Source organism: Dermacentor silvarum, chromosome 1 (assembly GCF_013339745.2).
Source record: "Dermacentor silvarum isolate Dsil-2018 chromosome 1, BIME_Dsil_1.4, whole genome shotgun sequence".
NCBI lineage: Eukaryota > Metazoa > Arthropoda > Arachnida > Ixodida > Ixodidae > Dermacentor > Dermacentor silvarum.
In genome coordinates this window covers 7213877-7502234 of record NC_051154.1, presented here as the reverse complement: position 1 = coordinate 7502234, position 288358 = coordinate 7213877, and the positions used below count along the sequence as shown (strand labels likewise).

The following is a 288358-nucleotide window of genomic DNA, read 5'->3' as shown; positions in this document are numbered from 1 at the left end:
CGCACGTATGCTGAACAAAGTTTCGACGCAATGGGCCGGAACTCAGATTCGTACTGCGGGAGGGCACCTCTTAACCCCAATGGGCCGGTGCATGGCACGAGTCAACATTCGAGGCTTCACGTACATCGGCGACTTCGTCATTCTTCCTGAATGTTCAAAGGACCTTATACTCGGCATGGATTTCCTTCAGGCGAACGGCGCTATCATCGACCTGCAAGAGTCTAGAGTCAGTTTCGCTACTACGCAAGCCATAGCGCACAGTAATGACAACGACCGTGACATCGCGCTACGCGTTGCAGACGATCACGTCACGTTGCCACCCAAGAGCAGTGTGCTTACCCTTGTCCGATGCGACATGGAGGACGTCGCCGAAGGAATTGCTGAGGCAAACATCCCCCTGCTTCTTGAGCGCCACATTTGCATAGCCAGAGGACTTCTTGAGGTGCAAAACAAATGTTCAGTCGTTTTGCTAACAAACTTTAGCAACGAGTATCGGCATGTACCACGAGGAACGACAATCGCATTTCTTCGAGAAATCATTCATGTTACTGACATTGGCACATTGGAAATCGCATCGTCTCAGCAATCTGAGTTACCCAGCCTAAAAGAACGGATTCATGTTAACGCTACGCTGCCAAACCATCAGAAAGACCGACTACTGAGTCTCGTGAACGAGTTTGCCGATTGTTTTTCAACGTCGTCCAAAGTACGGCGTACGTCCATCACAAAGCACCGCATTATTACGGATGAATCCGCACGTCCTGTTCGCCAGCATCCTTACAGAGTGTCTCCAGTGGAAAGGGAAGCGATCAAGCAGCAGGTGAAAGAGATGCTCCAAGACGACGTGATCCATCCGTCCACAAGCCCGTGGGCCTCCCCTGTAGTGTTAGTTAGAAAGAAAGACAACACGTTACGCTTCTGTGTAGATTACAGAAAGTTGAACCGTGTCACCAAGCGCGATGTTTATCCTCTGCCACGCATCGACGACGCATTGGATCGTCTACAACATGCCAAGTTCTTTTCTTCGTTGGATCTTAAATCCGGATATTGGCAAATCGAAGTTGATGAACAGGATCGTGAAAAAACAGCGTTTGTGACACCTGACGGCCTTTATGAGTTCAAAGTCCTCCCCTTCGGTGTCTGTTCCGCACCTGCCACCTTTCAGCGGATGATGGATACCGTGCTTGCTGAACTCAAATGGCAAACCTGCCTCGTATACTTGGACGACGTCGTCGTGTTCTCGAGCACGTTCGACGAGCACCTCGCACGACTCGAGAGCGTCCTCACTGCGATCCGTACTGCTGACCTCACCATCAAGCCCGAAAAATGCTACTTTGGGTTCCAAGAGCTCAAATTTCTCGGCCATGTCGTTGGTCCTAAAGGCGTCCGACCAGACCCCGACAAGTTAGCTGCCGTCGCCGAGTTTTCACCACCCACAGACAAGAAGGCTGTCCAACGCTTCCTTGGTTTGTGCGCCTATTATAGACGCTTTGTCGAGGGATTCTCGAGAATTGCTGAGCCTCTCACATGGCTTACACGCGACGATGTGCCTTTCATTTGGGCGGACGAACAGCAGCAGTCGTTCAATGAATTGCGCCAGCGTTTGCAAGCTGCCCCAATACTTGCTCATTTCGACGAAGACGCAGACACAGAAATCCATACTGACGCCAGCAATGCGGGTCTCGGCGCAGTTCTTGTGCAGTGGCAAGATGGTGCGGAACGTACTATTGCTTATGCAAGCCGCAGTCTCACCAAGGCTGAGAAAAACTACTCAACCACTGAAAAAGAATGCTTAGCGGTTGTGTGGGCAATTAGTAAATTCCGACCCTACTTGTACGGTAGACCCTTTAAGGCTGTCAGCGATCACCACGCCCTGTGCTGGCTTGCCAACCTCAAGGATCCTTCAGGCAGACTAGCCCGTTGGAGCCTGCGCTTACAAGAGTACGACGTTACCGTTGTCTACCGATCTGGAAGGAAGCACAGTGACGCTGACTGTTTGTCCCGCGCACCGCTCCCTACGACATCGTCGGACCCTGACTATGACTTGCCATTTGTCGGCGTTGTCGACGCCGTAAAGATGGCTGAGCACCAGTGCGCTGACCCTGAGCTGCTGCCGCTGATCGAGCACCTTCAAGGAGTTGAAGGTGTTTTACCTCGCTCGCTCGTGCGCGGCTTATCATCGTACTGTTTGCGCAACAACGTCCTTTACAGGAAAAACTGCGGAAGCGGTCCAAATACGTACCTCCTTGTCGTGCCGTCGGCGCTGCGCCAAGACATTTTGCAAGCCTGCCATGATGAGCCATGCGCGGGACACCTGGGATTCGCTAAGACATTAGCAAGGATACGACAGAAGTATTACTGGCCCCGGCTTTTTTCTTCTGTTCAACGCTACGTGAAGACCTGCCGCGATTGTCAGCGCCGCAAGAAACCGCCCTTTAAACCGGCTGGCTTTCTCCACCCTGTGGACCCTCCTCAAGCACCGTTCCAACAAATAGGAATGGATCTACTTGGGCCATTCCCAGTGACCTCTTCGCGCAACAGATGGGTAGTCGTCGCTACCGACTACTTAACCCGGTACGCCGAAACCAAAGCTATTCCGCAAGCAAACTCGTATGAAGTGGCCAAGTTCTTCGTTCACCACATCGTCCTGCGACATGGTGCGCCTTCTGCTGTCATCACGGATCGCGGTACAGCATTTACAGCCGAACTTATGCAGGACGTTCTCCAGCTAACACATAGCTCTCACCGCAAGAGCACTGCCTATCACCCTCAAACCAATGGATTAACGGAACGTCTGAACAGAACGCTGGCTGATATGCTCTCCATGTATGTCGACGTAGAGCACAAAATGTGGGACGAGATTTTACCCTATGTCACCTTCGCGTATAACACTGCTGTACAGGAGACTACACAGTTTACGCCGTTCGAACTTGTATACGGGCGTCACGTCACGTCAACACTTGACGCCATGCTACCTGTGGATGATAATAGCCCGACCAGCGAACACGTGGAAGAGTTCGTACAAAGAGCCGAAGAAGCCCGCCAGCTTGCTCGGCATCGTATCCGGAGCCAACAGCATACCGACACCCTTCGATACAACCAGGGTCGCCGCGACGTCCATTACAATACCGGCGACTGCGTGTGGGTCTGGACGCCCGTCCGTCGCCGTGGACTCTCGGAAAAGTTGCTCCGCCGGTATTTCAAGGTTATACGCCGCCTCAGCGACGTAACTTACGAAGTCGTCCCCTGCAGTTCCGACCCCGGTTCGCTCCGTCGTCGTCCTCGCGCTGAAGTTGTTCATGTAGTACGCATGAAACCATACCATGCGCGTACGTGAACGCCCAGATGCACCTGAGGAACTCCATTTCTTGTCATGGCTGAAAGAACTTTTTGACGCGACCGGGACGGTCGCTTTTCGCACGGGGGGCAATTGACACAATGATGTGGGGCTCACGCACAGCGGGACGGCGCGCGCAAAGGTCGGCGCCGTGAAAGACGACGAAGCGCGTAGGCTGCACGTTCTTCTTCTGGCCCGCCATTAAAGAGAAGCATCTATTTTTCAAGACTCCGTCTTCGATCTACGTTACAATATGTATGTAATCATGCTGTATGGTTAACTCCCTGTTACTCTCACCTCTTCGTTTTCTATTTCCATATTTGTTTCTCTATCTCACATTGTTTCGTCTACACATTTGTCTTCTCGGTACATTTTTGTATCGCGTATTACTTTTTAAGTGCACCATTACGAAGGCTCGGTAGCTATTCCTGGGCACTACAATAAGCATTTGATTATTATTATTATTATTATTATTATTATTATTATTATTATTATTATTATTATTATTATTATTATTATTATTATTATTATTATTATTATTATTATTATTATTATTATTATTATTATTATTATTATTATTATTATAAGAATAGCCGTTCCGTGGGGTGCTACACGACGGTATGCTTCATGCTTCAGAGAAGACCCCAAACGATCAAAGTGGTGTGCAATCTGGACATTTTCTACCAAAACGTTCGTGGACTTCGCACCAAGGCACGTGAATTTTTCGCCAATGTCATTTCCTCTTCCTTTCCTATTTTTGTTATTTCCGAAACTTGGCTCTGCAGCGAAATTTTCTCCTCAGATTTTTTCCGCCACATTATAACGTCTTTCGCAGTGACTGGGGCTTCGGTGGAGTTAAACAAAAAGGTGGTGGCGTACTTATTGCCGCTGACAGCTCACTGACATGTGTAAGGCGCAGCGACATAGAAAGTGTACAGGAATCGATTTGGCTTGAAGTCAGCCTAGCGCGCTGTGAAAAATTGTTAATCGGAACCTTCGACGTTCCACCGAATATTTCTCCTGCTTTGTTTGATCAGGTCATCTCTTCTATTGAAGTGTCTTATCCTCCCATCGCAAACACAGAGTAATCCTTCTTGGTGATTTTAACACACCAGGAATTGATTGGAACACGCTTACATATTCTCATTATAATCATTATATAGAGAACAAATGCAGCCTGTTGTTAGACTTTATGTCCTTTTGTTCTCTTCAGCAGCACAATTTGATCGCCAATTCCTGTGGCAACGTTTTAGACCTTTGCCTCTCTAATGCTCAAGCTATAGATGTTTCCCGTTGTGACATTTCCCTTGTCCGTCCCGATAAGTTTCACCCCTCACTTAAGATAACTGCCTCTGTGTCAGCCTTGAAGCAGAGCTTCTCGACTGGCATTAATGAATCTTCTCGATTTGCTTTCAAGCGGGGTGATTATGTTGGCTTGTATTACTTCTTGTCCACCAGAGATTGGTCCCTGGTCACAGATAAAACCAATGTTGATGACCAAATAGATCAGTTTACGGAGCTTGTTTTGAGCGGTATGCGCCAATACATTCCTCAGTACAGTCCTGGGCACTCTAAATATCCCCATTGGTTCTCATCTGAACTTATAACTGCCCTAAAGCATAAAGATCGCGCGCACCATAAATCCATAATTCCTGTGCCTAATGAGTGGAGAGAAGAATTACGCTTTTTTCGAACTCTCTGCAAACGCCTCTATAAGCGGGATCATGACGCATATATTGCATTCTTGGAGAAGAGCGCCTCCGACCGGCCGGCGGAATTTTGGAAGTATATCCGCAAGCGTACCAGTAATCGCGGAGAGTGTTTTCGCCTGCTCGACTCTAGTGGAGTAGAAGTCCAAGCAGTCGCGGATTGTTTTGCTGCCCATTTCTCTTCCTTATATAAACCTTCAGGTTTCAACGCTGGTGTCAGTCAGCAGCACACAACGGCTCCTACATATAGTCCTGTGTTGTTTGATGCAAAGCTGATCATCGAATGCCTTAAGCGCTTGAAGCCTTCCCTATCTTGCGGTCCTGATGGCATCCCTTCCGCAATCTTAAAAGCGTACGGCGGTATATTTGCCCCCAGTATTGACATCTATATTGAATAGCTCTCTGAATACTTCCACTTTCCTTCACATGTGGAAAACTGCTCGTGTTTTTCCTGTATTTAAGTCTGGCTGTAAAACCGATGTCTCAAATTATCGCCCGATTTCTCTTCTCTGTGCCACGTCTAAGGTTTTTGAGCTTGCTCTTCACAACGTATTGTCTTGTACTGTGAAGAACACATTGATTCCGAATCAGCATAGATTCCTCACCGGCCGCTCCACTATCACAAATCTCGCAAGCTTCATGACACACATCTCCGCGCCGGTACTTCAAAGGGGGCAAGTAGACACCATATATTGCGACCTCAGTAAAGCTTTTGATGTGGTAAGCCACTCACTACTTCTCATCAAGCTTACGCACTTTGGTGTTGACTCGTCAAATGTAAATCTCTTGCAGAGTTACGTTATTGGTAGATCATGTTTTGTTAATGTCAACGACCAAACGTATTCTTCGTACATGGTAACCAGCGGCGTTCCTCAAGGATCAGTGTTAGGACCACTCCTTCTTTTAATTATTATTAATGACGTTCTTTCCGCCATTCGGCATTCTTCATTCCTCCTATATGCCGATGACATAAAGATTTTTAAGGCAATTCACACTGTTGATGACTGTCGCATCCTGCAGTCTGACCTGCTTTCTTTTTTCTAAATGGTGCACAGATAATAACCTCACCTTGAATGCTGCTAAGACCAAAGTCATGACTTTCACCCGCAAAACAGCAAGCATTTCTTTTTATTATTCAGTAGATTCTGTACCATTGTGTAAGGTCCGTCAGATCAATGATCTTGGTGTACTTTTTGATACAACCTTACACTTTTCAGCTCACACTAAACACGTTGCAATGAGGGGCATGCGCACTCTTGGCTCTGTTTGCAGACTGTCGAGAGAATTTAATTCTCTCACACCGTTCAGCAAGTTGTACACAACAATCTGTCTTCCTCAACTCAAATACGCGTTGGTCGTCTGGAATGGCATTTCTAGATCCAACAGTGACGTTATAGATCGGGTCTAGAAAGCGTTTCTAAGCATATATCATCACCGCTTTGCTAACACGGACTCTGGGCCCTGCTCTAGCACTGTTGGATTATTGCCATTGCCCTTACTTCGCTGCCGACCTAATCGCGCTGACCTGCTTTTCCTTTTCAAACTCCTTCACCGTATCCTCATGTGCCCCGAACTCCTCAGTTGTATGACATTTCGTATTCCGCGCAAGATCACCTGACAACACAGACCTTTCCATGTTGCTGCCTGTCACCACCAACACTCAACCGTCCATAGAATACAGAGTCTTTATAACGCCCACTTTCATGACCTTGATATTTTTCACAACTCTCTGTTATTTTTCCGCTCTCAGCTTTCCGTTGTTGTGTCTTAGTGTCACATATTGTTCAAATTCCCCTCTCCTTTTTATTATAGATGCATTTTGCACCTTCGATTACATGTATGTACACTTTTCAAGATTGGTATTTTTTATTCATTGTTTTTTTTACTGATATTCCCCTGCTGTATTTGCTGATATTGTCCCCTGCTGATATTTTTCACAACTCTATGTCTTTGTTCTGCTCTCAGCTTTCCGTTGTTGTGTCTTATTTTCACATATTGTTCAACTTCCCTTCTCCTTTTTATTATGTATGCATTTTGCGCCTTCGGTTACATGTATGTACACTTTTCTTTTCAAGATTGTTATTTTTTATTCATTGTTTTTTTTTACTGATACTGCCCTGCTGTATTTCTTTTTCTATGTATACGTTCGCCAGCACCTAGACCTCACGGTTGTTCCTGGGCACGATAATACCCGCCGTGGTTGCTCAGTGGCTATGGTGTTGGGCTGCTGAGCACGAGGTCGCGGGATCGAATCCCGGCCACGGCGGCCGCATTTCGATGGGGGCGAAATGCGAAAACACCCGTGTACTTAGATTTAGGTGCACGTTAAAGAACCCCAGGTGGTCAAAATTTCCGGAGTCCCCCACTACGGCGTGCCTCATAATCAGAACTGGTTTTGGCACGTAAAACCCTATAATTTAATGTAATTTAATTGGGCACGATAAATAAATGATTGATTGATTGATTATTATTATTATTATTATCATCATCACCGTTCTGCTCATTCATCTCGAAAGATTGGGCAAAGGCAAACGCCAAGGTTTGTGAGGCACCTAGCAAAATAATGCAGATCCCTCGCAAGGTAGCAATCGATGCTATGAGAAGCATTTCGAAGATGGCTGCTTATCCAGCATCATCTGGCGTTCTGCAGAATAGTGCAATATGGTACAACGCTTTTGTTCTTATTACGGCAAAAGTACATTATAAACTGTGCTAGTTACCACCTGGGCCGAAGGTATTCTTCGTACCAGTTCCGACAGTGGGTAATGTGGGCCGAAGGCGGTGCAGTCTAAGAGTGCGTCTCATGAAGTTGCCACCAAGCACGACCAATCGTGACGCAGGGGAAATATCACTGGGGAATTGGCGGGCGCCCACGAGCTTTGTGGCGGGTCGTTTCAAAATCGGCGTTGGCACATGCATAGCCTAAGGTTTAAAATCACGCTCTAGCAGTCAGAGATTTGATCTCACTATCTGCTATTTTTTTTTTTTCATTGAAGACGGCCGAATCGAGGCGAGAGAGAAACCTTCCAACCGCAAAGTGCCTGGAAGAAGTTAAATAATTCTTCGCATTATAAACTAAGTGCTTGAAGCCATATCATTTTTGTCCAATGAGGACTACGACTGGCAGCCTTCGCGGCAGTAGTCGGGTAGTCGAATTCGTTGCGAAACCAGTCAATTGCAACTTAGGCTAGAGAAATGTTGTTGCCGCAGCGGAAGATATTAATGAATCTTGATTTATACCAGGAGCAATTGTTGCCACGGGTGTGCCAGTAGCGGATCCAATAGACCAAGCGTCTGAATTGTCAACTTCATGCTCCCTTAGCAAATTCCTCCAGTCACGACCAGGTTAACGCTTCACCCTTCCCAGATAACATTTGCGAGTCCTTCCCTGAGTTACTAACAACGTTTAGAAAGCGGTCAGGTTTCCGAAGTCCAAGTCTCATGCCATACCCAATGAGATTGACGTTTTCGATGACCTAGCCTCCTTGAAAACAACGTTCACAACAGGATTCCCACGAAGCTCACCGTTCTTCTCGCGTCGCGCAATCCCGTCCTCGACTTCTACTCGACAGTCCAGGCCAACACAGTGCGAACGTTCGCAATGACTTCCGCAAGTATGTAAAAAAGTGCGAAAGGGTGACCGGCCAAACGCTCGCTCTAAGCCAAGTTTTTTTCAACTATTGAACATAACAAAGCGATGCCAGCAAGCCTACCCGATTTAACCGGATTGGTGCCCCATGGTTCTTTTGCCCACTCTTCTCCATTTTGTAATGGTTCCTCGCATTTTTAGGGGCGAAGCACCTTAGGGCCTAGCCTTGCCCCCCCCTCCTTGTAGTCATCCGTAGCTCTGATTCGCATGGAGTCCGCTAGGGGCGCTGCGGTGCACAAGGGCGTTCGTTCCCGTCGCGCGCCCTCTTTCTCTCTTTAGCCATGGATGATTACGGTCGCTTCTGATAACGGCGCGCCCGCTATGGATGAAAAGGTGAGAGTGGCGGCTCAACTGCAAGCGGAGTCGAGGGCTCGCAAAGCTGCTGCAGCACGGCGACGCCGGCATGCGGACCCGGAGCTGAGGGCTCGCAAAGCTGCAGCAGTACGGCAACGCCGGCAAGGGGACCCGGAGCTGAGGATTCGCGAAGCTCGCGCTTGAACCGAGCGTCGGCGCCACCAACCTCAGGTAGAGAACGCTTCCGGCGTTTTGCCGCCACTTCCGGCGCTCTCGCCGCATCTGGGTCCGCTTGCCGGCGTCAGGGGATTCACGGTTACGCCCCGTGCTTCGCCCACTCATCATCATTCACTTAGTCGATATGCGGTGTTTTTAGAGGACATTTATTTGCCAAATTTTGCCGTAAATGTTGATGAAATCACGAGTTCGACAAGTGCGGAATCGGCAAGCCAGCAAAAACGCACCTTTCATGTCAACCTACAAACTTTATTAAGCTTTATGACAGCTCATAGCCGCCTCTCTAGATAAGTTGGAGCACGTGTTTATGGCAAGCACACAAGGCGAAATCAGCGAGAAGTCAGATTTACGTGTCATATGGCACGTCAACCAATTGGGTAAAAACCATCTGTCCGCACCCTCATTATTCAAGACTTGAAAGGCAAGGTGACGAAGGCTGATTCGCAGTGCCAGTCGTGTCTCCGAGTCGTTCGTTTAGTTACACTTCTGATGTGGTACATGAAACAGTTAAGAAGACGCAGCAGCTGGTGACAGCACTGCTTCCCCGGGCACATTGTGCGGTTAATATTAGGATGTCTTCATGGTGAAGTGAGAGAAAAAAATCTACAGCCTAAACCACAAGGTATTCTCACTGACCTTCCAAAATACATGCTTCTGGATGAGCTCAATGCGCATGAAGATCAATACCATCATCAGCCCATTTTTAATTTTTATGTCCACTGCAGGACGAAGGCCTCTCAAAGCGATCTCCAACTAGCCCTGTCATGTGTTAGCTGATTCCCCCCCAACTTGCGCTTACAATATTTTTAAATTTATCACTACACCTACTTTTTAGGCATCCTCAACTGCGCTTCCCTCGGCACCCATTCAGTAACTCTAATGGTCCACCGGTTATCCATCCTACGCATCACAGGGCCTGTCCAGCTCCAATGTTTTTTCGTAATGTCTACCAGAACATCGTCTATCCCCGTTTGTTCTCTAATCCACACCGCTCTCTTCCTGTCTCTTAACGTTACTCCTAAGATTTTTCGTTCCATCGCTCTTTGTGCGGTCCTTAACTTGTTCTCGAGCATCTTTGTTAACCTCCAAGTTTCCGCCCAATATGTTAGCACCGGTAGAATGCAATGATTGTACACTTTTCTTTTCAAAGACAGTGGTAACCTCCCAGTCAAGATTTCGTAATGCCTGCCATATGCGCTTTAACCCATTTTCATTTTTCTGTACATCTTGCTCTCATGATCAGGGTTCCCTGTAAGTAATTGACCTAGATTAGTTAACGTACTTAGTTAACAGACTCCAGGGGCTGACTGGCGATCATTAAATTTTGTTCCCTTGCTAGGCTATTGAAAATTACCTTGGTCTTCTGCGCAACTTAATTTTCACCCTACTCTTACACTTTCTCTGTTAAGCTGCTCAATGGTTTGTTGCAATTCAATACCAGTGTTGCTGAACGGAACTATGTCATCTGCAAACCGAAGGTTGTTGAGATATTCCCAGTCTAATAGCTTGAATACTTCCTCTAAGAATGTAATGAATGGTACTGGAGAGATTATGTCTGCTTGCCTGACACTGTTCTTGAAAAGTTATTTTCTTTTGTTCTGAAGAAACAAGGTAGCTGTGGAATCTTTGTAGATATTTCCCAAGATATTTACTTATGCCTCCTGTCATCCTTGATTACGCAATGCCTCCATGGCTGCAGGTATGTCTACTGAATCAAATTTTTTTTTCATAATCTATCGAAACTATATAGAGAGGTTGATTGTACTGCGCAGATTTGTCAATTGCATAATTGATGACATGGACGTGATCCATTGTAGAATATCCCTTCCTGAAGCCAGCCTGTTCTCTTGGTTGATTGAAGTCAAGTGTTGCCCTGATTCTATTGGAAATTATCTTGGTGAATAACTTATACTGAACGTAAGCTAATAGGCCAATATTTCGTATATTATTTAAGGTATCCCTTCTTATTTGTTAGTATAATGATGGCATTATTCAACTGCTCTAGTACATTTGAAGTCGTGAGGCGTTCCGTATAAAGGGCCGCAAGCTTTTGAAGCATAATATCTCCTCCATCTTTGATTAAATTGACTGTTATTCTAACTTGTCCTGTGGCTTTTCCGCGCGTCGTATCTTGCAAGACCATTTTTCTTCATCACTAGTTATAGAAGCAGCCTCTGTATCCTATTCATCACTACTGACAATGAAGGGTACGTGTCTGCTCTGGGCACTGTACAGGTCAGTATAGAATTCTTCGGATACTTATCCTAAATCATCAAAATTGCTGATGGCATTACCATGCTTATCTTTAACTGCATACACCTTAAATGTATGCAGTTAAAGTATGCAGTTATCCTATGCCAAGTTTTCTTCTCACTGATTTCATGCTGCGGCCATACTTTACTGCTTCCTCAATCTTCCCGACGTTATAATTTCGAATATCGATTTTTTTAAACGCTTATGAAATTGCAGAAGAGAGACTGGAAGCCCAGTACACTCCTCTGATTTAGTGGGAGACTCGAGGGTCAGAGGTATTCGCGCGAAGCTGAACACTCATGCTAAGATTTGCTGAGCTCCCGTGTACTCGGAATGTCCAAGGCAGTCAGTGGGTATTAGGCACGAGCATCAGCAGGTGGGCAAACCGCACAGTACGCGTTCACCATTTCTGAGGGCACCAAACTCAGCCTGGCCGACCGTGAAGGCAATCGCTACCACGTGCATTCGGCATCTCTATCAGGACCCGATCAAGAACGATTCTGCTAATGATCGAGGGCGCAGACACCCGTGCGTCGGCTTGCCACTACACTGCCAATGGCTCAAGTTGCACAAGAGCTGCCGTTACGGAGGTACGTGTTGTCACTGCTGAAGGCCAGTCAACCGCAAGTCATGTCCACGGGGATTGGTTGACACACTGCAGTGATGAGATATCCGCCGAGCTAGCCCGACGGCTATGTTGATAAGCATGCTCAAAAGGGATGCATGAGTCATCCTAGAATCATTGAGAGCGATTTTTAGCGTTGCACTGAGCCTCCTCAGACGGTGTTGTAAGAATATGCGACATGTTGGTGCGGCACAGCCGTCACTGCTGCTGCGCTGCAGAAAGAGCACCATTATTGGCATTTCACAGGGTTGGCACCGCCACTGACATCGCAGTGGCGCAGTGGAAAGTGGTTGTAGGGTGCTCATATGCACCATGGTGTAGCCGCCAGTGTTTGGGCGCTCATATGAGGAATGCTGTCGTGGCTCCGCTTCAGAACTGACTGCGCGGAGTGCGACGGAGTTCACGTGGCTTCGTCGACTTTGCAGCGAAATACACTGCGCGTCTGGCGCTAGTTGGTTACACAAATTATGCAGCTTCTTAAGTCTCTGCAAGCGCTCTGGCCACCGTTCATACCGCGACAGCATCGCGGTGCAAACTACGCTAAAGCGCTTTGAGTGTCCATACAATTGCTATCGCAACAATAATATTTGCCTGTGTGAGATGCTTCCAAAAAAACAATCCGGGTATTAGGCAGCAAATTTCTTTTTATTGCAATTATATGGACACTCTAAGCGAAATTCTGCCATCGTCATCGCCGTCGCCGTGAGGTTCCGTATAAAGTCCACGAGCGATAAAATTGTAGCCGTGCGCCATACGCTGTATGTGCGAGTGAAAGCTTGCGACGGTGAGCCGGCAATCGCGGCTCGCGCACACAAGGGCGGGAAGCGGGAAGGAAGCGCAGTCTTCCAGTCGCGCAGAACGCTCGAGGGAGGGTACGAAGGTGGAGGGGCCGCGAATAACTGCGGGCACGACGGAAGTCTCCGGGGGGAGGGTGTGTAGGTGGAGGGGCCACTACAGACGAGGCCACCTAAAGTTTGCCCGCGCGGCACCAGCGCCCAATGCTCCCCTGGCGGAAGGATGGAAGTGTCGAATGTCGTCGCTGGGGCAGCACGCGCCCGTGTTCTCTACGGCGCGAGCGATCGTGCGCGTTCTTTTCGCGACGGCGAGCGCGACCTCATCAACCAGGAAAGGTGACACGCAATACTGCTGTGTTGTTGCCACAACAGCCTCGAAAGGTCGAAAGCCGCCCGTGAAGTCCTACAGAATTCCGTGGAGGTGGTACGAGAAGGACAGACGACAAGCCTGGATAACTTCGGTGCGCCGAGTCAAGTAAGTCACGTACTTTCGCATTCGCGTGCGATATCACGGCCGCTCGATAAAAACGCAATATTAATCTGCATGTATTTAGCGCATGGCCGTTTGTTTAGACGTGTCGCGTAGTTGAATCGTACAGTGACATCCGCCGTGTTAGCTTAGCGGTAAATGCATACGTGTAGCGCCGCTAAGCTCGACGACGCGAGCTCGATTCCCGGCCACGGCGGCCGCATTTAGATGGGGGCGAAATGCAAGAACACAATTGTTACCACCGTTACTAGATTACCTCTTTCAGTTTGCTAGCTCCGGCGCCGCGGATGTCGCCATTCCCTGTACCGCCGAGCGGGGGCGCGCTCGTCGCCGATTGACCGGTCTGACGGCGGTTTCGGCTGGTGTCGGCTACGGCTTTTTCGCCCCCATGCTGGTGAAACCAACGCAGCGTGGTCTTGTGCCGGGGGTTTATTCGTTGCCTTCAACAAATCTAGTAACGTTGCGTCCAACTGTGTTGCGTAGTAATCGCTATCCCTGCGAGTGAGATCTATCGACGCAGCTCGTGCAGCGTGTGCTCCCGCTGCAACTTGTGACAAGAATGCACTTTTTCTCTCGAGATTTTAACCGTCGATTATATAAAAAAAAGGAAAAGTTGGCTGTAGCAAAGAAAAAACTTCGTCTTTTGTAACTCTCGCTCGTGCAAAGTGATTCCCAGTTGATGTTTGTTGCATTGTTCAAAAAGTTGACAGGCACTTTAGCATACGCTAATCGGAATGATTGCGAAAGCGTAGGCGCTCACGAGAAAATCATTAAATTACTTGACTTTCTTCTTCGAATCCGTTGTCAATTTTTAAAAATACATTGGATTGTGGCTTTTTATGTGTCATAACCAAGTTAGGATTATGAGGCACGCCGTAGGGGGGGGGGGACTCCAGGTTAATTTTGACCAGCTTTAACGTGCAGTTACTTCCGATTACTTGCTCTTTCCCACCAAAGGTCGTGGGTTTGAGTGCCTTAATTAACTATATCTTAATCAACGGTGTCCTAATTACATTTGCCTTAATTAACACCAGAAGTCGTGGGTTCGAATGTCTTAATTAAATGTGCCTTAATTAACACCAATAGTGGAGGTCCGAGTGCCTTATTAACTTAATTATTTAAATTAAATTATTATTTTGGCTTAAATAACTTCGCCTTAATTAACGTCAATGGTCGAGTGTACGACTCCCACCAATGATCGTAGGGTTCGCTGGCCTTAATTATCTCTAACTTAATTAACCTTGCCCTAATTAAACCATAGGTCTTGGGTTTGACTCCCACCAACGGTCGAGGGTTCGACTCCCGCCAAAAGGCATGGGTTCGAGTGTCTTAATTAACTCTATATTAATTAACGTAGAGTTAATTAAGGCACTCAAAACCATGAGCTTTGTTGGTGGCACCATGAATTTTGGTGCCATAACGCCGGATGTCGGATTTTTCGACCCGTGAATCATCGAAGACTTCCGCCTTAATAAATTGTTTTCAATTTGACTTTTGTTGTTCTCGTGGTTTTTCGTGCTTGATAGCCTTAGAAGTGGCTGGCGAGCTTTCAGTGAAGTACTTCGGTTATCTTGCTTTTAAAAAATGCGTATCCTAGCATTGAGTGTTCTCGAACAAAGGAGTGGTTCTAGCTTTAGGTTTCAATATTTTTGGCGACATCAGATACCTATGTTCCGTGGCTCACCGTAAAAACGTAATCTTATATAGAATTGAATTAAAAAGAACAGGAACCCGATTAACGTTCACAGCTGAATGGATAGGACTTCCCCCATAGCGCTAGGTATACGCGTAGATTGAGGTGTCTCAGTAACATCTCTGCCATGTCGCATTGCTCTAGTGGCTCAAACGATATTCAGTTGCACACTCGAAATAACGTTTGCTGACAATCTTGAAATAACTCCCCTTACACAGAATTAACTACGTAAATTGCGTTTAGCGCAGGTTCCGCAACGATGATGCGACCGGGCCAATGGTGTCAGAAGCGCCCTCTCGAGAGCGGGGCCACGTTTGCCGCCGCATCCCGCCAGAGTTTGCAAACTGCCGAAGTAATCTAGCAACGTTGGTTGTTACCGCGTACTTTGATTTTTGTGCACGTTCCCCGGTGGTCAAATTTATTCCTGAGACCCTCCATTACAGCGTGTTTCATAATGATATCGTGGTTTTGGCACGTAATGCCCCCGAATTTAATTGATTGTTCGTTCACTCGCGATCGGCAAGGACGAGCTCATGATAATTATATCCTTTTATTGCCATAGCAATTATATGGACACTTCAATCGGATTTCTGCCGTCGGCGTTGGCGTCGCCGTCGCCGTGAGATTCCCTATAGATAAAATCTTCGCCGCGCGCCGTATGCCCGAGCGGAAGCGTGCGGGGACGCGCGCTATCACGGAGAGCGAACGCACTCAATCTCCCACGCGCAAGCAAGGAAGCGGGAAGCCAGCGCCGGAGGGAGCGGCGGGGGGGGGGGGGGGGGGGGGCGCACTTCTACTCTGCCAACAACCGCGCTCGTCGCTCGCCCGCACCGTCTCTTATCTCCACACGCCTCTGACCTTTATGCGCCGTGCATTCGCCGCTCAGTTTCCGTTGAAGCGATAGACCGCACGTACCTTCGCCCGCTGCGGCGTATGCGCTTGCTGCCAGCATTTTGACAGTCGTCTGCAGTCATTCAGTGTGATCTATTCATGTTTGTTTGTGCGCGCTCACACCACGCTTGTTCATTCAGTTAGTAATAGTCGGGCCACATTTTCCAACGCACGCTACACATGCAATGCTGCCCGGATCGGCAGTGCAGCGCTACAGGTGTGTCCCTTCGCACGCGCTGCCCACGGGAAGCGCTTCTCATCAACACCACCGTTTCACACGCGCCTTCTCGTGGTCATCGAGTCTCTCTTCATGTCGGTCTACTTACGCCCCAGCACACCTGCTTACTTATCAGCTGATGTTTACTACAATTCATATTGCTACCAAAGCCGCTCACCTTACTTCGTATGACATTGCTGTGTTGCTATCGCATTCATTGCTTCGCCCTTAGGGCGAAACTGTGACATTTTTTTCCAAACGCTGCAACTTAAATTCCTAGTTTTGCAGGCAACAAAAGGGGCCACGCGTTACTTGTCTTTTGTGTGGTGGCAATCCGTATTTAATGCAAGCTGCGGTCATCGCGTGCGTCGGTAGGCGGCAGATCGGAAGCAGCCGCTCGAGGCGTGCGCGTTATGTTTGTTGCTTGGCCATTCTTTCTAGGTTGACAATAGCCAAGCATGGTTTAAGGTAATTTCTACCTTGCACGTTCTTTCTGTTTCACTCTTCCTACCAAGAATCTTCGTTTCGTGTAGTAACCGGCCATCGGTGTGAGCTTACTTTAGCTGCGGCGGGGGCATTCACCCGATGAGAAACTATATTTGCTTTGATGAGACATGTATCGCTAATGCTTGCGTTCGTGCTGCTAGTCCCAAGGTAATCGCGGGTTACCGTGGTCTGGGTTTATTTCGAGGAGCAGTCTGTACGAGCCATTTCTCATGAGCAGTGAAAAAATACCTTGCTCACTAGTGCAATGAGTTGCAATAACTAACCTGCGCATTGAATAAAGCATGATGTATATTAAATATTTATACAGCATGATATAAGGCGTTAAGAGTATGTGTAGTACTTGCATGGTTAATTTATTTTATTAGCTTCTTGATGCCTAATGCATGTGTCCTTTCTGTGCTCACAGTGCTGATGCCACTCCCTGGGAGCCAAAATGAGAGCAGCCGTATGTGCGCGCCCAGCTACCAACGAAACCAACGGCAATCGTCACCGTCTCTGCACATCTCTGCAAGCATGCATGACTGCTTTGTGACTGCATCATAGATAAATAAAGGTGACTAAATTACTCAACTCGGTGTATACCTCTAACTCGACGTCGTCTACGATCTTGTCGGACACCTCCGACACGCACTTCGCTTTCACTGTCCCATCACCGTCCACAATTTTGGTTCAACACCATACACGTGTGGAAGCAGACGCTCCCCTTTCTTGAGGTTGCCGCCACGAAAAAAAAATTGGAGGACGCTTAAGCTTCGCCTTTAAGAGTAGAACGCGATAACGTTATCGGGACCCGTTCGCATCGCATCGTTCGCATACGGCAAGTAGGCTTCATTCACTGCAAAACTGAACGTGGGAAAGTCGATCAGCTTACAAAGACCCAGCTTACACCGATCCCCTTAAAGTCAGCTTCACTTTTAAACTGAAATGCATTGCTGGAAAGACGTCCTTCCAGGGGCAATATAAGTGGTCTTATAATGTGAAGGCCCTAGCACCTTTTTTTAATATGTTATTAATTGTTTGCTATTGCCCCGACGCGCGCAGGTCTGGTAGAAATGCTGGAAAAGGGGTTTGTGTTTGAGTTTCCTCGTAGCAGAATTAGGCTTTCTCGTACATTCAAATTACAATCCGACGCCGATTGGTAAACAATCCGACGCCGAATGGTAAAGTCGTACTTTACAATTTTTCTGACGGATTTCACTGTGAGAAATTCAATTTTTATTCCCCAAAACCTTGCACCACGTGGAGGGCCGGCGCGGTCGATGTGGTTGGATGATTTTCTCCGCCACCCGCGATCACACGTCGGTTGCCGACGCCGAGTTTTCTGCGACACGGGGCCGTAAACGCTATCGCTTTGAAAGCTGTCGGCATCGGCAACCGTCATGAAACCGCACTGCAGTCTTTGCATCGTTGTTCAGCACGCAGTCGATCTGCCGCCGTCGAAAACGGAACGCCGTGAGCACGAGCAGCAAAGGAAAGCGCGAGCGAAACAATGTAAACAAAGCGGAGACTGCACCACGGCGTCACCGCGTTGCTTGACATTTCCACATTGGGGGCGCTGTCAGGATAAAGGGACTTTGAGTGCGACTGTTTTCAAAATAAATCCGTGCAGGGGCGGGGCCTCGCCTCGATGACGTATCACCATTTTCTTTTTTTTTCCTCTCTGTTTTTCAGCGCGATCGGTTGTGCCGCGGTGCCGGGCAGCGACGCGAAGGGGCGGTCTTTGGGGTGCTACGCAACACCCCAACTAAAAAAAATACTGCTCCTATCAGGTAGACTGCTCCCTCCCTGATAGTGAGATTATATTTGGATCATCAAACAGTGATGCGTTTATTTAGGAATAACAGCAGCCACAGTTGTGCCTAGGAATCACAAGCCCAGTGTGTTCTCCGTTCCAACGCCGGCGGAACGCCGCCATACAGAGAGGGAAAAAAAAGTCGCAGTTTCGCCTGAAAGGCGAAGCATCAATTGCGATAGCAAATTAGTAGAGAGCTATTCGGAGCAGAGATAGTTTTATCGGCTGCATAAACTTGGACACATCTGCTTACTAACTGAATTAACAAGCGTGGTGTCAGCGCGCACAAGCAAACATGAATAGATCACACTGAATGACCGCAGAGAACAACTGTCAGAACGCTGGCAGCAATCGCAGCCACCGCAGCGGGCAAGGTTTGTGCGGTCTATCGCTTCAAAGGAAACTGAGCGGCGGATGCACAGTAGTATGTGGTTCGTATGGAAAGGGAAAGATTGGCGCTATCTTCTGCAGCCCATGAGGGAGCACAGCTCAGCGCCAATGCACAGCGCATACAAAGTTCAGAGCCGTGTGGAGATAAGAGACCGTGCGGGCGACGGCCACAGCCGGGCAAAGTTCGAACGGAGTTGTTGGCAGAGTAGAAGATGCGCCCCCCCCCCCTCCCTCCCGCGCTGCCTTCCCGTTTTCTTGCTTTCGCGTGGAAGATTGAGTGGCAAGTTCCCCTTACGCCCGATTGCAAGAAACGCCTTTGGTGCCGGAGCACGGCGTCGCCCCGCCTCCCTCCCTCCCATACGCCCACGGCCTTTCGCGCGACGCTCGCGTTTGCTTTCGGCCGTGCGTTCCCTCTCCGTGATTGTGCGCGCTTTCGCTCGCGCATACGGCGCGCGACGACGATTTTATGGCCCTTGGAATCTGTACGGAACCTCACGGCGACGGCGACGCCGACGGCAGAAATCCGGTTGAAGTGTCCATATAATTGCTATCGCAATAAAAGAAAAGAAAATGCTGATACGGCATCGAGGCGAGGCCCTGCCCCTGCACAGATTTGTTGTGAAAACAGTCGCACCCAGGTACTTTATGTCAGGAGGTGCAGTAGCGCCTTCTGGCGATCGTTTTCTTGCCTATAGGCCACTGCGGCCGCGTGCTCCCGACGGTCCGGAAGGCTTCGGAGGGAGGAAGGCCGGGGGGCGTTTTGCGCCGCGAGCGCCCGCCCGCTTGGTTGTATCTTGACAGCCATCTGCAGCGGGGCAGAGTTCGCCCTCCCTGTGTTTTCGCGGTCAAGATCGCGGTGATAGGACGCGAGCGCCCGCACGAAGCTCAATTCGCTCGCTGCTGCTACTGCGCTGACTCACTCCAGCGTTTTGACAGCCAGTTTCCGCGGTCATCGAGTGAGATGCGTTCATGTTTGCTTGTGCGCGTGTGACACCATGCTTGTTAATTTAGTTAGTATATGCCTATGTTTACAAGTTTATACGGATGAAAAAGCTACTATCCTTACTTTGATTGCTGACCACTAATTTGCAATCGCAATCGATGCTTGGCTTGTCGGGCGAAACTGCGACTTTTTTTCGAACGCATGTTCCACAACTTATTTATTTATTTATTTATTTATTTGGCCCACTTTCAATCGCGAAGGCATAGTAGACTAGGTATTGCTTGCATAATATTAAAATAGAACAATGAAATAATGGTACAATTCGTGTTATACAATAATAACGGCATATCATTAGTAGAAAACCAAATACTGAACAGACTAAAGGCCTGGTAGCTTGAAAAAAAAAAGGGGGGGGGAAGGGGAATGCACCAAAAAATCAGTCAGGACTATCACAGTAAACGTGCGTTGATAAACAGCGTCGAAAAAGAGAGTGATCAGATATAGATACAATGTCGTCTGGTTGGTTGTTCCAATCGTTAGATGTGTGCGATATGAAGGAATAATAAAAGTGTATGTGTTGCAGAAAGTACAGTCTATTTGACACTTAGGGGAAATCTCGGAAGTGCATTGCATCGCGATGCGGCGAGCGCTGGAGTCGGTTGCCGGAAGTAGGTCGCGCAGGCGCAGACGGTAGAGGTGCGTTATCTTGAACCGCGTCGACTGCTATACGGCGGCGCGCGCTGGCCGCATTGTCGGGAAGCGTGCTACTGTCGAGGGCAGTTCATCGTTACTGCGGGCACTGAGCGGATAATGTTAACTAAACGTTGTGCGACGCCAACCTCTGAGCCTTCATTGGCAAAAATGGAGTTCTACACACTTCTTTTGACAGCACGCTTCGTTTGTTCTTTCGAAAGGCCGAGGTACTGAGTGCGTGCCCGCATATTTCTTTACTGCGTGTGCTACCGTAATACGCAGCGACAAGAAGGAGACGCAAAAATGTGCGCACAACGTTTAATTAACATTATAGGCTTAGTGCCCGCAGTAACGAAAAACTGCTCTTGACAGTAGCACGCTTCCCGACGATGCGGCCAGCGCCCGCCGCCGTAGCAGTCGACGCGCTTCAAGATAACGCACCTCGACCGTCTGCGCCTGCGCGAGCTACTTCCGGCGCCCGACTCCAGCGCTCGCCGCATCGCGATGCAATGCGCTCCGAGATTTCCCCTAAGTGTGAAACAAACTGTACATCTAAGTTTGTGTCGGTGATCAATCAACGATGTGCAATACGTTGGAGGCATAACAAGTACGCAATGGAAAATAGTGTTATACCAACACCACCTAGAGAGCACAAGGCCTACGCACTCCGATCCATGACGTCATGCTACCTGGCCCGACTGCCATAGAATCGAATGGGGATGCTCCCGCGTAAGCAACAGTTATTTTGACGTCACCGCTTTCGTCACGCCAGCCTTGGCAATGGAAATTTCCCGCCAGGTAGCATGAAGTCGTAGATCGGAGTGCGTAGGCCTGTGCTATCAAGGTGGTGTTGGTTATTCTTTGCGAAGATGGCATATGGCGGTAAAACTGAGGGCGCAACGATAGGTTCGGTTAACGACAGACTCAGTTTCAATGCTGTTGCACTTGATGCCCACTGGTAATTAGATAAAATAAAACGAGTGGCGTTATTTGGAACTAAATGAAACGGAATAATTAGGATCGCGTGGTGAGGACCCCAGATTGCGGAGGCGTATTCTAATTTAAGCTCGCAAGAGGCTTGTAGAGTACCAATTTCAGTGAAGGTGGGAATTTACTAAAGTTACGTCGCAGTTATCTCAATGTATGGTTGGCGTTGTTGCTGATCATATCAATATGAGTATGACATATTAATTTGATGGTAATAGTAACGTCCAAGTATCGATATAATGGTAGACATGCTCCAGCTCTACGTCTTCAAGTTTACACGCTGATAAACTTTTGCACAGCTGTGAAACAGTAATTGGTTTGTACTTATTAGGATTCAAATTCATGATGCATTTATCGCACCAACTTTTAATGTTATTCAAGTGTGCCTGCAAGATATGTGTATCGTCACCATTACGTATTTCCCTTTAACATACACATTAGTCGCTATAGAAATGCACAGAAAAAGACAGAGCTTGGCAAATCTGTAATATAATATAAAAACAAAAGCAGGCATAAAACAGAACCATGAGGTACTCTTGATACTACGTCAATTGGAGGTGAGTCATAACCGTTAACTGTGACGTACAGAAAACGCTTTGTTAGGAGGTATTCAAGACAAGTCAGTAACTTAGGATTGAGGTTTACAGCGGAGAAATTATGCCTCAGTAAAGCATGATTGACCTCTTCAAGCGCCTTCGCAATGTCAAAAAACAAAAACAAAAAAACGCAGTCAAACTTATAATATTTATCAAGTACAGCATGCAAATGATCAGTGAAAAGAAGACCCTGTGTTTCACAGGAAAATGTACACCAAAACCATGTTAAGCTGATATGGAAAATGGGTTGGATTTTAAAAAGGTAACTATATGCGAATAAAAGATATGCTCCAGGAGTTTGCAAAGAAAGTTTGTTGGCAAAATGGTTCAGTAGTTGAGAGCAGAATGTTTGTTACCTGACCACCGCCTGCTGTATGGGACCACCTTCCCGATTTTCCAGTCCAGCGGCAACATAACTTCATCAAGCGACTGCTGAAAAGGTTCGGCCGAGAGTAGAAGAATACGCACGAGTCTGCTTCAGAAAAACGAATGTTGTCAGTGGCACATGATGAGGACATTCTTAAGAAATCAATTAACTTGATAATTCCTACAGTTTCAAAGATAGCAGAAAACCATGGAAACAGCAAAGCACGGCGCCAGCAGGCGCACCGTTTCTTAGTTCAAAGCTGGCGGAGAAGATATTGTTAAACAATCAGCTGCTGGTTCACCAAATTCGCCGACATGCCTTACAGTATTTACCCAACAAAAGTAATCTCAAGTACCAGCTCCGGCGTGAATACAAACACGAGAGCGCAACCTGCACAGATTGTTTGTAGGCTTTACTAAATTGTTAATTTACTTCGAAAGCACTGCTCTCTGCCTTCCACCATGCGCCTTGCCTTGATGACGCCTAATAAGGATGTTAGGCAACACTCTCAATTTTCGGCGTAAAAACTCATCACATCGAAATGAGTCAACCGAGTGCTTTCCACAAGCAGCGTGCATGAGCCAAAACAAGTTTGCTGATACCGCATTCAGCAACTCAGCCCTCTTAACACGTTAGATACCGAAGAGAAGCGTGGGACCAGTGCACAGACAACAGAAGATAACTGAATAAGCGTGGCTGTGGCAAGTTCCGACCAGATTTCTTGTCTCGAAGGCATGGCGATTCTGTGAGACGCCGTGAGAAGCATTAGCTCTGTAAGTAGCCTAGTATGCGGGCATTGTAGCGACTTTGGGTACGCGAGGCTGAACAGTGCAGCGCGCAAGTCCTCATTTAACGTGGCCTAATTGGGAGCTTCTCCTTTGCGCATATATTTTTTACTCACTTTAAGGCTCCTAGCTGACGAACACTGAGTAGTTTACAAGGAGGGTGCAGGTGATGATGCTCTTGAGAAGGTCCCCGTCATATTCAGTGTCGACGTCTCTGATAACACCTCCAGAGGTATTATGATCTTGCGGTATGTAGGGCATGAGTCAGTGAGTCATAAAAAGTCCTTGAAAGCGAAAAAATGGCATTCCGTTTTGTAGCACGAAGCTAAAAAGGAAAGACATACCAGAAAGAAAGCTTCGCACTTGTACTTGTCCGGGATTCAAACCCGAGCCTTTCCGTTGTGGTTGCTAACCAGGAGGCGAGCAGATCGCAGAGCGCAGAGCGAAGCACAAGGATACTGAATATGGCAACTCAGTAGTTCTGCGGAAGCCCTCAAGGTGAAGGAAAGTTGATGAAAGGGAAAATATTCACCGTCTATTACGATACTCCCTAGTGCGAATTTTGAGCGCAGCTGTTTATGTGTTTTGAATTCAGGGTCCTCTCGGCGGCGGCGCTGAGCTCAAACGAGCTGCTCGGGCCGCTCGTTTAGCAGCAGCGGCAGCATTCCCACCGGTTGCGTCGCTTATTGTTCAGAAAGAAAGCATGAACACAGGAACGCGGGAGCGCTATCTCTAGCGGCGCGAGGCAGGCGAAGTAGCGCATGTGAAGTGCGTCCGAAGCCAGCAAAGCTTTGTTTGGACAGCTGGTCGCTGCAGTGAAGCACGTCTCGTGCGGCACTCCGCCTTCCTCCTCATGCTATTTGCGCTGTCGCCGTCTTTCATCCTCCGCTGTGCTCGTTCGCTCGGTTGCGCCGAGGCACGCAGACGCTGAACGGGCACCTAAGAGCTGCGCTGTAAAATGACATCCACCCGTCTTGTAGCACAAAACTACAAAGAAAATCCGAAACCCACATATATCTGACCCACGCGAGCACATTCCAGAATACGTGTTACAGGCTCGAAAGATGGTATCCGGTGGGGCTAACTGCGTTTCAAGTTGGTAGCTGAGACACATTACTAACAGCGACTACCTTGTTTAGTTTCAAGATTGACGCGCAGTACGAACACCGTGGCGCAATCTGTTGCCACGCCGAACGAAAGTACAGTCGGGCGCGATATGAAGGTGATCGCGCGAGCGTCGACCGGCCAAGCGTACCAGGGCCCTAGCGGCACGTTTAGGAAATATAAAAATCAAGATTTCACGCTCTTCTCTCCTTCGTTAGCTGTTCCATGCTGCGACAATCACTCCCATGGCGAACTCACCGCTCTTTCTCTCTATTTTTACCTTCCCAGATGCTGCGATCAATCATAACTTGGTGGGCTCTTATCTTTCAGGATGATAACAACGTTGATGGGAAAGTTTTACTAAAGGCGATCCTTGGCTTCGCTTCATTTATTTGATGTGCGATGTTTTACAAAAAATAGGCATTGCGTCATTTCACTGATTTCTACAACCAATGAAATTTCGTAAAGGGTTTACGCTGAAGAGTATAACTGCTGCGATGCGACCCCGAATCTCATTTCGCAAGAAAATGGTCCCCGCCTCCGTCCCCGCCTTTGCTTGAAGCCAGTAAAGAAAAAAAAATCACTGAAAAAGCACTTTCCTCGGGCGGGAGTGACCGCTGCTTAAGGAACAGCAAAAAGAGTGAGGGAGACATGCCTTCCCTCTCCTCAAAACTGAATTCTGGGCCTTGGCGCTGTTCTCGCTCTTGGTCGACGCTCGCGCGATCACCTTCATATCGCGCCCGACTGTACAAGCAGACCAAGTCACCACGAGACTTCTCGCCGAGCCCAACGACGTGTACTTCGGCACCTCGACAAACTTGATAAGCAACGCTGGAGCACATTTTCTCGTTCTCTGGACTCAAAAAAACCTCTATCTAGAATATGGTAGATTGTATGGTCCCTTCCTGTCTTCTTGTGTTTTTTTGCGCTGTTCCCCTATCGAGAGTATACGGTGCCTTCGGGCACCCACGCAACAATTGTATCCTTTTCGAGCAGTGGCACTAAAGCAAGGTCGGAATGAAGTGGAAGTGGCTGAAGATCATTGCCAATTACTTGTAGGCGCATCCACCTCACCGGCATCACTTTCATATTGCGACTCACCGCCATGTTGTGACGATCGCCTCAATCTGCTGTTCACTATGCATCAGCTGGATGCTGCGATTTTTGTATCCCGACGTTCGTCCGCCCCAGGGCCGGATGGCATCACCTACACTGCTCTTTGGCATCTCAGCCAGGAAGCGCGGAAAGTCCTTCTGCCATTCTACAATTATACGTGGGACACGGGGACAGTTCCGGACAACGGAAGTGCAGTCGCATAGTGACTCTTCTGAAACCAGGAAAGTGCACATACGAGCTTTCTTCCTATAGGCCTATCGCTCTAGCCAGCTGGGTCGGCAAAGTAATGGAACGCATGGTGCTGACAAGACTGGAATGGCTCTTGAAGGAAAATGCCACCTTGCCAGACTTTATGAATGGATTCCGCAGAGGACGGGCATCTATAAACAGTGTTATCGATCTCGTTTCATGCATAGAACAAGAAAAACAACGGCGATTAATGGGTGCAATTTTTTTGTACATAGAAGGCGCTTAGATAACGTCCTTTTCGAGGCCATTCTTGATGCACTTGAGAGAGAGAGAGAAAGAGAGAGACAAAACTTTATTTTGATGAGGCACGGAGAAGCGTCGATCTCCGTGGTAGGTGGAGCCTTCAGTCCAGGGCCCCAGAGGCGGTGGCAGCACTTTCGGCTCTGGCGATAAGCTTTCGCTGATCCTCTAGTGCCGAGCTGGTCAGCACCATCTCCCACTGCTCGTGCGTTGCGTTTCGATTTGGGGAGTTATTGGGGATATTTTGACATGCCCATGTGGTGTGGTAGAGGGTAGCTCGCTCTGTACAGAAAGGACAAAGGAGCTGATAAAGGGTGGGGTACATCGCGTGAAGGAGCTTGAGGTGAGGAGAGGTGTTGGTCTGGAGTTGCCTCCAGGTCGTAGCTTCAGCTCTGGTGAGGGATGGGTGGGGTGGCGGCATCGTTCTTCTCGAAAGGAGGTAGTGCTGCAGTATATCGTAGTAAGTTTGTAGTGTGTCTGGACTTGGGTCTTCTGGCGTCTCTTGCAGTGCCCGGTTGCAGTGACCTCGGGCTATCGTGTGTGCACGATGGTTTCCGCTGATGCCTTCATGTCCCGGTGTCCAAATTATCGTGGTGCGGGGTATTTCGTTGAGGCGATGTAGAATATCGCATGCGATTTTATGTAGATTGCCGTTCGCGTAGGCTCGACATGCTGATTGACAATCTGTAAGAATATGTAGTTCTTCGTTTTGTCTCGATGCCGAGATGGCAAGGGCAATAGCGGCCTCTTCGGCTGCGGCGACGTTCTGCGTACGAACGGAGGCGGATACCAGTTCTTGCTGTCTGTGTCTAGCCACGCTGATTACCATGCCCTCTCCATTCGGGTACATGGCCGCATCTGTCCAGCGAGCAGTGGAGAGAGTGCCGTATCTCCTTTCTATTGTTATCGCTCGTGATTTTCTCCTGCCCAACTGATATTCCGGGTGCATGTTACGCGGAACAGGCGCCACCATTATTTGCTCGTGTAGGGACTTGCGGAGCACTTCTTGATTGTTGGTTGTCGCCACGGGGTATTGCAACCTTCGAAGTGTTGCTCTGCCTGTTCTAGTGTTCTAGTGAGGTTGAGGCGCGTGATTTGCGCATGTCGGTGTGCTTCAATTAGTTCTTCTAAGGTGTTGTGGATGCCCAGGGATAGAAGTTTCGTTGTTCCAGTGCCTGGAGGAAGGCCGAGGGCTTGTTTGTACGCTTTCCGCAGTAACACATTTATTTGGGCTTTTTCCGTTGATGTTAAGTTCAAATAAGGTGATGCGCTTGAAGACCTTGGCATAGGTGGTCGACACTACCCGTGGATCTCCAGCCACCTTAGCGGACGTATTATTTTTGTGTCCACGGCTGATGGTGAAACGGCCAGACTCCAGGTTGGCCTAGGGGCTAACATCACGCTCATTGGCCTTGGAGCTGAGCTCCCTGACAATGTTAACATCAGCGCATACGCGGACGATATATGCATATGGGCAACTGGAGTAACGCGTCCGCAAATACGTGCAAGACTACAACGGGCCACAACCATAACGTCAAAATACTGGCGTCGTCAAAGCCTGCAACTTTCCACAGCAAAATGGGCTGCAATGGCATTCACAAGGATATCAATGAGACGGCATCTGATGTTCGTTGACGGAGCAGTGATCCCTGCTGTCACGCGCTATAGATGTTTAGGTGTCGTCATTGACCGCAGTCTATCTTGGTCGAGGCATGTCAGTGCACTGCGGACCAAACTGTCCAGCTTTACAGACGTTCTTCGTGTTGTAGCTGGACGTAGGTGGGGCCCCTCTGAACAAAGTCTTTTGCAGCTATATCAAGCGTTGTTTGTGGGCTACCTGCGATACAGCAGGCCTGTGATTTCCAATATACGTATAACTTGTCCTCGGTCATTGAAAAGCCTTCAGGCCCAAGCTCTACGAGCATACCTGGGCCTTACACGGTGTACATCGACTTCCGGCGCTGTAGAAGAATCACGGGCCTATCCAATTGAAGTTTACATGTCCTGTGAGCCACTTCGAGTTTACTTTCGACTACTGACTTGACACAGAAACCATCCCTTGTTTTCAATTCAAGAAAATCGCCCAAGCTGCACCTAATCAAGATGTCTCACTACTCACAGGCTTCCCTCAGACTTCCCTCCCACTACTCACATTCCCTCAGACTTCGCACCTACCCTCATCTCTGAAGTACCACCGTGTACACTGCATATACCAAACGTGCGCCTTCACATACCTGGGATTTCGAAGAAGTCGCGTATCCCTTCCACAGGCCTTACATAACTCACCTTGGCTCATTTGGCTGAGCTATACGACGGCTCTGTGCACATATACACAGACGGATCGGTTACTTCATGCGCCTCGACCACGGCCTTTGTGATCCCTCAGATGGGCACGTCCCGCCAAAACAAATCGTCCTCAACAGCTGCAGAGCTCATCGCAATACGCGAAACTGCCCGCTTTGTCTCCTACCTGACACCACGTACATGGACTATTCTATATGGCGCAAGATCAGCGCTGCAAGCCATCGATTCTCTCTCGAGGAGAGGCCAGTATTACATGGTAGCGTTAGACATCCTACAAATATTTTATCTTGCTCAGAGGAACGATCACTAAATTACTTTCCAATCGGTACCTGGTCACTGCGGCTTGGCGGGCAGCGAGCTAGCTGATCCGGAAGCAAGAACCCCTATTACTACAGTCCTCGAAGTAAATATTTCTTACTCGCGAAGCGATGTAAGCTCTTTGTTGACTACGCTCATGCGAGATTGCAGAGTACATTACTGGGCTCAACAAGACCATCGGTACAGGCGCCTGCGGGAAATAGACTGTGGCAGGACTTTTCGCCTGCCGACTAAAGTCAAGCGATGCTAGCAACCATGCTTCACCGGATTCGCCAGGGCGTAGCCTTCACTCGACGCTATGCACATCTTATTGACCGTACGGACACCCCAAACTGTGAACGCTGTTAAGTGTCTGAGACTCTCCAACATCTGTTTTGCGACTGCCCTCTCTACTCATCACAGCGAAAGACGCTGGCTTCGACGCTAGCAGGCACTGGCAGGCGAACATTGTCCGAAAGGAATATTTTGTCTGCAATGTGTGACCGTACAGTAGCATCAATCGCTACAAGGGCTGCTCTGGACTATTTGAAGATCACCGGACCAGACGCAAGGATTTAAGGAAACCACTGTGTTAGTGTATATAGGCATCCTCCCTTCCTGTACTCATCATCATCTTTCATCACTCTTTTTTGTCCCCTTTCATTTTTCCCCTATGCAGAGTAGCAGGCCAGCGCATGCTAGCTCAGGCCAACCTCTCTGCATTTCTAATAAATTTTCTCTCTCTCTTGTTTAGTCAGTAATGTTACTAAACCTACCGTTGCCAACTGCTGTTATACCAAGGTAGTAAATAGTGTGGTAACTAAGAGTAACTACTACGACAATTTTCTTAAGAAACTGTAGTTATAGGACAAGGTCGGCAAAAAAAAAATGTTCGGCCCTTATACCCCGTGGACATGGTTGACCAGCGAAGCTGAAAAGGGGCGGCCACGGTGTTTATTTTAAGGTTTATCACGCGGGTATATTAAAGTGTTTCTGAACTGTGTTATGCAATTATGTCTCCCTTTACGTGCCCCTTTATGCCGAGCAATAAAGACACGGACACGTTTGGCGTCTCTGGCACGGCGGCGGCGGGCGGACTCCCGGTGCTATTCGCGGTGCCGTTCTTAGTACGCGAGCTGCTCCTCGGGAGAACGCCCGCGGCACGAGCGCCGAATGATCCCCTAGCGGACGGATGAAAGTGTTGGAGGTCGTCGCTGTGCCAGCGCGCGCCCGTGTTCTGTATGGCGCGAGCGCTCGTGCGCGTTGTTTTCGCGATGGCGAGCGCGACCTCATCAACCAGGAAAGGTGGCACGCAATACTGCTGTGTTGTTGATTGCCACAACAGCCTCGAAAGGTCGAAAGCCGCCCGTGAAGTCCTACAGAATTCCGGGGAGGTGGTACGAGAAGGGGACAGACGACAAGCATGGATAGCTGCAGTGCGCCGAGTCAAGTAAGTCACATACTTTTGCATTCGTGTACAATATATCACGGCCTCTCGATAGAAACGCAATAGTAATATGCCTGTATTTAGCGCACGGCCATTTGTTTAGTCGTGTGGCGTAGTTGAATCGTACAGTGACATCCGCCGTGTTAGCTTAGCAGTAAATACATACGTGTTGCGACGCTAAGCTCGACAACGCGAGCTCGATCCCCGGCCAAGGCGGCCGCATTTCGATAGGGGCGAAATGCAAGGACACCCTTGTTACCGTGTACTTGGATTTTTGTGTGCGTTAAAGAACCCCCCGGTGGTCAAAATTATTCTTGAGACCTCCCATTACAGCGCGCCTCATGATGATTTCGTGGTTTTGGAACGTAAAACCCCCGAATTGAATTGAATATACTGTGCGTTCACTCGCGATCGGCAAGGACGAGCTGAAAAATTATTTCCCTTTTACAAACACTGCAACTTAAATTCCTAGTCGTGCAGGTAACGAAAGGAGCCGCGCGCTACTTGTCTTTTTCTGTGGTAGCAATCCGTATTTAATGCAAGCTGCGGTCATCGCGTGCGTCGGTAGGCGGCAGATCGGAAGCGGCCGCTCGAGGCATGCGCGTTATGTTTGTTGCTTGGCCATGCTTTCTAGGTTGACAATATCCAAGCATGTTTTAAAGTAATTGCCACCTTGCACATTCTTCCTGCTTCAGTCTTCCTGCCAAGAATCTTCGTTTCGTGTAGTAACCGGCCATCGGTGTGAGCTTACTTTAGCTGCGGCGGGGGCATTCACCCGATGAGAAACTATATTTGCTTTGATGAGACATGTATCGCTAATGCTTGCGTTCGTGCTGCTAGTCCCAAGGTAATCGCGGGTTACCGTGGTCTGGGTTTATTTCGAGGAGCAGTCTGTACGAGCCATTTCTCATGAGCAGTGAAAAAATACCTTGCTCACTAGTGCAATGAGTTGCAATAACTAACCTGCGCATTGAATAAAGCATGATGTATATTAAATATTTATACAGCATGATATAAGGCGTTAAGAGTATGTGTAGTACTTGCATGGTTAATTTATTTTATTAGCTTCTTGATGCCTAATGCATGTGTCCTTTCTGTGCTCACAGTGCTGATGCCACTCCCTGGGAGCCAAAATAAGAGCAGCCGTATGTGCGCGCCCAGCTACCAACGAAACCAACGGCAATCGTCACCGTCTCTGCACATCTCTGCAAGCATGCATGACTTCTTTGTGACTGCATCATAGATAACTAAAGGTGACTAAATTACTCAACTCGGTGTATACCTCTAACTCGACGTCGTCTACGATCTTGTCGGACACCTGCGACACGCACTTCGCTTTCACTGTCACATCACCGTCCACAATTTTGGTTCAACACCATACACGTGTGGAAGCAGACGCTCCCCTTTCTTGAGGTTGCCGCCACGAAAAAAGCTGTCGGCGTCGGCAACCTTCTTGAAATCGCATTGCAATCTTGGCATCGCTGTTTCGAAAGCAGGCGATCTGTCGCCGTCGAAAACGGAGCGCCGTGAGCACGAGCAGCGAAGGAAAGAGCGGGCGAAACAAATGTAAACAAAGCGGAGACTGCACCACGGCGCGACCGCGCTGCTTGACATATCCACATTGGAGGCGCTGTCAGGAGGCGCAGCAGCGCCGTCTGGCGATCGTTTTAACTGGCGGGATTTGACAGTGCTATATTATACGCTGGATCTACACGTTAGGCGTCCGGCGCATGCCCGTCGTGTACCCTGAAATCAGATTTGCTCGCGTTGCAGAGTAAAAGTAACCGATTGCAATTACAATTGTTTGATTCAAAAATATAATTCATTAATGTTACTAACTGCTGATCAGCAAAATTAATTTACCAATTAATAAAAAGTAAACGATTACTTTATCGTTACTATCCTCTCTTCTTTTATTAACATTGCACAAATACACTAAATAGAACGAGCTGGCCTTACTCAGGATGTGCTCTGCCGCACTTGACACAATGTTAATCTTGACTAAGAATCACTTTTCCAAGTTTTAAGCGGTAATCTTCCCTGCTTTTTTTTTTTTTGTCAAGACTTGTGCAGCGACACTGAAAACTCGCTTAATGTGCGAGAGAATGGCTGTGTAGTAACGTACGAACACGTGCCCCGATGCTTGTACTCCCTATGAATGGTGCTAGGGATAGGCGCTCCCTATAGAGCCAGTCAGAAAACGAAAAATCATATCAGGCGATTTCTTGGCATCAACGTGCAAAGTGGCCATCGCTATCGAGCCATAGTAGGGCCGTTTCAATTTTTGGAACATCTGGTAGACCTCCTCTTTGCGCCCTTCACTCCTCAGTCATTGAGACTTAAACGACTATTTGTAACGGACGCCAGCAAACATTCAGGTTCCATAATAAGGTGGCCAAATCAGTAATGCACTTTAATATAATGCTGTATATTATTCAGCCCTACAAATACTGTCCGTGTGTTAATAACAAATATAGGAGTATATGAGTCACGTATATCAAGACAGTCGCAGTTTCGCCCTAAAGGCGACGCATCGATTGCGATAGCAAATTATTAAATTGCGCTACCAAGTAAGGATCGTAGTTTTATCGGCCGTATAAAGTTGTAAACGTTCGCTTACTAACTAAATTAACAAGCATGGTCTTACGCGCTCACAGCCAAACATAAAGACGTATCACTCGGTGACCACGAACACTTGCTGTCAAAACGTTGGCGTGAGGAATTGCGGTAGCAGCAACGGGGAAATTCACCTTCGTGCTGCTTCTCGCTTCAACGTGAACTAAGCGGCGATAACACAGCGCACACAATGCTATCAGACCTCGGCGCACCTAGACTCTGCTCACAGTGGTTTAGGATATAACTCTTACTTTATATGCGTTTAGCCTTGCGAAAAGGATTGCATGTATGCTTAAAATGACCGAGTTTCATAAAATCGATAAATACTCCTCTTATGTAAAGCTTCTGTTCAAAGTTCTTAATTATTTTACCTGTAATGGACAGCAAAGGTTTCTCAGCACGTTTTTTTTATTGATTTTTTTGTGAAATTTGCACTGGCCCTCTGTTGTAATATTTTTGTACCTACAGAAATTAGAAATATGTACATAATACATTCTAAACTTGTGAAAAAGATTAACTACTCAGAAACAGGCCGATTCATCTCATTTTCATCAAGATAAATAACCGTGCTTTTTTTTACCATGGGTACATATTTTCAATTATTCGGTGCGTGTAGTCCAAAGCGCAATATCCGAGTTTCACATTCTCTATGACGGCTACATATCGGTCATGTGAATGCGCAATCTATATCGGTGCTGCAACTACAATAGTTTCCTACTATACGCGTCAAATGCTACATGTAGTGCCAATAGGCAACACTGGCAACAAGTCTCTTAATAAGTTAAAAATGCGGTTTTACTGGTGAACTGGCGACAAACAGTTCCAGAGTTACCCGCGATGGTGTTCTGCTGCAAAGACGCCGTAATTGCTCTCTTTGCCATACACCACCGAATGTATCCAGAGGAGAAATGCCATCTGCAGCCCATAAGTAGCCTCAATCCAGCTGGTAGTGCGTGGAACGGGTGAAAAGACCTGCGTGGTGGCTGTGACTGCTTTATAACATGCCTTACAGAACAACCACAATCATACGGTCGCAACTTATAACTAAATTATTTTCAACCATTATTGAAAATCACGACGAACAACTTGTAAACATTTCATTTACTGAATATGCTGTTTAGAAAACAATAAAAAGCGCACTTTGTGGCTAGAACTATCGGCCATTGTCAAGAGAGTGTAACGCAGAGGTCCCCATAAAGCAAGTGGCACCAGTCAAGTGGCGAATCGCACGTGCTTCATGAGATGCGGTCCCAAACGTGCCCCGCCCCGCACAAACTGAAGCGCCCCTGTTCATTAAATAAAGTGCGCCGCGGGCTGCCGCGCGCTTTTTCAGTGGTCACGTCCCGGCTAGTTCACCGACCCGGGGGTCAATGAACATTGGAGCATTTTGATCGACACAGTCTATGCTGCTGAAAGGAGCCTGGTGACCTCTCTCGTGCAAAATGTTCTGCTGGCAGCAACAAAGTTAGACGCAGTGATATCTTCTTTTCTTTGCTGTGCAATAATTATCGTGCAGGTAATTAACGTTACGTGAGGCCTCCAAATATCACAGATAACCTTTCTATGAATAGCGCTGCTTTCCCTTTGTTACACCCCAAAGCTGAAATCCTGCTATTCAGTAGTTTTAAGTTCCCGCACATAGATTGGCGTGGCCAAGATTTATTCTCATCAGACAGAGAAGCGGAAGCCAGTAACTTTCTCAATTGTATTTAACATTCACAGCAGCTAGTAACAAAAGCAAAACGTCTAAAGTCCTTGATGCCATACTAAACGACAACCCTGACAGCGTTTCATAAATCCACTATTTAACCAATATTAGTAAAACCATCAATGGGTGCCTGCGGTGGAAATGGCATTGCGCTGCTGAAGTTGCGGGTTCAGTAGCGATGGGAGGCAACAGCATTCCGTGCTTTCACTATACGTTCCTAGTTCTAACGGAACAGTAACTAACGGAACAGTAACGGAACAGTAACCGGAACTGGAACTGGAACAGGAACTGGACGCGCCTTAAAGGCCAACTACACAAATGGCTTCCGTACTACCTAACCGTGATTCACAAGAACATGGAGAAATAATAAGTAAAAACATAATTGCAAGACGGCAACGCAAAAATAGACGTCACATATTACAACAGCTATTTTGAGACGTCGCGTCGTGGAAGGCGTTCTCCTAGCGATTTATCAAACTTCATAATAACGCAAGGGAAGTTCGGAACACTAGTGAAACGCACATTATTACAATTGCTAATGGTTGAAACCCAAACGATGTCAATGGTGCTTATGTGTTCCCCTTTTGCTGATGTGTCCACTAAAGGGGAATTCACACGGCGCAGAAATCCGCTGTGTGTAACGTCACACAGCGACGGAAATGTCTGCGCTGTTTCCTTCACACAACGATTGCCCGGATATGTCGGATCACACGAACTTGGCAAGCGTGGGAGATGCGTTACAGGCACGGGTGAAACAACCAAGCAGTACTTGTAGCTTGGCTTGTTAGTGCATATTTACAGTCCCTGCTGACAGAGCTCTCTTTGAGCTTTTTGCAATTCTGTAGCACGCTACCCTTTTCCCTGCCGTAAAAAAATGTCATTATTCCGGATCGACATTTTGCTGGGTGTTTTTTCCGATGCGATGAATTATTTCTATTGACTTTACTTCAACGCCCAACTGCTTTCCAAATATGTCACTCACAACAGCTTTCTTCAAATCAGCCTCAGCATTTTTGCTCCGCTCCCCAACACCAAAAACTAGAAGGTTGTTTCGTCTGCTTCTATTTTCCAACTCTCTTAATCGCTCCGCCTGGTACTTTACAGTCTTTTCAAGAGAAAATATCTCAACTTTCATTTCCTGGACTACCTTAAGAATATCAGTTTTAATGTTTAGGGCTGAGGTTTCCTCTCTAATATAGCATTTAACCTGTGGTCTCATTTAGCGTGGTTGTCCAAAATGGTCTGTAATATTTGATCACTCGGAGGCGCAGGATTCTCCTCTGCATCTGCCGATATCAACAACAATAGCATCATAGGCCAAACAGGGCACGGCAGAACCAACAAAAATCTATCGTCGCTATGGTATGAATAAGTATGATTCCCAGAACTAGCCTGGAAAAGTAGCAATGATGTGGTCGGTGTCGTGCCGCTCCTCTTGTAGGAAGGAAGGAAATGAACTTTATTCAAGGTCCTGCAGGCCACGAGAGCTTTGGGGCTCTCATGCAGCGGGCGTCTCCCACGACGGAACCGGGAGTTCCTGCCGATGACGTCACCCTTTGGTCAGCGAATAATGCTACCATCGTCTCGCCGCGGGTACGATGAAGCAAGATTTTACCGTGCGTTTCATGAGTGCTCCTTGCCGTTGCTGCCGCAATCCAAAACCCATAGAGTTTCTCACTATAACACCTAGAGGGTAAACTGGCGCCACCGTCTATTCGAGTTTCTTAAAGGGCTGCCGTGCCCTCATGGGAATGACGGGATATGTGTCTGCGAGGCTTGTGTTGGCTGGTGTTGAACGAGGCTTCGTCTAAAACGTAGATATGGCTACACAAATAACGCGTTCTCAAAATAAAATCTACATAAAAGGCTTTCATTCACCCATATTACATCTCTCAATAAAGTTTACTCACCTACAATGCAGCATCAAGCGAAGAAAAGCAAGAACAGACGACAAGTTGTTCCAAAACGAGCGAGAATCTTGTCGTCTGCCCTCCAACTTTAGCGGCCAGCTGATACTTTTTACGTTTCACAGAATTGTGCATCCAATAGTATGTCCTCAAAATTAAACAAAACACGTTTTTGTGTAATAATAAAGCTAAAGCAGTTTTTTAAGTGCTGTTTTAGCAGGAAATGAGTCATTGCGACAGACGGAACGGTGCTAGCCAGGCGCGTCTTCAAGGCGTTCGGGCTCTCCGAGAACGATGCCAATCCGAATCCACAATATACCGGCATTCCCTTGCATACCACAGCGCAGCAGCGCCACATTTCCTTCTAGGTTTTATAGTGTGAAACTCTATGCCAAAACCACGGCACCATCTGGAAGAGTAACAATGGCCGTTCGTTCTCACTGTCCGCCAGATAGGTGCCGTGTCCTGTTGATAAGCTTTTTCAACTGTGCTACAAAGTGGAGGTCTCATACATGATCACTTGACTCTTAAAGGTTTGTGCGCCACCTGCATGGACTGTGCTTCCTAATTGATTTAATTTTGCAGTGAGATTATACACAATGTGAACATGCTACCATGCAGTTCGACTTTGCCGTGTCCTGCATGGAACTTTGTGAGAGACTAAAAGCCAAGTACAGCAATTTCACATTTTAGAAATGACGACGTTATTTCATCTCGCTCGTTCTCTATGCCCATCGAAAGTGATAGAATTCAACTGTGACGCCACGCATCCCAGCACACAGCAAAAACTGGCCCTCGTACATTAGACAAATGCCATGAGTTTTTTAAAGACATCTATGCAAGATTTCTGCTGCTATACAGTTTTCGCAGTGTGATTACGCTTTTGTAAAAACAACGTCGCTACGAAACATGTTCAGCATCTGCACCAGAACTTAATGAAGTACAAGCCACACGGTAAAGAAATACTGACAATGCTCCCCGCTTTCCTCCCTTTCGTGCGCGGCACGCTTTCACTCGCAGGCATTTTATCGCCCTTGGACTTCATATAGTGGCGGCGACGGCAGAAAGGCGCCTGGAGCGTCTGTATAATTGCTATCGCAATAAAATGGCACAAGTGAAAGGTCAAGTCCAACTGACGTATGCAAGAAATTGCAATATGAAAGGGGGATACTCAGATTATGTTTTGCATTCCGCCTAATTACATAATTATTCCTAATTATTCAACTTCTGAAATATTATAATTAGATGAAAGGTGTCAATGAGAAAATTGTAGACAACCATGAAACACTCGCGATACAGCTTTCTGTTGCTCAATACGTGCTACATAAAAGTGTTTTTCCGAGCGTGAAAGAAGCCCTCTAATACGCGCAAACTTGCCGAGTGACTGGTCCCTCGAGGCACTTTGTGTGAGGTCTTTTAGGCCATGATATCTGACAAGTGCGATGCAAGCAACACTGATTGCACTTAGTACATTACTCGTGGTGCTGTGTCGTCGATATTCTTCACTCCCGCCACTGAATTTATGATGCATGACCTCCTGCAGAAAATAAATAATATTAGGGTATGTGGCATAGCTGAAATGAAGTCTCTGCCTAAAAAGCGATTTCTCATACCACTGTTCAGCCACTCTCTTAAATTTCCAACCTAATTCTTCGCACTCGAACGTTTTCCGATAAACTAAACATCGCAAGGGTCCCAGCAATTTTCAAAGGAAGAGACAAAAGCGACCTTGGCAATTACCGGCCGATCTCGGTTTTGCCGACATCCTCAAAGGTGTTTTGAGCAGGCCATTTATTCTAGGTTTTATAAGTTTTATAAACAAACCAACGTCATAACAAAGCAGCAGTATGGTTTTCAAACACAAAAGTATACTGAAGCAGCCTTATTGGAAACTTCGAGCACAAATTATTCACTTTAAGATTGTTCCTTGATTTCCTGGAAAGCATTTGACTCAGTAAACCAAGACATATAATTAGAAAAACTGTATAAACAATGAATTAGAGGAGTCGCTTTAAATCTCCTCAAAAGCTACTTTTAAAATGCGTTCAATAAACTTCCGCTAACGACTTCAAATCTAGGATGGGGCATATAACATGCGGCGTTCCTTAAGGGTCAATTCTCGGGCCGCATCTTTTTTACAGTGCAAGCTGTTATGGGCTCATTCCAATAGCCGTTTCGGTTCGCGATGATGTCCGCCGCCGCCGGCGATCGCTGGAAATGCGGAAAAAGTACCCCGAACCCGCGCCTGCTGCGTGGGAGCCAGATACTCTACCACTGAGCCACGCCAGCGCTTACTTCGGGCACCGGAAAATGTGATTTAAACGCAGGCGCAGACGATCCGAGCCTCTGCCGGTATTGTGGCGCCATCTCGTTAAGGCACCTGCAAACGCAGCGTGCGCATACGCAGCCGACGAGATGCCATTCCGACGACGTTCGCAATAAAAAAACAAAAAAAAAAACGCAATCCCCAGGCCAGCGACCGGCCGCGTTCGGCGGAGTCGGCGGTGCTCATGGCTGACGGTTTGTTTACATCTGTGAAGTGTCGTTCCGTGCCAGCGTTTCGCCGATTTTCTTTCCTATACTTCCTTCCAGAAAGTGTTATAGGCGTGCCTGAAGCTCACTGTATCTCATCTTCATGTGTGTTAGCTGTGATCACTCTGCTGACAACGATGAATGCAAGAGCAACGATTTCAAGTGCGGAAAAAGGCTTAGTTGTGACCACGAAGCTGCCGGTTGACTCGTGATGTCGGCTCGGGTTTCTGGCTCTGCTTCCGTGTTGCGTGACCTTGGCTTGTGTTCCTCAGTGTGTTCAATACCACTTTTATGTCCTCTTGAGTATGTTCTGACAACGTCCGGTGTAAAGTGCCGCGTAGCAATGGCAACAGCAGCCACTGTTCGAGCGACAACGTCCGTGATAGCCGCACATGAATGCCATATTCCGACTTCGTCACGGTGCTGTGCTGCCAGTAAGTTAGACCGGGGTGCAAGCAACTCTTTTATGAATCTGTGTACGGATATCCTCGTCCAAGAAATACGGTAGGACGTAAGTACGTACTGTGAATATAGCTTCTTACTGAGCGATGTGAATTGAATTGTTATCGCGCAGTTCTGTTTTGATCACGTCGTTGCTTCGGATATTGCATTAACATCATGCTCCATCCAACATACTGATTTAGGAGCATACCTGCTGGCTCCGAGCGTGAGGATTCGTTTGCCAGATCAGCGATATGGCTCCGTTTCACAGCCGAGAGACATTGCTTGGACGCGGAGCAAGTAGTGCGGACAAAAAAATGTATGACTACGCAATTTTCGGTGTTACGTAGGCTGCTACGGGTCATGCTCACATGTAATAAATTGTTATCCTGCCACAATTCTTTCGCACGAAGCTAATTTTGTCATGAAGCACGCGCACGTACATTTTTCTTGCGTACTGTAACTAACGCACTACTTTTTGGCCGCGGACGCCGGCAGTGTGCGAAGTCGCGTCAGCGTTCACGGAATGGCATTTTAATTTTGAAAAATTATGCCATGAACGTTGTTTTTTCAATATTCTAAGTTAACAGTTCCGTGTGGATTTAGGTTTCATGTTACTCTCAGAGAGGCCGATCTCATATGTGCGAGCCTGTGAATCGTAATTCTGAAAACATACAGCTGCTCGCTAGGCCGTCTCGAGGCCCACATTATCGTGGCTATATATACTGGCAGGGTTGCTTCTTGTTGTGTGTCTAGTGTGCGTTGGATGTCTTTTACAGCTCTTCATCGGGTGTTTCTCAAATGTTTGTGTTTATGTATTGCTTGGTCTGTCTGGTCTCATTCACTTGTTTCGCAGAATTTGGCTTATTATTGTGCGTATATTTCGGAATTTGACCCGACCCTCTGCATAAAAGTTCTCCACGCAAATTGACGCGTCTTTTTTTATACTCCCGGTGCACCTCGAAAAAACTCCGTTCAGCTCGAAATAAAAATAAAAATGACAGAAAACCTCCGCCAGTTGGCGCCATCTAGTTAAGGTACCTGCAAACGTCACAGGCCTGCGCGGCCAGGCATCATCGGGCTCAGCAGACTGCTGTGCTGCTGCAGCAGACAGCAGAGAGCATTACAAGCCGCAGCTCGCCGTCGACGCCGGGCTGGCAGTTCAGATCGTTCTCGCCAAAACGAGGCGAAGAGACTTTGTCGCGAAGACTCTGGTATGCGTGGTGCCGAAATTGGAGCTACTCTTGAGCCGCTCCACCAGCTTACGCTGTGACTGTGCTTCGTGTGCCGCGCAGGCCTGTGAGTCTTCTTATTTATGTCAATAACACCGTAAATATACCAAACACGCCACATTGAACATTATATGAGGACAATACTAGCGCTTTCTTTTCTGGCACGGAATTAGAACCAAGACATGAGCAGGCTAACATTTGGCTGCAGGAACTGACAAAATGGCTTAAAGTTAACAGGTTAGAATTAATTAAACATAAAAAAAACTTACGTTATATTTAGACCTCGTAATAGGGCAGCTCCTGACGAGAACTTTGTTCGCTTTCGTAATGAATTAATCTATCTCGTTACATCACACAGATTTCGTGGTGTACTTTTCAACGAATATCTAGATTGGTCTATGGCATCTATGCATACAAATATTGTCCGTGTAAATGTGTCACGAAATATTAGTATTATCTGTAAATTATGAAGCTTAATTCCAGTGTAGTTAAAGAAATAGCTGTATTACACGTTGGTACGCTGGCTCATTCATTACTGTCTACATGTGTAGGGAACCAGGACAAAGCCTAACATAGAAAGCATACTTGTGCTCCCAAAAAGTCTTACGCATTAGCGGAGGTGGATCATGCCATTGTCACACAGCCCCAATCTTTAAAAAGCAACAGGTACTAACTGTCGTTAATACATTGAATAAGAAAATATAATACGCAACCAAAGAATATCTGGTCCTTCTGGTTTCGTAAATAAATACCTCCGGAGAGAACACTGCCACGACTTGTGACAAACGTTTTATGAAACGGAAAAGCTGCGCACAAACTTCGGCACCCAGAAGCTCTACTACGTAATACCAGGGGCGGAATTCACTAATCGAACTAACGAACAAATTTTGGCGTAAGAAAAATGTTACGAAAAAAGCGTATTCACAAAGCTAAAACTGTTCGTAAGATCAGCAAGCTTGCGACGCCCGCCGCTGCAAAGGCGAGCGCTGTAGTCGAAAAAAATGCATCTATGCAAGGGTAGCACAGGTGCGAACTTCAGTACTTCCGCCAATAGTAAGCGTAAGTCGATTCACAAAACCTAAACAGCCGTCGCAGATGACGACTTAAAAAGAAATGTCTACTTTAGGGGTGTAGCAGTACATTACGAACATCATTATGTCTATCTGCGCCGCTCGAGCTGACGCAGGTAAGCGATGGAACGCGCTGTTGCGGCTTATTCTAAACCCCAGACGGCAAAAAAAAAAAAAAATGCCACAGCAGACGACAGTCATCGTCTTCCTATGATTGGCCGGAGATGCTTATTCTAAACCCCAGTATAACATCAGTCCTGGGCGAAATGACGTCACTCACGTCTTTCAGTCGCTTCGTGCGATGTTCTGATTGGCCAGAGGCCACAACTGATAGCGGAGGATGGCGCGTGCTTATATCTTTGTGGCGCCCTCTGATTTGTCATCTCAAAGTGCATTAAGCTGTTTCAGTGCATAATCGCATTGAGCGTGCGCTGCTGTGGAAGACAGTAACATTAATGCTGTGCGGCGTACTTCTGCCTAATGTCTGATAGGCTGTGTTTCTGTATGCGCGCAGTAGCCTGAGTTTTCATGCTCGTCATGACACTCTATTGGGTGTTAGCAAACATAATTGCCGTGTCCGTCCCTGACAACCGTCAAGTTTGTCATTGATGCGTTTGGAGCCCAACTCTATCGAGATAAAATGCGAGATAAACAATGAAACAACGATAAAAATTTCTAGTTATCAAAACTTTTTGCTGCTGCACAATTCGCTGTCGTCTTCTGTGATATGATATGACGCGGGACGTGAATACGATGAATAATAAAACGAAGAAATGGCGTATAAAATGACGTACCACCATTGTCACACACACACACATGCACGCACGCACGCACGCACGCACGCACCACGCACGCACGCACACACACATGCACGCACGCACGCACGCACGCACGCACGCACACACACACACACACACACACACACACACACACACACATTTATCTTTATAACCACAAAGATGCGTATAACTGGCGACACTTCGTTTTTAGGAAGAAAATGTCACAGTTTCGCCCTAAGGGCGAAGCAATGAATGCGATAGCAACACAGCAATGTCATACGAAGTAAGGTGAGCGGCTTTGGTAGCAATATGAATTGTAGTAAACATGAGCTGATTAAGTAAGCAGGTGTGCTGCGGCGTAAGTAGACCGACATGAAGAGAGACTCGATGACCACGAGGAGGCGCGTGTGAAACGGTGGTGTTGATGAGAAGCGCTTCCCGTGGGCCGCGCGTGCGAAGGGACACACCTGTAGCGCTGCACTGCCGACCCGGGCAGCATTGCATGTGTAGCTTGCGTTGGAAAATGCGGCCAGACTATTACTAACTGATTGAACAAGCGTGGTGTGAGCGCGCACAAACAAACATGAATAGATCACACTGAATGACTGCAGACAACGACTGTCAAAACGCTGGTAGCAAGCGCATATATACGCCGCAGCAGCGGGCGAAGGTACGTGCGGTCTATCGCTTCAACGGAAACTGAGCGGCGAATGCACGGCGCAGAAAGGTCAGAGCCGTGTGGAGATAAGAGACGGTGCGGACGCGACGAGCGCGGTTGTTGGCAGCGTAGAAGTGCGCCCCCCCCCCCCCCCCCCCCCCGCGCTCCCTCCGGCGCTGGCTTTCTTTCTTTCTTTCTGTGGGTTTATTAAAGGCAAATTCGGTACAAAATTGCCTTGGGAGACACGGCTAAAGGCTGAGGAAATGCCTGACTTGGCCGTGCCACCCTGGCAGCAAAGCAGCGACATGATGCAGTGGGAAAAAGAGAAAAAAAAAACACAATAAATGCATGTTTATGCTGTACAGGTCAAAACAGAAAAGCGAGTTGATTGTACATACAAGTAATCGGTGTCCGCATGAGAGAAATCGCAGTACTAAACAAAATTGTGAAAGGCACTATTAGCACTATTGCACAGCTATAAGGAACAACATGTCAAAGTGTTAAGGTACGTCAAGTGTTTTAGGCATCGTGAGAACGTTCGTATTCTTCAGCTAGTAGTTCTCTTGTTATTCTTTTAAATGCTTTAGATGAAGTTCCACACTCCAGTAAATGTAGTATGGTTGGGTATTGATTAAGCATGTCTGGTATTTGATAAGTTAATCGTTGGTCTCCGTAGTTGGTGCGTGATCGAGGTTTGTATATTAAGCTCTGGCGTAGGTCGTACGGGGTTTGCTTAACATGATATGTATCCAATAAAAGTGATGAATTTAACCGATACTGACGTAGTATCTCCAAACATAGCTTGTGTCTGTATAACTGCTTGATAGGCAATATTTTATAGGTTTTGAAATATGGTCGTGTGCTTTCGCGAAGTGAAATGTTTGAAATTGCACGTATTGCACGCTTTTGAAGAATTAGGAGGGAATTAAGGTTTGTGTCAGTCGTTGTTAGCCACACCAAGGAACAGTATGTTAGGCGGGAATGAACTAGAGCGTAGTAAATTTGAAGCTTAACATTCGATGGTACGTAATACCTTACTCTATTTAAAATGCCGATTATCCTGGAAAGATCTTTTTTTATCATGTCAATTTGGGGGGACCAAGAGAGATGTTCGTGGAAATGCACTCCTAAGAATTTTATTGTTGTTGATTGCTGAATCTCGCTACCTTGGAAGTAGATTGGTCTGTATGGAATGTTTGTTACTCCTTTAGGTTTGAAAAGCAGGTACTTTGTTTTAGCTATGTTTAACTGGAGTTTGTTTGCATTTAACCATATATTTAACTTGTTCATCCACACGTTAGCTTCTTTATACAGTTCACATACGTTTGGACCTGAGAAAAATACGTTTGTGTCATCAGCATACAATATCATTTTCTTATATCCCTCAATATTTACTATATCATTAATGAACAGCAAGAACAGGACAGGTCCAAGGATGGATCCTTGGGGGACACCATATTTAATGAATTCAACTTGAGACTGTATATTATTTACTGTAGTGTATTGCTTTCTGAATGCTAGATAACTTTGTATCAGTTGCAACGAGGTAGCACGAATACCATAATAGGGAATTTTCCGCAAAAGCCGGTCGTGCTGTAAGCTGTCAAATGCCTTTCTGAAATCCAGAAATATCCCAAGTGTATATATTTTATTTTCAATGTTGTCAAGAATGTATTCTTTGATGCTAAGTAAAGCGGTCTCTGTAGACTTGTTTTTGCAGAATCCATACTGCTCTTTTGCGATAATACTGTTTCTCGTTAAAAAACCTGTAATCCTCTTATTTATAATGTGTTCAGCAATTTTTGCAAATACAGAAAGGACAGATATCGGTCTGTAGTTGTTGAGTTCGTCAAACGACCCACCTTTAAAAATCGCAGACACTCTAGCAAGTTTCATTTGATCGGGAAACACGCCTGAAGTTAGTATTAAATTATAAATGTGCGTCAGCGGTACAGCGACAATGTGACTTATAGCTTTTAATGGCTTCGGCTTGACGTCATCAGGGCCGCATGCACAGTTATCCTTTAATGACAAAATTAACTGTTCCACTTCGTTCTGGTCAGTAGGATACAGGAAAACACTGGACGGACAGTCTGTGGCTATATAGTTATCACAAGGTGTTTGTATGTTGTCATTTGTAAACCCTCCTACAGTTAGAAAGTGTTTATTGAAAGTATCGGCGATTTCTGCATCCCTCATGCCCGGCCTTTGGAACTTGACTCTTCTTGTGCCTGTCTTTTTGTTAATTAGCTCGTTAATTGTGTCCCACAAGAGGCGTGGGTCTGCTGAATGAGCAGCAAATTTGCTAATATAGTATTCTGACTTAGCTATTTTCAGGTCTTTATTCAGTTTATTACGAAATTTTTTGTAATTACGTAAATCATTTCCATCTCTGGAGGACAAAAATACTTGAAAAAGGCCATTTCTGAGTTTAATTCTGCTGTAAAGTTCAGCTGTTATCCACGGCTTCCGGCACCTTCTGTGTTTTTTGAGGGGCTTAGGAGGGAAACACTTTTCATAGATGGATGTAAAGTAGTCTAAGAATAGGTTGTAGGACTTATTGGGATCGGTTTCTTCGGTAATAGTGCTCCAATTAACACCAGTGACAAGGTTCTTGAAGATGTCTATATTATGCTCTAATTCCTAAATAATACTTCATCGTTATTTTGGATTACACAGTTGCCTGGTAGGAAGCAATATATTGGGAAATGGTCACTAATGTCGGACATAATGGTGCCTGCTTTTACGTCATCAGGATCGAAGCTTGTGATACATAGATCTAAAGTTGTTTCAGATGTAGCGGTTATTCTTGTTGGTGTGTTTATTACATTTGTACAGCCGTATGTTTCGATTAATTCATTTAGGCGTACATAGCAGGGGTTATCTAGTGACACATTGATATTGAAATCGCCAACTAAGACAGTTTGCAAGCGAGATTCAAGAGATCTTTCCAGCAGTTTCTCAGTGAAATTCAGAAAACTTTCTATTGATCCAGAAGGAGGGCGATAAATAACAGAAAATAACATATCGAAACACTCTATCGTTATACACTCATAGCTATCACCTACGATCTTAAATTCTGGGATTAATCTATATGGCAGGTTTGTGCGGATATACATACAGACGCCACCACCACGTTTTCCTAATCGGCATGCACAGACGCAGTCATAATCGTCAAGCATGATACTATCATCATCTGATGAGAACCACGTTTCACTAAAGCAAACTAAGTCAAACAGATAATTAAATTCAGATAATAAAATATTAATTTCGTCAAATTTGTTCCGTATGCTTCTCGCATTTAAATGAAAAACAGAAAGTCTAGAGCCATTTCTTAAAGCAGGGATATGGCGTAGAAATTCGGTAGTGGAGTACGACATCAAGGTCAAGGTCACCAATGATGCACATGCATGGTGCCACCCGCCTTCATGTCAAACGTGACAGGTCTTCGCTTCCTCGAATGACCATCGCCCTTTCTCCGCTTGCTCGCCTCACTAACACTTTACCGTTTGTATGCCATACGAATGCAAAACCTGATTTCGTCGCCCATTCCTTGGCCATTGAGAGCAGCTCGCGTGCCTGTCGAGTCACGTTCTCGCATATGTATGTACTGCTGCTTTCGCTTCTGAGCAGTCGCCTCTTTGAGAGCCACTTGTCTCTTAATTCCTGATTTGCAAATCGCACAATAACACCGCGTGCCCTGCCTGGTTTAGCGGGTAGCCTATGGATGTTTTCAAGCTCATTTCGGTACACAGGAGGGAGTGAGATTTGTTTCGCAATTTCGTTCACTTTCGTCATGAGATCCTCATTTTCAGTTTCCGGAATCCCGTGGATTTCTAGATTCAAACGCCGGCTGCGGTATTCTAGCTTGTCTAAATCCTGCGCCATCAGAGCTAAATCTTTATTTACCTTGGTTTCCTCTAACTTATCGACTCTTTTCGTCAAATCTTTCATAGCTGCTTCTTGGGCGTGCAACCGTTCGCGGAATTCGTCAAATTTATTTGACAGAAGCTGCATAGATGTTTCCATGGCTTCAATTTTGCTTGGTAAAGCGAGCAGTGCGTCGATTTTGCGTTCGAGCGAGTGGAGCTGCTGCGCTACAATTCTGTCAGTCAACGCCCCTTCCGTTTCGGCCCCTGATTTCTGGGCACCGCCCTTGCACTTATCACACTTCCATGGCTTTTTTCCTCGCTTTTTGTACGCTTCTTCCGAAACGCCTGAGCATGCATCTAAGTGGAATGCGAATTTACAGTCTGAGCAAATCGGCTGGGAGCGTCCTTCTTCTAATTCAAGACGGCACGCACAACAACGTAATTGTGACATATCACTGCGTCTACAGTGTGATCAACAATGCACCAACGCTTGGCAGCAGCGGCAGGGAGCGAGATAATGTCACAAAAGTAGTCACCAACCTGTAAAATACGGAGCAAAATCTCAGACGTTTGCACGCTGGCCGCTGCCGCTGCTGCCAAATGGTGGGTCACACCCCTCGAGGAACTACGCTGGTCGTGTCCGGGTAGCGTCGCTGCAGCAGCCGGTGACGTCGACAATCTTTTCGCGATAGTTTTTTTTTTTCGGTGAAAGGATGGCGCCACACGGGTGCCCAGGAGCGCCGGCCAGGTACGGCAGTCGATGTCTAGCGTCCCAGTCTTTTTCCTGTTGCAGCTGTAAAATACGGAGCAAAATCTCAGACGTTTGCACGCTGGCCGCTGCCGCTGCTGCCAAAAATGCCGCTGCTGCCTTGCTTGCGCGTGGGTGATTGAGTGCGTTCACTCTCCGTGATAGCGCGCGTCCCCGCACGCTTCCGCTCGGGCATACGGCGCGCGGCGAAGATTTTATCTATAGGGAACCTCACGGCGACGGCGACGGCAGAAATCCGGTAGAAGTGTCCATATAATTGCTATCGCAATAAAACGAACACAGCATAACGCTCTAAAGACCACCACTACGTTTTTTTTTCCCGCATACACAAAGCCAGTACAGGCAACAGCCAATGGTAAAAGCAGACGGCAAAAAAAAAAAAAAAATGCCACAGCAGACGACAGCCATCGTCTAACCCCAGTCTAACATCAGTCCTGGGCGGAATGACGTCACTCACGTCTTTCAGTCGCTTCGTGCGATGTTCTTTCTATAGTTTCCTCCTCCTACTTACTCTTACCTAAGAAACCCTTCATAGTCGTTTGTGAATCCAGCGCAAGAATTTTCGGCCAGCCGGCAACAGTCTTACGATTCTCCGCGCCTGCTGCGCAGTAGTCAAGTCAACATGACGGCGCGAAAAAGCCGGTCACAGAGGCCCGGTATCGCGAAGTGAACAATGTGAAGCGTGCCCGAGGCTAAGAGCGATCACTAAAACGCGTCGTATCAGCAAGATCAGCATTGATGTCGCTTGAAGTATACTGCCTTGTGCGCTCCCCCGGCGGCGCACAGTTCATCACCAGGAGTCCCAGGATTCTGAGGATTTTGCAGGGCTTCATAACCTGTCCCTCTAGGATGACCTGTATGCTATCTTCATCCTTGTTGGTGCGACGACAAGAAGCTCTGACTTCTGAGGTGAGCAGACAAGTCCGCTCTCCATTGTGTATTTGTTTACCGTGTTTGCGGCCAATTTCAGGGTGGCTTGCAGGCCCCCGAGCGAGTCCGTATCCATAGGGTATATCATCATCTGCGTATAGTGCATGGCATAGACTGGGTATACTTCCCAGCCGCTCCGGGAGACCCAGGAGAGCGATGTTAAAGAGATGCGGGGAGAGAACCGAGCCTTCGGGAGCGCCTCTGCGTCCGAGAGTGATGGGGTCAGAGGCTATATCCCCGATCTTGAGTATGGCTGTGCGGTAAGATAGAAAACCAACAACGTAATTCTAAGTTCTCTCCCCGCATCCTGTGATGTTCAGATTCTGAAGGATCACCTCGTGTACCACGTTGTTAAATACCCCTTCAGGTCTAGCGCAAGAATGGCCCGTGGTGAGTGGCGTGTGGCAGGGACGAGGATGTCCTCCTTCAATTGAATTAGCACGTCCTGGGTCCCGAGATGTCGTCGAAAGCGAAGCATGGTGTCCGGCATTTGATGGGTTTTGTCCAGGTGTTGCTGGAGGCGTTTCAGTACTATCCTTTCCATGACCTTGCCTATGTACTACATTGTGAGGGATATCGGCCGCAGGTTATCAATGTGCAGGGACTTGCCTGACATGGGGATAAAGCGTACTTGGGCTGTTTTTCATTGTTGCGATCGCTTGCATGATGTCCAAAAGTCATTGAATTGGTCTCAAAGCGTCTCTTAAGCATGATCTTCGAGGTTTGCCAAGAGTTTGTAAGTAAGCTGGTTGGGCCCGGGGGCACTGCTTCGCCGGCTTTTTTCATCAATGGAACAACGACGAAACACAGAATGAACAAACACGACCGCTGCGTGACACTGCCATATTCCATCATGTAATCAATTGTACGCTCACTTTTAACTTGGCAGCTACTAAAAAAACGTGAACAGCAAAGTGCAAGTAAATCAACAAGCCGTAGTTGAATATTCACTCGCGTGCTCGGTGATAAAGAGAAGTGACTTGTCGATCTACAGAGCTGTATTCCACGAAAATAGAACCATCTGTATAGGAGTACGTTCATATACAGGGTGTTTTAGCGAACACTTTCAAAAATTCTTAAAGGTTGCCTGTGGCCGATAGCACAATTCTAGTTCATGAGCTGGTCTACTCGAAGAGGCGGACATTACTTGCACAAGAAATTGAAATGCATAATCGAGTAATTAGCAGAAATTCACTAATTAAGTATTTTACTAATTACCTGATGACCCATATTGCAATTCACAAATTGTAGCCGTGGAGTTCGCAAGTCTTATCCACTTGGAACGAATTCTTGAGATGACACCAGTTTCGAGATATTAATTTCCGAACTTTGCGGAGAAATGCATTGGCGTTCCAGTTAGGTTCTTCACAAAACGTCGCTTTATGCATTGAAGCACAAAATTAACTGGAACGCCAATGCATTTCTCTGCAAAGTTCGGGAATTAATATTTCGAAACTGGTGTCATCCTGAGAATTCGTTCCAAGTGGATCCGCCTTGCGAACTCCACGGCTACAATTTGTAAATTGCAATATGGGCCATCAGGTAATTAGTTAAAAACCTAATCAGTGATTTCTTGTAAATTAGTCGTTTATGCATTTCAATTTTTTGTGCAGGTAATGTCCGCCTCTGCGAGTAGACCAGCTCATTAACTAGAATTGGGCTATCTGCCACAGGCAACCTTAAATAAATTTTGAAAGTGTTCGCTGAAACACCCTGTAAAACGCTGCGGTGCTTCAGCGTGCTACGCTGTTGCTGCAACAGATCCCTTGTTCATTGGTTTAAAAACGCCTGTGTTCGTGTGCACGCGCGTTCTTGCAAGCTTTCGCTAGCACACCTACAAAAATGCGCCAACGAGCCACACACAATCGAGTACATAGCGATGTATGTTGTCGCAACATTACGCGGGAGCAATGAATTAAAAAAGGCACAGACCGGCGCGGTACACGCAGCACAGTCACAGCGTAAGGTGGAGTGGCTCAAGAGTAGCTCCAATGTGGGCACCATGCACACCAGGGTCTTCGCGGCAGTCTGTTCGCCTCATTTTGACGAGAGCGATTTGAACTGTCCGCCCGGCGTCGACGGCGAGCTGCGGCTTGTAATGCTCTCTGCACAGCAGTCTGCTGAGCCCGATCAAGCCTTACAACTGGAACTTACATGTCGGGTGCGCCGCCTTTGCAGGCACCTTAACTAGATGGCGCCACCATACTGGCGGAGGCTCGGCAGCTCGGGAGCGCGTTGATTGCGCGCCTCGTCCGAATCGCATATCGTCATCTGCGCCTGCGGACGCTGCGTTTGCAGGCATAGTAGCTAGATGGCGCCACCATACTGGCGGAGGCTCGAGTCGTCTCCCCCGGCGTGCTTGCCTTATATATGGGTATTTTCCACGGCCCGATAGCAAGCGCTTGCGTGGCTCAGTGGTAGAGTATCCAGCTTCCGGCGCAGCGGGCACGTGCTCGATCCCGGCGGGAATCGGGCAACTTTTTTCGCGTTTTCGGCGATAGCGGTTACGGCGGCCCTACGCCGTCGGCAGCGGCATCATCGCGACCCGAAACGGCTATTGGAATGAGCCCATAACAGCTTACGCTGTAATACGCTGTAAAAAAGTCATAGGCCTGGGCGGCACGCGCAGCACAGTCACAGCGTATGCTGGAGGAGTGGCTCAAGAGTATACCTCCAATTTCGGCACCACGCACAACAGGATCTTCGCGGCGAAGTCTCTTCGCCTCATTTTCACGAGAACGATCTGAACTGTCCGCCCGGCGTCGGCGAGCTGCGGCTTTTACTGCTCTCTGCACAGCAGTTTGCTGAGCCCGATGATGCCTGGTTGCAGCCGCGCACGTAGCTCTACGATTCGCTTCTTCAGCAGCGGCTCGTACCTTGCGAGGAGGCGCCGTAACGCGTACCGAAGAGTTATCCAGAATACGTGGCGCACATCTCACATCCCTTGACCCGTAGCACGGTACGTTGTTGTTGATGATCATGGTTAATTGACATATTCAAAAATGGGGTGGTGAAAAATAGTCGCCTAGCCTGCTTGAGTTAACCAGGTCCAGCTACATGCAGCATGCAGCTGCTATATGCAACTGCTACATGTCGGGACACGTGGTGCAATATTACCGAACTGCAAAGCAAATTTTGTACGTATCCAAGCTACGCGGCACGCATGTCACATGGCGTGTCAAATGGCACGATACGATGCCCGCCTGAATTAATCAGATGCCATACAGGTTTTTCATTACATCAATATTTATACATCCCCGTAATCTTCTTTTTCTTCCTCAATAGTTCTCCATGTACCTTGTAACGCTACCTATGCAACTGCTACATGGTTTGCCACCTGGTGCAATAATTTGCTACTGCAATGCAAAGGGTGAACGTATAAACGCTACGCGGCTTGCATCTCACATCGCAAGACAAGCAGCAGGATACGATGCTAATAATGATGATGATTTATAGAAAACTACCCAGCTTGATTTCATCAGGTACACATATATTTTTGCTAGCGTTCATGTATACAACTCCTTAAAATTCTTTTTCTTCCTCAAACCTTCTGCCTTGAACCGTTACCTAGGCATCTGCTGCATGGCGTTCCACCTGATGTAATAATATGCAACTGCAATGCAAAATGTTCACGTATCGACGCTACGCAGCGCGCATGCCACATTTTTGTTTATTTATACATGTACCTACAGCGCCCTCTAGGGGCATTGGTCTGGGGGGTTTACTATACAAAAATACGTAAACGACCTCATGACAAAAATGTGCAGTACAAACGAAACAGTTTAACAGCATCCGATAAATGGTACAAATACATCGCGTGTATTTGTGGAAAAAAAAAAAAGCAGGGAAGAGATTGATACGACCGGATCTGTTACAGTCATAGGTAGCGGCACAATGCAGATTTCGAACGAAGAAAAAAAGAGATTAAGGAGATGTATACAGAAATGCTAGATAAAAACATGTACAGCATACATGAGTAAATCAAGCAGGTTAGGTGATCATTGTAACGTTTCGCGGTGGATTATCGTGTCTCCTCGCGTGCAAGGACGCGTTTATAAGACATTTTTCCGCTGCCTGATAGCAAGCGCTTGCGTGGCTCTAGATTTTCAAATAAGGCAAGTCTTTTTCCGGAATCATTGAATGCAGAAACGTTAACGATGCGCCATGGTACGCTGCGCAACAAAATATCAGAAGTCTACATTATAAGTGAAGGCGGTATACGGAAGCGCCTTCCTCAGAAACAAAAGGCAACGTGCCGATAACCCAACTGCATGAGACAGACAAACATTGTACTGGGACAAAAAGGGCTCTAATGCCCTTGCAGTGTCCTCATCACTGCTTCTACTAAGTTCTCGCCACGTATGAGTGCTGCTCGAAAAAACGAGCTGGGGGAGGAGGTAGTGGCCCTTCTAAATGAACAGCGTTAAAGACAAGCCGCTGGCGCAGTCACTGGGCCAGCATGTGCTGACCTCTGTATTAATTGTATCGATCAGTAAACAAGCGTAGTGCTGTGATGTACATTTACAAATTTACATGTAGTACTGTGATGATCATTTCTTGTACACATTTGCAGGATATAACTGGCAATGTCTAGGCTCTTATGTGGCTAAAAGAAAAAAAAGTCAAGTAGCCATGTGATGCATTTTGATGGGCCACAAATATATTTTCGGTGTATCAATATAGAGTGACAATAGCATTATTGCAGTAACTCCAAAGCCTGCGAGTGCAGACCAATACAACAACATATCAAGGCCTTGTTGCTGAGCTTCTGTAAGTAAATTTTAATTTATTTTCTTGCAGACAGCACCATCAGGCACAGATGGCTGGCCTGCGGCAGCTAACAGAGTAAGTGCGCAGCCTGTGGGACATAAGGCAGCAGTGCCTCGAGCAGGAGCGGCGGTCTCAGGGGACGAATCAACGCCTCCTGCAGCTGTTGCTGGCTGCACTTGCTCATGGTGCAAGCCAAGCCATGCATTTCAATAAAATAAAATAGACCCATTTCAGGCCCCTCATTAAATGTAAAGACGCATAGGCAAGGAATTTTTCATCGCATTTTTTAATCGCTTTAAAAAATTCGCTGATGTAGTAATGATGATATGAAGTAAGACTATTGGTGGTTTGCAACAAACAATTGCTTATGTCACCCTTTAGTGCAACCACAAATAGCATAGCAGATGCAGCATGATTTTGTGCTTGAATTGGTACTGCAGCAATAGGCGTGTCCACGCCATCAGGCTCATTTGCACAAGTGCCAGTAAGCCTGGTGGTGCGAGCATTCTGACTGCGGCATTGAAATTTCCAGGCGCCTCATTGCTGTCATGTCATTGTGCGCATGAGCCCACACCACAATTTCATCCTGTCTCACCAAATAGTGGCGATCACTTCTTGAGAGGCGGGAGAATTCGGACCTTAATATAACATTGAAAGCAATCTATGAACACACACACAAATGTGATGAAATTTCCTTGCCTATGCTCCTTCATTTCATTTGTATATTTGTGAATATCAAAGTACGATTTTTTTTTGTAACTCCACGACAGCATGTTCCTTTCACATGTGGTGATGTGCTTACACATCTGGCTGTGATAAATATGGTTCTGTTGGTGCGTGATAATTTATGCATCTGTACATTCTTTTCTGGTACAGTTTAAACTAGGTGCTATTTCTGTGTAACTATGGATTGCACAATAGTTTTCTGAAACAATGCGTGCCGTTACTTGTAGTATTTTAGATGCAAGTGCAAGGGAATGTGATTTATACAAGGTGATGTGATATATGCTCCATGTCTCTACTACTGCAGCCTGATGATTTTCACGGTTTTTTAATGTAATTGCTATTGCATGTGATGTGTGCATAAACACGTTTTATTTTTAAAAAAAGGGCTGTAGGTTGAAGAATAAAGAATGTTGCAGTTTTGTTTAATGCTTTTATTTACATGTCACTGCTACACTTGCTGTGCTAGCTTGCACTATAAAAATATTACTGTGCAACATTTCAGTTATTGACTCTACTATTTACAAGTGAGGACACTTTGCTGAAATCTACATGAACACACTTCACGGGAGCCACACCGCTTGACATGTTGGATGACCAGTTGACAGCATTTTCAGGAAATATTGCGGTTGTTGCGAGAGAAAAAGGTGCAGGACCTAGGTGTGTGTGTAACAGCACATTCGATGGAGCAGAAGGTGTGATGTGCACTGTGCATTTTGGCTTTTGTGAGCTTCACTGCCCGAGTAGAAAGCGAGGAGATGAACACTAATGTCCTTCATTACATAAGGGGAGCGGAGAACTGTCAGGGATACCAGTAAGAAAGAAAGGCTACAAAAAAAAAAAAAACTGCACACTACATTCATGGCACACAGGGCATCTACATGACGACAGCAGCAGCAAGCAAATGTCAAACACACTTTTAGAAGCCACTTAATTTTAGTTTGCCTTCAATCTTATGTTACCACTATATGGTCTGTTTTACTTATTATAAATCTAAGGTCTACATAACCCTCGACTACACAAGTTTTACATTTCTTTACAAATCGTTAATGTTTTGCATTACGTAGACATCAACTACAACTGAATTATGGAAAATGTTTTGTCAGCAATTTCACAGCATTAAATGCACAATGCAATGATTTCGTATCGTTTCGTATCGTAGACCACCACATCTCGCTGATACTACAACAGCGTGTATGCACCTAGCGATGCTCACAATGCTGTTGACGTTGCAAATGCAGCCACACACTCCTCAAGTAATGCATGTGCTGCGCACGGGTTGTGTCGAACATGCCGATTACACTGTCTCGGACAGCCCGCCCTCTCAGATAATTCAATCGAGACCCGCTGTTTCGGGGCACACCATGTGGTATGGGGTCGCCGTTGTTACAGAGCTCGCTACTACTGCTGGTGCTGCTGTCGTCATCACTTTCATCTTTGTCGCCCTCAGACAGCCGAAGGTTGTATGTGCAACATGCAGCGACAATGTTAGCCGCACATTCTGGCTCGTAGAGGAGGGCGCGGTACAGCTGCAGACATCGGAAACGGCTCATCAAGAGCCCGATACACCTCTCCACTACGGAACGCAAGGTGGCATGTGCTGTGTTGTACTTCCCCTCGGCTGTTTGCATAGGAGGATGGCCGGGAACCGGGGTCAAGAGCCACGGATCCAAGGGGTAGCCGCTGTCACCTGCATGAAAATGGAAATGGTGCACTGAGTACTGCTCTGACGAGAGGCAAGTTGACAACTGAGGAAAGTTACAGCATCATTCAACAAAGGTAGGGTTCAGACGTAGCAGACCTCACGCTGTCGTGAGTCCCAAGTAAGAGCACGAGTTGGGCATGTCCACCCCGACACAAGCTGTTAACCAAATTACAAGCGTAATACTCGGCGCCCCCCTGAAGATGAAGAAATCAACACTTACTGGTGCTACCAATGATAAAGTAGTAGCACTAATACGTGTTGCTTTCTTCTGCTCCTGGCAGGTACTTGGTAGCATGCTTGTAACTTAACACTTTTAAAATTGTCAGTGCTAGGACTAATTGGTTTGGTTTTTTTCTACTTAGGCAGGCACTCACTCGTGTGCATGTTATTTAGTTATAAGTTTGTGTTGAGGCGGACATGGCGTTCTATTCGCTAATGAAGTGTGACTACCACAAAAAATGATCTGTCTTACCGAGGAGGTATACACCGGGATGCGCGATGCGCCCCGTGATCTGAGCCCGGTCGCATGGGATACACGGTCAGGATCCTCATGTCCGCGTCGCAGATCTGCGGAAAATGTGAACGGATAAAGTCCGCGTTCACAAGTGCAACACAACTGTCAAAAGAATGAGCAGCACTAGAGAACATGACGTATACTTACGAACATGCAGTTTTCGGCGTATGTAGCCCTTCCGAGACATGAACGCAGTATTGCGCTCACCAATTGGGTGCGATAATGGCAATGAGGCCACCGTCCGTGCATCCGATCACGCCGGGAATAGCGCCGCGCCGAAGGAAACCCTCCTTCACGGCTGCCTTTTAAAACTTCGGACGTATTCGAAAAATGGTCACACTTGTTGCGGACCCCTGCGTTTACGACAGCCTCGGCTACGCGTCGCACGCACTCGCTCCCGGTCGACTGCGACACCCGCCGGATTGTCTCCTCGCTCCCTACGGACGCTTGCTCCCGGTGGCAAAGAAGCGCAGCGCGCACAACACCTTCCGCTCCACCGACAGTCCCGTCGCTCGCTCCGCTTCTATAGTCGGGTACAACTTAAGAAGACAGGAGAGGCCCCGCCCAGATGACCTAAGCGCAGCAGCCGATTTCCTCCGCGACTAAAGAAATAGTCCCGCTGACGCGACTCGCCCCGGCTTGAAGCGCGGGCTGTATGCTCTCCGTCGGCGGGGACACCGGCCATCCGGCTCATGACGCAAGTCTTTAGTGCGCGCCCATTGGTGGAGGCTCGTATGCATCCGCCTATGAGGGGGCAAGTGCCGCTGGCTTCCAAAGTTGTACCCGACTATAGTTCCCCCGCCAGTTCCTCGCACAAGAACCGCACCGTTTCCTTCGAGAGAGGAAAATGCCGTCGAAAATGGTCATCCGGCATGTCAAACGCGTCGTGTGGCTCTCCGTGTCCGCGTCGGCGACCGCGAAGAGCTATCGCAGGGGGCAGCCATTTTTATGCGTTCTGAAACGACCCTACCTCCGGCGGTGCTAAAAAACTATGACTTTTGCTGCGCATAATGAGTACGTCAACGTCATTTTGACGTAGCGGGTTTCTGCGGGTTCCTGACATCGCGTGATTGACAGGCAACATGGGCGCGGCCCGGTCATTTTCGACCAATCTCAGCCGGGTGATGACGTCAAAAGTCATCGGCGAAAGTAATAGAATTGCCACAAAATAGCACCCCAGAGGAAATCCGCGGAAAACTTCGATCGCACCCTGCGGAGAAGTTTTTGAGGCGCGATTTTGCTTCGTCAGTCAGTAACTGGCCTTAATAATGCCGTTTTGGAAGTAGCAAAGCGACGATGTGAGACGGCGCAAATACCAAGTGTGCAGCAAACGTTTGCGCTCGCCGGATGGTAAACAAAAACAGCCTTTTGTCCTCGCCTTGTCGGTTGCAGCAACTTAAGGCGCAGCAGCATGCCATCGCAACGAAGTTCTTGTCCCTAACACGTTTGATCCGTTTGTGCGTACAGCACTTTCGTCGCACAGGCCCGAGAATGGCAGTCGGAGCGCGCTGGAAAGAAAAAAATATACAAAAGCGCAACGCGTGCTTCCACGTGACACGGATTGGCCAATGGGGGAGCGGAGGAGGCTGGGGCGACAGGAGGCGGCGAGGAGGAAACGCCGGGGTGAGCGCAGTGGCGGCAAGATCTAAGAATGGCGCTACTTTTCATATATCCTCCTGACTTCCAGCTATGGAGATTTGTCCAATATATTGGACATCAAATACTCCATAACTATGCCGTCCTCAGCGTATTTTCCCCCGTAAACGCCAGTTGTCCAATATTTTGGACACCTACTAGTGCCATCTATGAAGTTTGGTCGAAGTTGCGCCAGCAGATCCGGAAATAAAGGAGGCAACATGGCGGCGTTCAGTGGAGCGACCTTCTACTGCGACCGCCGGAGAAGTAAGTGTTGTTGTTAGTATTGTTTGACCGTTTTACCGTGTTATTTATGATTAACTGGAAAGGTAACGATACAGAGAGTATACGGAATGGAAATTTTTAGTTGCGCGTACGCTTGCATTTCTCTGCTAGTCATTTGATATTGCATGTCCAACAAATTGGACACTGGCACTCAAGACTGTCATTGCGAATGTAAAGGATGCCACGTGCCGTGCGTTGAACGCGCGTTCATTTCGGTGTCACGCGACGTTTCTTTGTGCTTGCTTGTCTTTTAAGTGCGAAGCACGCGAGGAGCCCGGGCTGTCTGCGTGTCATGTCGTGGTCACGCGCAAGAACACAGTCAAAACAAGTGCAGAATTGATCAAAACCGGTTCAAAATAAACTAACATGATTCAGAATAATCTAGCATTAAGCCCAATAATTAGAAGAAACTCGTGAAATTCATTAAAATCATACAATTTGATCGCATGTCATCGTGGCCACGCGCAGCAAAGGCCTTTGCTGCGTAATAAATGGTTCTTCGAGCATTGGTAACCATTTTCTTCGGTAAAGTAGCTTTGCATTGCTGCAAGCCCACTACACAATTTACCTGATAAAGTTCCAGTGTCCAATATATTGGACACCATGCCATACTAAAACCATGGACATTACTGAAATAATAAGCGTCAATTTTCATTGTTGTTGTCTACACATCATATCTTAAAAGTTTCAGGAAAATCTGTGAACCTAAATCCAACCCGGAAGTCAGGAGGATATAGGGGCTTTAGTATCGGCATGGGACCGAGCGTCCCATGGGAGGTATAGGGAGTTTGTGGCCCCTGGTAGAACGCTGAATTGCAACGATGACAACCTTTCGCCTGAATACGCAGAATGCCGAGTTATAGGTACCAAAGCGTACTTAAGCTCGCTGTTTCGAGCAGTTCGTGCTGTGAACCAGGCTTCCGTACGGAAGCCTAAATGCCTTAATATTATCAACGCCTTTTGATCGGCATCCTTTTTTTTTCTTGTAACATGAATTTCAGAGCCAAGAGAAAATATATGCCAGGTGCAGCATTCAATTTTAATTTTGATGTTCTGTTTTAAAATATGCGAACTATAGTGGGTAAAAAATTCTACAGATCCAACGAGTTGTAATCTATATACAACGAAGCTTTGTCTGAGTGGATAAAGAGTCGAAACAAGAGTGCATTATACAAGCGGAGTTGCTGACTACTAGCGAGCACGACGGACGCTTTGAACGCATCACGGTTTCAGAGGCAGTATGCTCATACGTACGTAGCGCAATTCGAATCCCTTCTATCCGCAAAACGCGTTTACTTCCTCGTTACCGTGCAGGCATGGATGCGCGAAGGCGAGCTTTTTGGTTCTTTTTAAATGCGTAAGCATTTCTATGCCTACTAAACGAGGAAATCCATCCGTCTGTCCATCCGTCCGTTCTACCGTCTGTCCGTCACGTAAGACGATCGCTTTCCAGATGGGCCCGCAGCAGCGAGCCAATTGACCTTCGTTTGGCCACTCCCGTCAACGCGAACTAAGCGGCAAGAACACAGCGCACGCGAAGCTATCAGCACTCGGCGTACTATGTCCCCATCGCAGATCGCTTTGAAGATAGGGCTCGCGCGGCGGTACCATACGCAGCCGCCGCAGGTATACGGTTGAACACGGCTCATAATGGTTCGACGCGGATAAATAAGACACCACAGAGCGATAACGGCTTATTATGATCGGAACGTCATCAGCGCACCTGACGCCACCACCTGCACTAGTTTAAATGCGTCATCAATACACCTTGCGCCGCCGTCCGCAGTAGTTCGTGTCGTCGCAGCGCTGTCGCTTATACTAGTCGGATCAAGCTTTATAACATTTATAATGACACCGGGCTGCATGGAGATGAGCAAGTGTACAATGCTTACGTATACTTTGACAACTTCCAGAGGAGTTCCTGCGTGATGTTTTTCACGCGCAAGCTTATATGTCCCGCTGCCTCTGAAATTGGTGATGGGATGGTGTGATGTGTGGAGCGCGCGACACGGTGCGGTGTATGGAGACAAACAAGAAGCATACGACAAGCAATGCGCGCGCGGAGGCGAATTCCGGGCTGGATGGAAGACGACAACGTCGAAGAGCGTCCGGCACGTGAACACGCGGCGCAAGAAGAGAAAATAAAACGAAAAGGCATCCAATCAGAAAAACACATGGAGCTTTGAGCGGCCAATCAGCAAAAGACGAATCAGCCAGAGCGCCAGAAAAGCGAGGCACGCTAACAGAAGAGGGGTAGTTCCAGGAAGTGACGCCAGGAGAAGATCGGCCACCGGACCGGGAGATGAAGACGGGCCGTCGGGTTCCGGACCCGAGCCACCAAGGACTTGACCCGACCGGGGCCTCCTGCGAACCCGTTCCTGGGCGTCGCCACTCTACCCGATCAAGAACTGCTTCCCGAGGCCGGCGAACTTCTGCACCCGTGGGTAGAACGTGAGCAGTCGGGCTGCGGGCCCGAGATCTACGCCCAGCTGCCTGGCCAGAACGCCGCCGCCATATGCGCGCGCCGCCAAACCTGCATTCTCTCGCCAAGCCAGAGCTGCGACACCCATGGTAGCTTAGCTCTTCAACGGTCCAATACATCGACCTTTGGTGAGACGAACGCCACGTCTTTCGTTGTTTCGCCGCCTCCCATCCTCTGCGAACTATTGCGCGCGCTCACGCTCGTGATCAGCCCGGACTCGTGTACTGTTGATACCATCCTAAGTTGCATCCTAAGTGCATTTGTTGCTGTGATTGTTCGTGGAGTGTTTATTTTATGGGTTGCTTTTCGTTGTAGTTTTATTAAAAGTGTGTTTGCCGTTTTACAACAAACAGCTTTGTCCTCAATTGGGCTCTCGGAGGCTCCACCTCAGAGAACCGTCTGAACGATTAAAGAAAAGAACCTGCATCACAAATGGTTCAAGCCGCGAAGGAAGCAAGCGCCGCAGGAGGAAGGCGCCTGGAGGTTGAGAAGAGAATGGCGCGCCGGGGAATGCCCGAAGCAGCGCGCCGAGCGCGCGGCAAAGCAACGCCACCTAGAGGAAAGTATAGGTGGCATTGAGCGAAGCGGGAAAGGAGAAAAGAGGCGAAGCGTCGCCGAAGATGAGGGTAGGCGGAGCCGCGCTGGGTTGACCTCCTCTGCCAATTGCTACGGGTGCTGTCTGCGGAATGGACGTACCGGGTTCTGCGACGGTGAGCCGACGATGGCGGCTCAATTTCGCGCGCCGGAAAGCGGGGATTCCTCCCGCTGTCTTCCCACCGGGAGGGTTGCCGTTCTACGCCGGCGGCTGCTGCGAATGGCGCGGCTGCGCGAGCCCTCTCTTGATCAGCGATGCGGATAAGTCTAGGCGCTCCGAGGGCCGATAGCTTCGTGTGCGCTATAGCACCCATACGCTTGCGCGTCACCCGCGTTCACGAAGTGAAACGTCACTCTACCTTTTTCTTTCCCTTTTTTTGTCGCCTAGCCTGCTCGATTTAATCAGGTATATTGCACATGTTTTTCATTCTATCCTTTTTGTATACATCTTCTTAATCTTTTTTTTCCTCAACACTTCTCTACCTTCCTCATACCGCTACCTATGCAGGTCCGGTCGTATCAGTATCTTCCCTGCTTTTTGTCCACCAATACTCTAAACATATCTTGCTTATCTCGACAGCTGACCGGTTGATGCTTCCGTCCACTTTAAATCCATGCGCTTCATCCTTTTGCCGGTATTTGCTCTGATATGTTCTTTTGTCCTCAGGCAGCCAACTCGGGGTTCATAGCAAGACATAGCCAACCGTGGCATTATACAGATTTTCTGTCCTGATTTCTTTCTTGAAGTATTTGTAAATATCAATGGTCTTTTTTGTTTCCATCCTTTGCATCCAATTTACCGTCTATTTCTCGTGCTTTCTTTCTGATGTCTCCTTTCAGTTACTGTGTATTTCGTTCCCAACTTTCTTGACCTTTTTCTGCATTCTGTGTCCACGCTTTTCAGGTACAAATACTTGTGCACTTTAGCCGTCCGTTTATTTTCATCCATATTCCTGAGTCTTTCTTCAAACCTAATTGTGCACTGAGCGTCTCGGACTTAACAAGAGGCCCAACCCCTATCACCCTGCACTGCCTCATGTTTGGTTTTACCGTGGGCTCCCAAAGCCAACGGGCCTACCGATCTTTGGTTAACTTGCAACCCCAATAAGATATGCGATTTCAATCATATAATGGCATTTGCGAACGTCAGCGCTTGTATCATTAGCCAACGGGCCTACCGATCTTTGATTAACTTGCAACCCCTATAAGATATGCGATTTGAATCATATAATGCCATTTGCGAACGTTAGCGCTTATATCATTGTTCCTTTCCAGATTCCACGCAACACCTCATACTTATTGTGGCACCACAGTGCTCAGTGTTTCATTAATTATTGCTGCATTCCGCTTCTCCTTTATTTTCAGATTATCTTGGTGGTTGCTTGAGTAATTATTTCTTCGTTTATGTATACGCTGAGGTACTTATAATGCTTGACTATGGACATGACTTGCTGTTGAATTGACACCACGTAATTACTCGTCTCTTCATTAAAGATCATAATTCCTGATTTCTCTGTGTTACACTTAAGGCCTATATTTGTCGCTGCCTTGCCACAGATATTCGAAAGTATCTCTAAATCTTATTTATTGTCCGCTAGTAGCATTATGTCGTCTGCGCACACCACTCACAGAAAGGGCTGCAGAATACGCTACCACGCTATGCCGAGAAAATTGGCTATCCCTCTGTGACAGCTTGAGAGGAAGACTGAGGAAGACTGAGACGTGGAAACTATTGAGGTACCTAATTAACCCGGCCAGCAGCAAAACGGAATCCCACCACAACATGGTCCGAGTAATCAACCAATTTCCAAGAAACGAGGCGGACCTCCTTTTGACTCTCAAAGCCCGGTACTTCTTCACACAGCCATCGGAGCCTCGGCCACCCTACACCGGCACCGCAAACGAGCTCCTAGATGAGGACAATCATCTAAATGAAGTAAAAGCAGCGTTAATGGACGCCACACAGCCTCGGGAAAGGACCAAATAACCAATAAGGCGCTTGTCAATCTTGACAACACCTCGCTACTAGAGCTTATCGTTAATCTTAACAAAGCATGGAGGGAAGGAAATCTTCCCGAGGACTGGAAAATGGTGGAGGTTTGTCTCATACCGAAGCCAGGCAAGCCACGAGCCATTGAGAAGCTACGACCGATCTCCATCACTTCGTGCGTAGGAAAGCTCCTAGAGCACATCGTTCTCAACCGGCTACAACCATTCCTGGAGGAGTCGGGGAAACTTCCAATAACGGTGATAGGATTCCGTCCACACCTCTCAACACAAGACATCCTACTTCAGCTGAAAGAGGAGGTGATTGTACCAGCGACACGCAACTCCCCCACCGCTATCCTCGCCTTAGATCTTAAAGGGACGTTTGCTAACGTCAAGCATACAGCAATTTTACAGAGGCTAAACACATTGGGCTGTGGGGCCAGGACGTATTACTATATCATAGAGTTCCTCTCAGATAGAAAATTCATCATAAAGGTTGGGGACCAAGACACAAACCCCTTCCTACTGGGTGTGCGCGGCACACCAGAGGGCGCAATGTTATCCCATCTCCTTTTTCAATATCGCCCTAATAAGCCTTCCGCCGCTCCTCGTTATAACATCCCGGGGATCCGGCATGAACTATATGCCGACAACCTCACCATCTGGTCGTCCACAGGGTCAATGGAGAGCCGCTTGCAGGAAGCGGCAGACGTGGTGAGCGACTATGCTAAGTCATGCGGCCTTAGCTGCGCCCCCCAAAAGTCGGAGCTACTCCTGGCCTCACCGCAAAAGAAGCACGCATCCGACTCGCCCACTATCAACATACAACTGGAGGGACACACCATCGTTCCGTCTCAGAGCGTAAAGATACTTGGAATCGTTCTCCAGTCGGATCGCACCAGACAACATTAATTAACAAGCTTAAGAATACAACAGCCCAAGTTACCCACATGATTAGGCGAATAACAACCAAGAGGCATGGGGGAGGCGGACATGCTTCGGCTTGTCCAAGCCTTCGTCGTGTGTCGAATAACTTACGCTATTCTATACGCACTACTCAACGCGACGTAATTCAAGAAAATCAACACAATGATCAGAAAGGCATATTGTCACGTACGAGTTTGTACCGCTGTGGACAAAATGACGTTGGTTGGGGAAGAAGAGGCTGAAGTGTCTCGGAGCTCGGTAGATGGTGTCACCCTGGCCACAGAGCTACAACCCTCTAACTGTATATATATTGTAAATACATATATTTTCTCCCCGTAACATTTTGGTGGAGGTGCTGGGTAATCTCGCCACAAGCCGGCCCTGGATCTTCGCAGCGGGCGTCACATCGGTTCCGCTGTTATGGCTACTGACGCTGCCTCCGACGCTGACGCTGCCTCCGCCGCTCAGACACCGGCGGTAGTGGTACTAACCCAGCTACGTCACCCGGGAATCTTCACTGGCACTGGCAAGGTCGACGTCGAAGACTGGCTGACGTCGTATGAGCGCGTCGGTATGCACAACAAGTGGAATGCCACACATTTGCTGGCCAACGTGATCTTTTACTTGGGAGGAACCGCGAAGGTATGGTTCGAGACGCATGAAACCGAAATTACAAGCTGGGACTCCTGCAAGGAAAAGCTACGCGATCTTTTCGGAAGACCTGTGGGACGTCAAATGGAGGCCAAGCAAGAGCTAGCGTCTCGTGTCCAGACACCAACCGAATCGTACGTCGCGTATATTCAAGACGTTCTGGCTCTCTGCCGTAAAGCGGACGCGGACATGCTGGAGGCCGATAGGGTTGGACACATCTTGAAGGGCATCGCGGACGATGTGTTCAACCTCCTGCTTTGCAGGAACTGCTCAACGGTTGAATCCATCATAAAGGAATGCCGGAATTTTGAGCAAGCGAAGAGCAAACGCATCGTAGAAAGCTTCGACCGACTTCCCAATACGGCTGCCACTTCCTCCTGCAACGACCCTCCGGCATCACATCCGCCTGCCACGCCAAGCTTGACACAGGTCATCCGCCGTGAACTTGAGGCTATGGCTCCAAGTTCTCACTGTCCCCATACGCACGACAACATGACCATCTCGCTCATTCAAGCTGTTGTGCGCCAAGAAATTGCAAACATCGATATCCAGTCTGCCGTCCGCCCACGTCCCACCCCTACCGCTCCTGTCATTGCCTCTGCTGCACCTCGCCAGTCGTTCCCGAATCGATATCGGAACCACTCTGAGTGGCGAACACCGGATGACAGGCCAATTTGCTTACCACCCACAGACAAACGGACTTACCGAGCGTCTCAACCGTACACTTACGGACATGCTCTCCATGTACGTGTGTGATGATCACAGGGATTGGGACTGCACCTTACCTTTCGTGACGTTTGCATACAATTCGTCGCGTCACGATATTACTGGTTATTCCCCGTTCTATCTACTATATGGCCGTCACCCTCTCCTGCCTCTTGACTCACTGCTCCCTTCTGACGCCACCACTACCATGTTCTATGCTCACGACGCCATTGTTCGCGCGGCCGCAGCACGTCGTATTGCCCGTTACCGTCTTCTGGCATCTCAGACTATCCAGAAGCACCGTTAAGACGGTCGTCGGGACGCTCAATTCAGCCCTGGGTCCCTTGTCCTGCTTTGGTTACCCTCTCGTCGCGTTGGCCTTTGCGAAAAACTGCTGCCACGATACGTCGGGCCATACCGAGTTCTTCGCCAAGTCACCAGCCTCACATATGAGATCTCACCTGTGAATTCGAAGTCTTCTACCACCCCAGGAACTGATAACGTGCACGTTTCGCGACTTATGCCCTATAACTCGCACGCTGATTCGACACCCTAAGAAGCATCGAGACGACGCTTCTGCCGCCGGGGGGTTAATGTCATGTACGAGTTTGTACCGCTGTGGACAAAATGACGTTGGTTGAGGAAGAAGAGGCTGAAGTGTCTCGGAGCTCGGTAGATGGTGTCACCCTGGCCACAGAGCTACAACTCTCTAACTGTATATATATTGTAAATACATATATTTTCTCCCGTAACAATATAAGCAGGCGAAGGGCCTGCCGATCCGTACGTTCACAGAACACCTACTACGACTAGGAGTGCACAACACGCCCGAGGAGCTGATCGAGGCACATTTATCCAACCAGCGAAAAAGGTTGGCGGTAACGGAAGCGGGGAGGTCCTTCTCTAACGCCTGGGGCTCTCTGTGCCGCTCAGCCATCCACCACCTTAGCCTGTGAGCTTACCCCATGCCATCCGAGGCAACATCACCGTACTGTCCCCACCTCGCAACATACACCCAGTGCACCACGCACAGCGAAGGTAGGCCCGGGCCCGGACCATACACAAGCAATACGGGAGTCAACCCTCTACAGCCTACACGAATGCGGAGTCTTACACCAGACGTGCAGCCACAACAGCCACCGTAATCGTCAACAACGAACATCGGAAAAGCACTTCACTCCCCCGAAATAATCCGCTCCAAGCCGACGAAGCGGCCATAGCACTCGCGCTCTCCCAAACAGAGGTTGAAGTCATAGTGACCGACTCCCAATAGGCGCGCCGCAGCTTCCCTAGCGGCTGAATTCATACGCTCAAAATCATCAATCAAAAGCCGTCAACGAGATGAGTCATGATTATCTGGGCGCCAGCTCATCACCGCATTCCTGGCAACGAGGTCGCCAACCACGTGGCTCGAGATTTGACCCACCGAGCCGACGCCGAGGAATCCGAAATCGAGCGCATGCACCCTCTAGTCTCGTGCGAAGACATAACACAACACTACAAGCTAACCCGCGGAACATACGCACTGTCACGGTTACCGGTGCACGAGACATGAATCAGGACAAAGACACACAAAACACATTTATGATGTACCACACTGATAAATCCACGTCAAACCTATATACAACCGCAAGAATCGTTACACTGAGTTTGATATCTCCTTCTTAAAACGTCCTAATAAGTCACGTGCGATGTGGCGCTTACATGTCTGATTTTATGTGCTTCTTGCGCATGGCCCGGTGGAATGCTGGCCTCTCTGCTGAGGGTTGTCTCCATACAATCGGCCTGGCTTGTCGAGCGATGTCGTCGGTGAGGTTGTCCCCGTAGCATAGGCCGTTGTCCTCGAACCAAGCCTTTGCTGGCGACCACGGTGCACAGCCGCGGGGCGTGGAGGATCAAGCCCGGCTGGTGCAGGGCCACTGGTGTCCTCCTCCTACTCAACTCTTCGATCTCGACGTCATTGGTTCACCGCCTTCTTCGCCCAGTCTCCTAGCGGGCTTCTTCCTTTCTTCTAGCGGTGTTCTGCCATTTCCCACCACGCTCCTTCCAGGCCACGTCCGCCTTCTTCCTCTTCCTTTTTCTATTTCTTCTTTTTCTTCTTCTACTTCAGCTCCTGACACGCGCCCCCACACAAGTCACTACCTAGAGAGCAGGAGCGACTCCACTGAGCTCTACAAGTAAATACACTCCCCCACCCAACCAGAAATCACCTCATAGCCCCTACACAATTCTCTCCGCAATGGTGTTTCTGCGCAGAACCCGGGTTCCTCAGGCAGACAGTAGGGGGTTGCAGACAGGCACCATTACATCCTACGAACATTTATCAAACCAACGAGCTTTGGGAGAGAGCCTTGGCCAACTCCGACCTCGAGGATCAGCAACGGCTGATTGCGAGGGCCCAGGATGCGGCCCGAGCTCAAGGCATTCTCGAATGAGGACACCTCTTCAAAGCTTGATTTACGTAATAAAGATGTTTATTCTCTCTCTCTCTCTCTCTCTCTGACTTGCAAGACTCAACAGAGCCTATACCTGGCCAACCTCTACAGCCCGCCGTGGGAGCAGCTGCTCCACTACGACCACTTCGTCTGCGAGCTTCGCAAGAGTGTTAACGGCAGCCGGCTCGTCGTAATTGGGGACTTTACCGCCCCGCACGCGGCCTGGGGCTACCCCAACACCAACAAGAAAGGGGCACACGTTCACGACGCCGCACAGCAACACGGCCTGACGCTATGGAATGATCTGCGCCAACCCACCCGAGTGGGCAACCGCATGTCGAGGGACACCAATCTTGATATCACGTTCACTCGAGACGTGCGAAGAGCCACGTAGACCTGACTCCCGGACACGCTAGGAGGCGATCACTGCATAATTCAAATCGAAGTTGAACAGGCTCACTGCTCGCCCAAGACAGGAGAGGCGCGACTCACGGACTGGAACGCGTACAGGAATGAACAATTCGGCCATCGGAGATATTGAAGCTTAGCTAAGTGGTATCGGAGGTGCGGCTGACGACCACGGCATGACGATACAACTAGACGAGGACAATCCGGCGGTCGATAATCCCCTCCTCCATTTATGGGAGGCTTGGCGATCGCTCCTCAAACGATGGCGACGGCAAAAGCTTAACCGCAAGCTCAAGGCCCGAATGACCATATTAACCACGCAGGCACATGAGTAGGCTGAACAGCTAGCGAGCCAGAACTGGCGGTCCTTCTGCGACAAACTTCAAAAAGGACCTTCAGCACAAAGAAAACGCCCACACCGAAACCGAACAAAGACATACAAATTACCGACTTATCCACAACTATGGCGGCACCTAGGACCAGCTATACTCCAATAACTGCAGACAAAGCTACGCGACTCAGCCAACCCGCAAACCAACGCCACCAACCTTTCGACCCCAAGGGGTACCAAGGAGTGCCGAACGAAGACCTAGATCGACCATTCACACAGGCATAGTTACAGGCGACCCTCGCTAGGCTAACACGTAATACGAGCCCGGGCAAAGACAGAGTCACCAACAAACACCTTCCACAGCTTACCCTCCCCCCCCCCCCTCCGGGCGTTGACGGCTCTCCTTCGGTACTCTAACGACTTCTGGATTAAGGGCGAACTATCACCAGCCAGGAAGCACTCGGAGGTGACCATGGTACTCAAGCCAAACAAATCCATCTCCATTGCAAATCTCCGCCCCATCTCCCTTACGTCCGACGCCGGGCAACTATTTGAACACATGGTCACCTAGCGGCTCACCACACATCTCGAGAAAAACTATCGCTATCCGAACACCATGTTCAGCTTGTGCCAAATGCTCTCCACACAGGACATCCTCTTCCAGCTTAAAGAAGATATTCTTGACCATTTGAGCAAACACAGCAAGTCATCCATTTAAGAGATAGAATACCTGAGTAACTTGAGCAGGCTAGGTGATGATTTGTCCCCGCTCCGTTTCAAAGGGTATGCCAATAGATCATCATTGTCGATGCTAGAGAGAGGAGCCCGTCTGCATACACGCTTCATACATGACGCGTTTCGGCGTTGACAGTATCGTGACACTGCGTCATTGCTAATCGCATTATTGTCGTGAGGTGGTTGACGCCGGATTTTTTTCCGCGAGCATGAGTGCGTAGACATAACAATTGTGTCACTTCACGTGCTTGCACTTTCTAATCTTCCACTAAGTATACCTTGCTACGCTTTTTGATAGGCATTCTTAGGAATGGATGGCAAACCTTCCGAGTTGGAACATCATAGCACTGCGCAGTAAACAACGACACAAAGGAAAAAAAAGTGTTTTTCTGTCGTTTTCTTTCTGTGTCGTTGTTCACTGCGCGCCGGTATTATTGATTTCTTGAAGGCTGCTGTAAGCGGTTACACATACAGGGTGTTTCATTTTAGCTGCACCAAATTTTTAAAAATTGCCTAGTAGCAGATAGAACAATTATAATCCTTGATCTAAACTACTCGATGAGGCGGCCATTACTTCCACGAGAAATCAAAACGCCTAATTGAGTAATTAGCATAATTACGCTAGTTAACTTTTTAATTAATGATTTTACGGCACATCTTTCAATCTACGAATTATAGCAGCTGAGTTCGCAAGGCGTATCCACTTGGAACGAATTCTCAAGACTGAACCAGTTTCGAGATATTGATTTTTAACGTGTCCGACGAAATGTATGGGCGTTCCAGTTAACTTTTTGAGGAAAACGCTGTTTTATGCATTGAAGCACAATGCATAAAAGTTAAAAAGTTAATTAGCCTAATTATGCTAATTACTCAATTAGGCGTTTTGATTTCTCGTGGAAGTAATGGCCGCCTCATCGCGTAGTTTAGATCAAGGATTATAATTGTGCTATCTGCCACAGGCTATTTTTAAAGATTTGGTGCAGCTAAAATGAAACACCCTGTATACATAACACGAGGCCACGCCAGTGAAACATTCAAATATCGCAGGAGCATTGACTCTTGTTAACACATATTGCTGAAAATTGTAAACACACTGTTAGTCCTGTATTCGCCAATTCATTAACAATGGCAAGTACGACCTCTGCAGGTGTGACGTTGTTTATACGAGTTCTCATTCGGGTGAGCGAATGCCTGCTGTCTTTTGTGAGACTTCGCCGCCAAGGGCCGTCGGGAAGATCTGGGAAGAGTGCTTTAAGTGCCGCATGCTCATCTTTTCTTTTTATTGTTTCGCAAAAGCAGCCAACCAAAGGGTCTTGGTAGCAGGAACAGCTGGTCATTGGTCCCCTAGAACGAACAACACAAAACACGTGGGTTACAACCGCTGCTCACGTCATGACATTCCAAGTATGTGGTGCCAGTGCTCATGTGCAGCGCCCACCTGCCCTTGGGCTTCGACTAAATTATCATTCTAAACGCTAGATTGTTTACATCGCAAGGGTGTTCTTATTTAGCCTATACAGAGGACTTCCGTTAAGACGAACTCGGTTGAGCTCAATTTTCGGATATGAGGAACAATGTGAAACATTTAGTCGGTTTCAATTTTGCCACTGCAAAAATTATAATAATAATCACTTATAGGCGCAGGTGGCGTCCGCCACCTGCGCTCCTACTCGGATCAGCTTCACAATCCATGACGTACAACTCCTACTCGGATCAGCTTCACAATCCATGACGTAGAAACGTCAAGGTTCGACACCATCGAAAGAGTAATTGAGGAGGAGACAGGACTGACGAAAACCAGCTCCACAGATGAGACAGCTGATATGAATACTTTCTTCAATAACGCACTTAAGGGGTAGTGAAGAATTCTTCAACAAGCTAGGTGAAATGTTGGCTTTTGAGACAATGCACTCATTTGAACAGCTCCAGCAAACAACAATTACTCAATAGCTTAGGCAAGAGTGCATAAAGCACATCTCAGTATGCTTTTGGCCATGCAAATTCAATAAATTTCTCTTTTTACATCTGTCTTTTGGTTTTAATGTTGTTTCGTTTATTATTTCGTATTGTGGACAACTGGGCGTACCAATAATAACAGGTTTTTCGGCTCTGTGGATCACTTTTGTGAAGACCAACTTGTAATAAAACCAACAGATTATCACAGTCCTTTCGAACTGCCCTTAACAGGAGTTCACTGTATTGCAACCACTCGATTGCTATCAGAGCATTACAAATGAAAAGAAATGTGTCGCATATTGTCGCGCAAGTGTTGTCAGATTAAACGTGACTCATGATAACATGTTCATGTAGTCGCCTGAAGTGCGTTTGCGCTATCAGAATGTTTACGCATCTACAGAATATTGAATCCACCTTAGAAAAACGGTCCCACTCTATCAGAGTATGCGAATTATGGTGTCACGTTCACTAACTTGAGCGGATAACTTCCACATAAATAGGTCACTGTAGGACATCCGCGTCATTCGAATCTACGAACTCACTGGCTGCTGTTGCCGCATTTTGAGGGCAGCCAAATAAACATTTCCCAGAGCTGAACCAGCCAAACAAATAGCTCATATTGCTGTAACCAAGTTTAAAAGATTTTAAACATCTAGAAAAACAACGTGTTCACGATTATGCCGCTGCCGAAAATTTACACCAGCAGCAAAGTAAAATACACTTGATTACTGCTATATTAGTTCTGTGTTTGGTTGAGCTTTGTGCGACCAGGTGGCTGCACCGTCCAGGCCATTCACGTTCGCGCCACCGCCAATCCCGTAAAACAACCATGAGCAGTCAGCTTGCTCTTGCGTTTACCCTAATACCGGACATGCGAGACACTATAGAGTTTTATCGTGTCCGGTATTCGGGTAAACGCAGGCGGACTGGGCGTTTTACCGGAGGGGCGGAGGCGTAAACGTGAGCGTCCTGCATGGAGCAGCCACCTGGTGGCGCAGAGCTCAGACAGACAAACACAGCTTATATTGCAGTAACCAAGTGTATTTCACTTTGCTGCTGGTGTAAAATTTCGGCAGCAACACGGTTAGGCCACTGCCAAAAATTTACACCAGCACCGAAGTACATAATACACTTTGTTATTAGAATATTATATCTGTGTTTGTCTGGTTGATCTTTGCACCACCAGGTGGCTGGCACTATGCAGGACACTCACGCAGGTATTTATACACCCCCCCAACACCACCCCACTAGGATCTGGACACCCCCCCCCCAACAGTTATTAAGGACCAACCCCCCCCCCCCTTCCCCCTCTTTCAGACAGGCACTCATCCTGGAAAAACATTACGCTGAACCCATGCACTGTGGCAATCGCTTTAAAAAATATTTACTTTTTGCGGAGGTGGACGCTACGTGGCCTTAATTTTGAGGCCCAATTTTGATGTTCAGCGCGCAGACGACAGTGCTACATTGCAACCTACAGGGAGCGGAGAATCCTTGAGGTCGCGGTAAACGTTTGCGCGTGAATGACATGCTAGATTCATGTTTGGTCTTTCTGTTTTTCCATTTTTAAGTCAACGTACTCGTATGCACAATTCGTACAGTACGAGCACTACCCCTGTGCTTAGTCGTAAAATTTACAGTGTGCCACATTGCTCTCGTTATCGTTAAGCTCCGAACGACTAGACTGGGTAATGAGTAGAACTTACAGACGGTATCCTGAAGAGCTGGCTTCACAGCAAGCACTGCTCATGCTTACGTGCGAGATCGAGAGAAAAAGAATGTTCCCTGCTTTTTCATCAGCTGCAATTAAGATACTGCTTCTTCCCGTAGGAATTGCTACCGTTGAAAGAAGCTTTTCCACCATGAACAGGCTCTTAACACATATAGAGGTCACGTGACGCCGGCCCATGTCGACGCGCTGATGAAAATTTCTATCGAAACTGCGAGTATCTCTAATATTAGGAACGCAACAGACAAAGAAAATGATGAATATTTGCTGTTTGTGGCCCAAGCCTACATGAAAACAAAAATATTAACTTCAAATTTTATGATAATATGCCATCTCATTCTTAAATAAGAAAATCCTATTAAAGTATTCTTCCCTTTTCTTCTCACTGTCGCCCGATTCATGGCCAATCGCCCGTAGTGGGTTGTGCTATACATATATGCACCAAACCAAACCAAACCTATATGATGTGAACCAAGAAACCACATCGGGTATTGTAGATATGTGCGGGGTGACACGGTGCAATTGTGTAGTCCCAGGTTTCGTTTTTTGTTACGTATTATTTTGTGAATGTGGCAGCCACGTTTGGCCTAGTAGTTTCTTTGGATATTGTATGTACCGGATGGTAGCGGACAAGATGCGCATAAATATTTTGTCAATGCGAATCGTGTCTTGGCGATCATATACCACTTTGAGAGTATCCATCTGTCCCCCTATGTCTTGGTGCTCTCATGGTCGTTCGTTAACGAAATTGACATACGACGAACATCAATGATAGGTCATGATCGACATGCGTATTATGTTGGTCATGAAACCGCTGCCTACGTCTTGGCGCTCTCATGGTCGTTTCGTTAACTTGGTAGACTCCCCGCAGTAGCGCACCCAGGATCTCTGCCAAAGGGGGGGGGGGGGGGGGGGGGGAAGCAAGCACTTTGCATAATATGCAATTTTCTTGCTTTAGCCAGAGGAATCCAACAGGAAATAAAATGCCTCATAATTATAATAACAATGACACGAAGGATGATGACGATGCTTATTTCGTCATCGTTTTACTCAAAGTGTTGTAAGAGTGAATGAATAAATACAAGACAGTGCTAGAGCGTTTTTGTTAATCAGGAAAATTCGACCTCAAGCCACCTCCTGAATTGTAATGACAATGTAAACGGAGCACTGAAGGTACACGTTGGACTGGTGGTGCCGGACGCGCTCGAGGGGGCTGGTTTACAACACCCGCACCCCCCCCCCCCGCCCCCCCCCGTCGGTGCGCCACTGCCTCCCCGCACACTGCTTCACATGACATCGATTCCCAGCACAGGGCGTGGGATCTGCCGGATTTTTTTTTCGAATAAATGTATATATATATATATATATATATATATATATAGTTATATTTTCATTGTATTGTTTAAGGTATATGGCTTCTCCGTGCCTATATTGTGCTTGGTATTTTTTTTTCTCGTGCAAAGTGATATTGTACTTAGTTTTGAAAACGTCTGCACTTTGTTCTTTCAATAAGACTTGTAGATTAAGAACTTGCTTCACATTGTTCTGCATAGAAAAAAAGAATAAACTTCTTTCTTGCAATTTTCAAACGTGGTGACAGAATGCCATGGGTGTTTAAATATAGTACTGAATTTATATTCCCAAAAAACTAGGCACACATTTCGGCCTTCTATACAGTGCTCGTTCGTGCCTGCCTGTCTCCACTTTCGTTGCAGTATTGTTCGCGCAACAACATCAGCTCTACATGCACCAACAAGGATGAACTCCCTTGTCAGATGTGGTTTAATATGCTTGCTTAAAAGGTTAATTATTGTACTGCTGCTAATTAGCTGTTCCGTCCCCATTTGTTGAAAAAAGCGTTAAGCCTTAATTAAATAAAACAACATGGTAAAAAGTGCGCTAGCCCATTGAACCACTCCCCCCCGCGTTCTGGTAACACCCCCCCCCCCCCCACTCCGAAGTCGAAATTCTGGATAAACTTGAGTCTGGAGTCACGTTTACGCCTCCTCCCCTCCGGTAAAACGCCCAGTCCGCCTGCGTTTACCCGAATACCGGACAAGATAAAACTCTACTATTGTGGTATATAGTAATCCTTCAGTGTGAAAGGACGGTCGCTAACACGTAGATGCTGGTGCGGATCGGATAACGACAACCAGCGCTGCAACCACTTCGCTTGCATGTTTGTCTTGCAGAGGGACACAATGTCGCAGCTTGACATGCCACTGATCGCTACGTTTGCAGCCCACAACGCAAGGGTGAACCATGGTGCTCGCGAAAAAACAGATCGAGACCAACACAGGCCACGCAGCTCGCGTCAACACGGAGCACGTTGTAACACAAGCAGACGACCCTTGCTGTGTGCCAGAAGTGCTTTCAAGAGTCTAGTGATACATTGTCCTTGTGCATTCTCTTTCTGTTACTTGCAACAACATTTGTTCACCATCATGTTGGAAAAATTATCAATGACGCGCTCTGGGCAGCCAATCGGATAGCTCACCCTATTCAAGGTCATATGGTCAAATCACGTCACCTGGTCAAGGCCAGTAGAAAACTCAGCCGATTGGCGCGCTGCGATCGGTAGCGATGTGCCATTTTAAAGCCTTATAATAAATTACAAGGCTTTATGCGGAGCACTCCAATTAATTATCACAAGGACCTACCCTAACGACTCAGTACGTTTGTTCAAAATCGTCAAAATCGTTTCAGGGTCCCTTTAAGAGGAAGCTTTAGCACGGGCCCAACTCCGATGCCGCCTATTTAAATACATGTGAAATGCAGAAACGCTTTCCTGAGACAACCACTGAGCCCATTTTAATGAAATTTATTGCATTTTAGAGAGAACGTTAACTTCTAGTGACTGTTGGAAGCAGAATTTCGATTTAGGGCATGAATGCTTTAAATGGAATATTCAAACATTTGTAAGTTTGAAAAAAGTAGAAGCACGAAGTTAACAAATTCGTAGCTCTGCACCTAGAACAGATATCGCAGTTCTGTAAACTGCATTTATTAGAGCATCCAAAGCGGAGAAATACGATATGTCAAGTTATATCTTATGTTAATTTGTTACACTGTTTATAAGGGTTTTGCAAAAGTGCTACTCACAAATTAGTGGCCTATTTTAGAGCCATCTATAGCATATCAATTTTGTCCGCCTTAGATGTACTATTAGGTGCAATGTACAGAGTTATGATATCATTTTACATTGCTGAGTTACAGAGTTGCAAACTTGATAGTTAAGTTTTCTGAAAATTTCCAATTTTTGTAAATTTTTATTATAATATCGACAACCTAAATAAAAAATTCGCAGCCAGCATTCACTAGATTTCAACTTTTTTTTTCTTTTAAATGCAACAAACCTCATCAATTTGGGTGCAGTCGTTGCCAAAAAAAAAACGGTTTCTCCTTTCCCAGGTATTTAGATAGGAGGGCCCCAGCTAAAGATTCGTCTTAATTGCTCTCCAGTCTGGAAATATGCATTTCACATTACGCTTACCGAAGACCACCTAAATTTATCGGCACACATACTCTATTGAGTCGTTGTATTTTTTTTTTGTGAAAATTGCCTGAGAAAATGGATTCGTCTCAACTATAGACGACCTGAAAGAGCACAGCGAGGCAAGCCATGCACCATCAGCAAACGTACCGCAATGTGCTTTTTTCGCACCCACGCATCAAGATCGCCATTGCATGCTTGTCACTTTCCAAACTTATTTTAGGCATTCAGCAAGGAATTATTTCGGCCTGTCGCTTGGCAGCCGCGTCGCTTCACAGGTGCGAATACTTGGAGCAGTTTTCTGCGGCAAAACGAATGATAATTTCTTTTCGCACGTCCCGGACTTACGGCCGTCACTGCGCGTTGCATAGCGCAGCTTGCAACACCGACACCGCGTTCCAGCAGACCAGCTCCGTGAATGCGTCTCTCTCTCTTTCTCGCTCTCATAGCACGCTAAACCTCTTCATCTCGCAGAGCACGAGCGTACGAACGCGCCAGCTGCAGACGACGACGCTTGAACGCAATCGTATGGTTCGCATAAATGCATGTTCTGCAAGCGTGGCTGCTTCGCATTGTTGGGAAGGGGTTTATTTTTGGGACGTTCTTCGAAGCTAGAACACTAAAGAAAGCATTGCCCTTAAATCCATTAGGTATTAGATTTTTAACTATAGAAAATGAGGACGCACTGGCCTTTGGACCTCATTATGCTAATGGGCCGCCACTGTGTGTGGCGGGCTCGAATGGCAGGGTTTTTTTTTTTTTTTTTTTTTTTGTGAGCCTGACCGAAGACCTGCACGACTACTTTTCCAGGAGGGTGTTCCCAAATTCATCGACGTACTTAAAGATCAAGAATGCCCCCCGGATTGGCTGACGAGGATTGAGCACCTCGCAACATTAAAATAATTTTAAACATGACATGACAGTGCCAGCCAAAATGTGACTGACCGCACAACATGTATGCATGAAAGATTGAAAATATGTGTATATGCATAATTATGTATTGCTTTCTTTGTCATAAATTGATGCAATTGGTGTTTGCCACGCGAAAGTTCCGGCAATAAAGAAAGAAAAGGATGTATAGCCTAGAGGTTACGACGTTCGCTTTGGGACCAAGGGTACGTGGGTTCGAATCCCGCCTCGGCAAGATAGTTCATTTTCTTTCTTGGTAGTTTCTTGATACGCACCACAAATTACGGCTGGCTTAAACAGCTTCGCTATTAAAGCGCAAGTTCTTCAGCCTGAGCGTAAAACGAAGCCACGCAGTGGTCTCCTGGGTGTGTTCAGATAAGTTCGGCCGGGCATGTCCGGTGAATATTTTTAGTTTTGATCAAGAAATGTTTTTCTACCTGATTGCCAAGAAATACGAAATCAATATTAATGAAGCAGAACAAAAATGTGCCCTTATGAAAAAAAAATATGAAGCGCCCGGTCAGTCACAAGCGCTTTTTGCGAATTTTGCTGAATCAGCATTTTGGTAAGCTTCCAAACAAAAAGCGTGGTGGCTATGAATGTAAAAATATTTAGTGATAGAGTACGGGTCAATAACATTGATTCTAATAAAATATTACAGAGTAGGACCGCTTTGATGTGGAGAAAAAAATCACGAGAACGGAACATTGTAATATTACTCAAAGACGAGAATTTTTTAACTCGTATATGTCAACCGCATGGTTTTCAATTTTTGTCAGCCTACTGCGACAAATGTTGTTGAAATTTGAGGCAAATATCTTTGCTCTAGGTGGCAACAGAAGTTCACGAGAAGCGCTAAAGTTTAGGCCTAATGTTAAATTAGCGATATTTTAAAAAATTCTAAAAAAAAGCCTACGACGATTTCCTTTAATAGAGAATGGTCCCGATAGGTAGATAGATAAACTTTACTAGAAAATAATCAGAGTTTTGTGTTGCCCCGAAGGGGCATCGATAATGGTCGGGGCACGGGGCCTCATAACTGGATACCGGGCTTCGCTGGCTCTTGCCATCTTGTCTGCTCTCTAGATCAGCTTGAGCTGGTCGTCGAGGGCCGAGCTGGACAGCAGTGCCTCCCATTGCTCCCTCGTGGTGTTCGTGTCGTGGTGTTCTATGTTGTGTAGCGTGCACTCCCACGTAATGTGGTATAGGGTTGGTGTGGCCCCGCACCAAGGGCATTCGTCCCTGTAGGCTGTGGGGTGTATGCGATCTAATATGTGTAGGTTCGTGTAAGTGCCTGTCTGGAGCCTACGCCAGGCAACGGCATCCTCCGTCTTTAGCTTTCGATGGGGTGGGGGATATTGCAAAGCGACTCCCTCTGTGGTAGTTCAGGATGGCTGAATACTCGGGGTCAACTGGGTGAGTTTCACCAGCAGTCGGCGTGATGAGTGCTCGGTTATGTACAAATTCTCGAGCTGCTCTGTCGGCATACAGGTTACCCGTGATGCCAGCGTGGCCCGGTATCCAGATGATGGTTAGGGTGGTGATGTCGTCAGTGTCCTCCTTTGGTATTTGGGCTAGGACTTGTGCAGCAGGTCTTGCGATTCTTCCCTGTAGGAAGTTGCGGCAGGTGTGCTGGGAATCTGTGAGGATCGTCAGTCGTTTGTTTGCGTGTTGGCCTTCGCGCATGGCTAACCTGATGGCCAGCTCTTCGGCTTCCGGGATCGCGCAGGGGCGGGTCGATTCTCCGGAGGTAACGCGGCCTCGGCGGTCACAGACCACAGTGACTGCGCCCTTATTATTTGTCCCGTACATGGCGACGTCCATAAACCAGGCCGTGGTATGGAACCTGAATGTTTTCTCTATGTACTGGGACCTTGCTCTCCTCCTGCCGGAGTGTAGGTTAGGGTAGAGCACTGCACGGGCCGATTTTTGCGGCCCGCGCCCGGCTCGGGCCCGTTTTTACATTGGGCGGCCCGCCCGAGCCTGATCAAAACTTTTATGGCGAGACCCGGGCCCGGCCCGGGCCCGGAAATAATCTACGTTACCCGCCCGGCCCGGCCCGGCCCGCCACCCCTTTACCTTAAGCCCAAGCCCGGCCCGAGCCCGGCTCGAAACCGGCCCGAACCCGGCCCGAGACCGAAAAATACATGTTTTTCAGAGTTGAGAAGCCCGAGAATAACTCGCAGAAAGCCCGAGCCCGGCCCGGGCCCGGGCCAAAAAGAACACGCCGGGCCCGGGCTTTCGGGTAAGCCCGAGCCCATGCAGTGCTCTAGGTTAGGGTCCATGTTGCGTGGGATTGGGGCAATGTGATACATGCCCTGGATGTTACGAGGTATCGGGCAGGTTCTTGGGTTCGTAGTCTTGTGGCTTTGAAGCCCAAGGTTCGTAGGACCTGCCGGCCCATGTGAGTCCGTGCAAGTCACTGTTGTTGTTAGACGTGAAGGGCTTCTCTGAGTTCGCTGAGGGTGTTGTGCAACCCTAGCGCCAATGGTCCCGAGGTAGCCTGGCGAACGGCGTTCTCCTCGTCCACCTTTCTTCCACCTGGTTATCTGCGCGGCATCCGTGCTTCATCGCAAGATCTCGTGACATTTCCCCGCTGGCAGATGAAGCCCGCCGGACGAATCAGTCATCTCGTTGATTGTAACGACTCAGACGCGCGACGTGTGTCACTTCAGCCATGGCCGAGTGCCGTCCACTGCTCGTGACACGCGCACCGCGATAGTTCACTTCGCTGAGGCGTTCCAGAGTAATGTAGGGACCGACTTAGTGAGCAAGAAACTTCTGGCGCAAGCCACGCTTTCGCAACGGCGTCCAGAGCCACACAAGGTCACCAGGATCGAAGTCAACGTGTCGGTGACGCCCGTCATATATAGCGTATCTTGAACTGGTCCTGCGATGCCAGGGTGCGTAGCCTAGCGAGGCGTCGCGCTTCTTCTGCTCGACAGAGGATCTCATCAATTGATTCGTTGTCATGAGCGAAGTATGGAAATATGGGGCGCGATCTTGTACGCGTTCCAAAATGGAACGGAGGCGTTCCGTTCCATCGAGCCGCACACGATTGGTCAATTTAAACGTCGCGGTTGAAATTGACCAATCGTGTGCGGCTCGATGGAACGGAACGCCTCCGTTCCATTTTGGAACGCGTACAAGATCGCGCTCATGGTGTCGAGGGTGTAGCGCGGCGGACGAGCATAAAGAAGGAAAAATTGCGAGTAACCAGTAGTCTCGCGTCTCGCGGTGTTGAAGGTATATGTAATGAAAGGCAAGACTGTCCAAATTCTTGTGTGCCGAATCGACGTACATGGACAACAAGTTGGCAATCGTTCTGTTTGTGAGCTCGACCAGACCATTAGTTTGCGGATGGTATAGCGTAGAATGGCGGAAGCTACATGAACACAGACGAAGGGTTTCGTCAACTACGTGGGCGGTAAATTCTCGCCCACGATCGCTGACTACTATGCGAGGAGGTTCATGTCGAATTATAACGTGAGCCAGCAAGAAGATAGAAACATCTGTAGCTGTGGCCGATGGCAACGCGGCGGTCTCACAATAACGGGTAAGGTGATCTACGCAAACGATAACCCAACGATTGCCCTTCGAGGATCGCGGGAAAGGGCCCAGAAGATCTATACCAACTTGCTCAAAGGGGACGCTAGAAGGGGGGACTGGTTGAAATAGGCCGCGTGGCGCTTGTGGAGGACGCTTGTAACGCTGACATTGATAGCAGCTGGCGACGTACCGTTCGATATCGTTCCGCATCTTAGGCCAGTAAAAGCGTTCTTGAGCCCGGTAGAGCGTTTGTGTGGAACCAAGATGACCGGAAGTTGGTTCATTGTGCATGGCGTATACGACTTGGGTGCGAAGGCTCTTGGGGACAACTAAAAGGTAGCGCGCCCCGGTGGTCGAGTAGCTCTTCTTATACAGGGCGCCGTGGTCACGTATACAGGACGCCGTGGTCAGTGACGACTCGCGGTTCCGTTGACCTGGCCGAGTACGTGGCTGGAGCTCCGGTAGCCGCCGCTGTCGTGTCACTTGCCTAATGAAGTGTTTCTCGCCCTCCGACGATCTGCGTGGCGGCCCGATGGCACGGTGATTATCGGTTGAACGGGCTTGGCCGAGGAAGAGGGATTCTGGAGAAGAAGACCGGAACCACCGTGAGCAGCAGTGGCCGGTCCCAGGAGCTTCGTCCGGACGTCTCCGAGGACTACAGCTACACCTGGGCCTTGCCAGTCTCACGACTTCGTGGCCGGGTCCTCGGCTCTCCCGTCATCAGAGCATGCCTGACGAGGCGACCTTCCAGCTCAAGAGCCACGTCGATAATCCTGCTTCGATTATTGTCCCTCGCGTATTACTCCTCGGTTCGCGTGCCTCGAGCGCTCGCGCCGTTCGGAACACTCCGCGAACTTCGTCGTCGTCTTTTCTCGCCACGGGCGGCCTCTTACATGTGACAGTGATGAAGGATCGAATTGCCGAAGAATTGGCTGGGACGTCAAAAGGAACTTCAGCTGGCGAAACGATGAGTCACAATCTGCAGTACACTCAAAGGGAACGCCTTTTTGGAGAAGGCATGTAAGGCGATGCATGTCAGCAAACCTGGGAATGAATCGGCGAAAGTAGGAGCACAAACCCAAGAAACTTCTTAACTGCTTGACAGAGTCAGGTACCTTAAATGCTTCTACAGCCGCAGTCTTTTGTGGTTTTGGTCGTATGCCTTCTTTAGCAACCAGATGTCCTAGCACAAGAGTTTGTCGTTCCCCAAAACGGCATTTTTTTAATTGAGCACGAGACCCGCTTTTCCCAAGCAGTTTAATACCAAGTTCAAACATGCGAACTTCCCATTTCAAGCCGCGTAATATCGTGTCCATGAACCTTTCGAACGTTGCGGACGCGTTACACAACCCGAAAGGCATCACGTTAAACTCAAATAGCCCGTCGGCCGTTACAAATGCTGTCTTTTCTCTGTCGTCCTTGTGCATAGGAATTTGCCAGTAGCCTGACCATAAATCAACAGAGGAAAAGTAAAGATGTCGCAAAGAGGCAGTCGATGGCGTCGTGAATTTGTGGGAGCGGATATACATCCGTGTTAGTAACGGCGTTTAGGCGACGATGATCACCCGCCGTGGTTGCTCAGTGGCTATGGTGTTGGGCTGCTGAGCACGAGGTCGCGGGATCGAATCCCGGCCACGGCGGCCGCATTTCGATGGGGGCGAAATGCGAAAACACCCGTGTACTTAGATTTAGGTGCACGTTAAAGAACCCCAGGTGGTCCAAATTTCCGGAGTCCCCCACTACGGCGTGCCTCATAATCAGATCGTGGTTTTGGCACGTAAAACCCCATAATTTCATTCATTTTGCGACGATCATCAACGCAGAACCGCCACGTACCGTCTTTCTTCTTCACCAATATCACGGGGGCTGCCCAAGGACTAGATGATTCTCGAATGACGCCTTTGCATAGAATTTCTTGGACTTGATCGCTGATTATCTTGCGTTTTGACGGGGACACACGATAGGGTGTTTGTCGGATTGGCTGGGCGGCTCCTGTGTTGATGCGGTGACGAGTTCTGGACGCAGGAATCGATGGCGGGCCGTCGTGCTGCGCAAAGTCGAATACCGAGGTGTGTTTCGTAAGTAGGGCCACCAACACTCGACGCTTATGATCACTGAGCGATTTATCAATCATGGAAAATATCTGGTTGCTCCTCCATCTGGTTGCTCTGTATTATGAAGGAAGACGCAGATGTCGAAAATACGTTTAATCCAGTTGACGGCAGTACAACACATGACACAACACAGCTTGGTCGCCGTGCTTTTAAAGGCAACAGCGCTAACAAAGGATGCGCGTGCATAGTCTGCGCACTGAACGGAAAAGGGACAGATAATCAGCACAAGCACGTTTCATGCGATTACAACACTCTGTAAGTACTGCCACCGGTATGGTCGAGTCTTCCTGAAACGTGGCAAGCTTTAGGCTTCGAGGTAGCATTTCCGCTTCAGTGGAACAGTTTAGCGCCCACAGGCCCGCGCATCCATTGGTCACTGAGACCACGCAGTGCGGAACCGACACTTTTTTCTTAAGGCAGTTCCGATGTACAGGTTCCACTGCAGCATCCAACGAGATACGAGTCGGAGATGAACAGGCGACGGAAAACGCATCGCGGATAGGGCGGGCACAACTATCACCAGACACGCAAAACACACTCTCCGGGCAAGCTGCACCTTCAAAGAGCACAGGCGAAACACTGCTGCCGACACCGAGTTCTCCCGTCCGGCAGTCAACATTCGCACCACACAATTGCAAAAAGTCAATCCCCAGAATCACGTCATGCGAGGAGCGAGGAAGAACACTAAACTCGGCATTAAAGAAATGTCGCAGTTTCACCCGAAAGGCGAAGCATCAATTGCGATAGCAAATTAGTAGAGAGCGATACGGAGTAAGGATAGTAGTTTTATCAGCTGCATAAACTTGCACAAGCAGCAGCACCAGTAACGCGCAGAACTGTTGTCGACGCCGTCGGCGTTTTGCCCGCGTTTGTATCGAACGGGCGCGGCGTTGTTGACTGTTGCCGGTGCTTCTGGGGGCGGCTCAGAGGTTTTCGACGAGATCAGAACAGAACACTCATCGAGCAGCGTCGGAAGTCTTTACCCCCTTCTCTCCTCCCAACGTTTTTATATAAATACGCATTTGGTGCCGCAGCTTCGTCGCCTCCCCCCCCCCCGTCCCCCCACGGCCTTTTGCGCGACGGAAGAAGTCGCGTTTGCTCTATATATATGGTGATTGTAAAGGAGGAAAGAGACGCTTAATTCTGCAGCCCTTCAGGGAGCACGGCGCAGAACGCGCGTTTGCTCTCCGCCGTGCGTTCGCTCCCGTGAAAGCGCGCGAGGGACGCGCGCTTTCACTCGCACATACAGCATACGGCGCGCGGCGACGACTTCATCGCCGTTGGACTTCATACGGAATCTCACGGCGACGACGATGCCGACGGCAGAAATGCGCTTTGAGTGTCCATATAATTGCTATCGCCATAGAACTCTACCACCCAAAGACACATCTACATTACACACGCCAACCGGGTATAATGATTCACCACTTACTCCACGCAAACTTGTGCACTGGTGTCATGAGGCGCACCTGCTGCGTTGCAACGAAGGCGAAGACGACAACGACGAAGGCGCGAGCATGACCACGCATTGGCACCAAGAAAACGTGAGAGAAAAAGAATAATCTTCAGAGAACCTCGTGGCGCGAGCGTGGAACGCTGGACAGGCGAAGGAGAAAGCGGAGAAGGAGGGAGGAGGAAGCGGAGAAGGAGGCAGCAGTGGCGGAAGAAGCAGCCTGTCGGACGATTCGTCCGGACTTCTACTTATGCCTGGTGCTCGTGAGCTCAACCACTGTAGCTGGTGTACGTCTACGAGGCGTCCAGCTGAGCACACACTACAGTCTTGATGATCCTCGACTGCCCTCCTGGCCCACGTTCCTGCTCCGTTGTGACACGTCGTCTCGCCGCCCGGCTCCAGCTGGGTACCTCAGCAGCAGCCCTCTTGACGCTTGCACCATTCCGGCCGTGATCTTCTCCAACGCCCCACACCAAATCGTAAGGTGACGTGAACTTCAATGACTTAATTCTGTAGTTTGTAGACTGTTGAGAGACTCCATACTTAGAAGTGATCCATATTATTGTTTGTTGGCAGTTATGTCGTCGAATTTATATAAAGCATTGTTTGTGTGTGTGCGACAAAGAGCATATGCTTCGTATTTGATTTCCTAAATCGGTCCGTATTTACCACCTTAAAGAACCTAGTACGGTGAAATGATCTACACCGTGACAACTGGTGCCAACGAAACATAACCTTGCATCCCAGAAGGAACCCCACACTCATGACAGAGACAGTTACTCTCGTGCCGACTAAAGCCATTGTAGAGACGGCGAGACCCCATCAATAAGTACATGAACCTTATTCTTAAGCATGAAAATAGTTGGAGGCACACATTTTCCAGCGACCTCACCTCCATCGGCCGCGCTGGCTAGTTTTTCCCGGTGGGGGCGACACGAAACGGCGCCGAGGCGATGGTGACGTGAAATCGCGGCCGCGGGGATGGTGATCGGGAGGCTCGGAAGGCTGGTGGTGGCGTCAGAGTACGGTCGGAGGCAGGGCAGCAGTAACGGTTCCGGGTTTTTTCTTCTCCAAAGTAGGTCTCCTGGGCGGTGCGTCGGTCCTCTCGGAAGTGGCTTCCTGAAGTGGAGTCTCCTCTCACTGAGTGCGTAATGTACGACCACTAGACTGCATAGTCAGCGCTGACGGTCCCTAGTTCGATGCTCGGCGTCGGCTACAGTACCTAGCTATGTGGCCAGGCATGCCGCAGATGTAACACACTGGAAAATGGCGAACTTCAGGAGGCGGATTGAAGTATTCTGCCGAAGACATATGTTGAGGGTAACGAGGCTCTTCCCCTTGAAAGTCGTAGGTAGCGGTTAGTCTTCGTTGATGAAAGTTGAGTGCGCGTAGATGAAAACGGTGAGGGGGCGAATCATTGCGTGGTGGTTCGGTTGTATCGTAATGCGGTTCATCTTTGGAGCCGTTAAGACCCACGACGTTCACCGACTGGTTCCAAGTAGGGGGTTCCCAAAGAGTGTCTCGGAAAACGGAGGAGCTGCAACGTGGCGCCGCAAAACGTGCCTGTTCGTCATGGCGCTGGAGCTCCTCGCGGACAATCTGGCGGATGGAGGACGACAAGGCTGGGTGCGGGGGTCTCGTGTCAACACTTGTTACGGTCGTTACGTTAGCCAGCCGTCCCAACTTCGGTGTAATTCGGCGAGTCTTCAGCGCCTCGAATCTACGGCAGTGCCGTATCAGGTCTGATGCGGTGTTCAAGTTCTCATTAGCAATGAGGAAGTTGTACACGTCTTCCGCGATTTGTTTTAAAACGTGTTCCGTCAATGAACAAGTTACTACCCTGTGTGCAACTAAAAACATAGTTGTCGCATACTCTCCATTCTGTTTCTAATGAACTGTACGCAGGACATGCTCTTAAAGGCCTGATATTATATAGCAGCAAGCACTCCGCACCACGTGACAATGCCCCAATGTTCCGTCGCTGCGCGCATGCACAGATTTTGCGATTCCTGTCCAAGAAAGTGTTTTCCCCCCAACACCTTCTGTTTTGTCAATCCTCGCTTGCCAAAACATCCTGGAGCATTTTCGTGTTACAAAAGAAAGGAATCTGTAACCACGAATACGCCCGCATGTAGTGGACTTGTCGGCACGGCCGTGACAATGTTGGCTCACGTACCTTTGTACATGCAGATTGTGCTCGGGTGCTGCTTCATCGGTGGCGGATCTGTTGGACGGGCGGATGGAGTGCACCGTTCCACGAAAGCGCCGCTGATCTCGGCTTTGTCCGTCGTCGATCAAGGCTTTCGTCACAATGCAAGCACCGTTTCTGGCAAGCCATGGTTGAATCTGCACGTGGACACTACCGCGCACCTACTTCGGGCACCCTGACGTCACTAAGAAGATATCGGCATGCCGGATTCTTGGGCATAAAAGAAGCTGCGGCAGCGACGGACTTCAGTGGACTTGGCGGCACGGCCGTGACAATGTTGGCTCACGTACCTTTGTACATGCAGGTTAGTGATAAGACATATGTTTTTCGTAGCGATTACCTTTGTCTGGTCGTGCTGCCGTGTCCACATACTATTGTGAGTTGTATCGGCGAATCTTTCTCTCTGGCAGGGATGTTGTTGTCGTTATCTGGGGATGTTGAAAAAAATCCTGGGCCTACTAACACGGAAATGATCAAGGAACTTCTTGAAACGCAGAAAGTGATCCTGGGCAAACTTTCTGAAATTCAGGAAAAACAGGCCTCTTCGGAAGCAAAGTTGGTTCAAATGAATACGAGGCTTTCTTCCATAGAAGAAAGATTGAAGGAATTCGATGTTGTTAATAGGAAGACTATCTAAAGTTGAGGCCTGTCTGCATGAACATGACCGGAATTTAGATGTTCTCAGCCGAAAGGTTGATGAACTTGAAAACAGGTCCAGGCGAAATAACTTGATAATAAGAGGAATTGGAGAAGATGGACGGGAAACTGATGATGTTTTATTGAAAAAGTCGCAGTTTCACCCGAAAGGCGAAGCATCAATTGCGATAGCAAATTTGTAGAGAGCTATACGGAGTAAGGATAGTAGTTTTATCAGCTGTACAAACTTGGACATGCAGCAGCACCGGCAACACGCAGAACTGTTGTCGACGCCGTCGGCGTTTTGCCTGCGTTCGCACAAAACGCGCGCGGCGTTGGTGACTGTTGCCGGAGCCTCTGGGGGCGGCTCGGAGGTTTTCGACGAGATCAGAACGGGACACTTGTCGAGCAGCGTCGGAAGTCTTTACCACCTTCTCGCCTCACAACGTTTTATATAAATAGGCATTTTGTGCCACAGCTAAACGTCGCCTCCCTTTCCTCCTCCCCCCCTCCCCCACGGCGTCTCGCGCGTCGGAAGAAGGCGCGTTTGCTCTACATATATGGTGATTGTAAAGGAGGAAAGAGACGCCTACTTCTGCAGCCCTTAAGGGAGCACGGCGCAGAACGCGCGTTTGTTCTCCGCCGTGCGTTCATTCCCCGTAAAAGCGCGCGCCCCTCGCGCTCTTTCACTCGCACATACAGCGTTCGGCGCGCGGCGCCGATTTCATCTCCATTGACGTCATACGGAACCTCACGGCGACGGCGACGCCGACGGCAGAAATCTGCTTTTGAGTGTCCATATAATTGCTATCGCAATAAAAGGTGAACGGTGATGTGTTTAGCGGCATTTTGAAGCTGAAAATAAATTCAATTGAAAGAATCCATCGCCTAGGTAAAAAGATTGAAGGTAGAGACCGACCTATCATCCTGAGGGTGGCTGATTTCAGAGACAAATCTAAAATTTTGCATCATTGCTCTATGCTTAAGGGTACGAATATAAGCATCAGTGAGGATTATTCGAAAAGTATTGTTGAGGTACGGAAATGTCTATGGGTTTCTACGCAGGAGGAAAGGTCTAAGGGAGCAAAGGTTAAACTTCTATATGACAAAATCAAAGTCAATTATGTCCTTTATGCGTGGAATGAAATCACGAAAGAGCGCTATGAATGTCAAGCACGCCCTCGGGATGACCCCGCTCGAATTTTGAAAAACGATTCCTTCGGGATATTGAACGTGAATGCAAGAAGCATACTAAATAAGGTCGAGGATATCGAAGCTATAATTTTAGAACATGATCCGGATATTATAGTGATTACTGAGACATGGCTTCATAAAGATATATTAGATAGTGAGGTAACTCCCAAGTCTTATGTAATGGTAAGGAAGGACCGGGATGGTAGAGGTGGGGGAGTTGCGTTAATGATTCGCGATAACATTGACTTTATTATACTTCCTGTCCCCGCTGATATTGAGGCAGTTTGGATTAAGATAACTTTTAAGAATCGTTCCGTCCACATAGGCGGTATATACAGGCCACCAAATTCACCAGTCCCGGTTCTTTCTTGTCTGCGGCACTTTATGGAGTGCAATATGAAACAGGGAGATAATATTATAATCTTGGGGGATTTCAACATTCCTGGAATTAACTGGAATGCTTATTCTCCTGGTGATACAGAAATTTCGAATTGCAATGAGCTTCTTGAACTTGTTTTTTGTTTTGGTTTAAACCAGGTAGTGACCGATTATACTAGAATCAGTGCCCGTTCTTCGTCTATCCTTGACCTTGTTTTCGTGTCTAATCACCTGTTGCCTTTCCTAATCGACTGTGAGACTAGTGATGGTATCTCTGACCATAAACTTGTAGTGCTGTCTTTGAGCCTTTCTGCTAACACTGTCAACCATCCCCCAAAAAATGTTGTGTTAAGCTTTGCTAGAGCTGATGATGTTGGGGTTCTAGAACTGCTAGAGGACTCTTATGAGAGATTCTCTGATCTTTATATGCATAATCAGAGTCCTGATTGTCTCTGGGAGTACTTTGCTAATTTAGTCATGTCTTCTATAAAGTTGTATATACCTAAGCGTATAAAGAAAACTAGCAATAGAAGCCCTCGGATAACTAGAGAAATAATACACTTAAAGAGACAATTAAAACGAAAACGTAAGAATTATAAAAAGAATCCTAGCACTCAGACTCCATCCACCATTCGATATCTTGGAGGGAATCTTAAAAAACTTCTGAAAGAATCCAAGCAAAGGTTCTTTGGCATTACAATCCCAAAATTTATAAAAGAAGCACCGGGTAAATTTTGGAGATATATTAATCCATCATCGAATGTTCGCTCAACGACTCAATATAAGGAGCATCCTTCTTCTGAGAGTTTCAATGAATATTTTGCATCTGTGTTCACAGAAGATAACGGTATTATGCCGAGTATCGAATTTCCATCTGACAGGCCGCCTATTGCTGACGTTGAAATTTCTTAACAAGGTGTGCTCAACCTCTTGCTTAATTTGAACATAAAGAAAAGCCCTGGACCCGATGGCATCCCAAACGAGTTTCTTTATCGATACGCTGAATGGAATTCTAAATATCTTGCATTAATTTTTTGGTCTTCACTTCATAGTGGTTTTTTACCAAAGGCGTGGAAGCAAGCTAAAGTGATTCCTGTCCTCAAAACCGGCACTGCTGACAATTTATCAAATTATCGCCCATAATCAATTACTAGTACCTGTTCAAAAATGCTGGAACATATTATTTCGAAACATCTGTTAAATTATATTAATGAATATAACTTGTTATCTATCCACCAACATGGCTTCCGTAAAGGCCTATCCACAACATCTCAGCTCATCGAATTAGCCCATGATCTTTCAGAAACTATTAACTCACGGGGACAGACGGATATGATCTTCATGGACTTTTCGAAGGCATTTGATAAAGTGTCTCACCGTAAACTGCTAGGAAAAATTGATGTTATGTTCAAAAATGCTTCTATAACACAATGGTTCTCATCCTATTTTCTTTCTCGCGAGCAATATGTCGAAATTAGTGGTATAAGGTCTGAGATTTCATGTGTTAAGTCGGGAGTTCCCCAAGGCAGTGTTTTGGGCCCACTTTTATTCCTGTTATTTATAAATGACCTCCCGAATGAAATAGACGTTTCCATCAGGCTCTTTGCAGATGATTGCATTATATACAATAAAATTGAAACAGTAGGTGACCAGGATAAATTGCACGCAAATTTACAGAAGATAAAGAAATGTAGTGATGAATGGCAAATGGTGCTAAACCCGCTGAAAACTGTAGTTATGACAGTCTCTAGAAAGTTAAATTACTTAAACTACTCTTACTTTATTAATAATCATGAACTTATAAGAGTTCAGCTGCTTAAGTATCTTGGCATGATTTTCACAAGTGATCTTCGCTGGAACCAGCATATAGATTATGTTTGTGCCAAGGCCAACAAGTCTCTCTGGTGCCTGAGGCGTCACTTGCCATTTGCAACTCAAGAAACAAAACTTCTAGCTTATAAAACATTAATTAGACCTATAATTGAATATGCAAAGGTTGTTTGGGACCCTTACACTGCTATAAATATATCAAAAATCGAAAGAATACAGCGTCTGGCAGTCAGATTCATTTTCAATAAATATCGGCGGACGGACTCCCCTTCTCAACTATGCGTACAGGCAGACCTACCCCCATTACAGGCTAGAACTAAATATGAAAGACTTAAATATCTTTACCTAATAATTCATTATCGTGTTCATATTAGGTATACTGACTTTTTTGAAATTCTTTCCAGTGAAACCACTAGGCATCGTCATTCAATGTTTATTCGTCTTCCTGTTATTCATACCGATTGTTTTAAGTATAGCTTTTTTCCAAGAGCTATCAAAGAATGGAACTCCCTGTCGGAAGAAGCCGTTTCATCCTCATCAATTGATTTCTTCACAATACACATTGGAGATATCCTTGTTTGTAAGTAATATACTGTACGTTGTATCTATGTTAACTACTGCGGTTTATGCTGTTACCTCTTGGTGTTATTTTTGTTTTCATTTTATTGTACGTTTTTATGTTTCAATGTACAATTTTCAATCTACAAAATTATTGTTTTGGAAATGTTCGTATTCCACTCCTGCTATAGCCCTGTGAATAAGGGCTGGCAGTATCTGTAAATAAATAAATAATAAATAAATATCGCAGCGGCGGTGCCGTTTATTGGGTCACATTTCTCGATTTGTAATTACAAAGCAAAACAAATGATGCAACATGTTTTCCCGGATTCTATTAGTTCAAGTCAATAGGCCTAATGTGAGAAATATTAAAGAAAATCAATGTAGGCATTTTCCAGAAAAAAAAAACTTCTTTTAAATGCCGCTAATTTAACATTAGGCCTAAACTTGAGCGCATCTCGTGATCTTCTAGCGCCATCTAGGGCAAAGATATTTGCTTCAAATTTCAACATTTTTGGCAATATGCTGACAAAAATTGGAAACCATGCTCTTCACATATACGGATGAAAAAAATCTCGACTTTGACCAATATTACAATGTTCCGTACTCACGATTTTTTTCTCCACAACAAGCGGTCCTACTCTGTAATAATTAATTAGTATCAATGTGATAGAATCATACTCTATTACTAAATATTTTTACATCCATAGCCACAACACTTTTTGTTTGGCTATGGGATTCCAGAATGCGGATTCAGCAAAATTCGCAAAAAGCGCTTGTGACTGACCCCCGGGCGCTTCCATATTATTTTCAGGAGGGCAAATTTTCTATATCGCTAAATTATTATGCATTTCGTCTTTCTTGGCACTCAGGCAGAAAGAAATATTTCTTTTTTTTACTAAAATTAAAAAGATGGCCACGCAGCCGCACTAAATTAACTCCTGCAGATGACGTACCGCTCAGGTGTGAAGAGCACTTTACTTTTCTGCCTCCACACGCAAACCCATGCCACTTTACAAGAATTATAGGACAGTTGCCTCATGGGTGGCATCTTTTCTTTTTGTAACACTTTGTCTATTGTGTCACGTATTCGCAGGACAGTAATATCGACACATAGTCTTCGTTCTTATGAAGACGATATTATGGCCCGCAGTTAATTCCAAACTTTCTTCGGCAGCTTTTACTGCTCGCTTCCCCACTTATGTTGGACAATAAATTATTATTATTATTATTATTATTATTATTATTATTATTATTATTATTATTATTATTATTATTATTATTATTATTATTATTATTATTATTATTATTATTATTATTATTATTGGTTGTAGAAAAGTTGGTTGAGAAATTAGTAGTGGACACATTCTCGTGGAACTTGAAGCCGGCCGCGATATGGAAGCAAGATTACCTATGTTCACGCTCCCGCAATGCATGATGCGTGTGTAAGATTCTAATTAGACCAATGTGGTGTCCATAAGATTCACATACTTGGAGCTGCCACGAGAGCGGCTTGTTATGAGACGGCCACCAGGCAGGCCAGGACCAACAGAGCCAGCGTCGCCGCGGGGCTGACACCTGCGAGACAAACGCGGTGTGTACAGGGCGCGGCCGATGAGCTGCGCTTTGTGGAGGCTCCAATTCAACACGTTCGTCAGGTGATCGGCCGTGATGCCGATCGGAAGCTTTCGCTGAATACAGTCACACCTACGCTCTGGAAAGTTGCGGCTTCAGAACTTAGATAGCCGCGGGCCTCGGCGGCGACGAACGCGTGCACTGAGATTTGTGTGCGGGCGTATTACGTCTCCTCAGTCACGTGCTCATTGCCGCCTTTACAGCGTCGGCTTGCGCTCGATCCGTTTCTCACTGGATTACAGAAAACGAATCGCACCGTCCTTCCTCGGGTTTTCGATGTAATCAACTGTGCCCAACAATATGCGCGCACGATTTTACTCATAACGAATACAGACGGAATGCCTAGCTATTTAAGGGGAAGAGCAATAAATAAGTGCATTAGATCATTCTACAATACGAAAACAGCCAAAGCTAGAATGTTTACTGCCTCACGGCATGGACTGCGACGGCTCGGAGCTATAGTTAGACGAACTGCATTCTATAAATGAGGAAGCAATGACGAGACTTTTTTTTTTTTTTTTTTACTGCGCTACAACGTCCCGAATAGTATTTTGAAATTGGTGACGTCACTCTGACGTTCCGATACTGGTGTTTGGTCTTCTCTTCTGTTAATCAAACTTCTCACGCGAAATTATTGAAAATATATTTCTGAATATTTTATCAGGATTAACTGATTGTGTTAAAGCAATAAACTGCAGAAAATAGCTAGTCAAACGCCCAAAAACATATCCTTAACCAGGCTTCTAACATATCCTAAATACACTTGCGACGTGACATCGCTATGTAGATTGCGAGTGAACAGAACTGTCAGGCGTTTCTGCCGCATTAAAAGAAGTGTTTGACCATGAAATGAGGGATGCGCTACACTGTTTCCTCTAAAAGGGGACCAGCTGCGTGGTTAAATAGGAGCATGTATTCCCAGATAGTAACGTGCGCACCGGGACGTCAGCCTCGTATTGGCCGCTGTTACGAAAAAGTATTAAATCCTGGGGTGTTACGAGCGATGATGAGGCACGCCGTGTTAATTTTTACTGTTCTGCGTCTAATGCGGCCGGGATCCCCGCTGAGCAGCGCGACACCGAAGCACGACGCCGCCACGGCTGCTGCCGCTGTTACGAAGAAGCTTCTCGACCAGCAACTGATTGGCTTTGTTCATATGACATAGCAGGGTGCATTAAATATTGTCGCCTTGAGAAAAGTGTTTTTAGGAGCTCCCGCGGTCCTTAGAATCGCGGTAAGGTAATCCCGAGTTGAGGTGCGGTGGCCTTCGGTGAATTCCGCAACTCCGTATTACGAGCTGTATACAAGCACTCTCCCTATAAAAACATAGCACAGGTTAGCGACGCCAAGCACTGGCCGCTGCAATGACATTACCGGCTGATGCGGCTGCGACCGACGAAGGATTGTGGACGGGCAGCTTCTCGGCGACGTCGATGGCGACGTCAGCGAAGCTCGCCGAGGCTTGAAAGCAGTACACGGAGAACCATCTGAACTCGTTCCAATGGTGGCCGTCCGGTAGCTTGAGGACGATATCTTTTCCGCCGTACGCGCCAAGCTTGGAGTCCCTGCGGCACAAGCAGTCTCTGCGGCGACGGTTCTTTCCGCAATGCTAGGGTCGATTCCACAATCTCGGCCGAGCGGCTGCCTTTCTGTGCGCCGTCGCTCCACACAAATAAGAAAAGATGCATGTCGCCCAAATTGCGTGATACATTAGACAGGGTGAGTTGGTCAACATGCGGCGCCACGACGAAAGGAAACATCTCTCAACTGGTCATCCCATTGGAAAAAAACCAAGCGCAGACAAAAAAGCATTAAGAAACAGGAAATCACCAGCAGCGCTACCGTACTCTACATGTTCTCCTCAAGTGACGTCCAAGTGAAGCTCTTGTTTAAATTTAAAACTAAATGAAACAAACTTGCTGCTGGCGGGAGCCAAACGAACACTTGCCACAGTGGCAACCGTCCCCCAGCTTTGTGCACATGCGCAGTACAGCCGCGTCCACGTCTGTGTAGAGTGCGCGAGCAGCCGGCCTTGCTCTGCGGGGCGACGCCTTGCGGCAGTTTCGGAGCCTGAAGAGGTGTGCCAAAGAGCATGCGCGGCCTAACAGACATGCAGATCGGCGCACGCTGCTTTAAACCAGAAATTATGTTGGTAAGCGCACTTGTTTTGCCGGTTGTGCGCATTACCCGAGGGCGCCGTCTTACTACGCGCGATGGCAAGGGAATTGCGCACGTGAGTGATAACGCGTGCGATTCTGTCAAGGCACCTGATATGGAAAACTACGTCTTTACCCATCCCAGATAATGTCATCGGCCAATGAAATGACAACATCGCATGCGCTCTGTCTATATTAGACACAGAAATATCAAACTGATCCAACGAAGCGATCATTGCTGCTCTAATGGCTATGGTATTGAGCATAATGCAGTTTTCTCCAAAAAACGACAAGGGATCGAGCCACAGAAAGACGGGGATTCTAAGAATTCCGCAGCGGCCTAACAAGGGAAACTCAGGAAGGAGGCAAAGTTTCAACCACAGGGCCCCTTGTGGAAACGCTCTCCGTAGGCTGAAGCTTCTCTTCTTCGGCAATGGCTGATCACGCCACGTCCTGTAATAATTATTGTTGAGCCAAAATACAAAATAACACATTATCTATAAGCGCCAAGCGCTGCAGAAGACGGCATCCCAAAATTAACGCCTCGGTTTTCTTTTTACACCACTGTTGGCGTTATCATTTTTTCGTATCACCGCCTAATCGAAAGTGCCAGAAAGCCCTCATATTTTGTTGTGAGAGTCGGGCGCGTGTTATCAGCTAAAACGCTTAATCTTTTGGCATGGAGATACCGAGAGCGCCATGAGGAAGCGTGCATATTCGGTTAAACAACGGCACTTTTCAACGTTGCCACTCGTGCAATGCAGATCTGCATGTATATTAGGCCGCGCATGCTCCTGGGCACAATGCGTCAGATCCCGCAACTGCCGCACGGTGTCGCCCCGCAGAGCAAGGCCGTCTGCTCGCGCGCTCTACACAGACGTGGACGCGGCTGTACATTTAGCCATAGAAGTGTTAGCCAGCGCCACTTATAGGCGTTACTGCGGATGGGGAGCATTATTTCAAGTGCAGGCGTCAAATATAGTACGGGAACTGAAGAGCAGGCCATTTGGCGAAGGAATCCCTCGTAGCAACCTCACAACATCGGGGCTGCCGATATCGCGATAAGCGAGCAGAATAAGGGAAGCCTAGAGGCTGTTAGTTGCAGCCGCATCAAGTCAGCAAGCATATGATAATTTAAATTACCTGCTCCTCGGTTGAAATAACGGTGCACCTCTGATCATGAGTGGTGCTGGCTAACACCCAGAAGCATTAGAGCGGGGCCACTAGTTCAAATGGTTCGCTGGCGTAATGCGTAAAATGTGGCTGCGACTACCACTAATGACAAGTTGCCTTTCTCACCCCCACTTAGATTTTATTATTTCCGCATTTCGAAACACTTTATGCCCTCTTCTGGTGTGGTTATAGCTGCTAATCGAGCCCCTTCTCGATCTCTGCACATGTGCGGTAAAGACATTTTTTGTCGGTAAGAGCGATGGACTGATACAATTATCCCCTTTCGGTAATTATTTCGTTCATAATAAGCGGTCATGTATATGTGCACGAAAGTCAATAAACAATGGGAAATGCAAGGAAGGGCCCACAGAGTGAACGCAGTGAGCGCCATGTTTGCAAATTTGTACCACACAAAGTATGTATTGTATATGCAAAGCTGTTATCGTGACGGCATGGCCAACGCATAATGAGCCAGAAAAGCAGATGTGGCAACATCAGATTGAATGAGTACACGGGCGATCCCTCTTTCGAATCCTCGCACCTTGCCATGTATTGCGGATCCTGGGTCCGAATTGCGCCAAGACGCTGCATGCGTGCATATCCGAAACAAGGGGATAGCTGCTCCGTTGCTCCTACTTACAAAGAATGCCTTGCGCTGGCACATGCAGATCACATACGAGTCCAGTCATTATTAACTGGTTTGCTTCTTTAATTGGTTGAGAGTATGCGCTTCACCCACTTGCCAGTTTCGTCGAGAAGCTTCACCATGTCCGCTTGTCTGGCATTCACGCTCGGAGCCACCACGAAGAAGGCGGCTGCGAAAAGATGATCCGCCCTGTTATGCCGCCAACGTTGCACTCTCCAAAAACAGCATATCTCGGGTATATTGCCAAATATTTCCTGCTCGTTTGGCGAGGTGGCCGCCTTTTCTACGGACTCTCATCCATCGCGGATATCACAAAAACACCTTTTCCACTCACTGGCGTCGAAATCTGTTCTGCTAGTCTCGAGTAGGAGGTTCATGCCATCCACATACATCGCAGCACAGAGAGCCGAGCTGACAGGTGGTGCAGCCTACAAGGAGCAAAACTGATTCACAGCCTCAATTCTTCTGCAGCAAACTTGCAACACTTCCACAATTCAAAAATCAACAGAACTTCAACATTTCAGAAAAAACAGAGCAACGTTTCTTGTACTTTGTTCTTTCAGGATATCACTTAACCCTTGCAGACGCCAATGAATTCTGTTGACTTAAAACTTTCTTTCACAGCATTTCTTGCATATTCAGAATCATGAAAAGCATACAGCTGCAAAATACATAGATTAAGAATTTTCAATTCTTTAGTTAGTTTCGTCAAGTTTACAGGACATGGACTCCATGCGGGAACTCACTACAGGAGCATTACATATGAGAACACCAACTATTTCATGTCTAGCAGGCTTGAAAAGCACCCATCCAGGCACTTGAAAATTAAACCTGATGCAACACACTGAAAAACCATGAAAGGAGTACACCCACTACATACAATGACATACTCGCGCCGAGCAAGTACGCACAACCGTCCACCTTACCACTCGTTTTACAAAAAACATTTTGAACCCGTTATTCAAACTTGCAACACGATTCCAATGGGAACAGTTTCAAGATGTATGCGACACATTTTACGTACTTACCATTACTTTCATCAATACTATTGCTGTGGACGCACTTTCTTGGTGTGCACAATTATTTGCACAGCGTCTTAAAGGGTTAATCCACAAGCTCTTCCGGTTACTGCCTTTCCCAACCCATTTCTCTTTCTCTCACTTAATCCGTGTTACTCTGCGGACATTTCTGCACCTCACGTTCAAAGCCCTATTCAACTCCACAGCCCACATGTGTATGCTGAATCCGAACATGGGTTGCTATCATACGAGTATAGTAGACCGCCGGAACACCCGGCAATTGCAAGCAAGCCCAACGGAGTTTCGTGGCCTTGCGTTCACATTGGCTGGCCAAACAATTTTCTAACATGAGAAATCCATCTGGGGTTGATTGGCAGCACATCTTTTTCGGCGAAATCACCGTCGCTGAACCCGCTCGCGAAAGACGCCTCAGCGAGCATATGTCATACTGTTAACTATGTACTTTTCTAGACAGGTTTGCCACAGTTAATCACATTTTTTTCGATAATCTGGCCGCATATTCTATTTGCGCTTTTCTTTTTTGTTTGTATTTTTACATGAAACACAGGTTGTCTTATTTTATATGGATACTCCAGGTTCCAGCGTCGCCGTGATGTTTCGTATAAAGTCCAAGTGCGATGACGGCCACGCGCTGTTTGCTGCAGCTGCCAACGTGCGAGGGTGAGTGGAGAGGGGAGAGGGATGGCGGCTCGATCTCGCGTGCGCAAGGGCGGGGAGGAAGCGCGCCTTCTTCCATCGCGCGCGAGGCAGAAGCCCGGCGTTCTACTCCGGCTGCGGCTGAGTCTTAAAAAAGTTTGCACCTTTTAGGGCTTATCTTGTCCCACAACAATAATCGTCAACTACCTAGCGCGCCTTTTTTTTTTTTTTAACGCTGGTCGCCCGGCACTTCAAGGTCACGACCGGCAGACGCGTTATCAACGTGACATTGCATTCTCGACAGGAAAGTAGGGAGCGCAGAGTTTTCAAGAAAAAAATGCAAGCAAAAGAGATGACGATTATTGTTGCGTGGCAAGCCCAAAGGGTGCAAACTTATTTAAGAGCGTATCTTGAAGCGATCTGCGATGGGTACATAGTCTAGTAGCGGCGAGGGCTGGTGGCTTCGTGTGCTCTGTGTTCTCGCCGCTTAGTTCGCGTTGAAGCGAGAGGCAGCACGAAGGTCAATTCGTTCGTTGCTGCCGCTCTTCATCACGCCAGCTTCTGACAGCGAGTGTCCGCGGTCATAGAGTGAGATGTTTAGAAGAGCTATGAATTGGGCTAGTTGGTGTGCATTCATTTTTTTTCTTGCACTAAGTACAGTAGGACGCCACAGGGATGAAACGGACACTGGATATGAAGCGGACACGAAGTGACAACTTGCGCTCCCGTGTGTCACTTCGTGTCCGCTTCATATCCAGTGTCCGTTTCATCTCTGTGGCGTCCTACTGTATTTAGCGCAAGAAAAAATGAGTGAGATGTGTTCGTATTTGTCTGTGCGCACGTGAAAAATTGCTTGCTAATTTAGTTCGTAAGCAAATGTTTGCAGCGTGTTATGCAGCTGATAAAACGGCTAACCTTTCATTTAAGTAGGAACCAACTCGCCTAAGTTAAATTTTGATTAACCTTACTTCGTATAGCTGCCTAATAATTTGCTATCGCAATCAATGCTTGGCCTTTCGGGAGAAACTGTGATTTTTATTGTGATAGCCCTTAGATCCGTGCAGGTCGTTTAGGCATCAAAGTGAATATTAGGACAATTTTGTTAGATAAATGACTGCCCAACACACGCTGGAAGCAAGAACGTCGCAGCATTTAGGTTTTATTGCGATAGCAATTATATGGACATTCCAAGCGGATTTCTGCCGTCGCCATCGCAATCGCCGTCGTCGTCGCCGTCAGGTTCCGTATAAAGTCCAAGGGCGATAAAATCGTCGCCACGTACGCGCGCCGTATTTGGATCGACCTTGGGTAGAAGCCGTGTTCAAAGTCGATTCAAATAGGTCGCGAAGCTTCGGGCGAAAAGCGGTTCAGAACAAATTGTCACCGACATTAGCAAGGGTGGTTATGGGAGTAGCGATTGAAGCGTGGTTATGTTTGAAAGGAATAAACATTGTGAAAAAAAGCGTTTTTTTAATTAAAGCGAGACTCAGTTAGATTCAATCAACGGAAATTAAATATCTATTAAATTTTATATACGCTTGGCGAGAAAGGAAGAGACAACTGTATTTTGTGTGATCGTTATCAATACATACCTTTTTTCAGCGCCCACCGTAAGAGCGCCAACCGATCGCGGCGAGCGTTGACGCCGCTATCACTTGCAATTCAATGCAGCTCTTGGTGTGCGTGGAAAGGCGCGCTCTTAAAGTTAACCTGTTACAATACGCCCCCATCACATGTTGTGTTTTTTTGCTTGTCGAAGTTTGTCTGAATTTGGTGACCGCGGGTAGTTTCATTTTTTCTTAACTGCATGCGCAGTCAGAAGTAGTGAGTTGCGACCGCCAGATACTTGTTTGCTTTAGTTGTTTTCGTGCGGCAGCGCTGGTCGACGGGCTTGGCGTCCGACGAAAGGACGTGCACTCTACTTCCAAAGCATTCGTCGGCCTCCAAAGCAAGTATGTTCTCTGCAGCGGTGCGATTTCAGCACCCGTACGGCTGACCTTTTCCTGCATCCCTTTCCGCGCTGAAAGCTCGAAACGCCCATCAAGTCGAATGGCGGGGCATTTGAATCATCATCATCATCAGCCTATATTTATGTCCACTGCAGGACGAAGGCCTCTCCCTGTGATCGCCAATTACCCCTGTCTTGCGCTAGCTGATTCCAGTTTGCGCCTGCAAATTCCCTAACTTCATCATTTGAATATACAGCTCTAATGGCAGGCCTCCGAAAACAAATTTCGCGCCTTTGAGGACAAAATGACATCACTTCTGTTTTAACGGATATCAGAACCGGCAGCTGGTATCAGAACGTACGTATGCTGATACAAGGATCGGGACATGCCGTCCGAGTTGACATCGTATCGCGACGACTTCTTGTGTCTCGTTACAGTGTCGAGCTGCGCATGTGCGGTACCCCTGCGAATGAACATAGCCGCCTGTTCCCGTGATACCAGAGTTGCGAGAGCCAGAAGCGACGTGCACTATAATAGGCGGTTGAAAGTATCCGTCGTAGCCACCGATTCCTGGCCTCCTGCAGCGTTGGACGATCTGGCTGAACAGCGCATCTGCAAGCACAGTGGGCGGCAGTTGCGATGCACGACGTTCGGCGGATGTTTAAGACACGGCAGGCTGTTTGGCGTCTCTTCCATATTGTATGAAGAATGTGGTCATGTGACCCTGGAGTTTCATTTAATTTATTTACTCTCCTTTTATTTTCTGTTCAGGCATTAAAGAAATGAGTGGATGACAACGAAAAAATAAACAAATAGCGAAAATAATAACAAATTGTTTAGTATCATCATCATCATCATCAGCCTATATTTATGTCCACTGCAGGTGGAAGGCCTCTCCCTGCGATCTCCAATTACCCCTGTCTTGCGCTAGCTGATTCCAGTTTGCGCCTGTGAATTTCCTAACTTCATCATCCCACCTGGCTTTCGGCCGTCCTCGACTGCGCTTCCCTTCTCTTGGTATCCATTCTGTAACCCTAATGGTCCACCGGTTATCCAACCTACGCATTACATGTCCTACCCAGCTCCATTTCTTCCGCTTAATGTCAACTAGAATATCGTTTATCCCCGTTTGTTCTCTGATCCACACCACTCTCTTCCTGTCTCTTTGTATCAAGTTACTCCTAAGATTTCTCGTTCCATTGCTCTTTGTGCGGTCCTTAACTTGTTCTCGAGCTTCTTTGTTAACCTCCAAGTTTCTGCCACGTATGTTAGCACTGGTAGAATGCAATAATTGTACACTTTTCTTTTCAACGACAGTGGTATGCTCCCAGTGAGGATTTGGCAATGCGTGCCGTATGCACTCCAACCCAATTTTATTCTTCTGTAAATTTCTTTCTCGTGATCAGGGTCCCCTGTGAGTAATTGACCTAGATAAACGTACTCCTTTACAGAACCTAGAGGCTGACTGGCGATCCTGAATTCTTGTTCCCTTGCCAGGCTATTGAACATTATTTTTGTCTTCTGCATATTCATCTTCATCCCAATTCTTACACTTTCTCGGTTAAGGTCCTCAATCATTTGTTGTAATTCGTCTCCAGTGTTGCTGAATAGGACAATGTCATCTGCAAATCGAAGGTTGCTGAGATATTCGCCGTCGATCCTCACTCCTAAGCCTTCCCAGTCTAAGAGCTTGAATACTTCTTCTAGGCATGCAGTGAATAGCATTGGAGAGATTGTGTCTCCTTGCCTGACCCCTTTCTTGATAGGTAACTTTCTGCTTTTCTTGTGGAGAACCAAAGTGCCTGTGGAATCCTTGTAGATATTTGCTAAGATATTCACGTATTCCTCCTGTACTCCTTGATTACGCAATGCCTCTATGACTGCTGGTATCTCTACTGAATCAAATGCCTTTTCATAATCTATGAAAGCCATTAGAGAGGTTGATTGTACTCCGCAGATTTCTCGATTACCTGATTGATGACGTGCATATGATCATCGTACAATATCCCTTCCTGAAGCCAGCCTGTTCTCTTGGTTGGCAGAAGTCAAGTGTTGCCCTGATTCTATTTGAAATTACCTTGGTGAATATCTTATATGATACTGAACGCAAGCTAATGGGTCTGTAATTCTTCAATTCTTTAACGTCTCCCTTCTTATGGATAAGTATAATGTTGGCGTTCTTCCAGCTCTCTGGTACACTTAAGTTGTGAGGCATTGCGTATAAAGGGCCGCAAGCTTTTCAAGCATGATATCTCCTCCATCTTTGATTAAATCGACTGTTATTCCATCTTCTCCAGCCGCTTTTCCCCTGGTCATGTCTTTCAAGGCCCTTCTAACTTCATCGCTAGTTATAGAAGGAGATTCTGTATCCGGTTCATCACTATTTCGAATGAAAGTAGCTTGGCTGTTTTGGGAACTGTACAGGTCAGTATAGAATTCTTCCGCTGCTTTGCTGTGTCATCTAAATTGCTGATGATATTACCCTGCTCATCTTTCAGTTCATACATCTTTATCATACATCATACATCATACAAGCTTTCTTCTAACTGATTTCATGCTGCGTCCATATTTTACGGCTTCCTCAATCTTTCCCACGTTATAATTTCGAATATCCCTTACTTTCTTTTTGTTGATCAGTTTTGACAGTTCAGCGAATTCTATCTGATCTTTTGAGTTGTACACTTTCATGTTTTATCGTGTCTTTATTAGGTCCTTTATTACCTCCCTCATGACTCCGTTTAGTATAGGTGATGGCAACTTGCAGATTTGAACATTGTGGAATCTTGTATGGAGACGATGGAGGCGAGAAGGTGATTCCAGCCCCTAGCTACTAGTACTGGGAATAAACGATTCAGAATACAGGTTAGTTTTTGATAATGGAACACCAATTGTGTGTCTATGGTCAATGCGCGTTGACACGTGGTCATGAGTGATTAGCATTGATTGTTTAAGATTTTCATTCGTGTAATACAGTTTGTGAAATACACATAGACGAGAAATTTGACGACGCTGGGACAGGTCAGGAAGGTTTAATATTTTTTTTTTTCATTCGTGAAACACTTGCAGTCCGAGCCTATCATAGGAAGCCAACAAACAATGACACCAAGGACAACACATGGGAAATTACTTGTACTTACTGATTGAATTAAAGAAATAATAACTTAATGGAAATGAAAATGGATGAAAAAACAACTGGCCGCAGGTGGCGAACGATCACACGTCTTCGCATTACACGTGCGATGCTCTTACCATTGAGCTACCGCGGCGCCGTTTTCCCATTCACTTTCCGGGGTATTTATGTTTTACAACTAGAATTAACCCTGGGAGTGTTAGCCAGCGCCACCACTCACAAACCTAGGCGGCGGATGTGGAACATCCTTTCTGCCGCAGGCGTCACGAGGACGTGACCTTTTTGGGTGAAGGCAACTGGTCAATAAACCCACATATGCTACCTGAAGACATCATTGTTGCCGGATTCGAGCCCTCGTTATGTAATTAACGAGAGAAAAGGGAACCGAGTGGCCCGATTTTTATTAATCATATCATAAGAAGCCAACAAACAATGACACCAAGTCTTCAGGTAGCATATGTGTTGTTGTTGTTGCCTCAAAACATGGCTCGAGCATATGTGGGTTTGTCCAATTCGCTGTGTCCCAGTCCGTCTTCTACCTCCTCTTGACGTTAGCTCCTGCCTCCTCCCCCACTGAGGGTGGCGGAGAGTGAGCTAGGCTTACATAATGCTAAGGATAACTGCTGCTGCCTCGACGAAGTCCCCATTGTCTTGGCTTGAAGCGATATTCCTTGTTCGATTACTGTTCATCATTACAGAGAAATCGATGATTTATGCAGTGTACTTAAAAGAGCAGGCCAGAGAACAAGGGTGATAGGAAATAGCTCGCGCCAAGAACCCCGAGTCACTTCTTCGTCTTCCATGTGGCGGGTGGTCAGCATCTATCATATCATGATAATATGTTACACTTGTGAGCGCTTGTATGTGCGTGTGCTTGTGCGTATATATATATATATATATATATATATATATATATGTGTGTGTGTGTGTGTGTGTGTGTGTGTGTGTGTGTGTGTGTGTGTGTGTGTGTGTGTGTGTGTGTGTGTGTGTGTGTGTGTGTGTGTGTGTGCGTGTGTGCGTGCGTGCGTGCGTGCGTGTGTGCGTGTGCGTGTGCGTGTGTGTGTGTGTGTGCACTTCACTTTTTCATGGTAGTGGGAATCTCAGTAAAATCTGAGTGCCTATTATTTTCGTTCTATGACCCTTTCTCTTGGCGACAGCGCATGACGGCTCTTCCATCTTTAATACCTGTGGAATGGCTGGACTCAAAATGAACGAGTTTTCTGGCTGTTTTCCGGCACACGTGTTCCACTCCAAATCTGTTCCTAATTAGAAAAATGCACTTCTTGTCTCATAGTTTCAATCATCAAACTGAGGCTCTCGAAATATTTACACCTGGCGCTGCTACGCTGAGAAACTCACGTAGCCATATGTCTTCTCGCCACCTTCCTTTTCGGATCCTCGCCGCGTTTCAAAAAGCTGTAACTGATAAGCACTCTGCTTCCAAGCCACTACTTTTCGGTTTCAGCCAGTCACGCCCCCCATACGACACGCCGAAGACCCTAACTGCCGTGCACCAGTGAAAGCCCGAGGACCAAAGGCTCACCTGGACCTTGGCCGTCATACTTGAACTGCTTGAGCTCCACAGTAGCGCTGTCCTTGAGAACCACTTCGGCGGCATGGGCCTCGTGCGCCTTGGTTGTCAGCTGGCCTAGGCTCTGCTCTCGAGGGAGCTCAAAGCCGCTTGGTATGCTCACGTGGCCGAAGTTCGCCTGCATTAAAGTGCCCGTGGGCTCGAAACGTCGCACTTGCATGTCCGCACAAATATTAGAGCCGTTTCTTTACACATTACCGCAATCATCCATGCGCCGCCCGCTTTGTCTTTTCACAAAATATATGCTTCACAATATTAACCGAAAGATGACCAGAGGGAACGTTGACGGCTGCTAAAAGGATGCCACTACAGCTTGCAGCAGCATCTGTGCTACGCGCCAAAGCAGTACAGGCATCACCTAAACTAGGACGGGAAGTGCCAGCTCTGGCCGAGCGGAACTGGCGCTGCCCGAAGTCACGCGGCGAGGGCTGCACTTTCGCACAGAAGGCATTCGAGCCGCCGCAGACATAGCGTGCGCTCAGGATTGGAACCAAGCGCGGCGTAGACTAGACATAATGCTATCCGCTCCTTAAAGGACTGTCGAGTGTTAAAGTCGAGACCGGACGAGCGCTTGTCCTGTCTCGACTTGTCCCTCGTCCTTACTGCGCTACGCTTTTGCGATGAATAACCAACTCTGGAGTGTCAAAGGGGAGTTGCGGCTCAAAAATGAAATTTTTAAAGTATTTTTTTATTTTAATTTTGTTGCCAACTTGCGCTTCAACATTATGTTTTTATGTGTCAAAAATCAATCCACAAGCAGAAGATTTCGAAAAATAATTCTGATCGGCGCTTGGTAGCTGTAGAGGATTCGTTTACCTATTCGTACTCGACTGGTTCGGCTCACAACCACAAGTTTTACCCAGAGAGATGAGCTTTCCTACTGTAAGCACGTGCGCGAGTACTATGACCCAGACTGAACCGGCACCAGCTCATTCTCCCCCTTTCAACAGTGCTAAGCCAAATACCATAGCCGTCAAAAGCGCTGTCACCGGTGTAGCGCAAGAACAAAAATAAACAAACAAACAAGCAAACAAACAAACAAAAACGCAGCGAATCGTTCTCGGCGCCCAGTGCAAGCTATGCTTTAAGCTTATTCTTATTGACAATGTTATAACTGACAATGTTCGCTCACGAAACGCACAAGGAAATGGCTCCGCTTACTACTCATGTATGTTGTTCTTACATTTGACAGCGTTCTTGAGGTACCTACATGTGATGATTTCAATAAATCTCATAAGTTCAGGATATCTAGGCAGCAATTTTCTGTATGTGCGATCGAAACCTACAATTATTAGCAATTAACGTTGGCGGGTTGACGACCAATAAACGATGAAAATAGGTTTGTAAAATTTCCTCCTAACAGACGGCAGTGAACGCAATGCGTTATGCAAAATTCATGGCGCGATGCGCGAGATATAAGTGCGACGCAATGGCGGTATACCGCGAACTGAGAATAAGTCTGCAGTATACGGGCGCCGAGCCGGGCGATTCCGGGCGTTTTTCTTTTTTGGCGGCGCAACACCGTTGACAGCGCTTCTGGCGGCCAAAGCAGTTGTTGCAGCCGCGGCGATAAACAAGGAGAGAAAATGCGAGGCAGGCGCGTCATTGGCACCGCGCATGCTCAGATGTGGCCTATTTCAAACTGTAGATGTCGCTCGTGCAGTCCCAAGCATCTAGACATGAGTGTTGACCTCTGTACGTTCTGGTGAGGTTTTTCTGGCATCCTGACTTTTTGTCAACGCGGCTAATGCACGGACACGGTCCAGCCAACTTGCGTGGCGCTGAGAAAACAAGTACACCAAACCTATTTGCGACTTTCTTGAAATTGTGGGAAAGTTTGTGGACATGTGGCACCACTGCGGGCTTGCATCCTTTTTGGTTAGGGCTAGACATACGCTTTTTGCCCTTCACCTTCTGAAGCAATGTTTTTGAGATCGCCCCTACGACCGAGCTCCGGTAGCCGGCTGTCTGTAGCCTCGCCAATTGGTTGTCAAAGCTAGCCTGCATCGCGTGAGGGCACGACTTCATGAGACTCAAAACAAAGTGGCAGTTGCTCTTTTAACTAACTTTGAATGTGCCTAATCGTACGGCAGCAATTCCTTCTATGCACGTGGGCTATACTGCCAACAGACGTGGTCAAAAACTAAAATCACATCTCAAAACTGAAGATTACCATGGGAAGGGATTTCATGTGGAAATAGCATGCCCTTCCCACATAGCCTAAAATTGCCTAGGACCTCATTAATGCACTGGTCAACGGTAAAATCATGGTTACTTGTTAAACAAATTAAAAAAACACCAACGTATCTAAAAACCTTAAGATAGAACCTATCGTCAAAGGAACAGTGCAGGTCGTGGTCAATTGACGCCAAGAAAATGTCACAGGACGCAGGAGCGACACAGGAACCAACGCATATTCCTTGCCATTGAACATACAAGTCGTCGCTAAAAGAAATAAAAGTAGACTTTAAATAAAATTCCAACAAAACCATAAAATTATTAATAGACATGCCCACTAGATTCTGAAAATCTACTGCACCGTTACGGTCACTGCAATCCCTAACGGAGGCGCACATTTCCTGTTGAGGCACTGAGTAATACAAATAAACTACGTCTACAGAAAAAGCGTATGCGATAGAGGCGTTTCCTAGCTTTCGGGAATTGAATTACATCTCTAGAGCTTTTAGTCGTGAAAGGATCATCCACTTGCAATGATTTCAAACTCTTTAAAGGATACTGGCTAACTAACTGCTGCCGAGAACCTTTCTCGTTTACGATGGCACGGAACGGAATTTCTTGCCTGGGATGCCTGACGCTTGACAATCCTGAAACGCTGCTCAGCTATCCAGGTACGATACGAAGAATAGCAAAGGACACGCAATAAGTCCCTGCTGAATCTGACTTGAGTCCACAACTCCGAGCGGAGGATCTTGCAAATGCGCTTTGCGTGAGCTGTTGACGCCTTGAATGAACCAAAAAGGGAGCTGACCTCAACTGGCACAAGCATTCTGCTTACGGAAAGGACTTGTGCCAGCTGAAGTCAGTTCCCTTTCTGATCCAGCCAAACCAACCAAGCGCCGAATAACGAATTGTGCAATTGTGCACCCAGTGTGCAAGATCTGAAAACTTCCCCACGAAACTGCGAGCAAAAAATGCAAGAATCAACTCAAGCCGCCACCTGTTCATATGAGGCAGCAAAAAGTGCAAAAACAGCAAGACCAAGCATGACCCTTCGACTCGGACTTCCCCAGCACCCTCTCGGGCAGTAACAGAACCACTACCTCGAGCACGAACCCTTCCAGTCCTCGATCGAGATCCAAGATAAGATCGAGCCAAATCGAGATCACGATCCGGGTCGAAGAAGTGGGTCAGTTATGGCGAGGGGCCTTCGCCCATCACGGAGGAAATGGAGAGCCTCGGACAACTTTGCACTAACAGAGCACAGGAAGACTTCGGGCAACAGATTGGGCGAAATAGAATCTAGACCCGAAAGAAAACTCTTAAATAAATTTGAAGAAAGGCTGCGAGCCAAGCTAGAGACCAGAATATTGCATAAACTAGCAGCGAGAGGGACTCGTAACTACAAGACAACGCATACATCCCGGACACCATGTTCGGCTTTCATCTGTCCACCCGAGACGTTCTCCTTCAACTAAAATCAAAAAAAAAGATGGCTGACTAATGGAGTAGCACACGAGTAGCACACGAGGAATAAGGATTATAAACAGGGATAAGGTGCCTCAGAAAGGCTGGCCAACGTTTCGATAGGAGGACCTATCTTCGCCAAAGGCGGCCTCGTCATCCTCGGCGGGTTAGTTTTAAAGGGTTAGTGGAGTGACGTCACGTCGATGTCCGCTGTGGCTGTCTGTAAAGGGAGAAACTGAAAAGAAAATGAGCGCCGGCTCTTGACTGGCTAGGCGCGGTTTCTAAGATGAGGGGACAAGAGCGGGAGAGCGAGAAAGTGGCAAAAAAAATTATATATATATATATATATATATATATATATATAAAGAAAAAAAGAAAAGAAAGAAACACCGTCAGAGGGGGGGGGGGGGGGAGCGAGAGGCGAGTGAGCGTTCGGAGGAGTCGTGGTCGGCGTGCGTTTAGGGTCCCTGAAGAGCCGGTCAGTGTGCAGGTCACAATACGAGTTGAAAGCATGACTTGAGTAGCGTAGCATCAAGGCATCGGGTAATTTTGTGGTTGACAGGGAGCAGCTTGGTCCGTCAAGGGACGTTAGCCTCACTAGTTCGCCCTAGGCGTCGTCGCGGCGGTATACAGAATTGGCGAGACCTTGTGTGGTCAAGGCGCCGAAAAAGGTATCCTGGCGTCTGGGAATTTTGGACTGTCTCGGTGTGGATCTCGTGTGGAGAAAAAAAAGAAGAAAAAAAAACGCGCGTTTGAGAGAGAGAAAAAAAAAACCGGCGCAGGAGGGTGACAGTGTAGAAAAAATATAATCAGGAATTTAAACATGGAGGGGAGACATGCCCCCCCATGTTTAAATTCCTGATTATATTTTTTCTACACTGTCACCCTCCTGCGCCGGGTTTTTTTTTTTTTTTTTTTCTCAAACGCGCGTTTTTTTTTTTTTTTTTTTTTTTTTTTCTCGGCCCTGGGCACCATTGCCCAGGGCCGATGAAATGAAAGATTTTGTTGTGTACTTCGACAAAACGCTCAGCTTCTCTTCACACGCTAAATATGCGCAACAACGTGCGCTTCGTGCTCTTGGAATTGTTCGTCGTATATCGCATGACTTCCACTCCCCTGTTGCCTTTCTGAAATTGTATTCTACTGTGTGCCTTCCACTACTAAACTGTGTCAGTGTAGTTTGGGGCGGAGTGCGCATTTCTAATTCTGACCCCACTGTGCGCGTCCGGAATAAATTTATATATATTTTCAAGTACCGCTTTTGCCGTTGTGGCTACCATTAGGGTGCCTCGATGCCTGCGCCCTCCGAAGAACGCGCGCGCACATCAAGACCCCCTATAGCGACCATAGTACAGCCCTCACAAATATATCTCAACTCACACCTCTAAAATCAAAATGTATTAAGTCACACGTCCTGTTCCTCTATAAGGTGGTTCATGGCATTGTCCAAAGCTTCTTGATCATGTGCAATTTCCCGTGCCGCAAAAGTATACCAGGCATCTTTCCGCGTTTTCTGCGTGGCCTTGTTGCATTAGAGACCGTCCTATGGCTCGACTCTAAAAACGCATATAACAAGTACTCTGCCTGCATTGACCTAATTCAGAGTTAATTTCGTGTGTTTTGCATATATGTAGCTAATCATGTTCTATGATTAACTTCCTTTTACGTCCGCTTCCTCGTATTCTGTTTTCCTATTTTTTTCTGTTTCTCTATCTCAGATTGTTTTGTCCACCACATTTGTCTTCTCTACAGATTTTGTCTCGCGTATTACTTGTTAAGTGCACCAGTATGAAGGCTCCGTAGCTGTTCCTGGGCATTATAATTAATATTAGATTAATTTATTGATTGATTGACTGACATTATTATTATTTCTTGTCAAGGTGTGAGGAACACAAAGAAAATAACTGGCAGTCGAAGCATAAACGCGAGGCACATTTAGAGCTGGCGTCAGGACCACAATCTTTACAAACATCATCCTGTCATGGCAATAGTCAACCTTACCCCAAACTTTCGGCAGTAGATGCCCAGGTACTGGTAGTCGGTGATTTTCTTGGGGAGGGTGAGCAGCACTCGGGCATTTTTGTAGGCCTTCAAGACCGCCACGCTGCAAAACACGAATGGTTTGCTACATAACACTGGTTGTCTATCGCTTAATCTTTGACTTAATGAGGGGTACATGGTGAGCCTTAAGCTAACACACCACACAGAAATCCGCACACACGCACGAATACATGAAGATTATAAATGCGATGACTAAGATTTGAAGGCTGCCGCATAACGGCCCAGTCGGTTCTCCTCTATAGGAAAGTATCTTTGCGTTCTAGTGCACATTTACTAACGCACTGTTGATACAACAAGTGTAACCAAGAGATACAGCTGTCTCGGAGAAAGCTGATTTATTCTAGGTGAACCCGCCCGTGAACTCAAGACGTTCGCCATCAAGAAACTCTGCCCACTTTATTTATTTTATTTTTTTTTCTCGTGTCGCGTGCCGCGCTTGAGATTCTACTCCGTGGATCAGCACGCGATGAGGTGGCGCGCACGGTCCGCCGTTGTTGTGCGGTGTAATTTTATAGCGTGACGGCTTCCGGACCACGGGAAGAGGCGGGTGTCTTTTTTTTTTTTTTTTTTTTTTTTGGGGGGGGGGGGGGTAGGGCTACTTGCGGCCATCGACTTTATAGGGGACACAGCAAGCGGCAACACAGCGGGCCTACTCGCATCAGTCGAGCCGCTCGTGCAGGGAACGCGTCTTCGGTCCTGGCGGATGGACAACCGGCGCTCCGCCGAGAACTTTTCGCGCATTGGGCGGTCACGTGGCCAATACCAAGCTGGCTTGCGCATGAAGGAATTACGCTTCGTTGATGCCCACTCGTGCCCACGGAGCAAGATTACCGCCGACTCTGCTGATGAAATTGTTCTTACTGCTCGCCGGAAACTCGGCTTCTCGACGCCATTCCTATATCGTTGGCCTAGAATTTTACTTGCAGTGCAGGCCACGGGCCGCGTCCGCCAATCAGAAAAGCCAACGTGCAGATACTCCGCGACGTATCAATTCACGCCTGCACTGATGAGCCGATGACGCTGCCACCGCAAGCGGTGCGTCTGACTTTCCGCACGAGTATTTGTCACGATGGACGCGTACAATTAATTAGTACGTATGCTGTGTCATTTTGCTAACGTTTGAAACTTAAGATGCCGACGCGGGCGACTTTCAAAGGAACAAACGCATACACGATACATTTCTAATCAGGGGTGTAGCCAGAAATTTTTTTCGGGGGGGGGGGGGGGGGGGGGTGCCCGAGGCCGGCCCGAGCCCGTGAAAAAACTGCTCTACCCGGCCCGGCCCGGCCCGTGGGCCGGGCTCGGGCTTTTGGGTAAGCCCGAGCCCGTGCAGTGCTCTAGTGCGTGCAACTCATTTCTGCTTCACTTACGCCGGTGCAAACAGGAAGCGGCCTCGTACCTCACAGAATCTCGACTGATTAGTGTACTAGTGATGCAGGAATGAACTCCAGTCTTGTTCAGTGCATAGTGCACATAATCAATTTCTCAGGACGCGTGAACTCCGACGAGAACTGTCAGCGCCTGCAACAAGAGTTTACTTACGCTGTACTGCGCACAGCAGTAATCCATGCTTGTCGGCTGTCTGTTTCGTGCATTCTGTTGCGAGTCGGTGGAATTTCACTGCTGGCATCAACCCCTTCGTGTGTACATTGCTGGTTTGGGATTCCACAACACAACAGCAACTACCAGCCTTGCGTAATTGCTGGTTTGGGATTCAACAACACAACAGTAATTACCAGCCTTCCGTAGGGGCGCTATCGCAAACAAGAGACGTTTCGCGCGCAGACTTATCCTGCGCGAGCGCGGCCTAACCGGCACCTGAAGAGAAGCGGCGGAAATGTATACCGGAAATTTCGACCACCTGGGGTCTTCAACGTGCACCTAAATCTAAGTAAACGGGCCTCGAGCATTTTCGCCTTCATCTAAAATGCGGCTGCTGCATTTGTTGCTTCAGAATGCGGCCGCCACATTCTCGCCCAAAACCTCAGAGAGTGTCAAAGCCTTGACAAACACCGTGACAGTTTTTTTCCATATGCAGAAATGATTCGCTGTAAATTACCAACCCAAACGGAAGCGCCCAGGAATGAAATTGTGATAGTAGCACCGGTTCCTTGATTTATGTCAGTACGAAGCGACGAGAACAAAGGGGAGGGGGGGGGGGGTAAAGTGAGGCGAGGCGGGGGGGGGGGGGGTTGAACCCCCCCCCCCCCCCTGGCTACGCCCCTGTTTCTAATGCTTCATTGTCGTTTACGGGATGTTTGTTGTGCGACAAAATGGTGACAGGTCATCTTGAACAGCGGGGTCCCGATTTCGTGTTTTGCGCCCTGGAACTCGCCTCGGACGCTGTCACATCGCAGGCACGGCACGGTAATTGCTTCGACGCTAAAAACTAAGTCGGTGAATATGTGTTTATATGCATACAGTACTGTTCCTACCTTTATCAGGAAAGGCCCATGAACGACACGTAGTTTCTACGGAAATGCGTAGCAGAATAATTGAAAGCAATTGCAGAAAGTTAGGGTGGAACTTACGGCTGCAGATTTTTTAAAAGTATGTATGCAGTACTAGGTTAACTAACACTGCATAACCAATTGGGGCGTCACACACTATCAGGTATATTGTTAAAATGCCCAGCACCCTATAAAACACACTTCGCGAAGTGCGCGGTATAGTTTCAGGCTAGCGTCACCTTCGTCCGCTGTTCATACAATGCAAATGTGTCAATACTCGGCCCGTGCATTGGTTTTGCTCTCCCAGGAACGCACTTTGTTCAGAGTGTACCGATTTATAATCTTAACGCCGCACCGATGTGGCACCACCAGAGGCAACTCCTCGTTTGGCTTGAGAAATGCTATACATGACGCCGCCGGGTAATGACGAGAGCCAACAAAATGACACACCGAGCAGCATCCTACATGAGCCACGATGAGGATTACGATGACATCCTTTTGCAATCGGGAAGGTGACAAATAGTCACCCTGCCTGTGTGAACTATTTACGTGTTGTCGTGCCGTAACCTAGCACTCTATCTGTGCTTCCTCTCTTAAAGTTATCCATATATATGTATATATTGTAGTGAAGACGAATGCCCGGCGCTGTAGCCACATCGCCAGTCATCCGGGAAGCGCGAGCTCGAGTTTGCCTGAGCCGCTCTGGTTGAGACGCGCTGCCAACGCTGCCCGCTGCTCTTTTGTACTGTGTTCACATTAGATTCTGGTGGAAGTGCTGCGGTTTCCCCCAACCTGGAATTACGCACCCGAACTCTGCCGTCCGTCATGCCTGACGACCCCAGCCCGACATCCCCACCGGTTACTCCAGCCATCGTATGTGCCGGTGCCCTGCGTCAGCGGGATCCTGACATCTTCTGCGGCACCGATGAGAAAGACGTTGAAGATTGGCTGGAATCGTATGAACGCGCCAGCAACACTAACAAATGGGACGACACCCAGAAGCTGAACAACGCGATGTTCTATCTGTCGGGCGTCGCCAAGCTGTGGTTTCGAAACCACGAAGCCGATCTCCGCACATGGGCTCGCTTCAAAACCAGCATTGCAGACGTTTTCGGCCGCCCTGGCGTGCGCAAGCTTCGCGCTGAACAACGCCTGCGCAGCCGATCCCAGCAAACTGGTGAAACGTTCACCAGCTACATAGAGGACATCGTCGACCTCTGCCGGCGTGTCAACCCGACGATGGCGGAGGGGGACAAGGTACGTCACATCATGAAGGGCATTTCCGACGATGCCTTTCATATGCTGCTGTCAAAAAGCCCTGACACAGTTTCTCAGGTCATTGAGCTTTGCCAGAGTTTCGACGAGCTCTGCAGGCAGCGTCTTCTCACACGGCGCCCACCTGTGTCCGATGAAAGCCTCGCGAGCGTGGCCGTGGCTCCTGACATGGACTCCCTGCTTTGCCAAATTAAAGAGTTCGTCCGTGCTGAGGTCGCTCGCCAGCTTTCGCTGCTGTCCTCAGCCACGTCACCACCCTCGTCTTTGCCGGCCAACCTTCGCCAGGTCATCCAAGAGCAAGTTTGCGCAGCTCTCCCTTCTGCCCGCGAGACTCCACCGGTGCCGACTCCCGTTGCTTTTCCCGAGGTGACTGCACCTCTTAGCTATGCCGAGGCTCTCGCACGGCCACCACCTCAGACCTTTGCGCCATTCCCATCAGCCGTGCCACTGCGTCGAGCCCCTCACTTCGTTCAGCCGCGGTACCCACACAGCAGTGGACAATGGCGCACTCCTGACAACCGCCCAATATGTTTTGCATGTGGTCTACCTGGCCACATTGCACGATTTTGCCGTCGCCGCCCAACATCCTACCGCCGTAGCTTCGACACCGAACCATACGGTTCACCATACCCGTCGTCCTCCGTGCCTCAGAACCCTGGCCAGATGTCTTCTTACTCGGACCACCGCCCTCTTGTTGACCGCCGTTCGCCATCGCCCCGACGTCGCTCGCTTTCACCGATGCGTCGTCGTCCTTCTACGCCGGAACGGGAAAACTAATCGCCGCAGTTCCAGAGGCGAGAACTGCGTCACCCACGAACAGACCAAGGCCTCTCCCTTCTCCGACTAATATTATTGATGTATATGTGGACGGCGTCGCTGCACTCGCCCTCGTTGACACTGGTGCCGCAGTTTCGGTTATTAGTGCCACACTTTGCCGTTCGCTCAGGAAAGTTACGACGCCACTGTCAAACGTATCCCTTCGTACTGCCAGCGCAGACCGCATCACGCCTGCAGCTGCGTGTACTGCTCGTGTTGTGATCAACGGCCTCCTCTACATCGTCGAATTTTTGGTGCTGTGTTCTTGTTCCCATGATCTTATTTTGGGCTGGAACTTCCTTTCCGCTAATAAGGCCGTCATCGACTGTTCTCGTGCTGAGGTGGAATTTCAAACGCTGTGCGACACCCCGCTCCTTGACGCTCGTGAACCTGACGATAAAGTTTTTGTTGCCGAAGACGTTACCATTCCACCGCACTCTTCTGCCCTAGCCACGGTGTCATGCAACCTTGTTGCTGATGCCAGCGCACTTTTTACGCAAACCGCCATTTTCGCTCGTCGCAAATGTTCCCCGCTGCCTTTCGCTGTTTTGGACGTTCATGCCGGCATCAGCAGACTGCTCGTCTCCAACCAATTGTCCTGTCCTCTCACTTTGCTTCGTGGGGAATGCGTTGGCCGCGTCCAGTGTGTCGACCCTGCTGCCATCATTGACATGCCAACTGGTTCCACCGCCACTCATGAGGTCGCCGGACTGACCTGTAACCCCGCGCAGGAGCCGACTTCGCCCGATGTTCTCCATAGCTCCATCGCCGACACGTTGACTGTTTCCCAACGCGCCCAACTTCTACGCCTTCTCGACAAGTTCCGTTCGTCTTTCGACTGCCAGCATGTTCCCTTGGGCCGCACGTCAACTGTTTGTCATCGCATCGACACGGGTACTAGTGCGCCACTGCGACAAAGACCCTATCGTGTATCCGCGACAGAGCGCCGTGTCATCGATGACCAAGTAGCTGACATGCTGAAGCGCGGCGTCATTCAGCCTTCGGATAGCCCCTGGGCATCCCCCGTTGTTCTTGTTAAGAAGGACGGATCGATTCGATTCTGTGTCGATTACCGTCGTCTTAACAAAATAACTCGTAAAGATGTTTACCCTCTTCCGAGAATTGACGACGCCCTTGACTGTCTCCAAGGCGCAGAGTTCTTCTCTTCTATCGACTTACGTAGCGGCTATTGGCAAGTCCCCATGGCACCCGAAGACCAACCTAAAACGGCCTTTGTAACACCAGATGGCCTATATGAATTTCGTGTCATGCCTTTCGCGCTTTGCAACGCCCCAGCAACATTTGAGCGTATGATGGACAACCTGTTGCGTGGTCTCAAGTGGAAAACGTGCCTGTGCTACTTAGATGATGTGGTTATTTTTTCGCCCGATTTTCCCACCCATCTGTGCCGGCTGGAGGAAGTGTTACAGTGCCTAACTGCCGCCGGCCTTCAGCTCAACCTGAAGAAATGCCACTTTGGCGCAAGTCAGCTCACCATCCTTGGCCATGTCGTATCTAAACACGGTATTCTTCCTGACGCCGCCAAGCTCCGTGCAGTTGCTGATTTTCCCAAACCTTCCTCCGTACGAGAACCTCGCAGCTTCCTTGGCCTCTGCTCTTACTTTCGCCGCTTCATTCGGAATTTTGCGTCCATCACCGCTCCCTTGAATCAGCTTCTACGGAGCGACTTGAACAATTACGCCTGGTCCCCTGCCTGTGACGATGCCTTCCAAGAGTTGCGTCGTCTATTAACATCGCCGCCTATACTGCGTCACTTCGACCCGAGTGCTCCGATCGAAGTACACACTGACGCCAGCGGTGTTGGGCTCGGCGCTGTGCTCGCGCAGCGCAAATCTGGGTTCGACGAGTACGTCGTTGCATACGCAAGCCGCACCCTCACCAAAGCAGAGACAAATTATTCCGTTACGGAGAAAGAATGTTTGGCCATAATCTGGGCACTTGGTAAATTTCGACCCTACCTCTATGGCCGCCCCTTTGACGTAATTACAGACCACCATGCACTTTGTTGGCTGTCCACATTGAAGGACCCCTCAGGTCGATTAGCTCGCTGGGCTTTGCGGTTGCAAGATTTCGACGTGCGCGTTGTCTACAGGTCTGGCCGCCGCCACACCGACGCCGACGCGCTTTCCCGTTCGCCCGTGTCAACCGAAAGCGATGCCTGCCTCTCTGCCGTTGACCAAGTACTTTCCTTCCCAGCAGGCTGCGACATGGCTTCGGAGCAACGCAAGGATGCCTGGATTAGTGCTCTTATCCGCTTCCTTTCTAACCCGTCGACTGTTCCTCCACCTTCTCGAGCTTTGCGCCGACAAGCTTCGCACTTCGAAATGCGGGATGGACTTCTCTATCGCCGGAATTACGTCTCCGACGTCCGCAAGTGGTTGCTCGTCATACCGCGACATCTTCGTGGTGAAATATGTTCTGCCTTCCACACTTACCCGCAGTGTGCACACGCGGGTGTCTTCAAGACGTACACCCGGCTTCGCTCCAGGTTTTATTGGCGTGGCATGTACACCTTTGTATGCAAGTACATTCGGTCGTGCCCTCAGTGCCAACGCCGCAAGGTTCCTTCTCAGCATGTCTCTGGTCCACTACAGCCAATCCCGTGTCCTGCCAGGCCCTTCGATCGCATTGGGATTGACCTGTATGGACCCCTTCCGAGCACGGCTTCCGGAAACCGCTGGATAGTCGTCGCCATCGACCACTTGACGCGATACGCAGAAACAGCCGCTCTGCCTGCTGCCACAGCTCGTGATATCGCATCCTTCCTACTGAAAAACTTTATTCTCCGTCACGGTGCACCTCGCGAACTTTTGAGCGACAGAGGACGTGTGTTCCTCTCCGAAGTCGTAAACGCGCTCCTTACTGAATGTCGCATCGTTCATCGCACCACCACCGCCTACCATCCTCAAACTAACGGTCTGACGGAAAGATTTAACCGCACCCTTGGCGACATGCTCTCCAAATACGTCGCCTCTGATCACACTGATTGGGACCTCATTCTGTCATTCATCACGTTCGCCTACAACACTGCACCACAGGCGACCACAAACTTTTCCCCATTCTTCCTCTTGTACGGCCGCGAACCTTCGACTACCCTCGACACCATTCTTCCGTACAGACCCGATTCATCCGAATGTACACCCATCTCTGAAGTTGCCCGCCGCGCCGAGGAATGCCGTCAACTCGCCCGTTCCTTTACAGCCGTCGACCAATGGCAACAAAAATCTCGACGTGACGATGATCACACGCATTGTCACTTTCTTCCGGACTCCCTTGTGTGGCTTTGGGTTCCTGCCGTTCCTGCTGGCCTCTCATCCAAGCTTGTATCAAAATATCAAGGACCCTACCGTGTTGTAGAGCAGACATCGCCTGTGAACTATATTGTCGAGCCTGTCACGCCACCTACGGACCAACGCTGTCGTGGTCGTGAAACCGTCCACGTACAACGCCTGAAGGCGTATTACGACCCCTTGATTCTATGTTCACCATGAGTAGCCAGGATGGCTCCTTTTCCGATGGGGGGTGATTGTAGTGAAGACGAATGCCCGGCGCTGTGGCCACATCGCCAGTCATCCGGGAAGCGCGAGCTCGAGTTTGCCTGAGCCGCTCTGGTTGAGACACGCTGCCAACGCTGCCCGCTGCTCTCTTGTACTGTGTTCACATTAGAATATATTTGAAGATCATACTTCTTTTTTCCCCTAAATATTCCAAACGTCTCTTCCTTATCTCGACCGCTGACCCATCATCAACTCTGAACCACAGCGCTTCTGGAAGGGTGGCGTTCCCTACGGTTTTGGCTGGGCGAATATCAAGGCGTTCCATTTCAATGTGCTGAGTCATCCCCGGATAATTTTTGAACAGACACACGCGTCACCTTGTTGCGAATATTTGCTCCTGTATGGCTCTGTCCACAAGCACCCAGCTTGGGCCTCAAAATAAAAGGAAGTACCCTTTCTGCTATCGTATGAATTCTTGCTGATTTCTTGCTTGCCTTCTTTGTAAATCTCTGCGGAATTTCTGTCTATCATTTGCACCAAATGCACCACCCAGAGAGCCTACAAAATCACTTTTTAGTGGCAAATTATTCTCATTCTTTTAAGACTCTGAGTTGTCTACTAGTACTTCTAATTACCCTCTACTTTGCTACCAGCTTTATTGAGGCTTTCCTCCATTCCATGTCTGCGCTTTTCAGGTACAGATAATTGTGCTCTCCAGCCACCATTTATAATCACTGATGTTCCCGAGTCTTTCCACAAAACTACTTCGCGGTTTCAAGATCCAAAATCACGACGTAGCGGGAGACTCCGGATAAATTTTGACCACCTGGAATTCTTTAACTTGCCCCTAAATCTAAGTGGTGGTAGCGTGGAGCAGAGGTAGAACACCGGGCCTCTAATCTGAATGTCGTAAATTCGAATCCTCCTCCAGTCCACTACATTTTCAGGCTTGGAGTGGCGCCTGACACCGGCAAAAATAAAAAGAAGAAAAAATTTCCGAGAGCCAATGGGGTTATGCTAGTCCACGTGCAACCAAATTGGGAAGGCCCACTAAGCTTCAACAAAGACACTCCCTCACCATAACAGGAATTAGCCTGCCTGGTGCATTACCTCCCTTATCACTCCTGCAATTAACCCATGGTCCTCTGTCCCCAGCGGCTGCGGAGCACCTGACCAAGGCGGCGGTCAGACGTGCGACGCGGCAGAGGGTGAGAGGAATCTCTGAGACAGGGGTAATTGGAGATCGCAGGGAGAGGCCTTCGACCTGCAGTGGACATAAAAGTAGGTTGAGGAACAAAAAATTCGAGTACATTGGTGTTTTTGCATTTAACCCACATTAAGTGCAGTCGCCGCGGCCGGGATCGAACTCATGACCTCGAGTTTAGCAGCGCTACGTCATAGCCACTAAGTTACTGCGGCCGGTGAAAGAAAAAGCTAATTTTGCTCTTTGCTTCCCTTCAAAAGCGCCCTAAAATTGCACCACCTTATCTTTGGTTTTTCCTTGGGCACCAATGCTAATCGGCCCATCACCTCTGGTTAACTTTCATCCCCGACACGATCTGATTTCCAGCATAGAAGGACATTTCCAACTATTAGAGCTGGCAACGTCACCACCACCATTTCCATCTTCAACATCAACAACAGCAGCAACCGCCTATTTGTGTCCACTGTAGGACAAAGGCCTTTCCCAGCGGTCTCCAATTACCGCTGTCTTGCGCCAGCGCCCATTTTATGCCTGTAAATTTCCTAATTAATTCACATCACTTAGTTTTCTGCCATCCTCGACTTTGCTTTCCTTCTCTTGGCACTCATAGGGTAACTAATAGACCAACGGTTGTCTGTCCTACACATTGCAAGACCATTCCAACTCAACTTCTTCCTTTTATTCTCAGCTATATAGAATATTGGGCGGGGGAGCACCACCCGTCTGTTCGCGCCCTACAAAAGCGATTCTGCTTTTCCCGCGGTGTATAGAGACCTTAACTAGCGTTAATGTGTGCTTGCGTTCCTTTGAGTCTGCGGTATATGGTGTATGCCACAATTCTCCCCCTGTACCTGGAATGTCAGGCGATCCGCCAAGCCCCAGCTTCAAGTCAGCAGCTCTCTTTACCGAAATCAGTAATGCAGTTCAAATCGTCTGTGTTGTTCCTCAAGTTCTCACTCAACTGTCAGTCCTGATGCTTAACAGCGTTCTTCTTCTCTCCTGAGTGCAAGTTAGGTTGTTTGGCTGCCCCACTCTGCATATACAGAAGAGCAACTTCGAGGGTAAACTGCAGATAGTTGAAAGATAATGACTGGTATCTCTCTGGGATACTGATTACAAAATATTTGCTAAGATATTGCATAATCGCCGGCATACGTTAATTGGATCGCTGGTTGGGTCTGACTAGACTTGTTGCATTAGACGAAGGTCCGTAAAAATATTCATGTTGCTCACTGTGTACTCGAATGCGTAGCAGAAGATTGTGATTTAGCAAATTGGTTTAAACAGAAGTTTATGGTATGGTCAACCACAACTTTCTGCGTTTCGAACATCCTAATATAGGCTCTCAACTTTTCAATAGTGTTAGCTATGCTGATTGGCCGACAATGGTTCCCTCTCGCAGCCAGTATTTATCAGTGATGCTCTGTCTGCGCTGTTTTTCAACCAGTATGTATGCGTACCCACGCCCTTTCAGGCGCTTTGTGCACAATTTTGTACGCTAAGTTAAGGCATGAGAAGCAATAGCACTGATGAAAATAATGATGCCTAAAACGAGTCGCATACATCTTCAAACACTTCAGATTAGACCTCTGCTGTAAGTTTGAATTTTGTGTGTAAAGTGTTTTAGTGAGTTCAAAGGCAGGCGGCTGCATGCGTGGTCACGGTGTCAGTATGTCGTCACGTAGTGGGTTCGCTTCTTTCATTGTATCTCATGATGTTTATCATCAGACATAATTTTCAGGTGGCTAGATAGGTTTCTTTCTAAGTATGCTAGGTACGCAATAGTTTATTTTCTCACATCTCACATTCCTGTATAGATTTCTCACATGGAGTCCCACATTTGGTAAACTTGATAAAACTGAAAGAAGAATTAAGAAATTACCAATCTGTATTGCAGCTGTTCACTTTATGTGATTCGAAGATGCAAGAATGTGCTCAAACTTAATATTCAATGGACAGAATTAATTGGCGCCTGAAGGCGCTAAATAGCTTTCGCTGTTTGAATTCGATCAAATGTAGTGTGCATGGGTTTCCTTTTTCTACCCTGACTGCGGAGGCTGCTTTTCCCTTCACAAATTAGTTTTGTAATGTTACCAGGACCTGCGGTAATTGGAATGAGAGTCTAGGTTCTTGGTTCAACCAAATAACTTTACAGAATTTTCGGTATCTGGGCGTAACATTGTCTCATATTAATCCTCACTAGTCAGCTGACGTCAAAGAAATAAAAAACTGCATGCTGGGTGACATGGTAAAGGTGGCATCTATCAATATTCAGTAGTGCTGAAGCTTCGAATGTATTTCTTAGTTACAACCGTGCGAAACTAACAATAAAGTCATACAGGAAATTAGCTGTTGATTAAAACGTAGAGGTAATAAGGAAAGAGAAAATGCAAGCGGACGAAAAGACCACTTTAAATTCACATATACCGTGATAACGCGCCGCGGTGGCCGACGTCTCATCAACTGTCTCAAGAAGGCTTTACCAGTTCGTATGCACACCTTGCATGAGAGCCCGTTTGATATTTCACTTTGTAAACAAAATTATTTGGTACAAACACATGCCAGGTGAATACAGGAAAATGAGGAACCGCTGTCGCGTGTGCTCACTATAGCAGAAACGCACAAGTGCGTCGCCTTCCTGTTTAAAGCGTCCTTACTGTTATATCGTTTGCCAAATGTCGGCAGATAAAACCAGTTCATTTGTTACCGGTACTATACGATGGATACTAATATAGTCACTGCCGTGATATAATAAGGCCAACGACTTTCTTCTATCGTCCGAGGTCGTAAAGGGCCGAATATGGACAGTGTTGTTCCAAAGACTTGTTAACTCGATTGGTCTCCCTAATTTCCTTCAAAGTTCTTAAAATCTCTGCGAAAAAAGAAAATAATATTAATTGAAATTGCGAACATCACTGACCACGCCATACGTGCAAAGCAAATCCACCGTTAGGCAGAAATAAGTGTCTATTGCACAACTGTAACGTGAATTAAAGCATAGAGCCTACCTGCCGTTCTCGTCAGGCACTTGTTGGCCCTTATCGTCGGGCTCCTTGCCGGTACCAGCCCAGAAGAAGGCCTCTGCAACGGCAGAAAGACATTTGAAGAAACACGCTGTTCAGTGACGCGCAAATCGCAAGCATGCCACCCCCTTGGTTCGCGCATAGCTCCGGAAAAGAAAAGACGTTTCAACAGGTCGCATTGTGAACAGGACGCGAGCATTTATCGCATTCTGAGTCGCTCCCCGCGCGTTCCCATGCACAAGAACGCGAGGGGCAATTTATCTGGGCTCGTACGTTCAACTGGGAGTATACGAGCATAGTATACAGTACAGGCCCACCGAAAAATAAAACAATTTATTCGCAATTCAGACGCACAAACTGAAATTGACGAATGCACTGGAAAGATTAAAAAATTAAATTGTAGTGTTTTACGTGCTAAAATCAGATATGATTATGACGCACAGCGTAGTGGGGGACCCCGGACTGATTTTGACCACCTGGGGTTCTTTAACGTGCACCCAATGCATGGTGCACGGACGTTGTTAGATTTCCCCCCCATCGAAATGCCACCGCCGTGGCCGGGATTCAATCCTCGGGCCCAGCAGCCACTACGCCACCACGGCAGGTTCGGCACGAGATGCAGTAGCAAGGCTCAAGTTCCAGCTGTGTGGTTCCATGTGCAATTGTTCGGCAAACAAGCAACGCGGACGACCAGTGACGGTGGGTAACACTGAAGTGGGCTCACGTTGCATGGTTTGCTAAGTTCCGGTAATTCGGCGAACTGGTGACAGGGACTCCGGAACGGAGTAGGGGGGAGGGAGGGGGGGAGCAATTATAGTCTTTGTATGTTGTGTTTATTATTTATTTTTTTCTCAATATTTGTCAATTCTTATTTATTTACATTACATATTATTATTTTCATAAGTAGTACAATTTTATATACATCAATTATTAATGTTTTAATTCATTTTAGCCGTATTAAATTTACATATTTGCGTCCTCGCTTATTCTGCATTGCTATACACTTGAAAAATTTTTGGAAATTTCACAAGTAGTGAAAACTTGCGCAGACCGCGCAAATGACAAAACGGGTTCGAAAGCTGCAAAAAATTATTTTTATTATTTCTGCATTCGCTCCTGCAATGAAGCAAATGTGAACCGACACAAGTAAGCAAATGTGATACAAGTAGACAAAAAGTTGGCACTAGGTATAAACCTATTATCGCAGATTGACGAGCTTCATGGCTGGCATGACAAGAGGCGGTTGGGCAGGAGAGGTCAAACGAGGCCGAAGGTCGCTGTTCTAGACACGAACTTTTTCATAACGGCATCTAAGTGCAGTTCCGCAGCTTTCTTGTGCACGTGGAGGAGGAGAAAGTGTGGCAGCCTCTTCTGCGTCATTCGATTGCGCAAAAATGTTTTTACTCGCCTCAGAGCACTGAAAGATCGCTCTCCTGAAGCAGCTGACGCAGGCACAGAAAACGTGAGTTGCAGGTACCGGACAACCTGGTCCATCATCTTACGCATATCTGCAGACTTCTCCTGCAGGATTTGTAAAATCCGCTCACTTGCGGCCGGACCCTCGTCATGCAGGAGCGTTGAGAGAAGCCCGAATTGCGCTGAAAGCCTGCTGATGTCAAAATATGCAGCGTGCGCTCCTAAAAGCTCATTTAGGTCATTTGCCGCGAAGTTTCGACGTTCAGTAGCGTCATTCAAAATGCACTCGAGGCTAATCAGCTGCTCCATGCCAGGCTGTTCAAATCGCCGTCGTATCTCGCTGGTAATACGATCGATAGCGGCAAAAACTATTTTCTCGGTGACAACTTGCCGTCGAGGGCTGCTGGCTCCTCAGGCTTGTATGTGAATTCAAGCCTTCTGGGCGGCTGCGAAACTCTTGGCACACGAGGTTCACTTTAGACCTAACTCTGTTGCTCTTCAGTTCGTCCGCTGCCATAGGACGTCACATGAGACGTCAGACCGTAGCCTTGACAAGCGGTCGCAAAGAGCCTCTGCTGCTTTTTTTGCTCCTCCAGCGCAGTAAACTGGACGTTGAAGCATCCACGCTAATTCCTCCCATGGGCCAAACAGGGCTATAGAAAGCTTGATGCCCAATAAAGTTTCAAACTTCTTTAATGCTTTCTCATATCCTTTTATGACTGTTTTTCTGATGCCACTGAGAGACCTTTGAACTTGTACCAGTTCCTGCAAAGTCGCCTGCACCCTTTCATAGTTCTCAACGAACCTGTCCATTGATTTTACTCTTACTGTCCACCTCGTTGGACACAGTGGTAGCAGTAGAGTGCTCTGCCTGGAACGATCCTGCTCACCGGCATCATTACCTGGAGAAAGTACAACGCTCGAATAAACAGTCTTCCTCTTCTTCGATTCGAGGATTACATTGGAAACATCCTCTACAAAGTTCAGAGCGTAGCCGACGACATCGCACTTCTTTGCGACCCGGTACCCTGGTGTTTGACTATTTCAGGTTTGTATTCTGCAGTGTTTGGAAATTTGCGTGTCAGGAGTAGTCTTTCCTTCCTTGTTAGGGGGCATTCTATGAGCTGGTCATCAATCTTTTGTGCAGGTTTTCCGCATTTGGAAGAGTTGTGGTGAGTTTTGTTGGATCTTAAGAGGTAGTTTGGAAATATACAGTGTCTGGTGATTTCCTGGCTTGTGTATTATATTGTAGGGAATTGCGGTGGCATGAGAGAAATGTTTCCTGTCCATTGATGTGTTGTTGTTCCCTCTCCGTGTGTTCCCCCTCCCCCCCCCCCTCCAGTTCCGGAGTCCCTGGCTGGTGAGAACGCAACGCAAAAATGACAAAAATTAAAGGGGCACTTAGTTCTCCCCACGTGGATGAATGCGAAAGCATTGCGGCCACCTCAGCAGAAGCGCAGCGACGTACGGTGGAGCCACTGGCGGAGTCACGTGACTCGAGAGGCTAGGGCAGCAGAAGCGCCGCGACGTCATGTGACCAACAGTGTCCGTCACAAGGTGCGCACAAGGCAAGGTCGTGAGTTCCACTCCCACCAAAGGTCGAGGGCTCGACTCCCACCAAAGGTTGTGAATTCTCTACTTTAATTAACTGTGCCTTAATTATGTTCGCCTTAATTACCATCAAAAGTCGTGGGTTTAACTCCCACCAAGGCTCGTGGGTTCGAGTGTCTTATTTAACTATATCTTAATTGTACATTAATTAACTTTGCGCTATTAATTAACACCAAAGATCGTGGGTTCGAGTGGCTTGATTATCTTTGCCTTAATTAACACAAAAGCTCGAGGGTTCGTAGCCTTTTTGGACCATCGTGTGGTCAAGCCAACGCCGGATTCTCGGCCTCATGTTTCTTACGTGGCTAACGAGTTAGCAACACGTAGCGCGCCTCTGGAGACCTGCGCCGCCAAAACGCGCTGGTAGCACTTTTGCTCCCCGGTCCTCCTTGTGCCGGTACAAAATCATGAAGAGGCCACCTGCTTTGTATTACGATAGCAATTATATGGACACTTCAAGCGGATTTCTGCCGTCGGCGTCGCCGTCGCCGTGAGATTCCGTATAAAGTCCAAGGGCGATAAAATCGTCGCCGCGCGCCGTATGCGCGAGTGAAAGCGCGCGGGGGACGCGCGCTATATCACGGAGAGTGAACGCACGGCGGAAAGCAAACGCGACTTCCGTCGCGCGAAAGGCCGTGGGGGTATGGGAGGTAGGGAGGCGGGGCGACGCTGTGCTGCGGCACCAAATGCATATCTTGCAACCTGGCGCAAGGGGAACTGGCCACTCTCCCACGCGAAAGGAGGAAAGCGGGAAGGCAGCGCGGGAGGGAGGGGGAGGGCGGCAGCTTCTACTCTGCCAACAACTGCGCTTGTTACCCTTATTGTTACATATTGTTACTTTGTCCTACTGCGGCGGTCGCCCGCACCGTCTCTTAAAAGCGATCTCCATATGGCTCTGACCTTTGTATGCGCTGTGCATTCGCCGCTCAGTTTCCGTTGAAGCGATAAACTGCACGAACCTTCGCTTGCTGCGGCGGCTGCGCTTGCTGGCAGCGTTTTGACAGTGGTTGTCTGCGGTCATTGAGCGTGATCTATTCATGTTTGCTTGTGGGCGCTGACACCACGCTTGTTAATTCAGTTAGTAAGCGAATGTGTCCAAGTTTATGCAGCCGATAAAACTACTACCCCTACTCCGAATAGCTCTCTACTAATTTGCTATCGCAATTGATGCTTCGCCTTTCGGGCGAAACTGCGACATTTTTTTTAACTTAAACAATTTTTTTGGTTTTACGTGGCAAAACCACAATATGATTATGAGGCACTCGGTTTAGTGTTCACCACCTGGGGTTCTTTAACGTGCACGTAAATAGAAGTACACGAGTCTTTTTCCATTTCATTCCCATCGAATTCCGTGACCTGGATTGAACCCGCGAGCTCCAGTTTAGCAGCGCAACGCCGTACCCTCTATATAGCCACTAATGAGGCTACCGCGCAGGGTTTCTTTCTTTTCTTTTTAAAGTATCGTCTGGAAAGAAATTCCACGTACGGGTTACAGCCAAAGATTAGCATAAAGAATGACTAACTAAAACCGATTTCGGCGCTCGAGGTCCGACCGCAATAAATGACCCCGTACTAATTACTCCGCATTCTGTTACGCGAGGAAGGCGAAAACTTGAATGGAATGTTGCGCTGCAGTTTACTCTTTTTTTATCTATAACAATGATTCCCGTAAATCTGAGTACAAGGCGCCAGATGGGGCAGATATGCTTTACTTGTTTGAAGCTGTGAGCAGGAAGGTTACATATGTTTCTTCGTCCGCGTTTCCCAAGGCCTACTGGTGGAAAACTATATGCGCAACAATACACACGAAAGATACATACTGCTTGAAGAACGAGAAAAATATTTGTTCTCCAAAGGGAACCGTACAATAACATAGTCGAATGAAAGCAGACACTGCGACCTCAATGTACGCGCAATCACCGAGCGGCATTAAAAAATAAAATAAAGAATAGAAAGAAATGAACTTATTCTTTAGGCATAAATACATGTCATATGCAATTATGAACACCATTTGAGCGGTCTGAACGCTAATAGCAGCACGCGCGAAGTAGTATGAATGACCCTGCCGAGCAGTATCGCCAGCAGTATCGCCAGCGGCGCTGCGGCCCAATCGATCGCAGCGCCGCCACAGTATTTCGGGCGCCTCACTGCAAAGCCGTATGCTCAACCGTATTCTAGTACACTCTAGCCACCGAAGAATGGCGCTACTTTTGGAAGGCTCGTCGTGGCAGTCCGCGGCGGCCGCAGCAGACACGCGCAGCGCTGGAGTGTCCAGTCTGGTCTTGCTACGTGCTATGGGCTGGCTTTGTCCTGCACGGACAGTAGGTGAATCCAGATTGCGCATTTTGAAGCGCTATCAATAGTTCAAAGCACGTCTATCGAGAAGCGGGCGGCGGTAGTAAGCGTCCCTTGTAGGTGCTACCCACTCTAGAGCACTGCACGGACTCGGGCTTACCCGAAAGCCCCGGCCCGGCCCGGCCCGGCCCGGCCCGTGGGCCGGGTAGAGCAGTTTTTTCACGGGCTCGAACAGGGCTCGGGCACGGCGTATGCTTTTTGACCCCGGCCTGGGCCGAACTCAGGGTTCTTGACGCGGGCCCGTGACGCGGGCCCGCGGGCCCGCGTCAAGGCCGAGCCCGGCCCGGGGGCCGGGCTCGGCCTTTCTGGTGGTGTGCATGTAACGTGCAGCGAGTTAATTCTCGGGCGTCTCAACTCTGAAAAACATGGATTTTTTTGGTCTCGGGCCGGGTTCGGGCCGGTTTCGAGCCGGACTCGGGTCGGGCTCGGGCCTGAGGTAAAGGGGTGGCGGGCCGGGCCGGGCGGGTAACGTAGATTATTTCCGGGCCCGGGCCGGGCCCGGGTCTCGCCATAAATGTTTTGATCGGGCTCGGGCGGGCAGGCCAAAGTAAAGACGGGCCCGGACCGGGCCCGTGCAGTGTTCTAACCCACTCCCACCATTCCTCGCGAGGTGCGCCATAGCACACTTGTGGTCTGGGCTTAAGTTTTGCGTGGTTCGAGGGGAGTGTTAAAGACTAATCCAACTTAGCGAGACCCGACGGCTAGGACATTGATGAGCAGTGTGACCAAAGTTGCATTCCTACGTGGGCGGACGCTGCCAAGCGTGAGCAGACGATAGTCGGCTTAATTTGGAAATGCGTAATTCTCATCGAAATTCCATGCGCAGATTTTCGCTTACTTCAGCCTGTTTCCTTCACTACATCAAATATGACACACAGTAACAGCAAGGAGAAGCGCACTGATCCAGACACGTTTCTTAATTGATGTCAACTATGGGCCAGTGGCGGCGCTCAATGGGAATCTGCCCAATGACGTCAAGGGGCAGCTGCCAGCAGCGCCGAAACGGGTGAGGAGAAGGCCGCTGTTGAAAACAGAGAGTTTGAGAAGGAGGTGACTGCGCTCCACTTGTCAGTCCCACGCGGCGCGCACGAGTGCAAAATTTGGCTGAGACGTTCACAGCAGCGTATATGCTATCCCCGGAATGTATGTTTTCACCAACTCCGAGGGGTGGTACAGGGCCCCTTTAAATGTTTAGCGTTTGTAATCCCTCTGTGTTGTGTTATCTATAGTCTAGTATTAAGTTATGTAATTGTTTGGTGCGTTCCCTTCACGAGATAGCCTTAGTTAGTGAGAGTCTGAAGCCGAAGTGGACCTGTCTGAGTCTGATTCTAGTGAACGAGTCCGAGTGAGCCCAACTGAGTGGAACTAAGGCGAGTCTGACTGCGAGTGAGCTCGGCTGGATGGAACTATGGTGAGTCTGAGTCCGATTGAGCCCGGCTGAGCAGAATTCTGGTGAGTCCCGAATAAACCTTAACTAAAATATAATTTGTGAGTGAGTTACGTTTGATTTGCCGGCCTATGACGACGATGTCCCGTCAACGGTGGAATGATCACAACGACAGCATAATTACAGAGAAGTGGTCATTACGGTATGTTCACGGTAGAGTGTACTAGATTGGGGGAGTGGGTCCAACGCAGGCTCCCCGCTGAGGCTTTTTTTATTGCAAAGTTGGTGGTGCCACCGTCGCTTTCTCCCGAATGAGCGGCCCCACGCGCCGGCCGGATGCTTGTCGCGTCGGAGACCCTACCGCAGCTGTATGGAGCTTTGACAGGCGGATACTCGGTGGCGGCAAAACTGATATTATTCCCCACCGATCTATTGTAAATAAAATGGGAAAAGAGCGACGGAAAGAATGGAAACGGCGCAACAACGACGGTGCGAAGAGCAGACGACAACTACTCAGCCCGTGAGCTCGCCTCAGCCAATGAGCGCCGCCGAAACAGCCGGAGCCAACGTTTATTGGCCGGAGATTCAGAATAAGGCTACGGCAGCGCCGCCACAATTTCAACGTTTTTTGCGCGCTTGCATGCCAAGGCGTCCGCTGGACCCACTCCCCCATTCTAGTACACTCTAGTTGACTGTAACGGAATTACGGTGTGAGGACGGCGGCGTGAACACGAGAGAATGAAGATGGCAGAACGACATGAAAATGAAGGAGTGATTACAATGGAATGACGGCGATGAAATAACGACGATGGAAGCACAATGACGGCATGAAGGCGTTTTTGTTATGGAGCTCACGTCCGCGCTTGCCTACATCAGCTGCCCACCCTCGATTCGCGGTACCGGTTTGCATTGTGCCCGGACAACCGTGCAAGACAACACCTTCATAAATATATTCATAAATATATCTGCCGAGAAACCGACTCAGCAGCCACGCCAAACCCGGGAGGCAAAGAAAGCTTCGTTTTATTGAAATAATGTTCAATGCAGGGCCAGCGCTACTTCTGAAATCAGTAATTTTGTGATTTCAAAAGTTCTTATTGTCTTCCGCTATTATTCCTCTACCGAGGTTCTTCATGCGCCGTCGCCTTGCCTAGCTCAGAGTAGTGCGTCCCTCGGGTGTTGCATGCAGCGTCGTCGTTGTTTTTAATGCGAAAGCATTGTGTGCCCCATGAAACGGAAGAACCGGAGTGCGGCGTTAACATCTGTGGTACCAAAACCCACGTGACCAAGTGATGACATCACGTTTCATTGTCAACGACCTGGCCCACACCCAAAAAAACTGACTTTGCCCAGTTCGAAAATTGAGTTGACCAACGTTCAAAACCGACCTGGCTCACTCCCACAATTGACTTGGCTCTCCCCCAAAATTTGGGTCGCCCACGCTCAAAATTGACTTTGCCCAATTCGAGCACACGACGAAGTGATCACGTCATGTGCCGTAGGCACGTGACCGAGAAACTTAAGTTACACGGTCACATGATCAAGTGATGATGTCATGTGAAAATTTCACGTGACATGGACGTCGAAATAGTATGGACGTCGATATTGTCGACATGCCAAGAATGCTTTCGCGTTCAATGCACGTAAGGAGACTTAAGTACCTCTGTAACCTTTTTGTGAAAAGAAAATTTAAGATTTGGTCACTATAGCGGGGATGGCTACACCTTTTCACGTAATAATAAGAGAAATATTATAATATAAGTGTCATCAAGGTTCCAGAACATCTACAGTGGAGTTAGATAGCAGAGTATATCAAGTCCACGTATAGCCCTACACACACTGCAAAGAAAGAGAATAAAAGCTTCTCTGAGCAAGCATTTACTCAACAGGCCGGGGTACGCAAGCCTAAAGTGTCGGTTAACAGCTTTCATTGACACCGCAGCTACTACGCTATCGGTTTTTCGAAAAGGTACGAGCAGTCACAGCATATGTCAATCGCTTTAGCTTGCAGGTGCTGCCTGTTTATTCGCATTTTATTGTGCCCATTGTGTTGGGCGCTGTGGCTTTGCGCGGGAGTACGCGTGCTATGCATTGGTCACCCTCCCCCTTGGTGCGTTTCTTTATTGCGATAGCAATTATATGGACACTTCAACCGGATTTCTGCCGTCGCTGTCGCCGTGAGGTTCCGTATAAAGTCCAAAGGCGATAAAATCGTTGCCGCGCGCGAGTGAAAGCTCGCGGGGGACGCGCGCTATCACGGAGAGCGAACGCACGGCGGAAAGCAAACGCAACCGTCGCGCGAAAGGCCGTGGGGGTATGGGAGGGAGGGAGGCGGGGCGGCACTGTGCTCCGGCACCAAAGGCGTATCTTGCCACTCAATCTCCCAAGCGAAAGCAAGAAAGCGGGAAGGCAGCGCGGGAAGGAGGGGGAGGGGGGGCAGCTTCTCCTCTGCCAACAACTTCTCCTCTGCATAAATCCTCTGCACTTTGCCCTGCGTTGGCGGTCGCCCGCACCGTCTCTTATCTCCACACGGCTCTGACCTTTGTATGCGCTGTGCATTCGCCGCTCAATTTCCGTTGAAGCGATAGACCGCGCGAGCCTTCGCCCGCTGCGGCGGCTGCGCTTGCTGGCAGCGTTTTGACAGTCGTTGTCTGCGGTCATTCAGTGTGATCTATTCATGTTTGCTTGTGCGCGCTGACACCACGATTGTTAATTCAGTTAGTAAGCGAATATGTCCAAGTTTATGCAGCCGATAAAACCACTATCCCTACTCCGAATAGCTCTCTACTAATTTGCTATCGCAATCGATGCTTCGCCTTTCGGGCGAAACTCGACATTTTTTTGTATGTTGTTTTGAGGGAGGAAAGAAAGAGAAGTAAAGAGAAAATTTTATGCGTAAGTGTCAAATGACCCATTGAGCGAAATGCAGCTCCACTAACGTGAAAGCTGGGGAGGTGCGAAGCATGCAGTGATGCATCGCTAATAGGCTCATACTAGCTGTCTTAAGCAATGGCTCATGCCCCCGTAAACGCGGCCCCCCAATTACGACGACATAAGAGAAGTGAAATTCCACACTGGAATGATGAGCGGCAACGCAGCCAGCTGTCGAAGACGACGACGACGAACGCGGGCGCAGTGGCACGAGTGCGTGCCGAGCACGAGCACGAGTCGCTTGCTTTGCCGTGACGACGACGACAGGAGACGCCGAGAGCTCGAGCGCATAAGGGGCTTCGCACCTAAAAGGCGAGGGCAGGTTGCAACCACACACTATACGGAGTCCCGAGACACAGGCGTACAATGAGCTCCGAATACACATGGTGGCAACGCGGTCCAAAATGAACAGGCGTACAGGTGAAGAAAATGCACAGACGGCATAATAGGCGCACAGAGACACAGCATTGAATACTGGCCTTCACACAAGGCAAAAAAAAGTAATGTCAGCTATTTACATACGAGGTGATCATTTCTAAATTTTGCGTAATTTTTAAAAATCGCCTGTTGCAGATAACATAATTCTAGTCCTTGAGCTCGCTTATTCAGAGAGGCGTACAATACTTGCACGTGAAATCTAAACACATATTCAACTAATTAACAAAAAATAACTAACTACCTTATTAATGACTTTACGGCATATATTGCAATTTACCCATTGTAGACTGAGTTGACAAGACGTATCCACTTGGACTGAATTTCCAGAATGGCATAAGTTTGGAGATATGCGCCATCAAACTCGCCGTAAAATGCACTGTTGTTTCAGTTGCGTTTTTTTAAAGAAAACGCTCTTTTATGAACTGAAGCACAAAAGTAATCGGAACGCACATGTATTTCGTTCCACACTTTGGGAGATAACATCTCGAAACTGGTGCCATCCTGGAGATTCATTTCAAGCGGATACGTCTTGGAAGCTCACCGGCTACATTTCGTTAATTAAAATATGTGCCGTAAAGTAATCAATTAAGTTAACGAGTGAATTTGGTTAATTAGATGAACATGTGTTTCGACTTCTTGTTCGCGTAATGTACACCTCTTCGAATAACCCAGCTCAAGAGCAAGAATTATGGTATCTGCCACAGGCGATTTTTTTTTTCATTCTGGAAAACTTAAAAATGTTCATCCCGTATATTACAAGCGCACGTGAATGCAAATGCAGCCCATATAAATGCAAATGCTGGAAGTGGGTTGCGTTTACATAACTGCACCCAATGCTATAGTACACATTCCTGATTCTTCAAAGAAATGTTCAAGTGCGTTCAATGCTGTACTCTTCTGAACGGCCAAGGGCCAACTAATGTAAAAGGCCTGTGGGAATCAATAGCGCGAAGTTCTGGTCCTGTGTGCGCAGCTTGGCAATCTAGCAGATGGCGAGCGTCCTCATCGTCGTTGCCACGGAATCAAGCCGGGGATGACGTACGTCTGTTTCAGTGTCATAAGATGTTCCAAGGCGTCGTCCATCAGTTAGTGTCTCATTACTTTTTGAAAGGTCTACATCCAACTGGTACTTAAGAATCAGGCCGACCTTGTAAAAAAACACGATTCCTTAGCATTTTCTGTAAACCTGGTGGACATGCACCATTTCTTTTTAATAATTTTAATAGGCATCGCGCATCCATTGATGATAATTAGGGTATCACGTGAATTTCCGCATCTTTATGGGCCGGTTATGCCAGCGAGTCCACTAATTTATTTCCTGCTTACCAGCATGTCCCGGGACCCACTTCCATATCGCTTCTTGTTCAGCAGCCTGACTTAAACACTTATAACCGCACACGCTATTCGTGCTCGTGGTCAGATTTCGTCAATATTAGAGAGTTTTAGTATTGCGGAAAATGTTTGCGTTAGCGTTAGCGTGTTACGCACGCTAAATCTTTGCGGAACGCTGTTCGATAGAGTTTTAGTATAGCGTAAGACAACGATGCGCCGCTAAGCGCAAAACCATCTAGCTGCGAGTAGAAAACTGAGCAGCTCGACAACCAAACTAGCCGTGTGGATCCACGCCAAGCCTTGAAACGAGCCGGCATGGTCAAGCGCTCGGGCACGGAAATTAATCGGTAACAACTTTGAGACCCATCGGACGCTGTTCTTTAGTTCAAAACAATTGAAGCACGTAAACAATTATTAATAAAATAAATTGGGCAACAATAATTTTAAGATTTTTTGCCTCAGTCTGACGAGTGTTTACAGGCAGAGTTACGCTTTCGCTGTGCATGTGGAGTGTGCTTAATCTAGAATCGACAGCGAAACCAACGCTGTCTTATCGACCGTAGGCCGTTACCGGAGCCAGAATACCCGGAGCGAAAACCAGCATTTCATTGTAAATCAGCGAGTCCTACAAGGCACGAGACGAGGGTGCCGCCATGTTGCAACTTAGGGAGCGTTTAGCGTCTCCGCTATGCCACTGCGTACGCTATAAAATAGCGGCTCATCATTGCGCATGCGCAGAACGCTATCCGACCGATAGCGTATAGCGTACGCTTCTCAGATTTAGCGTTACCGTCTTTGCGTGGTTTGCGCAGTTTACGTAAACATGGCGGCGGTCCCCGGTGCCCGCTTCAAATTGAATTTGGCGTGGCTTTTGCAGAATTCGCTTCGTTCGTAGCAAATGACTGCGTAAACGGCTTTCTCTTAGTCTCAGGCCGCTTCGACAAAAGTGTACTATGGATAACCTTGTGGAGTTTTCGAGATCGCTTCTCGTTTCGAACGACACGAAGCCTAACGAGGGAAACTGGACGGACGGACGGACGGACGGACGGACGGACGGACGGACGGACGGACGGACGGATGGATGGATGGATGGATGGATGGATGGATGGATGGATGGATGGATGGATGGATGGATGGATGGATGGATGGATGGATGGATGGATGGGATGGATGGATGGATGGATGGATGGATGGATGGATGGATGGATGGATGGATGGATGGATGGATGGATGGATGGATGGATGGATGGATGGATGGATGGATGGATGGATGGATGGATGGATGGATGGATGGATGGATGGATGGATGGATGGATGGATGGATGGATGGATGGATGGATGGATGGATGGATGGATGGATGGATGGATGGATGGATGGATGGATGGATGGATGGATGGATGGATGGATGGATGGATGGATGGATGGATGGATGGATGGATGGATGGATGGATGGATGGATGGATGAGGCTGAACCCTTTAAACCGGGCGGTGGCATACGCCACCTAGCCATGACTATTAACATATTTTGTACTTTGTGGTGGGTGAAATTTCACCCCTGCCTTGATTTTATCCACCAATCAGATAACCTCTGTTTGGTTATTTCTACATGCTTAAAGTCTATTTTGCCTTCACTGTCTCTAAACCCCAATGCTTTGAAAAAATCAGCCCCGTTGCTTTGCACTGTAGAGTTAAGCCCTTTACAGAAAAGTATGAGGTGTTCAGCCATTTCCTCTTCTTCTCCACACGCACAGCACAACTTGTCTATACCTTGGTACTTGACTCTGTACATCTTAGTCCGCAATACTCCCGTCCTGGCTTCAAACAACAAAGAGCTTCCCCTAGAATTATCGTAGATATTTTCTTTGGCAATTTCTTGCTTGAAAGTTCGGTATGTTCCCAGTGCTGATTTCGTCTGCATCCCTGTTTTCCACAGACCCCTCTCTGTTTCCTTAACCTTTTTCTTAACCACTGTTTCCTGGTTTGCACCCCTCCTGTAGTCCAAATATTTGATTGACAGTTTTCTGGTCAGCTTCCTCCATTTTGTATCAACATTCCTCATGTACAAATAACTGAAAACTCTCCTTGCCCACCGCTTTTCTGCCATTTCTCTCAATCGCGCCTCAAATTCTATCTTGCTGCTGGCTTCCCTGCCCTCGAATGACGTCCATCCAATGTCACCCTGTACCCCCTGATTTGGTGTATTTCCGTGTGCTCCCAGAGCCAGTCTACCTACCCCTCGCTGCTTAACTTCCAACCTTGCTCGAACCTCTGATCTCATGCACAGGACCGCATTGCCGAAAGTCAAACTAGGGACCATCACCCCTTTCCAAATCCCTCTCACCACTTCGTACCTATTGTAATTCCACAGTGCCCTATTTTTCATCACAGCTGCATTTCTGCTACCTTTAGCCGTCACATATTTTTCATGTTCCGTTAGGTACTCAGCCCCATTGTTTATCCACACTCCAAGATATTTGTACTTATCCACCACCTCCAGCGTACATTCCTGTATCCTATGCTCGCTGCCCTGATTATCATTAAAAGTCATGACTGCCGATTTTTCTTTACTAAACTTCAAACCTAAGCTATCTCCCTCTTTACCACAGATGTCCATTAATCTCTGCAAGTCTTCCTTGCTGTCAGCCATAAGTACAATGTCATCCGCATACATCAGTCCTGGTAATGACTGTTTAATCCATTCTCCTTGCTTGAAATAGGAAAGGTTGAAGCCAAGTCCGCTCCTCTCTAATTTTTTCTCTAATCCTTGTAAATACAGCATGAACAAGAGAGGTGACCGAGGGCACCCCTGCCTAAGCCCCTGCTGTATCTCTATAGGCCCAGATACCTTGTTTCCCCATTTTATAAGCACCTTGTTACTTTTATAGATATCTTTTAAAAGATTTCTTACTCCATCTTCCACATCTAGAGTGCCCAGTATGTCCCACAAATCCTTTTGGATTACACTGTCATAGGCTCCCTTGATATCCAGAAATGCAAGCCATAGGGACCTGTGTTCCTTTTCTGCTATTTCAATACACTGTGTCAATGAGAACAGATTATCTTCCAACCTTCTTTGTTTCCGGAACCCATTTTGTAGTTCCCCCAGCACCTCCTCGCTCTCCACCCATGCCTGCAGTCTGTCCTTTATAATCTGCATCACCACCCTGTAAACCACTGACGTCACTGTTATGGGACGGTAGTTGTTTATGTCGGCTTTGTCCCCCTTTCCCTTATATATCATGCTCATCCTGCTCAGTCTCCACCCGTCGGGGGCTTTACCGTCCATTATCATTTTGCTCACTGCCTCTCTTAATGCTTTCTTAGATTTTGGGCCCAATGTCTTTATCAACATAACTGGGATGCCATCAGGACCTGTCGACGTGCTACTAGGAACCCTCTTCTCTGCCCTTTCCCACTCGCTTTGTGCCAGTGGAGCCACTGCACTAACTAGTCTATCCTCACCTGATTGAGCACATGCTATGTTTCGTTCTTTAAATTTTTCTGTCATCATTGTTCTTATATGTTCCATTGCCTCATCTCCCTCTAGTCGAGCACCTTGAGCTGTAACTATAAACCTCTGCTCTAGGCTAGTCTTATTACTCAAGGAGTTGAGATGTTTCCAAAATTTCTTCGCTGCTTTTCTATCCTTTTTGTTTACTTCTGACAACCATTGGCTCCCCTTTCTTCTGATCTTCTCATTGATCAAATGGGATGCTTCCCTTCTACAGTTTCAAAAGTTGTTCCATTTTCTGCCTACATCAGCTTCTGGTTCACTCCTCTGCTTTGAATATCTGTGTTCCCTGGATGCTTCCTGACGTTTCTCTATGGCCTTCTTAACCTCCTCATCCCACCAGCTCTTGGGTTTACGTCTTCTGTTCCCTTTTCTCCTGACTCGTACCTTAGTAAGCTCTAGCTCAAATAGCCCTGTTAAATTTGCATATGTCCATTCTGTTTTTGTATCCTCTGAAATTACTTCCTCAATTTGCTGGGTTGCTATTTCAAGCTGCTTTTCCGAGTAAAACCTTCGAGATATGTCAGCGCCACCTGTCGGTGAAGTCGCGAGATAGGCGCGACGATGACATATGGCCTCTGAGATCGGAAGATCTCGCAGACCAACTGAAACTGTAATAAACGTGCGTTGTTTAGCGTATGGTGTACTATAGCTGTCTAATAGCTGTCTGATAGCGTTCTGAGCATGCGCAGTCTGACCCCACTATTTTTTTATTATTTTTTTGCGTTTAGCGTGGTGCCATTTCCGCAATACTAAAACTGACTATTTTCAAGGCATGAAATAGGAATCCTTAAGAATGAACTCTGTTTCGGTGTCTCGTATATGTGTGTTAAAAATTTGTGGCTCGGAAAATTACCACTAATTCTGCTGTTGTCGACGACGACGTGCATCCTAGCCGACGAGCTTATACATCAATTTTAAAACTGGAATCACATAATCTGCTGTTGAACCTTCTTTGTTGACCGAATCATGGGTGTGAACGTAGAGAAGAGTCCTGATGTTTCAAATATTTGATGTAATAAGGCAAGTTGTTTCGACATTAGGAATCACGTCTCGTTTTTGCTCGTCACGACTCATTATATCAAAGTTATTTTGCCATTATTGTGTAAATTAGCAAATATATGATGTTCTGGTTGGTTTACGGATAGACACTGTCATTATTACCAAGTGATTGTTAGGAAAAAAGTGGGTAACCGACAACAGTGAAAACTTCCAGATCCCTTGTTCACCAACTACGCACAACATTCTTTAGTCCTGAGCCCACGGCACAATCTTCGGGAGCACACGTGCCAGACGGTCTGTTTATTGTGTCTTTTATGGTTTGAATGATTAAAGGTTGGGCCTTGGTGTCAAGTTGTACGGTCCTAGTGACTATGGTCAGTGACCTGCTTCTTTCCTAACAATGATTTTACCTCACCAAATGGCATTCCGTCGTATACTCTTGACAATTCCAAATGACACTTTTCTATTCCAGCAGCGCACCGTCAAAGTGGCATGCAGTGCACCGAACTGCACTCGTTCAAAGTGTCACTAAATTTGCGTGTCTGACTGGGCTATTATACATAGGCACTTCATGCCGTCTGCTACAGACGCCAATGCTGTTGTACGCAAAGTATTTTTGGTGGAAGAGCTTCCACAAGCTATACTGGTTATTTATCGGCTCAAATAAACTAATTGAATCATATTGTCTTCTGATTATTATGTGAAACACTACCTTTGGTTCGGATGCCTGTGATATCAGGATTACTCTAATACGTCCTACATCGCAGCGCAAGAGAGTTGGACACTCTCGCAATGTTATCGTAAAGATGCAGCTGTATACTACACATGCAAATTAAACGTAATCAACGGCGTCAAAAAAAACGCACCAGAACGCAGTTTTACGAAGTTTGTTTCCGGCTTGCTCCTAATTATTGCAGGGGACGCGTTGAGCCGTCGTTACGACATCCTATGCAGAACGTCACGTCGGCGGCAGCGAAGACGTTTACTGGAGCTCGAGGTCACTCTATCTAAAATGCTGCAACCTAATAAGAACGGTGCCTCCGTTTGTAATATACCGAAGCATTCATAAAACGGGGATCGTTATCTGTGCTTGATTATGTTTTATTCTAGTTATTTGATGAAGTACCTAAGTTTTAATCAATTACGTTGATCTGCATTCGGCACCGTGACTCGTGGTCGACATGAACGTCATGGAAGCGCATGCATCTGTCGTCACGGATGAAAGAAACTGATGCAATCTTACCACACTGAACTATGGGGAAAGTGACAATAACCGCGTGGTCACTGTTGAAACCTGTTGCAATACAAAGGCAAGATGTGGCTAGTGAAGAGTCGCAACGTACCTGGGCCTTCTCCGTCGTAGTTGAGGTCGGTGATGATGACGCTGTTGTCATTCGCAGCGTACACGTTTCCAGTAAAGCCGTGTGCGTTCGTTTTGATCGGGCCGATCAGCTTGCCGTAGTACGCACCCGCAATACCTGCAAGAGATAGCTTTAAGAATTGGCAGGAATAAGAAAATGCAGCTTCATTAAATCCACAACTGAGGTAACGAGGACAACCAGAGCTTGCAATTGTATCCTGCTACAGGATACTGGGGCGAAAAGAGTTAATGCGACTAGCATTCATTGGGAACTTGACGCACTTTCAGGTGACAATCTGTCCGTCTGTCATTTTCTCGGCCACTTGGGTTCCTGGGCATGGGTGCACCATGCTAAGGGAGCAGTGTTGAACCGTTTGACCAACCTTGGCCGTTGGGCATTTGGTCTTCAATTGACCTCTTTTCCGCCTTCAACGTGCCGCTCCTCAATGAAGCCGTCTTGGGTTAGGGGGCATGTGTCACACTTCAAGCGCTGTAGCAACCGGAAGAAGAAGTTTCACCCACGATTACGATACTCCCTAATGCGAAATTTCGCGATATACTGAAGCAAAGAATTTGAGAGAGACATGTAGCAGGGTAGGCAATTAATCATCGTATATCTGATCTGCGGGTGAAGCGCGTCTTTTATACATGACTCGTCGAAGGTTCCAGTGTAATCACTGGTGCCGCTTGGCTTCCAGAAAGTACTACACAATTCGCGTCGTCCATACAATCAGATTTCAAAACACTCGCAACCCATGACAACCTAAACAAGCACGAACCGAGACCAAACCAAGCAAACCAAACAAGCGCGAGCGAGAGCTGACGCGAGCAGATGATAGTACGAAACTAACGGTCTAGCTGATGCTGATACCAGATACGAGTACGCATCGAGGTGTCGGGCGGGTCCTGGTTCCCGCGCGCACGTCAGGGGCCGCTCTCATTGGTCTCCGCCGTTCGCGGCTCGCATCTTTCTTTGATCTTTCACTCAGTTAGGCCCACGGTGTAAGAACAACAGGTGCTCCGACGACGCGGGGGCCGCTGGTGAGAAACGCGTCTCACTATAATGGTAGTGTTTCACATCTGCACCGCTGCACGGCAGCACGGCAGCACACGTTAGAAGGCTGAAAAAGCGGGAAATTCGAACGTGTCAGTAATTGTAACTGTACATGAAGCGTGTTAAAAAAATAAAACATTCGTTTTTTACTGTTTCTGTCTTCCACTGTAATAATTCAAATTCCTCAGGCGCCGAAACAGACGATAATGACTCCGACAGTGCGGTCGCGTCCCGTGCTCTAGCAGACGGCGTGTGTCTATCCTTGGAAGCGGTCACTGACAAGCGGCGCGTGCAGACGATAAGCTCTTAGTTTAGCAATGTTCACTTCCAAATTGAGCAATCTATCATCGTCGTTCTCGGTAACCGCATAAAAATTCAGACACATCTGAATCTCAAGAGAGGGAAGGGAGATCTGCATCTCGAGCTGCGACGCTGCCTGGTGGAGAAGGATTGTAGACAAGAAGTGATTCGCACCAAATTGCGACAGCGAGTCTGGCATGTGCAAAGACAGTTTCCATGCTCCGTGAAAAGAGCCGACTGCATGGTTCGTAAGATGGTCTCGAACGTGGATACCACGTCCGGCGACCAGGAGAGTACGGCTGCGGGAAGCACTTTGACCCGGCGTACGTCACAGGTTCATGGACAATAGTGCTCAATAAATTTGTTCTCGTCAGCACGCTCAGGAGAGCGAATTTGAAAAATCTAGCTAAGCTCGTGTAAAACTATGCTATTAGATAGGCCACATGGGTATGTATACGCATTCTGCATACCGCGCGACATTTCTTTTTTTTTTTTTTTTTTTTGGTTTACAAGTTGCAGTTATCTCTAGTCTCTTTTCCGTCGTGAATGTTTACTAACTGTGAGTGCGGCACTGACAGAAATACTATACACTTTTGCGTAGAAAAGGCAGCACAGCACCTCAGCAATTAAAAATCCCATTTAAGATTTTGTAACATAAGGAGAGTGGCCTATGGTTTGCCGTTAAAAACAGTAGCATGCGTTCTAAAAAACAGGGTGCAAAGCGCGCTCCCAGCACGGTGGCCAGGGAATGTTTTGCCCCCGGCATCCGAGCCCCCTTCAGCCCCCTAAAGTCCCTATATAAGAAAAGTACCGCCATCCTTCGATAAACGCCGCTTCTCTCTCTCCCGTATCTCCGATTGGACGATGATAGCGCGCGCTTTTCACTTCTTTATATTTTCTTTTTTTCCGCCTGAGAGCCATGTTGAAAGTCCTCTGCGCAGCCGCAGTCGCCGGCTGCGGCGGCGGCGCGCGCCCGGCCTGAAAGCTTCAACGTGGACTTTCTAGGTGCGCAACCGTCGACTTGGCTTTCGCAAGCAAAAAGTAAAGAAAAAAGTAAGCGCTTTAGGAGAGGAGGCGGCGGAGGAAAGAGTAGATGGCGGTACTTTTCTTATATAGGAACTTTACAGCCCCCTAGTTGCGTGCGCCCCATAGCGGCGTCCCAACATTAGTGAGACGCGCCGCGCGCTTCCGTCGGTGCAGCTGTTCTTACACAGTGGTTACGCCGTTTCACTCGGTTGTGCTTGTTCGCTCCGTTACGCAGCCATCGACTTTCGCCGCAGGAACGGGTCATTAAGAGCTGCGCTCTAAAAGGAGAAGAAATCGGCAGAGCCCATCCGACGATTACTTTTTACGGTAATGCCGCTTCTCTCTCTCCCGTATCTCCGATTGGACGATGATAGCGCGCGCTTTTCCCTTCTTTATATTTTCTTTTTTTCCGCCTCAGAGCCATGTTGAAAGTCCCCTGCGCAGCCGCAGTCGCCGGCGGCGGCGGCGGCGCGCGCCCGGCCTGAAAGCTTCAATGCATTGAATCAATATCCCAACACAACTTATTGAGAGCATCGTCGAAACGAGTTACATATGAGGCGCGTAGTCCAGCGGGACTCCTCTGTCGCTCTTGTATGGATGGATGGATGGATGGATGGATGGATGGATGGATGGATGGATGGATGGATGGATGGATGGATGGATGGATGGATGGATGGATGGATGGATGGATGGATGGATGGATGGATGGATGGATATTGATGCTATGAGCGTCCCTTTTGAAACAGGGTGGTGGGTTGCGCCACCAAGCTCTTTATTTTTGAGAAAACACAAATACAAAGAATTGCAAGCATCAAATTTTTTGAACTACCACTGGGAACTCTCTTTCTGTACGTCTCTGTTGTTTGTTATCTCGCTACTTTTCTGCCACCAAACCTCCAACCGCATCTTACATATCTCTATAGAGGACATGTTTACTTTCCACCTGCTATCCCTGAACCCAAGGGCTTCAAGGAGGTCAGGGGAGCCTAGATTGGCAGCTGGATAGATTTCTTCACATTCCAATAAGCATATAATAAGACTTGATGATGATGATGATGATGATGATGATGATGATTGGCATCCCCTTTGAAACGGGGCGGCGACAAATAGTCACCTAGCCTGCTTGATTTAATCAGGTATACTATACACGTTCTTTATCTAGCATTTTTGTATACCTCTCATTATTTTTCTTTTTCAAAAATTTACTTTCTACCGCTACCTATGATTTTAAGAGATCAGGTCGTATCCATCTTTTCCCTGCTTTTTTTCCACCAGTACTCTAATCGTCTCTTGCTGATCTCTACGGCTGATCTGTTTATGTTTCCTTCCACTTTGAACCCAAGCGCTTCTGGGAGTTGCACGTTACCTACGGTTCTCGCTGGGTGGATCCCGTCGCATTCCATCAGGATGTGCTGAGTGGTCTCTGGATCTTTACTGCAGCATACACATGTCTCATCTAGTTCCGAATATTTGTTCCGATATGTTTTCGTCCTTAGGCAACCGGCTCGAGCCTCAAATAGCAAGGCACTGCCCTTTGTGTTATCGTACAGATTTTCCCTTCTAATTTCTTTCTTCTCATTCTTGTAAATCTCCATTGTCCTTTTTGTTTCCATTCTTTGCATCCAATTCACGGTCTCTATTTCTCCCACTTTCTTTCTGATGACTCCTGGTTGTCTATTTGCAGTTTCGATTATCCTGTACTTGGTTGCCAACTTCCTTGACCTCTTCCTCCATTCTGTGTCTACGCTTTTCATGTAGAGATATTTGTGCACTTTACCGCCCATTTATTTTCATCCATGTTCCTGAGCCTTTCTTCAAAACTAATTTTGCTCTATGCTTCTCTGACTTCCAAAGAGGCCCAACCCATGTCACCATGCACTGCCTCATTTGTCGTATTACCGTGGGCTCCCAAAGCCAACCGGCCTACTGATCTTTGGTTAACTTCCAAACCCGCCAATATATCCGATTTTAAGCGTAGAATGGCCTTTGCGAACGTTAGCGCTGGCACCACTACTCCTTTCCACGCACCACCGCATACTTACACAGTGCTCTCTTCCCTAACAATGCTCGGCGCCATCTAGCGGCGGCGCCGCGAAGTCTGCGCATGACCTCCGAGATGCATGGCGCATCGGTACATGCGAACGCTGAGAAACGCGTCAGGGCTGCTTCACATGCTGCGACTGGAGCAAAAAAAAAGATCGGTGTCGTTGCAAGCGTCGCAATGCAATTTTCGGAGCGCTCATTTCACACGATTGTGATTTCAACAATGCGGCTGGTGCGACGCCTAAATTTGCTTGCTGCCAGATTGTGTAGCATACGCCGCATCGTTTTTTAAATGTAACAGAAAAACCTGTGCGTTACGATATAATTGACTAGTTTTTAATAAGATGAAATAATACGCGTGTTTTGTAATTTTAAAAACCCGCCGCGGTGGCTTAGTTAGCTAAGACGTTGCGCTGCTGAGCACGAGGTCGCAGGATCGAATCCCGGCAGCGGCGGCCGCATTTTGATGGAGGCGAAATGCAAAAACGCCCGTGTGCTTACGTTAAAGAACCCCAGGTAGTCAAAATTGATGCGGAGCCCTGCACTACGGCGTGCCTCATAATCAGAACTGGTTTTGGCACGTAAAACCCCACAAAGAAGAAGAATGTAATTTAAACGGTTCGACGTTTACATTTGTTTTGGAGTGCGCAACAGCGGTTCCTGAAGTTCAGTGCGAGGAGACATGGCGGACTTAAACAACTGTTCACAGCTGGTCGTTCAGCGCTATGTGCTGTATCGTGTGTCTTATATGTCCGTGTCATGTGGCCTGCGCTACAACAAATCACAAGAGGTCCTATCAGCAAGCCCATGTAGCTATCCTCGTCGTAGCTATCCTCGCCAGTTTCAAATGAACCCAACTGGTCCACCTAGCTACGTGAGATTGGTGGCCGACTCAGGATATAAAAAACAGCTAGCTGGCTCCCACTTCAGGCACAACATCGCACATAAGATGCCGAACTCCCGCTGGCGGTTATTACAGGCTACGATAACACTGATGGTATCGGCCGTGCGTCTTCGCTCGGATCTACAACCGCCTGCTGACGCGCATCGACGACTGTGCAGCCCAGCTCATCACCCGGCAGTTCCAGATGAACCCAACTGGTCCACCTGGCAACGTGGGGGATTACGTCAAGGGTGTTCACGGCGGCCGACGCAGGATATAAAGGACAGCTGGCTGGCTCCACGAAATCGCACCTAACATGCCGAACTCACGCTGGCTGTTATTACAGGTTAGTTAGCAGAAAGGTGCACATTGTTTTAGAAATAGTAGTTACTCTTTGTTGGCGGCGTCGTGCCCACCACAGTATATTGACAAGTTGAAATTTTTGATGGCTGTGTTTACTCGTAAATTTCGCTCCTTGTCTACTATTCTACTGTTGCTTTCGGGCCATATTGAATGTAATCCTGGTCCCATGACAAAAGCACAAGCAGATTCACTTGGCCAGTATCTAGATGCCATTCGCAGGCTTCAATAGGGTCAAGCTTCCCGAATAGCTGACTTGAAGTCTGCCAGGCAGAGTGGAAGTTGACAATAAAATTAAACTCTTAAGTGATAAGGTTGCGTCTTTGGAAAAAGCAACGGCGTTAAATCGCCAATCTAAGGCTGGAGCAGATTCCGACGCTGTACGCGTTGTGTCTCAGCAGGTGGCGGTTATTAAGGCCAGCGCCTCCTCTATTTTTTCAATGCCAGTGCAATGGGAGCCGTTGGTGCGCCGTAGTTGAGTGAGTGGCCGCGATGTGACACTACCCACAGGGTACGGCTTGATTTAGGTATACGACGGCTTGCGTCATGCGTGTGTCTGAGCGCGCGCCGCTGCCGTTCTGGGGGAGATGTGGTAGACGCTTCACGCGTCTGTCAGGATTACGTCGGGAGGCGTCACCAAGAAGGTACTCTCCCCCACGACCGTAAAGCAGGCGCGAACCTAGCCTACGGGGGAGAGAAGGAAAGGGTGATCGGAGAGGGTGGTGAACCGTTGGATCGGCAGCATTGAAAAAATAGAGGAAGCGCTATTAAGGCACGCTTTAAAGACTCCGAGAATAGGCTGCGGCGTTCAAATCTGCCTTTTTAACAGCGGAGCTGTTTAAGCCGACCGTCAGTCCGTAACGCGATAACAAAAAAAATTGCGTAGCTTGCACTGGAGGCGCAATGCTAGAGACAGCGGAGCTGATGGGCACCTAGCTAGTCCTGGCTTTTGGGCTAGGCTAAGCACTATACCAAGTCATCCCCAGCATTTCCCGGAATTTATTGATTATTGATCGATTAGCTATTGATTGGCTATCGCCACGTATTTGGGCTAGGCTAAGCACTACCGAGTTATCCCCAGCATTTCCCGGAATTTATTGATTATTCATCGATTAGCTATTGATTGGCTATCACAAGGTATTGGCCACGTATTTGGGCAAAGCTAAGCACTACCAAGGCATCCCCTGCATTTTTCGGAATTTATTTATTATTGATCGATTATCGATTAGCTGTTAATTGGCTATCGCAAGGTATTGGCCACGTATTTGGGCTAGCCTAAGCACTACCAAGTCATCCCCAGCATTTTCCGGAATTTGTGGATTATTGATCGATTATCAATTCGCTATTGATTGGCTATAGATTGATTATCGCTGACTGACTAAGCTTAAGTAGTCCTAACCATGCTTAGCTAGGCTGCCACCATGCCATCACCATGTAACACGGGGGCTAAGGGCACCTCAAGCTGCCTCACTGCAGCTTTTATCTTAGCCCCCGTCATTGTAATTTTAGCAATGGAAACAAATAAAGAAAAAAATTGCCCGCCAATCCACCCTGTGAAGGTGGTTGGAAAGCGAAGGTTTTTACGCCACCCTCACGGTGACTGCGGCGCACTTGATATTTCACACACTACAACGTAACTTTAACCACGGCCTTTATTATTATTTACTTCACAACAATGTTCACTACTGCTTTACGATCGGTGTGATATACACTACTAGACTACCCCATACTGGGGTAGTCTAGAAAATGAACCGAAGCAGTTACTAGGCTGGAAGGGTTTCGAATGACGTCAACCCTCTTTCAAGCAGCTGCATAAGCTTTGCAACAGCTGCAATCTAATCTTACGGACCGCGCCGAGCCTGTTTCCGTTGTTTGCCCGCAGCCCTTATCATCCATCATGTTGGCTCATCACTTTGAAGCTTGTTTTTGTGCTTAGGGCCTTAAACAAAGATTACATTACACCATCCGAGTTTAAAGATGTATGTGGTCTGGAATATGGGAATTCATTCAAGCTGTTTCATCTCAATGCTCAGTCAGCTAAGAACAAAACCGCTCAGTTGGAAATGTTGTTCAGCAACCTAGATTTCGCTTTTGACGTCATCATGCTTACGGAGACGTGGTACACAGAAGAAGCTAATGCAATATGTTTACCCTCTTATAACACCTATTTGTTGAATCGAACTACCTCTCGTGGAGGAGGCGTGTCAATGATGGTGAAGAAACATCTTGTCTGCGACCAAGTGCCGAATTTCTCTTGCGTGCATGAAGACTATGAAATCCTTTGTCTGGCAGTCGACAAAAAACTAGTAGGCGTAGTATATCGGCCTCCAAGCGGGAATGTGCAAAACTTTTTTGTATTTCTAGATTCTTTGTTGACTTTTGCAAATGAAAATAAGCTATCTGTGATCATCGGCGGAGATTTTAATATTAATATGGTTGGAGATCTGCCCGCAAAACGGGAATTTGAACAACTAATTAAAGTCTATGGTTGTATGAATGTCATTAATAAGCCTATTAGAATTACTGCCACATCTTCTTCGCTGCTTGACAACCAACTTGCATGCGTCTAATATGAAAGCCGGAATAATGTACACACATATAAGTGATCACTTCGGTATTTATATGTGCGTAGATAAACATATGCGTAAGGCGAAACCCACACAGCAATATTTTCAAGACTTTTCATTAACGAATATGGACATTTTCAAATTAAAAATTTCTTGTGTAGATTGGGGAGTTGTGCTGAACGAGACAGATGCTGAAAGTGCATTTAACATATTTTTGAATCTGTTTCTAGATGTATATAATGAATGTTTTCCCAAAAAATTATTTTCGAAGCCTAAGAAGATACGTAAGCCATGGATTACAAAAGAACTTCTCAGACAAATTAACATTAGAGACAAACTATATGCAAAATTCATGGCCACACGCGACCCATATATATTAAAAACCTTTAAAGTGTTCCGAAATAAATTAACGAAGGAGATCAGAGCTGCAAAAAATCATTACATTTGGAATTTCTTTCAGAGTTCTGCAGGAAAAACAAGCGAAATATGGAAAAAAACTAAATGCCGTACTAAATCGCCATACAAACTTTAGCTTTGTTACAAAGATTGAGCGTAACAATGAAGAGATCACAGGCGCTCGTCTAGCGGATGAATTCAACAAATACTTTGTTGAGCTTAATACAGAACGTCCGACTGACGGGGCACTTGGTTACATCAGAACTAGAAACCAGGAATCAATTTTTTTTTAGTCCTGTAATAGAGCCTGAGGTTATTTCGGTATTCCGAGGACTAAATAACAGTAAAAGCAGCGACGCAGACGGTATAAAAATGGCACCTGTAAAATATGTAATTGAACTAATTGCACCGTGCCTAACGCACATATTTAATCTGTGTTTTTTACAGGGAGTGTTTCCAAAGCGATTGCAGGTTGCTAGGGTGACAGTGATCCATAAAAAAGGCGATAAGAATAACATTGGAAATTACAGACCCGTGTCCATACTTCCTATTTTCTCTAAAGGGCTGGAAAAAGTAATTTACGCCAAAATATTGAATTTCTGCGATAAATACAGTATACTCTCCCGGTCACAATTTGGCTTCCGTAAACACAGGTCGACGGAACAGGCTTTGCTGGAGCAGAAAGAATTTATTTTAAACGCCTTTGAAAAAAAAAAAGAAGTAGCCCTGGGTGTTTTTGTAGACTTCACAAAAGCGTTTGATTTACTTAACCATTCGATCTTACTCAAAAAATTAGATGCATATGGAATCCGTGGTGATGCACTACGACTATTAACATCTTATTTAGAAAATCGACAGCAATATGTCTATCTCAATGGTTTTTCTTCAGACAAAAAAACAATAACATCAGGAGTACCTCAGGGAAGTATCCTTGAACCACTTTTATTTAATATCTATTTGAATGAAATTATATGTATTAATCCGAACATTAAACACATCATTTATGCCGATGACACAACTATGCTTCTCTCAGCTGCATGTCCAAATGATTTAATTTCTGAAGCAAATAGCTCACTATCGCGTTTGCATGAGTGGTCAAGTGCCAATGCATTAAAAATAAACACGGCCAAGACAAAAGCCATACTTTTCCGTCCGAGAAATAAGAGCGTTTTTATAAATACAGATCTTCTTTTAGGCGACTCAAAAATAGAAATACTCCCTGTATTCAAAACTCTTGGCGTTGTGTTCAATGAGAACTTAACGTGGGATGACCACGTGGAACATGTTTCTAAGATTTCAAGTGTCGTAGGAGTTACGTGCATTAATAAAGAGTTGCTGCCTGTGCAGGTCAAGGTTATTCTTTACAATACATTATTTCACTCTCATATTAGTTATGCACATTTAGTTTGGGGAACTACCACAGTTACAAATTTACGTAAAATTCTTACAGTTCAGAAAAGAATGTTGCGACATGTTCTCGGTGTTCCTCGAGATCACCCATCTCTGCCTTTGTTTGAAAAGTTGAAAATTATGAAAATTACTCAGATGTATCCATATCGCCTGTGTTTAAAATATATAAACGATGTAAAAGAAAACATAAACTTTCTCTCAGCTTTAGCTTCTTTGTCAAAGAAAAACCCTTTATATGATACACGTAGTAGGGAAATTTGGAACGTAGAGACGTGTAGAACCACCTATGGACAACAAATGATGAACAGAAAACTGCCAGAATTATTGAATCTTTGTCACAGACACGGTATGCAGCTAGAAAGTACATCAAAACAGCATTTAAAATTGTTTTTTTTCTTCCTTAGGAGTATTTCCCTGAACATTATCTATCGTTTGTGTAAATTGGGATGCATATCAGAGATTTCTGTTTGTCTTTCACGTGTTTGCTGAACTTTTTTTTTTGATGAATGTTCGCGACAAACCCTTATGTATATGTTAGTGAGCCGTTGTTGTGTGTGTGGGTGTTTACATATGTCTTCCAGCAGTGACATGTATACAGGGTGTTTCATTTTAGCTGCACCAAATTTTTTAAAATTGCCTGTGGCAGATAGCACAATTATAATCCTTGATCGAAACTACTCGATGAGGCGGCCATTACTTCCACGAGAAATCAAAACGCCTGATTGAATAATTCACATAATTACGCTAATTAACTTTTTAAATAATTATTTTACGGTACATCTTTCAATCTACGAATTATAGCCGCTGAGTTCGCAAGGCGTTTCCACTTGGAATGAATTATCAGGACTGAACCAGTTTCGAGATATTAATTTTCAAAGTGTCCGATGAAATGCATAGGCGTTCCAGTTAACTTTTTGAGGAAAACGCTGTTTTATGCATTGAAGCACAAAAGTAACTGGAACGCCCATGCATTTCATCGGACACTTCGAAAATTATTATCTCGAAACTGGTTCAGTCCTGATAATTCGTTCCAAGTGGAAACGCCTTGCGAACTCAGCGGCTATAATTCGTAGATTGAAAGATGCGCCGTAAAATAATTATTTGAAAAGATAATTAGCGTAATTATGTTAATTATTCAATTAGGCATTTTGATTTCTCGTGGAAGTAATGGCCGCCTCATCGTGTAGTTTAGATCAAGGATTATAATTGTGCTATCTGCCACAGGCAATTTTTAAAAATTTGGTGCAGCTAAAATGAAACACCCTGTATATAAAGCAAATATTACAGTTGCATGTTCACTCGTTTGGGAATGTGTATGTTCATATGCCACAAAGATGCTTGTAGTGATAGGTATTTTTTTTGTACAATCAGAAATGTGTTATCACTTCTCGTCGATAGCTGAACCGTCTGCCTTTATGGAATGTATTTTTTTTCTTTGGGGGGGCGGGAACTAGCCAAGCTGTCTGTTTCAGCTTTTTTTCCCTCACCTCCCCCATCACGTTGATGGAAAAAAAGATAAAGGTTATTATTATTATTATTATTATTATTATTATTATTATTATTATTATTATTATTATTATTATTATTATTATATAGTCGTACGACTGACTGCCCGATCGGTCGGATGGCCACAGCCAATGACAGCGCCGCCAGCGTGTACGTCATGGTCACGTGGTAAAGCCGGCGGGGCGGGGCCGGCGAGCAAGTGCTCCGATCGTCCCCGGTGCTTTTTTTTTTTTTCCTGGTCGAGACGCTGGCCTCTTTGCCGCTGACGGCGACACAAAAATCGAGTACACTTTGTTTCTGACACGAAATAACTGTTAGAATGAAGTGCACTCAAATTGTGCATGTTATAAAACGTTGCGTGAAGTAGTAAATCGTTGACGTGGTATCGGTTCGGAAGCGGTCAGCGCAGACGCCGCAGCAGTCGTCTATGCGAAACGGCTCGCCTGACATGGCAGCCATGTGTTTTCTCATCGCTACCAACGGCGTCGGGAAAACTAATTGTGTTGCCACTTATGAGCGACATAAAAGTTCAGACGTTGATTGTGCTGACGAATATAGGCGCTTTATAACGATCTGCGGACGGATCGCAAGGGCTGTCGACCCCGAATCCGACGGCCAGCGAGCTAGGCCTATATATAACGTCTCCCAGCTATCGCAAGCTCGCCTGGCTTGCTCGTTCGCTTCCGTCCGCGCTGATAAAATGAAATGTATTGCAATTTAAGCGCGACATAACTGTGTACACGTTGTGCTGACCAACATAGGAGGTTTATTACGAGCTACAAGCGGTCGTGTCGCAAGCGACACCTGTCTCGGATTCGACGGCCCAGCGAGCTAGGCCTGGCAGCTCCTAGCCATCGGCGGCTGTCGACGGAGCCGCCGATGGCTACGTCGATGGAGCCGCCGACGCGGCCTTGCGGAAACACGTCTACGCTGCTCGCACAGAAGCGTTTTTATTTTGATCGTTTGTCGGACACTAGAGAACTGTGCAAAGACGTTTGTTTTCACTTTGCGAAGTTACGCAGTATTCGAGCGTCCATGCAGGACCGCCGGTTGTGGGCGGAGCTAGGCATCGCACGTCGTTCATACCATGTGTCCCGAATCGTCGTATGCGGCAAGTCGCACTCCGACGCGTCGTACGACGGATCGCACGCAAAATCGCACCGTGTGTCTCGCGCTTTAAACAGCTCCGCTATTAAACACCTTGCTGAATGATGACGTCACCTGCGTTGCCTAGCAACCACCTGCCACAGCTGCGCCTCGCTTCTCCTAGCTCCGTCGACACTCCTCCGCTGCCGCGCCAGCGATGACGTCACTGTGCGTTGCGTAGCGCAGCTTGCAACACCGACACCGCGTTCCAATGCCGACACCACGTTCCATCGCGTTGCAATGTCGACACCGCGTTCCAGCAGCCCCGCTCCGTCAATGCGGTCGCCTAGCAATCACTTACCCAGCTTCACCCAGCCATGTCATCGCTTCGCGCCGCAATTCTTGCTTTGCTTAGTGAAGACATCACTTTGTGAAGCTTGGCCCTGTCGTCACACTGATTATAAAAACCATTTCGCCACGACGGCGAAGGTGTGCCACAAGGGAGCGTTCTGGGTCCCCTCTTGTTCAATGTGTACATCAATGACGTCGTAAATATCGAAAAATCATCAAAATTTGTCATATATGCTGACGACAGCAGCATACTATTTACTGGGCCAAACGTAAATGATCTAGTATTTCAATGTAATAGCACACTTTCAAAGCTACCCAGTTGGTCAAGCCTTAACGAAATAAAGATTAACCCTCTAAAACCTAAAATTATTATATTTCGTGCAAGGAGTAAAGTAGTTCCACGGTTAAACCCCATTGTATATGAAGGTCAGAACATCACTTGTGTAAGCCAACAGAAGATACTCGGCGTTACGTTTTCCACTCACCTTAGTTGGAACTCGCATGTGTAAGAGCTATGTAGGAAACTGACATCAACTACTGGAGCATTAACACGATGTCAACGCTTACTCCTCTCGAAGGTAAAACTTCAAGTGTATTACGCACTATTCGCACCCTACATTAACTACTTTAGTCTGGGCTACCACAACTATACAGAACTTAAATAAAATCTTGCTTTTGCAAAAAAAAAACAAGATTTTTCATCATGTTGCAAACATTTCCTACCTGGCTTCAACTAAAACAGTGTTTCAGGAATACGATATCATATACGGGTACAGCACTTATACAAATTTGGGCTTTGCGATCCTTCTTCTTTTCCAACACTTATAAAGAATTCCTTGTAACTATATCAAATCTAACATCTAATGACACTAATAAGCGTACGCGACATACTTTAACATGGTCTGTTCCTCGTTACCGGACCACCTATAACTCACAGGCACTCCACTTCAATTTACCATCAATGGCATTCTAAATGAATTTCCTGAACTAACTACTGCTACACACCGGCAGCTTTTTCAGTTTTTCGCATCAATGTTGTAAACAGCTCTCGCGTTCTTTGGAATGGCATGCATGTCTCTTGTTTGCGCGGTTTTTAGCTTATCCTGTACTTATTGCACTTTGTTTTGGTCTTGTCATCGTTGCGCGATGTCTTTTTTCAGTGCTATTCTTATACTCTTTATTTTATGTGAAACCAGTTAAATTCACAAAAAAATTATTTTTATTTACTTTATTTTTTGCAGTCAAAAGTCTTTATACATCACATCACCTCACTTTATTTAAAGACCCCTTTTGGGGTGTTACATAAGGGGTGGGGTGTACAAGATGCAGGCGTCTACAGAAGTCGAAAATGTCGATGGACAGGTTATGGCAGCGATGTGGGTGGGGTCGGTTGCTGTTCGTGAAAAAAGTGAGTTCATGAAAGGACGGGCTCGTGGACGCAAAACTTGAAGAGGGTGACCGATGGGATCTGCGTGGTGGGGGTGCGCAGATGTATGGTTCTTGTCTTAGGGGCGAATAAAGTAACTTGTGACACAAAACAAGACTGGCAATGCGACGGCGAGCAGAAAGATTACACAAACCTGATTGCGATTTGAGAGATGATACGCTAACGTCGTATGAGTATGAAGAGTGAATAAATCTGGTAGCCCGGTTTTGCACAGCTTCGATGGCATTTGTTAAGTATGCTTGATGAGGGTTCCAGATGGCCGATGCGTATTCCAGTTTAGTTCTGATGAGGGAGATCTATGCTTGTAGTCTGACGTGTTGAGGGGCTTCCCGCAGGTGACGTTTTAAGAAACCTAGTGTTTTATTAGCCGATGATATCAGGTTAGTCACGTGCAGACGCCAAGATAAATCATCAGAAATGGTGATACCCAAGTATTTGTACGACTGGACGAGGTCAACAGGGGAGTTAGAAACGGCATATTCGAAAACAAAAGGGTTGCGACGGCGCTGAAAAGACATGCACTTACATTTGTTAGGGTTGAGTGTCATCATCCACTGCGAACACCAGTTTAGCACGTGGTTTAGGTTTGCCTGAAGGGATTCTTGGTCAGAAGGGCTAGTTACTGAACGATAAATAACGCAATCATCAGCGAATAAGCGGATATGACAAGATGCGCGCAGGGTTAAGTCGTTAATGTAAATGAGAAATAACAAGGGACCGAGGACAGAACAGGGACGCCCGAGGTGACTGCAGGACCGGGTTGGTTATTAACGAAGACAGACTGAGAGCGATGCCTGAGGAATTCGTTAATCCACGCGATGATGTTTGGATGTAGGTTCAACTGGGAACGTTTAAGAAGCAAGCGTTGGTGAGGTACTCTATCGAACGCCTTAGCGAAGTCTAGGAAGATGGCGTCAGTTTGTAGATTAATATCAAGGTTGGCGTGAATGTCATGAAGAAAAATGGCTAGTTGAGTCTCGCACGAAAAACCCTTACGAAAACCATGCTGTGACGGATGGAAGAAGTTATTAGAATGTAAGAATTGCACGATTTGGGAGTGAATGACATGTTCCATGCTTTTGCAGGGTATACTTGCTAATGAAATTGGCCGATAATTAAGAGGTGAATCAGTATTACCTGTTTTGTGCACGGGAACGACCTTCCCCACTTTCCAGTCGTCTGGAATGGTTCCTTCGGAGAGTGATTGTGAAAACAATAAACAGAATATACTGGAACAGGCCAGGTTAGCGTTTTTCAAAATTTTTGGATGTCATCTATGCCGGCGGTGGATGAAGTTTTTATTTTATCTATTATACACGAAACTCCATTACTGCTGAACGTTATGGCTTCCATGGTTGTAGTAGTAATAGGTGGTAATGTAAAACATGGTGCTTCGGATTCATCGGTAAAAACAGATGAAAATGCCGTGTTAAAGGTGTCTGCACAGTCGGTATCAGCCATGATTTCGCCAGCATCGTTAGTGAGGGTGATAGCGCGCGCTTCCTTCGAGTTTATCACCTTCCAGAATTTCTTGGGGTTATCGACTATTATTTTTGGTAGCTCTACTTCGTAAAATGAGCGCTTAGCACTTCCAATCGCGGCCAAGTATGCGTTATCAGCTTCATAATACTTGTACCATGCGTGTGGGTTTGCGTGGCGCTTAGCTGTACCAAATGCGCCTTTTTTCTTGTTTTCGAGCCTTTTTAGTGTCTTTGTGAACCAGGTTTTCTGATTACCCTTTCGAAAACTGCATGACGGGATGTATTTATTTGTTGGTTCGATAATTTCATGTTTGATAAGGGCCCAGTTCTCATATACACTTCTGGAAAGACTGGTCGTTTCAAAGACCGAGAGAAAGCTCGTTATTTGAGTGTTGATTGCTTCGTAGTTTCCCTTATCGTAGAGCCTAATAGATTTCTGGGAAGTTTGGTTTAATTCAGGTGAGAAGTTAAAATTGGCATGAATTAATTTATGGTCGTTGATTTCTCGGAGGCATGTAATGAAATTAAGGCTGTCTGGATGAGTGGTCAGTACGAGGTCCAGAGTGTTAGCTGCTTCCCCTACGTCGCGTGTCGGTTCGGATACAACTTGGGTGAAGTTAAAATTAAGGCAAACGTCAATCAAGTCATTCAGCTCTTCTTGACTAACTATGGGCTGAGGTTGATTACACCAGTCGATATTGGGTTAATTGAAATCCCCAAGTAGTAGGATGTGTGCTTTAGGGTGCTTTGAAACTAGTTGATTTAGAGCATTGTGAAGCTTGCGGGGATAGTCGGGACTTTTTGCGAGGCGGCCTATAACACACACCAATAAATAGCGTCAGTGGTGAAGCGCGGCACATAACCCACAACATTTATAAGTCTGACGCGACATTAATGGCAGAAAAAAGACAATTGTTCGCTTACTGCAATTAGAACTCCTCCCCCGCGAGAATATTTGCGATCGGCGCGAAAAAAGATGAAAATTGGGCAGGTCAAACAGAATTTCTGAGTCAGTGATATCGTTGTTCAACCACGTTTCGATTAATATAAGTAGATTGCTGCCTGACGAAGTTACACGGTTTGATACGATATCGCGTTTCGGCAAGAAGCGGCGAATGTTAGTAAAGGTTACTGATAGCGAAACGTTGGCACGAGGAGTAGGCGGGGGATAGCGCGATGACCGGCAAGGGTGAGTTCATTGTTAATATGAACTCAATATAACTGTAAATATGAACTTTTACAGATTCTGCAATTTCATCAAAAACGTAACGTTTTGGGCCAATATGCAAAGTTTTAAATCTCAGGAAAAAAGGCACAGACTTCGCCCTGGCAAATGCGACAAGATGTTTCCGGCAGTTTTGAACGCGGCGTGAAAAGTCTTCACCTACACTGTAGTGGGTACCATTGAATTTTTGACCCCTGAAAAGAATTGAGTCTTTAGTTTTAAAGGATGTAAACTTAACGATAATCGGGCATTTCCTGTCCTTAGAGTGTCGTCCGAGGCGATGGACGCCTTCAATGTCGTTAGGGCTTAACTAGGTGTCTAGGTGGTCAGAACAGTGGCGAATGATTAAGTCTTCTGTTTGCGAATACGTTTCAGTGGAGTTATTATCCGGTAAACCATAGAAAAGTAGGTTGTTTCGCCGGGAGCGATTTTCCGCGTCATCTAGACGCGCCTCTAGCACACTAACTAAACGAGTCGTTACAGCTGAGGTGGTTTGAATCGTCTCTAGATCACTGCGGAGTGTAGATAGACTTTCGCAGTGAGTTTCTAAGGCGCTGAGACGCGTAGTCAGACTCGTCATTTTCTGGTCCATTGAAAGCATTTGGCCCTTAAGCTCTTGCACTTCATGTACCAATTCAGTCTGGCCAGCAGACATCTCTTTTAGTTCGCCAAGGATTACGTCTAGGTTGTCGGGGCAAGGGTTGCTCTCAAACAGCGATGAAGATGTTTATGCTGTATTAAACATTTGATGCGAATCCTACTGTAACTCTGTATGTTAAGTTTATTACTTGAAGTTATCCTTACGTAAACCGACTAATACTCACATATGTTATAATTACGATCCGATATGCACATATGCGCTGTGAACGTCGTATGCTGCCGATCGATGTAAGGGTCTTCAGGGACCCAATCAAGCTGCCTAGAGCAGCTTTTAGCCCTGAAGACCACCCAGAATTTTCTGATGAAATAAACTTTGATCGATTTGATTGATTGATATGTTCGTGAAAATACCTTGGTCAAACGTGCAGAGCCATTTCAATACCAATAGAGCACTTGAATTTTTTCTAAAGGAATGCGTCACTTCTGACTTTGTAGATTTCATTTTAAGGCTGTTTCTAAATAAGAGCTACATTATTCATTATTAACAGCAGATATTTCATATTTCGAAGAAATGAGGGCCATATTTTGGTGACATGGATCGAAAATTTGAATTGTCTAGGTTGCTCATGTGCTTTGAAAACAGTTGCTGAGTACTCCCTTTCTGCCACTTTTTATGCGTTATATGCACGGCATATTTAGTCGTTGCACCCGGTATCCTCGGCAAACTATACGGGCCGCGGTGTTTATATTTATTAGAATTACGAAGCAATATTCTCAGTGAAGAGCGGTAAATGTTTATTCTGTGTTGGTTCATTATGGCTTTTGTAGAAAGTTGCTCATTACGAGTTCCAGGGTGTCGCTAATCGAAATGTCTCCCAAAAAACAGGATTATGTACAGACTTGCATGAGAATTTTAAGCGCAATGCGTTGGCGAACTTTCTTGCTTTAAATGCAAGTGTTGCAAATATTTACTAAACCCTCATTTTTCCATGTGTTTTCGTGGATATTACGAGATTCGCAGCTTGTTTCTCCGGTGTCCTCGATGAGCTAAACAAGGCATTTGGTTTATATCTGGGGAAAATTAGGGGCGTGGTATGAGTAATGTGTAGGCAATGGTCCAAAATGGGTGGGTTAAAATGCGTCTTTACCAGTAGAATACGTATGCAAGTGGTCCATGGAATTATTAGTCGGTTTTACGAGCGGTGTAATACTTGGCCAGCTGCGCTGGCATAATTGCAATTACAACTGAGGTCAAATTCTGCGAACAATACACCAAATTTATTTGCGGTGGTAAATGCGTGTTGATCAAATACAGCTTTCAAAAATTGTAAGCAACTGTTCCAAAGTACCACGCTGTTGTTATTAGCTAGGTTTCCCAATGTGCCAGAACTCTGCGTCTCAGATATCTTATACTTTTAGCATTTAGGTAGTATTTTAAGTGCAATGTGTCACGTAGTTGTAATGCTTCTGGCTTATTATAAGCGTTAATAATAATTATTGAACCCTCGTTCTTTCTTTTTTCATGCGTGATATAGGTTCACCTGGTGTCCTCACTAAAGGAGGCAGCTTCTATATGCCTGGTGAGTGAAATGACAAGGTAATCGATGATGTTCAAAATAGATGGGTAATTGGGGCTTTCGCAATAAATAACTATGCACTCTAGAGTGTTATAGGAGCGTGTCTAACGATCGTAAAGGTGCACGCGTCGTCTGCTTAGGCGCTATTTAAAGGCTGCCAATGAGAAAATTAGACAATTACCCGCCCCGCTGCTTCGCCAAGATTACATTGATACTATATGCTAAGGATTTATAGGCAATTTAGCCCAAGTGAAATTTTGTTGCAGTTAGCCTTTAAATCAAGCAGGCTAGGTGGCCATTTGTCACCGCCCCGTTTCAAAGAGGATGCCATCATCACCTATGGCACTGCTGTCGGGGGCGCGGTGACTGCTCGGCTATCGAGATATATATACGCAAGAGGCGTTTCAGTATTCTTTACTCATGCTGTCGACGACGGAAGAGCTCAAGTTTCGGCATACCGTGTGAGGTGATCGACGGCAACGATTATCCAACGGTTACTGTATGGTGTGCTGGGAAGGGGACCCCAGAAAGAAGTATATCGACTAAAGAAAGCAAGCAATAATTGATAGAACCGGAGTCATTACATTCATAGGTTAACGTTCCACGGGTTTTTGCAAAGCTCCTTCGTGCTAGTGCGCCTTAGTTATTAAGGATGCCGTCAAAGGGAAGAAAAAAAGTGCTGGCTCTCCCGTAATCGAGAGTAGAGATGGAAGCAACCGGCAAAGCAGATTGGTGCCGTGACGCAGGCCCGAAAGCTTATACTGAGCCGAAGTGAACCGGTTCTGAACTGAACCTCGTTGCAAGTCTCGTCTTGGCCAAACAATCATTCGCGATGCGCCGGACGCTGCTGGTCTGGTCACGCAGCGTGGCGCCATCTCTTGAAGGAGGCGGCGCAAGACCCGCGCCGCGGAACTCACGGACCGCTGGCGTTGAAAAGAGCACTGGCAACCCTGTCTCAGCGCCAAAAGATGACAATCAAGTGTATGGTGTACTGTATCTGCCTTTTGAATGTCGCTATTGGAAATGACGAATTAAACTTCAGCATACTAGAAGTTACAGCATGAGTTTCAGCATGAGTTACAGCATGAGTTTCACGTATAACATTAACAGTAGCAAACTGCTGTCAGTCTCAGAACTTAAATATCTTGGTGTATATTTGACCAGTGTAATGACTTGGCACCGCCATGTCGATTTTGTTACCGCCAAAGCCTGCCGCGCCTTGGGCTTCCTGCGTCGTAACGCCACACATTTTCCTGTAAAAACCAAAGAACTATTATATATATATCAAATGTTAGAAGCATACTTGAGTATACTTGCACAGTCTGGGACCCGAAATCTCTACTTGACATACAAAAGCTAGAAAGAGTTCAGAATTTGGCCGTTCGTTTCGTTTTTAATGACTAAGGTAGGTTTTTCAGCGTATCGAGTGCGAAAAACACTTTGCGCTGGGACACACTTCAAAAACGTAGGGAAGTTCTTCGGTTAAAATTTTTTCATAACATATTTCACTCAAGAACTGGAATTCACCGAACCCAATATATATTTAGCCCTGATTATGTGTCCGTCCGAAGAGACCATTCGCTCAAAGTTAAAGAATACAGGTGCCGGACTGACCTCTTCAAAATGTCTTTCTTTCCCAAAACAATTTCTGACTGGAACAAATTGCCTGCGGAGATAACATCAAATGACTCATTTTCTTCGTTGCTGCGAAATTTTTATGTTTAATACTTTTGTGTTTTTCCTATCTCAATGTAATGTTTTTTTCGCCGCCTGAGCGCGGTAGAACATTGTGCACCTTTTCCTTCTTCAACCCCCCCCCCCCCCCCTGTAATGCCAGAAATGGCGCTGTGGGTACTGTGATAAATAAATAAATAAATAAATAAATAAATAAATAAATAAATAAATAAATAAATAAATAAATAAATAAATAAATAAATAAATAAATAAATAAATAAATAAATAAATAAATAAATAAATAAATAAATAAATAAATAAATAAATAAATAAATAAATAAATAAGTGATATTGTGAACAAACAGAAAGAAATCGGAAGCAATATTTTTTTTGTAATTTGTGTGGCTATAGTAACTAGCATATATAATGCGGTCCTGTACAAGGGGTTGGGGCCAGAGAGCACATTTCCTTAAGTTTTGGCTTGTTGCCCGGATGTTCTCGCAGGTTTTCGTTTCGTTCTCGCGCCCATTCTCGTCTTGAGTGCCCGGATAACGGCTCTGGATTTTCGCTCAAGGTGTCTTGAAGGTCGCCGACAACGGGAGCTCAAAGCATGTCATGCTTAAAAATGCAGTACCTTCAAAATATACTTTATCGAAGAATGGTTGCATTATGGCTAGATTATTTAGCTGGCGTAAGGTTTCTACTGATGCCGCGGTTGGAGGTTGCCAGTACCATAGGCGCATGTCATGAAAGGGCAATATTGTTGTTGAATGTTAGCGTAACATTCAGCAACAGCAAGCAACACGGGGCGCCAGTGCATTGCCACAGACGCCGGAGTGTACCGCGCCCCGGATTAATGGATGACATGAGCGAGGGTTGCGGCACCAAGCTCTTGTGTTAACGCGGCACCGTTCAGGGTCCAGTGTCGCAGAAAATCCGGTGTCGTAGCCGGCGTTGACGTCCCGTGAGCGAAAATTGCAGTATATATCCTATACGGCACTAAAGTTCCATCACCAAAGTTGCTCATACCTTGTCTTACATTATTTACAAAGTTATTCCTCGGAATTTTGAGAATGAAGCCCACAAACAAATGTCATGAAACACAACACCGACAGCGCATGCCTTTTATGCTAAATCTTCTCAGACTGAAATATTAAAAGTGCGAAACAGTAACAGAAGATCGGCCCACCCAAGAGGCCGCGTTTGTACCAGAAAGCTCGTCGTCGTGCATGGTAGTACAGCAACATCAAACCGGTTTTAACTGGTAATCCGATTATTCTATTCACAGGTTTTGAAAACCGGCTAACCGGAGTGATCGGTTATTCGGTTGCTTATTCGGTGAATAGTAGCCGGATATTTCGTCTGTACTTGTGCCGACATTACCTCTCTTTCTCTCGTGTATTCTTATATTTGCAGTTATTTTTGCAACCACTCGTGCTTTAAGCTCTATATCTGCTTCGGTTAACCTCCACACCTTTCCTTTTATTGCGATAGCAATTATATGAACACTTAAAAGCAGATTTCTGCCGTCGGCGTCGCCGTCGCCGTCGCCGTGAGGTTCCGTGTGACGTCAATGGAGATGAAATCGTCGCCGCGCGCCGAACGCTGTATGTGCAAGTGAAAGGGCGCGAGGGGCGCGCGCTTTCACGGGGAGTGAACGCACGGCGGAGAACAAACGAGCGTTCTGCGCCGTGCTCGCTTAAGGGCTGCAGAAGTAAGCGTCTCTTTCCTCCTTTACAATCACCATATATGTAGAGCAAACGCGCCTTCTTCCGACGCGTGAGAGGCCGTGGGGGAGGGGGAGGGGGAGGGGGGAGGGAAGGGAGGCGACGTTTAGCTGCGGCACCAAGTGCCTATTTATATCAGAGGCTCCGGCAACAGTCACCAACGCCGCACGCCTTTTTTAAACACCAAATATTCGTGTGCGAATATTCGAACATCCGGCTAGCCGGTTATTTAAACCGGATATCCTGAATATCTGTTTCTTGAAATCCGGATAACCGGTTTTTGAGACCGGATTCAGTTCTCCGGTTAAGTCGGATAGCCGGTTTGACGGATATTTGCAAGCACTAGTGCATAGCGTTCGCCGCCAGCGTTTCCCGGTAAACATTACGGTTACATGAGCTGCAGTTTCCGGGAAGCGTGAGAAGCAGTCAGGGATCTTTGAATGCTATCACGTTCCACTTTATAAGTGTCCTAAAATTATTGCCTAATGTGCTACGTATCTTTTTTGAAACACGTACGTCCGGGCGGTGGCCTCAACGTGCAAGCCTGCAGCCCGCACAGGATTCTCGCCGCGATAATCATGGCAGCTCAGCTAGCGCCGTCGGTAAAGGAGGAGGACATTATTTGTCCCAACTCGATGCAGAACATTTTTGTCGTCAGTACGCCCAGCGCTACTAATGCAGCAGCGTACAGTCGAGTAACCGAGATCATCCTCACCGACCAGAAACACCCGGTCACGGCCTACCTCTCACTTGCCGGTATCACGAGCCGAGGCGTGATTCGCGGCGTCGACACTGACTTCGACGACGACGCACTCAACCGCATGCTAATCCAACCGCGCATCCCAAGCCTACTGGGAGCGCGCCGCATCAAGAACACTGCAACGGTGATTCTGATCTTCAACGGGCTCAAAGTGCCCAACTACGTCTACTGCGGCCAGGTCATCTACCGCTGCATGTTGTTCAAGCGTCAAATGGACACCTGCCGCAACTGCGGCCAAGTGGGCCACCGCCAGGACGTGTGCCCCACTCCTTCAACCAAGGTATGCGAACAATGCGGACACTTACCAACGGACAACCCACACGCGTGCAACCAACCAATGTGTGCCTTATGCGGCGAAGCACACCGCACGGGCGACCGCGAATGCCGACATCGCTACCAGCTGCCTTACCTGGTGCGCCGCCGTCGTCAGCGCCGTCGCCGACGAAAGCAAGACCAGCAGCAAACACCCACCCCAGGACCCAGCCCGGTTCCTGCCAAGACTACCGAAACCCAAGGACCTCTCCCAGACCAACGAACTCCTACCCCCTCTGACAAGCCTACCTGGGCCGACAAGGTGGCAGGCAAAGGTGAGACCCGCGCATCGCAGCGTCAGGGACACTTGCCACAGCAACCTGACCCAGAACTAACACAGCTAAAACGCATGTATGCGGAGCAGGCTAAAGAAATCCAATCGCTTAAAGAAGAGCTAGCAAAACAACAGGCCCCCTCATCGCGCGAGGGTATAGCATTAGCAGCGGCCCCGTCTCGATACGCGGCGCTAAGAAACGAGCAGGCCTGACGCCTCAGGCCGAAGAGCAATCCGAGTTTGAACGGTTTACAGCTAACATATACACGATACTAGAAAAGTACCGCGCAAAGACCATGGCCGAGTATGGCGCTTTCAACGCTAAACTCGAGCATGCAGAAACAACTTAACGAGCTGGCTACATGGCCAGCACAAATGGACGCGAGGACTAAGGTGTTGGAGGAGGACCTGGCACGCGGAAAGCGCGCTGGGCTAATACCTAGGCCTTAAAATGGCGTCGTCACAATCATTCACAATTTGGCAATGGAACACTAGTACCCTCCGCACGCGGAGAGAAACGTTACAACAATTCATTGGCTCTATAACCCAACGACCGGCCGTCATTCTCCAGCAGGAAACGCGTATCGACCGATTCGCTTTCGTGGATACAGAGTCGAGGCCGTCTGTGGGAATAAAGCTCGAGGCAAAGCCACCTGTGTGGCTAAGCCTTATGCTTACACGACACAATGCGATACACCCAGACCTCAAAATAGAGCATCAGATGATAGAAATCATCCCCAACGCTCACATTAAGCAATCTATATTTATCCTTAAGGTGTACAGTTCTCCTTCGCACAGTACAGAAACATTCACCACATTAGTAACTAAAGCGACGCAGATAGCAGGCAACCATCCCCTCATCATCGCGGGTGACTTCAACGCCACCCACGTAAACTGGGGATACAATCGCACAACACAGAAAGGACGCCACTTACAAACGCACATCACTCAACACAATCTAGTGTTACTTAACGACGTCTCTACCCCCACACACATAGGTAACTCAGTGTCACGGGATTCATCCCCTGACCTGACCCTAGTACGCAACGTATCGAATCCCACAAGGGTTAACCTGCAAGCTAACCTAGGTAGCGATCACTTTATCTGTAGCACTACATTCAATATAAGCAGCCCCGAGCCCAGACACTTTAAAATAGTAGACTGGGACTTCTTTAGGCAAATTCGAAAACAAGACACCAACCATTACTCTTCCCTCGCTGAACACTTTACGAGACTACAGCGGGACGTAAAACAAGCTACCAAAAACATCTCTACAACACGCAACATCGACCACATGGACAGCCACCTCGCACATCTCCTGGAGGCTCACAAAAGTCTTCAAGAAAGATGGAGAACGCAAAAGCACAATCGTAGGCTACGAAAAAGAATCGCATTGCTCAACCGACAAATCGAAGAGTACAGCCAGACACTAGCACGCCAACAGTGGAATGAGGTGTGCAATTCGCTCGACGCACGCATGAGAAAAGGTCTAAAATGGGACCTTCTCAAGCACCTGCTCGGCGACAAGCCCACAAAGTCAGAGCAATGACTAACCCTAGATAGACTGTTACACAAAGCGCGAGGGCAGCAACTTACAGATGCGCAGATTTTAGAAGCTACAGCAGCCCGGTATCTATGCACAGAACCTAGCTCGCATGAAGACTACCCACCTTACGCGGGGGCCACTCACGACCCATTTGAGGAGGCTATAACCAGCGCTGAAATACGCGCGGTAATAGCAGAGCTCAACGCTAAGTCAGCCCCGGGTCCTGACGGAGTCACCAACAAGCTACTCCGCAACCTGGCTGACAATGACATTGAATCACTAGCCACCCACATGAATGAGGTTTTGAAGCAAGGGAGCGTCCCGCCAGAATGGAGGGCCGCGACCGTCATTCTAATTCCCAAACACAACAAACCCCTGGAGCTTGACTCTCTACGACCCATTTCCCTCACATCTTGTGTGGGTAAGGTCATGGAGCACGTCATTCTCCGCCGAGTCACAAAATATGCAGAGCAAGAGCACCTCTTCCCATTCAATCAAGTCGGGTTCAGGCCGGCTATGGCCACGCAGGACGTACTCCTCGTGCTGCAGGAGACGTTACTTCGAGTAAGGAGCAAAGACCTCAAAGCAATTCTAGCTCTCGACTTAGAGAAAGCTTTCGATACCGTAAGCCACGCTCATATACTACACGAGATTCAGGAGGCAGGCCTAGGTCGCCGCTTCTACGAATACGTCCGCTCTTTCCTAAGAGCCAGAACGGCTACACTTAAAGTTGGAGATCTCAACTCACAAACCTACAACCTAGGCCCGCGCGGCACCCCGCAAGGGTCGGTGCTCTCACCGTTTCTTTTCAATTTAGCCCTCAGACAACTTTCACAAAAGCTGCAACATATCGAAGACGTAGAGCACGCGTTCTACGCCGACGATATTACTATTTGGCGCAATGCAGGCAGCGACGGACAAATCGAAGCAAGCCTTCCGGAAGCAATTAATACAGTACAAAACTTTTTAAAGCCCACGGGCCTCAGACTCTCGTCAGCTAAGTCCGAGTTGCTGCTTCTGCCACCGCAACACGGCCGCAACAACGGCGAACCAACTATACACCTCTCCACAACGGACGGCTCGGATATCCCGATAGTGTCGTCGGTTCGAATTCTGGGCGTTACCTTGCAGGAGAATGGCAAAAACGACTTAACAGTCGCACATCTCACCAAAAAAGCTGAGGCAGTCATTCACCTCGCCCGACGCGTCGCTAATAGACACGCGGGACTCACAGAAGAGAGCTTACTACACATCTTTCACGCGTTCTTAATGTGCCACGTTCACTACGCTGCCTGCGCTCACCCGTGGAGCAAAGGCGATGAAACTAAAGTGGACAACCTCATCCGAAAATGCACTAAACGAATACTTGGTCTACCCATGACGGCAAGCACGCAGCGCCTGCTAGGCCTTAGGGTACACAATACGTTCAAAGAAATCATAGAAGCACAAAGAATGTCCCAGCTCATACGCCTGTCCTCGACAGCTGCGGGCCGGGAACTCCTCTCACACGTAAGTCTTCCTATCCCAACTCAAGTCAATGATCCAACACCATTACCGCAACACCTTCGTGCTAAAATCACAGTACTACCCTTCCCCAGGAATATGCACCCGGTGCATAATCAGACTCGAAGAAGGGCACGCGCTCAAGCCTTACTAAAAGCGGCCACCCTGCACGCGACAGACGTGGCTTTCGTAGATGCCGCTAAATACGCAGACAAACCCTACTTTACGGCTGCGGCGGTCGCCCCAGACGGGACAGCCCTCAATGCTCTTACCATACAAACAAAGAAAGCCTGCTAGGCCTGACAAGTGGCCATTGCCCTTGCTCTAGCCCTCCCTCAGCGCGACACAATATTTACCGACTCCAAACCCGCTGCACTGGCATACCGCCGCGGTACACTATGCCAGGCGGCCTTAAGCATTATAGCATCCGCTCAAATAAACGAATACAAGCACATCCACTGGTTACCGGGGCATGAAGGCCTCAACGTTCAACCAGGGGTCCCCAACGGTAATGAGCTGCCTCATAACCTTGCGCGAGATCTTATACGCGCCGCACGGGGACGCGGGCCGGCTCACCGACCAGGAGCCCCAACACGCACTCGGAGCCACTCCTCTCCTATCACGAGATTTGCTCGCACTATAAGTTATCGAGAAAGGAATTCTCCTCACCTTATTATTATTATTATTATTATTATTATTATTATTATTATTATTATTATTATTATTATTATTATTATTATTATTATTATTATTATTATTATTATTATTATTATTATTTGATTTGTAAACATATACACAGGAAAGAGAAAGCGAGAAGCAAGGCTGGCAACTGCCACCAGAAGGGGCACAACGCCTGCCTACTCTTCGGAAAGGACGAGAGAAACATCGAAGGAAGGAGGGGAGGAAGCAGGAAAGGAAGAGCGAGATGACAAATCTCGAAGAATAAAGTAAAACATAGAGTAGGGCCCGTCCCTGCAGGTCAAGCTACTAAAGAATGTAAAATAAAATAAATAGTTGCTGGGTTACAAACGTGTCCCTAAGTTCGTTGCCTCTATAAAAGTAAGGAGAGCACGATGAGCCTGATCGCGTCGAGACGCACAAACACTGGGGTACAAACATGAATCTAGAGTCGTACACCGCAGGCCAAGGAGATGATAGTCCCTCACCAGCGATATGCGTTGCGCCCTGAAAGCGGGACATTCCAATATCAGGTGCTGAAGTGTGTCGCAGCCACCGCAAGACGTACACGATCCCTCACCTCACCCAACACTAAATAAAGCACAACAATTAACGCTTAGATTGCTGCAAACGCACAGTTACCCCAACCCCTATATATGCAGCAAATACCTCCCAGATATAAGGCCTGCCCTAAATGCCAAAATTCAAAGTGCGACTTAGATCACATGCTGTGGCAGTGTCCCGCGCTAAACGCTTGCTTCGGGTCTCCTGCCACCGAGGACGACTGGATCAACTACCTCAGGAGCCCCGACAGGGTCCTTCAACACCAGGCTGTCCAGAAGGCCCAACAGGTGGCTGGCGAGCTCCGACTCCCGGCTCCCACATGGGCGGAGCCACCGGGCCGGCTCCCGTAAGCGGTGCCCAGACCCCTTCAGGACCTTTAATAAAGTTAATTCTCTCTCTCTCTCTCACGCTTTCTTGCGTGGCGTTAGTGGTATGGAGGGGCTTTAACCGAGCCGATGACGAATAGCGAAAAAAAAAAAAAAACTGTCAGCTCTTCCACTGGGGTGGAGATGGAAAACCAGCGAAGCTGTACTATGGTGGGAATTATGTATTTCCAATTATGGCTATTAATATGTGATGGCTTAATTGGTTATTTGAACAATTAAAGAATGAGAAATATATAAGTTCCGGTGGTTTTCATTTATTTAGTGACCACAGGGACCATGGCCTTATGGTCGCTACGGTACACCGCCATAGGGTGTACGGCAAAGGTTGGCACCTTCTTCATAAACCCGTCACCAACACCGTGCCCGTTCGGTGCGAACGCGGGCAAAACGCCGCCGCCGTCGACAACAGTTCTGCGCGTTGTTTGTGTGACCGCACACAACCGCTGTCAAAACGCTGGCGTGAACAAGCGTACCAGCAGCAGCGAGCGAAGGTTCACGCGGTCTGTCGCTTCAACGGAAACTGAGCGGCGAAAGCACAGCGCACACAAAGGTAGGAGCCGTGTTGCAGATCGCTTTCAAGATACGGTGTGCGCGACGGCCAAGCGCCGCGCAAAGTACACGTTGCTCGCAGAGCAGAGCCGCTATTCTGGACATTCCGCCATTTTCTTCGAAGCGTGACGTACGCGCGACGCTTGCAAAATGGCGCCGATAACCCCGATTTGCTTTCGTAACGTGACGCAAATTTGACGTTTCGCCTAAGAAACTGTAACGTAGGCATTGAACATAGCGTGGCTGATAAAGCAAAACAGTTTTCCTCCCCAGTAAAAATAAAGGAGCTAGCTCAAAGCGTACGATTATTCCATCAAAATCGTTTCTCGCTTCCGTCGTCTGCATGCGCGCAGGCTGTCGTCTGCTTCATTAGGTAGGATGCGTGTCCTCGGGAAACGGAATGAGTCATCGTATATTGGGGCCCACGCGCTTGCTTTCTACCTTGAGACAACATACGCGACCTGTCAGTGATGATCAGCGCACGCTCTAGGCCGCGTTATCGCTATCTCGTGATCCGCAAGTGACTCAGCCCGACTCGTCTGGCTGAGAAGCGTCCGAATATCATCGATAGCGTTGCGCGCGCCACAGGTATCCGCTTGCGCGACGCAAGCGCCGGCACTGCCATCTCTTGTTCACTTCGCTGCTTACTCGCACCGCGAGAGGAAACTTCAAGACGCCGCCTTGCGTACATTTATTTTTATAAATTAAAAAGTCACCATTGTCATAGCATTTGATGACGCGAAAAGACATTCATATTGATTACAATACAAACGCAGTGGCGAAAAGTGCAAAAAGTCGCAAGAAGTTTGCTAGTTTCAACCAATATTATTTCAAATAAACGTGTTTTTAATAAAAATGATGGTTCAAAACACAAATGCCAACACCACCCGAGAGCGATGCAAATGCTATGAGCACGCGTTGTGAACAAAAGATTTTCATGGCCCCAAATGACAGGGAAAATGCGGCGATACGCATGCCTCTCGACTGACACTGCATATGGCCGCTTATTACCATAATTCGCGCGGCTCGTCGCACCACAAATTATGGCGGAAATCTGTGCAATGGCGGCCCAGCGCAACGTCACGCAACGTCAAATTGACGTTTACGAAACGGCCCTTCCTGTGACGCTCTTCACGGGATATTCTTTCAGCCAATCAACAACTGACATGCCGGCTATCTTGAAACGCCACCACATATTCGCGAAATTGCAGATGCATTCCACGGGCTTCTGCACGCTACCGTACACTTTCTTTTTAAAGCGCTAAAGTCGCAATATAGGTGCCAAGGACCACACAAAAGTATTAGTCGATAAAATTTGCAGCTCCACGTCACGTTTCGTCATTCTGACGAAAACGCAAAATAGCATTTTGCAAAACTTCCGTTTCCCGGCACAAATTTCAAAACACGTGACCTCTGGACAGCCAATGAGACAGCCAAGATGGCGGATAATGGCGGCCGTGCAGCCGCCATGCGTGTCCAGAATAGAGCCTCAGAAGCCGCGCACCCTCCCTCCCGCGCTGCCTTCCCGCTGTCCTCCTTTCGCGTGGGAGATTGAGTCGCGAGTTCCCCTTGCGCCCGGTCGCAAGATACGCATTTTGTGCCGCAGCTAAACGTCGCCTCCCCTCCCTCCCTCCCTCCCTCCCTCCCCTACCCCCACGGTCTTTAGGGCGACGGAAGAAGTAGCGTTTGCTCTCCGCCGTGCGTTCGCTCCCCGTGAAAGCGCGCATCCCTCGCGTACTTTCACTCGCACATACAGCATACGGCCAATTAGAGTTTTTTTTTTCTACATCCGGACGCGACCATCGAAGACTGAGTCCTTAACAGCTTCGTTGTAAAAAAAAAAGGAAAATTGGCATGACACGTTACAAAACGTGGCCCTAGGAGGCATTTGACGATTCGGCTTTGCACTCGCTATTTTGGAAGTGCTGGCCGTGCATGCCTGGTCCTTGCATCTTGCAAGTTCCTGGTAGCAGACGACGCGGCGCTTCGCTCCGCTAACTCTTGCGCCACAACGCTTGTGACACTACCTGTCGGCTAAGAATGAAACAAAATGGCATTAATAAATTACTTCAATCATTGCGTAGCACCCGGCGCGCACATTTATGCTTGCAAGATATTATTTAATTTATATTTTATATTTAATAGGCAACCTTATGCAGTTATTCGACTAACGCGCAATATCGCACTTGAGAGGCGGCCCCCTCTCGTTTATTGAGCGCGTCCTCCCCTTTTTCCACCTCCTGCTTGCATTTAGTGGCGCAAGCGGCGAAGGCTCAATCCACGCCCGTCCGCTCCACGCGCGTCCGCCCGCGTGCGGAACGGGGCGGACGTCCGCAAGGCGGACCGTGTCGCAAAATTCGCTGCACGCTGAATCCGCACGAGCGGATTGCACGCGTACTCTGATTGGACGAAGCGGTCTGTTGACAATTGGCAACCATTCGGCGGAGCAAAGGTGTTCAATGTTGGCAACTATCTTTAACGGCAGACGACACTGGCATAGCAGGGCATAGTTTTGTAGGTGTGAGTTCAATTTTCGCGTCACGGTGAATACGCGACTCTAGGCTCTGGCATTCTGTTCTGCAGCCGCATGTGGCGCATTCGCACGGTATTTGGTTTCCCGTTGGCTGCCAGGTGCCATCTTGCCGCTGCCACCCAGTTATTAGATCTTGCCGTTGAGTGCGGGAGTTGGGCGATGTTGAGGAGGACTTGGAGAACTGAAGGTTTATTTACATTATTTACAGGATTAGAACAAAGCAAATATACAGTAAAAGAGCCATCGTTACGGCCGGCACCAAATCGGATGCTGCGGCCCATGGCAAGAAGAACGACTCTCTTCTCGATCTGTCTCTCGCTTTTAACCATTTCGGTCTCTTGGGGTCACGCCATTTTCAGCCAATCGTCAAGTCCGTCCAAGTGGTCGTCATTTTCCTCCAATCGTAGGGCCCGTGCTAGTGGCGTCATGTTCGGCCAATGGGGACTCTCTAAGGGCTCTATTCTCCGATGGTTGACTTGCCTCCGGCGTAGCCTCCTCGCCTGGAAACGCTCAGCTGGAGGGTACGGGTTGTCTTTCCAGAGCTGCAAAACAGCTTCGCTCGGGACCAGGGTCAACTACCTCGAACCGTGCCGGCCTTCCGTTGCCCTTTCGGGAAGCATCACGCGGGGGGGAGACATAAGCTCCACGCGCGGCACACGAGGGTGGGTCGCCAACATGTCGGACTAGTTCGGTAACGTGGATGACGCACCCCTGCGCACCATAATTGAAATGCGACGACGATTGGATGTGGTCGGGGAACTGGAGTGATGCCTGGGAAAGGGTCCGTATCTAACAACGGTCATCCTTCTTCAAAACACTGTACAGTAATCTCACGTGCGCCACCTTTTAAAAATGTATTGCAATCGCATCATGTCGCAACATGGGACGTATTCTCGGACGATCACTTTCAGTGCGCGCTGCATTGGCTTGGTGAGCAAAACCTCCTGAATCAACCAACGTGCTGCGTTCTACGTCACACGAAAGTGATAGTATCGCCGAAAGTGGTTTCGTCCGAGAATCCCCATATGTATATCTACCTGTATACTCGGACCCACCGTGGTTGCTTAGTGACTATGGTGTTGGGCTGCTAAGGACGAGGTCGGGAGATGAAATCCCGGCCACGGCGGCCGAATTTCGATGGGGGCGAAATGCGAAAACACCCGTGTACTTATATTTAGGTGCAGATTAAGCAAGCGGGAAAAAATGGAGCTGGGCAGGACATGTAATGCGTAGGATGGATAACCGGTGGACCATTAGAGTTACAGAATGGATACCAAGAGAATGGAAGCGCAGTCGAGGGACGGCAGAAAACTAGGTGGGGTGATGAAGTTAGGAAATTTGCAGGCTCAAGTCGGAATCATGATTACCAGTCTGCAATTACCCTCTGCAATGATTACCCTCTGCAATTACCCATCTTGCGCTAGCTGCAGCTAGCGCAAGACGGGTAATTGCAGATCACAGGGACGATTGCAGATCACAGGGACGATTGCAGATCACCTTCGTCCTGCAGTGGACATTATAGGCTGATGATGATGATGATGATAACAAACCCCAGGTGGTCCAAATTATTGTGGAGTCTCCCACTACGGCGTGCCTCATAATGAGATCGTGGTTTTGCATGTAAAACCCCATAATCTTTTTTAAATATTTATGCTCGATTGTGCTAGGCGCGATGGCGCAGTTTCTGTAGTTGTGCGAGCTGACAAATTGCAAGAACACGCAACACACGCACAACTGTCGCAGAATACAGCTGCGTAGGTCGACAGTTCACCCCGCTTTACCACTGAGCACGGGTGTGACGCTTCGAGTACAGCTTGCTGATGACTTGAATTCGCTTGTTCATGCTTCTTTTTTGACTCTGCCAATTTTCAAACACGTTGCTTAAGACACTTTGATGCATAAATTACTTTTTTCTTTTTTTTACATCTATAAAACCACCAATGACGAAGTGCGGCATAAAACATGCCTTTTAGAAATTTATTGCTTGCTGCTTGTAAACTTTCCAAACCAAATAAACCCTAACTGAAGCAAAAAAGTAACAGATGTGCGCAGCCATGGATGAAGTTCTTCCAATGTGTAAAAATGTCGTGCATAAGCGGTTAATTTGATACAGCAAGAAAGTGAAGGTTAAGCAATGTGAGTGTACAATTCATTATGATCATTATGATTAGGGGATCTGGCGCCGACATGGCAGCTAGACGCTTACATCATGTTTTTCTTCAGGTGCTGCAAATGATGGCAGTTCTCGATGCTGCCGCGATGTCAACGTGCCTGGCGCTAAATGGTGTCGCGTCTACCGAGCAAGTCTGCCCTGCTGGCCTGGCTTTTTCAAGCGACGCTTCTCCGCTGGACTTGACAGCGCTACCGGCGCTCGAACGCTTCATCGACTGGCAACCCTGGGACCCTCTACACATGCGTGACCTTCATAAGCAGCTGTTGTACCCACCCACTCCGGGATCTGGCGCCGACATGGCAGCTAGACGCTTACATCATGTTTTTCTTCAGGTTTGTTACTCTTACCTTTCTGTCAATGGTAAACCGTTTAGGAAGTCGGCGCCGGATCCCAACTTGGCCGTGTGCATGTTTTTACGCCTGCTATACGATGTGACCACGATCTGTTCAGGATACAAAATTTTTTTTCTGAGATTGCTTTTGCTTGCGGGAGACGTAGAACTAAACCCGGGGCCTTTGTCCCCTGAACAGGAAAAGCAGATGTTCGATACTATTATGAAAATACCAACGATACAGCAGCAGCAGTCCGTGATACTGGAAGAACTTCGTTCCATTCGGCTTGAACAAAAGGCGCTCGAAGATAAGCTAACAAAACTTACCGACAAAGTCAAGCTCGTTGAAGATAATGTGTCATTGGTCCTCCCACTAACGCATGAGGTAGAACGATTATCGAAAACTACCGAAAAACTTGCTGCCGCGTGCACGTCACTACAGTCATCACACGATGACTTGGAGAACCAGTCACGTAGAAACAACCTAATTTTCTACGGCATCCTTGACAATGTAAACGAATCATGGGAACAGTCTGAGAGAAACATTATCTCTTTTTGTTCTGAGAAGTTAAGTATATCTGTTGACACTGCGACCATTGAAAGAGCGCATAGACTAGGCCGATATGCGCCCGACAAGAAGAGGCCCCTGATTGTGAAATTCTTGTCTTTTAAGGATAAGAACCGAATCCTTTCAAATGCCGCAAAACTAAAGGATACAGACTGGGCAATTAGCGAGGACTATTCGCCCAATGTTCGGGAACAAAGAAAAAGGCTCATACAGTTTGCTAAAGAGCGCGGAGGAAAACCGAAACTGCGCTTTAATAAACTACACTTGGATAAAAAAACTTTCATGTACAACACTGAATCAGACTGTATAACATGTGTAGACGAATAGCCATCACCATGCCCTTCAGCTAACCCACGAACTGTTACTAAAAGTGGCCTTGTTTGCATTGTCATTAATTGTCGCAGTTTAAAAAACAAAACTGATCAGTTCCTCTCCCTCTTAGAAATGACAAATGCACATGTGGTAATTGGAACAGAGTCATGGCTGGACAGCAACATGACCGATAGTGAAATATTTCCTTCATCCTATACCACATACCGGAAGGATCGCAATGCGCGTGGTGGTGGTGTATTCATCCTTGTTCATAGCAGTTTGAAAAGCGTTTCGGTTAACATAGACGGTGATTCCTGTGAAGCAGTCTGGTGCAGGGTACTGCTGGGCGATGGTACTTCATTGGCAGTTGGTTCTTTTTATAGGCCTCCCGGTTCCACCAGTCCAGTATCATTTTTTCAACTTAGCAACACATTATTAACTTTACACGCAACATACATTATCCTTGCGGGAGACTTTAATATGCCTAGCGTGGAATGGTCGTCTTACCAACCAGTAATTTGCACTTCATCCCTTCTGTATACTGCGTTCCGTGAAATGGTCAATGCTCATTCATTATTCCAGTTTGTTGAAACACCTACGAGATTGGGCGCTACCAGCGCTAATGTGCTAGACTTATTTTTTTGCAATGACCCCAACTTAGTGTCCTCTGTAATAACACTGCCAGGCATAAGCGACCATGATGTGGTTCTAGCACAATTATCGTATAAAGTTATGAAGCGGCAGCACACGCAACCCCGCAAAGTCTATTTTTACGAAAAAGGGGATTATGCGTCGTTATCATCGGAACTTGATGCGTTTTTTCCCGAGTTTCTTTCACACGGACCGTCTATGAATGTTGATTCCTTCTGGAACTTGTTTAAAACTAAAATCTTATCTCTGACACACACGTTCATCCCGTCCCGCTTCATTTCAGCTAAGCGTCGTGATGATAAGCGTTGGATGAATAGGCAGCTGCGAGTGATGGTCAACCGACGGAAAAGCCTCTTTCGTAGATACTGTGATTCGCCGGCACTAAATCTGTACTCGGAGATGAAAAAACAAACCAAAAACCTATCCAAGGAAATACGGAAAGCAAAAATGTCATACTTAAGCACACTAGGGCAGAGATTAAAGACAAACCCGAAGGAAGTCTGGAAATATGTTAAAAGCAACAAAAACACCGGTGTCACTTTACCTGAGATACTAGATGGAGTTGATTATGGCAAGGATTCAAGCGGAAAAGCGAACTGTTTCAATCTCTATTTCCAATCGGTGTTTTCCAGTCAAAAAACAAGACACGCTCCCTTCCAAACTTCAAGCAACCTGACAAGAATGGATGATATAGAAATTTCTCAACGGGGAATTATGCTGTTATTACAGAAAGTTAAACTTACATCTGCTCCGGGGCCCGACAACATCTCAAATTACATTCTGAAAAATTGTGCTGCTTCTGTTGCCCCGTATCTAGTTGTGTTGTTTCAAAAATCTTTAGAGAGTGGTGAACTTCCTCATGACTGGAAAAGTGCCAATGTTGTTCCCATACATAAGAGTGGTGATAGAAGTAAAACATGCAACTATAGGCCTATATCTTTGACGAGCGTGTCGTGCAAAATACTAGAACATGTCATTTATACTCAGTTAATCAGCCATCTACAAAACAATAATTTTTTCTGTCCAACACAACATGGATTTAGGTCAGGTTTCTCATGTGAAACACAGCTTGCAGAATTTACCCATGATATTTCCGCTTCCTTAAACTCTGCCGGTCAGGTTGATTGTATTTTTCTAGATTTTCGGAAAGCCTTCGATTTAGTTGCTCACGACCTATTACTGCAGAAGCTTTCACTTTTGAATATTCCTACTACACTCCTAACCTGGATTGAAGCGTACCTCATGGAAAGAAAACAGTGCGTAGTTTGTGACGGTATTAGTTCAGTAAGTGTGGGTGTGACCTCTGGTGTTCCGCAAGGGTCGGTTCTAGGCCCTCTTCTTTTTTTGATATTTATAAACGATCTTAGTGACTACATTTTAAGTACCGTTCGACTTTACGCTGACGACTGCTGTGTCTACCGCACCATATCCTCTGAAGCAGACGCAGTTACACTACAGCATGACCTCAACTCCGTGTACTCTTGGTGCCAAAAATGGAATATGGCGCTGAATCTCTCGAAATGTAATCTGGTCCGGTTTACGAAAAAGAAACATTTCCTTCAAGCAGACTACTTCCTTGGTAGCACAGAAATATCTGCTGTCTCAACTTATAAGTACTTAGGAGTGATTTTTTCCACTGATTTATCTTGGAATACACATGTCAACTATATCGCCGCGAAAGCCAGCCGCACATTAAACTTCCTCCGACGTAACTTTAAGGATGCTCCCGTTAAGCTAAAGGAAACTTTATATATTTCAAGTGTTCTTCCTATACTCGAGTACGCTTGCGCCGCCTGGGACCCGCATACAAAGCTCAACATTGAAGAACTTGAGCGCGTCCAAAAACGGGCTGCCAGATTCGTATCTGGCGACTATAATTTTCAAAAGAGGTCTTCTGGTTTGCGCGACAAGTTGGGATGGCCGTTACTTGAAAACCGGCGAAAATACCTCAGACTCTCTTTCTTTTATAATGTTCTAAACAATAACACTGGCATCCAAAAAGAGAAATACATAAAGGAGCCCAGCTACATTTCCGCCCGCACTGACCACCCACTAAAGGCACGCGAATACAGTTACCGAATAAACGCATTCAAATACAGCTTTTTTCCACGAACCGTGCACGACTGGAACGGTCTACCTGCGCAAATTGCTACTGCCCCTCCCACATACTTTCTAACGGCTTTACAGAACCACGTGTTAATATGAGTGCAATATTGCTTGTTCTTGCATGTTTTATCCCTTTTGTTGATTATTCCCAACGATGTTAGCCGAGATCGCTATATTTAGATGTTCTTCTTTTGTCTGTGCGTGACATGCTTGTTCATCTTTGTATATTAGTTTTGTTCTTGCTTTTTACTGAATATTAGTACTGTATAGTAATATTTACTGTATATTAGTTTTTGTTTTTGCTTTTTATTGAAATAGTGCATAGGTATTTAGATGCTTTATATGCTGCATCATTTGCCTAACTTATAGTATATGTCTTCTGATTTATTTCTGATGTTCCCCCCTACAATAATGCCCTAGAGGGCGCTGTAGGTTTGTATATAAATAAATATAAATAAATAAATAAATGACTGGCATAAAAGCAATATGAATGTTTAATGGTAACCTTATGCAGATACATATATATATACTGATCAGATGTCTTCAAGGTGAATATTTATATGAAAGCAAATTATTTATGTTGCTGACAAAACAACTTATTTCGAGTGAACTCAAATAGTTATATTCTTTCTTGCTAGCCTGGGTGGTCAATCTGTTGCCCTTTTACTACTTAGACATACCTAATTCAGCATCTAAACAATGTACAGCACACTACCAGAGTGCACAAAAATTAAGAGTACCATGACAGGCATGCTCCCCCTCTCAGCCATGGCAGCAAACAAGGATGATCGATTTGAGACCGTTTGATGCTGTCAGCAAACAGCTGACAGCATCATCCAGCATCATCAGCAACATGCATGTTCTATTTTGATCTTTTCCCTATATAAAAAATAAGCTTGCATCGGCTGCACATGATCAGTGAACTATTGTAAGCTTTACTCGGGTTATTTGAGTGAGTTGGGCATGGGTTGCGTATTGTTTATGCAGTAACAATCTATCCAGCTAATGCACAGCCATATTTTAAGAAAATGAAAAAATGCAGAGCATAACATAAATAGCTGGCCAGTACCTGTATTTTATCTGAAAGTAACCCAATATTATCAAGTGACTAAGCTATGCAGTGAGTTCAGTAACCTCACGTTCTGTGAAAAGTTTGATGTAGTAAGCGGTTTTGTGTTTATCTTTCTTAATTAGTAGCTGCTTTAACATGGGCATGACAATGAAATGAAGTGAATGCTCATATGGAGCAAGACAGGGCAGCACAAAAAAGTGAAGAAACATTTTTTGCCATTTTTTTATTTTCATAACAAACCAACGGTACAAAGCTGAACCCAAGTTCCTTGGGTTCAGCTTTGTGACTAATGCACCATGTGTTCTGCGTTAAACCGCAAGATTGGTGCGCTCTATTATCTAGTCACTACTCGAGTAGCCAAATAAATGGTACCCCCATGAGCACTGAAAGAAAGCACAGAAATTTTCAGTCAAGAGGCCACAGTGGCTCAGCCTCTGTGCCAAATGTAAAATTGTTCCACAAGAAAACATGCATAGTGACAAATTGGGTGTATATTCCCATGTACTATTCAAATCCGTACATCACAAAACATATTTCATTCATTGCCGCATTGCTCAACATTGTACAGACTTTATTGCAGCGCTGTGTGTGTGGAGTCAAATGAGCTGAGAAATCAAAGCTGTGATAATTCAGTACATTGAAAGCAACTTTGCATGTGGCTTAGATAATATAGTCCTCCTACATATGGGTCACCTTAATACCAGCCGCTTCTTTACTACTGGTTCACTGTTACGCCTCAGCTATACGGTGCCACCAAACACTGCTATATTCCTGCACGCACGCTAGAACAACTTGGTTATGCGCAAACATCCTTTTCCATAACTCTGAAATATACAAAATATGCTTACAATTGCCAAAATTAAGGAATTATCTTATTTTCAATCAGCTCTAATAATCTATCTTAATGAGAAAACCTGGCATACCAGATGATCCTTTCTAAACAACCATGTTATCTTGCTTGCACGCCTTACTACCTTTGAACACTGTCATCCATTTGTTGCATTATTCTAAATGTGTTGTAGCTCTATCTTGTATTATTGCAATATATAATAATTACTTCATGTCACTACTAGATGCACTGTATCTCCTTAATGTTGTGATCATTTGTGTTATTTATTTGCGTTTTGTTCTTCATGCATATAACGCCGTTTGGTAGTTTCTTGTTGTTATCCCCCCCTATGTAATGCTTGATTCTGGGCCCTTAGGGTAAATAAATGAAATGAAGTGAATGAAATAAGCATAACTGCCTAGCATTTAAAAAAGTCTTTGAAATGTAAGGGTTGATGATCAGCTTTGCTGGCGTGACATTTTACATTTATAGTGCAAGGTCATATCGATGGACAGGAAGGACACAAAAATACTTGCGTTGTGACCTTCCAGGCACAATGCAGGTAGTTTTCCGTGGTTTTTCCTGTGGTTTTTAGCTATAAACATGTGAAGAAGTCTGTAAATTTGAAACTATTTTAAGCAAACAGACACCATGAAAAGCAACAGAACACTCAGGTGTACATATTTTTTGTAACATCAGCAAGTTGTGCTTCAGGTCACATTTATATGCACTATTTGTAGCTGAAAACAGCATGCATTTCTCATTTAGAGCTCAGAATGACCTCAGAATGAATAGCGCTGCCTGTATAAAACAGTGGCGTTTTTTCTGAATAAACATTGTTGGAAGTGGCGCCCTGTGTGTGTATGTTCTCTCTTCGTCCGTCGTCGTTTGCGCGCCTTCACTTCAGATCAGAATGAGCAGTGCAAAGGATTCCTAATTTGTCAGACATACATATGGTTACTGGGCTAATGCTTTACACACTGATAGCTATGTTTGGTGCAACTTGAGTAACACATTCATAATGGACTACAACATACAACATCCGTTTTGCACCTCTATTTTGATATTCTACCCTCCGACACAGAAGATAAAAGTCCAGACTGGAATATTTCTTTGTGAATATTCAAAAGGCAACCAGGTTTTCGGCCTCACACGTCTCCATTTTCCACACATGGTACTTGTTGCATGTTCTGAATGTGCATGTATTGCCGGTGGTATATCTTCTAAAGTGAAAATACTTTGCTCGAGATATTACTTGAATATTTTTGCACGTAGTGTGTACGTACGTGTTGTGTGCAGCAAGACACGTTTAGAGTATCGGTGGACCAAAAGTATGGAAGAGATTGACAGGAACGCATCTGTTACAGGCATAGGAAACTATATAAAATAGATAAAAAATCTTTAACGAAGAGAAAACAGTAAAGAGATGTAGGGAAAATGCTATAACAATAGGCATTCATAGCATACCGGGGGTGGGGGTATTCTGTAAGTGTCCACCTAGTCCATTTCGTCTGCTGCTGATTGGCTGGACTGGGGTAGCAGTGAGGAGACAGGCACCCCCAGCCTGTTTCCTTCTCGCTCGTACTACTCCAGCTAATCAGCGATGGTCGAAATGAACAGTTCACTGGGTTAACTCTTACAAAATACATCCCTGATTTGCTCCAGCAGGCTAAGTGACTATTTGTCACTGCGCCGTTTAAACGAGCATGCCAATAAATCATCATCATCTCCTATAGAAACCTCAGAAAATAAGATATTTAATTATTCTATTCACTTCCTGCATGCACTCCTTCATGACTCGCGTTGTCCTGCATAAGAAGTTGCAGCTATAGTAAATTAAGGAGACGCTATATTCGGGCAACTGCTGTAATTGTCAAATTGAAACAAAGGTTTGTGAGCGTTTCTTTGGCTGCGCTCAGCGTGTTTTGCCAACCATGGGAGCAGAGGGGGACCAAGTGAAAAATGAATGGCCAACGCTCTTTCAGCACCAGGGTGCGTTAAGGTTGTCACCGCGAGTGCTGCTGCAGCGCATGTGTAGTGGATAATATTACATTATTGTCGCCATGTATATCCAAGTGTACAACTTTCCAGCACCCATGTAAAGCATGTGCAATCATGTTTGAACATTACAGTTCAAGAACTCGTTATCCTGTTCATGCGAATATGGCCGTCTCCAGCACATTACCAAAACTACAAGAATATTGCAAGAAGGTGACTTGTACTATGACGTTTGAAGTTTGCAGTTTATTGTGGTAAAATACATGTACAGAAGTGGGTATGATATCGTGCATATCGTGCCCCACTAAGCTAATACACGCTTACACATTATTTGCAGCAAGCACGCAGGGCTAATTTTATCGCCTGTCAATAAGCAAAAGTATTACCATCAACAATAAAAGAAGTCATTCTTGTTTTAAATGTCAGCGATTATGCTTGAAACCGTGGACTCATGTATGCACCATAACATAGGATGCGCTCTCATTTGCTGAAGCACAACCCCGAGATATCCGTAACCTATTTGTTCCTAGCTGAGAGTTTATCACGAAACTGCCCGGTTCAACCTGCATCACCCAAACAATGTGTTGACGATGTAATGCTGAACGATTAGGTGTTGAAATCAAAAGGTCCTTATAGATATATTAACGAAATAGTATACAGGGTGTCCCAGCTATCATGCACCAAACTTTAAGAAATACGTCGCCTTCTGTGCGGAAGAGGGTATCGGTATATAGCAGCAACTGAAGAAGGCCCCCAGTATTGTTTGTGTTACTCTTAATGTTAAATAATTAACTTTCTTTCCCACCGCATGGCCTCAACATGTGAGCTCCAGACAAAAGTAGCGAACACATGATATAAAGCTTCCAACCTAAGCCGTGAGCAGTGCAATACTTGCAGGGCATACATAAGTCGAGCTGCTAGGAACACATTGCAAGCTTCAGCTCGGCTAAATATGGGCAGCTGCCGCCCCTGCCAATATTAATCTGACTCTGTACTTGTGTAACTTCCGCTGACCACTAAGGATTACTATTTCAGCAATCAGAGAAGGGTAAGCCTAAGTACTTGAAGTCCTGCTTCCAAATGAATAAGTGCAAAGTGAATTGGCATCGTACACCACACACTAAACCAAAATCCTGAGCTCTTTTCAAAGTTAACAGCTGCACCAAAAACTGCACAGAAATGCTGTGGTATGGCAAGGGAAATCTCTACACTTTTCTTGCCAGCACAGAAAAAGGCCGCCTAGGCAGGTACACGAATCTCATTGGATGGCAATGTGCACCCATGAAACGTGTAGTCTTCCAGAATTCGTGCGCAAAGCGGCTCCAAGTACAAAGCGAACAAGAGCGGGGACAAGGGCAAATCTTGCCTCACCGACGCCCTGAGGAAGATGGATTCAAAGAGATATTGAGCCTAACAGATGATGATACACTTACAAATACGACGTTTACGTGCTCTAGCACACGAAGTGCGAATAGTGAAATTTCATCTCGAATCGAATAGTGCCGAACAGTGGCCAAAAATATCGAATATCGAATCGAATATCGAATACAAAAGATTTTATTGAAAATTTACAGAAAAAACAAAGAAATGATGTCTGCTGATGTCCTCGAGCACACAAAGCGGTGACTGTTACCGCAAGGCTACAAATTGGCATGCAGAAACACAAGCTGTTCCACATGACCTGGCTTCAGGCTCTCTCACCGCGATGTTACGGTGTTTCCTGCAGTTGAAAACGTGCATTCACTGGGCACCTCTGTAGCAGGGATGGGAAAGTTGCGCAAAGCAATTACCGCAAACCTTCGCTGTGCAGTGAGCGGATGAGTCATGTTGATTCCTGATCCTGGGTGCAGCCCAATATAAGCGCGCGGCGACAGGATGTGAAGGAAGATGTTTGTGTAAAATTGTTTTACTGCGCTTGAGGCATACGCGACCGAACTACGCAAAAGTCCGTGCCTTCGTTTCGGAAGCGAAGTTGTGAACGGCTTGATAGTTTTCTCATATGTGTGTTTTTTTACGCAAGGAAATGACATAATTTCCTTTAATATAAACATGCGCTGGCTTTTGAACCGAGATACTGGTGAAAGTTTTAACGAAACGCCTACTGTAACGACGCTAGCATTAGTTTTAACCAGACCACCCTAACCTAGTTGCACCATCGGCCTTTGTCGCGTTTTATATATTCGTTCTGTCGAATTATTCGAAACTTGGAATACTAGCTATACGGAAATCGAATCGACTTATTCCATTAGATATTCCACATATATCACTATCAACATCATTAAATTATTTGCTTGTGGAACTAGTTTCCAGAAATAGTTGTTTCGTCATGTGCCAGAGATGTGCCAACCTTCAGGCTTCTTGAAGGAGGTTGAAAGTTATAACTTTCTAAAGGGTCGCTCTAGTATTGCTTATAGTTTCACTACCTCCCACAAAGAAATTTCCGCTGCACTCGTAGACACATTGTTCCCTGTTACCCCTTCTTACTTGGAATGCAATTACCTAGCGTACTTAAGCGTGTCCGGCGAATGATCAGGTGTCAAAACATTTTTTTTTTCTTTTTCGGCAACCCTTCCTGTAAAAACTTGGTGGGAGAAAAGTGGCCGTCTCCTGCGTGCTGAAACGATTAATCACTGTTTTGTAAATTGTAGAGTTGCCGTGTCCTGCTGTGCCATTCTCCAGAGAAAAAAAGATTTACATGTCACCATACACAATTGGTTTCCTTTCTTTCAAATATCCCTGTGACCCACCATATGACCATATTACTGGCCTGCATAACCTTTAGCACAATAGAGACAGGCATGCAGAATCACTTCTTTCGGGAATCTACTGCTCATGCTCACAGCTCAACATCACCTCCGGTCTCGCTATTGGACGCTTGCATTTGTTCGTCCGATTTTTAAGTGTATCACCTTAAATTTTTATGGAGCTCTGTTATTTCTAGAATATTTTACTCCAATGTATTAGAGAAACAAAATTGCGATTGTGGCCGAATGGCTGCTGTGGGACTGATCCCACCATCGAGGCACGTAATTCGTTTTTTAACAGCAAGGTAGCCACGGTCCGGAGGGCTCACACATAAAGCGTCGCTTTACAAAATTCACCTGCTCTAAATATGCACGTGACCGGTCATAAATATTCTTTCGCATAGCTGCTACACGTTCATGCTCATGTTGGGGATGGCTTCTCGTGGCAAATCGATAACGTGCACTGCGACGTTTGTTAAGTTTGCTTCGGCAGACTGCTTACCATCGCCCCTATTCTGCAGCCACACCAAGATAAGCGCAATCACCGGGTCAGGCATGGAGCGCGTTATTAGATTCTTTGCAACGTGCACCATTGCTGGCAGCGCGCAAGCGCGAAGCCGGCTCAACTCACTTTTTTATTTCGCGGCCTTTTTTTTATAAACGCAGAAAAATGAGCCACGCGTTATATAGCGGGCCGCAAACAATTGAAATTTGCGTATTCAAATATGTTCTAAAATCCTTGTGTCGACGTACCTGCCGTAAATATAATAGTGAGAAAATAGTAATTACGAACACAGAAAGTAACGGGGGGCTCAGGTTGCTGGCAATAATATTCCCCCCCACACAAGACGTCGTTTTTCAAAGCTTGTTGCGCGATAACTGCCCTGTAAAAATAGAAAACTTTTTCGCCATCGGCGTGTGGCATGCATGCAGTGCAAGCTGCACACTGCTCAAATAAATTAGAGCCGTGGTGCGCCCCCAGTGCAAGCTAATTGGCTGTTATTTTGTACCACAAATTATGATATGGTAACGCCGCCAGAAACTTATTGTCCAGCCGTATAAGGCACAACTGCGAGAGGTCGTGCCGTCGTTTCTTTATTAAAATCTCCTATTTAAACAGCATAATCACCGACTGTGCACTAATATAAAATCATAGCGTAAAACGTGCTCATTGAACAACGTGAATCCACAATGTATTCACAAGCTTTAAATCTCTTCAAATGTTCGTCAATAAAGACGAATGACATGACATAGGGACCGCCTAAAAAGTATTTTCTGTTGATGAAATCCATCACCGATGGCTCATCTGGTACCAGCCCACCATTTCTATTAAAATTTTCTCGTACGTATACCGTCCCTACAACAATATTCCTGCCAAGCAAAACATATTGTACCTTCGTCACCGCGTTGCTCGCCCAGCAACGTTTTGTCAGAGATGCGCTTCCACTTGCATAGCACGAAAATTGCTACTAATTGAATACAACCCCAATTTGGTTGATAACGACATGCTAGAGTAGTATCGATCGGCATTGTGCAGACATGGGAATTTTGATGACTCAGTTCTTGGCAAGGTCTCAAAAGTGACGCTGCCTGCACGGCACCCTTGCACCTGTGCTTACCAGAGCGTATGGCTGCTAACTACACGCCGGACGCTTTTATGTCACAACCGCTCATGCTCGGCTATTACAGTAGCAAAGTACGTAGTGTGGCTTCGTCAGAGGTTGCTGCAGAGGCGGACGTAGCAATCGGAGAGGCGATCAGACATGGACCACCTTGCCTGACACCATCAGGCTAATTCAATTGACTAATTCACACGTGATGAGCCAGGCCATTGGCGAAAGCGCTTCTACCGAGAGTGGGTCACGGTAACTTTCCCCAAGGCTGGCGCGCCGCCCTTGGCGCCGGCCAAGAAAGAAACTCGCTCCGTACCTTGCGGGACGACGGCGCACAGCAGCAGCGGCAGCAACCAAGCAGCAGCCATCAAACCGGTGAATGAGGCTCCCGCCGGCCGGGCCAGCCGTGGTGGGCACCAGGCGGCGCGAGCGCTCGAGGCCGTCGAGCGGCGCCTCGCCTTTACACCGCCCCTGTCTTACGTTACCCGCCCCAATTTCGGGCTTCGTGGATCAAGGTACGCAAGAGGGCGAATATCTCAATCCAATTCCCTGTGTGAAATTTGTATCGCTTTGAACGATGATGCTGTCTTGGTAATCCATATATGCAGTAGCCCAGCGCGCACAATAAAGAGCTGGCCATCTGTAGTAGGAAATGTGGTCATGAGCCTTTGCTTGATTAGTGCGATTTTACAGGCAGAAGTAACGTGCAAACAATCAGAAACATGCGTTAGCGAAACTTCGGTGTCTGGGAAGATTCTCGGCCATCTGAGCAACAGGGACATAAAAAGCATGCGTGGTTCTTTCATGTCTTCTTGATACTTGATACGTGATTCGTTTGTTTTCATCTGTTCTTTGTCTTAAGATCCACCGCAAGCTGCGCTGGTTTGTTTGCATCACGTGGTAATAAAATCTTTCCGTTCCTCCTGTTTTCTTGTCCAATTTTATTGTGCTCTGGCCTACTGAAACTATATGACGCTTCAAACATACCCATTGAGTGAAAATCAAATAGCGTACAACGAAACAAGCGTCAGACAAGGGCAATCATTAAGGAGTGCCATACGCAGATAACCGCGCCCAGTTCAGTTCTGGAGGTTGGTTGTAACACGTTACTTATAGAACGAACCTGCCAAAGAATAGAGTGCAACTGCGGTCAGTAAAGTAACGTGGTATTTCCGCACTGCGTTGTAAATGCTAATACAATCGAAACGCACAATGCTAATAAGGTAAAGAAAAACTCATACTTAATTATTTGCAATACTTTAAGGGCCCTATTATCAGACCGTGCATGAGGGATGACCAATGAGCATGCATCTTCGTTTCAGATGATCTTATATGAGAGGCATGAATTCTCCTCTTAGCAGTGTGAACAAGACATAACAATAAAAAGCGCCACGGGGTCGCATGTTGCACTTGTTGATGTAATACTGCATTTTTTTTCTCTCTATCATGCGTCGCGCTCAATAGCCAATCGCACCGATATCGGTGGCGCGGCGACGTCAGTGGCAAATGGTAAAATTAAGCGTTACAGAATACCGCGCCAGGAGTGCCTTCTCTGCGCAGTTAAGCAACATGCTAACTGTCAATTCTCTTGCTAATTTATCACTCGGAATATTCCTGCAAAATAGGCGAAGTCAAATATATTGTCGGGAACCACTCCTGTCCATTTATTCTAATCTCGCGAAACATTTTGCTCTTGGTAGCTTTCTCATGGTAGCTAGTAATCTCATGGAACACCACTCTGGTCTTCCAAAGGGAAAGTCATCGGAAAGCGGCATTAGAACAGAGGTCCCCAAACTGAGTTCCGCGGAACCCAGGAGTTCACCGAACGGTATTTTAAGGTTCTGGGGCGGCCAAAACGAGTCCGACTCCATCCCCCCTTGGGTGCATTTTTACATTAAAGTTTAAATTTAACAATTAAAACTGCCACTTCGGCACTTCGGTAGTCTTCATATTAATTCATCCCAACAATAATCGCGAGGCCGTCGATAAGCACGTCGGTGGGTAAAAAAAATGGAAGGGGCACTCTGGGAAGGCAGGTTCCCCAAAGCCAGAAAGGTTGAAAACACCTGCATTACAGAAAGGATCATTAGTAACATCGAAAACAAAGCGTACACTGTTGGCGTAATTAAATATTTTCAGAAAACCTTCGATTCGGCGAAATAAGGCATTTTGTTTATTTTACTTTTGCAGTAGGTCATCCACGGCTTAAGTAATCCATGGCTTCACCTAATGAAAAGCAATTTACACAATTTTTGCGATTCGCTTGGACGTGTAGTGTCATTTTATTCTCATTAGACACGGAGCTCCAAAGGGCTCAACAATTAGTTCTCATAAATGACATCGTTCACGTGGCAGCACACCAGCATTGACCAAGCTTTGCCCAATCTTGGCAAACATTGCCAACAATGTTGGGTCTACGTCCCGAATTTCAGGACATTGCTACAAAGCATTGAGCCACTGTTTGCAATTATGCTTAGGCGATCCGTGATCCAACGTGGGCAGCACCAACGAGCCATTTCGACTGGCTACATACGTGAGCCATTATTTCTAGCCAGCCCTTCCATTGGCTGTCAGTATTTTTTCGAGCCTTTTCACTGGATGTGCCATTATTTCTTTCCATTCTCTCCACCGCCTGTGTCATTATTTCTTCCTGCCTTTTCATTTACTGTGCCATTTAATACGTCCGAGTGTCTTTCTGAATGCATAAGAATGCGTAATGTAAAGCCTTCTGCTTCAAGCTAACAAGTAATATATTAAGAAAAAATTGTTGGGACTAAAAATTGTATACCACATATATACATATTATCAGGAGGATTTATTTACAAGATTTTGTAGGGCCACTCAAAACAGTCCATGCTCGAAAACGTGAGCTGATATCTCGCGCCCACTGAGCTGGTGGCGCCGAGCTGCTCGTTTCGTCTTCTTCAGCACCCACCAATTAGAGTTTAGATTGGTTCCTCATTACAATATATATATATATATATATATATTATTTGAATATACCGGAGGCCCTCGCGGCCCGAGCAGGAGTGGGTACAAAAGTGCGTTAGTAGTAAAAAGTACATAAAATTGGTAATTATTCATGGTGCAAATTCAATACGCTGTATTAGGTTCATAGAAGAGTCAGTGTTATTGCAACACACAGTATCGTTAGGCAGATCGCTCCAGTGGAAGATAGCGACAGGAAAAGGGAGTATTTGGATGCGTTAACATGACTTAATGTTGGCGGATTGTTTTGGAATGATTTAGTCTCGATTAGTGTTTGTAAGGGTCTCGCAGGTGATTAGAACGTGTTAAGATGGCGATGCAATAATTGATAAATGTTAGTCGAGAAATTATTATTCTTTGCGAAAGTGGTTTAAGGTTTGCCCTTGCGAGCAAACCTGAAGCACTAGACTGCCTTGAGTAGTCCGAGCATATAAATTTGACTGCTAATTTTTGTATGCGTTCTATTTTATTAATGAGGTGTTCTTGCTGGGGACCACTAATTAAATCTGCATACTCTGAGCATGACCTTATTAGTGTCTTGTCAGCATTTAGGTTAACCTGTTGCGGTGTAGCATGTAATTTCCTTCTCAAGAATGATAGTTTTCCCTCAGATTTCTGACATATGGCTGAGATATGTGGCTCCCAATTAAGGTAAGACGTTAGTTTAATACACAGGTATTTTACCTGATCACTTTTCTTGATTTTAGTGCTTCCAACCGTATATGTAAAGTTAAGTGGCTTTTTCTTATTTGTAAATGAGATGCAATTAGGTTTTGATGTGTTTAATTTCATGCCCCAAGTGTTACACCAAGAGTAGATTGTGCGCAGTGAACTGTTAAAGGGATCCTGAAACGATTTTGACGATTTTGTACAAACGTACTGTGTCGTTAGAGTAAGTCCTACTGATCATTAATTGGCGCATCTAAGCGCTCCACGTAAAGCGCGTAATTTATTGTAAGGTTTTAAAAACGTACATCGCTACCAATCACAGCACGCCAATTGGCTGAGTTTTCAGCCGCCCCTGACCAATTGGCGTGATTTGACCACATCACGTCAGTAGGGCCAGGTATCCGACTGGCTGCCCAGGGCGCGTTATTGATAATTTTTCCTACATTATGGTGAACAAATGTTGTTCGTAATAGTTTAGATGTTAGTTAATTTGTTTCTATAAAAAATTAACAGAGAGAGAATGCACAAAGACATGTATCAATACACTAAAAGCACTTCCAGCCCACAGCAAGTGTCGTCTGCTTGTGTTACAACGTGCTCCGTGTTGACGAGAGCTGCGCGGTCAGTGTTGGTCTCGTTCTTCCTTTTCGCGAGCACCTTATGGTTCACCCTAGTTGCGTTGTGGGCTCCAAACGTAGCGATCGGCGACATGTCAAGCTGCGACATCGTGCCCCACTGCAAGCAGACGAGCGGAGTGGCTGCAGCGCATCGGACTGTATATCCAAACGGCGCCAGCATCTATGCGTTTGCGGCCGTCACTTCACGCCGAAGGATTACTACCACAATAGAGTTCAGCGTGCCCGGTATACGGGTAAGCGCAAGTGTGATGAACGATTTACGTTAAGTTTTACGTGATGAACGGAGGCGCAAACGTGAACTGCTTGCACAGTGCAGCCACCTGGCGGCACAAAGCTCAACAAAACACATAGCTAATATAGAAGTAACTAAGTTTTTTTCTTCTTTCTGGGGTTTTACGTGCCAAAACCAGTTCTGATTATTAGGCACTACTAAGTTTTTCTTTTTTTTAAGCCAGCAGCAAAGTAGAAAAAAAATTAAGTTTTTTTCTACTTTGCTGCTGGCGCAAATTTTCGGCGGGAGCGTAATCTTGAACACGTCTTTTTATATGTTTAAAATGTTTTACAGATGGCTACAGCAATATTACCTCTGTATTTGGGTGGTTAAGCTCTGCGCCACCAGATGGCTGGACCGTGCATGCCGACCTAAAGCCCCTTGATGTAGGAAAGTACCGCCACTCTTTGTACTCTGCCGCCGGCGCGCGACCTCCTCGCCTCCTCCTCGCCCCTCGCGAGTCCCCTCCGCGGCAGACGGTCTTGCGCCCGTTTTCCTGCATGATGATTGGTCTCCCTGACGTTACCCTTGGAACGAGCGGAGCTTGCGTTTTGCTTGTGTTTTGCTTTTATTGCGATAGCAATTACATGGACACTCCAAAGCAGATTTCTGCCGTCGGCGTCGCCGTCGCCGTCGCCGTGAGGTTCCGTATGACGTCAATGGAGATGAAATAGTCACCGCGCGCCGCCGAACGCTGTATGTGCGAGTGAAAGGGCGCGAGGGACGCGCGCTTTCACGGGGAGTGAACGAACGGCGGAGAACAAACGCGCGTTCTGTGCTGTGCTCCCTTAAGGGCTGCAGAAGTAGGCGTCTCTTTCCTCCTTTACAATCACCATATATGTAGAGCAAACGCGCCTTCTTCTGACGCACGAAAGGCCGTAGGGGGGAGGGGGAGGGAAGGGAGGCGACGTGTAGCTGCGGCACCAGGTGCCTATTTATATCAGAGGCTCCGGCAACAGTCACCAACGCCGCACGCATTTTGTGCGAACGCGGGCAATACGCCGACGACGTCGACAACAGTTCTGCGTGTTGCCGGTGCTGCTGCATGTCCAAATTTATACAGCTGATAAAGCTACTATCATTACTCCGTATAGCTCTCTACAAATTTGCTATCGCAATTGATGCTTCGCCTTTCAGGTGAAACTGCAACAATTTTTTCGTTCGCGCCATTTTGCGCCTCAGCTCGGCTGGCTCGGCGTATAGAGAACATCGCACGCTAACATTGCACGCTGTTTCGTCACTGTCTGCTGGCGCTATGCCGTGCTGCTGCGCATATAACTGCAGCAAGAAGTGTGATGATGGCTATGCAGTTTTGATACCGCAAGGAAAGCGTGATGGCTTGCGCAAGAAGCAGTGGCTGCACAACATTGGCCGGAAGAACTTTGTTCCGACGAGGAACAGTGTTGTTTGCGAGGTAAGGCGCCTTTCTTATTGCTCGTATCAAAGCATCCCTTAATGCTGCATTTTTTCAATTCTTCCGGCCTGCTCATTAGCGTTTTTGCTGCGGCAATTTGTACGTTGCATAAAAATAGGGTTCTCCTCAGAATTCTGAACATTCTGCTGGGACTGGATCACCTCGCACGTCGTCAACTCTTATTCAATCGGAAATGCAGCACTATAGATTCTGCTTTCCACTGAACAAAAATACCCGAAGATACAGCCTCTCGATCGCACTTATCGTGATTGTTAGGATCCGTGGCCTGTTTTACTGAAAATCGAAATAGCAGCTTGTAGAGGAGCTATTTACAGCTTACTTCAATGTATGTGTCAGTCAATTAAATACAATGAACGCAGGGCCCAAAAATAGTGGCAAGTATACCCGTGGTATTGCAGGTGATGAGCGCCAGCTAGTCCACATTTTAAGGCGAGACCCTTAGTTGGATATGTTTCAAGGTGAGCGTTTGGGGTACAGAAAGTAACGTGACCTAATGAAGGCCAGAAGCGAGTCAAATCATGTCCAGCCGTGTATAATAAATTAAAAATGATTAGCAAAGTAAATTCATGACTGATTAACGATTGTATTAAGGTGTTTAATGTTGATTAAGGTGGATTAAGGTTAAATAAGGAGGGCTAGGGTCGATTAAGGAGGATTAAGCTGGATTAGGGTGGTTCAGGGTGGATCAAGATATAATAAGGAGGATTAGGGTGGATTAACATCGATTAACGTGCATGAAGGAAGATTAAGATGGCTTAAGGTCGATTAAAGTGTATTAAGGAGGATTAGGGTAGATTAAGGACGATTAGGGTGCATTGAGATGGATTAAGGTCTATCAAGGTGTATTAAGGAGGGTTAAGGCCGTTTCACATGGCGCGATTTTCACACAGCGACACAGCGAATTCCGTCGCTCAGCGACCGCCGCGACGTCGCAGGCTCTCCGCGACGGGATTCCAACATGTTGGAATTTCCGTCGCTGAGTCGCAGCGATCGGCGCGATGTGGGTGGAGCAACGTGACGTAACAGCAAGCGCCGTCGAAATAGGCACTTTCTTGTTTTACCGCGTGTTGGAAGCTCAGCGGAGCAATGTCGCGCACCAGTTTCAATGATGCTTTAACAGAGCGTACCCACCAGCGCCTGTGGCTCAGGAGCTTCATCAGCAATTTCTTTCTCCAGCTCGCACAATTCATTTAAAAGGAGAAGCTGCATGCTATCCAGGTCGGGATAGCATGCATGCACCGATTCAACATACGGCACGTACCCTCACGATCGTCGCCGTCGTCAACGTCTTCATTGCTACAAATTGTGCCAGGCACTTGCACACTTAATAATAGCTTCTTCTTTTGGAGAGGCAAATACTCCTGCAGGAGAAGAGTTGTGGCTTCCATCGTACCGCAACAACACAACTAGAGTGTACAAAACAAAACCACCCCACCACGCCGCACGCTTATGCGGTTTGTGCAGCATTTTCACTAGCCGCAACTGCGGACTAAGCGATCGCAGTCTCAACGCGTTTAAAGGCTGAAAAATTGTGTACTATTCTATTTTCAAAAAAATAATATGAAATTGTAATATTTGACTAGTTTCTATGTTGTTTTTATTTAACGATGCAGGCATGGATACTTTGTGAGGAGGGAGCAACCTTGGGCGTCGCTGTGACGGAAATCGCGCGGTCAAAGACGCATGTGAAAGCTGCCAGCGAAAATCGCTCTGCGACGTGCGCGACAGAACGATTTTTTTCGCCCCAATCGCGCCATGTGAAACGGCCTTTAGAGTGGGTTAAGGTCGAATAAAGTGCGTGAAGGTGGATTAGGGTGGATTGAGGTTAATTACAGTAGATTTTACAAGACTCGCATTGAAGTCTCTTGGGCGATAGCTGAGGACACCTGGTGATCTTTTTCAGTTCTTGAATTTGCTTTGAACTGGGCTGCCACGCATGCGTGAGTGGGTGACGAATATTATTTGGTTGTCTCACGGATACAGGCCATGTGCAGGAGGTGTTCACATGATCGCGCACCCTTGCTGTTGCTATCGACTTCTAGGTGGAGGCCGGGAATCTTTGCTTTAATATCGAATGCGTTAAATCACCTTTCTTAGGTTTTGTTCTGAGGGCAAACCTTTTCCATCCATGTAACTCGAGCCGATGTCATTGTATCAATGCGCTTTGATTACGAAGTTGAGCAATAAATAATGATTATGGTTATGATGTAGCAAGGCAGGGAATATTATGTAGACAATAATGGTTATCACTGCAGTGTATTAGGCACTTGTACTTGTATAAAGGACGTTTTATTCATCCTGCCTGAGTGATCAACCCTTCGATAAATGTTCTAGCTACATTTCACTGAAGACCAATTTGAGCCGCGCATACTACAAGAACTTGGAAAAAGAAGCTGAAGCCCAACGCAGTTCGAACAATTTTTTCCCACCAACCTGTCGTGAAGCACAGCAAGCCCCCTCGACAGCGGCATGAACCTCGAACTGACAGTAGTAAGTGATTGCTGCTGCTTGCTCCTTGTCCCACCTCTAATAATTTCAGCAATATTGATCTCGGTCGCTTAACGACGCAGCCAACGACACTATGATCCTTTAAGCAGAGCCTGTCGCCACCGCATGCTTGCCCGCAATCTACAATGCGTCGGCAATAGGGCCCCCGCTAATCAAAATCACTATTTTATCTATCCTACTACATAATTTAACGGTATGTTGGTGTGAACTATCAAAATACCTTTTCCAGGGGCGTTTCTTTTGCCGAGTATTTTTTAAGCTTCATTGGCACCGACGCCTAAAGAATAATCTGTAAATACCTTTCCTCAGATTCTGTTATTGTGGGTGATGAGTGGCTGCCGGCACCGCTTCATCGCACTGAAATTGCGCAACCGTCCTATTTAATGCAGAAACCACAGCGCAAAAGCTACTTTGACATTGAGACAAACACATGGACGGACGATGCTCTCGCCAGTAATTCATTATAAGAAGGCACACTGAATATAATACCTGCGGTGCACATGCGCGCACATACAAGAAAAAACTGCCAAACATAGAGCGATCTGCCACAAGCAATACTAGATCAGAAACAAAAAGTAAAGCAGCGTATCATGTGGCAGAAAAAATAACCGGTGTATAGAACTCACCTCAAAGCTCCTTTTACATCAGTGTGTGTCATTCATACGGCTTTAAGATGAAACCAACCTCCTCATAAACGTTGCCTTCAGCATTCTCCATGCTGTTATCACCATTTTTCAAAATATTCTGCCCAAAATAATGCGCCTCCATCGAATTCTGCGGCCCGTCCGCGGGAGCCCAGGCGCAATAGCGTACCGTGCGCAGCGCGCGCAGCCGGCGGGCGACGAGAATTGAGGAGGAAAGCGCGCGCGCGGAGCAGAGTGTCGACACTTTCAAGATCAAGGGATTTACGCCGACCAGGCCGCTCACGTACGTCTACGAAGCTCCTTCATCACAGCGGTATGGAGGGGCTCTAGTTTAGGCCTCTGCCTATCCGTCGAAACACCCAGCTCGCCTGTGGTTACCGGAATACCGGACACGCTCGGCGCTGCGACAGAACGCTCGCAACGCACGCTGCTTGATCGCTCTCGCTGGGGATCGACAGCCGGTCGGCTAGCGGAGAGGTTGGAGAGCCTTTGCGCGCTGGCTCCAAGACAACCGGAAGAAGACGACATCACGTCACAACATGACGTACAGCCAGCGAAGACCAGAGCCGCTATTCTGGACATTCCGCCATTTTCTTCGAGGCGTGACGTAGGCGCGACGCTTACAAAATGGCGCTGATGACCCCGATTTGCTTTCCTAACGTGAGGCAAATTTGACGTTTCACCTAAGAAACTATAATGTAGGCATTGAACCTAGCGTTCTTGAAAAAGCAAAACAGTTTTCCTCCCCAGTAAAAATAAAGCAGCTAGCTCAAAGCGTACGATTATTCCATCAAAATCGTTTCTCGCTTCCGTCGTCTGCATGCGCACAACCTGTCGTCTGCTTAATTAGCTAGGATGCGTGTCCTCGGGAAACGGAATGAGTCATCGTATATTGGCGCCCACGCGCTTGCCAAGGTCGATCCACATAGGTCGCGAAGCTTCGGGCGAAAAGCGGTTCAGAACGAATTGTCACCGACATCTGCAAGGGTGGTTATGGGAGCAGCGATTGAAGCGCGACTATGTGTAGAGGGAACAAACATTGGGAAAGAAAAAAAGCGTTTTATAAATAAAGAGAGACACAGATTTATTCAACGAAAATAAAGTTCCTAATCAATTTTATATACGGATGGCGAGAAAAAGAAAATACAATTCTGTTCTACTTGATGTACCTTTTTTCAGCTCCCACCGATAGCGGCGGGCGTTGCAGCCGCTATCACTTGCAATGCAATGCAGCTCTTGAAGTGTGCAGAAAGGCGCGCTCATAAAGCTAACCTGTTACAATACGCCCCCCTCACATGTTGTGTTGTTTTGCTTGCCGACGTTTGCAAGGTAAGTATACCTGGTAGCGAAGCTTCCAGGTATATATATACGTATATACGCCCATACGTTCAAAACATGACGGTTCATCTGCGATGATGATGATGATTTATTGGCATCCCCTTTGAAACGGGGCGGCGACAAATAGGCACCTAGCCTGCTTGATTTTAGAGCACTGCACGGGCCGATTTTTGCGGCCCGGGCCCGGCCCGGGCCCGTTTTCACATTGGGCGGCCCGCCCGAGCCCGATCAAAACTTTTATGGCGAGACCCGGGCCCGGCCCGGGCCCGGAAATAATCTACGTTACCCGCCCGGCCCGGCCCGCCACCCCTTTACCTTAAGCCCGAGCCCGGCCCGAGCCCGACTCGAAACCGGCCCGAACCCGGCCCGAGACCGAAAAATACATGTTTTTCAGAGTTGAGAAGCCCGAGAATAACTCGAAGAAAGCCCGAGCCCGGCCCGGGTCAAAAAGCACACGCCGTGCCCGAGCCCGGCCCGAGCCCGTGAAAAAACAACTCTACCCGGCTTTCGGGTAAGCCCGAGCCCGTGCAGTGCTCTACTTGATTTAATCAGGTATACTATACATGTTCTTTATCTAGCATTTTTGTATACCTCTCATTATTTTTATTTTTCAAAAATTTACCTTGTACCGCTGCCTATAATTTTAAGAGATCAGGTCGTATCCATCTTTTCCCTGCTTTTTTTCCACCAGTACTCTAATCGTCTCTTGCTGATCTCTACGGCTGATCTGTTTGTTTCCTTCCACCTTGAACCCAAGCGCTTCTGGGAGTTGCACGTTACCTACGGTTCTCGCTGGGTGGATCCCGTCGCATTCCATCAGGATGTGCTGAGTGGTTTCTGGATCTTTACAGCTGCATACACATGTCTCATCTAGTTCTGAATATTTGTTCCGATATGTTTTGGTCCTTAGGCAACCGGCTTGAGCCTCAAATAGCAAGGCACTGCCCTTTGTGTTATCGTACAGATTTTCCCTTCTAATTTCTTTCTTCTCATTCTTGTAAATCTCCATTGCCCTTTTTGTTTCCATTCTTTGCGTCCAATTCATGGTCTCTAGCTATTTCTCCCACTTTCTTTCTGATGACTCCTGGTTGTCTATTTACCGTTTCGATTATCCTGTACTTGGTTGTCAACTTCCTTGTCCTCTTCCTCCATTCTGTGTCCACGCTTTTCATGTAGAGATACTTGTGCACTTTAGCCGCCCGTCACCGAACCATGCGGTTCATGGGGCTTAACGCCATCTGTGTGTGGAGGGAACACTTCCGGCGGAAGAAAAAATAATTTAACGTCATATCCGTTAAAAACAAAAGTGACGTCATTTTGTTCTCAAAGGCGCGAAATTTGTTTTCAAAGGCAGGCCATTAGAGCTGTATATTCAAATGCCCCGCCATTCAACTTGATGGGCGTTCCGAGCTTTCAGCGTGGAAAGCGATGCAGGAAAAGGTCAGCCGTACGGGTGTCGAAATCGCATCGCTGCACGTAACATACTTTCTTTGGAGGCAGACGAACGCTTTGGACGTAGAGTGCTCGTCCTTTCGTCGGACGCCAAGCCCGTCGGCCAGTGCTGTCCCACGAAAACAACTAAAGTAAACAACTATCTGGCGGTCGCAACTCACTACTTTTGACTGAACAGGTTAAGAAACAATGAAACTACCCGCGCCACCAAATTGCACCAGTGTGGTGCGATAAAAAATTTTATGAAATAGAAAAAGATGGCCGACTCTGCGGCGATTAGCTAGTGGAATGAGTGCTAGACTAGTTTACATTGAAGTTATACTTGCGGTACGATTATAATTAGAAATAATGAAACGAGTAGAGTTACTGTGTACTAGTTCAAGTGAAGTAATAAGATTAACGCGACTGGCATCCCGTATTGCAGATGCATATTCAAGTTTCGAGCGAATTAGTCTTGTAAAGCTGTAGTTCTAAAGTAGACAGTGCTTTGGAAAAGTTGCGCCATAAGTACCCGAGCATGTTATTAGCATTGCTAATGATGCACTCTATATTAATAGCCCAATTTAAGTCATTTGTAATGTTTACACCGATATATTTATATGGCATGACAAAATCTAAGGGAACGTTAACATCGCAAGTGCTAGGATTAGAATTAGATCTGGAAATACGCATTATTTTACATTTGTTTACTACAAGAGGCTCATATACAGTTTGCATGAAATCACTAACTAGGCTAGTACTGCACCATAAGAGATATCTAGAAAAGGCAAGCTCACACAACCGGCCAGCCTATTTCACACTTCACAAACTTGAGAAATCACTAAAAACAAATATTGTTCCTCTTCAAACATCAGATGACAAACCTGAGCGCCGTGTGCTCCCAAAAAGACTTTGAAATGTACTCGCAGAATAAGTTCAGCTTAACATTCAGCTAATCAACAGTGGACGAGCTACGAGAGGAATGGGACATTGCAGCTCGAGCTCATCTTGCTGACAGTACATTTTTGCCGAGCATTTTTTTATGTTCCTTTCTTTACTCTAGCTGAAATCGTCGAACGCAGAGAATGTAAAACGTCAAGCAGCACTGTACACAATACAAGTACGAATGCAGTTCAGCATACATATCACTGTCTGAACCTTCGTTCGCCCTGCTTTACGGCACGCCGAACACGATGAGAAAACTTCGCTCGATTTCAGCTTTGCGTTCCATTAAATAGATGGTTATTTGTGTTTTTGTATGTTTAAACTCGGTGACGGACAACATTAAGTCCACCTGAGCTGTACGAAAATTGTGAGCATGTACTGCCTCATTCACCATTGACAATAAACAATGTAAGCTTACTTGTTTGAAGTGTTTTATTGCCAGTTGAGGCCTCTCGGTCACCTGGCGACATATACAGATATCTGTAGTCATGTTATAGTACAGTACACACGAATACCGCCCCGAAAGCGGTAACAAAACGTCCAAAACCAGCGAGCGAGCAGCGCGACCAGCCCTACGAACCGCCCCGGAAACTCGCGAGTTCACCAAATGGCCACAGAGGGCGAAAAAATCGCTGCTAACAAAACAAGCATAGTACATCCTCTCAAAAATATGCCTAAGTGAGTTCAGTAGCTCCCGCTAGAGGCGCCGTATTAAGCGCAATTTTAACCTACAAACTTTCTCCTGCGCTAATCAAAGAGTTTTTGTTAATTGACAAAGAGTACAAAATTATTATTCTGAATTAGAGATTGTACTATTGAGCACTAAGTCTGTTCTTTTTTGCCATTGTAAACGCAAAATAACGCTCAGCATCATCGATCTCTCACGTGACCTCTGGCCTGAATTTAAAATTTTTACCGGTATTTTCGTGTACACGGCAAGCATGGATTCATTGGTTCGTACACTTATGCTGGTTGCTTATTTTGTGCTAAAACCAGTTTATTGCGCTTCGACACCTCGCGTTATTTAACTTGGGGTGAAGTGACGGGTTTGCGAGTGGAGATGTAAGCCCGAAAGCTAGGTTTTGATCGTGAGCCATGCGGAACAAGTATGCATCGAAACGGGAGCCGGATTCTGCTGCGACTGAGGATGGCAATACCGGTAAGTCGTTTAACATCGCTGCTGCTTGAATCGTTATGTAATATTCGTCTCGTTAACTTACAAGCGGAGACAAGTTGACGAACTAGATCCTGCATTACATATGAGCAGTCAGAACCCTGCGTTGCTGTTTCCGAAATAAATCTTTACTTGCGAGGCCGTCGTTATGCAAACACAATCACGAAAAAAAAGAGCGATATCGGAACGCCCGTCACATTTTTCATCTCGTTGTATCCGTGGCCGTAGGCGGCGACTGAGTAGCCTTATCAATATATATATCTTTTTTAGATTCCGCCGGCAACTTCTTTCGTCCACAAAACCGAATAACCCTTTGGTAAATTGAAGTGAAAGTACTGAATTTAATGTATTAAACAGTTGCACGCATGATCATTTACCCATATTTCGTACTTATTGGTTCCAAGTGTTCTTGCTGTTCCGATTGATTTACCTTGGGGCATTTATTTTTGCAGTAATGAAGTGGTGCATCAGGTTTGTGCAGAAAAAGAATGCAGCAGTTCTAATAGCTTCATGTTTGTCTTGCATTTGCTTGTGAAACCAGCAGTGTGATCTCTTCTAGTGTATAAATTGGCGCAAAAATGTTCTCATTTGTGATCCTAATAATACTTAAGGTGTTGACACGCATTGTATTTAAGCAGACAAATTTTATGGACAGTACCAATATTTAATTAACATGCTGATGAAGCACCCTAGAACAAACAGTGTACATTTGCATGTGTTCTGCAGTCTAAAACCATTACAATATATGTCTCACTTTCTTGCATTTCATATTGCAAAATTGTGCTTTTTCAATTTCTGATGCAATCAAATTTTCTGTTCCAGACATGAAGTAAAGAGGATGGCACCAGTGTAAAGCAACACACTCCACACACCAAAGACAAGCTACTTCCTGCTACAACAAGGCCATTGTGTGGACTTTGGCTGTTACTACAAGGTAAACAACACCAAGTTCAGAAATAAATATGTTTAATATATACTGTATTGGCTCGCTAGTCTTGAGATACATGTCATTTGTTTGTAGCAGATGATATGAATGTTTTTCCACATTTACGGTTCAGCATAATTGGTTCAAACACAAAAGAAAACACTAGATGAGTTTGGCTAATCTGTGCTGTATCTCATGTGTTACTGTTCTGCCCCAACAGAATCTGCACCAAGCACACCATGGTCCTCATCACAGGATCCCCTATCCACCCTGACAGGAAGGGGCTGGAGCCGAATTTACAAGGATTTTACACCACAAACAAAGAAGCGGACGCAGAAGTATTTGGATGGAATATCAAGTCTACGGAGGACTGTGTCAAGACTGAAAAGAGCCTCAGCCATCATTCCACCAGCACGGATATTGGCCGAGTCATCCAGGTACCTCAACAAAGACTTTCTAGAAATTCATGTTGAGATGCACCTGCAACCATTGAACAAGCACGGACGACGCTGGCCAAAAGAGTTCCATCAGTATGCCCTTCCTTAATCAGCTTCCTGGTCATGTCAAATTCCATTTGTGCCAAGTATACATTTTTTTTTCTATACATGCAAGCTTTTTCATTCCCCACTCTTGTTAGGGATAATTCTTCTTCATCCAAACATAAAGGTCAGCCGATTCTTTGCTCATACTTAATACCATTCACTGTCTAGTAGCATACCATATCTGTAGCAATATTTCTTAGTGTATGTTGCCATGTGCAATTCCTCTCCAGAAATAGCCGATGCAGCATCGGCATGCGTCTTGCATTTACCGTTGCACCTTGTGCTATGTAGCATTCGACTTTTCTTAATGTTTTTGGCTTTCAGTGCTTGCAGAGCCGAGTGGCTTCTTTCATGAACGCAAGCTTTCTGATTGCCATATTTAATTCCTAGTCTCATTCAGCATTGCTCATCTTCCTCGATAGCCTGGGTGTAGCCTTGCCTTGTTCAATAACCTTCAGTGTAGCACAAGCTAGATACACTGAAGTGATTGATTACAGAGTCTGGTTTCGCTGCTGTCCCACTTGGCCGTGGTCGCCGCGTTACATTTCTCGGATGTGGGGACCTGGTAAGTTGCATTGGGAAGCAGTCTCTCGAGGTAAGCACCTGCTCCTGCAGTTCGCACAGCAACATAGACTCCCAATTTACATGCACCGTGATTGGTGCTCCCCGTTCTGTCCTTTCCTGCTGTATCCATGTGCAAATTTTGCTTGTGGCTTTCGTCAGCTGCAATTTGGTATGAACATAGACCAGCATACGTGCTTACATGATCTGAGGAGTATGAAGTTGATAGCCACCTGGGTGGAGTGGCCCGCAAAAGTGGCTGCCGAAGGTGATGCCCACGAAACCGACTTGTCCATAATGAGACAAATTGGGGCACCAAGTGTGAGCCATACATACATTAGCGGTCCTCCTAAGAAAATAAACGTGCAGGCTGGAAATGAGTTAATGCTAAAATGCTGGGTAGTCCATGTTGCTGTGTTGACTGCGGCAGTAGATGCCTGCGTCACCTGATTGTTTCGCAATGCAAGTTGCTAATATTCAACAGTGACTGTCGGTGCAAATAGGTGGGACACGCCGCCCAATCTGTTTGCGCTGCTTGTTGTCGCTCATTACCAGACCACCATGTGTGACGGAGGCAAGCACTATGCCTGTAGTCGGACAGCTGAATGTGCCCTAAGCGACCCATGTACGTGAATGCTCACTGTTGCCATATGGATATCCACCAATGTATAATGTGTATTGTGTGGACCTTATGCGGTCATTGATTGCAGAGTCTCATTTCACTGTTATCTGACTTGGTTATGGTTGCCGTGTTACGTTTCTTGGATGTGGCGGCCTGGTCAGCTGCATTGGGAAGCAGTCTCTCGTGGTAAGCATTCGCTCCTGCAGTCTGCACAATGACATAGACTCCCAATTTACATGCTCCGTGATTGGTGCTCCCCGTTCTGTCCTTTCCTGCTGCAGCCGTGGGCAAATTCTGCATGTGGCCTTCCTCGGCCGCGATTTGGCGTGAACGTAGACCAGCATTTAGAAGAGTGTGGGTGTAGGTCAGTTGGTGATTCATGATTTGGGAAGTTACCGCAAATAACACATCAGAAAAAGAATGAGACAACACGAAGCGGTACTGACGACTGTTTATCTAATGAAATGATTGCCGAGCTCATACAGATCAGACACACGTGTGCACCCGGAAAGCAACGAGAAAACCAATAACACAGAGCGACCTTCAAGAGGGGTGCGATACAAATGCTAAGATACACGCTGATAGACTAGTGAGGCACCTAACACGTGTGTATCACGTGGAAAGAAACAAAAGTTCTTTCTGGGTAACAGCAGATTATCGGCAGAAAAAATGGCCAGCCGAAAAGAGGTTGTAGAGGCAGTAGCCATGCGACGCTTTAAGGATGGTGAGTGCGTCAGTCAGTTGCTGTTACCCAGAAGGAAACACCCGTGTACTTAGATTTAGGTGCACGTTAAAGAACCCCAGGTGGTCCAAATTTCCGGAGTCCCCCACTACGACGTGCCTCATAATCAGAACTGGTTTTGGCACGTAAAACCCCATAATTTAATTTATTTTTTTTTACCCAGAAGGAACTTTTGTATTTTTCTACGTGATACACACGTGTTAGGTGCCTCGGTAGTCTACAAGCGTTTATCTTAGCATTTGTATCGCACCCCTCTTGAAGGTCGCTCTGTGTTCTTATTGGATTTCTCGTTGCTTCTCGGGTGCACACGTGTGTCTGACCTATATAAGTTCGGCGTTCGCTTCATTAAATAAACAGTTGTTAGTACAGCTTCGTGTTATCTCTTTCTTCGTCTCGGTTTTTTTTTTTTTTTTTTTTTTTTTTGCAGTAGTCCTAGACCAGCATACATGCTTACATGGTCCGATGTTTGTGAAGTTGAAAGGCCCGCAAAAAGGCTGCCGAAGGCGATGCCCACGAAAACGACCATGTCCATATTGAAAGATAGAGGGGCACCAAGTGTGATATACACATTCGTGGCCCCCGAAAAAAAAACAAAAAAACATGCAGGTTGGAACGGAGGTAACGTTAAATCTCCGGGTAGTCCATGTCGCTGTGTTGGCTGCGGCAGCAGATGCCTGCGTCACCCGATTGCTTCGCGATGCAAGTTGCTCATCTTCAACGGCGACTGTCGGTGCAAACAGGTGGGACACTGTCCAATCTGCTTACATTGCTGGTTGTCGCTCGTTACCAGACCGCCTTGTGCGACGACGAAAGTGAGCCGTTTACGAGCTCGCGTTAATGATTCCAGCGTATCTCGACATGCAATTTTTATTTCTCCTCTTGTACGAGAAAGTGCACTGCTTGTCTTCTGCCAATAAAGTCGCATGTTCCGTTCACTCACTTGTGGCTTGTTTTTATGGGCGTCAGTAGAGGCTCTTTGGTCTCCTGGCAATTAGAACGCAAAAACTACGCGGCAGACAAGGCAATGAGGCTTGCCGCAACGCCAACCGGGCGAGCGCGGCGCGTACCAGCGTACGCGACCGGTACCATAGCCTCCTATATATTCATAGCCTCCTATAGATTATATAGGAGGCTATGCCGGTACAAAACGGCCATATTGAATTTTGCTCAAAAAAAACTATATTTCCGCTTCCTGTTTGAGCAGCGCCATCTGTCTTACGCCTAAGTAAGTTCCATGCGCTGCCGCTTCTTATTTTCGTACCACTGTGGAAGGTACAGTTTCCCTTCTCTAAAGTTGGTTCTTTATCGCTACCGTAGCGGCCATATTGCTCACTACGTAATGATGATGATGTTAGTTTCGATTCTGCCACCGCCATCTCTCGGTCGCATACTTTAATTCACAACGCCACCGCTACGCTTATTTCCGTTGCACTGTGGAAGGTACAGTTTCCCTTCTCTAAGTTTGTATGGGTGTTCTGTGCTCTGCCCACTTTCGCCGCCCCCGCTTGCAAGTGAGGATGGCGCTTTTTTTTTTTTTTTTAATTGGATGGGGGTGGCGGGTGCTAAAACCACGATTGCATTATGAAGCACACGGTAGTGGGGGCGCCGGATTAATTTTGACTACGTGAGGTTCTTTAACGTGCACCCAGGGAAACGTTCTTGCATTTCGCCCCCATCGGAATACGGCCGAACGAGACGGTAGGCCTAGCTCGCTGACCGCCGCAGTGACGGCCGACAGCGCTTGCGATCTGGCCTGCAGCTCATCATAGTGTGCATATGTTTGACAACACGATTAACGCGGGCTTCAATGAAGTGGTGCGAATAGCAAACGATGTCTTTGGTGCGATTAGCAAACGAAACGTAATATACTTGCAAGCCAGGCGAGCCGCCTCGCTGCCGGTGCTTGGGTTTCCGTCCGCGATCCGAAATGCCGTCGGATCGTTGCTCCCGATCGCGCCAGTGGTTTAGTACAGGGCGCTCCTTTACGAAACCCGCGCAAATTCGAGATATTTTTTCTATTAAGAACTATTTCATCTTAAAAACAAGCTGTAGCCAATTTCTCCGTCGCCGTGAGCGGCGACAGAAGCGATCGCCTCGATGATGGGACCGGCGAGGTGCCGTCCCAACGGCGACGCCAGCTGTGTAGGACCGCGCAGTCTGACCTCTGACCTGTAGGCCGCGGCCGTCCGATCGCTCCAACTGTGCACTAACCCTGTACATTTAATTTCGCGCTCGAAATTTAATTGACACGTTTAGGCGCGTTTATGACATCCACACTGCAATTAACGCAGCTGTGACTGTGCTGCCTGCGTATGTGAACGTGTGATAGGATATCTACACTGCAAGTGGCGCAATTCTTTGAGATGAAAATAAATTTGAATGTGACGTGCTTTGTGAGGCATCTGCTCGCTCGACCTGCATTCAAGGCTAGTCCTAATCTAGCTTTCCCACAGTGCGGCAAGAAATTGTAATGACGCGCTAATAACGATCCCAAGATCATAGGTTGGCTCATGCACGCTATTCAAAATAAAAGAGAAGCTTAACGGTTACGAAATGTTTTGCGCGCAATGGATGATCTGGTATGAGAATCCAACTTTCGCTTTTTACCGCGGCGGCCCATTGCTTGCGACGGTTTTCATCAACAGGAAACCTATGAAAACTTTATCCTCTTGCGTATTTCGAAGCAACTCAGCACGTCGACATACTGCATTTCCTTCGTTGTAAGATCATAGAATAAATACCTCACACATGGAACCGCACAACCACCCGCGAAACCCAGCGGCTGCTGTGGTAGGCGTGACACGGGCGGCGGCTCGGCGGCGGAGTGCCTATGCGAAACTAAATTCCGACGACAGCGCCACCGCATTTTCGTGACGTAGCGCCGTGGTGTAGGTCTATATAGGGACTTAATCCTCTCGCGGTGCGATTGAGCAGCGAAGTGAACAAGAGATGGCAGTGCCGGCACTTGCGTCGCGCAAGCAGATACCTGTGGCACGCGCAACGCTATCGATGATATTCGGCCGCTTCTCAGACAGACTAGTCAGGCTGAGTCACTTGCGTTTCACGAGATAGCGATAACGCGGCCTAGAGCGCGCGCTCATCATCATTGGTAGGTCGCTTATGTTGTCTCAAGGTAGAAAGCACGCCCGTGGGCGCCAATATACGATGACTAATTCCGTTTCCCGAGGACACGCATCCTAGCTAATGCAGCAGACGACAGCTTGTACGCATGCAGATGACGTAAGGGAAAAACTATTTTGATGGAATAATCGTACGCTTTGAGCTAGCTGCTTTATTTTTACTGGGGAGGAAAGCTGTTTTGCTTTATCAAGAATGCTAGCTTCAATGCCTACATTACAGTTTCTTAGGCGAAACGTCAAATTTGCGTCACGTTACGAAAGCAAATCGGGGCTATCGGCGCCATTTTGTAAGCGTCACGCCTACGTCACGCCTCGAAGAAAATGGCGGAATGTCCAGAATAGCGGCTTAGGGTGTGTTCCAATACTCGCCTTAGACGGCTAAATAGACAGCTAAGCGGACGGCGGCCATCTTAAGTCTCGTTCCAATTCTCACGAAGATGTCAAAGTAGACAGCATCGTGAAGACAGCATCGAAGTCAACAACGATGCAGGCTACTTTCCTGTCTAAACAAGATGGCGACTGAGCAGGACGTAGAAACTGGTAGAAACTCGACGGAAAGGTAGTCTGCGCCCACAAAACCGTAGACACGCTTTTCTATAACCTTAATGTAAGTCACATCGTGTTTTTCATAGGTTCGCAGGCGAAAATACTTAAAATACAGAACTAATGTGTGCTTTTCTCAACTTTCTTTTTGTCGCCGCGAGGTGGCGTTACGTCGCAGAAGCGTCTTCCAGACGGCTCGAAACGCGTTCCATTACTTGTCCTCGAAGCTGTCTTGGCTGTCTTCGTAGACGTCAAAGTAGACTGTCTACGATGATGGAAACAATTGGAACACAGCCTCAAATGTCCACCAGAACACACCAGTGTTGCCAGATCTCGTCTTGTGCGGTTCCCTAGATTTGCGAGGCGTAGATGTCCCTAGTCAATCACGTGACTGCGTGCCGCACTCGCCTTCTTTTCGCCTCCCCCTCCTTCTGCGTGCGTGCGTGCGCCAGATTTCAACGTGTGTGCACGCAGGAGATCAACCTGGGCGCAAGGTTTAAACTTGCAGCTTATTTTGAAGAGAAAGTGAATAAATAAATTAAACTATGTTTAATTTATGAGAAATCCAAGTTGCACGTGTTACGATGGGCAGGTGAGCCTCAGCTAGGCGACTGGCCACGGCCGTCTGGTGTTGAGCGATCGGGCAGTGACAAGACTCTCTCGCTATGCCCATAATTATTCACCGACTCGTTCTTGGCGCCTTTTATGCGGCCCCCCCCCCCCTCCCATTCTTAAAATTATTTTCTGTTACGTTAGTCACTGTCGCACACTTCAACATTCACCATGCACCGGATTTTTGAACGGCGTGTCGGCCCCTAGCATTCCTATATTTGTTTCTGCGTGGACTTCGAGGCCAATATTCACCTACCTGCCCTCCCACCTGTTTGTTGTGGTGGTTTCTTAGCTTCCCAGACCCAGCGCACCCGTCCTTGACATATCTTGCCGTGAGATAATGAGCGTTCTGTAAGTCTTTCTTGTCGATGCTCAACAAATTTAGCAAATGTAATGCTATCTTTTCCGCAAAGCAGTTGCTAAACTAATGGTGGTGCAGTTGATTTTGCAATCAACATGTCATCAGCACTGCATGGTTCCAGCTATGATCTAGGCAGTCTGACCTGCACCGATTATTTTTTTTAATTTGCACATCTGAGAAAATTCGATCTCGGTTCCGTTTGTGCCTTTACATATTCTGCATATCATAGCAGCACACGCTGCGCGACTTATCGATTCACAAGTTCAAATTAAGTCAGCCTATCACCTGCGTTCTCAAACGCGCTCACGATCTACAGGTGCATTGCAACAGTCGCCTTATTTCTTCGACCTGCCACGCGGACTTCCCGTAGCTCTAACCGGCAACAGCTCACTGGTTTATGAAAACGGAAAGATCATGTTTCTAACGTGACATTTTTGGAATCATGAGGTTAGTGGGTGCACAGATGGGAACAGATTGCGAAATTTGAGAACACAGAAAGAGCCTGAAGCTTGACCGCGGAGCTAACTAAATTTCTTGCCAAATAAACACACACACAGATTCATGCGAATAACCGATTCCTTATCGCGCACAATCGACCACTTACATACACAAAAAGGGTCAACAATCGTCGCCACCAAGACGATTCATCCAAATGATCGCACATCCCACGTACAAGTCCATAAGGCATCGCCGAAGATGAAATTGTTGACAGTCCTAACACTTTCCTCGTGAATTCATGTGAGCGCTCGCGAGATAACGCAATCCTGGCTAAAACAAAGAAAGAAAGAAAAATCACCGCATATCCACGAAGTGAATGATGATGAGTGGGCGAAGCACCGAGGATCATTCGGGTAAACCACAGCTACGGACGAGAGAGAAAGAGAGCGCGCGTCGGGAACGAACGCCCTTGTGCAATGCAGCGCCCCTAGCTACGGACGAGAGAGAAAAACGCCGGAAGCGTTCTCCGGAAGCTGGCTTCCGGAAGCGGAACCGGAAGTTGAACCGGAAGCGGAACCGGAAGTCGGCTTCTGGTTCCGGCTTCCGGAGCTTGGCGCACATATACTATACATTAGACAGTTTTAGTTTAGCGTGGTTACCGGAATAGCGGGCGTACCGGAATAGCGTGATCGAAATGCGCATGCGCAGAACGCTAAACGAGCCATACCGTTTACCGTGCGCACGCTATTTCTCAGAGTTAACGTTACCGTGTTAAGGCCGTTTCACATGGCGCGATTTTCACACAGCGACACAGCGAATTCCGTCGCTCAGCGACCGCCGCGACGTCGCGGGCTCTCCGCGACGGGATTCCAACATGTTGGAATTTCCGTCGCTGAGTCGCAGCGATCGGCGCGATGTGGGCGGAGCAACGTGACGTAACAGCAAGCGCCGTCGAAATAGGCGCTTTCCTGTTTTACCGCGTGTTGGAAGCTCAGCGGAGCAATGTGGCGCACCAGTTTCAATGATGTTTTAACAGAGCGTATCCACCAGCGCCTGTGGCTCAGGAGCTTCATGAACAATTTTTGTTTTCTCTAGCTCACACAATTCGTTTAAATTGAGAAGCTGCACGCTATCCAGGTCAGGAGCAGACGCCGCCTTCAACATACGGCAAGTACCCACTTGATCGTCACCGTCATGAACCTCTTTATCGCTACAAATTGTGCCAGGTGCTTACACATTCAATGGTCGCTTCTTCTGCAGAAGCATATACTCCTCCAGGAGAAGAGTTGTGGCTTCGATATATTACCACAATAGTACCACAACAACGGGGTAATAAACGAAACCACCCCACCGACGCCGCACTAGCCACACGCTCATACTTGCTGTGTTGTGCAGCGTTTCACTCGCCGCGGTTGCAGACTAAACGATCGTAAAGGCTCAACGCATTTAAACATTAAAAAATAGTGTACTCATTCTATTTTCAAATAATAAAAAGAAGATTTTATTATGTGGCTAGTTTCCACGTTGTTTTTATTTAGCGATGCAGGCTTGAATGCTTCGTGAGCAGGGGGCGATCTTCGGCGTCGCTGCGACGGAAAACGCGATGTCACAGACGCATGTGAAAGCTCTCAGCGAAAATCGCTCTGCGACGTGCGCGGCAGAACGATTTTTTTCGCCCCAATCGCGCCATGTGAAACAGCCTTTAGCGTGTTTACGTAGTGTACGTAAAACATGGCGGCGGTCCCGGCCGCCCGCTTCGAACTGAATTTGGAGTTGCTGTTGAATAATTCACTTCGTTGGTAGGAAATGACTGCGTAAATGGCTTTCGCTTACCTTCAGGCCGGATCGACAATATGTTTTTATGGATAATTTAGCGGAGTTTTCGAGATCGCTTCTCGTTTCGAACGCGCCTAAGCCTACCGAGATAAATTTTCTCTGAGATGCGACCGCCACCTGTCGGTAAAGTCGGGAGATAGGCGCGACGACGGCATATGACCTCTGAGATTGGAGAATTTCGGAGGCTATGGTAGAAAGCTTGTACTGCTTGTCTGTTTCGTTGCAGATCGACGGACATGTGAAGTAAAAATACAACGCGCTCCTGGCTTCCATTGCCCTGCCTCTCGCACTTTCTCACCGCACACACACATAGACTTAGGTGCCCTATGTATGCGAAATTCAAAGCATAATGGAATAGCGTCCCGCACGTAAACTACGCTATCACGCTATACTAAAACTGTCTTTCTGCAAAGTTTGTTTGCGGAACGGTAACGCTATTTCCCGTAACCCCGCTATTACGCTAACGCTAAACTAAAACTGTCTATTATCAGGCATAGGTCGGCGCACTCACTCATGAGTGCACTCACTCACACTCATTTCAAAGGCGTGAGTGCGAGTGAGTGCCACTGAGTGTGAGTGCAGGTGAGTGCGAGTGCGAGTTCCAGTGAGTGTGAGTGCAGGTGAGTGAGTGCCTGTGAGTGTGAGCGGAGGTGAGTGCGAGTGAGTGCCAGTGAGTGTGAGTGCAGGTGAGTGCGAGTGCGAGTGAGTGCCAGTGAGTCTGAGTGCAGGTGAGTGCAAGTGCGAGTGAGTGCCAGTGAGTGTGAGTGGAGGTGAGCGCGAGTGCGAGTGAGTGACAGTGAGTGTGAGTGGAGGTGAGTGCGAGTGCGAGTGAGTGCCAGTGAGTGCGAGTGAGTGTGAGTGGAGGTGAGTGCGAGTGCGAGTGAGTGCCAGTGAGTGTGAGTGCAGGTGAGTGCGAGTGCGAGTGAGTGCCAGTGAGTGCGAGTGTGAGTGAGTGCCAGTGACTGTGAGTGGAAGTGAGTGCGAGTGCGCGTGAGTGCCAGTGAGTGTGAGTGGGAGTGAGAGTGAGTGCCAGTGAGTGTGAGTGGAAATGAGTGCGAGTGAGAGTGAGTGCCAGTGAGTGTGAGTGCGAGTGAGTGCCGGTGAGTGTGAGTGAGTGGAGGTGAGTGCCAGTGAGTGTGAGTGGAGGTGAGAGCTAATGAGTGCGAGTGGAAGCGAGTGTGAACATGGTAAGTGCCTGTGAGTGTGAGTGGAGATGAGTGTGAACGTGACTGAGTGCTGTGTGAGTGGAGCTGAGTGTGAACGTGACTGAGTGCTGTGAGTGTGAACGGGGTGAGTGCTTCTGGGTGTGTAGAGGTGAGTGTGAACGCGAGTGTGAGTGCAGGTGAGTGTGAACATGAGAGAGTGGTTGTGAGTGGAAGTGAGTGTGAATGTGTGGTGAGTGCTTGAACGATAAGCAGAGGTGATATCGGTTCATCTTGCTTGCGGAAAAATGGAGGCACGTTGTTTGTACAAGCTCACTCGCGGTCATGACTTATCGCACTAGCAGATTGTGCACGCCAAGATAGAAACCACTCACTAAGGTCGTAATAATACAAGGATCAGGCATGAGTCAGACAATGAATAATGAGATGAGCGGATATATTATATTGCGACAGCAATTATATGGATACTCCAAGCGAACTTCTGCCGTGGTCGTGGACGTAGTTGTGAGGTTCCGTATGAAGTTCAAACACGGTAAAATCGTCGCAGCGTGCCGGCGGTACGCTGCGCGTGCGAGTGCAAGCTTGCGAGGGTCAGCCGACACTTGCTGCTCAATCTCGCGCGCGCGAGGGAAAAGGCGGGGCGGAAGCGCGCTGCTTCTGTCGCGCGTCAGGCATTGAGGAGGGGGGGGGGGGGGGGGGTCGTCTTGCTCCGGCGGCGGCCGCGTGGGTGTCGTATCTCGAAAGCGATCTGCGACGTGGAAAAAGGGCGCGCGCACGCGCCTCCTCTTCAAAGTGATTTGCGACGTGAACAATGTTCAACTAGAGCCGGTAACTACGTATGCGCGGTGTTTTCGACGTTTAGTTCGCTTTGAAGCGAGAGGCGGCACGAAGGTCAATTCGCTCGCGGCTATAGCTGCGCCTCCTTACTCCAGCGTTCTGGCAGCGAGTTTCCGCGGTCATCAAGCGAGATGCGTTCATGTTTACCTGTTCGCGCGTGATACTGTGCTTGTCTATTTAGTTAGTAGGCGAATGTTTACAAGTTTATACGGCCCATTCAACTACTATCCTTGCTTCGTATAGCTCTCTACTAATTTGCTATCGCAATCAAAGCTTCGCCTTTCGGGCAAAACTGCGACATTTTCTTTAATACACCAGGGAATATGTATGGGCTGAAGCGCTGATGGCAGACATATCCAAATCATGACCGGCAAATTTTGCCATGACTTCCACTGAGTGAAGACGTTAATTACCGTGTGATTTGCTACAGCTTCGCTGGTCATCCGCCTTCAGAGGGTGGAATGGCTCCTCATTTTCTTCCTGCTTCCCTCTTAAATGCACACGTACAGGCTCCTTATATAAACAGACAGAGCGGAAGAGGGACTAGCCAAGTTAGCACAGAGTAACAGACACGCACGCTCGCATACATGGAGAAAAAGCGAAGATGCAATGATAGATACCGCTTTGTTCTCCCTTTTGTGTTTGTTTCAGCGTTAAGTGGTTGACTATGTGGACAGTCAATCACTCCCTCTATTTCCCGCTCTCTTGGCTCAATCCGACCGAAGGGGAGCTTAGCGACCATGGGCGGTAAGCATGCACACGTCTAATGTCAATAACAGAAAGATGGACAGAGAGAGTTTGGGGCTGACGTCAATGTTTATGTCACAATGAATAAAATGAAACGAAAACTTTAGTCGTGCTAGTTTTGCTCTACTTTGCAGTATTAATAAACCAGCTCTCTTTAATAATTTAGTCAATGAATCCGTTAATTTGCATTTATTAAAACATAACCTTATTGCCTTCCTCTGCACCCATTCCATTCTTGCAAGAGTTATTTTGTGTACGGAAACCAAACAATATTGCCGTGCTCCAGCACTGTTCGAACAAGCATTTTGTAGGCCAGCAAATTTTATCTGGGGGGGAAAGACGAAGGTGTCTTCTCAGAAAGAAGAGTCGGTTTAGGCTCAGCATGTACATTGATTTCCACTTGAGGTTATTTTGTTAACATGGCTTTCCCATCGGAGAGCGTATGTTAAAGTGACACCTAAATATTTACGCTGAAATGCACAAGTGAGAGGTGTGTCATTAATAAAGTAAGTAAACTCAGATGTCTGTTTCTTTCTTACTGTTAGCGTTACAGATTTTTCGGCATTTAGAGTCATCTGTCACTCCTGACACCAAAGAAAAGGCAGAATTTTGTATATGGTGATTATCACTGTGATTAATTTCGCGGTACGAAATACAATAGTCAGCGAATAGACGGATGTTACCATGTAATCGGGAAGGCAAATTTTTTATGTATATTAAAGATAAACCTGGGTCCAAAAGACTGCCTTGGCGCACACCCGATGCAACAGGTGCTAAATTGGAAGCTTCGTTATGAATATACACGAATTGTGAGCCATATAGATCGGCACAGTGACTCATGAGTGCACTCACTCACACTCGCACTCATTTCAAAGGGGTGAGTGTGAGTGAGTGCCAGTGAGTGTGAGTGGAGGTGAGTGCGAGTGAGTTCCAGTGAATGTTAGTGTAAGTGAGTGCGAGTGCGAGTGAGTGCCAGTGAGTGTGAGCGCAGGTGAGTGCGAGTGCGAGTGAGTGCCAGTGAGTGTGAGTGCAGGTGAGTGCGAGTGCGAGTGAGTGCCTGTGAGTGTGAGTGGATTTGAGTGCGAGGGTGAGTGAGTGTCTGTGAGTGTGAGTGCAGGTGAGTGCGAGTGCGAGTGAGTGCCAGTGAGTGTGAGTGCAGGTGAGTGCGAGTGAGTGCCAGTGATTGTGAGTGCAGATGAGTGCGAGTGAGTGCCAGTGAATGTGAGTCCAGGTGAGTGCGAGTGCGAGTGAGTGCCAGTGATTGTGAGTGCAGGTGAGTGCGAGTGCGAGTGAGTGCCAGTGAGTGTGAGTGCAGGTGAGTGCGAGTGCGAGTGAGTGCCAGTGAGTGTGAGTGCAGGTGAGTGCGAGTGAGTGCCAGTGATTGTGAGTGCAGATGAGTGCGAGTGCGAGTGAGTGCCAGTGAATGTGAGTCCAGGTGAGTGCGAGTGCGAGTGAGTGCCAGTGAGTGTGAGTGCAGGTGAGTGCGAGTGCGAGTGAGTGCCTGTGAGTGTGAGTGGATTTGAGTGCGAGGGTGAGTGAGTGTCTGTGAGTGTGAGTGTAGGTGAGTGCGAGTGTGAGTGAGCGCCAGTGAGTGTGAGTGGAAGTGAGTGCGAGTGCGAGTGAGTGCTGTGAGTGTGAGTGCAGATGAGTGCGAGTGCGAGTGAGTGCCAGTGAGTGTGAGTGCAGATGAGTGCGAGTGCGAGTGAGTGCCAGTGAATGTGAGTCCAGGTGAGTGCGAGTGCGAGTGAGTGCAGGTGAGTGCGAGTGCGAGTGAGTGTGAGTGGAGATGAGTGCGATTGTGAGTGAGTGTCTGTGAGTGTGAGTGTAGGTGAGTGCGAGTGTGAGTGAGCGCCAGTGAGTGTGAGTGGAAGTGAGTGCGAGTGCGAGTGAGTGCTGTGAGTGTGAGTGCAGATGAGTGCGAGTGCGAGTGAGTGCCAGTGAGTGTGAGTGCAGGTGAGTGCGAGTGAGTGCCTGTGAGTGTGAGTGGAGATGAGTGCGAGTGTGAGTGAGCGCCAGTGAGTGTGAGTGGAAGTGAGTGCGAGTGCGAGTGAGTGCTGTGAGTGTGAGTGCAGATGAGTGCGAGTGCGAGTGAGTGCCAGTGAGTGTGAGTGCAGGTGAGTGCGAGTGAGCGCCAGTGAGTGTGAGTGAAAGTGAGTGCGAGTGCGAGTGAGTGCTGTGAGTGTGAGTGCAGATGAGTGCGAGTGCGAGTGAGTGCTGTGAGTGTGAGTGCAGATGAGTGCGAGTGCGAGTGAGTGCCAGTGAGTGTGAGTGCAGGTGAGTGCGAGTGAGCGCCAGTGAGTGTGAGTGGAAGTGAGTGCGAGTGCGAGTGAGTGCTGTGAGTGTGAGTGCAGATGAGTGCGAGTGCGAGTGAGTGCCAGTGAGTGTGAGTGCAGGTGAGTGCGAGTGAGCGCCAGTGAGTGTGAGTGGAAGTGAGTGCGAGTGAGTGCTGTGAGTGTGAGTGCAGATGAGTGCGAGTGCGAGTGAGTGCCAGTGAGTGTGAGTGCAGGTGAGTGCGAGTGAGTGCCTGTGAGTGTGAGTGTAGGTGAGTGCGAGTGTGAGTGAGCGCCAGTGAGTGTGAGTGGAAGTGAGTGCGAGTGCGAGTGAGTGATGTGAGTGTGAGTGCAGATGAGTGCGAGTGCGAGTGAGTGCCAGTGAGTGTGAGTGCAGGTGAGTGCGAGTGAGTGCCTGTGAGTGTGAGTGGAGATGAGTGCGAGTGCGAGTGAGTGCCAGTGAGTGTGAGTGCAGGTGAGTGCGAGTGCGAGTGAGTGCCTGTGAGTGTGAGTGGAGATGAGTGCGAGTGTGAGTGAGTGTCTGTGAATGTGAGTGTGGCGAGTGCGAGTGTGAGTGAGCGCCAGTGAGTGTGAGTGGAAGTGAGTGCGAGTGAGTGTGAGTGCAGATGAGTGTGAGTGCGAGTGAGTGCCATTGAGTGTGAGTGCAGGTGAGTGCGAGTGCGAGTGAGTGCCAGTGAGTGTGAGTGCAGGTGAGTGCAAGTGCGAGTGAGTGCCTGTGAGTGTGAGTGGAGATGAGTGCGAGTGTGAGTGAGTGTCTGTGAGTGTAGGTGAGTGCGAGTGTGAGTGAGCGCCAGTGAGTGTGAGTGGAAGTGAGTGCGAGTGCGAGTGAGTGCTGTGAGTGTGAGTGCAGATGAGTGCGAGTGCGAGTGAGTGCCAGTGAGTGTGAGTGCAGGTGAGTGCGAGTGAGTGCCTGTGAGTGTGAGTGGAGATGAGTGCGAGTGTGAGTGAGTGTCTGTGAGTGTGAGTGTAGGTGAATGCGAGTGTGAGTGAGCGCCAGTGAGTGTGAGTGGAAGTGAGTGCGAGTGCGAGTGAGTGCTGTGAGTGCAGATGATTGCGAGTGAGTGTGAGTGCAGGTGAGTGCGAGTGCGAGTGAGTGCCTGTGAGTGTGAGTGGAGATGAGTGCGAGTGTGGGTGAGTGTCTGTGAGTGTGAGGGTAGGTGAGTGCGAGTGTGAGTGAGCGCCAGTGAGTGGAAGTGAGTGCGAGTGCGAGTGAGTGCTGTGAGTGTGAGTGCAGGTGAGTGCGAGTGAGTGCCTGTGAGTGTGAGTGGAGGTGAGTGCGAGTGCGAGTGAGCGCCAGTGAGTGTGAGTGGAAGTGAGTGCGAGTGAGTGCTATGAGTGGAGGTGAGTGTGAACGTGAGTGAGTGCGGGGCCTGCAAAAAATTATGGTGAGTGAATGTTCTCCCACACTGCCGACCTATGCATATGCATATGTATATATGCGTATACATATATATACATACATACATACATAGCGGTCTCCATGCCAACCAGAGCTACGGACTACGAGGGGCAAGGCTCGGCCCTATGGTGCTTCGCCCCTAAAAGGAAATATTATAAACGAAACAATGCGCATAGACGGGTCCATCATTGATCATATGGGCAGCAGCGAAAAAAATATGCACAGCAAGTTCCACTTCGCCTGTTCAACTGGTCGACTTGACTAGGGAATTTCGGCCTCCATTCTGGGTACATGAAATAGTTAGTTTTGGTGAGCAGCCCAGAGTTGTCAGCATGGTGTTTTCTATACCGCTAACCTTGGGCGATGTTGCGGTCGGTATTTAGTCTCGCGCCACCAAAGGTATCCGCTTGCGCAACGCAAGCGCCGGCGCTGCCATCTCGTGTGCACTTCGCTGCTTACTCGCACCGCGAGAGGAAACTTCAAGGCGCCGCCTTGCGTACATTTCTTTTTATAAATTATAAAGTCGCCGTTGTCATAGCCTTTCATGACACGAAAAGTCATTAATATTGATTACAATACAAATGCAGTAGTGAGAAGTGCAAAAAGTCGCAGAATGTTTGCTTGCTTCAACCAAAATTATTTCAAATAAACCTGTTTTTAATGAAAATGATGGTTCAAAACACAAATGACAACCCCGCCCGAGAGCGATGCAAATGCCATGAGCACGCGTTGTGTACAAAAGATTCTCATGGCCCCAAACGACAGGGAAAATGCGGCGATACGCATGCCTCTCGACTGTCATTGTATATGGCCGCTTATTACCATAATTCGCGCGGCTCGTCGCACCACAAATTATGGCGGAAAATCTCTGCAATGGCGGCCCAGCACAACGACACGCAACGTCAAATTGACGTTTACGAAACGGCCCTTCCTGTGACGCTCCTCACGGGATATTCCTTCAGCCAATCAACAAGCCGACATGCCGGCTATCTTGGAACGCCACCACATATTCGCGAAATTGCTGATGCATTGCACGGGTTTCTGCACGCTACCGTCCACTTTCTTTTTAAAGCGCTAAAGTCGCAACATAGGTGCCAAGGACTACAAAAAAGTATTAGTCGATAAAATTTGCAGCTTCACGTCACGTTTCGTCATTCTAATGAAAACGCAAAATTGCAAAACTTCCGTTTCCCGGCACAAATTTGAAAACACGTGACCTCTCGATAGTCAACATGGCGGATAATGGCGGCCGTGCAGCCGCCATGCGTGTCAAGAATACAGGCAGCAGGCGCGGATCCAAGGGGGATGTCCAGATGTCCTGCCCCCCCCCCCCCCCCTTCAAATTTCTGCATCGCCCCTCGCTGACAGGGTGATGTCCCTGTCGCAAAAAATGTGCCTCCCAGCAGTCCTCAAAAGTACTTTTTGCAAGTACTTTTGCAAGCCATGTAGAAGTAAAGCTAGTTCGCTCACAAACTTAGCTATTTTCTGTAGGGGTGTGGTGTCCGAAGTTGCCGTAGTTATTTTTTCGCATGAACACCTTGGACCTCCTGACGCCGGCCGTGCCTTAAGGCCCAACCACAAGGAACGGATTTCCGACGGATTTTCGGCGTCGGCGCCGGCCGGCGGCACGCGGCGTGGACGCTCAACGAGGTTTATTGACGGCTCTCAACCACAAGAGACTCTCGGCTTCGACGTATTTCAAGCGTGGCGCAATGTGGCCAGATCCCTGGCCCCGAATTTAGCCGGTCAGTTTTGCAAAATGTTGCGCTAACAGAACAATTGTTTTTACTAAGCAAGGACTTCTTGAAGTTTTAAAACTGCATAAAAATTGTCCGTAGCTCTAGTGAAAACATATACGCTGGTTGTCTGTGCTGAAAAACGTAGCACCAGTCACATAGCACGGATAGCATCACCAGCAGCTTCTGTTCCTAGCAAAATACTTTCCGCTAGATAACTTGACGCGTAAATTCTACATTGTATGAAAAACGATATCCATTGTCGAACGTTAAACACGAACGAGAGCTCCGATACTTGTCGAGCTCAGCTGCAGTGCACGGCTACCGGCGGCAGACGACCGGCTCGGTTGTGCCCGCATCGCAGCCGACGGCGCCGCTAATATCAGCGCATTTTCTTCTTTGTGTATAATTATAGCGAAGACCGACAACAAAGGTGAGAAAATATCGCGGCTTGTGAGCGTCGGTGATTCATTCCGAAGCGCCGTCAGCTTTAGCTTTCGAGTGAACCGGAGAAGGCCTAGCGACGATATCGGCGCCGCCGAACGATCAGCGGCGGTGAGGCTGCCGTCGGTGCCAGGGTGACCACTCCTCGGTCACTGATTGGCCACTTCGCTGTACGGCTGCAGCACAAATGGGACCCGGTTCCATCCTGTCTACGGCAAGGAAATCTCGCCGCTCGCGAGCGAAACCGCCGTCGAATGGCGACCCGCGAACGGCGTACGGCGAGTTGGCGTGCCAGTAACGTGGACGGGCCTTAAGTGTGCACTTCGGCGTTCCTTGCATGTCCCTGTCTGGAAAGAGTACATCACTATCTATGATACCGTACAAAGCTGCACAATTTGCAATGGCCGGAGCACGCGCGAGCGATCGGCTGTTTGGGACGCGGACGAGGCACTCGCGGACGGCAACGCCGGAAGCTCCCTTTTAAAGGCGCAACCACAAGGGAGAAATCTTCGACGGATTCGGCGCCAACCGGCGGCCGGCGGCACGGAGAACAATGCGCCGCCGGTTCACGCTCGCTCGGCGCAGCAAGACCGAGCAAGCTAGAGTTATATGCTACCAAAGGCTCCCGTAGGGAGCATATACAGTTAACTCTAGAGCGAGCACGCTAAAGTACAGTGGCTAAAGCAAGCCAGACTGCAGCGCCGACGGCGGAAGTGGCGGTAGACGCAAGAGGCAAACAAACTATGGTCTCCGAGACGGCACAATGCGCAATGTGAGCGAGCTCGGAGGCTATTTACAAAGCGAGCTTCCGGCTTTTAGCCACAGCGCGTGGCTTAAAACCCCTATATATAAAAAAGTTGCAGTGGCTTAGCTCGGCTATGCCAGAATATACGTAGCGTTAGCAAAGGTTCAGCTGATTATTCTTAGCTTTCCTGGTTGTCTCCTACGCTCAACCGCTAATTGCCCGGCAACTACTTCGGGATCCGATGAGTCAAGCTTCTCCGTTCTCCTGCGCTGTTGAGCAGCATTTGCGCTCTCCTTCTCCATGGCTATACCACACTGGCAAACGCCAGTCAGAAGCGCAGCGGCTCCAGCGCAGTGTCAGACGGCGACTGCACAGCGAGCGCGCGCCGGCGCCAGTGCGTCTACCACGGCTACGACGTCACTCCTCTGGAATGCGCAGACCGGCGGCGGTGAGTCGCGCGCGGCGGCGGCGGAGTGCGCGAGAGGTGCCGGCTCCGGTGGCTCCGGTGCGCAAGCCGTGTGACATCACTGATCCTTGCGCATGCGCCGCACGGCTCTTGATGTGCCGCGCGAAACGGGCTTGGCTAGGCCAGTGTAGCTAACGCTACAAAAGTAGCGACACTCTCCTCCTCCGCCTTCTCTCCTCCTCGTTTCTCCTCTCTTTCGCGCTCCTTTTTCGACCGTTGCGCCGCCTACACCGCTTGAAACACGTGCACTTGTTTATCTTTCGCCGCTGATCAGATTCGACGATCGCCGACTGTGTTCGCCGCTATCGTTGTGCTCCTCGCCAGTCGGTAGACGCTTCTCGGGCGAAAATGGCGATGGAGTGTGATCGTAAACAAACGCAGCCAGCGCCCGGCGGCGCGACGGTCCAAGTGATGCCATTAGGCCAATACCGACGCGGCGTCGGCCTCGAACAGGGTGTGCGAGGAGGCGGCGGCATTCTTCAAAGCATGACACTACTTTTTATATTGACCCTTTTCGCGGAGCAGTTTGCTCTAGAGGAACGAGATGGCGTTTTCGGCCGCGCGCCATACGTTGCCTCAGCGAATGCGCACGAATACGAAACCATTACTGCTTCTGCCCTGCTACTGTGCGATCAGCTGTCGAAAATGCAACTGGGTGTGCGCTAATGCACTGTGCCCAATTCATACTGAAAAATGTGTAACGATGAAGGGAAGACGTGTGCGCGCTAGTTCACTGCAAAAATAGTGATTCACATATTAATGAATGAATCAACCTGTGTCGCCGCGGCTACTTAAGGACTGCCCGTGTTGCCGCCCTTCGCGATGCACGGCTTTCCTCAAGGATAAAAAAATATAATTCATTCGCCTGCGCTGTATAGCTAACCTCCAAAGAAAGGACTTCAACTCCGGAACGTCGGCACTTTGGAGTGAGTACCGCTCGTTACAAAATGAAGTAGTGCCACTTATTGGCATAGTAAGCTTCCCGCACGTTATCTACACACATCCACCCTTACTCGCACGAAAACTTACACCCACCCTATCGCCAACGTGTGAGTGAATAGGCGCACACTTGAATCAATGTGCCGAACCATGAGTGACGGCGACTACACCGACAAGACACGAATATGTTGCAAGCTGAATGTTTCGTGACGGTCCGCAGAGTAAGCGAGGGACTAGCGATAATGCGTCTTTGCTACGAGCATAGTCCCTTGGGACCATGCTACGAGGTACCGCAAAGTACAGAACATTTAAATTCCAAGCCTTTGTGCGCAGCAAGAACAAATTTATCACAGCAGAGCACACCCGCGAGTGATTACGCTGAAAATAAACAATCAGATAGTGGCCGCACCGAGGAACTTTACTGAGTCAGAAATATGGCAAGCCGCTGGTTCAAAATGTTTGCCAAATAAAGAACGCAGAGCACACTGATCCCGATTTAATTCATAAGCGGAAAGTTCGGACAGCTTGGAATACATTTCTAGCACCGCTTTTAGTACAAGCTCCGTATACGCTGCTCGCGCCACTTGGACAAGGCGTAATGAGCTCTAAAAACACTTGCATGTCCTCTAAAGCTGTGGCCAAAGCTTCGTGTCGTGTACACAGTCACCGTCTACGATATGCGTCGAAACGGAGGTTTGCTGTGCCGCAGCGGTGTCAGGCGCTTGCATTGTAAACGCGGAGGCAACGGAGGTGGCTGAGGCAAGCAATGGACGCGTCACCACGTGATCAAACATGGCAGCGCCCACGGGAGCGCCGCGAAAAGGGTCAATAGGGGTTTTAGCGTGGCTACTGCTCGGGCGCCACCGCCGGCCGGCGGCTGCAACAAGTGCCGCGCAGGTGCAGTGAGCGCTGTGGGTGATGCTTTTACGTGTGCTACCGTCGGCTGCCGCGATTCGGATCGTCGCGAAGCAAGCAGCTCGCGTAATTCGTATTTAATAGCAGCAACTTCCCTTCCAGCTCGGAGGAAAGTGACTGAATAGATTTGTAACCAGATAAATGCCTTAAAAGTCAGCAGCATTGACACTGCCGTCTTTTGTTCGCATTCTCGTTTCATAAAGATTTGCCCGCTTCAAAATTTTTTACTGTGCGCGTCGATTCCAACGATTCAATTAATAATTAATTTAATTACCGGGTTTTACGTGCCAAAACCACGATCTGATTATGATGCAGCCGTAGAGGGGGACTCCGGAAATTTTGACCACCTGGGGTTCTTTAACGTGCACTTAAATCTAAATACACGGGTGTTTTCGCATTTCGCCCCCATCGAAATGCGGCCGCCGTGGCCGGGATTCGATCCCGTGACCTCGTGCTTAGCAGCTCAACATTCCAACGATTCAAAGATAGCTCTAGTGATAGCTCTTTATAAAGTAATATGCTCGTTAAAGGCGTCTGTGGATTCTTTGTTCAGCCTACGCACTTCAGCGACACGAATATGCATTAGTACAAATGTGATAGCCACTACACACGGATAAATATTCTTTAATATAGCTGTACCACAAAGAGATGTCCGTAAAACAAAATTATCATGTTGGTCTTGTAAGTTAGAACGGCAAAAATATCTGCAAGTTAATATTTTGCCTCGTCTAATTTTCTTTCAGCTTTGCAACGACTGGCTGTCAGTGTGTGACCTTGCAGTTACCGGCCAACATTAAAAAAGCGTAATCGGCTTGCTTCGCTACTATCCGAAGCACGGTGTTATGATCGGCAAGGAATTCGACAGCTCAATTGTGTGAGATACATCGCCGCGCGTTTTCCCATGACGGGAGGCGGTTATCATCTTCTTGGAAAACTCGGGTACCTCAAGTGTGGGGAACCTCGCCACGCGCTATCGTCTTCCTGGAAACTCGGCTCCCTCAAGTGTGGGAAACATCGCCGCGCGCTTTTCCCGTGTCGAGATAATCGCCTTCATCCCCGAGAGAGAGCGTCACCCCTATTACGCTCTGAGCGGACGCAAGTGCGAGCACCCAAGGGAGAAGGCACGAAGGGGAAGAGGTCGTCGACGTGACAACCTGTCAAAGGCACTGATTCCACAAGTTCACGTCCACCAGGGGGACATCGGCTACTACAAGACCGCGAGTGGTTATTTAAGGCCGTCCTGCCCCCCATGTTAGGCAGAACCGCTCGAGACTCCGATAGAGTCGAGTCAAAACCATGTACCAATGAAGTGAATACAGTCTTTTCTATTTTTCATCATCACGATGCCTGCCTTCATCGTCGTCTCCTGATTCTTGCGGTGACGACCCACCTCACCCGGTCGAGATTGTATCAACGGCAGCGCACGGTTGCAGACGACGAAAGAGAACCGCCCATAGACGAGAAAACGATCGCCTGAAGGCGCTGCTGCGCTAAAACCCCTTGATGTTAGAAAGTAGCGACACGCTTTGAACTACGCCGCAACACCCTCGCCGGCGCGGTCAACCTCCTCTTTTATTGCGATAGCAATTGTATGGACACTTCAACAGGATTTCTGCCGTCGTCGTCGCCGTGAGGTTCCGTATAGATTCCAAGGGCGATAAAATCGTCGCCGCTCGCCGTATGCGCGAGCGAAAGAGCGCGGGGGACGCGCGCTATCATGGAGAGCGAACGCACGGTGGAAAGCAAACGCGACCGTCGCCCGAAAGGCTGTGGGGGTATGGGAGGGAGGGAGGCGGGGCGGCGCTGTGCTCCGGCACCAAAGGCGTATCTTGCCACTCAATCTCCCACGCGAAAGCAAGAAACGGGAAGACGGGGGCGGGGGGGGGGGGGGGGGCAGCTTCTCCTCTGCCAACAACTTCTCATTTGCCCGGCGGTGCCGGTCGCCCGCACCGTCTCTTATCTCCACACGGCTCTGACCTTAGTATGCGCTGTGCATTCGCCGCTCAGTTTCCGTTGAAGCGATAGACCGCGCGAACCTGCGCTTGCTGCCAGCGTTTTGACAGTCGTTGGCTGAGGTCATTCAGTGTGATCTATTCTTGTTTGCTTGTGCGCGCTGACACCACGATTGTTAATTCAGTTAGTAAGCCAATGTGTCCAAGTTTATGCAGCCGATAAAACTACTATCCCCACTCCGAATAGCTCTCTACTAATTTGCTATCGCAATCGATGCTTCGCCTTTCGGGCGAAACTGCGACATTTTTTTCTCCCACTCTTTCGCGGAGGCAGCGCATCCGCCACGCTGAATGGCTGCGGCGCGCGAGACTACCCTGTCAGGTGACCCTGACGTCACGAAAACGGCGCGAAACTTGCTTTCGCGCGCCTTTCGTTTCTCCCGCCCGTCATGCATGCGCAGTCCAAGTGGTGGTCGCCCTGCCGCTCCGAACGCGTGTTTCCCAAGTTTTTCCATCTTTCGAAGGAATCTGAGATTCGTTCTCCGTGAAAATGCCTTGCTGCTGCGCGTTTCAATGCAGCAGCAGGCCAGAGAAAGGGCAAGCCTTATTTTATATCCCCCGAGGTGAACGGAATGTCGTGCGTCGGAAGCAGTGGCTCCATAACATCGGAAGAAGGGATTTCGGCCCTTCTAAGCACGCCGTTCTTTGCGAGGTGAATGTTGCAGCTTTCCTCATATTTGTGGATGAAGTTGCATGGAGATTTTAATGCTCTCCGCATAGCCGGACTCTTCGTTCAGTTCAATACAGAGCACCGATAACTGTGCATATAGTTTTTTTTAAAGTGAGTCGGCTGAAATTTTCGTTGACTCTTCGAGTCGTGACAAAGCTTTTTGTGTTTTCGCGCGTGCGTTAGTTTTCAAATGTATGTAATTTGTGTGTTAATGCCTGTAACTCATATTTTGTAGTTGTGTGCGTGTGTGTGTGTGTGCGTGCTTGTGTATGTGCGTGCGTGTGTGCGTGTATGTGTGTGCATGTATGTGTGTGCGCGCGTGTGTGTGTGCATGTGATCCTTGCGCCTGATACTTGTGAAGCCAAGGAACTATTTTACTCTTATTGCGTGCTTATTGTATCTTTGCAAAGTTTCAATACTGCGAGCATTTTCTTTTTTCTTTACGTACTTTATGTTGCGAAGGCATGAACCGCAATATAGCAATATATAGGTAGATAAGTGGTATTATGTATTATTCGCGCATGCTCATTAAGTACACGCCACGCGCTTCTGATAATCTCCCTCAATTCTGATAAACTTGACATCTTGAAGTCTGTAAGTTAATTATCAAGTGCCAGTCTTAGCAGTTGCCGTGTAAGCAATCAGCCTTTTTTTTTTTTTTTTTTTTTTGAGAGAGAGAGACTTAGGTTACTCCCAGAGGTGATGGAATGTAATTTCTCGTCGTTTCATAGTGACGGAATACAGGCGCGTGTGTAAAGTTCTATGTTGGCTGTTTCGCAAACACAGCACGCATTTCGCACAGTGGCATTGGTACAAAGGCTTTTGGCCCACTCATTTTGGCGAATTCACTTTAAGTAAACTATCACATTTCTTCTTGGTTACCTTCTCTGAGCCTTTTAAGAGCGAAGATAGTGAACCAAATTCTCGTTTATACTCTACGCTGCTTGCACTCAATGCACCTCCGCGTTACGGACAACCCAAGTGGCGACGTAGAGGTAAACAGCTCAGCCACTGCTTGGTACTCATTTTTTCGGAGCGCTTCCGCTTCTATTTATCGAAGCGTCCTCAAAAAGAATGTCACGACGTTCTATCGGAAACGTACTTTCGTCATGACAGTTTCACAAGGGATAAATTCCCATACAACGCTTCAAAGGGCCGAATAAACAAGCGCGCACATTGATTCTAATGCGGCTGCAGCGAGCCACTGCAGGTTTCAGCGCCGCGCCGGCCTGTACACGCTCGAGCCGCATATCGCCGCAAGCCGCACCGCCCTTGCGCGGTCCGCTTAAAATGGCCGCTCTGACGTCACGAGAGGCGGTCGTGAACTTTTTCAAGTATGCAGCAGTACACTCTACAGCATGTATGCGGCGACCGCACAAACATGGCGCTGGTTCGAAGCGAAGCGAAGCGCGAGGCCTAGGCTGCTGTGGCAGTTTTTTTTTTTTTTTTTGTCGTTTTTGTGTTTTTGTGGGATCATTGCAAGAGTTATCGAGCACTCGCGGAGATAATCGTCGAACGCAGCAATCCGATGTACCCTGCCTGACCTCTTCAGCGCGTGCGATCGTCAACGGCAACAGATGGAAATGTGTTGTGTTTACGCGAGCGTCGGAAGCAATGAAACCGGCGATTTCGTGTGTGTTGGGCCGTATTTCGCTTGTGCAGTACCAGCAGTACAAACGCGAAGGCCATCACATACACACACGCGCATTCTAAGCATGACACATGCATTCAGTACGCGCCAGAACGAAAATAGTGCGGTCGCCCATCTCAGCGTATGGTGCACCTAGGTGTTGTGTGTGCGCGCTTCATCGCGGCGAAGCTCATACGTGTATGTCCATTGTGCAGTGCTGGTTTGTGTTTAAGAAGTGACCATATGACCTGTAGCGATTAGCTTTATTGTCGCGTCATCGCAGCCATTCGTAATGTGCTGTTTGTGCCTTGCTTCATGTGAGCTGTTTTGGGGGCTGCGATGCGCCTTGGTGACCGCGAACACGTACAGAACGTTTGAGTGCTGGGGTTCTTACTGTACGAGGTGAAGGGTACTGTTATGTATACGTGCAATGTGTCGCAGTGGTGCTAGGCGTATAAATATTCGTTTTATGCGATATGCATATGCTCTGAAGTGAACCGTGCATACAGAACGGTTTGTACAGAACATTAGACCCAAAATTCAAGGATGCCAAAACCAAAATTCAAGGAGGCGGAAACAAACCGTACTTGTACACATACATTGAAAAATAATGAAACCTCCTTCTCCTTGGCCGAACTTTCTTGTAGCTAAGCAGCTGCTGAGTTGGACACACACTACAAACTCTTTAGGGTGCTTTATGCATGTGCTCTGAAGTAAACAGTGCAGAAGCACTGCTGGTCGTTTGTGCTCTTTGCATCTCAGTATGGGTTTTGTATCAAACCAGCTTTCCTTGCTTTGTACACGTGTTGTTTGTTTCCAGTGTTGTCACTGCACATTTTACTCTTTACGAAGAGGGGAGGCTAGGGAACAGCTTAAAAGTTATATCACTGCTCCACGTATTGCAATTATTAATTTTGTGCTAGGTGTCATGTGCTGTAATGTAAACAATGCAAATGTGCCGCATGCTATATTTTGCGGATGTGACGACACTGCAACGCACCTTCTCTGCCACTGCCCAACCTTTCATGCTGAACAATGTGCTTTGCCAGTTATACTCCATCTCAGTAGTTCCTTGCAGCACTGGGGCAGCGGCAGGGCTTCTTAGCCAATAAGAAGGCTGAATTCCCCTCAAGATGTGTTCATCCATGCTGTGTCAGCTGCTCAGCGTCTGCTTGCCATCCTTTCGATACATCAGCCACTGTTGGAGCAGTGATGCAACAAATGTTCCTACGTTGTAACTAAAAGCTCCGTTTCCATGAATGCTACTGTTGGGCTTCGCTTCATCGACACGCTATCTGAGCAGTTCAATACAGCCTCCTGAGCCAGTTTTAGTAAAAGTGAACACCCTGATAAATGTTCACATGCACCACGCCATCTGCTCAGCGTGTATTTGACGTTTGCTCACCACTGTCATCACGTACCGTACTAGAGCAGAGTAGGAATTAATGATGCAGTGAACAATGACGCATTCGTAGCGTTCTGTATCGTCAATGCATCACCATTGCTACTGCTGTGGTGCCACCTGCTAAATAGAAACCGAACCACTTTTACTGCCTGTGTAGTCCTAGCAGTGTCAAAACAACAGCTTATCTCAATAAGAACAACAAGAAATGCCTAATGCTTTGTCCTCAGCATGAGATGAGACTACGCAGTGATGGATTTTACCATTTATTTATTGCTTTCAGGGCGTACAGCTAGTAAAAGGGCAAATTGAGATTGAAGCGGGTGGTCTGGGCTGCATGGGCGGTGCCATGTTGCTGCGTAATCACGGTTAGGGTGGCTACTGATGTTACCTGTGCTAACCGCCACAGTAGTTCATCGTACAAGACGAGCATGCGAGAAGGGCCTAACATCTGTAAATCTTTTGTGAACGTCACCATGTAGCCTGCACCAAAGGAAAACAGAAAGCTAGGCAACATGAGAAACGTAAGGCGTGGAATTGACGAGGGAACAATGTTTAGCTTCATGCACCTTCGCAACGATCCATCTCCTTACATTAATTATCTGCCATCATGTCAACAAACTCATTGCAGTTCGACTTGTAAATGTAACATGGATGTATTATGCCATTGTCGTGATCTAAATAAAAAAAATGAAAGGTGCATTAGGTGTTTTGCAAAAAAAAAAAAAGAGAAGGTGAACCCTCATTTCTTATATGGGAGTAGGCAAGAGAGAAAGGTCCTTTGCGTTGCTGGTTGGGCAAAGAAAGAATACCTCTGTGCACGAAGAGCAGGTCACGTTCTTGTACTACAGATTCTTTGCTTCTATTTCGGCTGCTACTATGCTGTTTAAAGAATTCTTGTGGTAGAATACTCCTTGGAAGACACTTTACAACTTTTATAGTATAACTAAAATTTTCCACAGGGCCCTGGTGAACGGTCCTCTTAAATTTCTGAGGGGCCCATCAAGGGGTTGTACTAATTAGATGAGTTGTTTCTATGTAAACGTCACATTGACAAGCTTTGCAAAAATCTCGGCAAGGCTTGTTATATTCTGCTCAAGAGCCGAAATTGTTTTGATACAGAAACCCTTCGAGAAATTTATTTCAGCTTGTTGCACGGCCATCTGTGGTACTGTGTTACATCTCTGGGCCATTCATACATTGAGCCATTTATAAAACTTCAAGAGAGGGCTGTCTGCTTTATGACTTCCTCACATTACAATGCTAACACAACACCGCTCTTTCAACACGTACACATTTTACCGTTTACTTCATTACTAAATTTTTAAACTCTTGTAATGGTTAATAGTAGCATCGTTACTGACTACCCACTCTCAGCTACCAACTTTACCAAATCAGGACGCTGTACACTAAAACAAAATTTTCTGGTTCCAAAGCCTTGTAATGTGTGTGGTAAACAGAGAATTTGAAGTGTTGGAGTAGTCGAGAGGAACGTTCAGCCCACGTAAGTTAGAAATGCAGCTAATTTTCAGAGATAATTAAAACTGCATTTTCGTGATCTTCTTTCGTATGTTTATTAATACATTCACCACTTCCTTTTTCTTTTTTCTGGTGCATTTACTTTTACTTGTAAATGTTCAATGATACCGTTTGCATTTTGAAGATTCTTTGTATTGTATTCTCTACTTCTAATGTAAAGTGCATATTGTTGCTGAGTTTAAGTACATGTGTCTGTGCTAAATTAATTGCTTTGCATCCTCTACATTTTTTATGGATTGCAACTGGCCTCGAGCTAGGGATCCCAATGTATTTGTTCACATTATGTTTTACTCTGTACTGAACGCAAGAAGTAAAGTTTAATTCAAGGAAACCTTTTTCTCACAGGGCCCCCTAGCCTGGAGCTGCAGCCCCCTTATCCCATAGGTTAATCTGGCCCCAGTAGCAACTAGTATCACGAATGCAAGTTTTGGCTTGCCATCCCTTTTATCAGGTTAACATTGATTTGCACAGCAGAAATCTTAACATTCATTGCATGCAGAAAACAGCCGTAGATCAAAGGACGCAAGTAACTTGTGTCCTCAAGAATCTAAACCTTGTTTGGGGTTTTCTGGAATGAAAGCAGTTTAGGTACCTTAGTCTGAAACTCTATTTTGCTTGACTGCAGCATTTATCATGGATGCGAAGTGGGTGTTGTGACAGAAAGCCAGTGTGCACATACAAGAAAAAGTACTGCAATGCCGCTCAAAAGTTTTCTAGGTGTATTGTGCAAAACCACAATTAATGTACGGGAATGACATGACAGTGGTCATAACTTAAAGCAACGGTTCATTACAGATGGGGTACACATGTATGGTCACATAAACATAATGGTGCAAGCTTGACATATAAGTGATAGTCCTTTTTAAGATACAAGTGGCATGGTGACATACCGGGAATCAATGCTTGTTATTTCTTTATTCCCAAAATTATCAGCTGTACAATACGTGTGCCCCGATACAATGACGTATCTCTGAATCACAGATGTCACATCCTATCTGCCCTGTGAAATACTTTGCCACATGAAATGGAAATCTCATTGACATAATCAGTTATAGATTTTGCAATAGTTTTATGCTGTTTCTTGCAGTCTTGTCTTTCATGAGTACTTGCATAATATGGAAAAGGGTACCTTGACATTCTGAATGTTATCTATATATGACCACACAACTATTATTTTTTCCTAATCAGAGGAGGCTCTCGTGTCATTATATTAATTGAACTTCTTTAACAATGAATACGCGACAGGTACTTGCATGTGAACAAGTGTATGTAGCCTCCCAAAGGCAAGCACGTTTACGAAAGTATCTTTCAGTCATATTGGCAAGAAAACTTTCCCATAGGCCTTTTTCACGCGAAAGGTGACCACACATTTCTTGATCTAGCAGACTGATCTTTTATGCTACAAGTCTGTGCTGTTTTCCTTGCAACGAGTAGTTTTACATATGTCTACAACACGTAGGTCCTTCATCGGCTATTCTTTTTTTTTTTTCTACAACTTTGATGTTTTCTTGGGAACAATATATTGCACGTTTTTGAAAGCTAGCCATTCAGAGGCCATTCTTTCTTGAAAAGCTTCTTTGCAGCCAGGCTCTAAAGTTGTTGATAGACTGTTTATGTCGATTTTTTTACGTAACAATTAGTAGTCTTGCATTTAAAACTTATCCTTTGTGCCCAATATTTAGCTCTCTTTTTGCACTAGTTAAGGTGTGGTACCTAATTTTTTTATATGAAAATAAATATTGTTACTACAGGTACGTGTGTCGTCGTATGACTATTGAATATTTGATAAATAATATTTTATTCAATTTGTATTTGAAAACGTTTCCATTCGCCCGCCTTTACTTCTTGTACAATGCACAAAGAGGCACGCAAGCCATAGTGGTGCTTAATGAAGTCTCTTTTTGCTGCATGTAATAGTGGCAAAAAGCAGCTTCTCACAGGGAACTTGATTGTGTTGTCTTGTGTATTGTTCTTCTGCCACATGTATTCTGAATTGATAATTATATCACAGACAGATATATAACCTCTCAATGGAACAGACATTTATTTGATACATATGAACTCGCACCCTGTTCAGCTGGCTTTCAGTTACGCTGATTGTGGCCAGCCTCTATAGAGTATGTCTGCAATGTGGTATGAGGGTATGTGTGCAGTGCTACTGTTAAGCCAACTATTGTTCTCACAGCAATGTATTGAGTAAGGTTGTTGCATAATTATTATTTTAAAAAAGACAGCATTAGCCCAGGTTTTAAGGGTGAGAAAATGCTTGGTGCACTTCACCAAGCATACAGACAGCATATAATGTGACTACATACCATGTGTTAGTTTGTATTTACAAAGTGTTTACAAAATGGGGAAGGTGGCAGCGAGACTCCTTGGGGAAGCAACACTTCAGTTGTACTGATGGTACGGCGTGACCATATAATTTCCTTATTGCTTGGTTAAAAATATGGTGGGTTACAACCTATGAAATGCCACACCAGCAAGGCTGAACATCCATCCTTACTTTTCAGTGGCTTAAATACGCCACTGTGTTGTTGAGCCTGTGTTGTTGAGATTCCAAAATATCGCCTCGTGTGCCACGTTGTCAAATGCCCCCTTCAGGTCTAGCGCGAGAATGGCCCGTGGTGTGTGGCAGGGATGACAATCTCCTTCTTCAATTGCATTAGCACATCCTGGGTCTCAAGATGTCGTATAAAGCCAAACATGGGGTGTGGCATTTGCTGGGTTTCGTCCAGGTGTTGTTGGAGGCACTTGAGTACTATCCTTTTCATGATTATGCTTATGCATGATGTGAGGGATATCAGCCACAGGTTGTCAATGTGCGGGGACTTGCCCGGTTTGGAGATAAAGCTTACTTCAGCTGTTTTTCATTCTTGTGGTAGCTTGCGTGATGTCCAAAAGTCATTGAAGGGGCCTAGAAGCGTCTCTAGGGCCTGATCTTCGAGGCTAATTCTGGTCGGGCCCGGGGGCACTGCTTCGCCGGCTTTTTTCATCAATGGAACAACGACATAACACAGAATGAACAAACACGAGTGCTGTGTGACACGGTCATATTCCATCATGTAATCAATTGTACGCTCACTTTTAACTTGGCAGCCACTAAAAAAAACCGTATGTAAATCAACAAGCCGTAGTTGAATATTCACTCGCGTGCTCGGTGATGAAGAGAAGTGACTTGTCGATCTACACAGCTGTATTCCGCGATAATAGAACCATCTGTATAAGAGTATGTTAATATACAGGGCATTCATTTTAAAGTGTTACGGAATTTTTAAAAATTGCCTGTGGCAGGTAGCATAATTCTTATCATTGAGCTGGGTTATTCGATGAGGTGGACATTAGTGGCACAAAAAATCGAAACACATATTCAAGTAACAAAAATTGACTAATGAACTTCTTAGTTAATTACTTTACGACACATATTGCAATTTACGAATTATAGCCGGTGAGCTTGCAAGACGCATCCACTTGAAATGAATTTCCAGGATGACGCCAGCTTTGAGATATTATTTTCCAAAGTGTGGGACGAAATACATGGGCGTTCCAGTTACTTTAGTGCTTCAATGTATAAAACAGCATTTTGGTAAAAAAGTAAGTGGAACAACAGTGCATTTTAGGGCGAGTTTGATGGCACATATCTCCAAACTGGCGTCATTCTGGAAATTCATCCCAAGTGCATACGCCTGCCAAGCTCACCGGCTCCAATTCGTAAATCACAATATGTGCTGTACAATAATTAACTAAGAAGTTGATTAGTCATTTTTTTAATTAGTTCAATATGGGATTTCTCGTGTTACTAATGTCCGCCTCATTGAATAACCCAGCTCAACGATAAGAATTATGCTACCTGCCACAGAGGATTTCTAAAAAAATTTTAAAACTTATAAATGAACACCCTGTATAACGCTGCGGCGCTTCAGCGTGCTACGCTGTTGCTGCGACAAATCCCTTGTTCATTGGCTTAAAAACGCACGCGCGGTCTTGCAAGCTTTCGCTAGTACATCTACAAAAAATGCGCCGTCACGCCGCACACAACCGAGTACATAGCGGTGTATGTTGTTACAACAGTATGCGGTAGCAGCGATTTAAAAAAAAAGAAAGAAAGGAAAACGAAAAAAAAAAAAAAAAAAGGCGCAGGTAAGATCACTGCATAGTGTTCGAGAGGTGGCTCAGCGCGCCAATGCAACACATGCAGTCAACAGAGTATGACAGTGCAAGAGTTTTGCGTTTTCGCCGTGACGCGGAAGCTTGAACCCACGCCGACAAAAATATGCCAGTGTCGTCTGCTGTTGACGATAGTTGCCGACTTAAACATCTTTGCCCCGCCTCTCGGTTGCCGGCTCTTAACATACGTCGCGTCCCCAAATCGGAGTGCGGATGCCGGCACATGCGAACCGCTCGAGCTCACTAATCAGAAAATTACCTAATAAGAAAATAAACGTAATAACAAAATCCTGGCTCGGGCCAAAATTTTGCTGGTCGCCAGCACACAAACGCTGCGACCGCGCTGTTGCATGTTGCCAGTCGCTGGTTATCTGTTTTGCCAGCCAGAGGGCGCATGCGTACGGCACCGCTCGCGCCGGTCCCAGCGTGAATCGAATTTTGTGCCCGGTTGCTTCAACCGTCCGCCGCCACTGAACCGCCAGCATGCGGTGCGGCTTGCGGCGATGAGCGGCTCGAGCGTGTACAGGCCCGGGGGAGAAATCCGAGGAGAATCCGCCTTTTTTCACGGCCCGACGGCGCATGCGCCCTGCCCTGGCGGATTAGTCGCGAAACGTTTTGGAATAGTCGAGCGCGCGGCCGTGCGGCCCCATCTCGGGAAAACGTCCCCCGAAAAAAAAAAAAAAAAAGAAAAAAAAAAAAAGCGCTCGGACGCGCGCTACTGACAACTCCTGCCGTGTACCGCGTTGAAACTCCAGTGGCAGCTCGACGTCAGTGCAGTACTGAAAGTGTGCGTAGCGTAAGACTGACTTGGGTACTGCGACGGGCTTTCTTGTCGACGGCACCGATAAAATCACCGTGCCTACCATCGTTCGACCGAAACCCGCGCGATAGGCCGTTAAAAAAACGCGATAGCCGCAACGCCTTCGCTGGTATATATAAATAATCGCGCTCAAAGTGAGTCAAAACATGCCTACGAAGTTGAAAGGTTGAAATGCGCAAGGCTTCGACCCTCTCAAGCCGTGCACATGAAGTTTGAGCCAATGTTGATTTCAGCGAAGCTTAGGCCTGGCTCCGTCGAGTTCGTGCACCCGCTACCGGCGGACCTGTACTGAAAAGTAAGCAAGTTAGGACGAAAGAAACTGCTTTTATAGTTCAGTTCTGGCCTTAGCGATTTGAAATTAACTACTCTTCGCTTCGCACGGCGCGTACACAATAATCTGCAAGCGGCGACACAGCGCTGTGCCCAACGGCTGTGCCAACATCTGTACATCACCGTTCCCGTAGGCTGCTGCTCGTATTCGCAACGTAGATGGGTCGGTTTGTACGTGTTGGTATGCTCACGCATTTCTTAATTCCTGAGATGTACTGTTTATCTCTGCGTCAAACGGGAAACAAGAGACGGTACATTCGGTACAGCAGCATAAACAGCCGCCTCGCTCATTTATATACCATCGGTGTCAGCGATGGCATCCGCGTTTTTGCGGGAGAACAACACGGCCTTTAAATGAGCGCTTATGTGAGCACATTTTTCTCTCATTATGCTTTATTACACGCGCAAACTAAGTATAATGAAGTTAAAGAAAAGCGAGAATCAGTAATAAATAAACAGCCCAATATTTGTAATAAAGACGCCGTTGTTTAAGTGGCTCAACCGCTCATACTGACTCGTCTCACGGTGGAACAACGCGGCTCATATGAGCAGGTATGTTTGTTTTATTCGACGTTTTGACATTTTTTTTTTTCATGTCGACGATGCACCTTTTCCCAATTTTTGACGCTAACAACGATCTGTGGCTGTAGATGTCGATGTAAACAAGCGCACCGCTTTGCTAAATCCGACGCGGAAGGCTGCGCGCTCGAAAATTTCTTATTTGTGCAAAATGTCTAAAGAATCTGCAAAAAGAATGGAAAGAAAAGCGAGGTGCAAGTGCAGGAGTCAGCGACAACAAACCCCAAAGCAGCCGCGCCGGCAGATTCGCAACGTAGATGGGTCGGTTTGTACGTGTTGGTATGCTCACGCATTTCTTAATTCCTGAGATGTACTGTTTATCTCTGCGTCAAACGCGAAACAAGAGACGGTACATTCGGTACAGCAGCATAAACAACCGCCTCGCTCATTTATATACCATCGGTGTCAGCGATGGCATCCGCGTTTTTGCGGGAGAACAACACGGCCTTTAAATGAGCGCTTATGTGAGCACATTTTTATTGCGATAGCAATTATATGGACACTTCAACCGGATTTCTGCCGTCGGCGTCGCCGTCGTCGTCGCCGTGAGGTTCCGTATAGATAAAATCTTCGCCGCGCGCCGTATGCCCCAGCGGAAGCGTGCGGGGACGCGCGCTATCACGGAGAGCGACCGCACTCAATCTCCCACGCGCAAGCAAGGAAGCGGAAAGCCAGCGCCGGAGGGAGCAGGGGGGGGGGGGGGGGGCACTTCTCTGCCAACAACCGCGCTCGTCGCTCGTCCGCACAGTCTCTTATCTCTCCCACGCGCACGCAAGGCAGCGGGAAGCCAGCGCCAGAGGGAGGGGGGGGGGGGGCGCACTTCTACGCTGCCAACAACCGCGCTCGTCGTTCGTTCTACCGCACCGTCTGTTATCTCTACACGGCTCTGACCTTTATGCGCCGTGCATTCGCCGCTCAGTTTCCGTTGAAGCGATAGACCGCACGTACCTTCGCCCGCTGCCAGCGTTTTGACAGTCGTTGGCTGCAGTCATTCAGTGTGATCTATTCATGTTTGTTTGTGCGCGCTCACACCACGCTTGTTCATTCAGTTAGTAATAGTCGGGCCACATTTTCCAACGCACGCTACACATGCAATGCTGCCCAGATCGGCAGTGCAGCACTACAGGTGTGTCCCTTCGCCCGCGCTGCCCACGGTAAGCCCTTCTCATCAACACCACCGTTTCACACGCGCCTTCTCGTGGTCATCGAGTATCTCTTCATGTCGGTCTACTTACGCCGCAGCACACCTGCTTGCTTAATCAGCTCATGTTTACTACAATTCATATTGCTACCAAGGCCGCTCACCTTACTTCGTATGACATTGCTGTGTTGCTATCGCATTCATTGATTCGCCCTTAGGGCGAAACTGTGACATTTTCTCTAATTATGCTTTATTACACGCGCAAACTAAGTATAATGAAGTTAAAGAAAAGCGAGAATCAGTAATAAATAAACAGCCCAATATTTGTAATAAAGACGCCGTTGTTTAAGTGGCTCAACCGCTCATACTGACTCGTCTCACGGTGGAACAACGCGGCTCATATGAGCAGGTATGTTTGTTTTATTCGACGTTTTGACATTTTTTTTTTCATGTCAACGATGCACCTTTTCCCAATTTTTGACGCTAACAACGATCTGTGGCTGTAGATGTCGATGTAAACAAGCGCACCGCTTTGCTAAATCCGACGCGGAAGGCTGCGCGCTCGAAAATTTCTTATTTATGCAAAATGTCTAAAGAATGTGCAAAAAGAATGGAAAGAAAAGCGAGGTGCAAGTGCAGGAGTCAGCGACAACAAACCCTAAAGCAGCCGCGCCGGCAGATTCGCAACGTAGATGGGTCGGTTTGTACGTGTTGGTATGCTCACGCATTTCTTAATTCCTGAGATGTACTGTTTATCTCTGCGTCAAACGCGAAACAAGAGACGGTACATTCGGTACAGCAGCATAAACAGCCGCCTCGCTCATTTATATACCATCTGTGTCAGCGATGGCATCCGCGTTTTTGCGGGAGAACAACACGGCCTCAGCGTACCTTTATAGGCCACATTATAAACAAAACAGCGCTATCAGTGAGCCTGCTTACCCTATATATATTGTTGGTGAGTGCTACATGGCTTCCAGGAACGACATGCTGCCCCGCAGAAGCCATTAATAATTATTCTCGATCCACGAAATGCACAACCGATGCGCACTCAACAAGGGCGCAGGTTCACAAATCAACCGGCGAAAGCCCCGACACCCTACCAAAACGTTTCCGGTGGTGTGCGGCAGAGGGCAGCACAGGAAAATGAAAAAAAAGGCGGATTGAGGAGGAAAGCGCGCGCGCGGGGGAGAGTGTCGCTACTTTCTAACATCAAGGGGCTTTATGATGCGCTAAGGTCCCCCCAATGTGGAAATTTCAAGCAGCGCGGTCGCGCCGTGGTGCAGTCTCCGCTTTGTTTACATTGTTTCGCCCGCGCTTTCCTTCGCTGCGCTCGTGCTCTCGGCGCTCCGTTTTCGACGGCGGCAGATCGCCTGCTTTCGAAACAGCGATGCCAAGATTGCAATGCGGTTCTAAGAAGGTTGCCGACGCCGACAGCTTTTTTCGTGGCGGCAACCTCAAGAAAGGGGAGCGTCTGCTTCCACACGTGTGTGGTGTTGAACAAATTGTGGGCGGTGATGTGACAGTGAAAGCGAAGTGCGTGTCGGAGGTGTCCAACAAGATTGTATACGACATCGAGTTAGAGGTACACACCCGAGTTCAGTAATTTAGTCACTTTTATTTCTCTATGATGCCGTCACAAAGCGGTCATGCATGCTTGCAGAGATGTGCAGAGACGGTGACGATTGCGGTTGGTTTCGTTGATCGTTGGGCACGCACACACGGCTGCTCTCAATTTGGCTCCCAGGGAGTGGCATCAGCACTGTCGGAACAGAAAGGACACATGCATTAGGCACCAATAGGCCAATAAAATTAATTAACGTTGTAAGTACTACATATGTGCATAATACTTTATATCATGCTGTATAAATATTGAATGTATATCATGCCTTATTTAATGCAGATGTTAGAGTCATGGCAACTCATTGCATTATTGAGCAAGGTATCTTTTCAGTGGTCACGAGAAATCACTCGTACAAACTGCTCCGCGAAATGAACCCAGGTCACGGTAACCAGCGATTACCTTGGGACCAGCAGCACGAGCGCAAGAATTAGCGATACATACCTCATCGAAATGCGGCCGCCGTTGGCGGGAAATCGAGCTGTCGTCGTCGAGCTTATAGCGGCGCTACACGTATGCATTTACACGTTGCACGGCGGATGTCACTGTACGATTCAACTACGCGACACGTCTAAACAAACGGCTATGCGCTAAATACAGGCACATTACTATTGCGTTTTTTATCGAGCGGCCGTGATATTGCACGCGAATGCGAAAGTACGTCACTTACTTGACTCGGCGCACCGCAGTTATCCACGCTTGTCGTCTGTCTTTCTCGTACCACCTCCCCGGAATTCTGTAGGACTTCACGGGCGGCTTTCGACTTTTCGAGGCTCTTGTGGCAATCAACAACACAGCAGTATTGCGTGCCACCTTTCCTGGTTGATGAGGTCGCGCTCGCCGTCACGAAAACAACGCACGCGGTCGCTCGCGCCGTAGAGAACACGGGCGCGCGCTGGCCCGGCGGTGACCTTCGACACTTCCATCCTTCCGCCAGGGGAGTATTGGCGCTGGTGCCGCGCGGGAAAACTTTAGGTTGCCTCGTCTCTGGGCACCAGCGCCAATACTCCCCTGGCGGAAGGATGGAAGTGTCGAAGGTCGCCGCCGGGCCAGCGAAGAGTGGCAAGGCTGTTATTCAGTCGTTTCGGGACTACGTCAATTCTACGTATTCTCTGCCTCCTCTCCCTACTTCCTCTCTACCGTTCTATCTACCTCCCCTCTGGACGGTTGCATTTTAATAGTAAGGCAAGCAGTTTCTGTAATGCTTTTGCGGGGAATCACAGATAATTAAGGCCGTCGAGACGGTATTGTGGCGACGCCCAGGGAGCTCCAGAGCTCACTGTGCACATACGATGTGGTGCAAAGGTCCAAACGATCCGAGTTTCTCGCGTCGCCTTTCCTCTCTTCCGCCTTCCTGCTATGTATATACACACCCTGAACCATCTCCCGACGTGGCGTGCAAGACAGCGACAGCAGCGGCAGTGGAAAAGTCCCAGGAAGAGGCAATTTACGCAGATCCCACGCATTGTGGGAATCGGATCTAAGTGAAGCTTTCTGTGCTGTTTGTGTTCATTGAAGGTGGCGGTGTTGACGGCATACGACAGTCGTGACGTGTGGTAAATAGAGTTTTAGAATAGGGGCCCCAAATTAAAAACTTTGCGGGTGTTAGCGTTGCGGCATGCAGGAGTGGAGAGTTTTAGAATTGGTACAGTGGAATAGGGTAGTACTATTGCGTTTGCGAATAACGTTTTGCGCTTGCAGCGCCACTACGGTGTCAAAGAAAAACTATTATACCATTTATGAAAACTATACCATTTTATGATAAGAGTAATTTTGACTTTCGTGGTTTTGCGTTTAATTACAATTGATAGGTTATTCTATTAGCAGCAAGCGATTTGTTGCGCTTAATTTTCAGTAACCAACTTTACGTGCATTCACCAGCCAAGATAATCCACGTTAGGCCTACGAGCCATGAAATCGAATTCGGAATCAGCGGCGTCTAATGAATCAATCTTCATTACACGCATTAGTTGAGAGAAAGCGATAACCGCAGTCACTTCTCCTAGTTTACGAACTTCATTAGTGACCATGAATCGAGCCCAGTTTAGTGCTCGGTTAGAGCCATCGCTTCGATAGGCGCCGCCATGTTTGCTGACGCAAAGATTTTGGGGCTCCCGCTAAATCAGTGAAATAGCGTGCCCAACGCAAAACCCAAACGCAAATTGCGTCTCGCGCATGCGCAGTGGCGTCGACGCTATTTCTTTAGGGCCCCAAAACGTTTGGGGCCCCTATTCTAAAACTCTCTAATGTTACCTTGAGTGCAACACTCGTGTTTGTCTATTGACACGTATACATGTTTATCTTTCGCCGATGGCCGCTTTCCACCGTCTAACAAATGTTAAACGTTATCGCTCGGCGCAGGACGCGCCTGTATCGGAAGTTTCTAGAACGTTATCGATGCTTCTTTCCGTTGCCTGTTTTCACCGACGCTTATGTTATCTGATTGTATGAGCGACGCGAATTGTCTAGAACTTTCTGGAAGACACGCGCGTACCAGGGATTAATCTGGAACCTTCGATGACTCAGGTATAAAAGCCAACGCGTTTCGCCTCTGATCAGATTTTCGACGACCGCCGACTGTGTTCGCCGCTTTCGTTGTGCTTTGAGTGTAGCTTGCTTTTGTGGGCACAGGTTCGCCCAATAAAGAATCAGTTTCGTCATACACAGTTTTACGACTGTTTACTTCAGCGTCACTACTACGTGACACTATGTAGTACAAAGAACACACAGCGAGATGTGTTTGCTCGAGGCGTTGTTGCGCGCCATTGTTTGTAGCCTGCGAGAACATTAGCACTGTCATTCCCTCACACGGGGCTCGCATCGTGGCTGAGAGCGAGAAAAAAAAGTTATGCGGATCGCATGCACTGTAGGAATCAACGTAAGCGAAGCTTCTGTGCTGTTTTTTATTTGATATTTGCTTTATTTTCACCATTATGACACATCAAGACAGACAAAAATGTACATAAATGGTGAGGATAGCGGGAAAAAAAGCTGCTTTTTAGCAGCTTGACTAGCCCCGCCACTCCCTGTTTACAACGACAGCAACGGAAACAAGCTCACAGAGAACAATTTCAAGCAATTGTTTTTTTTTCTTTTCTTCAAGCTCATACAGACTAATTCAAAACAATTTTCATGTTTAAAACACAAAGAATTCAGGATATCATAATTAAAATAGCGTTTTTTGATAACGTGCGTAAACCTCCATCTGTTAGTTTAAACTTATTTAGTGTGCTCGGAAGACAATATTGTAATAGTTGCAGTTCATAATTTGTTCGCGGCCGGGGGATATACCAATGGTTGGTGTGTCTGGTTAAGCGTGAGGAGGGATTAAGAGTTAAATTTGTTAAAGTGCGAATGTGGCTGCTTTTATGAATTAATTCGGACCTAAAATCTGTCAAGAGGTGATATTCGTATAGAGTTGTAACTTTTAAAACATTGCACTTAGCAAATAATTCGGACGTGTGCGCAGTGTACGACAAACCTGCAATGCAACGCAGGGCATTTTTTTGCAATGTGATTAAGTTGTGCAACGAGTTCTTGGTACCAGTAGCCCAAACTAGATGGCAGTAACGCAGATGAGGAGAGAAAAGAGCGTTATATAACATAAGCTTTTGTGGCACTGGAAGTATGCGCTAACATTTTCGCAGGGTACCTGCGGTTTTACTGAGTTTATTTATTATGTAGGTCTGTGTGGTGTTCCCAAGACTCGTGAAACACAACTCCCAGTGTCTTTGCAGACGACGAAATTTCTATTCTAAGATTATTTATACTTAGGGAATTAAGCATTCTGCATGATGTAGATTTGGCCCGAAAAAGAACAGCTTTTGTTTTAGCACAGTTAATACAGAGTGAATTCTTTTCTGTCCAAGTGTGTAGTCTGTTTAATGTGTCATTTGCCGATGCTATGATGGTGTCGGCATTCGTTCCTGTAAAAATAAACTCGTATCGTCTGCATAAATTACGTATTGTGCTGAGGTATCTATACTTACAATATCATTTATGAAAACAATAAACAGAAGTGGACCGAGTATGCTGCCCTGAGGTACACCATATCTAATTTTTTCTAGCGCCGACAGTTCTTTGTTTATGGACACACTTTGGTATCGATTGGTCAAGTAGCTTTTAATAAATTCTAGTACAACACCACGAATTCCGTAGCAATTCAATTTTTGTAGTAACGTTTCATGATTTATGGTATCGAAGGCCTTGGAAAAATATACGTAAATTTCTAAAGTTATTCTTTTTGCCTCGATATTGTTTAGGATTAGTTCTTTTGATATAGTAACGCGCTTTGTGTCGAAAGACCAGGTCTAAATCCATACTGTGATGGCGTTATAACTGAGTGTTCTTCAAAAAATTTTGACAATCTAGTAAATAAAATTTTCTCCAGTCCCTTTGAGAATATTGGCAATATAGAAATCGGCCTATAGTTACTCAAATTACTTTTCTCACCTTTCTTATGTACTACAGTTATCTTGGCAGTCTTCATACGCTGTGGAAAGGTACCGGTATTTAAAGAGAGAATATATATGTGTGTTAAGTATGGACTGAGTAGGTCGATAACAGAATTTATAGGCTGTAGTTTTAAACCATCTATGTCCTCACTATTGCTCACTTTAAAGCATCTAAACACATTTATTACCTCGTATTCATTAGTTGGTGTGGCGAATAGGAAATTCTGTATGGGAGGGGGTAGGTAGGTGAGAGCGACGTCATCATTTGTGCTTTCAACTAGTGTAGTGAAGTGCGCATTGAATTTGTTAGCCAATTCTTTACCTTTGTATACTTCGTTGCCTATTTCAAGTTCATCAATAATATTTGCTGGTTGCCTTGCAGATATTACAGCGTTCAGCTTGTTCCACATTTCTTTCACGTTTGATTGACGAAAATTAGCGGTGATGCTGAAGGCGAATGTTTAATTTCTTCAGCGTTTAGTGCAATACGAAAGTGGTGAGTTGATCGTAAGTCTTACCTTGTGTACACCACTGCTATTTGTCCGCGTAGTACACAGAACACACAGCGAGACGTGTTTGCTTGAGGCGTTGTTGTGCGCCATTGTTCATAATCTCAGAGGGTTGAGCATTATCATTGCCTCGCACGGCACATCGCATCGTGGCAGAAGTGTTAAACTTTAATTGGGGTTGTACGTGCAAAAACCGGATTATGAGGCCCGCCGGCAGACTACGGATTGACCCTCTGGAGTTGTTTTAACGAGCGTTTTCGCCCTCGTCGGAATGTGGATCGAGCCCTCGAGCAATGCCGCAAAGCTACCACGGCGGACACAGAAGCGTTGAACTGACGTGCGACGCCTAGATGGTATACCACCGTAGCGTGTAGGCGATCTCCGATGTCATCTAGAAGCTACGGTGCTTTAATGTGGCTCTCAGTCTGCACGCGCTTGACAAACTTGCATGGTGTTTATTTTTCAGAAATAACAGAAACGTACCGTACGTTGAGCTTAAATGTATCCACTTTGTCCACAACCGCTGTCGTGTCGTAGAACGTTTCCTCACAGAGAAAGAAATTCAACAAGAGCGAACACTCCCATAGAGCCCAGCGGCCGAATCGACTGCAGCGCACCAAGCCGTCGGCATTAATACCTGAACCACACTTTCGGTTTTGGGCGCGCGCGTTTTGAACGCTAGCTGGTTCGCGTTACGCCGGCGCGGCATTGTCTTGCTTCTACTGCTCAACCGCGCGCTGTCTTGCTGCGGAATCGTTTTATTATTGAGTAAAACTGATTGCGAACGATCTTTACAAGCCTCCATTGTACCTGTGCCACGTGCAATTTCATAACGCAGACGCAAGCTGTGCAATGAGGAAACATTCATTTTGCTCGTTACGGGCTTCTTGTGCATTGTTGTGGCACCAGCATAGTTTCCGTACGAAGCTCCACTGGTCGACATCAGCTGAAAGAAGTAAATTACAAGCATGTGTCATTTTGGTATTTGCACATAGGAATACTGCGTGCAGAAGTGGTGAATGGGCGGCATTACAAACAAAAGCAATTCGCTTTTACATACATATGGCGTAGAAAATACCCGACTCGTGAATGAATGAATGAACTTTATTTTCTCGTTCAAACGAGGGGAGACTGGGACTAAAGGCACAGAGGCCTGACAGAGGTCCCAGCCCCCATACAATACCATAAAATATGAAGGAAACATCTGATTTTCAAGCATTCTCCCATTCCCGGGCATTATTTCCTGCACTTTAACAGCACATATACACGGGCAACTACGCGTTTCCAAAACTTGGCATCAGCCGACGCGATAGTACGCTACGTACAGAGATGGCCAGAACAGAGGCTCCCAGCCAGACCATGCTAGACGCTCGCAGAATGCCTTCTACTCGCACTCAAGACAAATGCGTGGGTGCAAAGCCTGTTTTCAGTCGTTCAGAAGACGGAATTTTCCAGTTACAAGTTCCTGGTTTTGGAGCTCCTCGGCGTTATCTTTCTCGCGTTCTGCCGGCGCAAGCAACACACTCCCATGTTGTACTCTTGGCAATCGTGCGTCGTGTTTTTGACAAGCGCGTCAAAACCTTACCACCACGTTTGAAATTTTGCGTCCTAAATAGAAATTCCTTGAGCTCTAATTTATCCAAAATTTATCTTCCTTAAGCGTGTAGTTGCCGGGCTGTTTACAAGAGAAGATTGCGATATTTGGCAATCTTTAAAAGCAAATTACCCAAAAAGTAAAAATTCAACATTATTTTGCTGCGTCTAGGAAATAGATAAATATGTCCTAAAGCTACAGAGCAAGCTGCAATGCAGTAAATGCGGTAGTTTCTTCTAAATATGGTCATAACTGAGACACAGTTCGCAAAAAACCATGTATCTCATGCTTTCGAATCGAATCGGCGCAGTTAGTCTTGACAAAACTGACACAGAGCTCTGATAGCAAGGGACGCGCATGTATTTTGCTGGAAGCGTGAAAATTCTTATCGGCGAGTGCACAACGTAAAAAATATATATATATTTGGTTTTCACGTCATTGTGAGTAGCATTGGGCTTATGCGCGTAGTTGATTTATGATCGCCTGGCTGTAACTACCCAGTGAACCATTAATGTACCATAGATGTCCATAGAACATCATGTTTGAGACATTGCACACATCCTATAGATATCTATATTTCTCCAAACAACATTAAAAATACATACCATGGATAATCTAAGTCCCATCCAGATCACGTTGCTGTAACACTGAAAGGATTTAGCAGCTGGACATAAGTGACCTCTAAAAGACGTTCTTTTTGGGGATGCAGGAGGTCCATAGAACATCTAGTGGATTTTTCCTGTTGACGCTATAATGAGCTGCATACCTGCAAGTGCCACAGCAGATGTACTATCGAATACAAATGAAATGCGAACAGCAGAGTGTGTGGCCGAAGCGTAACTAAAAGCACAGTGTGCGGCGTCGGCCAGCGATCATTGTACACATACATGCATGTGGTTTCGATGCGGAGTGCGGGGCTGCTTATCCTAGTGCGTATTAAGTCACCTGTATTTTGTTTGAAGCTTGTATTATCACCCCGCCATTGCAGTGCCATTCCTATCTGTGATGACTTTTAAGGTGGCTAGCACTGTTGTTGCGCATCCAATGCAATATATTTTTCGTGCTATTCAAATTAGACACTGCAGCTCTGATGGTACGATTAGATTCGTGCGATTAGACACTGGCAGCTCTGATGGTAGTAACAAAAGCAAAGCAATGCACGTTAGCAAGCTGGGTGCGTGCCAGCTATATCACACTACAGATGTAGCGATGGTGCTAGCCACCATAACACTGTACTGCCAGGTGGGTATGGCACTGCCGCGGAGAGATGAGAAAACAACTTCCCGACAAAATACGGGTGACGTTTATCGCAATAGGGCGAGCAGCGCTGCACTCTTCCTCGAGAACTACATCTCCACGCACGTGCACAACGATTGGCCGACGACATGCACCGTATACCTTTAGTTATGCTTCGGCCACACGCTCCGCTGTTCGCATTTAATTTGTCCTCGGTGGTACATCTGCTGAGGTACACTAATGGCACAGTTACCCACATTGTCGGCATATAGCTGGTGACTTTGCTTGAAATGTTGTTAACGTGTGAATGTGAAAATATAAATTGCAACACTTATTAAGGTGAAATTCTTAGATGGCTCAATGGTGGAAAAATCTGATGTCCACTGTTACAGCACCAAATTGGGAATTGAACCCATGACCTTTGGTGAGAGTCGGACCCACGACCTTTGGTGTTAATTAGGTCGAAGCGAATTAAGGCATAGTTCATTAAGATAGAGTTAATTGAGGCACTCTAACCCACGACCTTTGTTGGGAGTCGAAACCACTTGGAGATATGGGCGAACCGGCCACATCTCCAAATTATCTCCAAGTTGGATTCCAACTGACATGGTGAAGGTAGAGTCGAACCCACTACATTGGGTGTTAATTAGGGCGAAGTTTCTTAATGCAAGTTAATTAAGGCAGAGTTAATTAGGCACTCGAACCCTCGACCTTTGGTGGGAGTCAAACCCACGACTTTTGGAGCTAATTAAGGCAAAGTTAATTAAGATACAATTAATTAGGGCACTCAAACCCTCGACCTTTGGTGGGAGTATAGCCCGCAACCATTGGTGTTAATTATGACGAAGCTAATTAAGGCACTCGAGCCCACAACTTCGGTAGAAAACAATAGGAAGTAACAATGCATTCGAATGAGAATGACAAATATTTTAATTAATGCTTCGTGAGTGCGCCGGCTTCTGCCTTCATCCTCTTCAGTGTTCGCTAAAGTGACTGTCAGCTTTTATATATAGTTCAGGCGCTCATCAAAATGCGAAAACTGTGTTAAAATCGTAAATCTGCATTTTGATCATTATGCATCATTACAAATCCTGCAATGGATAAATGAAAAATAGTGAGTTCAGTAAGCACTAGGTAAAGCACACCAGTGAAACTCGCAATGTCATACCAATGTTACTTTTTATTTATACAACTCATAAAGCTTTATTACAAAAATGATGAGCCCCCCGCGAGGCACATGTATGGAAATATTCATTACAAGTTCTAGCTGTATACAAACAGGTTAAACGTGGATCTAAAAAAAATAAATAAATAAAAACAGATTCTTGAATGAAACTTCACTAAAACAAAAGTAACGAGAAAAGGGTGTTAACACTCAGAAAATGACTAGCAGGCACACTGCCACAATTATATTTAAAAAGAATAAAACTGATTAGTAGGAGGTAATATCACATACTAATTAATAACCAAAAGTACATGGCCTGCTTGCCCGCACCTGTTTCTGGGGCCACCGGATTCAAGATAGAAAGCCAGTACTTTCTAGCTATATTTAAAAATACCTGGTAAAAGAAATTCCACGCAAGCAGATTCCCGAGATGGAATGTTCATCTAGATAGGCAACTTGGGGACGTATTCTGAAACGTTCCACTTCGGCGATATATCGCTTTTCGCCTTCAGGCGCGCGCTGATTGGCTGTTTTAGCAAAATTGGATGAGCCGATTGGCTGGTTGAGCCCGACGTCATTCAATTTCGCTCAACCAGCCAATAAGCACGCATCTGAAGGCGAAAAGCGAAATATCGCCGAAGTGGAACGTTTCAGAATACGTCCCTTGCACAGGCAGCTTCTCACACAACGAAAGTGCCAATAACATAATGCTGCCAGAGACTAAGAGATAGGCATTGCAAATGAGAAATATCTCTGACACTTGAAGAGGAGCGCCCGAAACCAAACGATACAAATATGTGCGAAAATGAACCATCAAAACGTTGCCCTCAGAACATTTCAATAAGCGCTCCACAAGTTGCGCTCCATAAGCGCTCCACAAGCACAGCTCTAAATTTCAGTACGCAACTGTACAGTTCTGCCTAGTATATACGTACTTGGGCCATGGTCAACCACACAAAAGTCGAAAAGACACTAACAAATCACACGCTGCTCGCGCGCGGAACATTGCTGCGCACTTGCATCGAGGCGCGTGTTGCTAAATTGATATCAGTGGCGATGCGAAGTCAAAGCTTTTACGAGTTCAAGCTTCTTGTTTTCTTTATAAACTGTAGTAATACATCAGCAAGTTAAATGTTACGTTTTTTCAACAGTGTACTAATAGATATAACTGAAAAATAAAGCATCTTTGTATGAGAAACAAAATGACGTAACCGAGACCGAAAGCATAGAGAAAAAATGCCGAAAGTATTGGCTTTGCGTGCGGTGTCCAACAGCAACGTTACTAGACCTCCAGCAGTAGTGCGTGCAGAGGTCGTGCTAAATTGCAAAATAAATGCGGTCATAACTGAAATTCTGGGCTTTAATACTACAGTTGAAACTTTTCAGAATGAACAGATGAATATTTCGCAATTCAGGTACACATTTTCCCTCTCGTAGGATCTCGAACCACGGTGTAAGAAGAGAGAGGTGATCCGACGGCGACGCGAGGCGCGGCCACTTAGTGTGACTTTTACGCACGCTGCTGCCGCAGGGGGCAGCACCTGTTCTGGGCCAACTTTTTCGCGCGCTTTGCTGGCGCTTCTATGGGTGCGCTCGGCAGAGGCGCTTTATTTAGATGCGTATATGCCGCTCACCTGGTTAAAACGACTCTATTTGGTTGCAGGAACGTCCCTTTATGTTTCTGCCGACATTCCGAGCTATAATTCGACTATTCGACTAATAATTCGATTATATTCCGAGCTATTCGACTCGAGACCGTATGAGTGCATTAATTGAGAGCAAGCAGCCGCCATCTCAGCGTACGGTTGCATCAGACTCTAATTTTGATATTTACGGGAAACCCGGGCAATACATTTGCATACTTACTGAAAGTGTCAAAGTGAGCATCGTGTAACATGCGTTCAGAGGAGTGCTCTAGCACTCCTCTGAATAAGCTATGGCTGAGCCTCCACAGCTGCCAACATGTACAAATGCATTGCCCAATCTGGCAAGTGTCAAGGCACAATTTGAGGGGTTCTATAATCGATTTCTGAATTGTGTTAGGAGTGCAATAGCCAGAGAAAACTGCATTCGCTTTCCCAATTTTTATTGTAAGAGAAGTAATTCCCAGCATTATAAGCAGATCGTTTATCTCGATCGTTTAAGGAAACAGGTAATTATATATTAGAATGGTTAAAACAAAACAAAAAATGTAAACAGAAAAGTTAGAAGCAACGCAGAAACACAACCAGCACCGCATGTCTTTGTTCCCTTCAGCAGACGCACACGGTTGCTAGCACGTTGCAAGCTTGGGCCGTATCGACTATCCGCCGTCGGTTGCTCCACAGATGTTTGGTTTCGAGTCACCGTGCGCCGCTGTATATTTGAAGCCGCGTAGAAGTCATGGAAGATGTGCCTTCATTAGATCATTTGACGGGCGGTTGTTTGCAACAAGAGTTTTCACATTTGCCCCCTCAGCTGGCAGAACAACGCAGGTAGCTCACACAAGCTTCGCGAGCTTTCTCAAGTTGCGCGACTTGCTGCTGTCAGACCTTCTTTGTTTGCAGAACTGTCGCATCCTCATCGCAACATAGTAATTAAAAGATTCACTGCAAAATATACGCTGTGCTCAGCTCATGGAAACCCAATGCGATGCTTATCAAGCATTTCATCGATGGTGAGGTTGTAAGCATCAGGCTTTTCAGCATGCTTCCGGAAAACTGCTTCGGCTCTCTCCGGCATTTGAAATATGTGAGTAGCCGGGTGCAGAAGCCGGCCTCGTGTCTTGAGGTTTACAAGAGCAGCCTCCGGTCGATCAGAAATTGAGTCTGACAGTACCAGTCCCCGCCGGCATTCTTCACACGATGTTGATTTGAGAAGCTTTCGGCAGAGGTATCCTGTCACGTAATAAATTATGCAATCTGCTTCTTCTGGCCTTGTGTAGTCATGGTCGAGAACCTTCTCGCACTCCATTTCGCTTTCAACAAGGCCGTCAAGTTTTTTTTTAAGTTCTTCCAGCTTGGTCTCTTTCAGTTGATTTGAGCTGAAATACGACTTCAGGTCCGAAAGCGACAAAACTTGCTGCTCGGTACCGTCATCTTGGACTTTACAGTTTCCAAACTTTGGAGGTTTTACCAGGCTGTAGATTTTCAGCATATTGTACAGTTGTAGCAATGTCGGCATGGACGGGTGATCATTCTGTCCACCTACTTGCCGGATGGTACCAAAGAAACGCTCCAATACATCTTCATTGAATTTTATAGTCAGCACGTATTTGAACTCGCACTCTTCTAAAAGGTACGTTGTAAGTGCCAGCGTCGACTGAACTGTGACACGGAGGCCTTCGGACGTTGACTCCGTAAGAAAGGCATTTTTCTGTATTTTGCCTGAGTACACTTCCCTTTCCCATGTATCCAGCCACCGTAAAAATGCATGTAGGATTTCTATGTCGCGGCTGCCCGCTTTTATTCCTTCCGCTGGGAAACTTCTGTTCAGTGCGTCAAAGAGGTCGTTGAACATGAGTGTAAATTTCACTGTCCCTTTCACATTTTCTAGGCCAAGGATGCCGCGCTTAGAGTAATACTCGAGTCCATCCGCGACACTCCTGCTGAAGAGTTGGGTGGCAAGCTTTACCCTCATCTTCTCGGTAGTAGTCGGGTTGAGATGAGAGAAAGAAAGACAGCCTGGGTCACTGGTGTCTACCACATAAAGCTTGTCGTAGTGGGCCCACAATATTTGCTCACCGCTCAACTTCAGGGCCTTCTGTGCTAGCAGACGATTACGAACGCATTTGATTAGATGCGGAGCATCCGAGAAGACGAACACTTTCCTGTTGTCATCAAGAGGGTGTGCGAATGCGTAGCGGGTGTCTTGAAGGTTGCCACTGATATTGAACTCCTTCCACATGCGGCGGTTCGTCGCGGCGCCGTCGCACACAATTGCGTCCACATACACGCCTGCATCCTCCAGATGGACGATTGCCTTCATTATAAGTTGGGCGAGGACGGTTCCACGGGTCGGACCTTTACTAGCAAAAACGGCGACTGGCTGCGAATGCTTGTCTCCGAACGAGCGGAACATGAACACCAGTCCATGGTCGGCCAATTCTTCGCTTGGTGGTCCTTCCTCCCCTTAGTCTCCAAAGCCTGAATAAGTCATGGTTTTCGACTGGACTGCCATGTCTTTGCGAACTTGAATCTCGTCAAAGACGAGGATTCCGTGCCGACGAAAAGAATATTTTGTGCTCATGTTTTTTCTTGAATGCATTAAATAAATTTGGTCGAACCCAATATTCGTTCCTACCATGCTCAGATATCTCCTCACGGTCGACACACATGGGTGGGGAAGTATCTCATTATCCCTTAGAAACTTATACATTGCAGGGCTACGGATGTGTAGAAGAAGGCACAAAAGTAACCACGACTCTGTGTAACGCCGGTTCTTTTTAGTAGTGGCTTTCGCAGCTGACAGGTACTCTTGAATGAGAGTTCGCTAGGTTTCTGGTAAGTTCAGCTGGTCAAGTCTCTCACCTATACCCTCATCAGTCAGTGCTTTGAACTTATGCTTCTCCTTTTTTACTTGTTGTTCTAGCTTTCGGATGCGCTTAATCAGGCGGTTTCTCGATTTTCTGAGCGCATATCTAGCACTTCTCATGGCAGCCACTTTTTCAGGGCTCCCTGAAACTCGAAGTCGCTTGTATGGTCTGCGCTGTTCCTTCCTTGCAAAAAACCTTTTCTGTTGAATTTGAAGCGTATGCCGCAAACGCGCACACCTACTACACGTGGTTTGGTTAGCTTCGACGCTTATAAAGCATTCCGTGTGACGCCATTTCCCATGAACATCAGCACGTGCGTTATGCGGGCGCACGTGAGGATACGCACTCACATCAGGACCTCCAGCGCATACGTTTAAGTCGTCCAGCGTCTGCAAGGCATCTTGTCGGTCTTTCAGTGTTGACAGTTGGCGAGCAATACGAAGTTCTTCCAAAGAAATGATTTTCCCCATCATAACTCCTTTCAAATTCAAGTTGTTGTCTAATTACATGCATTTCTTCACGTACAAATCTACTGGCTGGTCAGGCGCAGTTGATTTTGCTTGCATGTTATGAAAAACAAGTATCCTGTGCTCTCCCAGGTCAACTCTGCTCCACGACCAATACATGGATGGTAGCCGGACGAGGCTCGGATTCGAAAAAGCCACTCGAAATCGTCGCAAGCACTGTCATTTAGACTACATACAGCATCCTCAGCGTCGCGAACACTAGCATCCAAGTCCCTTTCTTTGTTTTCACCGTGGCTGCCACTGCACGATGGGCCAGGTCGTAGCGAGCCAGCGTTTTCAGTGTCGTGGTCAGAAACGATACTAGGCATTGAGTCCGTTTCCATGTGTACCTCGCGCGTTGTCGTTTGACAAGCTTCGCCTTCTGACAGCATCTTTTTCGCAGAGGTATCCTTTGGTTCCCTGCTCGCGGGTCTTTTTCTCCTCTTCACGGACTTTGACAGGTACTTGGGTCTGTTCGGAAAGATGGTTGGAACTGCATCTGATGAAAGAACCACATGACGAGTTGTGCTGGCAAGCATGACACCACCGTGCTCTGCAGACTACGTCTTGCTGACGTAACGACTGTCGAAATGTTTTTCGCACACATGGTCAGTGGATCGGAGAACACGGTCGCTACGGAGAATGGCCTTTCGCCACGCTTCCAGGCGAGCTTCTTCTTTGGGAGCGCTGAAGAGCGATACCGGCTCCTTGCAGGACGCGTAGCCGCTATGGCAGCCGGGTACGAAGCACTTTTTGCCCATATTAAAGCACAATTACGCACTTCGTGCAGCACCCACATACGCAGAAGATTCAGACAGCGGATCAGAGCGCATCTCTGCAGTCGCAGTCGAAGAGAATCAGTGAGACGGTCCCGCACATCGCCCTACACTCTGCAGCTAAGCTGCCGATCACCGAAGCAGGCAGCGTCGGCGATTTGATATCACGAAACAGCTCAACTGGCCAGACGGAGCAACAATTCGCAAGAAGCGCACCCGGTGCGTGCTCCGATTGACTCCGATGCGGCGAGCAGCGGCTACCTAGCAGCGGCAAGCGCAGCGCGCCGTCTGCTCGAGCAGACGACGCGTCACTCTCGTGTCAGAAATGACGGTATTTTGACAGTAAGTGGCATGAAACCTTCTACATGCTCAGGATTTGGCGTCTGAATAACGAAAAATTGCATATATTTAGGTATGGGTGTTTCAATGCTGACGGAGGTCGTAAATTATCCACGCTTGTGCCGCTGCTCCAAGGCCCCTTGAACACGTGCTGCCCCTAGCGGCGGCACTCACTTCAGGTCACACGAAGTGGCCGCTCTCTCGCCCCAGAGCGGGCGCGCCGTCGGAGCACCTATCTCTTCTTACACCGTGATCTCGAACATGCACAGTGATGATGATGCCAAAAAACGAGGTAAATGCCCCGCTGCAGGGCTGTAACAGGCAACAGCACAACTTTCGCTCTCCTAGCTTCCCATAATTGTTAGGCATTAGATATAACTTGCTTGTATTTCTGCGGCATAGTGCGTGCATCTACTCACAGCGCACAATGTACGATCAATGTGCGAAAGCTTTGAACGTACAAGAGATGCCCAAATCACAAATACATTCGATGTCTTTTGGATGAACCTTGACCGTCACGTACTAGTCGAACATACTATAGATGTAAACTAGACGTCGTTAAATGTCTTGGATATTTGGTCTTTTGTGGTACGTCCAATGGATATTTGTGGTTTGCTGGGTAAATTTCACTGTTGCGCGGTCACCGCTTGTTTAATTATTGTTCATCTCCCTTCAGGTGCCGTTCAGGCGCCAGCGCCAGTAGCGTCATATATGGCGAGTGCAAACGTGCACGCACCTACGTAATGCTGGAGACTGCAAACGACGGGAGTAGACGCCGTTCTGTCTCGACAGAACGGCGCCGCCGCGCCTTTGTGTTCGTGGCCGACCTTGGCCGGCCACTATGAGCAACAACGAACAGAAACGGCGTGCAACACGCAGTAAGGGGGACAGTTGTAGACGCGGCGCAGTGGGACTTCACTTGGGATGCACACTGCAGACAGATCGCGCACGCTGAAGCTTCTACAAGGAGTATCAAGGTGGCGCACAATTAAAAAGCGTCGATGAACTTCGATTTTCATATCAGCCGGTGCTCCCAGTGATTTATTCTTTCAGTGACGCGCTTGGAAACATGATTTCTGGACCCACCGTTTTTCAATAATAATACTAAGAATAAGCATTTAATATTGTGACACAAGGATGAAAGTAACAGTAAAATCTATTTACAGGTGATATTACAAGAGACAGGCAGCGCAGGCAAGTCCCTAACGTTGTTGTCTTCCGACACCAGCTCGTGCCCTTCTTCTTCCACCTTGTTCCCAGCGTTGTAACATATGGCCCTCCGGCGTGGAAGCACCGTCCCGGTGCGTCTTATGTAGACGAAGACTGGTAGCGTTTGAGGCGGGCAACATGCACGACGTCACGGGGAGGTTGCGCAGAGCAAGCGGGAGTCGTGACCGGGGAGATTTCGTATGTTACAGCTGTCACCTGGCGGAGGACCCGGTAAGGACCAGCGTAGCGCCACATTAGCTTTTCTGATAGGCCAACGCGGCGGCTAGGAGACCATAGAAGGACAAAGTCCCCGGGAAGGAAATTGGCGTCACGGTGGCGACCGTCATATGTGCTCTTCTGCTTGCTCTGGGAAATAGAAAGGCGACGATGAGCAATTTGACGTGCCTGTTCGGCTGTGGCAATGACGTCTCGGGCGTATTCCGACGTAGAATCCTGAGCGATGGGCAGGACGGTGTCGAAAGGCAATACGGGGTCGCGGTCCTACAATAGATAAAACGGTGAGTAACCGGCTGTGTCGTGACGCGACGAATTGTACGCGAATGTGACGAAGGGGAGAGCATTGTCCCAGTCACGGTGGTCATCGGAAACGTACATTGGTAGCATGTCGGTGATGGTGCGATTAAGGCGCTCAGTCAAGCCGTTCGTCTGCAGATGGTAGGCAGTAGTGAGATTGTGCTTGGTGGCGCAGGAATGGAGTAGGTCGTCCACAACTCGGGAGAGGAAATACCGGCCGCGGTCTGTAAGAAGTTGACGAGGAGCGCCGTGATGAAGGATGATGTTGTGCAAAAGAAACTCAGCGACGTCGGTCGCGCAGGATGTCGGAATAGTTTTGGTGATCGCGTACCGAGTGGCATAGTCGGTAGCGACAGCAATCCACTTGTTGCCGGAAGCAGATATAGGGAAAGGTCCAAGCAGGTCTAACCCAACGCGAAAGAACGGTTCGGATGGCACGTCGATAGGTTGAAGGCGACCAGCAGGGAGTAGAGGTGGCTTTTTCCGGCGCTGACATAACTCGCAAGAAGCGGTCGACGTAGCGGTTCACGGACCGGTATAGACCGGGCCAAAAGAATCGGCGTCGTACACGATCGTACGTGCGAGAGACGCCAAGGTGACCAGCCGTGGGTACATCGTGTAACCGAGAGAGAATGGTGGCACGCAGATGGCGGGGAACGACAAACAGAAGCTCGGGACCACTAGGGTGCATGCTGCGCCGATACGACATGCCGTCCTGGATGAGAAACAGTCGAAGGGAGGGGTCGGACGGCGCAGATGCGAGCTTGTCCATTACGTCACGTATGTAGGGGTCACGGCGCTGCTCGGTGGCGAGGTCAGTGAATGCAGAGAGCGAGGGAACAGGAGCAGGAGCGTCGGTCGCACAAATATCCGGAGGATCGACAGGATGACGTGACAGACAGTCGGCATCTTGGTGTAAACGACCCGACTTGTAGGCCACGGTGTACGGGTACTCCTAAAGTCGCAATGCCCAGCGACCGAGGCGGCCTGTAGGGTCCTTCAGGGAAGAGAGCCAGCACAGCGCGTGGTGGTCTGTAGTGACTGTAAATGGTCGACCGTATAAGTATGGACGAAATTTCGCGACGGCCCAGACAAGTGCAAGGCACTCTCGCTCGGTGATAGAATAGTTGCGTTCAGCAGCAGAAAGCAAACGACTTGCGTATGCAATCACACGGTCATTCCCTCGCTGACGCTGAGACAAAATGGCGCCGATTCCATGACCACTGGCGTCAGTGCGGACTTCCGTAGGCGCAGACGGGTCGAAGTGCGCCAAAATAGGTGGAGATGTCAACAGGGAGATGAGCTTCGAGAAGGCGGTCGCTTGCTCAGGGCCCCAGGAAAAGGAAGCATCAGCTTTCAGAAGCGAAGTAAGAGGTCGGGCGACTTCCGCAAAGTTGTGAACAAAGCGGCGGAAGTAAGAGCACAGGCCTACAAAGCTCCGTACATCCTTGGCGCTGGTCGGTACGGGAAAATTCTGTACAGCCCGCACTTTATCTGGGTCTGGGCGCACACCAGATGAGTCAACAAGATGGCCAAGGATAGTGATTTGGCGGTGACCGAAGTAACACTTAGACGAATTAAGCTGGAGTCCAGCATTTCGAAATACAGAAAGAACTAATGAAAGGCGCTCGAGGTGTGTGGCAAACGTAGGAGCGAAAACGATGACGTCATCTAGGTAACAAAGACAGATGGACCACTTGAGTCCATGCAGAAGTGCGTCCATCATACGTTCGAACGTGGCTGGGGCGTTACACACGCCTAAAGGCATGACTTTGAACTGGTATAGGCCATCCGGTGTTACAAACGCTGTCTTCTCGCGGTCCATGTCGTCTACAGCAATCTGCCAGTAGCCGGACCGAAAGTCTATGGAGAAAAATATTTCGAACCGTGAAGGATCGATGCGAGGGAGAGGATAAACATCTTTTTTTCTGATATTGTTCAAGTGCCGGTAGTCCACGCAGAAGCGCCAGGTGTTGTTCTTTTTAACTAGGACTACAGGGGACAAGACGGCTCAATAATTCCCCGAGAAAGCACCTTTTCGACTTCCGTTTGAATAACTTGTCGCTCATGCAAGGACACCCGATATGGTCTCCGGTGAATCGGATGGGCGTCGCCAGTGTCAATGATGTGTTTCGCAATGGAAGTCTGACCTAAAGGGCGACCATCCAAGTAAAAAAATGTCGCTGAATGAGGCGAGCAAACGACGTAACTGGTCGGCGTGCTGAGGCGCGAGATCAGGAGAAATCATGTTGGAGACGTCGGGTAAGGTAGTTGGTGAAGAAGGCGATGAAGCACCTTGAGACGACGTTTCAGTCGTCAAGGCCGAGAGGTGGTAGTCTTCGCAAGATGACAGCGTGCCTAAAGCAATGTCTTGCGGTAGAACGTGGCTGTATGGTCCGAAGTTCAGAATAGGCAGGCACGTAGAATCGTTCGTAACATTGACGACAGTGTGAGGAAGCGCAATGTTATGGACCAGGGGGACGTCCGAAATAGGAGAGACGATGTAATCGCTGTCAGGCACAGGTGGGGAGGGCGAAAGAACGACGCACGTCATAGCTTGGGGGGCAAGACGAATGTGCTCGGTTGAACACAATCTGCTGGAAACTTCCTCAGGAGGGTCAGAAGAGCAGGGCAAATCGAGCTGAACAAGTCCCGCGGAGCAATCAATCAACGCCGAATGCGCTGATAGAAAATCGAGACCCAAAATAACGTCGTGGGGACATTCTTCCAGAATAGTGAAAAGGACAGAGGTCTGACGGCCGGCGACACTGACATCTTCGGGCTACAGACTAATGAAAGAAAAAAAGTATGTTTATGTGTAAATTAATGTTAACTCACCTACTGCATAAATCTTAACTAATTTTCCATGTTATTCTATAATTGATGTATCATGCATATAAAGTGGCCAAAACTGTGTTCACCTTTGAACTGCCACTTTCCTTCGGACACTGATATGAGATGCAATAGTTTGATAATTACGCATTTTCAAATGAGCGCCTACTAATTTGCACTAATTAACGGGTAGCGTGTCCAGGCCGCAAGGAAGGCGTACCGCTATATGCCACTCCATAGTTATTTTGCACGCTGGTACGTACATCTTGCGCTTACATGGAACGATTTACCGACGTTACCCGGGAGCACAGATAAAACTCCGATTTTCGCTAATGTACCATACTCGGTAATTCCACGTTGTGCGCCGCATGTATCCGATATAACAGCTTTAATCAAGGGAAGATTGAGTACCACGGCGACATTCGCATCATAAACTGTATTACCACGCCGGCTATCACATGAAACTGCATGCTGTAACACGCATATACGCTGAACGTTATCACGATGGCAACAACCTCAACGCAAACTTCCTAAGTTCGCTGCATCGCTTTACTGCAAACGTAGCACAAGCAACACGATCGTGTTCTCTTTAGTCAGACAACAAACCGATCCTTGCCTAGAAAAAAAGAAAAAAACTTTCTCGAGCAAGATGTTGAGAACACAACAACTATTGCCGTCGTCGCAACACTGCAAAACGCAGCAATTCCACGGCCGTGCGGAGTTTCGTAGATGGTGGCTCCATGGTTATAGAAGCGCACCCGATCGCAGCACGAAGGCTACGGACGGAGCGGAGCGTCTGCTCCAACGCTCCGTGCGAGGTTTCCTGCACTCGCCGCTAGGTGTCGCATGAATTGCTCGAGTCTAGGGTGCCTTAGAGTTACTGTATATGCTACCTTTGGTAGCATATACAGTAACTCTAGGGTGCCTCGATGCCCAGCGCCGCCGTCCAGGGTGGAGACAACCCCGCTGGCGCCGCCATATTGAGTCACACGAGCTGGGACTCGGCTACGCTTGCGTTCATAAATAGTGTTACTCGCGGCGCACTTCCAAGTGCTTTGCCTTGATGAGGATTTTTTCATCGGTATCGCATCTGCACATCTTTATAACCAATAGCCGTTAACTCGTCGAAGGTCCAAGACGTAAATGTATGGCGCCGGGAACATGCCCCAATTAAGTTGCCTAATTCAATTACATTTAATATGCCGTGTGTATGTTTGAAATACGCACTTTTTTTGCGCTTCGATGCTTGGTATATAAGGTTTGCGACCCCTTGTGTGTGGAAGTTTTTCTTTTTCGCTGTTGTATTTTCGTTTACACGTCACGCCTCCTTTACCGTAGCCAGCCACTCACGCACGGCGGTTAGTTTCCCTTGCGTTGCGCGTGCTCTTCGCGTTCGTTGCAATTATTTGACGATATCTACGCGCAATTTTGCTTTTTTTTGCCCACAAAACTGTGTGCTGACAGGATTAAGCTGGTGTAAAAATAACTGCGATGTGAAAATAAGGTTTAGTTAGTGCTGTAGAGAAACATGTACCGTAACTTGTCTGTGTCAATCTTGCGTAGTACACACAAGAAACCAAACGATGCACAAAATACATTTACTTATAATGTCTAGTACAATCAATCATGAAAGAGATAGGTACATGAAAAATTATATGTACTGCGTGGCGCCTGAATGTTATGTTGAAAGACGAGAGAAAAAAAAATTCGCAAGGTAGGCTGGACACACAATTCAGGATAGTGAGTTTTTTTTTAATTTATTCATTACATGGGGGGGGGGGGTTCAAGTGAGTACATCAACCTTATTACACACAATATAAATCGAAAACAAGAATGCAAACAAGAAAACGCAACCGCGGGTAATATTAATCAAGATATCCAGCCAGAATACATCAGCTACCATCGAATGCGTCGCATCAGCCAAACACATCGATGGCGAGTACAGAACATTTTATAAATAACCATTAGAACACTGATAACTACATTGAAAAAATAAACAACACTGCATACATATCGCGTACAAAAACCGTAACTGAAACTAAGACAGTCAAATACAGATTAGCAATGTTTTTCACTTCGAAAATATAGTCCATGATGATGTAAGGCTGTTGACTTTAACAGACGGCGCCCATCCTGTCGATTTCCCTCGTACTGGTCCTCTTCAAAGTGTTTCTAAGTACAAGTAAAACAACAAAAGTGATTATTGATATGAAAAGTTGCCTTGTAAATACAGCTAGAGAACCCATTACAGTGCTTAAAAATAAATTTTCGCAGAAGTAATGCTGTATTACCTCGCTTCACACGTTTCGAAGAAATGCACAGGCTACAATAGACACCATGCCAGAAAGCGCCGAAACATTTTGGTCCCATGATGCCCCTTAACTCTACTACACCTGGGCATACCGTGCACAGGCATTTAAAGACCGTCACAGTACCCACTACGATCGGGAATGAGCACGAATGACCATCGGTTTACAAGCACCACGCTACAAATATATTCGTCTAAAAAATCAGCTATATAACGTAACAACCTGACATCCGCAAGATATCTGCTGAGAATAGAGAAAATCACAATGCTTCGCTTGCCACGTACACAACAGCCGCTCTCCCCAGAAGCACTGCGTTCTTTAGTCCCAAATAACCAGTAGCGAAAAAAGAAACTAAGGGGGGGGGGGGGGGGGGGAAGAAAGAAACAAGAGACACACGATGTGTGCTTCCCGTGAAAAAGTAAAATAGGTGGTTTACATGACGATTTGTAGCTACTGTAAGGCTATTTCGCGGCGAAGCATTTTCGTCAGTTCTTAAAATAAGGGTACTACTCGCATAGACTGCGCTGATCAAAACGGCAAAGGCCTATGCGACGCGCGCTCGCAAACCATAGGCTACTCAGCATCGGTGCAGTGCTTAGTTCTTGAGCGAACGTAGGTACGTGAGCGAGGATCAGAGAATACTTTCTTCTTTATGAAAAAACACGATGCGATAGTCTAAACTTTCTTGACACTTACGTCGCAAATGTAGGAGCTATCCGATGCCTTCCAGTGATACCGCTTTACTTGGGCTTCCCATCTATTCCTTCGCTCTGGGTCCCGGAGGAAGCGTAAACAACGAAGCCCTTTACGCGTCGATCCGGTGCACTTGGGAACACAACAGCCCGTCATGTCGACTCGATGCACTTGACAAGCTTGTCATTCATGCGGCTGAACACTGTCCAGCAAGTAGAAGCGTCAGCGAAGCATCCGCGCGTACTGTGTCTCGAACTAAGCACCGGCACCAAGCACTCGCAACCGCTCGCTGTGATTCAAGATGGCGTCGCAGCGAGAAAGCGGCGGCGCGGGGGCGGTCAAAGGATGGCACCACCCTGAACGGCGGCGCTGGCATCGAGGCACCCTACTCGAATCGCGAAGACAGCGCTGGCGGATGAAGTATCTTTTTTTTTATCCTCGAGGAAAGCCGTGCATCGCGAAGGGCCGGCAACATAGGCAGTCCTTATGCAGCAGCGGTGACACATGTTGATTCCGTTCCTTATATATTACTTATATTCGCATTCTTTATATGCGAATAACTATTTTTGCAGCTAACTACCGCACACGTCTTCCCTTTGTCGTTACGCATTTTGCAGCATGAATTGGGCGCAGCGCATTAGCGCACACCTAGTTGCATTTCCGAGAGCTGATCGCGCAGTTGCAGGGCAGAAGCAGTAATGGCTTCATATTCGTGCGCATTCGCTGAGGCAAAATATGGCGTGCTGCCGAAAGCGCCATCTCGTTCCTCTAGAGCAAACTGCTCCGCGAAAAGGGTCAATAACACCTTCGTGAAAAATAACCCTACTTGAAAGAAAAAAATCTCTTCCTGATCTCTACCTAACAGAAGGGAGGAAACTCTTCGTTTAATCTAAATCCTCTAAGACTCAAATATCAGAAAAAGCAAGGCAAAAACTTATCGATTTGGTGCGCTGCTCCAGTATGAGACTGCACGACCCGTTTCTCCAGCATCACTCAAGAGAGGCCGAAGGGAACAAGCGCCTCTCGCACATTTGTAGGCCACGCTCGAGGCTAATAAAGGTTTTCAGGTAGAGAAAAGATTTTGATGTACGCAAAATGCTAGACTGATAGGCATGTATAGATTACCCGATTAGCTCAAGCAGGCTAGCTATTTGTCACCGCCCCGCTTCAAAGGGAATGCCAGTAAATCATCATCAGAAATATTATTAGTGGCCGTGTTAGTGGCGCCACTGTGTTCTGAACAAAGTACACAACTACAGGTGCTTGATCCTGCATCTGCTCCTCCATCTCCGACGCTACGATTCTTTTTACGCCGTCGCCTATCTTCACCGCAAGACCCTACCTCTCCAGTTTGCAGTCCTCACTGCTTCATCTGGTTCTCCACTACGCTTGCCTCCAAAGCGTTCAACTACGCGGTGAGCTTACTTCGCCGAGAAGGACTTGGTCATGTCCCACCCATCAGCCTCCTTTACTTTCTGGTGATTTGCCGTGATATTCCGTATGAAGTCCTGTGGGTATGGGGTAAAGCGTGCGAGGGTGAGCTGAGAAGGATGGTGGCTTGATGAGCAGTCTTCCCGCGTGACCAGTGTTGGAGGTCACGTGATAAAGTGCGCTCTGCGGGAGGAGAGCGTGCTTCTGCTCCTCTATCTTGGAGGTACTCTGTGGCAGCTTCAAAGGTTATAGGGCGAGTCGAGATGGCTGGTGGCTTGATGCACGCTGCGTTCCCGCAACGCGGTGTAGCGAGAGACAGCGCAAAGCATTTGCCCCGGCGGCGGGTTCGTGAACGTCGAGCAAGATCTGTTCATCTTAAGAAGTGTTGATGGGCGCGTTGGTTCCGGATATGAAAACAGCACTGTTCTCTGTCTTGTCTGTGCTTTTTCATAACATTTAAGCTTATTCCAGATCTGTTTATGCTTTTCTGTGCCCACATCATGCTTGGTAATCAGTCGGCAAATGTCTACTGCAATAATTTACATGCCACCCCGTTTCAACGGGAATGCCAATAGAAATCATCATTATCACTCTGGCGATCTTCTGACTTCCACAACGGCATCAAATAGGAGCAAAGCGACTGTTTTCACGGGAACCAATGCTATGGAGGCATAAAGTAGCTTCTCCACACTAAAAAAAAAAAAAAAAACCAAACAAACAAACAAACAAACAAACTTACACTTCCTAGGGCCTATCTTGTCCCCAAACAATAATCGTCATCTGTTTTGCTTGCGTTTCTTTTCTTGGGAACTCTGGGTTTGTTACTTTCCTATCAGAGTACTGTCCTGCTGATAATGTGCATGCCATTCATGGCCTGGAAGTACCGGGCGCGCAGCGTTAAAGAAAGGCACGAAATATATACGATTATTAATGTGTGCATGGGTGCGATGTCTGGAAAATGATTCTGCAAGTCTGTTCAGACAGAAGGCTAGAGAAACGATATACCTCAAAGCGCTAGTTTTCCAAGTAACTTCGGTCGCTGGAGCACGCGCGGCCACATGAGTATGTGGTTGAACAGCCATGGCTGGAGCAACAACACACGAACTGAGGTGTATAATTGTAATTCCTTCAATTCAGTTTGTCATCCACCATTCCGAGAGACTAACTGCCATACCAGTGACACGTCCCTGTCACCAGCGAGAGGTCGTGTCAGCGATCTACATCATTGATGGTAGCGCTCCTTCTGCACCTGACTCCCAGAAACACACAGGCAGAAGAGCAGCAGGTACGTTCGGTTGTGCATCTTCCGCACGTCTGTTCAATTAGCAGATGTGCAATGGAACACATCAGTCTGCTTCTTCGTAGGTACCTTGGAAGTGCCGCCCCTGTGACCCTCAATGATGTAGATTGCTTAATGAAATAGGGGGCATAGAGGGACGAGAGTTTGTTTTCTCTTAAAATTGTAGAACATGATTTTGCACTTACTGCTGCTGTTCTTACTGAAATTTTGTAGAAAGATAGTATTTATGGTCTGGATCGTTGAATGTAACACTTCAAACAATTACTTGCCTGTTTCTTTTTTCATTCTTCTTCTTTCTGGGGTTTTACGTACCAAAACCAGTTATGATTATGAGGCACACCGTAGTGGAGGCCTCCGGAATAATTTTGACCACCTGGGGTTCTTTAATGTGCACTACAACGCAAGCACACGGGCGTTTTTGCATTCGCCTCCATCGAAATGCGGCCGCCGCGGCCGGGATTCGATCCCGCGATCTCGTGCTCAGCAGCACAACGCCTTAGCTGACTGAGCCACCCCGGCGGGTTTTTCTTTTTTTCATTCAAAGATGCTTTCGTCTATGCATAAGCTAGCTGCTGCAAAGTCGGTCCTAGCATTAACTTGTGTCACCAACTGTCGGCAGCTGTTTGGGAGGGTTGTCGCGTGTTCCAGAGGAGTGGACTGTGAATAGATGTGTGTGAATAAGTACCCATCAGTGTGACGAGACGTGGTAGTCGGCATGAGTGAGTGTCAAATAATTTACCATGATCACAATACTAATCAGAAATAGACAACTTTATTTTCACGAGCTATAAAACAGCAGTTTCGGCAAAACTGCAAATGGTTTTTATGTTATATCACTGCACTATGAATGCACTATACAGGGTGTTTTTTTTTAGCTGCACCCAATTTTTAAAATTAGAAAAATATAAATCTTGGTCACGTTATGTTTACCATTCGAGTGTACGGATTGGCGGCCTCAAGATACAGAGCAATTTCCGCACTTAGGTGCGTAATTAGCGAAGTTACGCTAATTAACCTTCCAATTATCAACAATATGGGGCTACAGCAATTGAGTACTTTGGGGCCCGTCCTCGATACTACCTATTCCAACGATCAAATTTTGAATAGCGGAGTTCATGTGGGAGCTAGGCGAACAATTAGTTCCCCTTGGCAGGCTTCTTGAAACCGAAACTGGCCGCAAAAAGAGCGTCTGTGTCGTTGATGTCGCCCCCCCCCCCCCCCCCCCCCCGTTTGTCCACGTCTCCCCCACGAGCAGCTTGCGTTATCTCCTTGCTGTGTGCGGCGTTGGCCTGGCGCTTCAGTGCCGGCTAAAGTCCCTATATAAGAAAAGTACCGCCATCCTTTGATAAACGCCGCTTCTCTCTCTCCTGTATCTCCGATTGGACGATGATAGCGCGCGCTTTTCACTTCTTTGATATTTTCTTTTTTTCCGCCTCAGAGCCATGTTGAAAGTCCTCTGCGCAGCCGCAGTCGCCGGCGGCGGCGCGCGCCCGGCCTGAAAGCTTCAACGTGGACTTTCTAGGTGCGCCACCGTCTACTTGGCTTTCGCAAGCAAAAAGTAAAGAAAAAAGCAAGCGCTTTAGGAGAGGAGGCGGCGGAGGAAAGAGTAGATGGCGGTACTTTTCTTATATAGGGACTTTAGTGCCGGCGGCCGCCAAATTTACTTCGTCATTCCGTCGGGCGCCACGTTGCGCTGTTGCGCCAACTCCGCTCCTTGGGCTTTTAGATACTACAGTCACGGCATATCAGTCTGTAGCGTCGACTGCGAACGCCGCAGATAGCAAGGAGATAACACAAGCTGCTCGCGGGGCCGGACCAGCGCTTACCTCGGAGACGTGACGAAAGGCTGGGGGACGGCGACATCAATGACGCAGACGCTCTTTTTGCGGCCAGTTTCAGTTTCAAGGAGCCTGCCAAGGGGAACTAATTGTTCGCCTAGCTCCCACATGAACTCCGCTATTCAAAATTTGGTCGTTGGGATAGGCAGTGTCGAGGACGGGCCCCAAAGTACTCATTTGGTGTAGCCACATATTGATAATTAGAAAGTTAATTAGCATAACTGCGCTAATTATGCACCTAAGTGTGGAAATTGGTCTGTATCCAGAGGCCGCCAATCCATACACTCGAATGGTAAAGATAACGTGACCCAGATATATATTTTCTAATTTTAAAAAATTGGTGCAGCTAAAAAAAAAAAAAAAAAACCCTGTATGTAAGAGCGCTATGACACAATTATGGGTGTGTATTGACAGCTCTTCACAAAAGAGACAAGAGCCATGCAAGGTATAAAAACCTGATGTAGTCGTGCAGTATTAAAGAAAGGTGTGCTGCACATAAGGGAAGTGATGTTTTGTGAATCCTGACTGAAGGGTGACATCGAAACACAGAACTGTACAAAAGGCTTTCTGACCCTATACTAGCCTGCCCTCATGAAATAAACAACCAAATAATTTAGTCCATGGCTAAAGATGAGTGGCTTAGCCATGTGTTGTGTCATCTTCAACAAAGTCCGGGCCTCTTCCTTGGTCACAGCTTCAATGTGGCTCACCTGAAAAACAAGACATAGTTAACAACCATCACCAGCCAGAGGCATTACACATTATGACTAAAAAAAAGCGTAGAGTCTTTTGTCAAAGCCACAGCAAAAAGACTGCCTCTGACAGCGCTCAGTTATTATCAATGAGTGAAAAGGGTGTCTTGCAAATTACTTCAAATAGATCCTCTTTCTAGGTTTCCCAGACTATTTCAGTGAAAATTGCTTGACAAGAACACCTAACAAATGATAGCAATATAAAATAAACAATGCTGAATTCAAACCCAAAATACGATCACACTTCAGTTCCACAAGGTGTGCTCCAGACACAAGTTCTTGAGTGAAAAATATTGTTGTGATACTGAGTGAAGATTGTTGTGAACAGACGCCCAAGAGACTGGCGGAAAGGAAGATGGGCACCTAAGTTGTGAGCTGGTTTACAGTTTAGCGCACAAATCACACAGGGACAGTGTAGGACAGACGAAGCGCTCACCTTCCAACAACCGTTTACTTTCACAAGCATCACACATATATATAGGAAACACACAACAGTTTGCGCAAGCGCATTTTGTGCAATTTCATCAATCATGACATGAAGCATGAAAAATATCATCATCATCATCAGCCTATATTTTATGTCCACTGCAGGACGAAGGCCTCTCCCTGCGATCTCCAATTACCCCTGTCTGCGCTAGCGTATTCAAACTTGCGCCTGCGAATTTTCCTAACCTCATCATCCCACCTGACTTTCTGCCGTCCTCGACTGCGCTTCCCTTCTCTTGGTATCTTGGTATGAAAAATATGAAAGCACGAAAAAGCATGAATATGAAGCATGGAAAATTATGTGTGCAGCTCGCAAGCGGAGCGAAAAAACGCCTGTGCATGCAAAAAACGCCTGTGTTCCATGCATTGGGGGCACGTTAGAGATCCCCTGGTGGTCTAAATTCCCCCCACTACGGCGTGCCTTATAATCAGATTGTGGTTTTGGCATGTAAAACCCCAGAATATTATTTTTATTACAGGACGGAACAGTGTAAGCTTGTGCATGGACATTAAGCCAATAGAGGTTTAAAACTGATTTTGCACAGCACCAGCCTAACCGACAGTGTAGCAGAATCAAGACAGTGTAGCGTGTGCGTGGTATTTGCATGCACTTCATGACAATGCGCGACGAACATCGGGCTGCACGGTGGGTGAACACGAAATGCATCTGTGGCCTCAGCCACCCTGAGATATTAAGTACTCTTTATTTTAAATGGAGCCCGACACCTAAGCAAAAGTCTGTAAAGAAGCTTCTGCGCGCTGGTGCTTCAAAAAGAAAACAAAATTATTTCCGTTGAGATTCATTTTTTCGAATTGCCCAATAATTCAAACATTTTTGCGCCGTTGTCCGTGAGATGAGTAGGCTACTGTAAATGTGTTCCAGTCAGTTGCAAGTGGTTGCATTATTTTTCATAGCAGACAGAGCAGTTTGAGGTTTCAGTGAGTAGCTAGTATAAGCCTGCCTCATATAAGACAACACAAAGTAAAAAAATCAGAAAAAGAAAGTGCGAGCCTTACAGAAATAAATATGGCATCTAGTGCTTCTAATAAAACACCACCGAGCCTTTTGAGATTTGGCAAAAGTTGAGCAAGTCTACCATGGTGTGGACAGAACAGTTTGTTCATGCCAGAGGAATACTTCTCTGCAGACAGGTGGAGAAACTATATTCCATTCCAGTGAAGCAGTGCTGACCGATGTGGGAATGCGCGTGCATTAATGCACACGTCCTCTGATATCTCCGGAGCGATGATCACGTGTTTGCTCGCGGAGGGTAGCGGGAGAGGGAAGTTACACCACTCCTGCTGCTCTTCGCGCCTGGCCGCGACGCCGCAGCCAAGGCACCCGTGCCCTCCTTTCCCCTTTCTTTGAAACTGCAACTGGCTGTAACTCAATTGAGCTATGGAGACTGCCGCACGCCGTCCCCTGCAGCGCCCGGCCTTTGTGAGCGACTGACAGCCCCAGGGCCTGAGTACGGATCCACGCTAGGTGAGCTGAACCCTTATCTGCCGCTTGTGTGTTTGCACTATTGTGTGGTTTTTCGCCTCAGCCGTGGAGAACGCTCCGCCGCTGTGGTTTTTGTTTTGTCCATTTGTGTTTCTCTTGATGGTGTAGCTAAGGTAAATAAACCCTTACGTTAAAGACTCACCCTGTCCCCTCGTCTGAACCTGCCGTGGTCGCAACTCACTGTGAGCCGCGGGTTAGGGGTCTCTGACTGTTTGGGCAGCTGTGAAAGTGCTAGCGAGCAACTGCCGCTCCGCTGGTGTGGTGTGATCCAGAGAAGGGTCAGGTGCACCTGCACGAACTTGAGTAATACCCCTATTTTGGCAGCAGCGACGAGTGTGTCGGAAGCATCCTAATCTGGTTCTGCCTTCATCGCAGGGAACACCCACGCAGCCGCACTAGGCGCCAGCATTGATTCATCCTGCAGCCTGCCGGTGTGAAAACACGGACTACGCTGGACCCACCTGGTTCAAGAAGGCGGCACTGTCGGCTGCGCAGTGACCTGCTACGTTGGCTCCCCGTGACCTTTTACACTACAAAAGGAGCACCTTCGTCGACTTTCGGCATTGGCAGTAGCAACGAGCGTCGGAAGCATCCTAATCTGGTTCTGCTTCATCACAGGTTAGTGCAAAGAACACATTAATCATACGCATGATCTCGTCGCTTGTCGCTGCTGCTGCAAGTGTTTCGCCAACTTTTGCTGTTTTTCGTTTTGTTCGCCAACTTATCGAGTATGTTCTTTGGCTGTAAGGGCACACACGTCTAAAAATGACTGGCAAGGAAGTGGCAACGCTGAAAGACGATTTTAAAGCTGCTGTCGCAAAGTTAAGAGAAAACCAAAGCTGAAATCAGGCTATTTTGTGAGATGATAGAGTGGGAAATGCGAAATGAATTCGACAACTGAAGAGCGAAAGGAAAGGCTTCGTTAAAAGCCTAGAGTTTGCACATGACTCTATCAAAGAGCTTGAGGGAAAACTAAATGCGGAAATCACTAAAAACAACAACCTTGCTGCTGAAAATGAGACCCTTCCATCAATTCGCACCAGTCTGGAAAGTAAAGTGCTCGATTTGGACAAGCGACTTTTTCTGTCCGAACAATACTGAAGAAAGGCCAACCTAGAAATACAAGGAGTCGTCAAAAGTGACAGCGAATCTGTGGTTGACAAAGTCTCAAAGATACGAAGCAATCAGTGAGTCAGTTCAAGAATGTGACATTGAATCCTGTAATCGGGTACCAACACAAAAGAGATAAGTCGAATATTATAGTTTGGTTCCGGTCTCGAGCCAAACGTGACACTGTCCTCCAGAAAGCCAAGAAGATGAGGCTGAAAAACACTGACATTGGAGTGGAAAATTCTGATCCTGTTACATAAATGAGCACCTCTGCCCGGCACAAAAGAAACTGCTTGCTTTCGCTGTTAAAAAAAAGTATGCACATCAATGGAAGTCTGTGTGGTCACAGAATAGAAAGATTTTCATGAGGCAATTGATGGCTCGGCAGTAGTGCCGATAACCAGCGAGTTGGACCTTATCAAGCTTTTCTCGCTGGAAAGCAGTCCTGCAGAGCCAGCAACAGGCGATAATCACAGCTCACCTGGCAACTGAAATCCGGCGTCTTTCTGCTCTGTGATCACAAAACAACTAAACAAAAATGACCTATCACGAACTAGCCCACCCACAACAGGTGAAGCTAAAAGACCCAAACTGTGAAACCACTTTGCACCTTAACGCCCGCTCGGTAGGTAACAAGCAAGACGAAATCGTTCTGCTTCTAAAACAATTATCTTTAGAATTTACGGTTTTTATGCTCACTGAAACGTGGTATCAAACTGATAGCAAGATGCTAGAGCTGCCTGGTTACAAAATGTTTTTTCTAAACAGACCTAACAAACGTAGTGGCGGTGTCGCTATCTATACTCTCGCGTGCAAAGGTGTCACATTCTGCCTAATCTTAGTGATGTTACCGATGATTATGAAGTTCTAACATCAGAAAATCGAAATCAAATCACTTCAGTGGTATACGACCGCCCAAATGGTAACATGAAAAATTTTACTGATTATTTCGAGCAGATGCTAGAATTTGCGTCACTATATAAACGTTCGCTTTTGTGCAGTGGTGATTTTAATATCAATATTCTTGACCATAACGCTACTGTACAGGACTTCAACATGAAGATTCTCTCCTGTGGATTTGTCAACTTAATAGAAACAGCAACACGTGTCACATGCACTACTTAGTCGGCATTAGATCTAGTAATTACGTATATTGAACCGAGTATGCTCTCTTCTGATGTGAGCGATCCCTGTCCGGTGTTGTCGTCTTTCGGAATGAGCATGCTAAGTGAAACAAAGTGAAAGAGTCTATTACTGTGCAGCACATAACAGATGCCACTTTGGAAGCATTTAAGCACGACATAATGAACTTCGACTGGTCCCATGTGCTGCAGAAAACTGATGTCAATGATGCGTACAACCTTTTTTTTCACCATTTCCTTCATTTGCATTCGAAGCACTTTCCGCTAGAAACGTACACGATAAAAAGATAAGAAAAACCGTGGGTAACAAGAGAATTTTCAATGTGATAAAGGACAAAATCGTCTTTATCAAACGTTCCTTCAAACACTTGCAGAGGATACACTCCTTCACTTTAAAAAGTTAAGAAACCGATTAAACTCTGAGCTACGGAAAGCTAAACATCTATTATCGGCTCTTTTCTAGCGTCAGTTCAAGGAGACCAGATATTGCCTCGAAAGCTTTAAACGATGTCCTAGGTCCCGTGCGAATAACTCTGTCAGAAAATCTATGCTAGTACAGTGTAGACTGCTTATAACGTAAGTCGCCGGACTCGTGAATATCTGCACTATAACCAAAACAACGATTTTCAAGTCCTGCACATATGGAAAACATGTAGACCAAGTAGCCGCGCGTATCCGGAAATCGAAGCGTGCGACTAGAGTTTTGCATCCGTTTAAATTTACGAATGTTGAAAGGTTAGTCCAAGTATCCACGATCTTCGCATGAAGCAAAGTAATAAATTAAAAAAGTCTCAGTTTCGCCCGAAAGGCGAAGCATCAATTGCCATAGCAAATTAGTAGAGAGCTATAAGCAGTAGGGATAGTTTTATCATCTGCATAAACTGGACACATTCCCTTACTAACTGAACTAACAAGCGTGGTGTCAATGCGCACAAGCAAACATGAATAGACTCGATGACTACAGACAACCACTGTTAAAACGTGGGCGTGGGGAAACGCGGCCGCCGCAGCGAGCGAAGGTTCGTGCGGTCTATCGCTTCAACGAAACTGAGCGGCGTAATCCACAGAGCCGTGGGATTGCTTTCAAGATACCGTGCACGCGACAACACCGCAGCCCGGCACAGCCGAACCATTGTTGGCATAGTAAAGCCCCCCTCCCGCGCTTGCTCCTTTCGCGTGGGAGATAGCGTCGCCATTCCCCTTGCGCCCGTTGCAAGATACGCATTTGGTGCCGCAGCACAGCGTCGCCCCCCCTCCCTCCCACACCCTTTCGCGTGAAGGAAGTCGCGTTTGCTCTCCGCTGTGCGTTCGCTCGCCGTAAAGGCGCCATCCCCCACGCGCTTTCACTCGCACATATGGCGTGCGGCGACGATTTTATCGCCCTTGGACTCATGCTTCACGTCTCATGCTCCTCCTCCGCATCGCCCTCGTTGATCTCTCTCCCATCTGTGGGTGCACCTCGTTGAGAAGCGTGCTCGCTACCGCCCTTTTCAGCGAGACTTTCCCGCGGAACCCGCATTATAACCGGTATTTCGTCTCACACGGCTGCACTGTAAGCGGTATGCGTTGTGGGGATGCGCGACTCTCAGCGTCTCCTGTAATCCCTTTTCCGCATGGCTAAGCGCCGGCGGCGGTCGTAGTGGTTGCGGCGCATTGTGAGGGATGGCGCGAGTGTCGCGATGCCAACGCCACCGAACGGCGGGGTGATTTGGGAGAAAAAGGTGGAAGGCGCTTCCTCTTTGGTTTGGGATCGTCGACCACACGCACGAACGCTTCACATGTGCGCCGGCCCGCTTCGCGGGACTCTCGCGAGGCTAAGAGCAGACACCGGTATGGACGAACACGGATCGTTTGAACGCGCCACCGTTCGTGTGATCGTACACGTGAACGACTAGGTGATGGTGTCATAGCATGGGACAACATATTCGCTCGCTATCCGGTTGCGGTGAGTCGACTTCCTTGATTTGTCGCAGGCCCATGTGAATGTTCTATGCATAGTAATTTCGCTAGCGTGCATTAGTGTATGAAAGGTGCAATAATGCCCTTTTGATTGTTTGCACTACTGTGTTGTCAATCCTTTGTCCCAAGAGCATGTGCAAGACCCCACACCTGGCTGCCCAACGTGGGCTCTTGGGGCATTGGACGATAATTTTAGCAGTTTTGCTCGGTTCGAGACAACCTTTGTTTCAACCGAAGCGTATTCCTAGCGTGAATTTTGATCGCTAGTGTCGGCGGCGTGCTTTCTTGAGCGAGGCGACGGTTGCTGTAGTGTGTTTGAACTTTTCAACATGCTAAGCCTTTTCGCGAGTGTTTTGAAGTACACTCATCGTACGAGAGCCACGTGGTCTGCATCCTGGGAGAGCGAGGCCTAGTACCCCGGAGCATTGGTAAGCCTGAAGTGAGACGGAAGCCTCGTGGGTGGTCCGAATTTCTTACATAAATAGCTTCTTCTATATCTTTGACTTCGGAAGTCGTGGCTCAGGGAGCCGGGTGGCCGCAGGCCACGGGTGCCGCTACGGTTGACTGGTATTTGAGCCTGGCACCAGGCGCTCCGACACCGCGTCTGGGACGGTGGGCGCCGTCAACTCGGATGCTGTGTGCTCCGAGCGGGTAGGACCACCTCACAGAGCTAACGTCTCCTCGCGGCTGCCTGTTGTGCCCATTTTGGTGATGTTTTTTTTTGGATGCCGGTTGTTGTCAAAATAGCGATGCATTAGGCCTAAGGCTTTACAAAGCCGCCTGTCGCATGTTGAGGGACACAACCTGGTGTACCGTGGTGTTGAGGTGTCGCACATTGTTTCAGTCATTAGTTCGCCTCGCACAATTGAAATTACTCGTTCGACTCAAGAAAGCGAGCTTTGTTCACGTGAACTTAGCATCTGAATAGCCGCCCGAAATTTTGCTAGCCGAATTGAACATCGTACCACGTGGGCGACGCGTATACAGAATTCCTCTCCCTTGCACAACTTTAGTGTTTGTAGAGTGCATTGAGTGTACACAGCGTGAGCGGAGTCACCCCTGGTTTGCTGTCACCTGCACATCGTCAGCGCTGCTGCCCCGACTACAATTGAGCTACCCCAGGCGATGGAGAAGCCTGTGGCCAGTTCGGCGCAGCGATTTCGGCGGCCACCTGTGTCCTGCTCGCAACCCTCGCGGCTGGGAAACGAGCTGGCATCACCAACGGCTACAGCGGCTCTCGCCGGCAGGCGCGTTGGCGCGAGCGACGCTTGCTCGTGCCGACTTCTGCGTCGCCGTTTCCGGAGTCTTGGGCTGGAGTTGTGCCATCGAATCTGCAGAGGTGGTGCTGTGACCAACGGACACCAGTGGTGAACCCCAGAGACAATCTCGGCTCGCATGTTGTGGATAACGTGTGTGGACATTTTCTCGGCGCGGCCACTGTCGCATGTACTAACTTTTGTTCACGACACGTGCGTTGATAGACCGTGTCACATGTTTCACCGGAGTATGTGTAGTGATTTAAGGTTGGGGGGAAGTAGGGATGCGTGACTCTCACGCGTCTCCTGTAATCCGGCTTCCCCGTGTGACTAAGCGCCGGCGGCGGTCGTAGTGGTTGCGGCGCATTGTGAGAGATGGCGTGAGTGTCACGATGCCAACGCCACCGAACGGCAGGGTGATTTGGGAGAAAAAGGTGGATCCTCTTCAGCTTGGGATCGGTGAGCGATGCGGACGTCCCGCGCGTGCGCCTATCCACACTCCACGAGACCATCTCACGTGCTGGGAGCAGGGCACCGTATGGACGAACAGAATCGTTCGAACGCACTACCGATCGCGTGACCGTACACGTGAACGACTAGGCGATGGTGTCATAGCAGGGGCGAACCTATTCGCTCACTATCTGGTCGCGGTGAATCGGACTTCCTTGATTTGTCCCGCGCCCATGTGAATGTTGTATTGGTAGCAATTCGGCTAGCGTCTATTAGTGTATGAAAGGCAATAAATGCCCTTTTGATTGTCTGCACTACTGTGTTGTCGTTCCTTTGTTCCAAGAGCCCGAGTGAGACCCCACAGCGTATACATGGAGTGCTATGGGAAAATTAACGGAGTCTGAAAAGACCGTACTATATCCGGTCCTGCACTATAAGCGGTTAAGTTATAAGTGGTCTATACTGTAAATGGCAATGAATAAGATGGAGGGCACTTGCAGAATATTTTAACAAACATAATTTATTAACATTTCTTCATCTCAAGACCTTAGGGACACTACATCTCCACTTATCCTACACCTCCCCTTTTTCGAGCCTACTGATGCAAATGAAGATTATAACGTGTACATGGGAATTAGTAACACCAAAGCCTTAGATATCAATAGCATGCAGATGAAACCATTGAAATATGTGTTACCTATAATTTGTCCCTTGATTTCACACATCTACTATCTTGCATTTGAGTGCGGAGTTTTTCCAAACGCAATAAAAACTGCAAAAGTATCTGTCATTTTTGAAGGGGCGACCAACATGTACCAGCAAATTATAGGCCGATTTCAGTATTCCCTGTGTTTTCTAAGGGTCTGGAAAAGTCATTTCTTCAAGAATAAGTATGTTTTTTTGACAAATAAGGTACTATCTGAGACACAATTTGGTTTCAGACCAGGTAAATCTACAGAAACAGCATTATTAACAATGAGGAAATTAGTCTGAACAATATTAATGAGAACTTGTATACGGTGGGCCTTTTCCGTGATTTTAGTAAGGCTTTTGACTGCTTAAATCATATGATTCTTGTTAACAAACTTAAATTTACGGAGTCCGTGGTAACCACTCACATTGCTTCAAGGATATCTCCAAAACAGAAGCCAGTCAGCGTCTTTAAAATGAACTTTCATCCCTTTTGTATATCATTTGTGGTGTCCTACAAGGAAGTGTATTGGAACCCCTTTTGTTCAATATGTACACCCGTGAGCAAAAGTATACGGACCAGGGTTGCGCGAAAAAGCCGATTTTTTCCTCTGCCTATGAACACAACTTGAAATTGAGGACTGCATCCAAACTTGGCATTGCAAACTTTTCAGTGACTCATCATTTCCACTTTATGCTTCCTAATTACGAAGAAATTCACTTTTTTCGGCGACCCTGTGGTCCGTATACTTTTGCTTACGGGTGTACATAAATGATATTGTAAGTACAGATCCTTCCATTGATTTTGTGATATATGCGGATGATAGCACACTTCTTCTTTTAGGCCCTAACCTTAACGATTAATTGAAATGTAATGACCTACTAATTAAATTGTATAGGTGGTCAAGATGAATAAAAAAAAATAAATCCTACAAGCAAGGCTATAATATTTCGCGCAAGAAACAAACCGGTAATACCGCACTGCATGCTTCACTTTGAAGATCACCAAGTAGAATAGTTGAAGTGCACAAGACTCTTGGAGTATATTTTTCGTGTTATTTAAACTGGGATTCCCACACTGACCTTGTCTGCAAGAAACTCTCTTCGGTCTGCGGGGCTGTGTCGTGAAACTTTACCTTTGAAATGTAAATTACAATTTATTATGCACTTCTTCTTTCTCACCTTAACTACTGTAGTTTAGTATGGCCACAATGACCACAACAAACATAAATAAGGTTCTCATATTGCAAAACAAAATTGTTCAAATAATCGCCAATGTTGATAATACAACTATACCTCCAAGTATGTTTTTGAAGCACATAACATTGTCGGAGTTTCTCATTTGTATAACTTTAAGTTGTTACAAAAATGTATTTTTCGACGGCATCCATTGCCGATTTTTATTCTACTCTGGCATCTTTGGACATGCGTCGTGCTAACATATACACAAGAACTATTAATACATGGAATATACCACCTTTTCGCACTAATTATAAATTACAAATGTTGTCTTATAACCTGCCCCATGTTCTAAACACGTATAAACATACAATAGGATATACCAAAGCTGAGCTGCGGAAATATTTTGTTGAAATGTGATTTTATGTCCTCACCTGTAGATCTGCATGTTTTGCTTGATTATTAGTATTATTATTTCTGAACATGTGTATGACCATTTTAGCGTTTTGTGATTTGCAATTTTATTGTTCAAATTTTTTGCAATGATTACTAGACTTTGTATGCATAAATGGTGAATGTTCTCTTTATTGAATGTGACTATTGTATTGTGTGTGATAAAGATTTCCTGTACCATTCGTGTGCTACTGCTTTGGGGGTTTTCTGGACACAGTCAAGCTGCGCAGGCAGCTTTTTGCCAGAAATCCGTCCAGTTGAACCTGGAAAATAAACTTGTACCTGAAGACAATGGCTAGGTGCAGCTCACGAAAGTACTCCATTCTTTACAGACAGGATTCGTACATAAATCTGCCACAATTTCAAGGACAATTAAAGGATTTCCAGGTTGCTGAAGGTCAAAATTCAAGGAGTTGAAACAAATTTCAGTCACACATATAACTAAAATCTTATAGTTAAGCAGCCACTCAATAGCACACATGCTTTAAGAGCTTCAGGTGTCTATTCAAAGTCGAATTCCCCAATATAACGATGTAAATTGCCTTGTGGCCCATCATACACTTTGCTTAATGAGGGTTAGTAGTGTTTGGCTTCGCCCAAATATACTTGTCATGTTAAGCCTGAATCTCACTTTCCTCCAGGCCCAGCCTTAAAAACCAAGCCATGATGGCTGCAATCTAAAACCAACTCGCAAAACAACAAAAATGGCAGTGCGCTTGGTCGCTTGACCTGGCTTCGTCTAGCACCATGGTGGCAATGGGATTTAACGAGTGTCACCACGGGCTGTGAAAGGGCAGGCAACCACTTAGCGCATGAATCGAGATGACCCTGCTGATAAAAGATTGTCTATTGTATTGCCTAAATCGACTATTGTATTAGCTAAAATGTGGATTTATATTCTTAATTCTTCACTAAAAGTCGAGAAAAATGACCTTTGGCGTTCCACGTGGACAAAACATGAAGATACAGTGACCTATCACATTACCTTATACTAGAGTATGCTGTTCCTGGTCTTTTTATTAGTGAAATCTCGATATAATGAAGCTCAGGGGACCATGTCAAATTGTTCGTTATTATGAAAGGTCGTTTCATTTCACCCATCAGTTCATCAGTTTCACCGTATGAGCTATCCACAAAAACGTTGCTGGCTCTAGACCAATGCTGTTGCTATTTTCCATATTTTCCGCCGCCACGCACCCCCATATATAGAGTGGCATGCACTAACGAGACGCTGACGCTGAGAAAATCACCGACAAAGAGCTCCATGTTGCCTATCAAGCGTGATGTTTCTTGTTTGTTTGTTTTTCACATTCCTTGTCGTAGACACCTCACTGTCCCGCCCGAAGCGAAGCGGACACCATCCAGAAACTGGGACTGTGTGGCATCCCTACGAGCACAAACATAGGCGCCGACTACAGGGGCTCTGCCCCCCCCGTAGTCGCGCCTATGTCTGGCAAAGCCCCCCCCCCCAGCGATACCGAGACCCCCCCCCCCCCCCCCGCTCCTAAAATGTCATTACCAGAGTCCTGTTACCCAATTCGTTTATGGTTTCCTTTTAGAGGCCTATACCTTTTCCCTTAAATGTTATTTTGGCTAAAAGCTAACTGCATCATTGTTGACGCGGACGTGCGCAGCTCTTATTCATACTTTCGCTTTATTTCTGAAAATTTGACAGTAGGAAAACAAGTGCATTAGAAGCACCAACGGCGGCTACCTCATCAGTATTTTTTCACTTCAACAGTTATTTTAATTTCCAGTGTGAACACCATGCACAGACACATTATATTTCAATTTGTACACAGGACAAGATTATTATATCTTTAAAGAGAAATAGGTCGCCAACTTACAATTTTTCTAATGATATGGATAGCCTATGCCTTGAGAATGAATAGCTGCTATATGTTCAACTCGCAACAAAGTACTTTGCGCCCTTTTTTGACACTGAAAAAGACCTGCAGTTTTCATTGATCCTTCGAGCAGTCTTTTATCAACGCTGTGGGAAATGCACATGAATGATATGTGTCTCAGCGTTGCTTCTCTTTCCAGTAGCTAATGCTAGCGACTCAGAAAAAAAAACAACAACTTATAATTTAGAACATTTACTGGGGATGGAAACCTCGCAATGTACATGCAGAGGTCATAAATACATAATTATATAACTTAGTAACCGAAGGGAGGCCACATCGGATTCACTCGAAATCAAGATCAATAGCAGCCATGCGCAGCAGAGCTTTTATTAGGACTCAGAATAAAAAAGAAAGAAAAAGAGGCTGCAGTTTTGCCGGAAGACGAAGCAGTATTAGCAATAGCGAAGCATAAGGCAATTACACAAAGGAAGATTCTTCCCGTCTAAACCGTGTGCGAGCCGTACCCCCAACTTGAAATGGATGAATGGATGGATAACTTTCATGAAGCAATTATTTTTTTTTAAAATCTACCCGAGAAGCATCGCATTCAGCGCTGATTTCGATTGCACTCCACTGCGAATTTTTCCACGCAGCGTACTGTCCGTGCGCTGGAACTGTATAAAAAAGATCAGTTACAACGTAAGAAGACAGGAGAGGCGCCCCACCCTGATCACTGAAGCGCAGCAGCCAATAGCCACCACGAGTAAGAAATAGTCCCGCTGATGCGACTCCGGCCCAGCTCGAAGCGCGGGCTGCCATGTCCTCTGTCGGCGGGGTCACCGGCCGTCCGTCTTATGACGTCAGTCGAGAGTGTGCGACCATTGGTGGATTCTCGTGTGCATCCACCTATGAGGGGCAAATGCCGCTGCCTTCTAAAGTTGTACATGACTATAGATGGCGAGAGGAGGTGATCGCGTAGGTTTAAGGCGGATTTTATACGTCGGAGTTGGAGAAATTTGATAAAATGGCCAGTCCCCATGCAAGGCTCGTCAAAATTGCGCAAAAAAGTGTGGCCCTAACACAGTCTGTACGTTGGTTATATCGTTTATATGATTGTAGTAACATTTACTACAAACATCATGTAATGCATTGACCATGTAAACCTGTCTTTATCTCGCTGGATGATTACGAGCAGTCTCTATCACAACGTCGGCAGCGGGGGCGAACGGTTCGTACAGCCATGCGATTCACCGGGAATCCGAAAATTAGATTCATCATCATCATCACCTGCATATTTTTCTGTCCACTACAGGACGGCCTCTGCGAGCGATCTCCAATTACCCCTGTATCTTAATTTAGGCTATGTGATCTGCAACACTTGGGGTGCGGAAGAACTGCCTAGGAAGGAAGACAGCGCGCATGAAGTTAGCAGCCTTCCCTGCTCGCCCTTGATCATTGCACCCCCCAATGATTACGAGCAAATGGATACAGCATGTGAGCTGCGTAAGCGTCAACCGTGTACAGTCATTCGCAGCTGCGGCAGGGCTAGACGATAAGATGCGTTCTCTCTCCTCCCATGCGCACATTTGATCACAGTAACCTCTAACTACCCGAATATTGAGCGCTGTGGGAAGATAATGTCCATCAAGCCACCATACTTTTCGGCTCAGCTTTACGGGCCTTTTCTTGCACTCACAGAGTATGGGTCGCTCACTCATACGACTTTTGGATTTTATACGGAATATCACGGTGAAGGCGACAGCGAAATTTGCCTGGAGTGTCATACAATTGCTGTCGCACTAAAAGGAGAAATAGAAAAACCGGCGTCGAGCTCGCTTCTACTGCAACTGCAGGCCTTGCATTGTGCACCGGCTACAAACGCAGCATGAGCACCAACGACAAAACCAACAGTGGGCACATCGCTTATTCGTACTTCGCCATAACCTGTATGACACTGAAAAGGAAGCGTATTTCCACTGTATAAGCACCAGCGGAAACATAACACTGGGGCACGCGGGAGACAGCGCACGTTGAAGGGACCAGCCATCTAGGATGGCCCAATCTGAAACACGGCGTAGATTAACTCCAAAATAAAGCGCGTGACCTGCGTATGTATGGCAGAGGCCGGAAAAGTGGAAGTTGAGGACCCGTGTGCTCTAGCTGCTAGGCAAAAGAAAGACTCCACGCCGCTATCCAGAAGGTTGTGGGAATCCTCGGATCCCATAACCTCCGCACGGGCAGCGACAGTCGCGTCAAGCGCATGCGTGCCAGGGAGAGGGGAAACTTTCCTTCCGCGGGCAGCGCGCGGGAATCGCAGTGCTATCAGCGCCACCGGGTGGGTCACGTGAGATTCCGCTGATATCGCCCGGTCTCTTTGCTCTCCAGCAAGCGGGCGACGGCGGAAGTCTCCGCCGCCGCCCCCCCCCCCCCCCCCCCCCCCCCCCGTATTCCTCCCCAGTTGGTAAGGTCGGAAGCCCTTCTTTACCTAGTGTATATTCTCTTCGAGGGAACCCTCAGCGATGTCAACTATAGCTAGCTGACCTGCTCGAAGTGTTAGTTGCCAGTCGTAATAAATGCTTTCCGAGTGTACACGTGGTTGTCGTCTATTGTTCCTCGAGCTTGTACCGGACCGCGGTTGATGCGCAGGCATGCGCCAACCGCGGGGCTCGGTGTGTAGAGGCAGAGGGCCGTTGGCATCCCCCCTTATCCCGACATTTTGGCGTTCCCAACGTGGGGCAAGCTCTTGGAAAACGGGACGACGATCTGTCCGGACCAGCGTTAGGCCTCAGCCGAAGGCGTGATTGCTAGCTAGATTTGTGTGTGCTTTCTTGAGGGCGAGTTAACGCTGCGCCAGTGTCGCCGAACTCGTATAGACGCTGAGATTTGCAGCAAGTTTTCTTTTAAGAGTACGCCCGAAGCGAGTGAGTGCAGCAGCCGGCGCGGTGGTCGATTTTCCCCTGTACATATGTAAACAACCTCCTTTCTGTATCTTTGGCTCTGGAGCCGGGCGCCGGAAACGCTGGCTAGGACGTCAGCGGGGCGCAGTCCCAGGAGTCTGCTCGGAAGCTGCGGGTTGAGCAGCGAGGTGGGACCACTTAGCTTGGCCTGCATCTCCTCGCGACGGCTCATTGGAACCCTTTATGGGTCTTTTGTGGCATTGGCATCCGTCATGGACGCGATTAGGCCTAAGGCTCTGCGGAGCTGCCGGTCGCATGTTCGAAGACGACCATGCCGTGACATTTAGCGGGTGCAACCGGATTCGCTAGTTCTACTATACTCGCCCGAGCGGAGAAACCTCGTTAAAAATAGAAAGCTTATTTTGTTCAGAAGAACTCGATATTTTGCGGGCGGAATAACCGAAATCTCGGGGGACCAGAGAGCGCTTTGTTCATACGAGCATCGCCCACTTTCGCGCTGTATCGGACCGGAAAAATTCGGTCGAAGCGAATAACTTCATTCAAACGAACTGGATTGTTTTTTTTTTTCGTTGCCGCATAAAGCTATGCGGTAGACGGGTGGTTCAGCATCGTGTCAGACGGCCGACGCTGCGGCGGCCTCTACTGCCTTAATTCTAAGTGTTTGTGGAGTGCATTTCAGCGACTTTGCAGAACGAGTGAAGCCGCCTCGACTTGCTATTGCTGCCATGGTCCACGTCCCTGCCTACTGTCTTGGCCCCTCCCTGTTCGCGGCCCGATGCAGCAGCACATGGCAGCCACAATGAGGGAGGTCCACCATCATACACTCCCACGAGGATGCGTCGGTGCGAGGTTCATCGAGCCGGCGCGCGCGCCGCTTCGAGAAAGTCCTGACCCGCTGTTCCCGGGTGGACATTGCGGCGCGCATCTTGAGGGCAAGCCATCTTCAGCCCCCGTCATCGTCAACCACTGTGACGGCTGCCACATGTGGGCGGCCGCCACACAGGACTGTACTGCCTATCAACGTGGATTCGGACATTTCCTACCGGAGTTTACCATCGCATCTGCCCGGATACTTTGTCAATGCCGTCGTTCCAGCGATTTCTCCGCCGTAGGGCAATATTTAAGGGTGGAGGGATGTGGGAATCCTCGGATCCCATAACCTCCGCACGGGCAGCGAACGTCGCGTCAAGCGCATGCGTGCCAGGGAGAGTTGGGAGAGGGGAAACTTTCCTTCCGCGGGCGGCGCGCGGGAATCGCAAGCGCTATCGGCGCCACCGGGTGGTCATGTGAGATCCCGCTGATATCGCCCGGGTCTCTTTGGTCTCCAGCAAGCGGCGACGGCAGAAGTCTCCGCCGTCGCTCCCGTATTCCCGCACGTGGTTAGTTAACCACGTTCTTGCCGCGGCAAACGCCGCGGCCGTCCGTATTCCCCCAGTTGGCAAGTCGGAAGCCCTTCTATACCTAGTGTGTTATTCTCTTCGAGGGAACCCTCAGCGATGTCAACTATAGCTAGCTGGCCTGCTCAAAGTGTTAGTTGCAGTCGTAATAAATGCTTTCCGAGTGTACACGTGGTTGTCGTTTATTGTTTCCTCGAGCTTGTACCGGATCGCGGTTGATGCGCAGGCATGGGCCCACCGCGGGGCTCGGTGTGTCGAGGCAGAGGGCCGCTTGGCATCCCCCCATATTCCGACAAGGTTCCTCAGCTCACATGCTTCCATCAGTGAGTGACATGTACCGCCAGAGGTTCGATGAAGTACTTGACACAGTGCTGTCTTCGTTAAACAACAGGTATTAACCTGATATGTGACAGCAAAAGTCCCACATTGAGCAGCTTGCCATAGGGAAGTTCTACGGTGATAGCGTTCTAGTACGGTGACGACCTTGAACCATGACGCCTGATTTTGAACACTGATATGCTGATTGACATTTAAGCCAGCAAAGTCGGCATCATTGCACACATTCGAGGACGTCGTGCACATGTTTGCGGGGGGCCATGGCGAACACCGGCGAAACCTTTTGCCGGAAATGGCCAAGCTAAAAAACATTGTGTTGGCCATACCGGTCTCGTCGACCACATTCGAGAGGTCATTTTCTTGCCTTTGGCGACTGAAAATGTACTTGCGGTCGATGACTGGACAAGCCCGTTCAAACCATCTGGCAATTTTGCACGCCCACAAAGAACTTTCCCGCAAAATCAATTTGAATAAGGTTGCTGACGACTTCATTTCCAGATCAAGTGCCCAAACAAACACTTTTTCAAGGATGGTGAAATCATCGCATCAGACAACGAACTGATGTCTTCAATAGGAAAAAGGCACCACCTTATAAGTCAAAGCAAACCACCTGGCTTAGAAAACAATGCAAAAAGTTATACAAAGGAACGAAAATGGGCTACATAACAGCGCAAGCAGAGTGCCCATTTGGGTAAGGGAAGACGCGAGGGCGAGTCCGAATGATCAGATTTTCCAAATTAATGAAAGTCGTATGAACGAGATCTTACTGCAAGCTACAGAAAGCATAACACACAGTTGTATTTGCGACAACACAGGCTTGGTGCACTCGAACAATATTGCGGACGACCTGAACCCCCCCCCCCTGGAAGGCATTGCTGCACCTCTGCAGCCACATGCTCGCCATTTGAGTGCCTGTACACTGATCCTTATTCTGCGCATGTGGGGCCACACAATGTGTTCTACCAGCAGTTTTTTAAGCCAGCAGAAATTGACAGATGAAAAGAGTCTTCACTGCTCTCTTTGGTGGTGAAAACACATGCTGGGTTGTAGAAGCAGTGTGCATGAAGTCTGAATTAAACATCTCATTATTATTTAGTGCAACTGCCACAGAGTGCATGCAAGTATCTCTTGGTCTACAGCAAGCACTGTCCAAGGATGAAGCTAACTTTCAAGGCTTGTTGTGTATTTGATGTTCCACATAGGATCAATCAGCCAGCACATCAGTCGGCACACAGCAAATGAAGAACGGTGAACACTGCTAGCAAACGTGCAGTTGCAGAGACGCTCGTTTTAAATATACTATAAACACAAATTTAAAACCAAAGCAAAAATACAAACGAAGAAGGGATGAATTGATAATGTGCATGGTGTTCTTTGTTTGGTGCACAATAGAAGCAATGGTCACCTTGTTGCGGAACTTGACACCATAAAATTTGTCTGCCTTCTCCAGCAATTCGGGACGAAAGGTTGTCGTGATGAACTGTGCCCCACTGCAAAGCTCATGAATCATGTCTGAAACGAAAAGAAAAAAAAAAACAAACAAAAAAACAAAATGATCGATAATATACAGCAATCGTAATTCCCTTCCCTTGAAATTCTAATAGAAACCCATGCATTTAAATTCTTCTTTTAATGAATAAAAAATTTCCTGCAACTGGATACAATTACCTTTTTCTTACTGGAACATTACTTACGCCTTTGCACTGATATAAGGCCAAACTTTGCTAGTAACATGTCTGAGGCAGAGTGCAGATGTGGCCGCTCTACTTGTTTTGCTGTGCGCCCTTGGTTGTGTCGTCCCATAGGATTTCAACACAAACAGCCAAGTGCGGGCTGCAATAAACTGTTGCATAAGCACCATGCCGAGAGAGCGCTGCAAGCGCTCTCTATCTATCTAGTACAACACTGTACATCAGTATAGCTTTTTCATTGTATTTTGTTGTTTACAAGTGTCAGCTTGCATCCAGCAACAAGCATAATAGGAAATTAGAGGCTTGCAGTTCTCACTAAACGCTGAGCAATCGCCGAGCTTGCTGACTGCAGCACTTCATTGCAGCCATATGGTCCCCAGGCCACATGTGTGCTCAGTATTTCATTTCTTTTTTTTTGGTCCTTCTGTGGTTGCCTCCCCACTTGGTTAGTGCTTGCTGCAGGCCCGGCAGTCTGGGACTGAGCACCACAATTGGGAAATGTGTCTATTGGTTCAGTGCTGTGTACTCAACGCGAGAGCATACAACAGTTTGTCTCCCCCTTTGTTACACAGTGGAATCTCGGTGATACGACCTTCACGGGAACCGGAAAATAAAACGTATCATCCGAAATACATTGCTCCTATAAGACACTGGCAGGGAAACGAACAAAAACGTATTATCCCGAAAACCGTATTATGCAGAATCGTATCAACAAGGTTCCACTGTATTCAGGTTTTACTGTATATAGATCAAATTTTTTATAGCCTCATAGCATGAGTGTCAGCCGCACCGCTACCCTTGACACCAGGTGCTGCCTTCTAGTGAGGGCTGCGGGGACTGCAGTAGAGTGTACTAGAAATTCTGCGGAAGACGGGAGAAATGCGTGTTCGCGTGTTGTGTTTTTAGACTGCTTCTTGTAGCATCTACTGAGTTGTTTGTATTAGATGTGTTCTTACCGCATCTGCCGAGCGGGATTTACGAAGGTCTGAGTGGCCATGCGCCGTCATTGCCTGCACCAACAACCAGTGAAGGAGGAAGCTGCCCATGCTTTCCTCAGCCCTTTGACATTCACGGAGACACGAGAAGGTAGTGTTTGTGAAAAACCACCATTAGATAGTGGCCTAAACGAAAAATACTTCCTGCCCAGCAAATTTTTTCGGCTGGGTATTCATTTTCTTGCTGTAAACTAAGTGTGCGTCCTGCCTTCCTATACTGCGAGCCGACGACAACAGTGCCGTTTACGGCCTTTCGACGTTTTTATTTTGGGTATGCTCCACTCACTTTTCGGACAGAAAGCCCACGGAGGTCAACCCATACCCAGACCTGCGTTTTGGATATAAAAGAAAGGTAAGCAGAAAGCGTTCTGGTAGTGTGTTGACTTCGTAACTTGCGCAGCGATTGTCCCATTACAGCAAATAAACAATACTGCAAGGAACTTGATAGTTTTCGTGTCCTGTGTTCTTGATGCACATGAATGAACCGCATTTGAATACAGTGGAATCTCGTTGATACGACCTTCACAGGAACCCAAAAATAAGATGTATCGACCGAAAATCGTATTATCCAAAATACAATGTTCCTGTAAGACATTGGCTGGGAAAAGAACAAAAAATGAATGGTCCTGAAAAACATATTAAGCAGAATCGTATCAACGATATTCCGCTGTACTTTTGACCACAAGAAAAAAGAAGAGAAAAGGAAATAACCATATGACCAGCATGCACAAAAACAGGGCTGCATATGCGTCAGATCCTCACTTGATTTTTTTTCTTCTTTTTTTGTTCGGGCAATGTGTGAGTGCTTGAAGTGCTATAATTGTGCGATGCTCACATTCAGCTACATGAGAAGCATGTTTAATCAATCCTAACAGAACTGATGCCCCCCTCCTAGCAACGTTGTACATAGATACGCAAATTATTATGTGTTCTTTATTGACTGCGAGGGAGAAAATAATCCAGTGCCTGAAACTGGCTACACACGCGGTATAATGTAACGCTTCTATCTCTTGCACACTGCACTGGCCCACTAAATGGCTATGTTTAAATGGTTATGTTGCGGAGTGTGTGTGGTGTGAGTGTGAAATGCTGCTCATACTTGCTCCATGTCAAAGTAAACACATACCCAGGTAGCACATAGTCTTCAAAACGTCATATTAATGGATTCAACGTCTAAAACAGATTTTTGACCAAAATCGACCCATTAAGAACGTCGCAAGCTGGTCAGCTTAAAAACGAGGGGTGAATACGTTTTGAAAATGTTTTCATAAGACTAGCCGTATCCGTTCAATTACCTAGCGTACTGGGATTTCGAAGGCGCCGTTCTTGGTGGGAGAATTCTTCATTTATCGAGCGGCACTCGTGTCACTTGCTGCTGTATTCGCATTGCATTAGCATGAGTTCGGCTAGGAAAACGAAGCCTTTTGTGGTGTTGACCTCTCGTCAGAAAAGACGAAGGACAGAAAATGAAGTTGACACCGCAACAGGAAGTGTTTTACACCACGAAGAAATGCAGCGTGAATGCAGTACCATTGAAGCCGCTCTTTTTTCGACACGGACAACGGCTCCACAGCGACCTCTGAGCAGCGCTGCCAGTCAGTATACCGTGCTGGTGTTGGTGCTGATCCTTACAGTGCATCCACAACATCAATAGCTTTTGCTTTTTCATAAACTTTATCATTATCCAATCTTTTCCAATGATATCTTTCAGTGCCTTGCAGTCATTTTTCGTTGCCGCGATCCCCAGTGCAAAGGTAAACGACCGATATGTTGCTCTCATCGTTTTGTAAATCCATTCATACCACGCCCTATCGTTGAATGGAACCGCTTGTCATTGCACGTCGCTACTAAAGGAAACGTAGCAAAATTCGAAGAGCTGCTACACACTGGGTGCGCTGCCTGACCTAATTGATTTGTGTTTACTTTTTTTCGCATTTTGTTTTCACAGCTTCTTACAAATTCAGATGTAGTTTACCGATGACATTAAAATTTTTCTCCTGTTCCATTTTGTAAGCATTATTTATGTGCTGTATTTCTTAGGCTTTATTCATACTACGCATAAATAAAAGTATTGT

The 288358-nt window shown here is 47.2% G+C and overlaps 2 protein-coding genes across 2 annotated transcripts in view; both read right to left on the bottom strand.

Moving 5' to 3' along the window:
• Positions 1-70542: 70542 nt before the first annotated feature.
• Positions 70543-187316, bottom strand: LOC119456374 (protein Skeletor, isoforms B/C-like). Its single transcript, XM_037718094.2, has 9 exons — positions 187241-187316; positions 140693-140827; positions 123351-123423; positions 111020-111122; positions 105326-105491; positions 97121-97196; positions 94427-94617; positions 92909-92995; positions 70543-70753 (listed from the first exon to the last, which is right to left on the bottom strand). The coding sequence occupies exons 1-8, from the start codon at positions 187290-187292 to the stop codon at positions 92934-92936; spliced, it is 858 nt and encodes a 285-aa protein (XP_037574022.1). The 5' UTR covers positions 187293-187316; the 3' UTR covers positions 70543-70753; positions 92909-92933.
• Positions 187317-265049: 77733 nt separating this feature from the next.
• LOC119456360 (structural maintenance of chromosomes protein 3-like) overlaps positions 265050-288358 on the bottom strand; it is a 248837-nt gene continuing 225528 nt past the window's right edge. Inside the window, 3 exon segments of the mRNA XM_037718076.2 lie at positions 265050-266792; positions 266795-266828; positions 285003-285109. Of these exon segments, the coding sequence (XP_037574004.1) occupies positions 266758-266792; positions 266795-266828; positions 285003-285109 (176 nt within the window). The 3' untranslated portion in view covers positions 265050-266757.

Excerpts from the sequence above, each read along its gene's own strand:
- LOC119456374 (XM_037718094.2), bottom strand. The coding sequence starts at position 187,292 with ATGGCTGCTGCTTGGTTGCTGCCGCTGCTGCTGTGCGCCGTCGTCCCG. Across the intron at positions 94,618-97,120 it reads CTTCTCGACGAAACTGGCAA|GGACTCCAAGCTTGGCGCGT; the intron begins GTGGGTGAAGCG and ends CTTGTGCCGCAG. Across the intron at positions 92,996-94,426 it reads GGTCGCAGCCGCATCAGCCG|GTGTCAGCCCCGCGGCGACG; the intron begins GTAATGTCATTG and ends TTTGTCTCGCAG.